General features: G+C 43.7%; 4 protein-coding genes across 20 annotated transcripts in view; 2 read left to right on the top strand and 2 right to left on the bottom strand.

Annotated features, from left to right (window-relative positions):
- Positions 1-6,994: 6,994 nt before the first annotated feature.
- Positions 6,995-45,857, bottom strand: LOC139759648 (progesterone-induced-blocking factor 1-like). Of its 7 annotated transcripts, none has more exons than XM_071682038.1 (6): positions 45,839-45,857; positions 23,987-24,106; positions 22,141-22,332; positions 17,341-17,457; positions 15,781-15,901; positions 6,995-8,668 (listed from the first exon to the last, which is right to left on the bottom strand). In XM_071682038.1, exons 2-6 carry the CDS (start codon positions 24,079-24,081, stop codon positions 7,040-7,042), a joined length of 2,154 nt encoding a protein of 717 aa, XP_071538139.1. In that variant the 5' UTR covers positions 24,082-24,106; positions 45,839-45,857; the 3' UTR covers positions 6,995-7,039. The 7 variants fall into 7 exon arrangements, with proteins under 7 accessions (XP_071538139.1, XP_071538140.1, XP_071538138.1 ...); XM_071682039.1 differs by lacking the exon at positions 45,839-45,857 and adding an exon at positions 44,543-44,561; XM_071682037.1 differs by lacking the exon at positions 45,839-45,857 and adding an exon at positions 40,865-41,116.
- LOC139759650 (uncharacterized) lies at positions 41,696-132,956 on the top strand. The gene is made up of 8 exons (XM_071682043.1): positions 41,696-41,852; positions 51,700-51,778; positions 54,026-54,076; positions 78,274-78,380; positions 81,695-81,788; positions 130,494-130,633; positions 130,816-130,972; positions 131,266-132,956. The coding sequence occupies exons 2-8, from the start codon at positions 51,706-51,708 to the stop codon at positions 131,463-131,465; spliced, it is 822 nt and encodes a 273-aa protein (XP_071538144.1). The 5' UTR covers positions 41,696-41,852; positions 51,700-51,705; the 3' UTR covers positions 131,466-132,956.
- A 7,391-nt stretch (positions 132,957-140,347) lies between these two features.
- On the top strand, positions 140,348-185,580 carry LOC139759643 (protein stum-like). 2 transcript variants are annotated; one of them, XM_071682030.1, is made up of 5 exons: positions 140,348-140,464; positions 140,742-141,021; positions 176,571-176,715; positions 180,099-180,272; positions 181,711-185,580. In XM_071682030.1, exons 2-5 carry the CDS (start codon positions 140,830-140,832, stop codon positions 181,758-181,760), a joined length of 561 nt encoding a protein of 186 aa, XP_071538131.1. In that variant the 5' UTR covers positions 140,348-140,464; positions 140,742-140,829; the 3' UTR covers positions 181,761-185,580. The 2 variants fall into 2 exon arrangements, with proteins under 2 accessions (XP_071538131.1, XP_071538130.1); XM_071682029.1 differs by having other exon boundaries at positions 140,349-140,564.
- Positions 185,581-197,541: 11,961 nt separating this feature from the next.
- Positions 197,542-246,320, bottom strand: part of LOC139759640 (chloride channel protein 2-like) — a 235,064-nt gene continuing 186,285 nt past the window's right edge. For 7 of the 10 annotated variants that reach the window (XM_071682021.1, XM_071682022.1, XM_071682023.1 and 4 more), the window contains 23 exons: positions 241,630-241,751; positions 235,823-236,037; positions 234,143-234,350; positions 233,459-233,584; positions 232,591-232,675; positions 231,684-231,785; positions 225,157-225,259; positions 224,592-224,747; positions 222,495-222,648; positions 222,120-222,235; positions 219,937-220,051; positions 219,626-219,766; positions 215,393-215,510; positions 213,249-213,416; positions 211,406-211,459; positions 208,416-208,472; positions 207,628-207,742; positions 205,556-205,810; positions 203,654-203,805; positions 203,105-203,219; positions 200,879-200,947; positions 200,117-200,272; positions 197,542-199,088 (listed from right to left, as the gene is read on the bottom strand). In XM_071682021.1, the coding sequence (XP_071538122.1) occupies positions 198,852-199,088; positions 200,117-200,272; positions 200,879-200,947; positions 203,105-203,219; positions 203,654-203,805; positions 205,556-205,810; positions 207,628-207,742; positions 208,416-208,472; positions 211,406-211,459; positions 213,249-213,416; positions 215,393-215,510; positions 219,626-219,766; positions 219,937-220,051; positions 222,120-222,235; positions 222,495-222,648; positions 224,592-224,747; positions 225,157-225,259; positions 231,684-231,785; positions 232,591-232,675; positions 233,459-233,584; positions 234,143-234,350; positions 235,823-236,037; positions 241,630-241,751 (3,139 nt within the window). In that variant the 3' untranslated portion in view covers positions 197,542-198,851. Of the gene's footprint in view, positions 199,089-200,116; positions 200,273-200,878; positions 200,948-203,104; positions 203,220-203,653; positions 203,806-205,555; positions 205,811-207,627; positions 207,743-208,415; positions 208,473-211,405; positions 211,460-213,248; positions 213,417-215,392; positions 215,511-219,625; positions 219,767-219,936; positions 220,052-222,119; positions 222,236-222,494; positions 222,649-224,591; positions 224,748-225,156; positions 225,260-231,683; positions 231,786-232,590; positions 232,676-233,458; positions 233,585-234,142; positions 234,351-235,822; positions 236,038-241,629; positions 241,752-246,320 lie in introns of those variants that run through there. The other 3 variants (XM_071682020.1, XM_071682017.1, XM_071682019.1) reach the window with 2 other exon arrangements.

Here is a 246,320-nt window from a genome sequence, read left to right as displayed (position 1 = left end):
TTCTCCTCGTTCCCTCCACCTCCGACACATATATCCTCTTGGTCAATCTTTCCTCACTCATTCTCTCCATGTGCCCAAACCACTTCAAAACACCCTCTTCTGCTCTCTCAACCACGCTCTTTTTATTTCCACACATCTCTCTTACCCTTACGTTACTCACTCGATCAAACCACCTCACACCACACATTGTCCTCAAACATCTCATTTCCAGCACATCCATCCTCCTGCGCACAACTCTATCCATAGCCCACGCCTCGCAACCATACAACATTGTTGGAACCACTATTCCTTCAAACATACCCATTTTTGCTTTCCGAGATAATGTTCTCGACTTCCACACATTCTTCAAGGCCCCCAGAATTTTCGCCCCCTCCCCCACCCTATGATCCACTTCCGCTTCCAGGTCATCGCTGCCAGATCCACTCCCAGATATCTAAAACACTTCACTTCCTCCAGTTTTTCTCCATTCAAACTCACCTCCCAATTGACTTGACCCTCAACCCTACTGTACCTAATAACCTTGCTCTTATTCACATTTACTCTTAACTTTCTTCTTCCACACACTTTACCAAACCCAGTCACCAGCTTCTGCAGTTTCACACATGAATCAGCCACCAGCGCTGTATCATCAGCGAACAACAACTGACTCACTTCCCAAGCTCTCTCATCCCCAACAGACTTCATGCTTGCCCCTTTCCAAAACTCTTGCATTTACCTCCCTAACAACCCCATCCATAAACAAATTAAACAACCATGGAGACATCACACACCCCTGCCGCAAACCTACATTCACTGAGAACCAATCACTTTCCTCTCTTTCTACACGTACACATGCCTTACATCCTCGATAAAAACTTTTCACTGCTTCTAACAACTTTCCTCCCACACCATATACTCTTAATACCTTCCACAGAGCATCTCTATCTACTCTATCATATGCCTTCTCCAGATCCATAAATGCTACATACAAATCCATTTGCTTTTCTAAGTATTTCTCACATACATTCTTCAAAGCAAACACCTGATCCACACATCCTCTACCACTTCTGAAACCACACTGCTCTTCCCCAATCTGATGCTCTGTACATGCCTTCACCCTCTAAATCAATACCCTCCCATATAATTTACCAGGAATACTCAACAAACTTATACCTCTGTAATTTGAGCACTCACTCTTATCCCCTTTGCCTTTGTACAATGGCACTATGCATGCATTCCGCCAATCCTCAGGCACCTCACCATGAGTCATACATACATTAAATAACCTTACCAACCAGTCAACAATACAGTCACCCCCTTTTTTAATAAATTCCACTGCAATACCACCCAAACCTGCTGCCTTGCTGGCTTTCATCTTCCGCAAAGCTTTCACTACCTCTTCTCTGTTTACCCAATCATTTTCCCTAACCCTCTCACTTTGCACACCACCTCGACCAAAACACCCTATATCTGCCACTCTATCATCAAACACATTCAACAAACCTTCAAAATACTCACTCCATCTCCTTCTCACATCACCACTACTTGTTATCACCTCCCCATTTGCGCCCTTCACTGAAGTTCCCATTTGCTCCCTTGTCTTACGCACTTTATTTACCTCCTTCCAGAACATCTTTTTATTCTCCCTAAAATTTAATGATACTCTCTCACCCCAACTCTCATTTGCCCTTTTTTTCACCTCTTGCACCTTTCTCTTGACCTCCTGTCTCTTTCTTTTATACATCTCCCACTCAATTTCATTTTTTCCCTGCAAAAATCGTCCAAATGCCTCTCTCTTCTCTTTCACTAATACTCTTACTTCTTCATCCCACCACTCACTACCCTTTCTAATCAACCCACCTCCCACTCTTCTCATGCCACAAGCATGTATGGGCGTTTACATATGTATATATGAGTGGATGGGCTATTCTTCATTTGTTTTCTGGCACTTCCTCACTGACGCAGGAAAAGGCGATCAAGTACAATAAACATATATTGTTGTCATTTTCCTATCTTTTTTTGGGGGGAAAGTTAATTTCAAACTTAAAGAGGAATGTGACTAACAAAACCTTTGAGACACCTTTCAAGAAGTGGGCTTCATCAACCCTAGCAGATCTTGCACATCTTCCATTTTCCATAGCTAGGGATAGATTCATCTAATTTTGTCAAGGTTGCCACAATCCCATACTTTGCACATAATATCAGGCCTTCTACTAAAAGGAAATACCAATTGGTCTGGAAAACATTTCAGTCCTAGCTTAAGACTTTGATTACAGATGTGTCAAAAACTTTATGTTTGGAGTTCTCTACCCTTTTCATATCAAATTATCATGGCTAATAACACTTTTGGTTCATATGAAAGTGCCTTACAAGAATCCCTCCCACTGAGTCCTAGTTCAATCACTCAAACCCTATTAGGGATAAACTTGTCCTGTCTTACTTTATGAGGAGATATATTGCTTCACTGCTGCAGCTCAAACAAGAAATTTCCAGACCTTTTACAATGTAAAGCATTTCTTGCAATCTAACTTATCAATGTCTCTGTATGAAAACTTTTCCTTACAGTCTTAGGTTTTGGGAGAACAGTTAGTTAAATATGCTCAAACGTCCATACACATGAATCTTCCTTTTGATGATAACCTGTGATGGGTTAAGATAAACCCAAATCTTAGACCCTTGGCTCAGAGAGAAATTATTGAGTTTTAATGTAGCCCAATTGTCCTTAAATCTTAGAAGGCTTCTTCAAGGTAGATGCCTTATACCCAGAACCTGGGAGCAAAAGATATGGTAACATCATCACTTTGGCAGTCTCTAGTTTGTTGAAGATGGGCCTGAAATGAGTGAGCAGTTGGGTCGATACAGACAGGTAGGGAAAGCTAGTACCTCTTCACCAGTCAAAAAGAGAAAGTTTTTTCTTCAAAACCTAGATTTCTATTGCTGTCTGTAACTCACTTCCATCTCCAATCATTATTATCATTAAAATCCAATTCCATAACTCTTTCGCAATGATGTCAATGTTCAGAAAAATTTGGTGGAGTTGTAGTTAGCACATGTCATGTAGTCTTCCTCAAAGCAGACATACACAGTAATCCAATCAAGCCTAATTCATATAAAACCTTTCAACCTACACCAAACATTAAAGGCCTAATTGGCAATTATTACTTTGCCTCAGGCTGTAACAAAAGGAATCCATACAATATGAGACCCAAACATCAGCAATACTTTGATACTGATTGATAATAATCATTCACACGGTATTCACAGTTCACAAGGGTTAGTAGATTTGTAAGACATTTATTGTAAAAATTTGTTAATATTATTAGAAAAAATATATTCTGATGAAGCAATTTCACCATTATTAGTAAAAATCCTCAAGTTACAATGAAGTCACATGCCAGGAGTCTACGAGCCACAGAAAACAAAATTTTTTTTTTTTTTTCATACTATTCGCCATTTCCCGCGTTGGCGAGGTAGCGTTAAGAACAGAAGACTGAGCCTTTCAGGGAATATCCTCACTTGGCTCCCTTCTCTGTTCCTTCTTTTGGAAAATTAAAAAACGAGAGGGGAGGATTTCCAGCCCCCCGCTCCCTTCCCTTTTAATCGCCTTCTACGACACGCAGGGAATACGTGAGAAGTATTCTTTCTCCCCTATCCCCAGGGATAATAAACATATATATAAGTACATATTCATACTAGCTCACTTTCACCACTCCCTGCTGCCACCCCAACCCACAGGAAACAGAGTTCAGAGTAATAATCAACTAAATATCATAATTAAACCTCTGAAAATTATGTAGCTGTAATTTTATAACATGAAGTTTATGACAGCACATCGACTCCAATACACCACATCGTTCCAATTCACTCTTTTCCTTGCAAGCCCTTCACACTCCTGCATGTTTAGGCCCCACTCACACAAAATCTTTTTCACTCCATTCTTCCACCTCCAATTTGGTCTCCTGCTTCTCCTTGTTCCCTCCAACTCTAACACATATCCTCTTTATTAGCCGTTCTTCAATCATTCTCTCCATTTGTCCAAACCACTTCACCACACCCTCTTCTACTTAACTACACTCTTTTTATTACCACACATCTCTCTTACCCTTTCATCACTTAATCAAACTACCTCACACCACATATTGTCCTCAAACATACTATTTCCAACACACCCACCCTCCTCTGTACAACCCTATCTATAGCCCGTGCCTCGCAACCAAATAATATTGTTAGAACCACTATTCCTTCAAACATACCCATTTCTGCTCTCCAAGAGAGTGTTCTCACCTTCCACACATTCTTCAACACTCCCAGAACCTTAGCCCCCTCCCCACCTTGTGATTCACTTCCACTTCCATGGTTCCATCTGCTGCTAAGTCCACTCCCAGATACTTAAAACACTTCACTTCCTCCAGTTTTTCTCCATTCAAACTTCTTTCTTTCAAACTATTCGCCATTTCCTGCATTAGCGAGGTAGCGTTAAGAACAGAGGACTGGGCCTTTGAGGGAATACCCTCACCTGGCCCAATTCTCTGTTCCTTCTTTTGGAAAATTAAAAAAAAAAAAACGAGAGGGGAGGATTTCCAGCCCCCCGCTCCCTCCCCTTTTAGTCACCTTCTACGACACGCAGGGAATACGTGGGAAGTATTCTTTCTCCCCTAATACGTGGGAAGTATTCTTTCTCCCAATTAACTTGTCCCTCAACCCTACTGAACCTACTAACCTTGCTCTGATTCACATTTACTCTCAACTTTCTCCTTTCACACCAAACTCAGTAACCAACCTCCGCAGTTTGGACACATGAAGAGAATGAGTGAAGAAATATTGACAAAGATATGTGTCAGAGGTGGAGGGAAAGAGAAGCAGGAGACCAAATTGGAGGTGGAAGGACGGAGTGAAAAAGATTTAGAGCTATTTCATGTGTGGCAGGACAGTGACAGGAATGGATGGAGGCAGCAAGTATGAATATGTATATGTGTGTATATGTATATGTATGCATATGTGCATGTATGGGTGTTTATGTACATATACATGTATGTGGGTGGTTGGGCCATTCTTCATCTGTTTCCTTGCACTACCTCGCTGATGCGGGAAATGGCGATTGAGTATTAAGAAAAAAAAATTATTTCTGAGGATAGGGGAGAAAGAATACTTCCAACATATTCCCTGTATGTTGTAGAAGGCTACTAAAAGGGGTGGGAACAGGGGGCTGGAAATACTCCCCTCCTGGTTTACTTTCCAGAAGAAAAAAGAAAAGATGGATTCAAGTGAGGATTTTCTCTTCTAAAACTTAGTCATCTGTTCTGGACACTACCTTGTTTACATGGGGGGGGTCATCCATGTTAATCATTTCCCATGTTAGCAAGGCAGTGCCAGGAACAGATGAAGAAATGGTCTCAATTGCTTCCATCCATTCTATAGCTGTCAAGTATAATGCTGTAAAATCATAGACCCCTATTCACAATCCAGTACCACAGATCTTTTTATGGTTTCCCCTGGCTGCTTTGTATTCCCTGGTTCAACCCACCAACAGTGTGCTGTCCTTTGTGCATCACATTGCTCCAATTCACTCCATCCTTTGCAATCTTCACACCTCCTGCATGTTTAGACCTGGAACCTTAATAGCAATACAACCAGAGTAGGGCTGATGACCGATACAGAAAAGCCAGAGACACCACCGCAGCATTCCTCATTGACAGCATTGCCAAGATCATAGAAATCATGGACTAATTTGCTGATAATGACCCAGACTATGCATGCTGCAGCAAGGCAAAGAAAGGTGTTCTCAACATAATTTCCTGTTGTAGAGAATTGCTCTGTGAAAAAAAACTCAAGAAAAGACAGTCAACCCTAGATGTATTCTTCAAGAAACAGCCAAACCATGAGGAAGAGTCGCAACCTGATCTCTCATCCAAGGAAAAGCCCCTCCTATCCTACATTGTCTCCTACTGCTGATGTGCTGCTGCTTTGTTGGTGAGTACCCGTTGGTGAGTACCCATGACTCCTTTCACACACTTTTCCAAACTCAATCACCAACTTCTGCAGTTTCTCATTTAAATCAGCCACCAGTGCTGTATCATCATTGAAAAATAACTGACTCACTTCCCAGGGCCTCTCATCACCAACAAACTGCATACTTGCCCCTCTCTCCAAAACTTGCATTTACCTCCCTAACCACCCCATCCATAAACAACAACCACTGGGACAGTACACACTGCAGCTGCAGACCGACCTTCACTGGGAACCAATCTCTCTCCTCGCTTCCTATTCATACACATACCTTACACCCTTGATAAAAACTTCTCTGCTTCTAGCAGCTTACATCCCACCCCATGTAATCTTAAGACCTTCCACAAAGCATCTCTATCAACCCTATCATATGCCTTCTCCAGATCCCTAAAAGCTACATACAAATCCATCTGTTTTTCTGAGTATTTCTCACACACTTTCTTCAAAGCAAACACCTGATCCAAACATCCTTTATCACTTCTAAAACCACACTGCTCCATGCCAATCTGATACTCTATACATGCCTTCACCCTCTCAATCAATACCCTCCCATACAATTTTTCAGGAATAATCAACAAACTTATGCCTCTGTAGTTTGAACACTCACCTTTATCCCCTTTGCCTTTGTACAATGGCACTATACATGCATTCTGCCAATCCTCAGGCACTTCACCATGATCCATACATACTATACTGAACATCCTTACCAACCACTCAACAAATATCCTTACCAACCAATCAACAACAACAGTCACACCTTTTGTAATAATGCAACTGCAATACCATCCAAACCTGCCGCCTTGCTGGATTTCATATTTTGCAAGGCTTTCACCACCTCTTCTCTCTTCACCAAACCACTCTCCCTGACTCTCATACATACAGTATGCATGGGGGTATATATCACATTACAATGTTTTCCAAATAAAATCAAAAACATATGTACTTCATTATAAAATTGTCTAAACAATATGTCACATTACCAACAAACAGTAGTATACAAATAACAAGATCTTTATAAATCTTTATGAGCATACATTTAAAGTGACAAAGTTCCTTAAAAATGACAAGTATCTTTCTTCTGAACATCTTTAGTTATAATTATGGCTCTTGTTGAAGGCTGCTGTGTCCTTTGCTCATCAGTCCTAGCAGTGTGAGCTCTTTCTGAGACCCTTGAAACATCGCCTGATACGAAATTACCACTATATAACTGTGTCTGAGAGTGACTGACTGGTAACTGTGGCAAGGACTCCAGTACAGTGTGAAGATGCTGTCTTATAGCATTTAGTTCACTTGTCTGTGTTGTCATGTTATCCAGCTCATGCTTAAGTTTAATTATATCGCGAGACAATACTTTATTTTCCTCTTCTAAAGTGCTTTTTGTCAGTGAATTTGACTGAAGAGCCGCTTGTAATATTGTGATCTGGTCATCCTGAGATGCAATACGCTCAAGAAGATTTGCCGAGGGTTGACCTGCCAATGTTAAGGCTGTCTTGTATGAAGCAACTGTATTCCTTAGATGGTCCAGAGCATCCATAAGTTGCTGGATTGTAGTACAGGCTTCTGTATTCTGTCTCTCTAATAGAAGCACTCTTCTTGTAAGTTGTATATTTTGTTCTAAGGCCCTGTTTCCAGCAAACTTTAGTCCTGGCAGCATCCTGTCTAGTGCTTTATTTGCTTCATCTTCTGGTAACATTGCAGCTGTTTTTATGTTCTTTTCATACTCAATCTCTAGTTCCTCATATCCAGCAAGAATGTGTTTGACCTTTTGGAGTTCTTGATGGAGATCTGAAGTTTCTTTCTCCCTTGCACTTTTCTCTTTTTGGTAAGAAGCATCTAAAGTCTGAATTTCTTGATGAAGTTTAGAATTTTCATCAACTAAAGTATCTCGTTTCTTTGACAATAATGACAGACTCATGTTGAGCTCTACAACTTCCTTCTCAAGTGCCTGTGTGTCTATGCCAAACTTTAGCTTAACCTTTTCCATTTCAGTCAGTAAAGTTTCATTCTTTTGGGAAAGCAGATTAACCCTCTCCTGTAAACTAGAACACTGTAAAGTGCATGACTGAAGTTTCTCTCTAAGTAGTTTAACTTCACTCTGATAGTCCTGAGCATTATCTGTTAGTGAGGTGATTTCACCACGAGCTACTACATACTTCTTATGCAACTCTTCATTTCTTTCCCTTTCAAGACGTAAATTTTTATTGGAAGAGTTCAGATCTTCCATAACCTTATCAAATTTGGTTCTCAGATCCATAAAATCTTGTACATACTGACTTAACTCATGTTCTTGTTTCCTTGCTTTGCTCTTAAGGTCACTATGTCGTTCTTCTAGTATGCTGTGTTCTTTTTTCAAGGCTGCAGCAAAAAGTTCTAGTTCTGCAGTCTTTTTTGTCAATGAACTCTTCTCTTCTTGTAGCTTATCTCTCTCAGTCTTAACTTTCACATAATTTCGAACTTTGTAATCATCAGATCTTTGTTCATCTTTCAAACTCATCAGCTGACTTGCATACTGTTCAGATTTTATTTGCAGCTCTTCTACATTCTTTTGCAACTTGAGACAATGATCACTGCGGGACTTCAGGTCAGACTCTTTAGCTGAAAGTGCACTTTCTAGAGATGACTTAACAGCTTCAGCTTCATTAAGTTTTAATCTTAAAGGCCACACAAGCTCATACACTCGTAGCTGGAAAAAAAAAAGATAAAATTTACTGAATGTTACTCTTAGTTTTCAATAACATCATCTAAGTGCTGATACTGTGCATAAGTGGGGTTTGAGATATATGTGACACATGACAATTCAACCTGAGAGTGCAAGTGGAACAAATATGAAGAAGTTAAACAGCAACACTTTGCTTTGTCACAGTGGACACACAATAAGGTTACATATGTTTGATTTGGGGTGTGTGATGTCTCCATGGTTGTTTAATTTGTTTATGGATGGGGTTGTTAGGGAGGTGAATGCAAGAGTTTTGGAAAGAGGGGCAAGTATGAAGTCTGTTGGGGATGAGAGAGCTTGGGAAGTGAGTCAGTTGTTGTTCGCTGATGATACAGCGCTGGTGGCTGATTCATGTGAGAAACTGCAGAATCTGGTGACTGAGTTTGGTAAAGTGTGTGAAAGAAGAAAGTTAAGAGTAAATGTGAATAAGAGCAAGGTAATTAGGTACAGTAGGGTTGACGGTCAAGTCAATTGGGAGGTAAGTTTGAATGGAGAAAAACTGGAGGAAGTAAAGTGTTTTAGATATCTGGGAGTGGATCTGGCAGCGGATGGAACCATGAAAGCGGAAGTGGATCATAGGGTGGGGGAGGGGGCGAAAATCCTGGGAGCCTTGAAGAATGTGTGGAAGTCGAGAACATTATCTCGGAAAGCAAAAATGGCTATGTTTGAAGGAATAGTGGTTACAACAATGTTGTATGGTTGCGAGGCGTAGGCTATGGATAGAGTTGTGCGCAGGAGGATGGATGTGCTGGAAATGAGATGTTTGAGGACAATGTGTGGTGTGAGGTGGTTTGATCGAGTAAGTAACGTAAGGGTAAGAGAGATGTGTGGAAATAAAAAGAGCGTGGTTGAGAGAGCAGAAGAGGGTGTTTTGAAATGATTTGGGCACATGGATAGAATGAGTGAGGAAAGATTGACCAAGAGGATATATGTGTCGGAGGTGGAGGGAACGAGGAGAAGTGGGAGACCAAATTGGAGGTGGAAAGATGGAGTGAAAAAGATTTTGTGTGATCGGGGCCTGAACATGCAGAAGGGTAAAAGGAGGGCAAAGAATAGAGTGAATTGGATCGATGTGGTATACCGGGGTTGACATGCTGTCAGTGGATTGAATCAGGGAATGTGAAGTGTCTGGGGTAAACCATGGAAAGCTGTGTAGGTATGTATATTTGTGTGTGTCGACGTATGTATATACATGTGTGTGGGGGTGGGTTGGGCCATTTCTTTCGTCTCTTTCCTTGCGCTACCTCGCAAACACGGGAGACACCGGAAAAAAAAAAAAAAAATGTTTGATTTGATTTGATACATATGTTTGAATGGAGAAAAACTGGAGGTAGTAAAGTGTTTTAGATAACTGGGAGTGGATCTGGCAGCGGATGGAACCATGGAAGCGGAAGTGAATCATAGGGTGGGGGAGGGGGCGAAAATCCTGGGAGCCTTGAAGAATGTGTGGAAGTCGAGAACATTATCTCGGAAAGCAAAAATGGGTATGTTTGAAGGAATAGTGGTTCCAACAATGTTGTATGGTTGCGAGGCGTGGGCTATGGATAGAGTTGTGCGCAGGAGGGTGAATGTGCTGGAAATGAGATGTTTGAGGACAATATAAGTCATGAGGTGGTTTGATCGAGTAAGTAATGTAAGGGTAAGAGAGATGTGTGGAAATAAGAAGAGCGTGGTTGAGAGAGCAGAAGAGGGTGTTTTGAAATGGTTTGGGCACATGGAGAGAATGAGTGAGGAAAGATTGATCAAGAGGATATATGTATCGGAGGTGGAGGGAACGAGGAGAAGTGGGAAACCAAATTGGAGGTGGAAAGATGGAGTGAAAAAGATTTAGAGTGATCGGGGCCTCAACATGCAGGAGGGTGAAAGGCGGGCAAGGAATAGAGTGAATTGGATCGATATGGTGTACTGGGGTCTATGTGCTGTCAATGGATTGAATCAGGGCATGTGAAGCGTCTGGGGTAAACCATGGAAAGTTCTGTGGGGCCTGGATGTGGAAAGGGAGCTGTGGTTTCGGGCATTATTGCATGACAGCTAGAGACTGAGTGTGAACAAATGGGGCCTTTGTTGTCTTTTCCTAGCGCTACCTTGCACACATGAGGGGGGAGGGGGATGTTATTCCATGTGTGGCCAGGTGGCGATGGGAATGAATAAAGGCAGACAGTGTGAATTGTGTGCATGTGTATATATGTATATGTCTGTGTGTGTATATATATGTGTACATTGAGATGTATGGGTATGTATATTTGCGTGTGGGGACGTGTATGTATATACATGTGTATGGGGGTGGGTTGGGACATTTCTTTCGTCTGTTTCCTTGCGCTACCTCGCAAACGCGGGAGACAGCGACAAAGCAAAATAAATAAATATAAATAAATAAAATGTTTGATCTGTAAAGCTGCATGCAAATCATGTTTCTTATCAGGAAACAATTAGTAATGGGTTGTTGGCAGCTAAAAGCCCAAGCAAGAGAGAGACCTAGCAAATCTGACAACAACAAGCTATCCTATGATGAAGAAAGTATAGTTAATATAACAGATATACAGAGAAAGATTTTCTTTTGTACTAACCCAAATATCCTCATAAGAAATCCATATTATCCATTGGGAAATACAGTGCTGCTCATACATTCCATGACTCATGATAAACTCTTTCACATGATCATATTACATTCCACTCACCTTTATAACGTTTCTCTTCGTTCACTTGTACTACTTTATCCATCCAGGAGAATCTTTTCATACAGAGTCATCTATCAAAATTTCCAGAAGGAAAATTTTCACATATTACATTTGCATAGGGTTAGATCTACTATCACAAAGCCAAACTATTGAATAAATAGTGGGCTTCAAATCACCATCAAGTGACTTAAGATCAGCAGCTAATTCTGTACACAGTGTAAATATCCATTCCCTAAAGTTTCTGAAATCCATTTCATATTCTTCTTAGAATAATACCATGGTGTAAAACTTCTCAAAACCAACTCCTAAAACAAGCGCAATATAGACAGTGTAAATCCAATATTGCCATCACGGCCGCTGGTACCTGAATTGTCTAGAAAACATTCCATTATTCATTACAAAATTCATGGCTTTATAACAATTACTAAATTTTTTGGCCCCACTTAAGAAAGGCATCACCAGCTGAGAAGGGCCTGATGGTTCTCAGGGACCACCTGACTGTTAAAAAGCAACTGGAACTCATCGCACTTCCTTATACACAACTCCCAGGCTTGATTCTTTCCCTATTAATTTTTGCAACATTCACAGTCCAAGTATCCAAAATTCTGAACAAGTTCTATAAAGTGAATAAAAAACATCTTTTTGAAATACAAGAAAATACAGTTACCAGAACAAATGGAATAAAACTCAAAAGCTAAAAGATGTAGTATGGACATAGGAAAAAGTTTCTTTCCTTTAGGTATGTTGAGCAGTGGAATAAGTTACCATCAGACATAGTGAATGCTAAGACTATATATATACCTTCAAAGTTGTTTAGACAAATATTTCATAAATTCAGGTATACTCTGAGGAAAACACCCAAAATAAACTGTATAAACGACAGCAGCAATGGGGAAAGTAGAAGTCTGAGGAGCAGCAACAGGGATTTGGTGGTAGCTTTAAAATCTGTTCAGAACAATTACATTTTCTTGTAAAGTTAAACTCCTTTTATCTTAACCATACAACCCAATAGTGGGCCAATCAGGCCTCCTGTTGTTTGTCTTTCTCATGTAAACTCATCTGTCATGCTTTATCCTCTCCACTATCAGATATCAAACCTACCACTGTTTCCAATCCAAGGGTGGATTTTTTTGCCTAATCTAGCATAATAATACCAAATGCTTGCCTCATGGTTCTTGTATTCATTAATGCTGAAGCCTAGGCTCAAAGTTTCTCTACTCTCTATAATCTTGCTTCTGAGTTTTGTTTAGCACCCTCTAATTCCTCCAACTAAGCTAAACTCTTGATTATTTGACTCCACAACAAAGCATTTCTCTCTTCACATCCACATGCTGAACATTATGCAACAAATTTTAATTGGACTGGTACAAGGACTGGTTAGGCATTTCCCAGGACAACCCTTCTGGAGCCAAGGCTCTTTCCTTTCCCTTTTCTAAAAAGCTGGAAAAATTACCAAACACCCATCATGAATATCCTTCCAACACACTTGACCTCTTTTTCACCTCTAAACCTTTCTACTATTTACACACTACTACAATCATTCCTCCAACCATAATCTTACCTTTATAACATCTAACTGGACAAGTACACCCTCTCTTCCACTTTCTAGATGCCTACTCTGGCACCTGGGTAAGCTCAGCATTAATCCCTGAATGGCTTTTTTATTGGCTTTCCCTGAAACAGGTATTGATTTGCTGGCTGGGATGACTCTAGCAGAGGATACCTTGGCTAAGATGGAGACCTACATCTCTTCTACCGAGTGTTTCTCATTCCAATCAAAATATGATCACTTTTGCCCTGATGCCCGTCCCAACAGGAACAGACTACATCAGGTTACGAAACTCTCACCATTCTCCTGAACCCCACACTACTTTCATTTCTGTTTGGAATCACTGGAAGCTTTTCTTTGTGAAGTCAAACACACCTTCATAAAAACAAAGTGAAAAGATTTGTCTTCTACTGGTAACTCTTTCTGGTATCTAATCGAAAGCATCTACAAAACCTTCATTAATTCAACCTTTTCTCTTATCTTCTGTCCTGATCAATCTATGGCTACCTCTCAAGAAACCTGCTCTTTTGGTACTTTATTATCTTTTAATTCAACTCTGGATGATTCTGCATTTAATCAGATCAGTGAAATGTGATACACTTCATCTCCAGTAAAGAAAGACGAAAGGCAAGGGTTTAGTGTAGCCAGTCACTTCTCTCTTGAAGGCTCTGCCATAATTTTTCTCCTTGAAGTGGAGACAATTAAGGCAACCGATGCAATGAATGAAAAGCAGGATGAAGACACAGCTTAACATCCAGTTTCATTCTAAAATCAGGAAGAAATGAGGCACCTGCCCATTTTGGTGTACTACTGATTTTTTTTATCTACCTGACATGCAAATATATTTTTTCTACTTATTTATTAAGTGCATAAAAAACTGCAAATCATTGTTATTGTTATGAATTAAGAGGTAAACAATTCAAGTTCAGGAAAACTATAATATTAACTGGGGTGGCCAATCCTAAATATGCAAAAAGTGTCTTAACTTTTCTATACATATGACTGGGTGGAAAAAAATATCAAAACTATTATTCTTTTCTTTTGAATAAAGTTAAGCATTCCTAGGATGGGAAAACACATTATTTAGCAGACTGGCCAATCTTAAGTGTGAGATGCTATGGATGTGATGAGTTCCTAGTAAAGGCATGGAACCACCAACAATGTTCAATAGCAGGTTAGTGTGGCCTCTAAACACTTCAGAAAGATGCCATCTATAACCTGCCAACAGAGTCCTCAGTGAATGGAATATTCAATTTTTGTCAGGATAATATGTTGACTCAATTGAAGATAATATACCTACTTTGCTTGCCTTGACTCAGGAAAACAGCACTTATGGGATAAATGCCTGAATATGTGAAGCATGCAAGAGGAATTTGCTATCTTTTGCTTAAAGGCAACTGGACCCTACAGTATAGATTGCCTGCTGCTGACTGGATTGCTAAACATGGCATGGTTCTGAATATGTCATCCAATATTACAAACATTGATTTTACATATTAGATGACCACGTATGCCCAAGATGCATTGTCCACACTTAAGACACTGAACATCAGATCTTCAAATGTCCCTCACTAATCCCACAAAGATAAAATCACAAAATCCCAATATTTCTTGACTTTTGGTCCTGCCTGGTGTGTGTGGGGACTGCTTCCTAAACACTACATGAACTCCAAAAGAAGGAAGTGCTTAGGAGGAAGGAATGGTAAGGTAAAGGTTGCTTGCTAACTTATGATGTTCAGTCATATGAAGTGTTACGAGAGCCACTGCATTGTGACTCTATGGAAAGGATTCTAAATTGGAATAGTGACCAAGTACTTGGCCTTCTTTGTTTGTTGAAGGTCCAGTCATGGATACAGAAGTCCACATCAAGGCCAGGCCGATACAAAGTCCACATCAAGGCCAGGCCTTAAATGAAATATAAAGAGGTTAATGAAGGGGATAAAGAAGAGACAAGGAAAAGAATTTATAAATTCTGGAGGAAGTAAAAAACCTGTCTTTTGAAAAGTGCTTGCAATCAGGCTCAAGGAAAATGAATATGGCAGCACATACTTGGAGAAGACTACAGTTGAGGAGGAAGAGCAGTGAGGGGAGCAAATTCAGAAAAAGAAAAGTAAGAAGTTAGGGAAAAAATTTCAAAAAAGCAGATAAAGACGAATAAAAAAATGTTATCTTCAACTACAGTTATGTGTATAATAATCATCATATTTTTGGGGATATACAATACATACAAAAAATGAACAGGAGGATGCGAATGACAGGAGAAAAGCTGTGTACTGAACTAAAAAACATTTATCCAACTACTCAGTTTTCCCCTTTATTGTATTCATAAATAAGTAGCTTATGTAAAAAGTTCTGATCAGTAAACTGGCATCTCATTAACCTTCTCCATCTAAACAGAATGGTAGCTGTGCAAAATCTTCTCTACATATCTCCATTTAAGAATCCATCTTATACAAGTACTCCTTCACTTTACTCTTCCACTCTGCTCTACTTAACACACAAGTAATCTTTATCAGTCAATCCATTCCCATCCATTTTTCATAATTCCAAATCACCTCAGAAAATCTTTAATTGTCAACTATTCTCCTTTTGATTCTTTCATTCCTCACTATCCACTATTTAAACTCTATGTTTTCTGAAATCAATTTCAAATGCTTGTAATCCACAAACCATTCAACTGTTTCTGATTAAAATGTTTGAGTAGAATACAGCAGTATGGCTTTCTAACACACATCATGGCTTACATGTTATGGATTTCTAACACACCTCAGGGCTTAAATGTTTTCAATCTCTCTTTAAACCATTGATAATCAACTTCATAGTATCTAAAAGTTGCTTTAATTGCTACTTACTGCTGTGTACTGCTGAAGAGTTAATTGCTGAACTGGACTATGGCGGAGGTGAATAAATTCTTTTTCAGATAACTGCAGATTTGCAAGAGATGCCCTCAATTCATCTTGTCTTACAGTCAATCTGAAAAGATGATCCTTAATATTATCCAGAATGGTAGTCATATAATTTGAGCATTTTGAAAAGAATCATGCAGTGTCTAAAAGGGTTCCTGGCCTAAAACTATGGCATAAAAATACAATACTCTCTTCATACAGGAGATATAAATATGTGTGATACTGCATCCAAAAACACTTGCTCTATATTGCAGCATCTGTAAATACACTATTGGAGCTTTCCTATCAAGTTCACCTGAAAAACAATCTACCCCAAACTAGTCTTACATGACAACTTTCTTACACTGTACTTCCAATTTACGTTCTATAATCTCTTCCAATCTCCAACTTACTTTACACACGTATTCTTACTCCAAAGCCGAGTCTTACCAATTCTTTGTTCTTCCATATATCATTAATATTATCATCATCAACATCTTTAAACTTGATCGCCTTTCCCAGTGTCAGCGAGGTAGCGCCAGGAAACAGACAAAGAAAGGCCACATTCACTCACGCTCATTCTCTAGCTGTCAAGTGTAATGCACTGATACCACAGCTTTCTATCCATATCAAGGCCCCACAGACCTTTCCATGGTTTAGTCGGACATTGCACATGCTCTGGTTCAGTCCATTGACAGCACATTGACCCCATCATACCACATCATTTCAATTCACTCTATTACGTGCATGAATCTAACCAACCTACATGTCCAGAGCCCGATTGCTCAAAATCTATTTCACTCCATCCTTCCACTTCCAATTTGGTCTCCTGCTTCTTCTTGTTCCCTCCACCTCTGACACATATATCCTCTTTGGCAACCTTTCCTCACTCATTCTCTCCACAAGTCCAAACCATTTCAACACACCTTCTCTCACAAGTCCAAACCATTTCAACACACCTTCTTCTGCTCTCTCAACCACTTTTTTATTACCGGAAGTTAAGTAACTAAAAATATTTAGGAAATAAACATCACAATATAGATTAAAAATTCTGAAAGGGGGGGTTATAAAATAATTCTTTCCTGCAAAGAGCTAGTCACCTTCAATCACCAGCATAAGTTTTGAGAATCATAACTTTCTGGTGTTTTAAATGCACATGAAGACTTTCATTTTTCCTCAAATCCATTTACTGGAGGGCATATCATTCCCATAGTGCATCTTGCTCAACTTAAATCCTTGCAACTTAGTTAATAAGTGATGAAATGCAGTCTCAGGAGGGAAAGGAACATCATGTAAAATCTAAGACTGGTAAAACCAAATACTGTAATAATCTTAAAAGAAGAGTACAGTATTAGCAAATGAGGTGGTCTTTTTGAGCTACAGGCTCTTGCTATTATTAATGCTGTACAAGATCACACTGATTACTAATCTGTTGATGTTTCTCATACAATATGAGGTGGATTGTTCATAAGTACACCTTTAAGTCTTATCAACAGACACCAAAATGTTAGAAACTTAAGACTACACCTTTTCTGATTTTGTTGGAAGACTGCACATTTTTGTGTTAAATGAGCCAGCTCTCGTGCAGCTCGTTCTCGAATAGTACTCAGCTCTTCTCTTGTCCGAGTTAATTCGCCTTCTAATCTGAAAAAAGGGTTATGAACAAGTGAATGTTTACTTTGAATCAATTTCAATAAAGTTCAAAGAACACATAATAATGCTCTTGCTTTTAGAAACTAATTGTAATCCTACTCATCCCCACTTAAACAAAATCCAGCTAACTTGAGTCACAGTTAAATGTTTACCAAGAGACTTGTAAAAACAGAGAGCCTGCATAATGTCCAATTTATTGTGAAGAAGTGTAATGCCTCAAGGGGGTGAGAGAGGAAAGGTGGAAGAGGGTATGGGTCATTCATATTTTCTCTTTCTCATTAAAATCAGGAAGAAATATATAGTTTGTACAAGTAATGTACACATATGTGAGCTAACAGCAATGATTAGAGGAAACTTAGAACCACTGAAGGGGTGGTAGAAGAGTGTGTGCATCATTCAAACTTTGATTCTCATTACTAATGAAAGAAACACACATAAAATCAAAGGATAAGTACAAACAAGTGAGCTAGCATAATACCAGATATAGCAGTGGTAAAGCGATGAAATGTATGCAAAGATTCCCTAGAGGGATGGTGGAGGGTGTGTGTCAGCCACTGTCACAGTCTGAGGCATCACTGAGATACTGCCTATGTATGAAAACTACCAAGACAATACCCAGTAGCCATGCAAATATCATAATATTGGTGACTGGTTCAAATTAAGCCTGTGATGCCTCTCAGTGACAGAGATTGATATGAAAAGCTGCCTACCCAACTTATAGGCAGGGACAGATAGGCCCACATTGGGTGTGCAATCATGCCTTTGGCATATACTCCTGGATAGGACACCCACCACCCAACCCTACCCAAGAAGGTGCCCCAGGACATTTTGTAACACATAGATAGATATACAGAGAAGAAAATCTAAATGCTCGCTCCATTATAATAAAAATAAGCAGACTCTCCGCATTCTCTAAGCAGCAGTTTTATGTGCCTACTGTCATGTAAAGGCTGACTGGACTGGGTCCAGAAAAAGAGGAACAAGCTAATAAAATTCTTTTATAGGGAAAGGTTTTCAGGTGGGGTTAATCACCACAATAACATACAATGCTAAGGCCTCTGTGAGATATCGTCCTAACTAAATGGACACCTAAAAATGGGAAAAATGATCACAGCACTGTACAGTACTAAGGCTGCTATGAGACAGTACCCTAGCTAAATGAACATCTAAAAATGGGAAGGATTCCAAGAGAATAAATTTAGACTTCCTTGTAACCCATTTTTAAGTTTAGAGTAACCTGATGATATTATTGGATGTTCAGGACTTGGGCAATACATTAATGACAATCTTTTTATATTCTCTAAACATGGCAACCTCACCAATACTATTGACTGCATACCAGCAAGTAACCACTTCAAAAGCAAACTCATTATTGCCACAGTGAGTTAGTCCTCCAAAAAAATGGTGCCAACCCATCCTAAGCCCTCCACATCAATCAAGCACTTAGAGCACAGTTATATAGGTGTAGTGAAACTCTAGGAAGGTGGAATTAAAAAGCACATCTTTTGTTTATCCTCAGTTCAAAAATTAGTCTCTTATTATACTATACAAAAATCTTCTGGATTGGATGCAATAAGACAGCAATGATGAAAAACAGTGCTCTTATAGGAAGAAAATGGATTTTACACAATAAAACTGGGTCTATGGTGAAGAAGGAGGGTGCCACATGACTGAACAACAGCATCGGCAGTACCTTTGTAAATACGTAAATAAGGTAAGAATGCATGTTAAAACTACTGAAGGACCAGCTTATCAAGGAAGATGTATGACACATTGTAAATGAGACAATGAAGAAGATAGTATAGTGCAAGATACGAGAGGAGCAGAGAAATTTTATGGTAGAGGATATGTAATTCAGATTTCTACAAAGATGGCTGCAAAAAGTGTATAACAAAATGAAGTTGAGTGCAACATTCCTGGACCTAAGAAAAGAAAATAGGCATTCAACTGAGAACACATCTATGGTGCAAGAGGGAAGCTTCAGGATGCAAGTTATTTTATGAAAATAGTAATACACGCGAAAGTTCTGAAATAGGCATAGACACAATGGCTGTGTGAAAACATCTTGGCTTTTTAATACATACATGGATGGTGAAGTGAGAAATGGAATGAATTATTTAAAGAAATAATGCCACAAGGAATGTAAGAAAAGGACTTAAAGACAGCACAGTTCTATCAACCCTAACCTATGAGTATATAATGTTGATAAAGCATGGAACAGACAGCTAAAGAACTTAGGCTGCTGAAATAAGCTGCCAATGGGGTATTTGTGGTTTAACAGATGGGATGATAAGTAAAGGTGAAGGTATAGGTGTATAATGGCAGAAAAAGGCAAACATAAGGGGACTGGTGTCACACAGTGGGTTAGTAAAAATACCCTGAAGAGGTCTGACCATGTAGAGAGGATACAGGATGATTGGTTGGTAAAGAAAATATATAATAATAAAACAAAAATGGGTATGTTTGAAGGAATAGTGGTTCCAACAATGTTGTATGGTTGCGAGGTGTGGGCTATGGATAGAGTTGTGCGCAGGAGGATGGATGTGCTGGAAATGAGATGTTTGAGGACAATGTGTGGTGTGAGGTGGTTTGATCGAGTGAGTAACGTAAGGGTAAGAGAGATGTGTGGAAATAAAAAGAGCGTGGTTGAGAGAGCAGAAGAGGGTGTTTTGAAGTGGTTTGGGCACATGGAGAGGATGAGTGAGGAAAGATTGACCAAGAGGATATATGTGTCGGAGGTGGAGGGAACAAGGAGAAGAGGGAGACCAAATTGGAGGTGGAAAGATGGAGTGAAAAAGATTTTGTGTGATCGGGGCCTGAACATGCAGGAGGGTGAAAGGAGGGCAAGGAATAGAGTGAATTGGAGCGATGTGGTATACCGGGGTTGACGTGCTGTCAGTGGATTGAAGCAAGGCATGTGAAGCGTCTGGGGTAAACCATGGAAAGCTGTGTAGGTATGTATATTTGCGTGTGTGGACGTATGTATATACATGTGTATGGGGGGGGGGTTGGGCCATTTCTTTCGTCTGTTTCCTTGCGCTACCTCGCAAACGCGGGAGACAGCGACAAAGTATAATAAAAAAAAAAATAAAACAGAAAGTGCATGAGGGGGAGACAACTAGCATCCTGGGAAGAGAGGGAGAAAGAGTAAACTGGGAAGTGGACAGAAGATGATATGAATGGAATGTAGCATGCTGAGGAAGTGTGTTTGCACACAGCAGCCTGGAAGGGAATTTAAAGGGGAGGAAAGGGATTGGAGATATTGGTGGACAGACAGAAAGGTACTCAAAGCCTATTCTCTGAGTCTTATGTGGCAAAACTATATTTCCACTAATAAACACTGAGAATAACATATGTAGCTAAGACCAAAAATGATAAGGTACTAAGAAGTGTAACAAAAAGAATTTTTGAGTAAAGGTAAAAGGAATAAGGATGAAATTTCTATAACATGGCATTAGAAAAAAGGAAAAGAGGAAACCCAGTTTTAACCAGTAAGACCGAGGAGAAGAGAAGGCAGCAAACCAGGGAGGAAACTAATGGATTAGATAAAAGAGGGAAATGCTGTGGAGGACCTCAAATGATCACCTATACCAAGACAGTCACATAGCATTAAGATACTTATACTTTTTATACTTAAGTGTTGTTTCCCACATCAGTGAGGCAGTGCCAAGAAACAGACAAAAAATGGCCCATCCACTCAAATACACTTATATATACATAAATGCCCATACACACACATATACATACATACACATATCAACATGTACATATACATAAACATATACATATATGCACTTGTACATATTAATACTTGCTTGCCTTCATCCATTCCTGTCACTACCCTGCCACACACGAAACAGCATTGCTACGCCCTGCTTCAGTGAGGTAGTGCCAGGAAAACAGACAAAAAAGGCCACATTCGTTCACACTCAGTCTCTAGCTGTCATGTGTAATGCACCGAAACCACAGCTCCCTATCCACATCCAGGTCCCACATACCTTTCCATGGTTTACCCCAGATGCTTCACATGCCCTGGTTCAGTCCAATGACAGCACATCAACCCCTGTATACCACATTGTTCAAATTCACTCTATTCCTTGCACGCCTCTCACATTCCTCTATGTTCAAGCCCAGGTCACTCAAAATCTTTTTCATTCCATCCTTCCACCTCCAATGTGGTCTCCCGCTTCTCCTTGTTCCCTTCACCTTTGATACATGTATCCTCTTTGTCAATCTTTCCTCACTCATTCTCTCCATATGCCCAAACCATTTCAACACACCCTCTTCTGCTCTCTCAACCACACTCTTTTTATACTTACAGCAAAAATTTCCTCACATCAATGTGAACTAGGAGGAATAGCTTACAAAAGAAAAAAGAAATGATTATCTTTTTACAAATAATCAACATATGCATTCTTGGTTTGAAAATAATGGAGGTTCCTCTCAGTTTGGTACAAAAATTAATGGGTGAATGAGGAAAAACAAAGTACAAGAGAAAATGAGAAACAAATCTCACTTCTGAAGCTCTATGCGACTTATCACCATCAGAAGAAATAACCTTTCAGATGTCTACAACCTGCTTACTAATAAAGATGATATAACCCTTGTAACCTGATCTAAATAATAACACAATATTATGCCAAAAATATTACTTACCAATTTATTACTTCATACCTGTTTACCTGAATCTGTTTGGAACTAATCTGATCATTTTTCTGTGTCACAGCCTTGGCAACTGCCACTTCATGCTCTTTTATGAGGGCTTCCAGCTGAGCATTTTTACTCTGAATTTCCAGTTTCTGTTTCTGTACAACATGCTGAAGTTCTGCTTTATCTGAAGCCAAAGTCTGTAGTTCTCGAGCATGTCTGTGAAATGATCACCAATAACATTTCAATGATAATTACAATATAGAAACTAAAAAGAAGAAAAGTCTTTAACTCTGGAGGATTGTGCAACATTTGGAACCTCATGGAGGTCTGTAGTAGGAGAAAAAATGGCAAAAAATATCTCAATTTATAATTTTGTTATTCAGATACTCTACACACTCTAAGTAATCAATTCTATTCTATTGTCTAACTTGATTCCCATTTAAATGGGGTGAACCAAATGCATAAAGCCTCCCTTCTCATTTCCATCCCAAACTTACACCCTGTAAGCTAAAGTGAAAAAAACTTCTACACGAATCTATGCACTTGATAAGTCTTTATTTTGTACATTAAAGTGTTCACTGTGATCATAGCGTCCATTAATATCACCTTCACATACAATAATGCTTCTGCTGCAAATGGATATGTTGAAAATAATTATTCTGGTATCTTCACCTGAAATATCACAAACCCTATACAACTCGTTCATTGTATTTGTCCCAACAGATGGTTGGCGTGAAAACCTTCTATAGAGGAGCAAAAACATGTATAAAAGTGGATGGAGCGTTGAGCAAATGTTTCAGCATACATGTGGGTGTGAGGCAAGGCTATGTGATGTCACAATGGTTTTTTAACATACATATATACGGATGGAGAGATGAAAGCAAAACTAGGAAAGGGGGCTGAAATGATGAAGTGTGGTGGTGAGGTACGGTGCCTAGTGACAAGCCTGTTCGCAGATGACACAGTGTTGTGTGCTGAGAGTGAAAAGGAATTTCAGCTTTGTAAGTGTGTTTTATGATGTATGTAAGCATTGGTGATTGAAAGTAAATACAAGTAAAATCAAAGTAATGGTGTTTGAAAGGAAACAGCATGAAAGTATACAATTTGCAAAGCCCTTCAGAGTGAGAGAAGAAAGTGAACTAAAATGTACTATAGATATGGAGAGAGGAAAACTGGAAGATGTGAGAGAATTTAAGTATTTAGGAGCTATCTTGGGTAAGTTTGGTGGTATGAAAGGAGAGATGAGGGAAGGAGCAGTAAGAGGTAGAAGAGTCACCAGGTTCCTTAACAGAATAATGAAGGGTAGAGGGGTAAGTATGGAAATGAAGAAAGGATTAAGGGACAACATAATCCTCTCAACCCTGACCTATACAGCTGAAACTTGGATAAGGAATGAGTCACATAGATCAAGCATCCAGGCTATGGAAATCAGTTACCTCAGAGGAGCTTGTGGTATGACTAGATGGAATGAAGAAAGTAATGATTGGGTGTATGAAAGATTTGGTAAAGCATGAAATACAAAAGGAATAAGCAGTGAAGTGGCAGAGTGAGTGAAACATAATACTTTGAGGCAGTTTGAGCATGCAGAAAGCACGCAAAACAAGGAGTCTACAAAGAGAGTGTGTGACAGTATGATTAAAGGCATTGTTGTGAGAAGAACTCTAGTGACACAGGGAAACACAGTGGAGGAGTACTGGAGGGAGAGAAATGGTGAAAGAATGCGTGGAATGGTGTATGTGAGGGAGGTATGTAATGACAAGGTTAAGTGGAGAATCTTTTGCTGTGGTAAACCCCTTGATGGAAGTTCCCAGAGGAAACAGGCATCAGTGACACAGATAGATATATAGACAGATAGATAGTTAACCTGTACCTTCTACTTGCAGCATATCCCTCTTCACTGTCTCCATCACTGGTTACTGTTAGATCTGTAGGAACAGATACTTCAGCACTTCCATCACCAGACATATTTCATGATGTATTTGAAATGAATCTGGGGAAAATTTTTTCTGATAAGTTAATTACAGTTTTCAAGGAACAGAGTATATTGTAATTATCAAAATGGCAACTTTGAAAATACATTACTTAGCAAATATTTAAATATGAAAATATACTTTCCTCTCAAAGCAGAATTGTATGTGTTAGTAGCATCTTTATCTCTCTATCAGTGAAAGTAAACTGCTAAAGCTTTTTTTTTTTTTTTTTTTTTCCCCAAAAGAAGGAACAGAGAAGGGGGCCAGGTGAGGGTATTCCCTCAAAGGCCCAGTCCTCTGTTCTTAACACTACCTCGCTATCGCGGGAAATGGTGAATAATAGTATGAATATATATATATATATATATATATATATATATATATATATATATATATATATATATATATATATTTTTTTTTTTGCTGTCTCCCGCGTTTGCGAGGTAGCGCAAGGAAACAGACGAAAGAAATGGCCCAACCCACCCCCATACACATGTATATACATACGTCCACACACGCAAATATACATACCTACACAGCTTTCCATGGTTTACCCCAGACGCTTCACATGCCTTGATTCAATCCACTGACAGCACGTCAACCCCGGTATACCACATCGCTCCAATTCACTCTATTCCTTGCCCTCCTTTCACCCTCCTGCATGTTCAGGCCCCGATCACACAAAATCTTTTTCACTCCATCTTTCCACCTCCAATTTGGTCTCCCTCTTCTCCTCGTTCCCTCCACCTCCGACACATATATCCTCTTGGTCAATCTTTCCTCACTCATTCTCTCCATGTGACCAAACCATTTCAAAACACCCTCTTCTGCTCTCTCAACCACGCTCTTTTTATTTCCACACATCTCTCTTACCCTTACGTTACTTACTCTATCAAACCACCTCACACCACACATTGTCCTCAAACATCTCATTTCCAGCACATCCATCCTCCTGCGCACAACTCTATCCATAGTCCACGCCTCGCAACCATATAACATTGTTGGAACCACTATTCCTTCAAACATAGCCATTTTTGCTTTCCGAGATAATGTTCTCGACTTCCACACATTCTTCAAGGCTCCCAGAATTTTCGCCCCCTCCCCCACCCTATGATCCACTTCCGCTTCCATGTTTCCATCCGCTGCCAGATCCACTCCCAGATATCTAAAACACTTCACTTCCTCCAGTTTTTCTCCATTCAAACTCACCTCCCAATTGACTTGACCCTCAACCCTACTGTACCTTATAACCTTGCTCTTATTCACATTTACTCTTAACTTTCTTCTTTCACACACTTTACCAAACTCAGTCACCAGCTTCTGCAGTTTCTCACATGAATCAGCCACCAGCGCTGTATCATCAGCGAACAACAACTGACTCACTTCCCAAGCTCTCTCATCCCCAACAGACTTCATACTTGCCCCTCTTTCCAAAACTCTTGCATTCACCTCCCTAACAACCCCATCCATAAACAAATTAAACAACCATGGAGACATCACACACCCCTGCCGCAAACCTACATTCAATGAGAACCAATCACTTTCCTCTCTTCCTACACGTACACATGCCTTACATCCTCGATAAAAACTTTTCACTGCTTCTAACAACTTGCCTCCCACACCATATATTCTTAATACCTTCCACAGAGCATCTCTATCAACTCTATCAAATGCCTTCTCCAGATCCATAAATGCTACATACAAATCCATTTACTTTTCTAAGTATTTCTCACATACATTCTTCAAAGCAAACACCTGATCCACACATCCTCTACCACTTCTGAAACCACACTGCTCTTCCCCAATCTGATGCTCTGTACATGCCTTCACCCTCTCAATCAATACCCTCCCATATAATTTGCCAGGAATACTCAACAAACTTATACCTCTGTAATTTGAGCACTCACTGTTATCCCCTTTGCCTTTGTACAATGGCACTATGCACGCATTCCGCCAATCCTCAGGCACCTCACCATGAGTCATACATACATTAAATAACCTTACCAACCAGTCAACAATACAGTCACCCCCTTTTTTAATAAATTCCACTGCAATACCATCCAAACCTGCTGCCTTGCCGGCTTTCATCTTCCGCAAAGCTTTTACTACCTCTTCTCTGTTTACCAAATCATTTTCCCTAACCCTCGCACTTTGCACACCACCTCGACCAAAACACCCTATATCTGCCACTCTATCATCAAACACATTCAACAAACCTTCAAAATACTCACTCCATCTCCTTCTCACATCACCACTACTTGTTATCACCTCCCCATTTGCGCCCTTCACTGAAGTTCCCATTCGCTCCCTTGTCTTACGCACTTTATTTACCTCCTTCCAGAACATCTTTTTATTCTCCATAAAATTTAATGATACTCTCTCACCCCAACTCTCATTTGCCCTTTTTTTCACCTCTTGCACCTTTCTCTTGACCTCCTGTCTCTTTCTTTTATACGTCTCCCACTCAATTTCATTTTTTCCCTGCAAAAATCGTCCAAATGCCTCTCTCTTCTCTTTCACTAATACTCTTACTTCTTCATCCCACCACTCACTACCCTTTCTAATCAACCCACCTCCCACTCTTCTCATGCCACAAGCATCTTTTGCGCAATCCATCACTGATTCCCTAAATACATCCCATTCCTCCCCCACTCCCCTTACTTCCATTGTTCTCACCTTTTTCCATTCTGTACTCAGTCTCTCCTGGTACTTCCTCACACAAGTCTCCTTCCCAAGCTCACTTACTCTCACCACCCTCTTCACCCCAACATTCACTCTTCTTTTCTGGAAACCCATACAAATCTTCACCTTAGCCTCCACAAGATAATGATCAGACATCCCTCCAGTTGCACCTCTCAGCACATTAACATCCAAAAGTCTCTCTTTCGCGCGCCTGTCAATTAACACGTAATCCAATAACGCTCTCTGGCCATCTCTCCTACTTACATAAGTATACTTATATATATCTCGCTTTTTAAACCAGGTATTCCCAATCATATATATATATATATATATATATATATATATATATATATATATATATATATATACATATAGATTTTTTTTTTTTTTTTTTTTTATACTTTGTCGCTGTCTCCCGCGTTTGCGAGGTAGCGCAAGGAAACAGACGAAAGAAATGGCCCAACCCCCCCCTATACACATGTATATACATACGTCCACACACGCAAATATACATACCTACACAGCTTTCCATGGTTTACCCCAGACGCTTCACATGCCTTGATTCAATCCACTGACAGCACGTCAACCCCGGTATACCACATCGCTCCAATTCACTCTATTCCTTGCCCTCCTTTCACCCTCCTGCATGTTCAGGCCCCGATCACACAAAATCTTTTTCACTCCATCTTTCCACCTCCAATTTGGTCTCCCTCTTCTCCTTGCTCCCTCCACCTCCGACACATATATCCTCTTGGTCAATCTTTCCTCACTCATCCTCTCCATGTGCCCAAACCACTTCAAAACACCCTCTTCTGCTCTCTCAACCACGCTCTTTTTATTTCCACACATCTCTCTTACCCTTACGTTACTCACTCGATCAAACCACCTCACACCACACATTGTCCTCAAACATCTCATTTCCAGCACATCCATCCTCCTGCGCACAACTCTATCCATAGCCCACGCCTCGCAACCATACAACATTGTTGGAACCACTATTCCTTCAAACATACCCATTTTTGCTTTCCGAGATAATGTTCTCGACTTCCACACATTCTTCAAGGCCCCCAGAATTTTCGCCCCCTCCCCCACCCTATGATCCACTTCCGCTTCCATCCGCTGTTGATAGAGATGCTCTGTGGAAGGTATTAAGAATATATGGTGTGGGAGGCAAGTTGTTAGAAGCAGTGAAAAGTTTTTATCGAGGATGTAAGGCATGTGTACGTGTAGGAAGAGAGGAAAGTGATTGGTTCTCAGTGAATGTAGGTTTGCGGCAGGGGTGTGTGATGTCTCCATGGTTGTTTAATTTGTTTATGGATGGGGTTGTTAGGGAGGTGAATGCAAGAGTTTTGGAAAGAGGGGCAAGTATGAAGTCTATTGGGGATGAGAGAGCTTGGGAAGTGAGTCAGTTGTTGTTCGCTGATGATACAGCGCTGGTGGCTGATTCATGTGAGAAACTGCAGAAGCTGGTGACTGAGTTTGGTAAAGTGTGTGAAAGAAGAAAGTTAAGAGTAAATGTGAATAAGAGCAAGGTTATTAGGTACAGTAGGGATGAGGGTCAAGTCAATTGGGAGTTGAGTTTGAATGGAGAAAAACTGGAGGAAGTGAAGTGTTTTAGATATCTGGGAGTGGATATATATATATATATATATATATATATATATATATATATATATATATATATATATATATATATATATATATATATTTTTTTTTGCTTTGTCGCTGTCTCCCGCGTCTGTGAGGTAGCGCAAGGAAACAGACGAAAGAAATGGCCCAACCCAACCCCACATACAATGTATATACATACACGTCCACACACGCAAATATACATACCTATACATCTCAATGTACACATATATATACACACACAGACACATACATATATACCCATGCACACAATTCACACTGTCTGCCTTTATTCATTCCCATCGCCACCTCGCCACACATGGAATACCATCCCCCTCCCCCCTCGTGTGCGAGGTAGCATTAGGAAAAGACAACAAAGGCCCCATTCGTTCACACTCAGTCTCTAGCTATCATGCAATAATGCCTGAAACCACAGCTCCCTTTCCACATCCAGGCCCCAAACAACTTTCCATATATATATATATATATATATATATATATATATATATATATATATATATATATATATATATATATATATGTACAGAGCATCAGATTGGGGAAGAGCAGTGCGGTTTCAGAAGTGGTAGAGGATGTGTGGATCAGGTGTTTGCTTTGAAGAATGTATGTGAGAAATACTTAGAAAAGCAAATGGATTTGTATGTAGCATTTATGGATCTGGAGAAGGCATATGATAGAGTTGATAGAGATGCTCTGTGGAAGGTATTAAGAATATATGGTGTGGGAGGCAAGTTGTTAGAAGCAGTGAAAAGTTTTTATCGAGGATGTAAGGCATGTGTACGTGTAGGAAGAGAGGAAAGTGATTGGTTCTCAGTGAATGTAGGTTTGCGGCAGGGGTGTGTGATGTCTCCATGGTTGTTTAATTTGTTTATGGATGGGGTTGTTAGGGAGGTAAATGCAAGAGTCCTGGAAAGAGGGGCAAGTATGAAGTCTGTTGGGGATGAGAGAGCTTGGGAAGTGAGTCAGTTGTTGTTCGCTGATGATACAGCGCTGGTGGCTGATTCATGTGAGAAACTGCAGAAGCTGGTGACTGAGTTTGGTAAAGTGTGTGGAAGAAGAAAGTTAAGAGTAAATGTGAATAAGAGCAAGGTTATTAGGTACAGTAGGGTTGAGGGTCAAGTCAATTGGGAGGTGAGTTTGAATGGAGAAAAACTGGAGGAAGTGAAGTGTTTTAGATATCTGGGAGTGGATCTGTCAGCGGATGGAACCATGGAAGCGGAAGTGGATCATAGGGTGGGGGAGGGGGCGAAAATTTTGGGAGCCTTGAAAAATGTGTGGAAGTCGAGAACATTATCTCGGAAAGCAAAAATGGGTATGTTTGAAGGAATAGTGGTTCCAACAATGTTGTATGGTTGCGAGGCGTGGGCTATGGATAGAGTTGTGCGCAGGAGGATGGATGTGCTGGAAATGAGATGTTTGAGGACAATGTGTGGTGTGAGGTGGTTTGATCGAGTAAGTAACGTAAGGGTAAGAGAGATGTGTGGAAATAAAAAGAGCGTGGTTGAGAGAGCAGAAGAGGGTGTTTTGAAATGGTTTGGGCACATGGAGAGAATGAGTGAGGAAAGATTGACCAAGAGGATATATGTGTCGGAGGTGGAGGGAACGAGGAGAAGAGGGAGACCAAATTGGAGGTGGAAAGATGGAGTGAAAAAGATTTTGTGTGATCGGGGCCTGAACATGCAGGAGGGTGAAAGGAGGGCAAGGAATAGAGTGAATTGGAGCGATGTGGTATACAGGGGTTGACGTGCTGTCAGTGGAGTGAATCAAGGCATGTGAAGCGTCTGGGGTAAACCATGGAAAGCTGTGTAGGTATGTATATTTGCGTGTGTGGACGTGTGTATGTACATGTGTATGGGGGGGGGGTTGGGCCATTTCTTTCGTCTGTTTCCTTGCGCTACCTCGCAAACGCGGGAGACAGCGACAAAGTATAAAAAAAAAAAAATATATATATATATATATATATATATATATATATATCAACTCTATCATATGCCTTCTCCAGATCCGTAAATGCTACATACAAATCCATTTGCTTTTCTAAGTATTTCTCACATACATTCTTCAAAGCAAACACCTGATCCACACATCCTCTACCACTTCTGAAACCACACTGCTCTTCCCCAATCTGATGCTCTGTACATGCCTTCACCCTCTCAATCAATACCCTCCCATATAATTTACCAGGAATACTCAACAAACTTATACCTCTGTAATTTGAGCACTCACTCTTATCCCCTTTGCCTTTGTACAATGGCACTATGCACGCATTCCGCCAATCCTCAGGCACCTCACCATGAGTCATACATACATTAAATAACCTTACCAACCAGTCAATAATACAGTCACCCCCTTTTTTAATAAATTCCACCGCAATACCATCCAAACCTGCTGCCTTGCCGGCTTTCATCTTCCACAAAGCTTTTACTACCTCTTCTCTGTTTACCAAATCATTTTCCCTAAACTTCTCACTTTGCACACCACCTCGACCAAAACACCCTATATCTGCCACTCAGTGAATGTAGGTTTGCAGCAGGGGTGTGTGATGTCTCCATGGTTGTTTAATTTGTTTATGGATGGGGTTGTTAGGGAGGTGAATGCAAGAGTTTTGGAAAGAGGGGCAAGTATGAAGTCTGTTGGGGATGAGAGAGCTTGGGAAGTGAGTCAGTTGTTGTTCGCTGATGATACAGCGCTGGTGGCTGATTCATGTGAGAAACTGCAGAAGCTGGTGACTGAGTTTGGTAAAGTGTGTGAAAGAAGAAAGTTAAGAGTAAATGTGAATAAGAGCAAGGTTATTAGGTACAGTAGGGTTGAGGGTCAAGTCAGTTGGGAGGTAAGTTTGAATGGAGAAAAACTGGAGGAAGTAAAGTGTTTTAGATATCTGGGAGTGGATCTGTCAGCGATGGAAACATGGAAGCGGAAGTGGATCATAGGGTGGGGGAGGGGGCGAAAATCCTGGGAGCCTTGCAGAATGTGTGGAAGTCGAGAACATTATCTCGGAAAGCAAAAATGGCTATGTTTGAAGGAATAGTGGTTACAACAATGTTGTATGGTTGCGAGGCGTGGGCTATGGATAGAGTTGTGCGCAGGAGGATGGATGTGTTGGAAATGAGATGTTTGAGGACAATGTGTGGTGTGAGGTGGTTTGATCGAGTAAGTAACGTAAGGGTAAGAGAGATGTGTGGAAATAAAAAGAGCGTGGTTGAGAGAGCAGAAGAGGGTGTTTTGAAATGGTTTGGGCACATGGAGAGAATGAGTGAGGAAAGATTGACCAAGAGGATATATGTGTCGGAGGTGGAGGGAACGAGGAGAAGTGGGAGACCAAATTGGAGGTGGAAAGATGGAGTGAAAAAGATTTTGTGTGATCGGGGCCTGAACATGCAGGAGGGTGAAAGGAGGGCAAGGAATAGAGTGAATTGGATCGATGTGGTATACCGGGGTTGACGTGCTGTCAGTGGATTGAATCAGGGCATGTGAAGCGTCTGGGGTAAACCATGGAAAGCTGTGTAGGTATGTATATTTGCGTGTGTGGACGTATGTATATACATGTGTATGGGGGTGGGTTGGGCCATTTCTTTTGTCTCTTTCCTTGCGCTACCTCGCAAACGCGGGAGACACCGACAAAAAAAAAAAAAATATATATATATATATATCCCTGGGGATAGGGGAGAAAGAATACTTCCAACGTATTGCCGGCGTGTCGCAAATGGCAACTAAAAGGGGAGGGAGCAGGAGGGTGGAAATCCTCCCCTCTCATTTTTTAATTTTCCAAAAGAGGGACAGAGAAGGGGGCCAAGTGAGGATATTCCCTCAATGGCTCAGTCCTCTGTTCTTAATGCTACCTCGCTAACGTGGGAAATGGCATATATATATATTATATATATATTTATTTATTTATTTTATTTTGCTTTGTCACTGTCTCCCACATTAGCGAGGGAGTGCAAGGAAACAAACGAAAGAATGGCCCAACCCACCCACATACACATGTATATACATACATGTCCACACACGCAAATATACATACCTATACATCTCAATGTACACACATATATATACACACACAGACATATACATATATACACATGTACATAATTCATACTGTCTGCCTTTATTTACTCCCATCACCACCTCGCCACGCATGGAATAACAACCCCCTCCCCCCTCATGTGTGCGAGGTAGCACTAGGAAAAGACAACAAAGGCCCCATTCGTTCACACTCAGTCTCTAGCTGTCATGTAATAATGCACCGAAACCACAGCTCCCTTTCCACATCCAGGCCCCACAGACTTTCCATGGTTTACCCCCGACACTTCACATGCCCTGGTTCAATCCACACTCAGTCTCTAGCTGTCATGTGTAATGCACTGAAACCACAGCTCCCTATCCACATCCAGGACCCACAGACCTTTCCATGGTTTACCCCAAATGTTTCACATGCCCTGGCGCAGTCCATCGACATCACATCGACCTCGGTATACCACATCATTCCAATTCACTCTATTCCTTGCATGCACCTTCCTGTGTGTTCAGGCCCCAATCACTCAAAATCTTTTTCACTCCATCCTTCCACCTCCAATTTGGTCTCCCGATTCTCCTTATTCCCTTCACCTCTGACTTATATAACCTCTTTGTCAACCTTTCCTCAATCATTCTCTCCATATGTCCAAACCATTTCAACACATCCTCTTCTGCTCTCTAAACCACACTTTTTATTATATCTTACCTCTCTTATCTTTTCATTACTTACTTGGTCAAACCACCCCAAACAACAAATTTTCCTTAAACACTTCATTTCTAACGCATCCACTCTCCTCCGTACAACCCTATTCATAGCCCATGCCTTGCAACCACATCATATTGTTGGAACTACTATTCTTTCAAACATACCCATTTTTGCTCTCCGAGATAAGTCTCTCTTTCCCTGCATTCTCCATTGCTCCCAGAAACTTTGCCCCATCCCCCACCCTGTGTCTCACTTCCGCTTCCATGGTTCCATTTCCTGCTAAGTCCATATCCAGATATCTAAAACACTTCACTTCCTCCAATTTTTTTCCATTCAAACTCACATCCCAACTAACTTGTCTTTCAATCCTGCTGAACCTAATAGCCTTCCTCTTATTCACATTTACACTCAACTTTCTCCTTTCACACACTTTTCCAAACTCAGTCACCAACTTCTGCAGTTTCTCACTTGAAATAGCCATCAGTGCTGTATCATGGGTGAACAACAACTAACTTACTTCCCAGGCCCTCTCATCCACAACAGACTGCAAACTCGCCCCTCTCTCCAAAACTCTTGCATCTACCTCCCTAACCACCTCATCTATAAACAAATTAAACAACCATGGAGACATCACACACCCCTCCTGCAGACTAACCTTCACTGGGAACCAATCGCTCTCCTCTCTTCCTACCTCTACACATACCTTACACCCTTGATAAAAACTTCTCATTACTTCTAGCACTTACCTCCCAAACCATATACTCTAAAGACCTTCCGCAAAGCATCTCTATCAACCCTACCATATGCCTTCTCCAGATCGATAAATGCTACATACAAATCCATCTATTTTTCTAAGTACTTCTCACATATTCTTCAATGCAAACACCTGATCCACACATCCTCTAACACTTCTGAAATCACACTGCTCTTCCCCATTCTAATGCTTTGTACATGCTTTCACCCTCTCAATCAATACCTGCCCATATAATTTCCCATGAATACTCAACAAACTTATGCCTCTGTAGTTTGAACACTTACCTTTATCCCCTTTGCCTTTGTACAATGACACTATGCATGCATTCCACCAATCCTCAGGCACTTCACCATGATCCATACATACAGTGAATATCCTTACAAACCAATCAACAACACAGTCATCCCCTTTCTTAATAAATTCTACTGCAATACCATCCAAACCTGCCACCTTGCCAGATTTCATCTTCCGCAAAGCTTACACTACCTCTTCTCTCTTAACCAAACCATTCTCCCTGACCCTCTCACACCATCCAGACCAAATCACCCTACATCAGCCAGTCTATTATCAAATATATTCAACAGACATTCAAAATACTCACTCCATCTCCTTCTCACTTCATCACTACCTGTTATTACTTCCCTCCTTACCCCCTTCACCGATGTTCCCATTAGTTCTCTTATCTTACACGTTATTTACCTCCTTCCAAAACATCTTTTTATTCTCCCTGAAGTTTAATGATACTCTCTCACTCTGACTCTCATTTGCCCACTTTTTCAATCCTTGCACCTTCCTCTTGGCCATCTGCCACTTTCTTTCATACATATCTCGATCATTTGCACTCCTTCCTTATAAGTATCATCCAAACTCCTCTCTTTTTTCTTTCACTAACAGCTTTACTTCATCCCACCATTCAGTACCCTTTCTAATCTGCCCACCTCTCACCTTTCTCATACCACATGCGTCTTTTGCACATGCCATCACTGCTTCTTTAAATACGTCCCATTCCTCACCCACTCCCCTCACATCATTTGCTCTCACCTTTTGCCATTCTACACTCAATCTCTCCATGTACTTCCTCACACAAGTTTCCTTTCCAAGCTCACTGACTCTCAACACTCTCTTCTCCCCAACATTCCCTCGTTTTTTTTTGAAAACCTCTACAAATCTTCACCTTTGCTCCACAAGATTGTGATGAGACATCTCTCCAGCTGCCCCTCTCAGCACATTAACATCCAAAAGTCTCTCTTTTATACGCCTATCAATTAACACGTGATCCAATAATGCCCTTCAACCATCTCTCCTACTCACATACGTATGGATATATTTTAAATTCTTCTTTAACCCCTAACTCCTCTAAATGGATTTTCACATGGCCCAGACATCTTGTGTAAATATAAGTTAACATAATGAGATTCATGCCTCTACTTCAAGGCTGCCCAATGAGCCTGGGTGGTTACTGAGAAGGCATTGTATGATAATTTCTCCCAAGAGTCAGTCATCATCTAGACAATGACAGCATATTCTCTTGAGTATTCTAGGAGGGAGATTGAGTGGTTTCAGCTAGATTTAGAAGCCCAAGCAAATGATGCCCTTGAATTACTTGAAGATGATCTCGTAATTGTTTTTATGATCACTGACAAAACCAGCACTGAAAGCTGACCAAGATGAAGCAGGAAAAGGTGTTTCTACCACAAGTGGAAGCAGTGATGCCAGCACCAACAGACTTTGACAATGCATCTGACTGGGGTTCCCAGTATCTTTACAAACTTTTATTATTTCACTGTTCTGAAGAAAAAATCAATGAATCACTGTGATCACAAAAGTTTACTCTGTTAAAACATGATAATAATTAATAATTAATTTTCCAGTGCAGGCGAAATGAATGATTAAATATGTCCAGTGACAACTTGATTGAGTCAGGCTTTACTTCTGCACAATTTGGCGTTATGTGCTAAAATATGTACACATTATCAGGCTGAAAGTAATCAATATACTTCAGAAAAGATTTCTTTTTTCATTCAATATACTTCAGAAAAGATTTCTTTTTTCATTGTTATATGAATATATTTGGAAACCAGAGATTCACAGGGTTGGAAAGAATATTCCAAGTGAGGTTAAGGGGATAAAGTTTGCAATAGATTGTGAGAGAGTATCCCTTAAAAAAAATCTAAAATTCTTTTCTTCCCATTCATGATATATATATATGGTGTCCAGAAAAAAAAATATGAAGGAATTAGTAATTCAAAGGTCTTTTCTCTCTTACACAACATCACAAAAGCTTGAGGTATATTCCCTAAGAATATCTTGATCAGGACCCCTCCTACTCTCATAATTCGGTAAGCAGGTAACAGCCTTCATTCACCCTTTGCAAACAAATCCTGGAGTATTCAAATCTGCTTGCTTGTTGAACAGGTCTGCTCTGGCTAATCAGTAACCACTACAGGGATAACATCAGAGACCCCACCCTATTACCAACTGCCTGGAGCTCACAATATACATGCACCAACCCAAGCTGGCTACGGAACATAAAGAGAAAATGCTTTTCAAATATGAGGGTAAGATCATGCAAAATGACAAAAACAGGAAAAATTGCTTGTGAGACACTGCCTCAGAAAAGTTTTCAAAACCTACAGCATATTTCTGTTCTCTGCAGTTTGTCCAACAAGCATGAGAACACATCCACTAAAAAGAGAATTAGAGAAAACAAAAATTAGATAAGATACACCCCACAGGCAAAAACAAAAACTTTCATTGGTGAATTGAAGGAACTTTAGAAACTGATTCTCCTTAAGGAGAATCACTAGAGCCACACAGGACAGCATGCGATGAAAATGAAATACGTGAGTTAAAGGTCGTTTCAACAGATCTCCTCCAATGGAAGGTTTCTGTGAAAGTTAAGATAGAGCCCAACTTCTCACATCATAAACACAAGTGTAAAGCACAGGTCTATTAAATAAAAGGTGTTTAAATTCTACAATAAAAAAAAATATAGTACATCTCTGAGAGGAGTCTGAAGGGACATGTAATACAAGTAAATGGTATCCTTGGCAATCTCAGTAAAATCCAAAGGGTTTCAAGGAAAAGCAACTGAGCATAAGGCTTAAAGCTCAATGAAAATTCCAATTGGATATGAAAATAAGGATACAAACAGACTTCTAGCACTTGCGATACATGCCTGGTCAAAGGGCTCTAACCAAAAAAAAGTGCTAAACAGGAAAATCATAACATGGCTCCAGGAGATGATGTGTACCTACAGTACCACTACTCACTTAAATTGAGTATACAATGACTTCATTTGAATACAAAATCTATACCTTTTCTAGTTGAATGCACAGTGGATGGCAAATACTTAAAATATCAATGATGTTTTCACACATATATGCAATTGAAAAAAAATCTATTTAGTACTAGGAAAGGAAATTTTCACCCGTGTCCTGTATTAATGTGTGTTATGTGTTACAATATCACTAAGATAATGTAGCAATGACAAAACTGGCTATGAAATGGTGGCAAAACTTAGAAATCATTTCTGCTGCGCAATGGAAAAATAAAAACTGACATATTTACACATAATGAGATTATCAAGTCATATAGAGATAAATGAGGTATATGAAAACTATTCTATTATTCAAATCACAAAAGGTCAACTAAGCAGACATAACTGATTTGTTACAGAGCCAATTATATAAAAAAAAAACATTTAATCTGAACGAAACTTAAGTAATGCTAATAATGAAAAAGGATTTTATGAATCAGTTACACCTATTTCAGGTAACAACAATTAAGGCTGTACCTTTGGCATTTCTTATCTCATTGGGCTTTGAAATAAATACAAATATATCAACTCATGATGTAAAACACCACATGTTTCAATTAATTCTTATGAATTTATAATGTGTATAGCATAATTTTTATCATTCTTCAGAGATGCATTTTCATCAGTGTTATCATAACATCTGTACATATCATTTTGTTTATATACAGCTTTATTTAGCTTGAAAGTCGATTTACAAACTGAATAGAGCCCTACAGAATCTGAACAAGTACTAGGTAGATGTTTGCTTTTGGCTATCCACAGCATGGCCAATTTGCCAGTTTCTTAGGCACAGTGCGAAGACATTCTCAAACAACTTTGAGATGCCAGAAGCATCTCTCCTGTAAGTCAACAGATAATTACGAAATCAGTACTATTTAAACTGTTGGTATACTGTGCATTTACACACAATGTCCCTTCAATTCAAAGCCCTTCTCACTTTGTGAGTACCCAACCTTGCCACATATGAAACATATATAAGATCTTCCACTCCAATTAAAATGTATGAAGGAGTCCGCTTATGTGCATTTTATCAAATTTCATGTCATTTCCTCTGTCTCCCTAAACTGGTACAATAAGTTAACGAGATGTCCCAAGGTGCGCCATGATCATACGACTCTTTTTTTCCCACACCTTCTATCTTCTACATCTTAGGAAGTATAAGTCCAGGTACTCTCTGTAATAGTCTTTCCTGGAATGAAATCAGAATAAACAACCTTTGACGTATATAGATTCGCAACTCCACGCCAAACGAAACATAAGGTTATCCATAAATGAAGTGATTTGGAATGCAGCCATTATCCATTATGTGAGGCATCTTTGCTTTTTGTCCTGAACGGCGATTTTTTCCTTAGTGGCACAGAAAGTACTTGACTTCTTCAAGCCAAACCTTAGCAGCCAATCTACTTCAACAATACTTAACCTTTAATCAGAGGCTTCTTCCCCAAAGACTTAACTTAGCCAAATACTAACCAAAGGGTAGGAGTCCCTTAACATGAAACAAATCCAAATCAAGTGAAAGAGCAAGGCTTCAGTGGCAAATAACTGATATGATAACCAGTAAGCAAGTTTGCATTTGACTGTTCTGTACACACATCACTTTACTAGTGACCAATAATGTCGAGTTATGTATTAGAGTTTTGTAATATCATACCTTAATAATTCATTCAAACCTTTCATATTAGTTCAAAAAATGTATGAAATAGAATCATGTAACTTGATATTACCAAAAATATATTGGTAACACTATATTATTGCCGAAAAATCTTTAACATGACCCAGATTGACAGTTTAAGCTTGAAATGTCAAGCATTAGCCAAACCCACGGCTATGATGTAAATATATAGTAATAAGGGCATCAAAGGCTGACTTTGAAATACCTTTGAACTAAGTGTATGTCAGGTTTACGCTTCAACTTCACCAGGTCGACACACAAGCCAACATCTAATAGAACTTAAGTCCCTTATCCCCAGAATGATTACAATTAACTAGAAAAATCAAGATCCAGGATATTTTTTTTTACAAATAGCGTCAAATATTCAGATGAATGAAAAACCCCTTGAGATACCTGGCCTTCTGCAACATGCCCTTCCCACAAGATAAACTGCGCCAACAAAACGTTGCAAAGCTTTTGAGAAGTTACGAAGGCACCAGACAAGATGACGTCATCAACATACTACATTCTTAATGCAGGAAAACGTTAGTCTGCCATCTGCAGTTCAGATATAAATCAGTGTAATAAAAAGAGTGTGGTTGAGAGAGCAGAAGAGGGTGTAGAGAATGAGTGAGGAAAGATTGACAAATAGGATATATGTGTCAGAGGAAGTGGGAGACAAAATTGGAGATGGAAGGATGGAGCGAAAAAGATTTTGAGCGATCGGGGCCTGAACATGCAGGAGGGTGAAAAGCGTGCAAGAAACTTATACATACACAGACATATACATGTATACACACGCACATATTCATACATGCTGCCTTCATCCATTTCGCCGCCACCCCCCCGCCACACAAGAAAATGGCATCCCCCCACCTACCCATGTGCGCACGAGGTAGCGCCAGGAAAAGACAACAAAGGCCACACATTCGTTCACATTCAGTCTCTAGCTGCCATGTGTAATGCACCGAAACCACAGATCCCTTAGAAGAGAATTTCAGTGAAACAAAAGCAGGCTGTCCAACAACTGGAAGATAGCATGTCATCATAATATCACAAGAAATCACAAGAAATATAGAATACACATATGAATAATACGGTCAAAACAAAGTGGAAGAGAAGGATGTGCAACTAATGAAATTAATGTCAGTCCCGAGAACATATTTGATATTTTCGTTCATCTGTATCAGTGAAAGTTCTACGCAATTCTATATGTTGAGCCCTACACCTCGCTCACCGCCGTAAACTTATTCATTTTGTCGTCTTCCATCATGGTGGTGCACCATCTTGAAGTGTGATCCAGATATAATCACAATCATGTAACCCTCTCACCTCCGTGAACTTATTCAACTCCATCGTCCTCTACCACAGCCAGTGACAATTACGTTGCTCCCTGAGATGACCTCATAAGTCATCTGAACTTGAAGTGCAACATGGCGTACCTCGGGTATGGTAGCTGCCCTGGGCGGCACTTGAAGCGGGGGCACTCAACAAGTTTGTTTTTTGACATACACTACCCAGTTGCCATTTTCAACGGTTTGGTTTTGTGAAACAAAAAAGAAACTCTCCTAGTTTTCAACTATAGTAATATTTTGCTACTATCAGTTGCATTACCGCTTGTACGTTACAATTTTGATCAAATAAGTCTTTATGTCTTTAAGAGTTTATATGAATTTCAGTTTGGCCTAATTCTTCAAAAGTTTATAATTACACTGTACATATCTTTATATGCATCCACTATATGTACATTCTTAATCAAGCCAGGGGCGATTTCAGTGGTTGCCAGAGGCGTTATTTCCCCTAGAGACGCCCCTGTGTGCAAGTAACTGAGTCGTCTGAACAGGTTGAGAGGAAACGTTTCAGAGCGAGTGTAGGAAGATGGCCGGTTTGTTTCTGACGAGGCGACGCGGCTGCTGGATGATGGTCACCAGGAGTTGTGTCAAGCTGACCTTACGTGTGTGTGTTGGTTGTGTGTTCTAACTCTCCTGTGACACACACTCACCTGCATTATTGACGTTCTGGGATTGTTAAGTAGTTCTATGGTTTTGAGATTCTTCACGTACTTTCTCTTTCATTTTCTGAGTTTCGTTACAGGTAATGTTCTGCAGTCCATACAGTGTTTGTCTGTTCTTTTCAATGCGTTCGTTGCTATAAGAACCCGCCAGTCTCTGTTATGGCGTCAAGGGATGCAAGACACCTGCGCTCCAATGATGGAAGATGTGTCGTGGTTGACTGTGTTTCTTTTCACTTCACAGTCTGCTCACTTCTCCAAGTAATACGAGCTCATTCGCTTTCCTCTACGAAGATGGTAGGCTCCTGAAGTTTTGATTGTGTCTCCCTCACTACAGTCTCTCTGCTGTCTATATTTCATAATCTTTGTACAAGAAGCGCATTTCTTGATGCATCTGCCTACATTTTAGCTTAAAATACATCATGACTTAAATACATTTTTCTTCATTCTTTTAACTATTTTAAATATTACAAGCGTCAGACATATGTGGTAACTATAAACAAGAGCTTATTTGAAGAAAATGGTGCAAAAAGCTTATTTCTAACAATAAAATAAAATTTACTGATTACCGTAATACAGGAGGTATGAGATATCATTCATCATCTAACGTGTCAACTGAACACTAATTGAGATTCATGAATCTCAGAAAACTTACAAAAAATGAATTGAAATGACTTCTGGGAACATACGTTCTCTTATAAGGTACGATGTTCACTACTGAGAACCAGTGTGTGGCAACACAAGGCTAGTGTGACGTCAGAGACGTGGGGAGTCACGTGACCTGCTTGGCTCTGCCCTGATGGCGGGAGAGACTCAAACGCCCTGAACAAGGCTAGTCTTAGTTCAAGTCTCGTGCTGCTGGGTCATCATCAGGGTGCGGGGGAAGGATCAACTTGTGTTCCTGAATGAACATCCACACAGACGTCTGAGAATCTGACCAACTTGATCTTCACTTCTTAGTTAAACGTCCCAGTACCAGGTGATTGCAACATCCTCTGTGTTCAAAACATAATTAGACTAAGCGACTTTATAATTCTAGATGGCGGTGATGAAGATGTACGTTGATTAAGAAGGACACAGTCTTCTCTTTGAATTTTGGTAGTTTTTCTAAATAACGTTATACCCGCTGGTAATTCGCTTCATCGACATCTTCGAACGAATACTGTACAAAGAATAGCTGTATCACTGTAGTTTACTTTTAATAATGAATACAAAGCAAGTTTGAAATACGGCATACATATACTGATGAATGATACATAAACAAGCACACACACATATAGTAAATATTGCAATAGGATATCAACTGTCACAATCCATACCAGTTTTCACGCTCGAGACCGAATAATATTGTTATGGTGACAACAATATTGTGAGAACTACGAACGTCACTTTTACGAAAGGCAGCCATCATGTTAACACTGCTGCTCACTTACTAGGATCATTGTAAGTGACATTAATGACACTACTGCTACTACTACTACCATGACTACTACTGCTGGTGATGGTACTACCATGACTACTACAGCTGGTGATGGTACTACCATGACTACTACTGCTGGTGATGGTACTACCATGACTACTACTGCTGGTGATGGTACTACCATGACTACTACTGCTGGTGATGGTACTACCATGACCACTACTGCTGGTGATGATACTACCATGACCACTACTGCTGGTGATGGTACTACCATGACTACTACTGCTGGTGATGATACTACCATGACCACTACTGCTGGTGATGGTACTACCATGACTACTACTGCTGGTGATGGTACTACCATGACTACTACTGCTGGTGATGGTACTACCATGACCACTACTGCTGGTGATGGTACTACCATGACCACTACTGCTGGTGATGGTACTACCATGACCACTACTGCTGGTGATGATACTACCATGACCACTACTGCTGGTGATGGTACTACCATGACTACTACTGCTGGTGATGATACTACCATGACCACTACTGCTGGTGATGGTACTACCATGACTACTACTGCTGGTGATGGTACTACCATGACTACTACTGCTGGTGATGGTACTACCATGACCACTACTGCTGGTGATGGTACTACCATGACTACTACTGCTGGTGATGGTACTACCATGACTACTACTGCTGGTGATGATACTACCATGACCACTACTGCTGGTGATGGTACTACCATGACTACTGCTGCTGGTGATGGTACTACCATGACCACTACTGCCACCATTCCCGGCTCGAGGGCACTATCGTACCACTTCACACCATGATAATCGTCTTACTGTCTGCACAGTAATGTATATCGATACCGGTGCCAGGGTTGCGAGACGTGACGCTCATGTGATATAGAAAACGGTCCTGCTCACACACACACACGTATGTACATTTTCAAAAACTCTTTAGTAGCGAGTACAAGCCTAGCACACAAGGCTTGCTTGAACGTGGTCATGGACAGAGGCGTGTAAGGGTTTGGAGGCCCTTGGGCCAAAATCTACACCTTAACCCCTTGGAAGGTTTACATATTTCCAGATCAACAGGAATTTCAACAAAGTTATCAGAACTATAAGACTATCCGATCCTCTCATTTTTTCAATGCTTCTCCTCAAGCTATCGGGCCCTGGCATAATCTAAGAATAGTCGGACTTTCTCATCCAAAGCGCCGCCTCTCCCAGGCTCAGGGTCTGCCCGCGCTCTGTTAATGCGACATTGATAATGAGACTAATTCCCCCCCCCCCCCCACCTCACACAGACCTCAGCGGTGTAGCTGTTAGCATTACTGATCATCACGCATGTACATACAGGTAGGTCGCTTGGAATCAAGCCTGCATGGATCATCGTGGGAGCCAGTCCACAGTTCACCTAGCTGGTCGATAGAATGGGTACCTGCCATTGGCTAGTGTGTGTGCGCGCGCGCGCGCGCGCGCGTGTGTGTGTGTGTGTGTAAACATACATAGGAGTATGGACATGGCACATATATACAAATAAGAAGGGGCAATATGAGTGTAAAACTCACAAATAGTAATCACACTTGAATGAGCCCAGTAATAAGGGTGCGGCTGTGACCTAACTGTTTGGCTGCCAACCAGGACCAGCGACTCATCTGTTTGGCTATCAACCAATCCCGACCATCCGACTGATTAAGTAAAACCCAAGCCAAGCGACCCGTCTAAACTGTTCAACTAGCAACCAGGCCCAGCCACCTGACTGGTAGTCTACCATCCAAGCACAACGACCCGAGCGATTAGTTGAATAGGCCCAGCGATCCTGATGGTTGGATAAAAACCAAGCCTAGCAACCCAACTGGTGAGCTAATATTTAGGGGCCAGAAAACCAACTCCATGGCCAAGAACCAGGCCCAGCAACTCAACTGGTTGGCTAACAAACAGGCCCAACGACTCTACTAGTTAGCTAACAAACATACACAACTGTCTGGCGAGCAATCATGTGCTTTTTCAGGTAACCATAATTGCTAGAGGATGTCCAGATAAGAGGAATTCTTGATTGTGTAAGTAGCCTAAACTTCTTCAAACACAACGCAGTGTAGGACTGCTGGCAACCCAAGCATAAGCTTCTGTCGAAGCGGCACAGTAGAGACAAAATTCCGTAGCAACACTATAAACCACACTACTTTACGGCTAGAAGTTTCATACTTCTACCGTTATACTGTGTCTATTTACAGTGACTGGTCATCTCTTCCCATGACACTACCACACTCGTGTTTCACAGTATTCACAATCTGTATCGTTAATTCCTCAACAACGTCTTCCCAGTTGTGCGTCGGAGTGTGTTATACAAGCACTTTGAAACTACTGTCTGCTTGGCCGGTGACTGACTACCAGTAGTTGTTCAGCCACCAAGATTCAATGATATATCCTTTGCAGAAGACCATATATCACATAAATAAATATGGCTATGTGACTGCTATTTGACATCTTGATATCCTCGTAAGAAAGTACTCAAACAACTAATGAAGAAAACGAGACATACTAGATCCAACGCCATGAAATATCAAGACGATATGTTGGACGTAGGTTGGTGGCCAAATCTGTGGTCGTGTGGCAGTAAACGCTCCGTCGTTGGCGGACGTGCTCCTTGATACACCATATTGTCTCACGAGCGGAGTTCGAACACATGTATGAGCCGCTGGTTCCATATTTGTTGGTCCCGTAGCCCTCTACACCGCCACACCACAATACCTGTCCTGCAGGACCAACCCAGATGTGTGTCATAAGTTGGTCAGACAGGGCTGGACATGGTAACACTCCCGGGTTAAGATATCCCATACTGGACATTGTTGAATGTCTCCTGCCTGAACCAGTCTTGCTGCTTCAAGGTTACCAGTTTCAAGGCCCAAAAAATGTTCCCTCTACTGTCGCTAGATGTCTCACGAGGGAATCTGCGAATATAAACAAAGATGGAAAGGAGGTGCGTGCGCCCTACCGGTGACATTCTTGCTTCTCACACTCCCAGAATAATTCCCCAGTACTTGTGCCAGACATTCCCTCCCGATATATTATCACCAACAACTTACAAGTGACGCGTCCTCTACAGCTGGGTCAAGAACACAGCCAGGCTTTCCTGGTGTCCAGTACTCTTGAGATAACACTGAGCCTCACTCATGATTACCTGCCAGAACTCCTCACCCGTCACCTGACTGTTATGGAGTACTGAAGACATTGTCCACTGCAGACCTATAATTTAGCGGGAGGAACAATGTCCTCTACTTATCCAAATTAGCAGAGGGACAACACAGTGGGCGTAACATATGAGACGGGGTACAGTAGGTGGTGAACCACACTAACCTTCATCCCTGGCGTAACATATGAGACGGGGTACAGTAGGTGGTGAACCACACTAACCTTCATCCCTGGCGTAACATATGAGACGGGGTACAGTAGGTGGTGAACCACACTAACCTTCATCCCTGGCGTAACATATGAGACGGGGTACAGTAGGTGGTGAACCACACTAACCTTCATCCTTGCACCTGTACAGTCTCGTCATTTGACAGTCTAAGAATGTAATGGTGGTACATGATATCATCTGACGTTTGCCACAACGCCAGGTGGGCTGTTATCAGTGACGGGAACTTGTCGTACTGCACCAACACTTGCACGACATAACCTACACACGACATCATGGATGGTTCACTAAAAGTTATCGGCGTTTCTGGGCTACATGGTATAACCATGGTCCACTGCTTCATCTTGCTCCATCAACCAGGTTAAGACAGTTTTAACACTTGTTGAAACACTCCTACATAACTCTATATAGACCAACACTCCTACATAACTCTATATAGACCAACACTCCTACATAACTATATAGACCAACGGATTGCTCAGCCATGTCTCGCTGTGTTTCCACGCCGTTCGCATCTCATGACAACCAAGAGTTCTCAAACCTCTCTGCTTGTTTCAGTGCAGGCTCTTATCATTACCCACATCATTATAACAATCTTATGCGTTAGATACACAGATCTAAGAACTAAAAGAGAACGAATTACCTGTAGTACCATGTTTAAACTGCAGAATTAGGAAATATTTGTTCAACACAAAAAATCCATATGAAAAAGAAAATAGGCTAAAGCCTGCCATTATCACGAGTCTTTCTTCAGGAAGAAACATTTTTTATGGCAAAGGCGGATGGCTACAGGTTTGACAAGTGATCAGTCATGGGTATGGCAGACCCTTGGCTTCCTGGCCTGGGTAGAAATGGCTCGAGCTGCTGAAGGCCCGCCCGTCCGAGGATACCTCAGACTGGCGAATGAAACACTCAGCGTCCAAACTCGTTTGGAAAAGTCTTGGGAGTAAAGTCAGGAGTTGGTGAGAGGACAAGAACTAAGGAAGGAGTAGCACTACTCCTAAAGCAGGAGTTGTGGGTGTGCGTGATAGAAAGTAAATTCTAGATTGATGTGGGTAAAACTGAAAGTGGATGGAGAGAAATGGGTGATTATTGGTGCTCATGCATCTGGTCATGAGAAGAAAGATCATGAGAGGTAAGTGTTTTGGGAGCAGCTGAGTGTGTCAGCAGTTTTGGTGCACGAGACCGGGTATTGGTGATGCGAAGGTGAGTAATGTGGCAGTTGAGGGTAAAATAACTGGTGTTCATGGAATATTCAGTGTTATGAATGGAAATGGTGAAGAGCTTGTGGATTTGTGTGCTGAAAAAAGAATGGTAATTGGGAATACCTGGTTTAAAAAAGAGATATACATAAACATACGTATGTGAGTAGGAGAGATGGACAAAGGGCATTATTGGATTGCGTGTTAATTGATAGGCGTGTAAAAGAGACACTTTTGGATGTTAATGTGCCGAGAGGGGCAGCTGGAGAGATGTCTGATCACTATCTTGTGTAGGCGAAGGTGAAGCTTTGTAGAGGTTTGCAAAAAAGAAGTGAGAATGTTGCGGAGAAGAGAGTGGTGAGAGTAAGTGAGCTTGGAAACGAGACTTGTGTGAGGAAGTACCAGGAGAGATTGAGTGTAGAGTGGCAAGAGGTGACAGCAAATGACGTGAGGGGAGTAGGGGAGGAATGGGATGGATTTAGGGAAGCAGTGATATCATGTGCAAGAGATGCATGTGGCAAGAGAAAGATGGGAGGTAGGCAGACTAGAGAGGGCAGTGAGTGGTTGGATGAAGTTGTTAGGGTAAGAGAAAAGAGAGGCTTTTGGACTATACTTACGAGGAAGGAATGTAAGTGACTGGGTGATGTATAAGAAAAAGCGGCAGGTCAAGAGGAAGGTGCAAGGGTTGAAAAAGAGGGCAAATGAGAGTTGGGGTGAGACAGTATAATCAAACTTTGGGGAGGATAACAAGATACTTTGGAAGGAGGTAAATAACGTGCATAAGACAAGAGAACAAATAGGAACATAGGTGAAGGGGACGGGGGGGGGGGTAATAAAATGGTAGTGATGAAGTGAGAAGGAAATGTGGTGAGTATTTTGAAGGTTTTTTGAATGTGAGTGATGACAGACTGGCAGATATAGGGTGTATTGGGCGTGGTGGTGTGCGAAGTGAGAGAGTCAGGGAGAATGGTTTGGTTAAGAGCGAAGAGGCAGTAAAAGCTTTGCGGAAGATGAAATCCGGCAAGGCGGCGGGTTTGGATGGTATTGCAGTAGAATTTATTTAGAAAGGGGATGGGTGGGTGACTGTGTTGTTGATTGGTTGGTAAGGATTATGAATGTAAGTATGGGTCATGGTAAAGTGCCTGAGGATTAGCGGAATGCATGCACAGTGTCATTATACATAAGCAAATGGGATAAAAGTGAGTGTTCAAACTACAGAGGCATATGTTTTTTGAGTATTCCTAAGAAATCATATGGTAGGGTATTGACTGAGAGAGTGAAGGCATGTACAAATCATTAGACTGGGGAAGAGCAGTGTGGTTTCAGAAGTGATAGATGATGTGTGGATCAGGTGTTTGCTTTGAAGAATGTATGAGAAAAACTTAGAAAAACAGATGGAATTTATTAAAAAAGGAGGTGACTGTATTATTGACTGGTTGGTAAGGTTATTTAATGTATGTATGACTCATGGTGAGGTGCCTGAGGATTGGCGGAATGCGTGCATAGTGCCATTGTACAAAGGCAAAGGGGATAAGAGTGAGTGCTCAAATTTCAGAGGTATAAGTTTGTTGAGTATTCCTGGTAAATTATATGGGAGGGTATTGATTGAGAGGGTGAAGGCATGTACAGAGCATCAGGTTGGGGAAGAGCAGTGTGGTTTCAGAAGTGGTAGAGGATGTGTGGATCAGGTGTTTGCTTTGAAGAATGTATGTGAGAAATACTTAGAAGAGCAAATGGATTTGTATGTAGCATTTATGGATCTGGAGAAGGCATATGATAGAGTTGATAGAGATGCTCTGTGGAAGGTATTAAGAATATATGGTGTGGGAGGCAAGTTGTTAGAAGCAGTGAAAAGTTTTTATCGAGGATGTAAGGCATGTGTACGTGTAGGAAGAGAGGAAAGTGATTGGTTCTCAGTGAATGTAGGTTTGCGGCAGGGGTGTGTGATGTCTCCATGGTTGTTTAATTTGTTTATGGATGGGGTTGTTAGGGAGGTGAATGCAAGAGTTTTGGAAAGAGGGGCAAGTATGAAGTCTGTTGGGGATGAGAGAGCTTGGGAAGTGAGTCAGTTGTTGTTCGCTGATGATACAGCGCTGGTGGCTGATTCATGTGAGAAACTGCAGAAGCTGGTGACTGAGTTTGGTAAAGTGTGTGAAAGAAGAAAGTTAAGAGTAAATGTGAATAAGAGCAAGGTTATTAGGTACAGTAGGGTTGAGGGTCAAGTCAATTGGGAGGTAAGTTTGAATGGAGAAAAACTGGAGGAAGTAAAGTGTTTTAGATATCTGGGAGTGGATCTGGCAGCGGATGGAACCATGGAAGCGGAAATGGATCATAGGGTGGGGGAGGGGGCGAAAATCCTGGGAGCCTTGAAGAATGTGTGGAAGTCGAGAACATTATCTCGGAAAGCAAAAATGGGTATGTTTGAAGGATTAGTGGTTCCAACAATGTTGTATGGTTGCGAGGCGTGGGCTATGGATAGAGTTGTGCGCAGGAGGATGGATGTGCTGGAAATGAGATGTTTGAGGACAATGTGTGGTGTGAGGTGGTTTGATAGAGTAAGTAACGTAAGGGTAAGAGAGATGTGTGGAAATAAAAAGAGCGTGGTTGAGAGAGCAGAAGAGGGTGTTTTGAAATGGTTTGGGCACATGGAGAGAATGAGTGAGGAAAGATTGACCAAGAGGATATATGTGTCGGAGGTGGAGGGAACGAGGAGAAGTGGGAGACCAAATTGGAGGTGGAAAGATGGAGTGAAAAAGATTTTGTGTGATCGGGGCCTGAACATGCAGGAGGGTGAAAGGAGGGCAAGGAATAGAGTGAATTGGATCGATGTGGTATATCGGGGTTGACGTGCTGTCAGTGGATTGAATCAGGGCATGTGAAGCGTCTGGGGTAAACCATGGAAAGCTGTGTAGGTATGTATATTTGCGTGTGTGGACGAATGTATATACATGTGTATGGGGGTGGGTTGGGCCATTTCTTTCGTCTGTTTCCTTGCGCTACCTCGCAAACGCGGAAGACAGCGACAAAAAAAAAAAAAAATTATATATATATATATATATATATATATATATATATATATATATATATATATATATATATATATATATATATAGCATTTACGGACCTGGAGAAGGCATATGACAGGGTTGATAGAGATGCTTTATGGAAGGTCGTAAGAGCATATAGTGTGGTAGGCAACCCTGATAGAAGCAGTGAAAAGTTTTTATTGATGATGTAAGGCATGTGTACGAGTAGGAAGAGAGGAAAGTGATTGTTCCCTGTGAAGGTCGGTCTGCGGTAGGGGTGTAAATGCAAGAGTTTTGGTGAGAGGGACGAGTATGCAGTCTGCTGGGGATGAGAGGGCCTTGGAAATGAGTTAGTTGCTGTTCGCTGATGATACAGCACTGATGGCTGTTTCGAGTGAGAAACTGCAGAAGTTAGTGACTGAGTTTGGAAAAGTGTGTGAAAGGAGAAAGTTGAGAGTAAACGTGAATAAGAGCGAGATTATTTGGTTCAGTAGGATTGAGGAACAAGTTAATTGGGATGTACGTTTGATTGGAGAAAAACTGGAGGAAGCGAAGTGTTTTAGATATCTGGGAGTGGACATAGCAGCGAACAGAACCATGGAAGCGGAGGTGCGTCTGCAGGGAAGGGGAGGGGGCGAAGGTTCGGGGAGGGATGAAGAATGTGTACAAGGAGAGAATGTTCTCTCGGAGAGCAAAAATGAGTATGTTTGAAGGAATTGTGGTTCCAACAATGTTATATAGTTGCGAGGCATAAGCTATAGATAGGGTTGTACGGAGGAGGGTGGATGTGCTGGAAATGAAATGTTTGAGAACAATATCTGGTGTGAGGTGGTTTGATCGAGTAGTAATGAAAGGGTAAGAGAGATGTGTGGTAATAAAAAGAGTGTGGTTGAGAGAGAAGAATAGGGCGTGTTGAAATGGTTCGGACATATGGAGAGAATAAGTGAGGAAAGATTGACAAAGAGGATATATGTGTCAGAGATGGAGGGAACAAAAAGTGGGAGACCAAATGGAGGTGGAAGGATGGAGTGAAAAAGATTTTAAGCGATCGGGGCCCAAACATACCGGAGGGTGAGAGGCGTGCAAGGAATAGAGTGAATTGGAACGATGTGGTATACTGGGGTCGACGTGCCGTCAATGGACTGAACCAGGGCATGTGAAGCGTCTGGGGTAAACCATGGAAAGGTCTGTGGGGCCTGGATGTGGAAAGAGAGTTGTGGTTTCGGTGCATTACACATGACAGCTAGAGACTGAGAGTGAACGAATGTGGCCTTTCTTCTGTTCCTGGCGCTACTTCGCTAACAGCAAGTGTACAGTAATTTACACACAGTAATAACGTTTATCAGCAAGTACATTAGTTCGTGCATCACAGGAGGTAACGCCTTTATGGACTCGAGTAAAGTTTGTCATACTGTACAACAATCCTGGTGTCCTACTGAAGGCCAGGCCGAACTGTATCAATGTTTTTACCGTTTGATTACTGCTGGACACTCAAGTCCTTCTGGGATGGGCAGGACAAACTTTTGGTTAAACATTATGTTCATCAATCAAACTTGATAAACGATATCTTGAGATTGTTTGACTTCATGTGTGGCGAGGAAGTGTGTCGCTTCCAAACCTCCTTCACTACTGTTCTCAAGGCATCAGCCCATGGCAGGTCTAGGAAAGGTCTCACGGAGTATGTATGTGAAGCTGAGGTGCGGGATCCAGTTTGCTTGGTAATGACGTGTTGGTCTTCCATAGGGAACCATGATGGTGGCGGGACGTGCTGTGTGGTGCCTGCTGCCGCTCCTGCTGGGGACGTGTACCATCACGTATCAAGGTGAGTGTCCTTACTACCCGGGCTAGTAGAGTGTTCGATGCTGGGAGTAGAGTGTAGATCACGGGAAGTATAAGGTATAACCAGGTAGTGCAGGGTTGGTGCCAGTGATATAGATGACCCAACAGCACTTCACCACCACAAGGACAGCAGTCTATCAATGTGGGTTCCTCTACCATGATAACCTTACATAAACACACACACAAACACACACACACACACACCCTCATCATCAAGTCTTCATACACACACGGAAGTTTTGCCTCATGTTGTATAGCAAGACGCACCAGAGATCACGCCTTTTTTTTTTTCAACCCTCCTTTCCTTCCTACAACCACAAATGTCGAGTGTTGTATCTTGTGTGTGTGTGTGTGTGAAGTGACACAACACTTGAATTCATGAAATAAAGATACAGACTGGAGAAATGTCTTTGCTTAAAGAAAAACTGATGAATGAATTCGTAAATGATAAACACTAAACTTGCGCCTGGCCTGCATCTGATGAGGTCAACGTCATACTTTCCTGCCAGGTTAACATACTGTTACCTGAGCAGTGGCTGAGGGACATGTGCAAGGTGGATGATTACTTGTTATTGTGAGTTACAGCTTTACTCTCGTGTTGCTTCGTCTCTTAACCTTGTGTTGATGTACCGTGTTTTTGCTCTATGTATTTATGCTCACACAACACCAGCCTAGGTCAGGCAGGTAACCATCTATCGACCAATCCCGGGTAGGATGAACACATGGGTCTGGTGCAACGCGCAGGGTTCGAACCCACACATCAGTATGTCCCACACATCAATGTCCCAAACATCAATATGTCCCACACATCAATGTCCCAAACATCAATATGTCCCACACATCAATGTCTCAAACATCAATATGTCCCACACATCAATGTCCCAAACATCAATATGTCCCACACATCAATGTCCCAAACATCAATATGTCCCACACATCAATGTCCCAAACATCAATATGTCCCACACATCAATGTCTCAAACATCAATATGTCCCACACATCAATGTCCCAAACATCAATATGTCCCACACATCAATGTCTCAAACATCAATATGTCCCACACATCAATGTCCCAAACATCAATATGTCCCACACATCAATGTCTCAAACATCAATATGTCCCACACATCAATGTCACAAACATCAATATGTCCCACACATCAATGTCCCAAACATCAATATGTCCCACACATCAATGTCTCAAACATCAATATGTCCCACACATCAATGTCCCAAACATCAATATGTCCCACACATCAATGTCCCAAACATCAATATGTCCCACACATCAATGTCCCAAACATCAATATGTCCCACACATCAATGTCCCAAACATCAATATGTCCCACACATCAATGTCTCAAACATCGCAGGTGTTTTACAGGTGCAGTTCCCATTTTCTATTGCTGCAACCTTATCAATTTCATGTTCATTTTTTCCTTCATCAACTTAGAGGAAATCTGTGCCAGAAAAGAAAGGTTTAGATATGTTACATTGTGGGAGAGTAATGCTGATCCTACCCCCTCTACTGGAGCAACCAACCTAGGGCTCATGGGCCTCTACGGGTCCGTGAACCATGTTCTGAAATGGTCCTCAGAAAAGCCAATAAAATCAATGCAAATAACCATGTATTACAATACAGCTCTTGCCTGATCAGTTTTTTTTCATCTCTATATGTATAAATCTAATATGAATTCGTAAGTAATGAAAAACAGTAGCGGAAGTGTACAAAAATACTTCAATTTAGAAAACATATCTTACTTGAATAACCTAATCTCAGAAAGGTCGTGCGTCTGGCATAGCATCCACGTTGTCACACTAATGAAACACCATCATATTTACCTTAGTTCTTTACTATTAAAATACTTATTGTCTACGCTCTAGTGATACACAGGCTTTTCAGTGAGAGTATGGGTGAAGGGCACGTTGACAAGCAGAGGATGGTTTGCACAGCAAGCGGGCCACACTATGTTTGTGGTTCGCATAAAGTATAAGGTTAAGAAGCCAACATCAGATCATTTCTACCAATCATAATATATCAACAGATGACATTGCAACTGACATGACCATTTGTAAACCACAACTTGACCAACGACCACCTACTGTCCTATACAAACCACGACGTACGACCCACTACTGCCCTTCACCACATATTTACGTACAAACTTCAGCAGCCACCCGGCCCCACCATCCGCAGACTAATGATGTGTCTCCTCCTCCTCCTTACAGCAACGATTGGCGACGGCAGAGTCAGCCTCTACACCGGACGGCCCATCAATGGTAAGTACGTCTGGCACCCGTGTACCGTAATCCTAGTAACTGTGTAACGTATATATGGTACCTGTGTACCATACCTCTGGTACCTGTATGCACCATGAGGATCAACTGCACCTGTGTGTACTTTAAGTACCTTTAATACCTGTGTGTACGGTGAGTACCGACCCGTGTGTACCGTGGATGAAGAATACACAAGTTTGACCAACAGTCGTGTTGTGAATGTCTATCATGTATCATAATTCTCTCATAACTCAGATGACAGACCATATATATGTGTAAGTGTGTCAGGTAATGGCAGAAGGCAGCTAACGCATGTATGGGCCGTACCTGAGACGCATGTACGTACTAACATCCTGTGTAATGATCTTCACCACACTGGCCATTCTGTATGGCAGGTGATGGGTACGTGTGAGGGAGGGAGTCCCATATTGGAGGTACGGCTTGTCTGGCTGGGGAAGGTGTATACCCAGCTGGGGAGTCAACCCGAAGAGGGTGTACACCTAGCGGGGGAACTAACTTGGGGATGTATACCCAACTGGGGGGTTAGCCTGGGGAGGGTATACACCCAGCTGGGGAGGTAGCCTGGGAAGGGTGTATATCCAGCTGGGGAGCCAATCTCCCTCAGTGTGTGCCCGTTTTCCACCCCCGGCCAGAGAATGTCCAGGCCAAAGTTTGGACGAAAATTCATTTGATTTCTTGAAGTCATCGTGACGTACAGGAACACACGTGAATCTGGATCCAGGATTATACTTGAAGGAAACAACAATCATAAGAAGTCCATGAAGAAGAAATGTCCCACAAGATGACTTAGAGAAGAGAAAGAACCATCCCACACCAGACCACACATTCAATACGGCTGTCGCCTGTCTCTGTGAGAACTGACTTGACAGAACAGCGGCCGCACATCTTAAGACCCAAAATTAGTGCGCCACAAGCGGGCCATCCTGCCCTACACCACACGAGACTACCCCGTGTGGTGTAGGGAAGCCAAGCTGGCGCTGACACAACAAGTAAACACATCAACCACACAAGGTACAGCAGCCCTGACTGGCTTGAACACCTTCTGGCACCTACAGAAGATAACGGTAAAAGGTTGTGATCCTTCCCACACTGGCCAGCATCAACACACCTCGCCTCTGAAGCAGGCATACTGAAGCTTGACTGGATACGGAATAAGATTCGTCACAAATAATTCTACATCGAAAATATGGAACGACTCAAGATACAGCCAACTGGCAAAACATATTCGACAGAATCAGATCAAGATATAGGACGGATATAAGACAACGGAGCCACCACAACAGACAAACATATCCAATACCTGGACGGCGGTATTAAACACATCTGATTCCCCAAGATGCTAGGAGCACAAAGAGACTCCAGTTATCCATCATTATATTCAACGAACAATTCTGCCGAGGGTATATAATGAAGGCAAGTACAATGTACATGTAGTAACCATCAACATCACACAACCTACGCCATACAATGCTACACTCGAGAAATATGTTCTCTCCAGCATTACCTACGCCCATCCAACACCTTCATATCACTCCATCTTAACCATAATAATAATAATAATAATAATAATAATAATAATAATAATAATAATATGCTAATACTAATACTACAAATGATATACTAATACTATTGATATTACTACTACCACTACTACTACTAATACTAATAATACTAGTAATAATGATAATAATAATGATAGTAAGTGTAGTGTTGAGGCTAGTGGGCGCGTGAGGGATAATAGTCATGAAGTGCACACTTGCCTCACACCAGTGTCTCCTTCCTGCCTCGCCCGTGCACACCATTCTTAATGTACACATGTTGTGCCACAGTCTACCTGGTGGCGCGCGGACACGTCCGTACACCCAGCCAGGACGCATCACTCCACCACAACCTGACTCCTCCCTGGTCACCAGAAGTCTTCCTCTGTGAGACACACTTCTCATCCCAAGACAGTCACTGTGTCTAGCTACCTAAGATGGCCACAGACACACTTACCCCGCGAGACAGCCCATGACACTCCCCTCTGGCCAGCTCCCACACCCTCGTCCTCTCGGCCCGTCCTACCAACCTCAGCCTCACCACAGTTCACATAACACATCATCCAGTCAGCCACACACACACACACACACACACACACACACACACACACACACACACACACACACAAAGTCATGCAGTGTATGTACAGTGTACCGCCTGTGTACAGTGTACTGCATATGTACAGTGTACTCCATATGTACAGTGTACCGCCTGTGTACAGTGTACTGCATAGGTACAGTGTACTCCATATGTACAGTGTACCGCCTGTGTACACACAACGGGTGAGCGACCACCTTATACACACAGGTGAGGGACCATCCTACACACACGGGTGAGGGACCACCCTACACACACGGGTGAGGGCCCACCCTACACACACGGGTGAGGGCCCACCCTACACAAACGGGTGAGGGCCCGCCCTACACACACAGGTAAGGACCCATCCTACACACACGGGTGAGGGACCACCCTACACACCCGGGTGAGGGCCCACCCTACACACACGGGTGAGGGCCCACCCTACACACACTGGTGAGGGACCACCCTACACACACTGGTGAGGGACCACCCTACACACACGGGTGAGGGACCACACACGGAAAATCCTATTTCGGGTAAACTCCACATTTGTCACATGTTTGACATTAAGAGCATACGAAAGCTTCAGGGTTTTCATATGATACAAGATTTTACTCACTTTGACAAATTAGAGTTAATACATTGTGAAGTGAAGGTTAACTATAGTGGTGGAGGAGCCGGGTACTGCTGTGTGCCCTAGCTCACCATGGATACAGTACACAGTGTTGACCTTGCTGCACATACTAAGACGTCCCTCCCCTTGCTCCCTCAACACAGTTCTCATACATCACACTTCTCATACATACTCACACCACATCCCCTGATCATGGTGAGTACTCTAAACATGCACTCAGAGCCTGAAGCCACAAGTAAATATTCATATCAAACTCACTGCGGAGGATGCACACTAAAACGTTTCAATAAACAGAGGCTGTTCACACAGACCCACTGAGGCAACACATCCGGCTACTCTGGGGCAGGCTCTAGTCACCCACACAAGACCCTCTTTGTTCTGTTCCACTCCTGAGCGTCTTTCGGGTGTGCTGGCCGCCCCTTCACCCACCAGATGACATTGGGATTTGCAGGTGCCGCCATGACCCACTCAGCTGTCGTAGGACGTAGGCTGAGGGCAGGAATAGGGAAGGCAGTGAGGAGGGAGTGTACCGGGTGTGGGTACGATATGTGTGTCGTGAGGACGTAGAACAGAGCCGGATTAAGCTGTGCGGACCAGCTTGATCCAAACAATCGATGACAGAGACCCAAGCTCGTTACAGACCCACTTCACTTGGTCGCTAAGTGTTGCATGGGATGACATGACTGATCTTTGTATGTGAGTATACCGCTCTTGCTTCACCTGTGTACACTAGTATATGACCCACTTACTGTACCAGGTCATGTTCCCTTCTCAGTAAACATACATGTGACCCACTCACCACACTAGCTCATGTTCCCTTCCCAGTATTCCTACATGTGTGTGTCTGGCCGGTGAGGTGGTATTTCGAGACTGAAATACACACACACACACACACACACACACACACACACACACACACACACACACACATACACATGTGGGTACGGAGGAGAGTCGTCATCCAGACCAAACCTGAAGTGGAATCTGGAAGGTTATAACGATGGAAATATAAAGAAAAGATGGAAAATAATCTAAGACTTTTGGAGGGTGTGGAAAACCTGCCTTTTGAGTAGCAAGACCTGGATGTTAGGAAAGACATGAGGTAGAGAAAGACATGAGGTAAAGACATGAGGTAGAGAAAGACATGAGGTAGAGAAAGACATGAGGTAGAGAAAGACATGAGGTAGAGAGAGACATGAGGTAGAGAAAGACATGAGGTAGAGAGAGACATGAGGTAGAGAAAGACATGAGGTAGAGAGAGACATGAGGTAGAGAAAGACATGAGGTAGAGAGAGACATGAGGTAGAGAAAGACATGAGGTAGAGAAAGACATGAGGTAGAGAAAGACATGAGGTAGACAGAGTTCCAAAGCTTAGCTGTGTAAGGGAAGAAAAATACATGGCAACGGCCCTGCCTCGAGTTGAGAACGTGTATATTATAATGATGTGAGACAGTAGCTCACTACATGGTCTACCTAATGGTAGGGAGCACACAAGCAACCACTTCTTGAGAGAAAATCCAAACTAATATCTGTAGAAGATGGGAAAGAGAACCGACATTGTAGCGGAACCTATTCAATGCAGAACTCCACACAAGGACGAATGAATCCTTCGAATAATTAGAATAAGTGATCAAATGAAGCGAAGTTACAACAACTACAGAGAACTCCCAGTTTCTGAAAGACAGAGTTACTTCTATGTGTAACATGAGGTATGTGCAATACATGCACATGTTACACAGATGCCAGGTACATCTACTGTGTTGGCTGCTCAAGTCATCTAGTTATCAAATTGCACATCAGAGGAGAGGAGGAATTTGTAATGGGTTCCAGAGGGAAATGACATCTTGGAGAGCCTGCATCGTATACTGTGTTGTTGTTGTTAGAGAACATAACTAGTAATTGATTATTACAATTACAGTGGTTTACTGATGTTTAATTATCTGAATGAAATATTTCTAATGATGTCATGAACAAAAACAGAATGAAACGAAAGTTGAGAGTAGTGTGTACAGAACCTGAGGCCAGCCAGCCCTGCTACCCGAAAAAGCTCAGCTGAGCGTGATAAAACTCGGATGTCGTAATGTATTTGACAAAAGAGAAAAGATCGTAGGTGAAGTTATTAATACCATATACGCGCATGTGTTCACGTGTGATGCACGAACATGCCAGGTTTACGACCGGGGCAATAGTTTGTTTGGATAAGGTAAGTTTACTGGGCAGGGAACGCTGGAGACACATGATCAAGAACACATGGTTCCCCAGGCAGTGCCGCTGCCTCGCAGACATCAACACAGCTGGGTCACTCGTGTGTGCAGAGGGGCTGTGGACTGACATGTTAACCCCAAGTGTCTACAATTGGAGATGTCTGGAAGGTGGTGACTCAAATAACTGCTAACCAACTTCGTGCAGGTGGTGTATGAGGAGTGAATGTTAACTTTAGGTGTAGCGAACATGTGTGGGTGTAGGAGGAAGTGATGGTGACGGGAGACTGATGCTGCTGGGGTGGATATTGGGCAAGAGAGTTCAAGCTGGGGCAATGATGGTGGTCGTACTGGAGAGGGTGATGGTGTCTGGTAAGATGACAAGTGAGTGTTGGGACCATGGTGACAAAAAAGGATGAGGTAACTGTGAAGATGGTGCTGGGCACAGGGAAGCTCTGTCGCTATCTGGAAACTTGGAGGTTGTGAAGGTTATAGTGAGGCAGGTGCTGGAGGTTAGTACTTCCCTGGCCACACTGCTGAAGGTTAGTATACCCTGTCACACAGCTGGTTTACACCTCCTGTCACTGCTGAGGTTAGTACTTCCCTGGTCACACTGCTGAAGGTTAGTCGGTACTGCTGAAGGTTAGTACTTCCCTGGTCACACTGCTGAAGGTTAGTACTTCCCTGGTCACACTGCTGAAGGTTAGTACTTCCCTGGCCACACTGCTGAAGGTTAGTACTTCCCTGGTCACACTTCTGAAGGTTAGTACTTCCCTGGTCACACTGCTGGAGGTTAGTACTTCCCTGGCCACACTGCTGGAGGTTAGTACTTCCCTGGCCACACTGCTGGAGGTTAGTACTTCCCTGGTCACACTGCTGAAGGTTAGTACTTCCCTGGCCACACTGCTGAAGGTTAGTACTTCCCTGGTCACACTGCTGAAGGTTAGTACTTACCTGGCCACACTGCTGAAGGTTAGTACTTCCCTGGTCACACTGCTGAAGGTTAGTACTTCCCTGGCCACACTGCTGGAGGTTAGTACTTCCCTGGCCACACTGCTGAAGGTTAGTACTACCCTGGTCACACTGCTGGAGGTTAGTACTTCCCTGGTCACACTGCTGAAGGTTAGTACTTCCCTGGTCACACTGCTGAAGGTTAGTACTTCCCTGGCCACACTGCTGGAGGTTAGTACTTCTTTGGTCACACTGCTGAAGGTTAGTACTTCCCTGGCCACACTGCTGAAGGTTAGTACTTCTCTGGTCACACTGCTGAAGGTTAGTACTTCTCTGGTCACACTGCTGGAGGTTAGTACTTCCCTGGCCACACTGCTGAAGGTTAGTACTTCTCTGGTCATACTGCTGAAGGTTAGTACTTCCCTGGCCACACTGCTGAAGGTTAGTACTTCCCTGGTCAAACTGCTGAAGGTTAGTACTTCCCTGGCCACACTGCTGGAGGTTAGTACTTCCCTGGTCACACTGCTGGAGGTTAGTACTTCCCTGGCCACACTGCTGAAGGTTAGTACTACCCTGGCCACACTGCTGGAGGTTAGTACTTCTCTGGTCACACTGCTGAAGGTTAGTACTTCCCTGGCCACACTGCTGAAGGTTAGTACTTCCCTGGTCACTGCTGGAGGTTAGTACTTCTCTGGTCACACTGCTGGAGGTTAAAACTTCCCTGGTCACACTGCTGGAGGTTAGTACTTCCCTGGCCACACTGCTGAAGGTTAGTACTTCCCTGGCCACACTGCTGGAGGTTAGTACTTCCCTGGTCACACTGCTGGAGGTTAGTACTTCCCTGGCCACACTGCTGGAGGTTAGTACTTCTCTGGTCACACTGCTGAAGGTTAGTACTTCCCTGGTCACACTGCTGGAGGTTAGTACTTCTCTGGCCACACTGCTGAAGGTTAGTACTTCCCTGACCATACTGCTGGAGGTTAGTACTTCTCTGGTCACACTGCTGGAGGTTAGTACTTCCCTGGCCACACTGCTGGAGGTTAGTACTTCCCTGGTCACACTGCTGAAAGTTAGTACTTCCCTCGCCACACTGCTGAAGGTTAGTACTTCTCTGGCCACACTGCTGGAGGTTAGTACTTCTCTGGCCACACTGCTGAAGGTTAGTACTTCCCTGGTCACACTGCTGGAGGTTAGTACTTCCCTGGCCACACTGCTGGAGGTTAGTACTTCCCTGGTCACACCGCTGAAAGTTAGTACTTCCCTCGCCACACTGCTGGAGGTTAGTACTTCCCTGGCCACACTGCTGGAGGTTAGTACTTCCCTGGCCACACTGCTGGAGGTTAGTACTTCCCTGGTCACACTGCTGAAAGTTAGTACTTCCCTCGCCACACTGCTGGAGGTTAGTACTTCCCTGGCCACACTGCTGGAGGTTAGTACTTCCTTGGCCACACTGCTGGAGGTTAGTACTTCCCTGGTCACACTGTTGGAGGTTAGTACTTCCCTGGTCACATTGCTGGAGGTTAGTACTTCCCTGGCCACACTGCTGGAGGTTAGTACTTCCCTGGTCACACTGCTGAAGGTTAGTACTTCCCTGGTCACACTGCTGGAGGTTAGTACTTCCCAGGTCACACTGCTGGAGGTTAGTACTTCACTGGTCACACTGCTGGAGGTTAGTACTTCCCTGGCCACACTGCTGGAGGTTAGTACTACCCTGGTCACACTGCTGGAGGTTAGTACTTCCCTGGTCACACTGCTGAAGGTTAGTACTTCCCTGGCCATACTGCTGGAGGTTAGTACTTCTCTGGTCACACTGCTGGAGGTTAGTACTTCCCTGGCCACACTGCTGGAGGTTAGTACTTCCCTGGTCACACTGCTGAAAGTTAGTACTTCCCTCGCCACACTGCTGAAGGTTAGTACTTCCCTGGCCACACTGCTGGAGGTTAGTACTTCTCTGGCCACACTGCTGAAGGTTAGTACTTCCCTGGTCACACTGCTGGAGATTAGTACTTCCTTGGCCACACTGCTGGAGGTTAGTACTTCCCTGGTCACACTGCTGAAAGTTAGTACTTCCCTGGCCACACTGCTGGAGGTTAGTACTTCCCTGGCCACACTGCTGGAGGTTAGTACTTACCTGGCCACACTGCTGGAGGTTAGTACTTCCCTGGTCACACTGCTGAAAGTTAGTACTTCCCTCGCCACACTGCTGGAGGTTAGTACTTCCCTGGCCACACTGCTGGAGGTTAGTACTTCCTTGGCCACACTGCTGGAGGTTAGTATTTCCCTGGTCACACTGTTGGAGGTTAGTACTTCCCTGGTCACACTGCTGGAGGTTAGTACTTCCCTGGCCACACTGCTGGAGGCTAGTACTTCCCTGGTCACACTGCTGAAGGTTAGTACTTCCCTAGTCACACTGCTGGAGGTTAGTACTTCCCTGGTCACACTGCTGGAGGTTAGTACTTCACTGGTCACACTGCTGGAGGTTAGTACTTCCCTGGCCACACTGCTGGAGGTTAGTACTACCCTGGTCACACTGCTGGAGGTTAGTACTTCCCTGGTCACACTGCTGAAGGTTAGTACTTCCCTGGCCACACTGCTGGAGGTTAGTACTACCCTGGCCACACTGCTGGAGGTTAGTACTTCCCTGGTCACACTGCTGGAGGTTAGTACTACCCTGGCCACACTGCTGGAGGTTAGTACTTCCCTGGTCACACTGCTGGAGGTTAGTACTTCCCTGGTCACACTGCTGAAGGTTAGTACTTCCCTGGCCACACTGCTGGAGGTTAGTACTACCCTGGCCACTGCTGGAGGTTAGTACTTCCCTGGTCACACTGCTGGAGGTTAGTACTTCCCTGGCCACACTGCTGGAGGTTAGTACTACCCTGGTCATACTGCTGGAGGTTAGTACTTCCCTGGCCACACTGCTGGAGGTTAGTACTACCCTGGTCATACTGCTGGAGGTTAGTGCTTCCCTGGTCATACTGCTGGAGGTTAGTACTTCCCTGGCCACACTGCTGGAGGTTAGTACTACCCTGGTCATACTGCTGGAGGTTGGTACTTCCCTGGCCACACTGCTGGAGGTTAGTACTTCCCTGGCCACACTGCTGGAGGTTAGTACTACCCTGGTCACACTGCTGGAGGTTAGTACTTCCCTGGCCACACTGCTGGAGGTTAGTACTACCCTGGTCATACTGCTGGAGGTTAGTGCTTCCCTGGTCATACTGCTGGAGGTTAGTACTTCCCTGGCCACACTGCTGGAGGTTAGTACTACCCTGGTCATACTGCTGGAGGTTAGTGCTTCCCTGGTCATACTGCTGGAGGTTAGTGCTTCCCTGGTCATACTGCTGGAGGTTAGTGCTTCCCTGGTCATACTGCTGGAGGTTAGTGCTTCCCTGGTCATACTGCTGGAGGTTAGTGCTTCCCTGGTCATACAGCTCTTCATGTATTTTCTTGGATCAATACGTCTTCACTATTACTACCCTTCCCCTATCAACACACACACACACACACAATTCCCTTGTGTTAGTTTTTCTTCTCGTATGAGCAGCGTCGTGTCCATTCATCATCAGAAAGAGATTCGTTGACTCACCTCTGACAAATCATATACTCCCAGATCACAAACACATTCTCACACTTGTGGTTCTTTTATATCTTATCTTCCCGAAGTGTTCCTCAACACACAGGCAGGTGACGACATTATCATGTCCACAGCTCTTCGCCGGGGGTCGAATCCTACTGCCCCTGACCCCCTCCTCCGGGCGGCGGCGGTGCTGGTGGCTCTCAGTAAGGGCACAGACCTGCATTATCCCTAAAAGGGCGGCCGGCCGGACGGCGCTCAAACCTTGACGTGGCCCACCTCCAGGCCACGCCAGTGCCACTCAAACCTTGACGTGGCCCACCTCCAGGCCACAGCAGTGCCACTCAAACCTTGACGTGGCCCACCTCCAGGCCACGCCAGTGCCATGAGGGTTGTGTCCTCCCCGGGGCCATGCGTCTGGCAAGGTCTGGCCAGAAGCAGACGTTATGTGTGGAGGATGTTGTGTCGTGTGGGCAGGAGGTGTGGCGGCGGGAGTGGCAAAGTGCGTAGTGTGTGTGTGTGTGTGTGTGTGTGTGTGTGTGTGTGTGTGTGTGTGTGTGTCATCAACGATGCTGGAGGCTCCCATCTCAGTGGCCACGGCTGGCCACTGTTGACGCATCACTCCTCACTCATACTCTCATTATCCATCAGTCAGGAAGAACTTGAGCAAAGTTTTTCCGACTTAAGGCGCTACCCCGCCACACAGAACATTCAATGTAAATACACCGATGCAAATATCATTCACATATTCCTACAGAATGAGTGGTAGAATGAGCGGTCGAATGAGCGGTCGAATGAGCGGTCGAATGAGTGGTAGAATGAGCGGTAGAATGAGTGGTAGAATGAGCGGTCGAATGAGCGGTAGAATGAGCGGTCGAATGAGCGGTAGAATGAGCGGTCGAATGAGCGGTCGAATGAGTGATAGAATGAGCGGTCGAATGAGCGGTAGAATGAGTGGTAGAATGAGTGGTAGAATGAGTGGTAGAATGAGTGGTCGAATGAGCGGTCGAATGAGCGGTCGGATGAGCGGTCGAATGAGTGGTAGAATGAGCGGTAGAATGAGTGGTAGAATGAGCGGTCGAATGAGCGGTAGAATGAGTGGTAGAATGAGTGGTAGAATGAGCGGTAGAATGAGCGGTCGAATGAGCGGTAGAATGAGCGGTAGAATGAGCGGTCGAATGAGAGGTCGAATGAGTGGTAGAATGAGTGGTAGAATGAGCGGTCGAATGAGCGGTAGAATGAGTGGTAGAATGAGTGGTAGAATGAGTGGTAGAATGAGCGGTCGAATGAGCGGTAGAATGAGCGGTAGAATGAGCGGTCGAATGAGCGGTCGAATGAGTGGTAGAATGAGTGGTAGAATGAGTGGTAGAATGAGCGGTCGAATGAGCGGTAGAATGAGCGGTAGAATGAGCGGTCGAATGAGTGGTAGAATGAGTGGTAGAATGAGTGGTAGAATGAGTGGTAGAATGAGCGGTAGAATGAGCGGTCGAATGAGTGGTAGAATGAGTGGTAGAATGAGTGGTAGAATGAGCGGTAGAATGAGCGGTAGAATGAGCGGTAGAATGAGCGGTCGAATGAGTGGTAGAATGAGTGGTAGAATGAGTGGTAGAATGAGCGGTCGAATGAGCGGTAGAATGAGTGGTAGAATGAGCGGTCGAATGAGCGGTAGAATGAGCGGTCGAATGAGCGGTAGAATGAGTGGCAGAATGAGTGGTAGAATGAGTGGTAGAATGAGCGGTCGAATGAGCGGTCGAATGAGTGGTAGAATGAGTGGTAGAATGAGCGGTCGAATGAGCGGTCGAATGAGTGGTAGAATGAGTGGTAGAATGAGCGGTCGAATGAGCGGTCGAATGAGTGGTAGAATATGGGGTAGAATGAGTGGTAGAATGAGCGGTAGAATGAGTGGTAGAATGAGCGGTCGAATGAGCGGTCGAATGAGTGGTAGAATATGGGGTAGAATGAGTGGTAGAATGAGCGGTAGAATGAGTGGTAGAATGAGCGGTCGAATGTGCGGTCGAATGAGTGGTAGAATATGGGGTAGAATGAGTGGTAGAATGAGCGGTAGAATGAGTGGTAGAATGAGCGGTCGAATGAGCGGTCGAATGAGTGGTAGAATATGGGGTAGAATGAGTGGTAGAATGAGCGGTAGAATGAGTGGTAGAATGAGCGGTCGAATGAGCGGTCGAATGAGTGGTAGAATATGGGGTAGAATGAGTGGTAGAATGAGCGGTAGAATGAGTGGTAGAATCACATATTGCTGAAGATCTTTCACTGTACCAGCTTGAGGCTGACCCTGGGCACTAGTAGCCTCCACTGGTATTGTGAACCGTCAAAAATATGTGTGCAGTTCTGCCTCCATCAAACCTCTCTCTCTCTCTCTCTCTCTCTCTCTCTCTCTCTCTCTCTCTCTCTCTCTCTCTCTCTCTCTCTCTCTCTCTCCTTCTTCTATACAAACATGATGGACGAGATATTTGAAATGCTTTACCAGGTGAAGCCCAAAATAAACCATATCTACGGATATACGACGAAGATGTAGACAAGTGGTACACACTGAAAACGAAAGTACAGTATTCCTGTTCCACAACTGTCATAAAAAATGTGTCTTATGTTGACTGACTCTTCTTCAAGCGGCCATGGCTGCAGGAGCCGTACAACAAAATCACGGACGACTGGCAACGTGATCGGTCCACATGGCTAGCCAGCATCTACACTGCCAACCGCACGACCAATACCATGTTAATTCTACTGTGACCTTTAACCGACATCCACCAAAACAATATCTTTTTTCGCAAAAAAAGTGAAACAAATGATATGAATAAAGAGCAAATAAAACCATAAATATATTCGTCTTTCCTCAAATTATATCAAATTATTGGTTAACGATCAGCCAGTCAAGCTGAGGATGGCTGAACTCTGGCAGAAGATGAGGAATTATACGAGGAGCTAAATGATCAATTGAAAAGTGTTGCCACAGTGCAGGATGAAACGCCATCAGGGTTAGAAAGGTGGAAGGGGAAAACTCTGGACAAACAAATCATATTTTCACCTTGATACAGCAGCATGATGAGCCATACATGGTGTATGTTCCTGATGAAACTTCCACATGTGTGTGTGTGTGTGGCAGGATGCTGCACAGCCACTTGCTAAGCTTGTCGGAATACTATCCATTAAGACACTGGGGAAAGTGGAACTTCCAGAGATACGGAGGAAGGCAGATGTCGAGCCGATATTTAATAATAAAGGTCGGAAAACCGCGCACATGTCCAGGTCAGCCTCACTCACCTATATGTGGTTCCTAACACACTGAAAGAAATGCTCAGGCACCAAATGAACGACTACCTGCACAGGAGACTGCTTACCTGGGAGACATCACAGGTTCAGGGGGATGCGAGGTCTTGTTTGATGAATCTTTGAGACTTTTATGACTGGGTAAGCAGTGACTTTGATCACTGAAGTGTCTGGTACACTGTGTGGCTCACGAAGCTAGAGGCACCTTACCCCATCATGTGTGGCTCACGAAGCTAGAGGCACCTTACCCCATCATGTGTGGCTCACGAAGCTAGAGGCACCTTACCCCATCATGTGTGGCTCACGAAGCTAGAGGCACCTTACCCCATCATGTGTGGCTCACGAAGCTAGAGGCACCTTACCCCATCATGTGTGGCTCACGAAGCTAGAGGCACCTTACCCCATCATGTGTGGCTCACGAAGCTAGAGGCACCTTACCCCATCATGTGTGGCTCACGAAGCTAGAGGCACCTTACCCCATCATGTGTGGCTCACGAAGCTAGAGGCACCTTACCCCATCATGTGTGGCTCACGAAGCTAGAGGCACCTTACCCCATCATGTGTGGCTCACGAAGCTAGAGGCACCTTACCCCATCATGTGTGGCTCACGAAGCTAGAGGCACCTTACCCCATCATGTGTGGCTCACGAAGCTAGAGGCACCTTACCCCATCATGTGTGGCTCACGAAGCTAGAGGCACCTTACCCCATCATGTGTGGCTCACGAAGCTAGAGGCACCTTACCCCATCATGTGTGGCTCACGAAGCTAGAGGCACCTTACCCCATCATGTGTGGCTCACGAAGCTAGAGGCACCTTACCCCATCATGTGTGGCTCACGAAGCTAGAGGCACCTTACCCCATCATGTGTGGCTCACGAAGCTAGAGGCACCTTACCCCATCATGTGTGGCTCACGAAGCTAGAGGCACCTTACCCCATCATGTGTGGCTCACGAAGCTAGAGGCACCTTACCCCATCATGTGTGGCTCACGAAGCTAGAGGCACCTTACCCCATCATGTGTGACTTACGAAGCTAGAGGCACCTTACCCCATCATGTGTGGCTCACGAAGCTAGAGGCACCTTACCCCATCATGTGTGGCTCACGAAGCTAGAGATACAGGCAAGAATAAAGGGCTGACTACTTCACTGGACACTACCTCTGTAGGAGGAGATTAACGACGCAGATAAGAGGTTACAAGTGTCCTGCCGCAGGGCTTCGTCTAGTGCCCATTGTTATTGTATGTAAATGAAGAGCCTGAAGGACTAGACTGGTATGTAAACATGTCTGCGGATGATGGGAACGTCATGAGAAATGAAGAATGAAAACCATTACAACAGCTTACAAAGGACCTGAGCATACCTTAAAGTTGGTCTGACAAATGGTTGATGAGATTGACAGTATGTGCGACGTACATATGACGATGGAATATTTGTAATTACTACATAGCGGGATATAAATAGATTTAGGGGTCAACATTGTGCCTAAACCGTGGCCAGAGATACACATCAGGAGATTTCTGAAAGAGATAAACTATCCGCTGGGCAAATATTAGAATCTCATTCGAGTTTCTGGCTACGGAAATGTTTGGTAATATATTTAAAGCATATTTTAGATCGAGGCGAGATTAAGCCTCCCACGTGTGGTCACCACACCTACAGAAGCAAACAAATATGAACGAGAAGCTACACAGACGGTGACTGAGTCAAAAGAACTGAGCTACAATGAAAAGCTGAAGACTAGAAAGTGTTCAACATGGAGGAGAGACGAAAGTAGATGTCCAGAAACAATCATTAGCTTCCTACGTCAGGCAGATGACGCTGACAGTCAACAGGTCATGTTTTACGAGGTGCAACACCAGAGTTAGTTACCAGAAGCCGTAATTAGAGGATGAGTGAGATGCTCATTGAAAGGAACTTAAAAAAAGAAAATAAGTGTGATGATGGTGGACGGTTGAAATGGTGTATGGCAAGATACGATGAAGGCAGGCACCTTACAAGTTGGGCGTCGCGGGTGTAGAACTCTTCCCCTGCAAAGAACAAACAGGTAATGATAACACAGTAATGAGGACACTGCCTACAGTCATGAAAATACCAGTACAAAGTATTAAGGACAATACACGATTATGTGCGCACCATGACACAGGGAAGAGGACAATGACGTCTACTGTAGCGAAATGAATAACTTTTCTTGAGAATAACATGATGTGTGTGTGTGTGTGTGTGTGTGTGTGTGTGTGTGTGTGTAGGAAGTATGACAGTGTTGACATATCAGTGATAAGCCCTGCCTCACTGCTTATCAATGGTCTTGGCTACGGTGCCCCAGCTTATCAAAACACTTGCAGTGCACACTTCATCAGCTTAATCAAGTGACAGATTTGTACAATATCTCAGTACTAATACCTGCACCTGCCGCCAGGGTTATCTATAATGACCAACTAGGGGTAAAGATGTCTTATGAACAATGACTTGCAGGAGATAATCCTGTACAATGTCACACGACCGTTGTACATCTAGATACCCCTGAGGCTCAGGTCTCACCATGCTGCTCTCATCATATAACGACTATTTCAACCAGTCTGCTCAACATGTGTGTGTGTGTGTGTGTGTGTGTGTGTGTGTGTGTGTGTGTTACTTACCTCCTCCTTCCCAAGCTGGCCGACCAGAGGCGGTGGTGGTCCTCACACAGACTGCCGTCCCCTCCTTATATTGCATCTCACGTTTCCTCCTGATTAATATTTATACACAAATACACCGAGAGGTTTCATTCTCTGGTTCCAACCTCCCCTGACCAGCTTCCTCCTGCGGAAGGCGTTGGATGGATCTAACGTTTGTGATGTACAGTGTTATCTACGTACATCAAGTAATGCCTCATAGTAATGTACTGTCGTGTGAAATATGGCGGCAAGAGGTGTTGACGGCGGACGGGGACAGCCTGGTTGAGCAGCACCGCCCGCCCACACAGGAAGTGGGGAGGGTAGAGCCCACAGCGGAACGTCGTTATAAACAAAGGTTAAAGGGAAAGGAAAATGGGGGGTTGAGGGCGTGGGAAGGATGGCTGGGTTTTGACCCTCGAGTGACGCAACGTGCTGCAGTGTTACGCCGGTGTGTGATGCAGTGGGGCGTAGCAGCGGAGGCGTGGTACACGTGGAGCTGTGGTAGGCTGACGCTGCCTTACATGGCAGATGGTGGGCGGCGTGTTGCCGTGTCGGCCATATTAGGCCAGTAAACCCACCCATGTAGCTTGGACTCCAGGCCCAACCCTCACCAACCTGGGCACCTCCACACACGGCCGTCACCACACACGGCCGTGTGATGACCCACAAGATCATCTTACCTCCCTCAACCTTCTGAGGTGTTCATGTGAAAACAAAAATGATCGAAATGAGGAGGAGGACACAGGTGTATATAGGTAGACTCTGGATGTACATAGGCGGGTGGGGGCCTCACCAGCCGGCCAGGACCATAACTAGAATGTCATGGAGGAAGGCCTCGCCGCTGTGTTTACTGTCGTCCTGCCGCTGTGGTAGAGGCCAACCCCTACATCAGCCCAGGGTGGGTGGGACACGACACCCCTGCCAGACATGATCTCTCGCAGTGTGAGGAACTGGGGCATACATTGAGATGGGAGCCCGATACTGCTGGTGAGTGCAGTGTGGCCTTAGCTGTGGTTGGCTGTGGCTGGTGAGTGTAGTGTGGCCTTAGCAGATGTGATCTGGTGGTTCGATTGGTATGGCCTTTGCTATGGTGGTCTGCTGGTGAGTGTGGTAAGGTCTTAGCTGTGGTGGTCTGCTGGTGAGTGCGGTAAGGTCTTAGCTGTGGTGGGTGCTGGTCAGTGTGGTCAGGTCTTAGCTGTGGTGGTCTGCTGGTTAATGTGGTCAGGTCTTAGCTATGGTGGTCTGCTGGTCAGTGTGGTCAGGTCTTAGCTGTGGTGGGTGCTGGTCAGTGTGGTCAGGTCTTAGCTGTGGTGGTCTGCTGGTGAGTGTGGTAAGGTCTTAGCTGTGGTGGTCTGCTGGTTAATGTGGTCAGGTCTTAGCTGTGGTGGTCTGCTGGTGAGTGTGGTCAGGTCTTAGCTGTGGTGGTCTGCTGGTGAGTGTGGTAAGGTCTTAGCTGTGGTGGTCTGATGGTTAATGTGGTCAGGTCTTAGCTGTGGTGGTCTGCTGGTGAGTGTGGTCAGGTCTTAGCTGTGGTGGTCTGCTGGTGAGTGTGGTAAGGTCTTAGCTGTGGTGGTCTGATGGTTAATGTGGTCAGGTCTTAGCTGTGGTGGTCTGCTGGTGAGTGTGGTAAGGTCTTAGCTGTAGTGGTCTGCTGGTGAGTGTGGTCAGGTCTTAGCTGTGGTGGTTTGCTGGTGTATGGCTGGTAAGAGTACGGTGTGGTCTCAGCTGTGGTGGCCAGCTGGTGTCTGGCTGGTGAGTGTGTGGTGTGGTCGTAGCTATGGTGGTCTCCTGGTGTATGTCTAGTGAGTGAGGTGTCGCCTTAGCTGTGGTGGGTTGTCAGCTACGGATGGTGGTACTGGTGGTGGTGGGGTGGGGGGGACGAGAGAGAGAGAGAGAGAGAGAGAGAGAGAGAGAGAGAGAGAGAGAGAGAGAGAGAGAGAGAGAGAGAGAGAGGCCGCCTCATCTGGGTATAAATACTAGTCCCACACAGCTGGTGCGGCCGCTTGCCCGCTACCATCACCTGGCCACCCACCACACACACGCCCTAGACGGCCCCGCCACACCCCTCACCCTCGCTGCCTCCCACCCACCTCCAACGAACATGTGTGTGTGTGTGTGTGTGTGTGTGTGTGTGTGTAAGAAGCTGCCACTCCAGCCTTAAAGATTAGATATAGTTCACTGCACTTATTCAACGTAGGCAACCTACCAACCTTAACTCATAATAAAGGTGCCTGAAGATCAAAGACGAGATCCAAGGGTGCCACAGCCCGGCCTTTAAGGTCAACAAAGGCCAATTTTCAAGGTTCAGACTTACTACAGCTTTATGTAGCCTCCAGAGGCCCAAAATTTTGGGGCAAGTGCATCAGAATCTAGGTAAGGTTTTAAGATAGCGCATGTTGACCTTAAAAGGCCGTTATGAGGCCAAGAGGGTATAGTACACCTCAGAAATGGAGGGAACAAGGAAAAGCTGGTACCAAGGATGAGGCGGAAAGATAGAATGAAAAAGAATTTTAGTGTCCGGGGCCTGAACATACATGATGGTGTCAGATGTGCATGGGATAAATCATGGTGGACCGATGGGGTATACAGGGGGCGACGTGCTATCAATTGGCTGAACCAAGGCAAATGAAGCGGTCGGGGTAAACCATGGAAAGGTCGGTCTTTGGGGTATGGTTGTGGACTGAAAGCTATGGTTTCGGTGTATTATGCAAGACAGCTGGAGAGTGGATGTGAGCCATTTCTTCCTGTGCCTCTGCACTACCTCGCACGGGAAACGGCGAAAACATACAGACAACTTTATATATAAGATCAGTTTGCACGTGTGTCCACCGTAGGTTCCCAGTGTGACCCTATAACGAGAGCCATCTGCCTGGATCAATGTATTGCTCAACCTTCATGCAGGAAGCATTGGTAAATCCGCACCACCTCTCTCTTCATGGAAGGCTGACCTATGACCTCTAGTAAGCGGCTGAGGGTCACATACAGCGGGTCCTGCCGGCTGTGATGGCCACGGGGCAGATGCCACGGCTGGCTGAGCGGTTGGTTAGTCGACCGCCACGGTCATTAAGGCTGTCACAGTCAAGACCACATACACTCTCACTCTCTTACGTGCACCATTCAATATCATCACTAATTACACTGGTCAACAACTAATTTTCATGACACATGACTTGTGGTAGACTTGATGTAGTTTTAGACGCCGACTTCGAAAATGAAATCCATTTTCTTGTGTCACGTCTACTGTTTATGAATGATCTGGTTGGCTCTGCTGAAAGATAAAGCTGAACTTTTAGCATCTCGTCGAAAAGAAAAATGTTTGCTCAAGAAGGACGCTCGCATCACTTATTTCAGGAGAAGAATCAGACTCGTGCTTGTCATTTTCTCGTGGATGTGGCGCTCTGTTCTGGCACCAACTTTGACGCATTATTCCACTGCTTCTCCCAAGAACATGATCCCTCGCAATGGCGCTTGTTCATCCACTCATGTAAGAGAAATGTGAAAGCGGCGCTGCTCCACAACGGAACAAGAAACCCTCCGTTCCTGTAGGTCATCAGTGCACATGAAAGTGTCATGAGAACATGCAGCCGCTCCTACATACCATAAAATACAAAAATGGCAACTGGAAAATATGTGGGGACTTAAACGTGACGGGCATGCTGGTGGGAAAGCAGTCAGGATTCACGAAACACAGGTGAATTATGCCTCTAGGATGGTCGAGCAACTTCCAGGCATTATATGGAATTAGACTGACCTCAACGATGATCATATGAGTCAAGAATTTCTTCCTCCGCGGCTCCACATAAGTTTGGTCTCATGAAGCAACGTGTGAACACACTGGCCAGGGGAAACTTGAAAGGACTCAAGTATGTGATGAAAAAATTTCCGAAGATCACTGAGGCCAAGTTGAAAGAAGGCATCGTCATCAGTCTGTAGATGAAGGAACTCCTGGGAGATCACAACTTCAGCATCACACATCTTGATGACTTGGAACTGGAGGACTGGAACTCTCGTTGGTTGGACTATGCGAACATTTCTTGGGAAACGCAGGATCTCCGGGTTTTGAAGGCAGAGGGAAAAGACTTCTCAAATCCTATGCTGTTATGGGATGTAGGATGTCGCTGAAGGTGCATTTCCTTCATCCACATCTGGACGCTTGTGCGGAGAACCTTGGAGCAGCGTCTGACGAACAAGGAGAACGTTTCCATCTGGACATCAGCACATCGATACCAGCCAGGGTTTGTGGAATGAAGGAATGCTTGCAGATGACTGCTGGATGTTGTACAGGGACGACCCTGAGTCAGAGCAGCACAAGAGGCGCTTGTACCTTGTGAAGATCGTCCTCATAAAGAGGCTTAAAGGTTAACGTTTCAGCTTGTCCTTCTGGATAGTATCATCTTTGTATACCATCTACCCAGCAATACTGAAGTTCTGTAATAAAAAGTTTGAACCGATACAAATCTTATCATTTGACCTTCGCCCATGCATCATGTAGCTGCAGTTGAACTGAAATAGTATGTATCCGTAGAAAGAAAAACGAGACGTGATGTATTAAGACGGACTAAAAGTTCGTAATGTGCGTCGGAAATCGGTCTAGAAAACTTACACTGCTTCCTTGATGAGAACAAAGTTCAATTTTGTTGACCAGTGATATAATCAAGTTTATCATATAGTTTAACACAAAACTGTTGAAGTCCATAAACATATTCTAGGTATGTGATTTACAGTCCAAGAATTCATACTAGATATGTGATTTACTATCATTCACACACACACACACACACACACACACACACAGAGGAAAGCGAATGTGCTCATGATCAGCATTGCCCACAGGCAGGTGAGAACGCGTGGTATTAAAAGTGGAAGCAGCCGACTGACAACACGTGACAAGCGGGGTATCACAGGGATCAGTCAGTCCTGGGAGCGTCGTTTTCATCACCTCCACCAAAGTTAAGCTTTTTATTTTCAATCAGTCATCGTCAGTTGCTTATGAAGTGGTTCGGGTGGAAGGGACCTAATGCTGCTGCAGACACCTGAGTGCTGAGGAAGATGACGTGAGATTATATTGCAAACACTTTTGGTGATGAATGTCTGAGGTTGTCAGGTAGCTGGTCACTGCTTTGTTCTTTGTGGTTTGCGACGTTGTTATGCTTGCCTGGAGAGGGTGGTAATACATGGGTAAGAGCCAATATGTGATTACCAGTCGTGATTATCATTTGTGTGTTACAGTTCAGCGGGGGGAGTTTTACACTCATGTTGCCTCTTCTCTTTTAAATTTGTATATATGCATCATGGCTTTACCATTATGAATGTATGTGTGTGTGTACGTGTCAACATTTCTTGATCCATCATCATCAAACGTGAGAGAGTGAGGCGGCAGGACATGAGGAAGATGACAGGGGAGGTTGGGAGGTTTGGGACATCATATCAGATCTCAAGTGGGTAGATCCACCCCTCCCTCCCATCTTCTGCACTTCCTGATCAATCATCACTAAGCTTCATGTCTTTGCTGGCTGTTTCGCTCCCTGTGCCACTTACACATGCAATATATTTTGGTTCTACACAGGAACAAATATCAGTGGTGTATGTATCATAATGACGGTGACAAAGTTTCCATAATGTTAAATCCTGTTGGTTAAATGGAGCAGTCTCTTGTCTCAGGGTAAAGGGAGACCAGGTAATGCTATTTCCGTCTGGCGATGACTGTGGTCAGGACCTCTGGCTCGGCCAAAAATACCATGTGACTGAGTCCTACTGTGTGGCAGGCGAGAGCCCTCCCCTGGCGCCATACACGGCCCCCACCACCACACCCACATTTCACTCTCACTCTTGCACACCCAGACTGCTCCAATACCAGCTCTTTCTCTCGGACTCTTCTCAACTAAGGCTGCGTCGAGGAGGTAGCCAAGTCGGTGAGGAACTCTCGCACCATGACACACCCGCTCACGACACCACCACCATAACAGAACGCCCTCACTTGAAAACAAACACAGGACGGCTTTGCTGCTCGGAAGCTATGGTGCAAAAACTCAATTTAAGTGTGGGTCCCAGAGGGTAATGATACAGTTGGAGGGGCACTGGGATGTTGCCCCGACCAACACCGTGAAGCGAGGGGCATAAGGAAGCCAGTTGTGTATACCACACTACCAGGGAAGGATCCTGACTTACGAAATGAGAGGCTGCGCCTCATGGGAGAGGACACTGGTTGGTGAGGGACGGGGGTCCAGGGGGCGGTGGCGCCGAGAGTCGGGCTGAGGCGGCGCTACAGGTAATGAGGGTGTGTGTTTAGAGGTCCAGCCATCTCCGGGGTGAGTGCACCTCCCAATATATGGTACAAGGGAGAGACATATTACGCATCTTCCTCCCTGGGTTGAGGGGATAGAGTTGGGAGGGAGAGAGTCAGCGCTGGAGTGTGAAGAAAGTGTGAGGCAGCGGAGGGTGTTCCTGGCCTCATACAACCACCGTCATCATCAAAATTGACTTCCTGTGTGTGTGTGTGTGTGTGTGTGTGTGTGTGTGTGTGTGTGTGTGTGTGTGTGTGTGTGTTCCTGTTCCTGTACCTCAAGTGCTGCCACCTACTCTGGCTTACTGCAGCCCACCATCACTGCTGCCCACCATAACTGCGTACCAGTCTTGGCTACGTCTGCTGCCCACCACACTGCGTACCAGTCTTGGCTACGTCTGCTGCCCACCATCACTGCGTACCAGTCTTGGCTACGTCTGCTGCCCACCATCACTGCGTACCAGTCTTGGCTACGTCTGCTGCCCACCATCACTGCGTACCAGTCTTGGCTACGTCTGCTGCCCACCATCACTGCGTACCAGTCTTGGCTACGTCTGCTGCCCACCATCACTGCGTACCAGTCTTGGCTACGTCTGCTGCCCACCATAACTGCGTACCAGTCTTGGCTACGTCTGCTGCCCACCATAACTGCGTACCAGTCTTGGCTACGTCTGCTGCCCACCATCACTGCGTACCAGTCTTGGCTACGTCTGCTGCCCACCATAACTGCGTACCAGTCTTGGCTACGTCTGCTGCCCACCATCACTGCGTACCAGTCTTGGCTACGTCTGCTGCCCACCATAACTGCGTACCAGTCTTGGCTACGTCTGCTGCCCACCATCACTGCGTACCAGTCTTGGCTACGTCTGCTGCCCACCATCACTGCGTACCAGTCTTGGCTACGTCTGCTGCCCACCATCACTGCGTACCAGTCTTGGCTACGTCTGCTGCCCACCATCACTGCGTACCAGTCTTGGCTACGTCTGCTGCCCACCATCACTGCGTACCAGTACAGGTTACGCCTCACAACACGTTCTTAATTGAGAATGTTTTTTAGCAGATGATTACAGACATTTCTTTTCAAACACACAGTATCCTCCTCCCATTCTGTTCTCGCTTTTACTTTATCATTATTATGCATCTTTGTAACTGTCTTTGAGCCATATTTATCTTCTATCTTGATTCAGTCAATGATTCTAATGACAATGGAGACCCCCTCCAACTCGTCAAGGTCACTGTAAATCTTGAAGTCAGTACATGCAAGCCTGTTGTCTCCAGTCCCTCGTGATGGTGGTGTATCACCCGTGTTCGTCCATCTAGCCTTACGCGAGTCTTTCTTTATCTTTTAAACTTAATTACATTTACCCCGAGGATGGCGCACCACACTCTTCACCTCGCTTTCTCCTCCTCTCTCCATGCCTTCTTCTTTTTCTCGCATATTTCCGCGTTTACTTCGGGTTTGTGCTGCATATCCTAATGGAAAAGCAGTTACCTGGTGAAAAGAGAAATTTTCACTATATATCTTACTAAATCTCACTTGTTTGCTACTAGCAAATCTCAGAACACCACATGTCACCCGTTCAACAACACGGACATATTAGCCATGACCATTTCCACCACACTCTCCTGGACACGATGAACATTACATAATCTGCTTCCCAGAAGCTGTTACCTTATTCACTTTTCTTGTGAGCGGCAGCTCCACATCCACAAAGGTCTCCCTCCTCACACACAAGAAACAGAGCACTGAGCGCTCGTATGTCTGGCGTGTTTCATTCGCCTCTCTTTATGGTCAAAGTGGAGCCAAAAGCCTGCGTCTTACTATGTCTCCTGCTGTCACCTCTCTAATGACGTGTCTTTCTGTCTGCCTCGTTGTTGCTTCTCTCTCTCTGGTTTACAGGTATTGTTTCGGCCACTGGTGTCGAGAGGCATGAGTGTGTGTATCCCAAGCCGTAACAGCTGGACCTACATCAAGGATCTGCTTCCAGTAGTTGCCGTGTGGAGACCAGTCACTCTCGGGTCGCTCGTTATGATGCTTCCTATTTTCTCTCACAACCAAACTGCAAGATTCTCTTTCTTTCTTCATCTTCCCTTCTTCCTACAACCATCTTGCGTTCAAATGTCGTATCTACAAGCATCAGAGATCAAATTAATCTTCGTTGAAATTTTTCTTTCTTTCCATTTGAATAATTTCATTACTTTACTTTTCCAAAAGACACGGCATCGACTGAGGCACAGTTGTGGCAGTGGCCTGCCAACTGGTATACACTAGAAACTGTAATATGTAGTCAGTCGGGTGCAGCAGGTGGGTGTGTTTATATCATGTGTGTAGCGCGTTCATCAACTGCATCTTCCCCTAAATTCTACAATTTGTAATGAGAAATGACCTAACCTATACTGTGGTAGGAATCAACTGCCAACTTGTGGACAAAAGCAGTAAAGTGTAACTAAATGTTTACTGTTGTTGTTGTTACAGGGTCTGACAGCCGAGGGTCGTGTGTGGTGGGTGACCGGGCCTACCCCAGCGAGACTGCCATCCCCCGCGACCATCCCTGCCACTACTGCATCTGCTACCAGAGCCAGGTGTGTCCCTCCTCCTCCTCCTCCTCCATCCCTCACCATCACTACGACTCCTATCATAACTAAGATCACAATGGTGTACTAATGCCACATATCAACACCAATAATCTTCAATATTCCTCTTTGTTACTCCTGGCTATCTATATCCACGCTGCCCGTAGTCATCACCACCACAGCTGTGACTCTTGGTGTCGCTCTTGGCCTCTGTCTGTCCCTCACACTGGTCGCTGGTCGGCCTAGTATGAAGGTTTATATTTCCATAACATCAGTTTAACCTATAATAGACCGTCACGTAACACTTGCCCCACACTATGCGGTACCACCACGTCACTAGTGCCTCCGTAACAAGTCTACCACATCTCGGCCGTGACGATCTATAACTTTTACACTACACGCCTGTCCAGCCCTACCACCGTCACTAACCTGTCCAGCCCCACCACCGTCACTAACCTGTCCAGCCCCACCACCGTCACTAACCTGTCCAGCCCCTCCACCGTCACTAACCTGTCCAGCCCCACCACCGTCACTAACCTGTCCAGCCCCTCCACCGTCACTAACCTGTCCAGCCCCACCACCGTCACTAACCTGTCCAGCCCCTCCACCGTCACTAACCTGTCCAGCCCCACCACCGTCACTAACCTGTCCAGCCCCACCACCGTCACTAACCTGTCCAGCCCCACCACCGTCACTAACCTGTCCAGCCCCTCCACCGTCACTAACCTGTCCAGCCCCTCCACCGTCACTAACCTGTCCAGCCCCACCACCGTCACTAACCTGTCCAGCCCCTCCACCGTCACTAACCTGTCCAGCCCCTCCACCGTCACTAACCTGTCCAGCCCCACCACCGTCACTAACCTGTCCAGCCCCACCACCGTCACTAACCTGTCCAGCCCCTCCACCGTCACTAACCTGTCCAGCCCCACCACCGTCACTAACCTATCATTTCCTTCTGTCTCCATTTTCACCAGGGATTATGACAACATGGCAAGATCATAGTAACTGTCCGTCTGTTATCTTACCCATGTTAGCATCTCACTATCAAGTGTTTATCCTGTTTCCTCAGTACAAGACGTGTGTGTAGTCATATCTTCCTCACACATTACTGACCGGCAAATCGTTAGTCTAAGTAACATGTCTGGGAATATGTCAGGGCAGCCAGCCCAGCTCCGTCTGCTTGACATTATAAAAATCTCAGCTCTTGACTGTTGCTGGGAGTCTCAGCATCACTCAGGCAAATGGAGTATACGAGACAAGAGTTGATAAAGGTGTCTGTAAACGTCAGTAAACATCGGCATAAAATACCAGTTTTCTTGGTTGCCACAGTGTGCTGGCTTCTCTGGTTGCCACAATGTGCTGGCTTCTCTGGTTGCCACAGTGTGCTGGCTTCTCTGGTTGCCACAATGTGCTGGCTTCTCTGGTTGCCACAATGTGCTGGCTTCTCTGGTTGCCACAATGTGCTGGCTTCTCTGGTTGCCACAGTGTGCTGGCTTCTCTGGTTGCCACAATGTACTGGCTTCTCTGGTTGCCACAGTGTGCTGGCTTCGCTGGTTGCCACAGTGTGCTGGCTTCTCTGGTTGCCACAGTGTGCTGGCTTCTCTGGTTGCCACAGTGTGCTGGCTTCTCTGGTTGCCACGGTGTGCTGGCTTCTCTGGTTGCCACAGTGTGCTGGCTTCTCTGGTTGCCACAATGTGCTGGCTTCTCTGGTTGCCACGGTGTGCTGGCTTCTCTGGTTGCCACAGTGTGCTGGCTTCTCTGGTTGCCACGGTGTGCTGGCTTCTCTGGTTGCCACAATGTGCTGGCTTCTCTGGTTGCCACGGTGTGCTGGCTTCTCTGGTTGCCACAGTGTGCTGGCTTCTCTGGTTGCCACGGTGTGCTGGCTTCTCTGGTTGCCACAATGTGCTGGCTTCTCTGGTTGCCACGGTGTGCTGGTTTCTCTGGTTGCCACAATGTGCTGGCTTCTCTGGTTGCCACAATGTGCTGGCTTCTCTGGTTGCCACGGTGTGCTGGCTTCTCTGGTTGCCACAATGTGCTGGCTTCTCTGGTTGCCACAATGTGCTGGCTTCTCTGGTTGCCACAATGTGCCGGCTTCTCTGGTTGCCACAATGTGCTGGCTTCTCTGGTTGCCACAGTGTGCTGGCTTCTCTGGTTGCCACGGTGTGCTGGCTTCTCTGGTTGCCACAATGTGCTGGCTTCTCTGGTTGCCACAGTGTGCTGGCTTCTCTGGTTGCCACGGTGTGCTGGCTTCTCTGGTTGCCACAATGTGCTGGCTTCTCTGGTTGCCACAATGTGCTGGCTTCTCTGGTTGCCACAATGTGCTGGCTTCTCTGGTTGCCACAATGTGCTGGCTTCTCTGGTTGCCACAATGTGCTGGCTTCTCTGGTTGCCACAATGTGCTGGCTTCTCTGGTTGCCACAATGTGCTGGCTTCTCTGGTTGCCACAATGTGCTGGCTTCTCTGGTTGCCACAATGTGCTGGCTTCTCTGGTTGCCACAATGTGCTGGCTTCTCTGGTTGCCACAATGTGCTGGCTTCTCTGGTTGCCACAATGTGCTGGCTTCTCTGGTTGCCACAATGTGCTGGCTTCTCTGGTTGCCACAATGTGCTGGCTTCTCTGGTTGCCACAATGTGCTGGCTTCTCTGGTTGCCACAATGTGCTGGCTTCTCTGGTTGCCACAATGTGCTGGCTTCTCTGGTTGCCACAATGTGCTGGCTTCTCTGGTTGCCACAATGTGCTGGCTTCTCTGGTTGCCACAGTGTGCTGGCTTCTCTGGTTGCCACAATGTGCTGGCTTCTCTGGTTGCCACAATGTGCTGGCTTCTCTGGTTGCCACAGTGTGCTGGCTTCTCTGGTTGCCACAATGTGCTGGCTTCTCTGGTTGCCACAGTGTGCTGGCTTCTCTGGTTGCCACAATGTGCTGGCTTCTCTGGTTGCCACAATGTGCTGGCTTCTCTGGTTGCCACAGTGTGCTGGCTTCTCTGGTTGCCACAATGTGCTGGCTTCTCTGGTTGCCACAATGTGCTGGCTTCTCTGGTTGCCACGGTGTGCTGGCTTCTCTGGTTGCCACAATGTGCTGGCTTCTCTGGTTGCCACAATGTGCTGGCTTCTCTGGTTGCCACAGTGTGCTGGCTTCTCTGGTTGCCACGGTGTGCTGGCTTCTCCCACGCTTGGCTTACTCTGAGTTAGGCTGGGATAAGGCGGTCTTGGGGCACCTTTAACCCATATATTTTGCTTCTGCAACAAACTGTACCTTACTCCAGTACTGTTATAGGTGACGTACGATGGTGCTCCTTACATATAGCTGTTCCCTGTCTTGCTCAGGTCACGTGCTACTGGAAGCAGTGTGCAGCCGCCCCCAGGAACTGTGCCGTCCTACACTTTGAGAATGTGTGCAACCCGTCCCTCTACATGTGCGGTGAGTACTCGAACTGACTAGCTCTCTCTCTCTCTCTCTCTCTCTCTCTCTCTCTCTCTCTCTCTCTATATATATATATATATATATATATATATATATATATATATATATATATCCAATACTGTGCATGTGTGGGTTAGTATAAGCAGTCATAGTGTTATTTGTGATATGAGCCACGTAGTTGGGTGTACATGTACTGCAAACTTGGGTCATCCTGACGTTCCTTAATCGTGAGATGACCATCATCAGTGGTCATGTTGTGGTGGTGGTGTGTGTGTGGGGGGGGGTTACTGCTCTTGTGATTCTCTAAGTTGTAAGTCAGCAAGCATCGTCTCCCCGGCCTGCCTCACACTGGTAGAGTGATCCAGTGTGGTGTGCACCAATAGTGTGCTCCAATGCTAACGTAGCAGTGATGGTCTGGCTCACTGCTGATATAACTACTTATATGTACTGTACGGAGATGGAGTTTTGCACTGGTGCAGCCACATCTCTTGATTTTCTCCATTATTACACAGTTTTCTAACCTACCGTATGTTGTCATCATTTACAATTTCGTTCAATTCTATTTATTTACCACTATCGTCTAATAAAGTTACTTCTTTAATCTTCTCTGATAAATATCTTGGTTAATTCTATGTTAAGTCATCCAGTTCTGTATCTTTCGACGAACCGCTCTCTAGTAAGAACATCAAACTGGTTTAAAAGGTATAAATGTCGTGATCAAGTCATTCATTACTTTCTCTCTTTCAAGGTGGACAAATTCATGGTCTCTCACTAGAACTCAATTTTCTTAATTCTGATATCTTTATTGCTTTCCTCTGGACCTCTTCTATTAGGTTTCTTTTTTTATGCTTTTTCCAGTACGGTGAGCAAACATGAGGATGGACCACATTCCAGTACATACATACTTGGTTTCCTTTACAGATCTTCCAGACTGGGAATCTGGTGACAGCTTAGGACAATGTCGACTCAGAAGTCGCTCTCACACACACTCACATTCCTCCACTTATTTTCTCCTTGATGATATTCATATAGAGGTCTTCTTTCCGTGTGTCTTATCCTCATTATTCTCTACATTTACCTGGACTGAATTTCATCAACATTTATCATATCATCCTTAGAGTTGACCCACTAGATCCCCTCATAAGATGATATCATCCACCTTCATTGCTTCCTTCATCATCTCAGTATCACCCGCAGTCATATCAAGGTATCGCTTTAATCCTTCACAATTCATTTATATAGATCAAGAAGAGCAATGGTCCCAGACGTAAGCCCTGCGGCACACACTGCTGGTGAACACAACCCCTTTCGAGAAGGCTCTTCTAACATGCATCAAAAGTTCTCTTCTTCTTAGATACGTAATTCTGTATCCATCGAATGAGTCTGTCCTCTCTACAAACCCAAGTGTCAAATGTTTCCGACAGTCCAGAAACACAGTCTACTACAATGGAGCTCCCATACAGGTGTACCAGCTTTATACATAACCTTGTGTCCCTGGATCCTTGTTCTCTCTCGCTTTGGCAGTTTGTGGTAACCTTGCAAGTCGTCTTTCATTTACACTGTGTGTACGTCATTCAGTATTATACAGACCACAGTCGTCAGAAAAGCTGTAGTTCAGCGTCACTTCCCGGTCTTATTTCCTGAAGATACGTTAGACAACTGCGTTCTTCCATTCCCTTGGTTAACACTTTTCCTTCTTTGAGTGATATCCTGAACATTTCAGGAGGCTCGACAGAGGTATCTGAACACTTCAGCAAATATGAAGTACTTCATCAAGACCATGAACTTTTTATAGGTTTTGGCCTTCAGTAGACTGATCATGTCTTCTGGATACTTCAACGCTTGACCTCCCCATTCCAATGTCAAACCAACCTTGAACTTGTCATTCACCTCAGCATATATTTACACCATTCTTTACAGCTCTTCTCACTGAATGCCTTTGCATGATTACCACTTTTTAACTGACAAGTTCCTGCGGCTCATGAATTTATGGAAGAGTTTTGCATTATCTCCTGACTTATCCAAAATATTCTTTTCTAATTTTCTCTGGCCTTCTTTTATTGTTATACTCATTCCCTTCCTCTGTTATACCTTATGCCTTCCTTTATTATCTTGTTATTCTTATTCCTTTCCTTTGTTATACCTTATACGTTATAGGTCTAACGCTGCCTAATATCTCCACAGTATAATAAGTCAGCACCAATGTGGTCATAATAAGTCAGAGAAGTCCAGCCAATACATCTCACTTGGAATAATTAGTATATACTGACACATGTGAATACAAGTGTGTGGTGCCATTCAAGATATGCCCTGAAGCTGGTGTGTGTGTGTGTGTGTGTGTGTGTAGAAGGCAGGTGGCAACATCGACAGCGAAATTATCAATGAAGAATTGGGTGGGGTTGTCCAGATGACCTTGTGCCTTTATGTTCAGTAGTGTCTGTCTCCCAGTACCTCCAGCAATACTAGGAACACCTACAAAGTCACCAGTACCGGGAAGACATGTGCTGGACCCACCACTCGCCAACAGGGGGCATCATACGTGTAGTACATTCCTTAATGAATATTTCAGTGATTCTGTTTACTTGCACTTACCATCTGTACTTACTTACTTGTACTTACCACCTCTACTTACTTACTTGTACTTATCACCTGTACTTACTTACTTGTACTTACCACCTCTACTTACTTACTTGCACTCACCACCTCTACTTACTTTTACTGATTGATTTGTGCCGGTGTCCCCGGCAAGTTTATTGTGCACCGCATGTTCATCCTGTAAGGATTACAGGGGTCACAAAGGGTCTGGGTCAGACCTCACAGGGTTTTACTTACACTTGCAAGACAACGACTGGTGCATGGCCAGGAGCCAGGATGGGCAGCGTCCAGCGTCAGGTACAAGTCATACTTGGATCACTCTTGCCTGACACGTCTGTGGCCCGCCTCAGTGGGATGCTCGCGGCGACCGTCGGGAGGTAATTTGTTCCGAGTAATGCCAGACCTGAGCCGGGCTCGTGCCACCACCCACTGGTATATTATCAGTGTACATGGGCACGCCCCCACTGTGGTAAACCCTCTAACCTCAGGAAACATTACTTTAAGGTTTCTGTCGTGCTGCCTTTTCCTCGGTGAGGCAGAGCGCAGTAGCTGGAAGCCTTACGACTCCCGTCATGCATATCGTGCGTGCTGTGTTTGCCAAGGCTGCTCCGTCTGCCGTGGACCAGGTTATCATGGCCCCCACACCCGGTCACTTATATTCGTCACCCGTCATACGTCACACGTACGAGGAAATTTCTCTCCCCACGTATCTCCATAATGACGACTTACCGTCTGTAGCGGCCACCAGCAGCCCAGGTTACCTGAGCCTACCTGGGATGACCAGCACCAGGTAGACGCCACCAGGCAAGGGATCCGCTCACTGACGTACCCCCTCACACAGCGCCAGACGCCCACGCCCCCGGGCATCAAGTGACTGGCGACAGCCGCTCGTGAGTTTGTATGACGAGGCAGACCATTTAACTGTATCTGTTGCCACACACGTAGCTACACTTGTGACGTAGATATACAGAGGGTAAATACAACTGTGCAACCTGACCTAACACAGGTTACGAAAGTAGTACTTTATCATGAGTGACAGTGAGTTACGATAAAGGAAAGTGGTAAATTAGCGCGCCAGGTGGCCGGCCTACGGTGGTGGCACATAACCTCAGCGTTCCAGCATAAGATGGGCATGAAGCAGCAGCATGAGGCACAGCCTCCACCATTATCCTCACATGGCAACATATACCAAACGTCGAGTGACTGTACAATAGTGTTTGTCTGTCGGTCCCTTACAAGCCTGGAAACCCCACAATACACGGAGACGATGACAATGGCGCACATATACACTGACTCAATCATGTCGAGGTAAACAGATTCAAATTAGGAGTGGACGAGGAAATCCTTGAACATGATGACAAGTGGGCCAGCCGGACGCGGCTCATTTTTCCTACAGTGGTTACCTTCCAAGCCAGGCACGTCCCCTCAACAGCCAATCACAAAACGTACGATGTAAGACTCTGGCGAAGGCCACAACGTGGGCAGGAACACCTAGTATGGCCAGGCGGCCGGCTGCCTGCTGGAAGTGGGAGTCAGGCTCAGCTGGGACATCCGGTCAACACAACACCACCATTGATGACATCCACTGATGACCTAATTACTGCCCTGTTTACCCTGCAGGACAAGGTCCTGACCCATGCTTTCCCATGGTGTGTGTGTGTGTGTGTGTGTCACAACTATCATCATAATAAGCATTAGTCTGATCATTTATCATTCCATTACTGGGAAATAATTTTTTTCTTTCGGTAAGAATCTTGATAATGTTGTTCCAGGTCTGCCAGTACAAGATCCTGTGTTGATCTTGAACAGTGAGGGAGGCACTCGTGTATCAGGGACTGGACCACTACCTGGGCAGTACAGGACTGTGCCAGTACCTGAGGGTATACAGGATTGTGCCAGTACCTGAAGGTATACAGGATTGTGCCAGTAGCTGAGGGTATACAGGATTGTGCCAGTACCTGAGGGTATACAGGGTTGTGCCAGTACCTGAGGGTATACAGGATTGTGCCAGTACCTGAGGGCATACAGGGTTGTGCCAGTACCTGAGGGTATACAGGATTGTGCCAGTACCTGAGGGCATACAGGGTTGTGCCAGTACCTGAGGGCATACAGGATTGTGCCAGTACCTGAGGGCATACAGGGTTGTGCCAGTACCTGAGGGTATACAGGATTGTGCCAGTACCTGAGGGCATACAGGGTTGTGCCAGTACCTGAGGGTATACAGGATTGTGCCAGTACCTGAGGGTATACAGGGTTGTGCCAGTACCTGAGGGTATACAGGATTGTGCCAGTACCTGAGGGTATACAGGGTTGTGCCAGTACCTGAGGGTATACAGGGTTGTGCCAGTACCTGAGGGTATACAGGGTTGTGCCAGTACCTGAGGCGTCTAGGGCTGGCCCAGTGCCTGGGTTGTACAGGACCTCCTGCCAGACCTTCGTAAAACAACATGTAACAAAATGCCAGACTTACACTCGTGTAAAATAAAGTGTGGGTGGTTGGTGTGAGCGCCTGCCAACCCCAGGCAACCAGACAGAGCCAGACACGTACTGATAATGTTGTTACGTTCTCACACCAACTGAGGGAGAGGCACTTAAACACATCAAGACTGTGACACAAAGTAGCTGGGGGGAAGTGGGAGACGAAGGAGGATGGGCAGGAAACAATGACATAATATGGATGATAAATGTAACACTAGAAGCAGTCGTGGCAGGGAAGACTTATCGAAAAGGATGTACGAGGGAAGAGAAGGTGCAACATGAAAGATGACTATTATAACTAGGAAAAATGGGAGAAGGACAAGTGACGTCATTACTAGGAAAGATCAGGTCTGGTGTGTTCCAGTAACTCACCAGGTGTGGACAGTAAGTCACTGGACAGTACCTCACCAGGTGTGGACAGTAAGTCACTGGACAGTACCTCACCAGGTGTGGATAGTACCTCACCAGGTGTGGACAGTAAGTCACTGGACAGTACCTCACCAGGTGTGGACAGTAAGTCACTGGACAGTACCTCACCAGGTGTGGACAGTACCTCACCAGGTGTGGACAGTAAGTCACTGGACAGTACCTCACCAGGTGTGGACAGTACCTCACCAGAAGTGGACAGTAAGTCACTGGACAGTACCTCACCAGGTGTGGACAGTACCTCACCAGAAGTGGACAGTAAGTCACTGGACAGTACCTCACCAGGTGTGGACAGTACCTCACCAGGTGTGGGGAGCAACAATTGACTCCTCACGACACACGGGCGTGCGTGGCCAAGCGACAAACCTTGTCTGATCCGAGGCAGAATCCGGTCCTGCAGGACCTCGCCAGACCCGCGGGAGGAAGTGTTATGTACTGGTGGTGTCAGCTGGAGGGACCCACCACTGGCTGTGACACATGTAATAGCTCTCACACGCTCCAGGTCGTGACCACACACGCTCCAGGTCGTGACCACACACGCCCCAGGTCGTGACCACACACGCTCCAGGTCGTGACCACACACGCCCCAGGTCGTGACCACACACGCTCCAGGTCGTGACCACACACGCTCCAGGTCGTGACCCCCAGGTCGTGACCACACACGCTCCAGGTCGTGACCACACACGCCCCAGGTCGTGACCACACACGCTCCAGGTCGTGACCACACACGATCCAGGTCGTGACCCCCAGGTCGTGACCACACACGCTCCAGGTCGTGACCACACACGCCCCAGGTCGTGACCACACACGCTCCAGGTCGTGACCACACACGCTCCAGGTCGTGACCACACACGCTCCAGGTCGTGACCACACACGCTCCAGGTCGTGACCCCCAGGTCGTGACCACACACGCCCCAGGTCGTGACCCCCAGGTCGTGACCACACACGCTCGAGGTCGTGACCCCCAGGTCGTGACCACACACGCTCCAGGTTGTGACCCCCAGGTCGTGACCAGACGAAAGGTTATGAGTGAAAGTGTGAGATCAGGATGTGTGAGGAGTACTGCATGATGGGTCGGTCCCTGAACCATGGTATGGTTGGCTACGTGCAGGAGTGTGGTGCTTGGCTCACATAGCGAAATGGCAGGTAGAGAGATGTAAACAATGCCTATGTAAAATAAAGTTAAATCAGTAAGTCTTAGTGGTTGTGTAAATGGTTCATCAGGTGAAGGGATGAGTGTAATCAGGAGTACTCACTATAAGACAAAATACCAATTACGTAACATTTCAGTGCACTGGATGAAGTCAGTAAGTGACTGACCGTATATATACACACTTACTATATGGAGTACGAGGATGTCCGCTCTGGCCTGGACAACATACACTACTATGACCCCCAATCATGTAATTCGTCACCAGTGTATTTTTAGCAGAATGGTGGCTTGAATTCAATAAACCATTCTTTATTTCATTTATCTTACAATACACAAAAAACAGCTCCCGCCTCGCACTAACGAATGCACTACGTGCAACAAGCGCACTGTGTGCTCCCACCACCACGTCACACACATCGCCTCCGCCACACACTACTCTCCCAACCATTCAGGATGGACGCCATGTGGTCGGCCTCCACACGCCCAGGGTCAGGAACCCTTGTGTCACACGTCTAACGGTATGAGGGTGCTGCCCCACAGCAGGTACTAGGGTGCCGCCCCACAGCAGGCTGAAGCGAGACAGTTCATAAAAAAAACATCAAATGAATGAGTCACTCGCATCTAGGTCAGACTTGAGTCACTCTGAATTAGTCATGTAAATTTGGCTTCGAGAGGCAGTGTGTGTGTGTGTGTGTGTGTGTGTGTGTGTGTGTGTGTGTGTGTGTGTGTGTGTGTGTGTGTGTGTGTGTCCTCCTGGGCAGGATGTGATTAACCAGACTCTCATCTTGCAACCCATGGGTGAATCCGTCTTTACCAGACACTGCACCTTGAGTTAGGTCTCGGCTGACACCTTCCCTAGTGATCAGTGTAGTTGTTGCATGGTTCCCTTACACAGTGGTACCGGAAAACTTAACTAGGACTTGGAGTGCTGGATGGTCAACGATACTGACGACTTGTGTCATAATTGCACTTTTTAGGAACTTTTGCAATGTTGGCCAAGTTCATCAACGGCTTTTGTTATGGCGTCACCAAGTATCATTACTGAGCTTCCTGCAGACAACGACGGGTTCCACCTGACATTATCAAGTGAGGGAGGGCCGTGCGCGTGTCTTGGGCAGGGTGGTACTGGGGTGCAGGTCACGTTTCCCTCACCCGCCACACACCATCACCTGGAAGTTGTGCCGGTAACCCCGGCAAGTTTACTGTGCACCCTATACTCATCCTGTGAGCGGGAGCGCAAAAGGATTACAGGGGTCACAAAGGGTCTAAGTCAGACCGTAGTGGGTTGATATTACATGAGATATTACATGCATTACATAGTTTCATTTTACCGACTAGATGCAAAAAGCGGATATAAACTTAAAATGTCAGGTATCTTGTTATCAACAATGTGTTGTGACATTTCTTGCAGGATGTTTAGATCTGTCCCTAAAAGGCTCTTTTTTCATATTGTAAGACATAGTGTTGGAGTTGGTGTCCAGATCTTTGACCACAAACTTTACAATTCACATGATTAACATGTCCAGTTAGGCCAAAGCGCCAGTAGTACCTATAGCCTAGCCTTAGTGTGGCAGTTACAACATCATGTAATCTGCTGATCTTATTACTTTGTCCATATACATGTTGGACTTGACACATTTCACTATAATGGAAGATGTTTCTACTTGTGATTATCTGAACTCAACTTCTTGCTCTAAAGTGGTTAATTACTTCCTTTCTAACTACAGTTTTGAGGCTTCTGACAAATCAATGTTGTTTTCAACATGACCTTAACTAAATGCAAGTTTGGCTAAAGCATCAGCTTTGTCATGCTCACGGAGGCCTATATGAGAGGGAATCTATAACAATTTCATTTTAATCCCTTGAGTAATAATGTCTGAGTATTTGTGTCTGAGACCAACATGTTACATTCTGATCTCAGGATGTTAAGGGCAAGTAATGAAGATAAAGAATCAGAGATCATTAAACTGTTTGTGGCAGTAATTTCTACCTGTTCAAGAGCGATGAGTATGGCGAACAATTCAGTTTGTAGAGCAGTTGTTTATTGTAACATTTTCGTGTAATCTATTATGAACAATCTGGATGACAATGCCAGCTCTGCCAGTGAACCCTCAGTCTACATGATGCACTGGGCTGTTATTGTCAGTCTGCAGTTTCTGTATGGTCCACAACGAGGGTTTTGCCTAAGTGTTGAAGGTGAACATTATAAGTCATTAGTTTCTTGGGTGGAAGAGTAGGTGTAGTGACGTCAAAGAGAGTTATGTGTCAGGGAGGCAGGAAATGCTGCTTCCTAACTTTAAACCAATTACGTACAGCAAACATTGTCATGCGATTGGCTGTTATGTGAATCCATTTAGATTCACTTGCGCCACGGCATATATGGTTGTACAATTCTTTAGCGACAACACTATCTGGATCACCACGCACAAGTCTCAGTCCATAGTATCACAAGATGGATCTCCACTATTGTCTTCAATGACGGGAATACCAAGTTCTTTCTGCATGTTGAGTACTTTGGTGGACTTCAGGCAACCAAGTATGATCTTTAAGGCTTCACTTTGCATTTTTTCAAGCATGTTGATACCTTTGCTGTTGCGTAGGACCAAAAGTGGTGCGTGGTAAATTATGAGAGACTTAATATAAGCACATCATTTTAACAATTCTGATATTAGCACCAAAGTTAGGGTTGTATCCTGCAACACCTTTAAGAACTGCGGGTTTATCTGTACATTGTCGATCTGAATTTGTAACACAAGCTGCAGCACCTGGGACTGCCACAACATATCTAAAGGAGACGTAGTCAACCGGTTTTCCAGCAATGGTTAACATGGACGGTCGGCTGCGGCCGTTATCAATTCGGTTATTGAAGACCTTAGTTTTATCTGCAGATATGATGAAGCCAAGGCTGTCACAGTGTATGCTGTTAACAATAGTTTGCATATCACGATTTGTTTTGGTGTGTACAATAATATCATGAGCATAGCTAATAATGATATTTCTGGGACACTGTAGAAGCAATCTCAGTAATGATGCATTGATTACCACACTGAAGAAAGTGGAGCTTAGTACTCCACCTTAAGTGGGGCTTAGTACTCCACCTTAAGTGGGGCTTAGTACTCCACCTTAAGTGGGGCTTAGTACTCCACCTTAAGTGGGGCTTAGTGCTCCACCTTAAGTGGGGCTTAGTACTCCACCTTAAGTGGGGCTTAGTGCTCCACCTTAAGTGGGGCTTAGTACTCCACCTTAAGTGGGGCTTAGTGCTCCACCTTAAGTGGGGCTTAGTGCTCCACCTTAAGTGGGGCTTAGTGCTCCACCTTAAGTGGGGCTTAGTGCTCCACCTTAAGTGGAGCTTAGTACTCCACCTTAAGTGGGGCTTAGTACTCCACCTTAAGTGGGGCTTAGTACTCCACCTTAAGTGGGGCTTAGTGCTCCACCTTAAGTGGGGCTTAGTGCTCCACCTTAAGTGGGGCTTAGTACTCCACCTTAAGTGGGGCTTAGTACTCCACCTTAAGTGGGGCTTAGTACTCCACCTTAAGTGGGGCTTAGTACTCCACCTTAAGTGGGGCTTAGTACTCCACCTTAAGTGGGGCTTAGTACTCCACCTTAGGTGGGGCTTAGTACTCCACCTTAAGCAGTGCCAAGTATCAAGTCTTTAACTTCACTTCTGTAGTCTTGAAACAACACAGCTAACTTTCTAGTAGTAAAGAAACAGCCAAGTATTCAGTTCAGGAGCCGGCCACCATTTGTGCTAACTCATATAACTTACCTATTGACAATATCACACGCAGCTTTCAGGTGGTGTAATTATGCCTCGTCCCCAAGAAGTGTTAGGAAAGCAGTGATGTAGTTGTGCCTACTTTTGCCATGTGTGAAACCATTAACATTAGGTGACATATGTTCTCTCAATCTGTGTAGTAGTAGGTTGAGCAACATCCTCTCCTAAGCTTTACACAGGCAACTCATCAGAGAGATGGCGCGAGGTTCATCAGGTTGGTTGTGTTTAGGTATTGTTACAATTAGACTGTGGGTACATGACCCGTGGCATAACTCATATCATACAGTTTTAATAATGGATTACCCGGTCCACATCTTAGCAGTCTTATGATGTGGTAAGCGAGACCATCCTTCCCAGGCGCAGTGCCCCTGCCCTTGTTAGAGCAGCATCAAGTTCAGTGAGTGAGGCATCACATTCATCATGTTGCTGCTGGTTACCATGTATACCGGCTAAGATCTTCTCTTTCTTTGGATATGTTGTAAACATGGCTAACCTCAGGTGGCAGAAGGTTATATTTCCTCATTGATTCGTCAGTCTTCTGCAGCGGGTTGGCATGACATACTTGTTTATTTTTCTTTCCAATGATTCTATTAATACCCTTCCAGGCTTGGCTATTAATACCCTTCCAGGCTTGGCTATTAATACCCTTCCAGGCTTGGCTATTAATACCATTCCAGGCTTGGCTATTAATAACCTTCCAGATTTGGCTATTAATAACCTTCCAGATTTGGCTATTAATAACCTTCCAGGTTTGGCTATTAATACCCTCCAAGTTTGGCTTAAAAGTGTGTGTTGATTTAGTTCAAGTCATTGTGTCTGAGGTCAGCTATTCGTTCCCTCGCTGCTGCAAGAGATGCTTGAAATAGTTTTAGCATTTTGGGTGTTCGAAGTTGTCTATAACATTTCCCAATTTGCCCAGCTATAAACTTGAGCTGTTTCAGTTCGGGGTCATAATAGTACTGATGTGGCCTGTTATGAGGTGCAGTATTTTTACTCTCTAAAGTTAGCTCACTTTGCGTAAAAAAGTGTTGTTTATAAAAGTCAAGATCGACATTAAAAGCTTGTACATTTTTGGGTTCATAATCTTTGGATCAGTCAAAGGTATAATCTATGAACCTATTTTGATGTTATTGCACTATTAATGTTATTTTCAGTCTGACACCAGGTAGGTTGACATCAGGTATATGTAACCATGATTGGCCAGTGGTCAGACATAAGATCATGAATATCAGAACTGTGAGTTGTGTGTGACAGCCTATACACCTGTCCAGGATTCCTTCGTAGATGTGTGTTAGTTGATTGTTACTGATGATCCGAGCAACATCATCATGTGCATCCAGGAGCGAGATTAAACTTCTGCCATCATTAGTGTTGGGGAAGAGGTCACCCAGACTCTTGTATCGAGCATTAAGGTCTCTAATTAAGACAGTAGGTTCAGTATGAAGAAAGGTAGGTACATGTGTATGGTGGACCAGGTTAGCAGGTACATAGGTATTCAGTACACTGAGTGTAGAACTGCCGACGTGTAGGTACCTTGATACCGTGGTACTGGAACCCATCTGGCTTTTGGAAGAACATTGGTACATGAAGTAGTGAGTTTTACATACATTAGACAAGTGTTGGTAGATCTAGCATTATAACATTTGCAAGTGGGTAATTGAAGTGGGAGTTTGAGTTCGACATCAATCTTGCAAACGTCTGCTATCAATGTCCTCAGTATCGACCTTGTGATGGTGGTCAGAATGTCTTTTTTCACCGAGTCAGTGTTCCAACTGGGTATTGTGACGTCACTATATTGTGGAACAATGGTCTTGTCAGTCATTCTCCTTACATGGATCTCCCTTATGATGTCAAGTCTTACATGCATTTCTTTGTACCGATTTAGCACAACGTTTCTCATATTTCCAGTAACTGCAGAATGACTTATTAGCTCTCTAATTCCTTTACTATGGATTAGTTTGGGAAGTGTTTTCTTTTGCAGCTTATCAACTTCTGCTTCATTCATGTCAGTATCATCGTCATTGTGTGACGTACCTGACGGTCATACACAGTTATTCACCTTTTCATGTTTTAAGAGCATTACACACCATCACCTGTGTTCCTCCTTCGTGTCCTCCCACCTCACCATACAGATGCACGGGGATAATTCTCCTTTGACCTTTTATCCACAAGATTTCACACTCCAGCACCCGAGGGGGAGCGGTGTTGTGAGGTAGCTTTGAGAGAGTCTGATGTGCGCCAGATGTGCACCTTGGTGGCGGGGACCTCGGTAGCCCTGGCACGTGAACTTTCGTTGCTGTCTCAGAGCGGCTGGGGTGGGTTGGGGGGGCAGCCAGGGGTCAGGAGGTCAGTTCAGCAGGGCGGGTGAGCCGCGGCGGCAGGGGGGGAACGACTGCTCCCGTTCACCACATACGCACATCTTGGACGATAACTCCTTTCCTGTGAAGGTGTGGCATTCTCTTCCTCGCTGACCTACAACCCTACCGTCTTCAGTAATCCGGCCTTATAACATCTCAAGACCACTAACTGTCGTATTTCTTGTTTTCTTTCTTACTGCTCATTCTTCTAGACTTCCGTCGTCTGTATGACCGCGATGGGTGCACCAACCCATCTGAGCTGAGACAAAGACTACAACACGTGGCACAGTCAGCGGCGGGACCAGAGTCTGGGTGAGACAGTGTGTCTTGGTGTGAGACCTACAGTGCTGTGTACTGTACTGTAGTGTAGTGTACTACATCGTACAGTTAGGATCAGCATCTCAGGTCCTGTCAACAAGGGCGGCCACTTCCAGGCGCTGTTCTCGTCCACCTCCATACAGAAGTGTCGCAGTACCGAACACTTACGAGATGTATGTACGTGTGCCAGACCTCCTGTGTACGTGTGTTCGATCAGTGTTACGCAAAGCCTCATCCTACGGCTTCCAGCGAGTGGAAAGTAGCGTCCAGGAGTGAGGACTGACCTCCTGACACATGACAGGACCACAAGTGGCTGGTGGTCAGTGTAGCGCAGGTGCAAGAGTACATGTGTCGCGTGGCAACATTACGGACACCGACCGACACCTTCGCTAGTCTCACCCCGGCCGGCAGTGGCCGGGCAAGTGGGCCTGGGGAAAGAGGAGAAAGTGAAAGTACATGTACGAAGTTGGTCTTGACTGGTCCGGTGGGAGAGCAGGCGGAGGTTGCACCACAGGGGGTTGACCCAGCTGTGTGACCACCTGCTGCGGGTACAGTAACATCACCTGGCCTGGCCGGCACATGCTGCACTTTGGCTGTGGGGCGACCGCTGTACCACCGCTCACGGCCTACAACACAGGAAGACCAAGGGGGGGTGGGGGGTTACGTGCAGGGGTGGGGAAGGTGTTGCTACACACCCTCTCCCCCACCACACACACACACACACACACACACACACACACACACACACACCTGATGATATGTGAACCAACGTTTTTATCTCACTACTGTCTTCATCATTGCTGTCTACCTCCATCATTACTACCTCCATCATTACTGTCTACCTCGTCTACCTTCATCATTGGTAAGGATATATAACGTCATCGCAGGGAAACCAGAGCAAATTACACGTGCAGGATCAAATTCATGATCTCTGACATGTGACTGAGTTTCTTAGTTGTTATGAAAACATTGACTTATCCTTCAGTACTGTACTGTGTTATCCTCCAGTACTGTACTGTGTTATCCTCCAGTACTGTACTGTGTTATCCTCCAGTACTGTACTGTGTTATCCTCCAGTACTGTACTGTGTTATCCTCCAGTACTGTACTGTGTTATCCTCCAGTACTGTACTGTGTTATCCTCCAGTACTGTACTGTGTTTTCCTCCAGTACTGTACTGTGTTATCCTCCAGAACTGTACTGTGTCATCTTTATATAACAGATAAACAACGTCTAAGGATCCAACACAATAAGAACGGTTCCCAGTAAGCACTTGGGCACATGACAGTAGCTCAGGTGGTACATAACTGGGTTATGAGTACGAGAGGGTAAGGTGTGACCTGGGCCAGCATACTGCCGCTGCTAGGACCTGACCTGGTACCCTATCGAGGGAACACAGAAGAAAAGACTCCCAGTAATTCATACAGAACCAGGCCACCTTCCCTACGACAGGCCATCATGCCCGCACCGCTGGTAATGGCCCACACATCCTAATAACGTCAGGGTATAATCTACGTAAAGAGTTGTGATGTCATAACATCAACAACGACGGAAATATATCACAGACAACCCGCAACCATTACTGACGTCACAACACTACCAGTGACGTCATTGCATCATCAATGACAATACTGTACCGTCAGTAACATCATGACATAATCACAGGTGACGCAGATCAGTTGGTGACGTCAGTTATCAGCAGTCGCGAGCCCTACCAGTGATGTCACTATGGTTCAAGAGGTCACAGTACCATCATGAACGCTACAGCAACAGAAAACGATTTCTTGTCCATCTGCATCTGGTAATCCGCCTCTACCAAGACGAGTGTTGTTGTTATACTGCTGGACATAAGGGTGGCCGGGAAGGAGCTACAGTCTGAGGATATACGTCCAGGCTGGTCGCTGGCCCTACTGCCAGAGGGGTGGGAGATGTTGCAAAATACCATTACGGATCATTAGAACCATCATTACTACCATCATCAACACTATGACCACAACTTGTACCATTACTGATCATTAGAAGCATCATTACTATCATCATCAACACTATCACCACAACTTGTACCATTACTGATCATTAGAAGCATCATTACTATCATCATCAACACTATCACCACAACTTGTACCATCGTCATCAAATCAGATATGCAATACACGTCGTCCCTGTGGTAACAATATTTGCCACAGATCCGTCACGTCTTGTCTTACTCACTGACGCGTTAATCAAGTTCTTTGATGGTACAGAACCTGACCAACAGACGACGAGTGTATCAAAACGTAGACTTGTAACTGGCTAGGGACTTACTCCAAGTAGAAAAACAAGAATTGCACACACACACACACACACACACACACACACACACACACTTTCACTCTACAAAAGTTATAACATTGATTTATTTTCTTGGTTGGCTGTCATTCCCTGTGGGCATAGGTGTTTCTTTTGAATCTCAGTCTTGTTGTGGACCACCACCTCTCTGGGTCTGTTCTGGGCGCTTGTAGGCTGCCGGTGGGGGTAGCTTTTGCCTTGTCTACAATATTCTTTCCAACATTCCTTTTCTTTCTTTCTTCACTGCCCTGCTAGAGTCTCGTCTTGCTCTTTTGCACCTTTCACATGCAAGCTGGCTTGGCTGTGGCCGCTCTTCAACGTCTGTTATTGAACCACATTTGTCTTTTCTTCAACGTTGCTTGTGTATTTCAGGCGAGACGTGTTCCCTCTTCTTTAATGTACATCTCCAAAACTTCCAACCACAGTTCCCAGGTTCTTGTTCACTGAATTTCATTTCCTAGTTTATTGTTCAATTCTTTTTAGTCTCTACGGTTATACCTCCTCTCTCTCTCTCTCTCTCTCTCTCTCTCTCTCTCTCTCTCTCTCTCTCTCTCTCTCTCTCTCTGTGTGTGTGTGTGTGTGTGTACAGGTGTCTGGGAGAGCGGGACTGGCTCAGGCTTGGGAGTGTCTCTTGGTGGGGTGTGAGGGAGGACCAGCTTAGGTGTAGCACCTTACACGCTATACTACGCCACCGGATCATGACAGCGTTAACAGTGCAGATGGAGCGTCTCACTCACTGCAGTAGGTCACCTGGACAGATGATGATGACGGATGTGATGATGGACGGTCGTCATATGCCCCACCTCTCAGGGTTTCTGGTTGATCACAATAAAAACTGGTTTTTTTACTGTAAGAATAATCACGGGCCACCATCAGCCCGGGTGTTGGTAAGGTATACTACCTGAAAAACGAGTTTCGGATGACCATCTTTTTGAGTGGTCCTCTTACAGGGTGTAACGCCCTTATGGCCAGGGAGAGGCAGGTGCTACACGAAAATGGAAACCGTTGTACACATGGGCTTCTGAATCCTGCTTGTATATTCTATTTTTGTGTCGTGTTCTTAAGTAAATCAGAAGTGAGTGTTCTCCAGGATAAAAGTACTCGACATTATCAACTACCATCACACTTGACTATACGATATCCCAGGAGTTACTGACGTAAACAACTGGACGCTATTCTATGTTTTATCAATAAATCAGAATCTAGTGTGAAGCACATGAAGGTAGCGCGGCACCCTCGCTCCTCCCTGCTCAGCACCTTGACGTAACTACTTGACACCGACCAAACATTGTGTGGAGAGAAGGTCGTGGTGGAGGCAGTGGTGGGACGACTGCCCAAGGAAAGTCTGTGCACGCGCGTTATGAGTTCACACTAAAAGAACGTGAAAAGCAGCCTCTCATCTCACCGCTGCACTACACGGCAGTAGGTACAGTGGTCATGTGGCAGTGAAGGATATGTTCCAGCCCCCAACTGTAGTCTCCTGTCACCAGCGCCCTCTTCACATGTAGCCTCCTGTCACTCAGTACCTTTCACTGTTCTCACTCCGCTAAATATAGCGAGTCCCTTTCCTTCCCAGGAGACGCAAAAGGAGCGGCTGGGTCGGAGGTACCTTATCTCCTGCCCAGTCACCGACATCAACACCAAGCGTGAGCATGTTGTGCTTCGTGATGGTATAATATAACACCACAGGTCGTCCTCCAGTCGCCTGAGGAGGGTCTTGGGTTGTGAGCGTGATCAGGCATCAGCTTAACGTTATACCCTTCCTCACACACCACTCACTCACACCTCATGTTGGTGTACGAAACCATGAGAAGACTGCTTAATTCTTTGTCTATAACGTCGTTATTATTCATCTTACACCAATATCTACCAAGACTTCATATGTGGTCTTGTATTACTAGTAGACACAAAACGCCATGTCTTGTCATACCAGTGAACGTCACCAGAACACAACCTTGCTGGCTGTTACCTCAGTCACGAGCGTCTACTGTCGTAATGGTGTATGTCTTTACTATATGTTTACATAACTGGACCAGTCATCAGCTGGTGACAGGACCATCCTCTCCCTCGTTCGTCGGGCCACATTGATCCATCTTAGCGTCACTCCTCCTGCCCACGTACAGGTCCACGTGGCTGCCCATACCTTCACCTACAACCTCTCACCTTAATAATACACGAGCCTCGCCACCCAGCGCACCACACCACCGCCACCTCCCTCCTCCAGGTCAATGAAAGTCACTACCCCTTATTCCCCCCCCCCCCCCCCCCCCCGCAACCTCCCTAAAAAAAACTAGTTGGGTAAAGTGCTTCATCTCTCGTGAGTTTCTACGACCTGTGACCTACTGCGCAATATTCCGAACCTTCATATCTAGATAATGACAGAAAACGTGAGTCACAAGTAGAACTGAAGTACAGCACAGCAACAAATGATCTCATGTCGAAACTTTCGTGGAGGAAGAATGTGCAGTTACTGGTGAAATGTGAGCAATATATGACATTCTCATTACTACAACAACAACAACACAACAATGCATTTCATAGTTCTCGAGGAGTGGCAGGAGAGAGAGCCAGCTGCAGGATCCGTCTTCCATACGTGAACACGGTCAACACACCAGGCAATGTATGACAACACCACAGGTCGTGCTTAATGTTCAGGTCATGTTGAAGGCTGAGGTCATGATGATGAATGAACACATCCAGGGAGAACAATGGAACTGGTTTCTATATAATAACAAAATCCACCTTGACCAAGAGAACTGAGGACATGGTCGACGCCAGCTTAAACAAAATGTGCGTCTCCCGTGCAGGCAGCTGGGTCTGGCCTGCCCACAACATGTGAAGCAAGTTACCATGAAGTATGGGCGGCTTCACTGACGTGCGCACAGGGTGACCCCAGCGTGGCAGGACTTGGTCTACTGTTCTGGAGTTATAAAATCAAGTCTTCGCGGTTACCACTACTCACACTCCTTCACAGAGGCGACTACTGAACTATTTTTGCTCCTCCTCCTTACGATACAGTTGGGGTGCGTTACTGATGGCGGTCAGACGTTACGAGGTGGTCAGCAACACTCACACTGCCAGCATTCATGCCTCTTGTATTATCACATGCCTACCACCACTACCATCTACATCAAATACTGATTCGAAAGCCTCAAACTTTTATGCACGTGTAATCATCTGTCTGCACAACACGAGCAGATATTCTGTTCACTCGTGGGGCCACATCTCTTGAACTCACCCAAGCATCATACAGTTAATCAAACGTTTGTATACAGTCACAGTTCACACTGCCATTATTTAGCTTATTCCACTCATCCATTATACTCTCATACCATAACACAACTCTTTACCTCTCCCTTCAAAGCCTCTGCCTTAATTCCTAGCTAAGATTTGTGTGTGTGTGTGTGTGTGTGTGTGTGTGTGTGTGTGTGTGTGTGATTACTATTATTTGTGTGTTACAGGAGAAAGTTATACACTCAGTGTTGCCCTGTCTCTTAACCGTATGCATATAAGTACCGTGTCTTTACTTCCATGTATCTATACACAGCCACATATCCCAGACTAAACCAAGTACCCAGTTATCGACCTGCTCCGAGAGAAGGATGAACATGTAGGTTGGGTGTGGGCCAAAATCACAGCAGTCTCTTGGGTTTCACTGTCACGTTTCCACTGTGAATGATGTGACCACTCCTCCTCCTCCTGCATCATATGTTCTCATACTTAACAATAAACATTTGAGGGAGAGCTGTACCAACAAAGGCAAACGTTATGAATTATAATATATATATATATATATATATATATATATATATATATATATATATATATATATATATATATATATATATATATAAAACAAGCAGTTCGTTATGTAGTGCTGATAGAAGATGGAGAGTTACTTTCGCAAGTGTGGTGAACATGTAAGTAGCCACACATTACTGACTCAGGACAACCGTGACGAGGAACCGTAAGTCATGTGTGGGCTTGACCTAACCCAACTCAGGTGGAAGACGAGAAGATCAGATGTATACGTCATCCAACGTGCGGCGTTGCGCGAGACACAATCTCGTTGAACTTAATGATTATGCTTTTGTAACGTAGCGCGTCAGGCGCTGAGAATGGCACGTTAATAGTAGACAGAGCCTGTCTTCATGTCAGGGTCTGGCTACACCCTGCACACGCCTCTCACTGGCTTTCTCCGACACAGATCCATTTACAGATACTTACACAAATATGACAAAAACACATGAATTGACTCACAAAAGTACTAGCACTGAGTACATTTTAAAGGTTTAACGTGTGTATAAAGACTGTCTGGGTAACACTGTCTACCATGACTGTAACTCTCATGTCTTTATTAGTTTCTCTGTATATTTTCAGGGTTTTGGGCGTACTGTTACTCACTATAACGTTAATAATAACTATAATAACCTTCAGTTTCTATACCTGTCCGCTGTTTCCCGCGTTAGCGAGGTAGTGCCAGGAAAAGACGAAGAAAGGCCGCATTCGCTTACATCCATTCTTCAGCTGTCATGTGTAATGCCCCGAAACCACAGCTCCCTATCCACATCCAGGCTCAACAGACCTTTCCATGGTTTACCCCAAGCGCTTCACATGCCCTAGTTCAGTTCACTAACAATACGTCGCCCCCTGTATACGACATAGATCCAATTCACTATCAGTGCACGCCTTTGACTTTCCTGCATGTTCAGGCCCCGAGCACTTAAAATGATAAATAATGATTATCATTATCATCATTACTGTAGAAACAACCACAAAAGTCTACACATAATATACATGTATACATATGTACGTAGGTATCAATTACACTACACTACATATGCTGTATCATGTTCTGACATTTTCCATATGTATGTATATACTGTCGGTCACACAGCTGAGAACACAGCACCTCCCTGGATGCCGGTCTGAGACGAGAGAGAGAGAGAGAGAGAGAGAGAGAGAGAGAGAGAGAGAGAGAGAGAGAGTTCTAGTGGCAGTAATATACACAATGTACCACAATGCACATCGAACCTGGGTACGTGATACACATTTTGCCCAATATGAACATATACCAAGACAATACAAGACTTGCCCATCGCGTAATGATCTACAAGACCAACCAAACAATATTTTGTTTAGGTCTGGTACATTCTGGATAAGCCGTTGATGTATCATTACACGAGTGGTAAGAAATAGAGTTTACTGAACGTAGTAACTTCCCTTTTCGTGATAATGTATACTTCAGAGTGAACACTGTCTTACCCATCACAACTTGATGTCACAATGGTAAGCTTAGGATAAGTCTGGATGGCCAGAATAAGTTGATTCTATCCATCCAAACAGGTTAACCGTATCGGAGGCCTCCCAGCTTGCCTGACACACTGCTGCCACAACACTACAATAATCTACAACTTTCACTGGCCTTAACTATACACATACACCCACCTGGCTTAGGCTAGTGTATCAACACATACATAAAGACATGTTGCTTACGTACGTACAAACTTAACAGATGGGGCAACAAAATGAAAAACTCGCTCCGTATCGTCAGACAAACACTAATCACATGCATACACACACACACACACACACACACACACACACACACACCACTGGTGCCTTGCATGCACGCGTGTCCCACCCTTGACCCCAGTCCCCTCCAGGATGTTCAGCGCACCAAGCTTCTCGGTGTCACACTTGTGGCACCATAAACTGTGCTACAATCAACACCTCATCATCATCATCATCATCATCATCATCATCATCATCATCATCATGATCATCATCATCATGATCATCATCATCATCATCATCATCATCATCATGATCATCATCTAATCCTCCAACCATCATCTCCACATTCTACCTTGACTCAAGACACCTGACCTTCCTGAGCTTCAACTCAAGATCATCCCACAACTTTTAGTCTTCCTAAACTCGCCTGTGCTCCCCCGTCTGGTCTTCCTACCTATCTACTACACAAGTAGCGACACTACGAGAACAGGTGCAGAAAAGGGCACGCAAGATGATGCTCGGTTCCCCTAATACCACCTGTCATGAGGCGCTCTCCATCCATCACCATGACTTCATTTCAATTCATTTGTTGTCAGTTTGAGATAAAGTTATTGGAGCCTCCGTGTCACCGTCACCTCTTGCTACCAGGGATCCCACGCCCTCCACTAACAGTTCGGCACTATCGCGTCTCATCAAGCCCATCCGAGTTCGTGGGGACGAGGAACACCTTCACAATCCCCGTGTACATCAGTCATTACCAGACTGTATATCAACTTCACATTTCGATATCTTTCAAGTATTCTTCACATCCACCAGTCTTAGGGCAACCCCAGACCAGAACAGCCGGCCGGATAGTGGACAAGACACAAAAGACGACGACACGGTCGCGTCAGCACGTTCATATTAATATGATGTTGGTGCAGTCAGTGTCAGGTGTGATGCAGGATGTGGTGTCCGTGTCCCACCACCACCTGGAGTACCTTCACATAACTGAAGCAACACAAATGAAGATGTGTAACATGTCAACACTGTACACTAACACAGGCCATCAAGTGTTACACATAAGAGCAAGTCATGGGAACACAGGGGAAGGTCGTGTCCGCCTTAATCAATCACAATTCCCTTCACGGCTATTATCGTACAGACTATGGCGCGACCAGGCCGTTCATCATTATTGTCAACGAATCTCTCTCTCTCTCTCTCTCTCTCAAGTTATGTATATCTTTCTTGTCCTTGTATTCATGTATATATGTTTGTACACACTCACACACACACACACACACACACACAACAATACATATATATCGTGTGTGTGTGTGTGTGTGTGTGTGTGTGTGCGTGATGAGTGAGCCTGGCAGGAGGACGGGCACCAGGACAGAGGCTGCCACTCGGGCCACGGGCACGTGTCACACGTGGTGCAGCACATGTGTCTCACGTGAGCTCATCATGACAGTAGGTCTCGTGTATCACCACACATGACACCAACAACCTGCTACATCTACTGGTGCAACATGACCTGCATCTCTCACCCTTCTATCCCTGGGACCAAACTGAGAGCCACACTGACATGTGGGACCAAACTGAGAGCCACACTGACATGTGGGACCAAACTGAGAGCCACACTGACATGTGGGACCAAACTGAGAGCCACACAGACATGTGGGACCAAACTGAGAGCCACACTGACATGTGGGACCAAACTGAGAGCCACACTGACATGTGGGACCAAACTGAGAGCCACACTGACATGTGGGACCAAACTGAGAGCCACACTGACATGTGGGACCAAACTGAGAGCCACACTGACATGTGGGACCAAACTGAGAGCCACACTGACATGTGGGACCAAACTGAGAGCCACACTGACATGTGGGACCAAACTGAGAGCCACACTGACATGTGGGACCAAACTGAGAGCCACACTGACATGTGGGACCAAACTGAGAGCCACACTGACATGTGGGACCAAACTGAGAGCCACACTGACATGTGGGACCAAACTGAGAACCACACTGACAGGTGGGACCAAACTGAGAGCCACACTGACATGTGGGACCAAACTGAGAGCCACACTGACATGTGGGACCAAACTGAGAGCCACACTGACATGTGGGACCAAACTGAGAGCCACACTGACATGTGGGACCAAACTGAGAGCCACACTGACATGTGGGACCAAACTGAGAACCACACTGACAGGTGGGACCAAACTGAGAGCCACACTGACATGTGGGACCAAACTGAGAGCCACACTGACATGTGGGACCAAACTGAGAGCCACACTGACAGGTGGGACCAAACTGAGAACCACACTGACAGGTGGGACCAAACTGAGAGCCACACTGACAGGTGGGACCAAACTGAGAGCCACAATGACAGGTGGGACCAAACTGAGAGCCACAGTGACGTGTGAAGAACTTAAAACCAAGGCGGGTAAAATGCGAGAGCAATGGTGGGCAGGGCAGGGCGACGGGAGGGTGGAGACCAGAGTAGGTATGTGGCGGAGACGGAGTCAAGGTGATAGCGGCAGTGGGCCCTGGGTGGCGGAGGTAAGTGGCCATCAGTACTGTCCTAAGATGCAGTACGCCTGACGAGCCCCGTGACCATGTGGGGCAGGAGGAAGCCCCGCCCCGCTACACCCGGGACAACAGGTCAGCCAACGTTGCAAGATCTTACTGAGAAAGTTCATGACGTGATCCTGGTGACAAGCAGGATGACGAAACTGTTGAAGAAACAGCGGGGTTGTGTAGGATGGGAAGACCATTGTTCTTAATTTCTCTATAATCCTCTTCTTACGATCTTCCTATTATCAGATTCTTCGTATCATTTTGACTGGATGATGCAATTTTGTTTCAACAACCATTCGAAAATACCTGTAGTTAGTATCACTTTGCTTATCCATAGTTAATTTGTCCATCATACGTCCCTCGTAATGTCTGTGTCACAATTCACCAAGAGATTTTGAGTTGGCGGTACACAGACACTCGGTGAAGCCTCACTGAAGCAGATGACTATAGATATATATCTGTCGACCATATATACGACCAGTACGATTAGGGAAAGTCTGGTCTAGCTCAATGTCTGGCCTTCAACACAGTACTGGTTTTCACTTACAACATCTAACTGCCGACTTCATGTTGCTACACGTACTTTTTTCTTTCCCCATCTTACGCCACCTTCATTAAATTCGTTACTTTACTTATTTACTAACATTCCTGTCATGTTAACTTTGTTCATTCTTATTCATTTGTTTGTACGCTATGCATCATTATGAATTTCCCACCCTATCTTTCTCTCATCTTCCCCTCTTTGTGTTTCTTCTTTTCCGCAATTAGTCTTTGTCTTGAGACACAGGCTTTCTTGCAACTGGTTGTAATTTGCGCCGTAGGAGAGAGAGAGAGAGAGAGAGAGAGAGAGAGAGAGAGAGAGAGAGAGAGAGAGAGAGAGAGAGAGAGAGAGAGAGAGAGAGCATGACCTTTGCCAGACGCATTAATTACACCTACCAGTCACTAAGGTACATCCGTCCACCTCCTCTCGCGCCCTGCTCTTGTTCCTCCTCCACAACCTATAAAAATCCCAGGGGCCAAGATTACATCCTGGGAGAGCGTCTCACCACGCCTTACCAGAGCAATATTTCAACGCCTTAATACCTGGGTGGGAAGAACCTCTTTCAACTGTTGAAATTACAGTCTTCGTAAAGTTCTCGTCCTGGAAAAGTATGGCCGACGGGATGACGTTCTCAAAACAGATCTTGATCCTGTGGAAAAGTGCGTCAGTGGTGGCCGTCAGGTTTGGTGAGAGACGTGACCAGTTCTCAGTATTACCAACTTGGCGATTATTTATCTAATATCAAATTTAGCTAATCTACCAAGGTCACTGGGAAAATAAACGGTTTAATGTCGAGTTCTCCATCCAGCTGGTACCGTGCGAGTAAATTACGAGGGAAGGACAGGTATTGTAACACCTGGATTACGTCGTACGTTGCGTGCGACCCTAACCTGAATACGACGGTACTCCGAGTTGGATGGAGGAGGAGTGTGCCGCTGGGTAGCATGAGAGGGAGTCGTTCCTCCCTGTTGTATGGGAGAGACAACAGCACCGTGGGAGCGTCAGGCAGCTAAATATGCTTTTCCTTATTGACAAGATGAGCAATATATATATATATATATATATATATATATATATATATATATATATATATATATATATATATATATATATATATCTTTTCTTTCTTTCAAACTATTTGCCATTTCCCGCGTTAGCGAGGTAGCATTAAGAACAGAGGACTGGGCCTTTGAGGGAATATCCTCACCTGGCCCCCTTCTCTGTTCCTTCTTTTGGAAAATTAAAAAAAAAAAAAAAGAAGAGAGGGGAGGATTTCCAGCCCCATGCTCCCTCCCCTTTTAGTCGCCTTCTACGACACGCAGGGAATACGTGGGAAGTATTCTTTCTCCCCTATCCCCAGGGATATATATATATAAACTACCCGACACTTTGAGGGACGCCTCTAAACAACACCTGAATGTGGCAAACCATGCTGTCAATTGGGCACCTGAGTATGGCAGCTCATGCTGTCCAGGAAAACCTGAATGTGGCAACCTGTGCTGAACACCTTATCTCTCGACACCACGGCCGACCGTACATTACAATACTTCGAGAACAAACTTTTAATTATTTGAAACAAGACCAAACTTTGTGACGTGCCCGACCAAGTGTTACACCTTGTCTTGCATAACACAGGTGGGGGAAATGAAAGTCCTGTGCCAAGTTATGGTCTCCGGAAGACATAAACAGGAACCAAGATGACATGCGAGTCCCTATGACTGTGTCTTTCAAGACCAGGAACAAAACGATATAATCCAGATGACAAGAGACCAGCAGGTCTTCAAGTTGATTTCTCTGTTCTTTGTGGTAAACATTATGGCCACACTGGTAGGTAATCACCGCTATTCACCTCATCATCACCCGGACACAAATGATTCTGAAAAACACAACTGTGACGCCGGCGGCATGTTTCCTCCCAAGGGTAGGACCAACCGCTGGTTCCGACTCGGGCTACGTCCAGTGCAGACACCATCGTAAGAAATAAATGTTTTAAAATAGAGATATATTACAGCAGTGGTTAACGCTAGGTTATACCTCGCTCATACAGTTCCCTGGTCACAACACTAGGATATTACTCGTTATTGACAGATATACAAACTGAGTCTCATGGCCATACCTCAGCGTTGGGACAACGATACCTTCACGCAAGATCAGCACACGTTAACATTAAATCTTCTCATGTACATACCAGGGCGTTCACTTCACTACCAGCTTTGCCGTGGACTTTCATCCACGGCTTCCCATCACGATCAACACTTAACTTTACACCCGCATATCTAAACCCATCCACAGCGTCCAGCTCTTCACCAGTTCCTACTGATCTTAGTTAGCCTCTGATCTCCTAATCCTCTGTGCAACTTACACACACTAACTTTTAGCATCCTCCTCCAAGATACGTCATCGACCCGTCCCACTAGTCTTCCTACATGTCTTCCCCCGATCCATCACGTAACAACACAGCGTCATCTGTATACACCAACGGTGACAACTTCCACTCTGGTTTCTCTGTGGTCAAGTATCACACCACAAACACCCTAGCTCGGTCTTACCTCACCTCATACTCCATACCAAGTAGTGCCACTGTGCGCCAGGGACATTCTAAGTCAAACTCTCATTAGCACATGAAAAAAATATATTAGAAAATTAAATATCAGACAAAACTGATGTAAAAGGAAATCAGTATTATGTGCACGAGGGACGTCCAGTGTGGGGGTGTTCCCCCTCCCCTTACCCCCAATAACTCTGGGTAATGGTAAGTGGCGTTCCCAGGGACGACCAAGGTCGCCCCAGCCGCCACACACACCCACGGGTTCCTCCTCCCGCTGGAAACACCACACGAGAGTTGCGACGCAACACTTCACTAGTATTAACTGCGTCCGCCCACTACTGATAACATGGCTGACTTAACAGAGCAGCAGGTGGCACATACGGTACGTGCACCCCAGACGGTCACCTACAGTTACCTCCACCCTCGACGGTTCTTTGCCTAAACACACAGACCACTGCTGGTGATGCTCTCTACTGCTGGTGGTGTAGACGCCCGGTACTCTCGTGTGTGGTGTTCCTTTGTGTCTTGCCACTCGCCTGGCGAGTCTATGCACATAACGTAACTGGTTTCTAGTGTTGGTCCCACATGGCGCGTCGGGATTGCACATAGTGTACTCAGCTGAAGGTCTAGGGTTTCCATGCCTCTTCATGAGTACCCATCGCACACATGAGGAACACAGGAGGAGAATGTCTAACCCAGGGTGATGCACAACTTTTCATTTCAAATGAGGTCATATACATCAAACACTTGGTGCTTGTTACCCTAGTGTCGAGGAAGTAGACCAGAGGTCGCTGTGCAAAGCTTCAAGTGGAATACTTTGTGTGTCAGTGGTCGGTGCCGACTGGTGATGCTGCCAGCCTTCTCCCGTTAGCCTGGACTAGTGTTGCACTGTTTCCGTTTATGGTCGTTAATGACTAACTGTTATTTGCACCGGTATGAGTGCATGCTCATCCCGTGAGCGGTAGCGCAAACAGGATTACACAGGTCACTGAGGGTCTTTGTCAGACCTTAGTGAGGCAGAGGATGAAGATGAACTGTTAAAAAGCTGGTTCATTACATAAACAAAGCTGGTTCATTACATAAAGTATTTCATCAAGTTCATTAGAGGTTTCTCTGGGCGGGATGTGTGCGGCTTGGTGCGATGTATTGAGTTCTGCTGTGATGTGTTCCTCGCCGTTTATCATATCTGAGATAGAGAGGAGTGTAATGCTAATGGTTTTTTAATGCTCTGCCCAGTATCCCACGGCTGGCGACGCACGCAGACAAGTGTGTAAATTGCCAGGTAAATCATACTTTGTACAAGACCTCGCTAATGAATCTCCTGGCTCATATATCAGTGGAATTCTTCCTCAATTTCTTTGTGACATATTCATCTCTGATGGAACATATGTCAACAATGCTTCAAGACATACATCTGGCAGGGTACAACTGGGATGATTCTTCCAGTTAGTCTCGAGCTGGAGGAGAACCTTGGTGAATTCCTCTACTGATTTAAGATTCATTAAGTCTTCCCCACTTCTGCTCAGACTCGGGTCTGTTGTTGTAGCCGAGATAATGGCCTTCTACGGTGAGAGGTCCTCCAGCCACACGGACCAGCAAGGTAGAGGTCCCCCTGCCTCCAGACACACGGACCACCAAGGTAGAGGTATCCTCGCCTCCAGACACACGGACCAGCAGCAGGACTGCAGGAGCCTCATCTTGCTTATGTGTCCGTATGAAGAGGACATACCTGGGCTTGCTCTGCGTGCTGGGTGTTTCCCTGCAAGGTGCTATAAGTGTTTCTATGACGTTGCTTGTCTGTGTGTTGCTCAGTACACAGACTGTCTCAACCCTTACGTGGAAGTGTAGGGATCATCAGATTTGTGCGTGTCTCTGGCTGTCATACGCGCTCCCTCACTAATTTCACCCTTCACTGCCTGCCTGTTTCTTTGTCTATCTCTGTTTCTCTCGAGCCCGCGTTTCCTCTAGTTACGAACACAAGTGTATCAACACAATCCCCAGACGATCGTAATAACCGTGTTGTGCGGTGCGGCGTGAGGATATAAACGTGTGTGTTCCTCGTCCATGAAACTGTGGTTGAACATTTCCCACACAAACCACGAGAAACGTACTCAAATTATGGTGCGGGAGGCAAGCATGAGAGCGCCATCTCCACATTAACGACAGCACAGCCTTATTCCTGCCCAGTGGGAGAAAATGGCCAGAGTAATAGTGGCACTGAAAAAGGAATACAGAGGAGGAAAAAAAGATCTGTGTCCTTGGGGAAAATTACTTGGCTTTGATAGAGCGACAGAATCTAAAGTTCCTGAGAGTCACGATTCTCACCCCCGTTACCCAGACCTGTCTGTGTAACACTCTTGTCACAGGGCTCTAACACCCAGACCTGTCTGTGTAACACTGGGGATGACGGTGGTGATGTGTTGAGTAGCAGTGTGGCGGGACGCCTGGAGAACACCTCACATCCTCAAGATACATAATGTTTAGAAGATTAGTGTAGGTAGTGAGTGGGGCACCTCACACTGACCAGGTTAATCTACCAAGCCTCTGATGATGATGATAAACTCCTTCAATGTACTGATCAGTGAGCCACATTAACCTCTGGCCAGACATATATCTACACCGAAATACTTGAGCCTGACGTATGTATCCAGTGCGGGGAGGGTGGTAGCTTCCTACACAGTCCAGACACAGTGGTTTCTGTTGCTCAGTGCCTCACTTCTTGGTCAACCGTAAGATCAGACATGTTCACTGTTGCAGTGTCTTGCTTGCTGTTCATCACCTGACGCAGCCCTGGCTCGCCTACACAACCCCCGTATTGCCAGGTTCACTTTCCAACCAGGTGGTCAGTCATCTTCATTCACCAGCCAGGTGGTCAGTCATCTTCATTCACCAGCCAGGTGGTCAGTCATCTTCATTCACCAGCCACGTGGCCAGTCATGCTGACTCCACTGCAGGAGGCGCTGGGCCTGGCCTTGTACAGGTCCTGACGCACATGTGAGCCATAAATGGAGTCAGTATAGGTGCCGTGGCGCTGGGCTCTGGCGGTGGTGGTGTTGCTGGGTACTTCCCTACCGTGTGGGGTGGGTGGCTGCTGCTCCCACACACCTCACACCCACCTGGCTCCTTACCACACCTCTCCCCCACACACCCAACCTTTGGGGCGGCGTATGACCCCTGTGGTCACTATCCCGTGCCTTCAGTAACGCCGCCGCGTCAGTAGGGTACGGTGGTGCCGTCTGTCTGTCTGTGTGTGTGTGTGTGTGTGTGTGTGTGTGTGTGTGTGTGTGACCTGCCTCACTGGACACTAGTGACCAGGGCCGCGCGGCACACACCAGGATAACAGGCTGTTCCATACATAAGGTACGAGTCCCCATTGTAGACACTAACATACTTGACTGTATCAGAATAATCGAGGTCTTCCCCGGGTGTCATGAATGATGAAGGAGGTGACACGAGAGGGCGCTCAGTGTGTCCCGGCCTCCTCTGACTGTAAGAGGCGGCACCACTTGCACGCGAATCTGTGACACTAACGAGAGCGCCCCATGACACCCTTGAAATTACTGACGACGAGCGTCGACCTTGGCCCTACACTGACCCAGAATATCATCATGATAATCCTCAACCTCGTCATCATCATCACAACATACCAACAGCTGAGTACGGGAGAGCAGCGCCTCTAGCGACGATATATCTCCGCAGAGTTCTTCATCCCCCCTACTAGCAGCCAGGCTGGTATGTCCGCCTGTACATATTTGTTGTCAGCCGCCCACCATGACCGTGTGGGTGTCAGGTAAACACCCAGACAGATGTTCCACCATGATTTGCAGCTTCACCGGCAGCAGATTACCAGCGATATTCTTGCACAACACATTACTAAATGTTGGCATTCATGAGTATCAAATGTTTCTTGTCTGGCCAGCCAACACGGACACACGAGGATACAAGCAGCAAGTCATACACTTCCACAAAATCAGAACAAAGTGTAAAGTGTTTATAGTGTTGCGAAAGGAGTCAGAAGGTTACAGAGAAGAGCGAAGGAAGCCACGCAGAATGTTACAGAAGAATATGAATGAAGGCAGAGAATATTAGAGAGAGAAGTGTGAAGGAAGCCAGACAGAATATCAGACGACAGAAGCAAGTGAGGTGACCATCTGGTACATCAGTCTCAAATTTAGGTTTAATACAAGATGTCAGTGTGCGGTTTTGACTTTTCTCACACACATGAAGGCAACTGTGATGTTCAGTAACATAACACCTTGAGATGTCTCATCCAAAACTCTTCTAGTGACACTATGGTTGTGACATACTAGAACTTCCCACAGAAAGACAATCCATGCTTGGCCTCGCGTCACTCTTCATTACTTGACAGCCAGAGGAAGAATACTGCCCCCGTGTTCCCTACGTGGAGTACAACGCGACTTTGCTGCTTTACAAACTTTGAAGGTGATGATCACATCACCCCTTACTCTTCTGGATTTATGTTAAAGTTGCGCATTACCTCCTGCCTTGTGCACTGCACCCCTTCCAAAATGTCTTAGTTTCATCTTATCAAGTTGTACTTCATTTTTGTCCTGGTATACCTTCCATTGGTAGGCTGGCTGGAGCGTGTTCGCTACAGCTTCTCCACACGTCATCTCTGAGCCAAATATTTCCCTATTATACACGTCGTCTGAGGATGAAGCTACAGGTACCCATGTTCTTCCTCCATCATTGTCAGCTTCACATAAGGCCAGGCCCCCACAAGAATCACGTGCATCGTGTCCACTAACCTCCATTTCCCGGTCTGTGTTGCCATAGTGTACCTTCCATCATCATGTTTGTGTATGGTTTCATATGTTCCTTTACGATGTTATACAGCAGATAATTACGATGTTATACAGCAGATAATCAGACTTATGCATTACATGACCACTTCTTGCTACTGGTGTGTCAGACACGGTTTTCCCACGTTCCATGTTATCCTGAAGCAACACCAGTAATAATGCTGTGTCAACCCCTTCTGTGTTGCTCAGTGACAGGACATTTTCCTGTATACATCGTAAGAACTTGTCTCTATGAATGTCTGTCCTCTTCCCCTCGTCTGTGTCTTCATAACTGAAATCCTTCGTTGTTGGTAATTTCCCATCTTTGGAATGCGCGTTTTTCTCTCCTTTATGTCCATGCCAACAAAACTTATATTTGTATATACTTATACTTTTTTTTTTTTTTTTTTTTTTTTTTTTTTCCAAAAGAAGGAACAGAGAATTGGGCCAGGTGACGGTAGTCCCTCAAAGGCCCAGTCCTCTGTTCTTAACGCTACCTCGCTAATGTGGGAAATGGCGAATAGTTTGAAAGAAAGAAAGACTTATACTTTTCTTTACAAAATCACAAATTCTCAACATCATTATGCTATGTGTGTGTGTGTGTGTGTGTGTGTAGAGCGTCAAGTGAGGGTTAGCTGGCGTCCGCTGGTCCTGACGAACACAACTGACCAGCCCAAGATAAAAAAAAAATACCCCGTCTCCTTATTTGGGAACTGTACGGTCATGTGCGTAGTATGGTGGCGCGGGTTGGGGAGCTATGGCATAAGGCGTGGGCTGTGATGACGTGTGTCGGGGAGGGATGGGTTGTGACGTAGGAAGAGGCAGTGCAGCCCATGACAACCTGCCTTGTTGTCATGGGCGGGCACCAGGTAGGCTGGGGGTTTGGTTGGGATGACGTGGGCTGTAGCAATGTGCACTATCGAAGCGGTGGCCCATGACGAAAGTGGGTTTAGGAGGCGTGGGTTGTAAGAACGCCGGCTGTGGAGGCGTGGGCTGTAACGCCGCTGGCTGTATAAACGGAAGCTTTGAAAACCAAGTTTGTGGAGACGTTATTGTGAAGTTTAAATTGAAAAGAGCCGCTACAACCAGGGCGAGGGGCAGGGTGGTGGCAGTGGATGTAACGGTTATGGTGGAGACGTGTGGCGGCGAGACCTCATCGTGATAGTGGAGCAGCCGTGAACAGTGAGGTAATATTGGTTTCGTCTCACTAGAGCAGCAGTGGCGTGCCGTCCAGCACGGCCACCCGATGGAGGGTCAGCTGCTCTCCCGCTAGTGCCTGGGTACAGAGACCATCCGACGTAACAGTAATAGAAGGATATGCAAACAGTAACTAGAGTGTACACCGCGGTATGTACACCTTTGGCGACTGGAGGCTCCTCTTCCCGTGCTACGCTGGAGGAGGAGCAAGGCTCCTCCGCCCTCGTCCCCAGCAGACAGGTCGGCGGGCGTGGGCGGCCTACCGTTTGGGGGTATGAGCATGGACCTGTTGGTTCCTGGTGGGGTGTTCCCTCCAGCGGGGCGGGACAGGGTCAACGCTCCCCCAGTGCCTACACGGAAGTCACCAGGGCAGCCTGGCCTCGCCCTCCTTACATTAAACAGGTACATCGAACTCATACAGATACATGTATTTACTGCACAAAATCATGAACAGCCTCAACTCCAGAGCTTCTCTTAACTGATTCAGATCGGATTTTCCAGTGGATGCGTTGGTGCACCTCTCAGACAAGTTGCGCACTGCCTGTTGTTTGATTATATAACCCTAGGACCTCTTTTACGGGGCTCCTGCAGCTGCAAGGCTGGGCTTCATCCAGTAGCAGGGGAGTGACGGACTCCTTTGGAGTGAGACGTTTCTCGCCGAGGCTGTTCATGTGCTGACAACCTCAATGCTTGCGAGTTGTCACTTTCGGCGTAACCACCTGCAGGAGGAGTGAGCGACCGCGGGGGTCACCCTATATAAAGGTAATGGTATCAGTAAGACCCAGGGAAGAGAGATGAGTGCACCGCGGCGTGGGGCATATGAACACTCTCCTCAAGTGTTCCTGCCACTCACATGCATTGTACACCGTGTCCGGTGATCTCCACACACCAACACATGATATACCGATCTCAACCCCAGCAGGAGTTAGTGTGGCTCGTACTGTATTATGACCATTACAAATCCGTTTAGGTCATTTTTCATGATGGAAAAATCTCGTTCAAACTATTCTTACTGTCTGGTGAGCCTGCCTCTCCCACTGTCTGGTGAGCCTGCCTCTCCCACTGTCTGGTGAGCCTGCCTCTCCCACTGTCTGGTGAGCCTGCCTCTCCCACTGTCTGGTAAGCCTGCCTCTCCCACTGTCTGGTGAGCCTGCCTCTCCCACTGTCTCTCGTCTACAATGGTGACGGCCCAACTAATCTAAGCCAAAATAAACATGCATTCTACCTGCACCAGTGCATGGAAAAAAATGATAACTGATTTTTCTTTACGAACATTAAGATACACACACACACACACACACACACACACACACACACACACACACACACACACGTCAGCCTATGTTAGGTATCCATTTATTGCCCAGCCCTGAGGAGAGGATAAATACCTAGGTTGGGTGTAGGCCGACTGCCACGCCCAAGATTCGAACACATGTGGGTTCAACGCAGGATATACCAACAAATAATAATGACACAAACACATAACCATGATAACTGGTTCCTCTGGTGGCTCGAACATTTTCTTTGAGTTAGTACTATGATAGCAGTACTATGATAGCAGTACTATGATATCAGTACTAACATATTTGCTGTCATTTGTGACGGTAACCCCGGTAAGTTTACTGTGGCGGCGCGGTCATGCTCATCTTGTGGACGGCAGCGCAAAATGATGGCAGAGGTCACAAAGGGTCGTTGTCAGGCCCCAGTGGCTTGATCTGTTACGAAACTGGTTGACAGAGCGAGCTGCGTTGTGTGGGGTGCCACACCTCACGACCAGTATGATCACTCATCACTAGCACTCATACTCTACCATTATACAATCCCGCTACAATTTCTCTGCTCCAGGGTTCTTACTTCAGTATAACACTGGTGTCTTCTGAACGTCACATTTCTTAGTTCAGTATAAGACAGTATGGCTGCTTCCCATGAGTGCCATAAGCGATACAGCCCCAGGTGAAACCAAGCTAGTCCCACAAGTGACGCCGAACCAAACCTAATTGTTTAAGTTAAACCTATTAAAAGCCAATGTAGATACATGGCCAGTATGTTACCCACTGGGGAAAGGAAAATACAAGATAAACGACCACAACATAACAAGGTAAGTGTGACACTTGTCGGCGGAAGATGAAAGCTCAGATACCTCACACATTCCCCATAAACACACACACTTCTTCTTACATCAACAACAACACACGCACAAAAACACACAGACATGGGCACTCCCAGTGTAAGTTAAGGATGGGGCCATGTTTGTGGCGGTGGGGACGTGTGTATGTCTAGGACAGGGAAGACCAGCAGAGAGATACTCGGCGATAAACCTAAAAATACCTGAAGGGAAACAAGAGGAGGAGGAGGAGGAGAACTGAACAAAGAGAACATATGTTAAACCAGGCACGAGAATATCCCAAGGTCAGGGTCAGGTGGGACCAGTGTAAGTGACCCGACACTAGGCCAGCCGGGGCTGTGAAGGTACTGAGCTGGACCACTGGAGAGGAATACAGGAGTGCTGACCCCAGGTAGCTCAGGGCACCGGCCAACATAGGTCGCTCTCACCATAAATCATTGGTATCAAGGTGGTGCGGGGAAAGCTCCAGGAAGGAGCCAGACAGAGATGATATCTGGAGTGGATGGTGACCACGTCCGCCTGGGGAGGATGGGCCAGCAGGTCACACTGTACAACACAACCCAGTAAAAGTTTCAGCAACGATCCATCCCAACACACGTACGTAAGCTGGATCTGAATTGGTACTCACTCAACCACTACTGAACATACTCAGCCATATATATATATATATATATATATATATATATATATATATATATATATATATATATATATGCCCATACTTTTGGCCGTTTCCCGCGTCAGGGAAGGAACCCTGGGAAACGAGGAAGGCTAAATGGTACTGGATATCGTAGTATGAGATTATACAAACACATGAGGTCATCCATCATGAGTGAGGAGCAGGACAGAGGCCAGTAAAGTATGTATGGTGGTGCCTGTTGCTCCCTCCTCACCTAGCAAGCCACACTCACCAACCATCATCTGTGTTTCTTAGTAAATTTCATCATTTTCTTTACCAGCATGACAGCTATGGTGTGAGCAAAACATTTTACATGCACTGGACAAACTTCAGCGTATAGGACTATAAATCTGAAAGAAAATGTGAGGTAAGGAGTGTGATGGTGTCGCAGAAGACCTTACACTGCCAGTAGTAAAATTCTTGAAGGTGTTATTGTTTATATAATGGGGCAGCCGGCCAGTCTGACCTCCATCACGGAAACTATATAATAAACAGACAACATGTGTCGACGGAGGCAGCACAGAGCTGTGAGTCTCCGACAGTCTGGGTAAACATCTTGAAGTTAAGTCAGCCGTTTTAATGATATTCAGATTTAATTTCCCCTCAAGGATACGACCGAGGAAATGACCCAGCACCTGCCCAAGGTCAGCCAGCAGGTCCTGCCTGGGACAGCTGCACCTGCACTCCCTTCCCCAACCGCGTTCTGCCTGGGACAGTTGCAACTGCCCTGAACCTAAGCCACGTCGCTTATTCATTGGGTGGTCAGGAGGAGATGGAAGGAAGTGGTAACACAGGGGAAGGTACAGCTGAGGAACATAAGATGATTATAATGTGTACAGATGTATGGTATGGGTTACACTGAGGCATGTGGAAGGTTTACTGGATACGTGTTTCTGGTGCCATACTTATAAACACCCGACATACAGACTGGAGTGTGTGTTGTGATGTTATTTGTTGGCTCAGGAAGGAAACTAACTCAGTTTAGATAGGCATTATACGTGCATTATGCAGGTCACTGGATGACTGGAGCCTCTCTCAGTGCTGTGGTAACCAGGAGTGTTCCATATGACCTACTACTGCCCAGTTCCTGGATATACCTCTAGTCTGCGGTAACTAGGCATGTTCCACATGACCTACTACTGTCCAGGTCTAGGATATGTCTGTAGTTCGTAGCTCAGTTGTCCTCTAGTTTCTGTCATTTTCTGTTTTGTGCTGCTTCCCTAAAGCACGTACCCACTCGTTCATGTTGTTCTTGGGCAGGTTTGATGTAAGGTTTTCATGAGTGACGACTCGTAGAGCGTTACGTCATAGTGGCAGCAGGTACTGGGGAGTAGGTCAGTAGGGGCGTCACTGCCTCTACCAGGTGTAATGTTTGCCTTTCCGTTATGGTGAGGCGGCAGGCTCTATACAGACTAGCCAGAGCTGCTTTATATCATGGTCTTCCGTTAATGTGTTCTGTTATCAAGTTTCGTCATGTCATTCTGTTGCCAATAACTTTATAACACTCCTGGTGCATTATCCTGCTTACCTTCTGTGGCTACGTCGTGGCTTTGATTCTCCTTAAACGCCACAGGGATGAATTGGTTTTCAGCTCTTTTTCAGTGCTGTAGTCAGGATACCTCTGACTGTACCAGGTGGGTGTGCTTGGGGAGCGTCTTGTTGGACACAGGTAAATATCTAGAGTGACTTCGTCTGCGTACACGATGTACCGAGTCATGTTCCCTACCGGAGAGAGAATGTCTGCTGTGTAGGTGAGGAACACCGTTGGTGACGGGACGCTGCCTTGAGGTACCATACTTGGTAAAGGTAATATTGACGACGTTGTACACTTGATGGTGACGTCAGTAGTGTGTTGGTTAAGGATGATGTACAGTAATTTCCCTGTGATTTCTGGCATGCCTAACAGTTTATACTGCAGGTCTTTCGTCCATACATTGTCAAAGGATTTGCTTTTGGCTCTTTGTATGGCTGTAAACTTTACTCTCTGGCCCTGGTAACTGCAGCTTTCTTTTGCAGTATTAGTGATCTTAGAGGTGGCGCTTTGGATGCCGTAATGATTCTTGTAACAAAGCTGTGGTTTTCCAGGTTCCATCTTAATCTAAAATTTATTATCATCTCAAATATTTTCCCTGGTACTTGTAACGGTAATAGGTCGGCGAGTCTGTGGGTCAGTACCTGGCACTCCGGGTTCTGGTAGTACTGTTACACTACATTCCTGACCACCTCAGAAGTAATCTCCTCCGTGAAGCACAGTGTTGTAGATGTTAAGGAGATATTGGTGACCCGGTTGTGGTGACATGCTGATATGTTCCTCTGGTTCTTTCCTGGGGCTGTGGTCTTGGAGTGTAACATGTTTGTCTGTTGCTCTCATACGTCTGTTCTGGCAGGGGTAGGCGTCAGGGGACAACCTTACCCAGTCTACGGTCTGGTCTGGTCTGTTTCTTTCCTCTAAGTCAGTCAGAATTTCGTTTTCATGGACTTTGCTATAATTGTTATTTTCTTCAAGTATAATGCTGGCCCCAGACTTGCACGTGCTCCTGCCCTGGTCGGCCACGCCTGGCTCCCCGGGAGCAGCGTGGCCTCGGGAGTTCCCCTGTGGTCGTCCAGCTCCCGCCAGGCACACAATGTTGATCGTGTTTCCCCGGTACTTACTTCTTATGTTCTACTTCTGTTATTTCATTCCCTGCTGGCGCCACGTCCCGCCCGGGACACGTGGTTCTACCCCCTCAACCACGTCCCGCCCGTGACAAATGGTCTTGCTGCTCGCACCCGTCCCCCTGTCACATCCTGCCTGGGACAGGTGGTCCTCTCTTCCCCTGCCAAGCTACCGGGTCAGTGGGAAGCTTCTCGTACCTGCAGTGGTAACTTACCACTGGATCCTCCAGGAAACGGTCTTCATGCGTCAGGATGTGGCTGGCTGGCTGGCTGGCTGGCTCTCTCTGTGTCACATCAGCAACTCCGTCTCCTTCTCCATGTCTTTTTCCAGGAGATTATCGGCTTATTGTGTGGCGGGTGACCTTCCGCGTGTGTGTGTCTGGTGCGCCGTTATGAAGGAAATGATCCTGACTTCTTTCTTCATGTTTCCTCTGACTCATACCTCTCATGCCTTCACTCCTTCATTATCCCCCATCTCTCCCACGTCACTCTCCCTCTCCTACCCCCACCACTCTCCCACGCAGCTCTCCCTCTCTTGCCCCCACTACTCTCCCACGCCACTCTCCCTCTCCTGCCTCCACCACTCTCCCACGCAGCTCTCCCTCTCCTGCCTCCACCACTGGTCGTATCGTCGTGCACAAGAGTCGTACCGTCGTGCACAAGGGTCGTATCGTCGTGCACAAGAGTCGTACCGTCGTGCACAAGGGTCGTATCGTCGTGCACAAGAGTCGTACCGTCGTGCACAAGGGTCGTATCGTCGTGCACAAGAGTCGTACCGTCGTGCACAAGGGTCGTATCGTCGTGCACAAGAGTCGTACCGTCGTGCACAAGGGTCGTATCGTCGTGCACAAGAGTCGTACCGTCGTGCACAAGGGTCGTATCGTCGTGCACAAGAGTCGTACCGTCGTGCACAAGGGTCGTATCGTCGTGCACAAGAGTCGTACCGTCGTGCACAAGGGTCGTATCGTCGTGCACAAGAGTCGTACCGTCGTGCACAAGGGTCGTATCGTCGTGCACAAGAGTCGTACCGTCGTGCACAAGGGTCGTATCGTCGTGCACAAGAGTCGTACCGTCGTGCACAAGGGTCGTATCGTCGTGCACAAGAGTCGTACCGTCGTGCACAAGGGTCGTATCGTCGTGCACAAGAGTCGTACCGTCGTGCACAAGGGTCGTACCGTCGTGCACAAGGGTCGTATCGTCGTGCACAAGAGTCGTACCGTCGTGCACAAGGGTCGTATCGTCGTGCACAAGAGTCGTACCGTCGTGCACAAGGGTCGTATCGTCGTGCACAAGAGTCGTACCGTCGTGCACAAGGGTCGTATCGTCGTGCACAAGAGTCGTACCGTCGTGCACAAGGGTCGTATCGTCGTGCACAAGAGTCGTACCGTCGTGCACAAGGGTCGTATCGTCGTGCACAAGAGTCGTACCGTCGTGCACAAGGGTCGTATCGTCGTGCACAAGAGTCGTACCGTCGTGCACAAGGGTCGTATCGTCGTGCACAAGAGTCGTACCGTCGTGCACAAGGGTCGTATCGTCGTGCACAAGAGTCGTACCGTCGTGCACAAGGGTCGTATCGTCGTGCACAAGAGTCGTACCGTCGTGCACAAGGGTCGTATCGTCGTGCACAAGAGTCGTACCGTCGTGCACAAGGGTCGTACCGTCGTGCACAAGGGTCGTATCGTCGTGCACAAGAGTCGTACCGTCGTGCACAAGGGTCGTATCGTCGTGCACAAGAGTCGTACCGTCGTGCACAAGGGTCGTATCGTCGTGCACAAGAGTCGTACCGTCGTGCACAAGGGTCGTACCGTCGTGCACAAGGGTCGTATCGTCGTGCACAAGAGTCGTACCGTCGTGCACAAGGGTCGTATCGTCGTGCACAAGAGTCGTACCGTCGTGCACAAGGGTCGTATCGTCGTGCACAAGAGTCGTACCGTCGTGCACAAGGGTCGTATCGTCGTGCACAAGAGTCGTACCGTCGTGCACAAGGGTCGTATCGTCGTGCACAAGAGTCGTACCGTCGTGCACAAGGGTCGTATCGTCGTGCACAAGAGTCGTACCGTCGTGCACAAGGGTCGTATCGTCGTGCACAAGAGTCGTACCGTCGTGCACAAGGGTCGTATCGTCGTGCACAAGAGTCGTACCGTCGTGCACAAGGGTCGTATCGTCGTGCACAAGAGTCGTACCGTCGTGCACAAGGGTCGTATCGTCGTGCACAAGAGTCGTACCGTCGTGCACAAGGGTCGTATCGTCGTGCACAAGAGTCGTACCGTCGTGCACAAGGGTCGTATCGTCGTGCACAAGAGTCGTACCGTCGTGCACAAGGGTCGTATCGTCGTGCACAAGAGTCGTACCGTCGTGCACAAGGGTCGTACCGTCGTGCACAAGGGTCGTATCGTCGTGCACAAGAGTCGTACCGTCGTGCACAAGGGTCGTATCGTCGTGCACAAGAGTCGTACCGTCGTGCACAAGGGTCGTACCGTCGTGCACAAGGGTCGTATCGTCGTGCACAAGAGTCGTACCGTCGTGCACAAGGGTCGTATCGTCGTGCACAAGAGTCGTACCGTCGTGCACAAGGGTCGTATCGTCGTGCACAAGAGTCGTACCGTCGTGCACAAGGGTCGTATCGTCGTGCACAAGAGTCGTACCGTCGTGCACAAGGGTCGTATCGTCGTGCACAAGAGTCGTACCGTCGTGCACAAGGGTCGTACCGTCGTGCACAAGGGTCGTATCGTCGTGCACAAGAGTCGTACCGTCGTGCACAAGGGTCGTATCGTCGTGCACAAGAGTCGTACCGTCGTGCACAAGGGTCGTATCGTCGTGCACAAGAGTCGTACCGTCGTGCACAAGGGTCGTATCGTCGTGCACAAGAGTCGTACCGTCGTGCACAAGGGTCGTATCGTCGTGCACAAGAGTCGTACCGTCGTGCACAAGGGTCGTATCGTCGTGCACAAGAGTCGTACCGTCGTGCACAAGGGTCGTATCGTCGTGCACAAGAGTCGTACCGTCGTGCACAAGGGTCGTATCGTCGTGCACAAGAGTCGTACCGTCGTGCACAAGGGTCGTATCGTCGTGCACAAGAGTCGTACCGTCGTGCACAAGGGTCGTATCGTCGTGCACAAGAGTCGTACCGTCGTGCACAAGGGTCGTATCGTCGTGCACAAGAGTCGTACCGTCGTGCACAAGGGTCGTATCGTCGTGCACAAGAGTCGTACCGTCGTGCACAAGGGTCGTATCGTCGTGCACAAGAGTCGTACCGTCGTGCACAAGGGTCGTATCGTCGTGCACAAGAGTCGTACCGTCGTGCACAAGGGTCGTATCGTCGTGCACAAGAGTCGTACCGTCGTGCACAAGGGTCGTATCGTCGTGCACAAGAGTCGTACCGTCGTGCACAAGGGTCGTATCGTCGTGCACAAGAGTCGTACCGTCGTGCACAAGGGTCGTATCGTCGTGCACAAGGGTCGTATCGTCGTGCACAAGAGTCGTACCGTCGTGCACAAGGGTCGTATCGTCGTGCACAAGAGTCGTACCGTCGTGCACAAGGGTCGTATCGTCGTGCACAAGAGTCGTACCGTCGTGCACAAGGGTCGTATCGTCGTGCACAAGAGTCGTACCGTCGTGCACAAGGGTCGTATCGTCGTGCACAAGAGTCGTACCGTCGTGCACAAGGGTCGTATCGTCGTGCACAAGAGTCGTACCGTCGTGCACAAGGGTCGTATCGTCGTGCACAAGAGTCGTACCGTCGTGCACAAGGGTCGTATCGTCGTGCACAAGAGTCGTACCGTCGTGCACAAGGGTCGTATCGTCGTGCACAAGAGTCGTACCGTCGTGCACAAGGGTCGTATCGTCGTGCACAAGAGTCGTACCGTCGTGCACAAGGGTCGTATCGTCGTGCACAAGAGTCGTACCGTCGTGCACAAGGGTCGTATCGTCGTGCACAAGAGTCGTACCGTCGTGCACAAGGGTCGTATCGTCGTGCACAAGAGTCGTACCGTCGTGCACAAGGGTCGTATCGTCGTGCACAAGAGTCGTACCGTCGTGCACAAGGGTCGTATCGTCGTGCACAAGAGTCGTACCGTCGTGCACAAGGGTCGTATCGTCGTGCACAAGAGTCGTACCGTCGTGCACAAGGGTCGTATCGTCGTGCACAAGAGTCGTACCGTCGTGCACAAGGGTCGTATCGTCGTGCACAAGAGTCGTACCGTCGTGCACAAGGGTCGTATCGTCGTGCACAAGAGTCGTACCGTCGTGCACAAGGGTCGTATCGTCGTGCACAAGAGTCGTACCGTCGTGCACAAGGGTCGTATCGTCGTGCACAAGAGTCGTACCGTCGTGCACAAGGGTCGTATCGTCGTGCACAAGAGTCGTACCGTCGTGCACAAGGGTCGTATCGTCGTGCACAAGAGTCGTACCGTCGTGCACAAGGGTCGTATCGTCGTGCACAAGAGTCGTACCGTCGTGCACAAGGGTCGTATCGTCGTGCACAAGAGTCGTACCGTCGTGCACAAGGGTCGTATCGTCGTGCACAAGAGTCGTACCGTCGTGCACAAGGGTCGTATCGTCGTGCACAAGAGTCGTACCGTCGTGCACAAGGGTCGTATCGTCGTGCACAAGAGTCGTACCGTCGTGCACAAGGGTCGTATCGTCGTGCACAAGAGTCGTACCGTCGTGCACAAGGGTCGTATCGTCGTGCACAAGAGTCGTACCGTCGTGCACAAGGGTCGTATCGTCGTGCACAAGAGTCGTACCGTCGTGCACAAGGGTCGTATCGTCGTGCACAAGAGTCGTACCGTCGTGCACAAGGGTCGTATCGTCGTGCACAAGAGTCGTACCGTCGTGCACAAGGGTCGTATCGTCGTGCACAAGAGTCGTACCGTCGTGCACAAGGGTCGTATCGTCGTGCACAAGAGTCGTACCGTCGTGCACAAGGGTCGTATCGTCGTGCACAAGAGTCGTACCGTCGTGCACAAGGGTCGTATCGTCGTGCACAAGAGTCGTACCGTCGTGCACAAGGGTCGTATCGTCGTGCACAAGAGTCGTACCGTCGTGCACAAGGGTCGTATCGTCGTGCACAAGAGTCGTACCGTCGTGCACAAGGGTCGTATCGTCGTGCACAAGAGTCGTACCGTCGTGCACAAGGGTCGTATCGTCGTGCACAAGAGTCGTACCGTCGTGCACAAGGGTCGTATCGTCGTGCACAAGAGTCGTACCGTCGTGCACAAGGGTCGTATCGTCGTGCACAAGAGTCGTACCGTCGTGCACAAGGGTCGTATCGTCGTGCACAAGAGTCGTACCGTCGTGCACAAGGGTCGTATCGTCGTGCACAAGAGTCGTACCGTCGTGCACAAGGGTCGTATCGTCGTGCACAAGAGTCGTACCGTCGTGCACAAGGGTCGTATCGTCGTGCACAAGAGTCGTACCGTCGTGCACAAGGGTCGTATCGTCGTGCACAAGAGTCGTACCGTCGTGCACAAGGGTCGTATCGTCGTGCACAAGAGTCGTACCGTCGTGCACAAGGGTCGTATCGTCGTGCACAAGAGTCGTACCGTCGTGCACAAGGGTCGTATCGTCGTGCACAAGAGTCGTACCGTCGTGCACAAGGGTCGTATCGTCGTGCACAAGAGTCGTACCGTCGTGCACAAGGGTCGTATCGTCGTGCACAAGAGTCGTACCGTCGTGCACAAGGGTCGTATCGTCGTGCACAAGAGTCGTACCGTCGTGCACAAGGGTCGTATCGTCGTGCACAAGAGTCGTACCGTCGTGCACAAGGGTCGTATCGTCGTGCACAAGAGTCGTACCGTCGTGCACAAGGGTCGTATCGTCGTGCACAAGAGTCGTACCGTCGTGCACAAGGGTCGTATCGTCGTGCACAAGAGTCGTACCGTCGTGCACAAGGGTCGTATCGTCGTGCACAAGAGTCGTACCGTCGTGCACAAGGGTCGTATCGTCGTGCACAAGAGTCGTACCGTCGTGCACAAGGGTCGTATCGTCGTGCACAAGAGTCGTACCGTCGTGCACAAGGGTCGTATCGTCGTGCACAAGAGTCGTACCGTCGTGCACAAGGGTCGTATCGTCGTGCACAAGAGTCGTACCGTCGTGCACAAGGGTCGTATCGTCGTGCACAAGAGTCGTACCGTCGTGCACAAGGGTCGTATCGTCGTGCACAAGAGTCGTACCGTCGTGCACAAGGGTCGTATCGTCGTGCACAAGAGTCGTACCGTCGTGCACAAGGGTCGTATCGTCGTGCACAAGAGTCGTACCGTCGTGCACAAGGGTCGTATCGTCGTGCACAAGAGTCGTACCGTCGTGCACAAGGGTCGTATCGTCGTGCACAAGAGTCGTACCGTCGTGCACAAGGGTCGTATCGTCGTGCACAAGAGTCGTACCGTCGTGCACAAGGGTCGTATCGTCGTGCACAAGAGTCGTACCGTCGTGCACAAGGGTCGTATCGTCGTGCACAAGAGTCGTACCGTCGTGCACAAGGGTCGTATCGTCGTGCACAAGAGTCGTACCGTCGTGCACAAGGGTCGTATCGTCGTGCACAAGAGTCGTACCGTCGTGCACAAGGGTCGTATCGTCGTGCACAAGAGTCGTACCGTCGTGCACAAGGGTCGTACCGTCGTGCACAAGGGTCGTATCGTCGTGCACAAGAGTCGTACCGTCGTGCACAAGGGTCGTATCGTCGTGCACAAGAGTCGTACCGTCGTGCACAAGGGTCGTATCGTCGTGCACAAGAGTCGTACCGTCGTGCACAAGGGTCGTATCGTCGTGCACAAGAGTCGTACCGTCGTGCACAAGGGTCGTATCGTCGTGCACAAGAGTCGTACCGTCGTGCACAAGGGTCGTATCGTCGTGCACAAGAGTCGTACCGTCGTGCACAAGGGTCGTATCGTCGTGCACAAGAGTCGTACCGTCGTGCACAAGGGTCGTATCGTCGTGCACAAGAGTCGTACCGTCGTGCACAAGGGTCGTATCGTCGTGCACAAGAGTCGTACCGTCGTGCACAAGGGTCGTATCGTCGTGCACAAGAGTCGTACCGTCGTGCACAAGGGTCGTATCGTCGTGCACAAGAGTCGTACCGTCGTGCACAAGGGTCGCACCGCCGTGCACAAGGGTCGTATCGTCGTGCACAAGAGTCGTACCGTCGTGCACAAGGGTCGTACCGTCGTGTTTCAAGGGTCGTACTGTCGTGTTCAAGGGTCGTACTGTCGTGTTCAAGGGTCGTACTGTCGTGTTCAAGGGTCGTACTGTCGTGTTCAAGGGTCGTACTGTCGTGTTCAAGGGTCGTACTGTCGTGTTCAAGGGTCGTACTGTCGTGTTCAAGGGTCGTACTGTCGTGTTCAAGGGTCGTACTGTCGTGTTCAAGGGTCGTACTGTCGTGTTCAAGGGTCGTACTGTCGTGTTCAAGGGTCGTACTGTCGTGTTCAAGGGTCGTACTGTCGTGTTCAAGGGTCGTACTGTCGTGTTCAAGGGTCGTACTGTCGTGTTCAAGGGTCGTACTGTCGTGTTCAAGGGTCGTACTGTCGTGTTCAAGGGTCGTACTGTCGTGTTCAAGGGTCGTACTGTCGTGTTCAAGGGTCGTACTGTCGTGTTCAAGGGTCGTACTGTCGTGTTCAAGGGTCGTACTGTCGTGTTCAAGGGTCGTACTGTCGTGTTCAAGGGTCGTACTGTCGTGTTCAAGGGTCGTACTGTCGTGTTCAAGGGTCGTATCGTCGTGCACAAGAGTCGTACCGTCGTGCACAAGGGTCGTACCGTCGTGTTCAAGGGTCGTACTGTCGTGTTCAAGGGTCGTACTGTCGTGTTCAAGGAGTGCAAGATTCGTTACTTGCTGGTAACCTCCAGACTACGGCCGGATACGATGGTGCGAGATCTTCCGGGAGGACCGGTGTGGGTGGAGGCGACGATGGTGCGGCATCAGACGAGGGACGACACGAGTGCCTCACTCGCGGACAACCCCGGCCGTAGAACCTGGTGACACTTGGTAATTACCGTCACCTGACGCGCCACGGATATTATGTGGAGAGACTAGTTAACTGTGATGTGGAGAGACTAGTTAACTGTGATGTGGAGAGACTAGTTAACTGTGATGTGATGCTTCAGGAGAATGCGATGGGAAGAAGAGGGTCCGTGCTGGCCACTACTTACAGACACGGGTGGCAGCGGCCACACATGAGGCCGCCTTCCACCGCACATCATTCTCCATTAAGCCTGAGCCTTTAATATCAGTAGCTCACGCACGCGTAGAGCATGTACACATTAGGGCCAGACGAACTCCCTGCCAGGATGAGGCGCACAGCTCCCCTAACATCAGTCTTTACAGTGGGCCTGGGACACAGCCCCCTACAACCACCAGGAAGACACAACACGTATGAAGGAGAGTGGCAGGAGACAACGCCACTCATGCAATTACTTTGTTCTGAAGGTTTTAATCTGATCTGGTGTAAGCCGCATGTGTCTACCTGTTCGTTGAACTATTTAAGTCTTCATCATTATTAAGGGCAACGTAAAGTGTGAGCTCCTGCTGGAGGAGAGGGTGGGGGAGTCCGGGGGCGCCCGAATGCGTCATCCACTTTAACTGCGCCTTACCACACTAACCATCTGGCTCCCATCCAAGTTTAGCCCCACCAACTCGAATAATATTTACGATCTAAAATGTAGTAGTAAAGGAGGAGAGTGTATGGGGGGGGGCGGGGGGGGGGGGGGGGGGAGGGATAAGCAGCTCCTGGTGCAGCCGGAAGCAAACTGGAAATAACCAGCTGCTATCCTGGGAGCGGCGGCCCAGCCAACGCTAGGACGTTGCTTGACTCCGAGATCGATAAAACGCTCAAGGTCGCACCCCCCCACCTCGGGCTACACCACAAGCCCTCAGGGTGAGGAAACAACCCTCCTAATGCACAAAAGATATAAATCTCAGCCCGGAGATCCCCAGAACTTTACTCCTGGAAAAAAGATTCCATTAAAGTTTCCAGGAGGCGAGGTTTACAGCCGTAGTCCATGAGAACGTGTTCTGGGTACGGGAGAACGTGTGAGGGAGGCCCTGCCTACCCAGGCCACCTTTCTTCCCTCCACTTCATCAACATACGCCCATACAACAGTGAGACACATACTATACAAGATAATCTACATACATATATAGCCAGGGATAAAATACGGGAAATACTGATATTCAAACCTTGCCATCTGGGCTCCAGTGGTCGAGAGAAACTTGTGAGGAAGGAATTGAGCAGCTAAAGATCTTAGGTAGACGCGTTTCCATACCACACTCCCGTCACACTAACACAGCTGTGACTCATCGTGTGGGTCTCACTGTAGTACTATAACATAGAAGCGCGTATGTGTATGTATGTATGTGCCTGTATGTGTGTGTGTGTGTGGCAGATTATGAACAAGCATGTGTGTCTATGTTAATACACTCGTGGGTCCGCAACTTCTGAAAATTCTCCAGTATGGTACAACATTTCAACCTTGTGTTTAGTGTCCACAGTTACCATGTCCTCTTTCACTTTACTTCATTCAGCAACAACGCTTACACTACAGAAAGCACTTCTCTGTAGCCTTTGCAATAAGTGTCAATAAGTGTCAAGTCATTATTATCATGCTAACGTGCCACTTTGGCCATGTTGACTCCTACGTCCCTCACTCACACATATTCCCCAAGTACATTTCTCGCTACATAATACTGTTATCGAGCCCTCCATTAACTGACCCATCCTGATCACTTTACATTAGCTCAAATTGAATGTCATTAACTAAGTATCAGACCAACTGTACAGTTGGTGTGTGTGTGTGTGTGTGTGTGTGTGTGTGTGTGTGTGTGTGTGTGTGTGTGTGACTCGTGGGGTTCCATCTACTGGTATCTCTGTAACTATGCCGAGAAACTGTCATTACGCTAGGCTAGCGTGTACCGCTCACCGCAGGAAATCTAGAGTAGAGAATATAGCTGTGAGTTACATAATGTTCAGTGTTATGTATACGACGGAGGATGTTTGGGTCAGAGAGAGGAACTTAAAAGGCCAAATGTAAAAGCTGGTTCGTTGTGCCATGTAGCCTCCTCACCCAGCTGTACGGGAGCATGGGGGCCAGCCTGGCGCTCGCCACACCCACACACCAGCCACATGAGCCAGGCAGAACCTCTGCTGATGGTTCTGGAACTGATGTTGGCGTCGCCCTCTCACACCCTGACGACCTCTAACTGAGATGGTCAGGCCTTACAATATCATCCTTGAGCAGCAACAATTTATGAAGCTGAATCATTATACTTCAGGGTCGTACCGTCATACTTCAGGGTCGTACCGTCATACTTGAGGGCTGTACCGTCATACTTGAGGGCTGTACCGTCATATTTAAGGGTCGTACCGTCATACTTGAGGGCTGTACCGTCATGCTTCAGGGTCGTACCGTCATACTTAAGTGTCGTAACGTCGTGCTGAAAGGTCGTATCGTTATACTGAAGGTTTTAAATATGTATCTTACTTACCGGCCACGTCAGGCATGACTTCAACACTTACACATGTATATACAGGAGAGACACTACAACCTGAACTAGAAAACAATTCCTACAGACTGGAGAACCTACTACCTTCATAACGGGTCACCATCACGGCTGACCAACCACCTACATTAATGTGATGCATTAACGTTGCAGACATCCCGGAGAAGACGCGACACGTGCCTAAGAGGAGGTTTGGGGACCGCATCAACACTCTCCGCAGACTTCGACTCGTCCGCGAGGTCCCGTCCACCTCCTCCCTCCAGCTCCCCATCGATGAACCCTTCCCTGTCAAGGTAATTCTCCCCAGCTATATCTCCCTCTATCTCTTACTGAGGTTCTCATGGCTGGAGTCACCTCCCCACACAGGAACAAGGCAGGTGGTATACACACTCCAGTGATCTTTTTCTTATGGTTCATTTTACGTACAAATCATTCTCGTTCACTTATGTGTGTCTGATACTAACTTGTTCGTCAGTTTGATGAAGATTTTGTGGCGCGTGTGGAGAGGTCGCTACGTCCTCGCCGTTCTGTCGACGGGTCGCACCACCACCAAGAACACCCCCACCACCACCACCACCACGACAAGTCGTGCACCATCCTCGGGGTCAAGTATAACCTGGGTGAAGTCATAGGTAAGGTACCAGTACTCTGCGTATTTCCGCAATACATACGTATATAGCAAGTACTCTCAGTGTCCCTTACGGAATACAAACGTTCATAACAGGTACTCTCTGTTAACTTTCCGGAATATAAACGTTTGTTCAAGTAGCATGAGTGTACAGTTACGAGGATCCGAATCCCTGACTATAGAGTTAGAAGCCAACTTTCCATCTACAGGAATGATATAAAGTCAAGAAGTGTTCCATACATCCATAATAGTTATCACATCTGTGACTCTACCAGTGCTGGTGTCTGTCCCATGCAGGTGTGGCGTCAGACGTGTGTATGGAGTGCCGATGCGCCGCCGGCAAGATGTACTGTTCGCCTAAGTGCTGTTTCCTCCCGTCGCCGTTCCTCCTCACGCCCGAGCATCACCAGACCTTTGCCAGGAGACAACCAGACCCACCCAGCCCACACCCGCTCTCCTACGTCCGCAACCAGTACGAGGAAGGACAGTTCCTCTGATCCCTCACTCATCCGCATCCACACACAAGTGTACTGCTTATATCGTCCATTACCAGTACCAGGAGGAACACTGCCTCTCATGATGGAACTATCCACAACCACCATCAGGTGGGCCAACTGTTTAGGTTCACTGGTACAAACCAAGTACCACAAGGAACCATTCCTCGTGGTACGGTTACCTCGTCCACAACAAACACCGAGAAGGATAGTTCTGGTGGATGATCCGTCCGACAACACCGGAGGGGAAGCCACTTGTGCCACAAGTTGATGCGAACAACCCAGTGATAGGAGGGACAGTTCCCCTGGTGACTGACTCGTCCACAACCAGTCTTAGAGGTACAGTGCCTCCTGTAATGGTTGACTCGTCCACAACTCGCTCTATAATGGAGAAGATTTGCAAGACGACTCGACCGACACCTAAGCATTATATATATATATATATATATATATATATATATATATATATATATATATATATATATATATATATATATATTTGTGTCGAACTAACGTCAGTAATCATAATGCCATATCACATACGTAAACAGTGCAGGAGGCGTGAGTGCCGCGTAACCTGGAGGCTGTGACCTGGTCCGGGTCACAGCCTCCAGGTCACGACATACTTCACGTATGCGGTTACGTCAGTGACGTAAATAAGGTCGTGAGGTTCAGGATGCAGCAGGAGGGCGTCACGGGAGGGTAAGGCGACCGATGGTATACCACACACATGAGCCGGGATGACGCGGTGTTGGGTCGTCATTCTCCACTGGGCGAACACAGCGGCTTCCACCCCACACGACGACTGGCTCCGTGTGACCACCACCACCACAGTGTCTGCTTCCACCCCACACGACGACTGGCTCTGTGTGACCACCACCACCACAGTCTGCTTCCCTGTGTGAAGTCTGGCGAGGCATCTTGAAATACTGTGACCTGCAATCACCACTCCCTTGCATTTATGCATGTACACTATATATGTACACACGAGGGTCATGTGTGCTGTACACACACGAGGGTCATGTGTGCTGTACAGTACCAATGTTACGCTACCAGTGCCAATACATTTATAAACAAAGGTAGAGCATTACGTATGGAGCTTACGTCACGTGTGTGTGTGTGTGTGTGTGTGTGTGTGTGTGGCTACATTCGTAACTCCGACTTCCTCTGCACAACATCATCACATGAGGATCATCCACTTTCCTTACTTCCCGACGACTTTGTCTTAACTTTGTGCCATCATGTTGTCAACCATGTCTCGGCTTATCTAGTGAACACCACGTCTATAACTCTCACTCAACCTTTACCAATATTGGAGTTGGGGAAATGTAAATCAATTCACACTGAATGTTGTTCCATTACACAACTTATCTCGGATGTTATGGCTGTATTATATATATATATATATATATATATATATATATATATATATATATATATATATATATATATATATATATATATATTTCAAATCAAAATCAGTTGATAACCAAAGTAAGAAATACGATTGAAGCAGTACAACCTTGCACAATATACGGTACAAGTACCAAACATGACGTGTACAATGTAACTGTCATAAAAGCTTTACTATCAAGCCTGTTAAGCTTTACTACCAAAACCGTTAAGCTTCACTACCAAGCTTGCTAAGTTTTACTACCAAGCTTGTTAAGTTTTACTACCAAGCTTGTTAAGTTTTACTACCAAGCTTGCTAAGTTTTACTACCAAGCTTGCTAAGTTTTACTACCAAGCTTGCTAAGCTTTACTACCAAGCTTGCTAAGTTTTACTACCAAGCTTGTTAAGCTTCACTACCAAGCTTGCTAAGTTTTACTACCAAGCTTGCTAAGTTTTACTACCAAGCTTGCTAAGTTTTACTACCAAGCTTGCTAAGTTTTACTACCAAGCTTGCTAAGTTTTACTACCAAGCTTGCTAAGTTTTACTACCAAGCTTGCTAAGCTTTACTACCAAGCTTGCTAAGTTTTACTACCAAGCTTGTTAAGCTTCACTACCAAGCTTGCTAAGTTTTACTACCAAGCTTGCTAAGTTTTACTACCAAGCTTGCTAAGTTTTACTACCAAGCTTGCTAAGTTTTACTACCAAGCTTGCTAAGTTTTACTACCAAGCTTGCTAAGTTTTACTACCAAGCTTGCTAAGTTTTACTACCAAGCTTGCTAAGTTTTACTACCAAGCTTGCTAAGTTTTACTACCAAGCTTGCTAAGCTTTACTACCAAGCTTGCTAAGTTTTACTACCAAGCTTGTTAAGCTTCACTACCAAGCTTGCTAAGTTTTACTACCAAGCTTGCTAAGTTTTACTACCAAGCTTGCTAAGTTTTACTACCAAGCTTGCTAAGTTTTACTACCAAGCTTGCTAAGTTTTACTACCAAGCTTGCTAAGTTTTACTACCAAGCTTGCTAAGTTTTACTACCAAGCTTGCTAAGCTTCACTAACTTGATGTGCCGCTCCATACAAGACTACAAACTCAGTCACTGATCCCAGTTCAGTGTCATGAAAGTTAACCCATCTAGCACAGCGGTGATGACTGAACACGGCGGTGTGAAGACTGAACACGGCGGTGTGATGACTGAACACGGCGGTGTGATGACTGAACACGGCGGTGTGATGACTGAACACGGCGGTGTGATGACTGAACACGGCGGTGTGATGACTGAACACGGCGGTGTGATGACTGAACACGGCGGTGTGATGACTGAACACGGCGGTGTGATGACTGAACATGGCGGTGTGATGACTGAACACGGCGGTGTGATGACTGAACATGGCGGTGTGATGACTGAACATGGCGGTGTGATGACTGAACACGGCGGTGTGATGACTGAACATGGCGGTGTGATGACTGAACACGGCGGTGTGATGACTGAACACGGCGGTGTGATGACTGAACACGGCGGTGTGATGACTGAACATGGCGGTGTGATGACTGAACACGGCGGTGTGATGACTGAACATGGCGGTGTGATGACTGAACATGGCGGTGTGATGACTGAACACGGCGGTGTGATGACTGAACATGGCGGTGTGATGACTGAACACGGCGGTGTGATGACTGAACACGGCGGTGTGATGACTGAACACGGCGGTGTGATGACTGAACACGGCGGTGTGATGACTGAACACGGCGGTGTGATGACTGAACACGGCGGTGTGATGACTGAACACGGCGGTGTGATGACTGAACACGGCGGTGTGATGACTGAACACGATTGTGTGACGACTGAACATGGCGGTGTGAAGACTGAACACGGTTGTGTGATGATGACTGAACACGGATGTATGATGATGACTGAACACGAAGATATAACCCTCGAGTATGATGATGTGATACCTGACTTGAGCAAAAGGATCAGGTGCGAGGCTCGGCCATCCTACGTACGGGTGGGTGGTAATGACAAGCGTCGTCCAGCCCTTCGTGTTCATCATGGCACCAGTATATGTGTGTATACCTGGCTAACTCATCATCATGGCACCAGTATATGTGTGTATACCTGGCTAACTCATCATCATGGCACCAGTATATGTGTGTATACCTGGCTAACTCATCATCATGGCACCAGTATATGTGTGTATACCTGGCTAACTCATCATCATGGCACCAGTATATGTGTGTATACCTGGCTAACTCATCATCATGGCACCAGTATATGTGTGTATACCTGGCTAACTCATCATCATGGCACCAGTATATGTGTGTATACCTGGCTAACTCATCATCATGGCACCAGTATATGTGTGTATACCTGGCTAACTCATCATCATGGCACCAGTATATGTGTGTATACCTGGCTAACTCATCATCATGGCACCAGTATATGTGTGTATACCTGGCTAACTCATCATCATGGCACCAGTATATGTGTGTATACCTGGCTAACTCATCATCATGGCACCAGTATATGTGTGTATACCTGGCTAACTCATCATCATGGCACCAGTATATGTGTGTATACCTGGCTAACTCATCATCATGGCACCAGTATATGTGTGTATACCTGGCTAACTCATCATCATGGCACCAGTATATGTGTGTATACCTGGCTAACTCATCATCATGGCACCAGTATATGTGTGTATACCTGGCTAACTCATCATCATGGCACCAGTATATGTGTGTATACCTGGCTAACTCATCATCATGGCACCAGTATATGTGTGTATACCTGGCTAACTCATCATCAAGTGTGACTCTTGGGAAATGATGAGAACTGTCATACGGTCTGACACACATGGTTGTTGTTGTTGTTGTTGTCATGTGCACAACACAGCCAGTGTAGACAACCTGGCTACCTCCTCCTCCTCACTGTACCTGCCACTCTCATCCCACCTCTCCTCGCACACTCACACAAACAATTTCTTCCTTAATAATTACATACGTTCCTGTTAACCACAGACATGTAGCAACATATATGTGGCTGTAATATGTAGCAACATATATGTGGCTGTAATATGTATCTTGTAAATGATCTTAATTATACCAAAGAAACTGTTGTAATGTTGTTTTGTTTCTTGTACCTCACCATACTGAAGACTTTCCAATGTTTAGTTAATGCGTCGGGGATATGGTACATGTATGTACACATCTGCAGCAGAGGAACACACTCTGGGTATAACAGACAGATGAGATATCTAGCAAGCCATTATGAGAAGTGCAAGAAGAAAAACACCTTGGAATGATTTTCGATAATGATGCAAAATGCAAGAAGCAATATTGATACAAAATGAAACAGTGCTAAGTTTCATGTACGGAGCGATAACAGGAGAGACGCAATATTTACACCTTATAATGTCCTAATTACGTCAAATATATTCTTCATTCAGCTTTTCGTATAAATCCATATCAGTATCTTGTTTGTATACAACACGATTCTCCTTCCAAGTTTATCTTGCTGCCGTGTGTGTGTGTCACTGTGGCAAGAAATAGCAACTACAAAAGTGAAGAACCAAAGCGGAAAACAGATGGAAAACTGGAAGTACAGAACCAAATAACAGAAAACTGGAAGTACAGAACCAAATAACAGAAAACTGAAGTACAGAACCAAATAACAGAAAACTGGAAGTACAGAACCAAATAACAGAAAACTGGAAGTACAGAACCAAATAACAGAAAACTGGAAGTACAGAACCAAATAACAGAAAACACAAATAAGAAATGGGACCTTTCCATCATCATCATCACAACCTCCACTAACAACACTCCTACAACATACAACCCTCCAGCACAGGGGACCCAGTCATCATACACTCAACCCTGACATGTAATTCTCGAATTATGTATAATCAACACAAATTACTATGAGCTTTCTCAAGCCCTTTCCCACACACCCGGGCGGTAATTATCACAAGTTATCTTGCAGATTATAAACGTCTGGCTTAAGTGATCATGATGTAAGATCATCTTGAGGTTTTCTGCCGATTATCATCGAGGCATTTTTTTTCGACACATGCACAAGAGTGTGGAATGCAAGTGTCATTTTCGGGGATTATTTAATTAATCATCGCAGTCTGAATACCTTCCAGTCACGAGGTAAATATAAACATTCTCTCTGTGGTTTGGCTACAAGAGATTTATCTTCAATAATTACAGTAAAACTTGCTCCATCATCGTGACGTCACGTTCTGAGCTGCTAGGGTTGCAACCCAACCCTGGCTGTGTGTACGTAGGTCACCATGTAGTCATTATAAGAACTCTGGTATGATATAACCGTATGGAAACTACGCACTATGTGGCATGACACATAGTCACCACACACACACACATTGTGGCACGACACATATTCACCACACACACACACACACACACACACACATACACACATTGTGGCACGACACCATCACATGGTCACCACACAACCATGACATGGCCATATCATCACGTCAAGATGCTACAGGTGTGGGTATGGCAGGTGGGGGTAGAGGCCGCTGTCATAGTGGACACAGAAATGCATGACGGTACAGAACCAACACCAGAGCAGCGGGGCACCTGTGGTGGTGGGTCGTGACAACACTAGTAGTGCTATTGTGTGACAACATGCCACCCGGCAAGGCACACTATCATGTCAGGTGTCACCCATACATACATTACCCAGTGTATGTATACCTGGCTGCCTGACACTGTATCTCAGCCAGTGTATGTATACCTGACTGCCTGACACTGTATCTCAGCCAGTATATGTACACCTGGCTGCCTGACAGTGTCTGTATCTCAGCTATTTCGTTCTGGATAATAACAATATGGACGCCTCTCTATCATCATCTTACATTAACTCAAGACTGAAGTTCCTCGACCATGTAGCAAAGTTGGTCAGCTGTAGGAGTCTGCTTAGTTCCCCTTGTAAGCTGATGCAACTGTCCTTGTGTTTCACTTGCCTCGTGACGATATTTACATAGTCTACAAACATATTCACATAGAACTTCACATCATCTGGCAGGTCACTCACATAGAGCAAGAAACTTATGTGTTCCAGAACAGATCCCTGCAGTGCTGCCAGTATCACTTCCAACCAATTCGAGAAGGCTCTTCCGATGTGCGTCCTTCGATCTCTCCCACTGGGATGATCTTCAATCCATGGGAGAAGTCTTTTCCCTACCCCTGCCTGACGAACCAACTTCTTAACCAGCTTGCCATATGGACTTTGTGTCAAGTGCATTCGGGCAAACCGGTTACAAACCAACCAACCAACAAGCCTTCTCTTTCGTCTAAGACAGAATTCACTCTCTCATAGAAATTTACGAGGTTCGTTACACATGACCTCCTCTCCCAAACACCGCTCTTCGTCTCGCTTTAGGTAATTTCTCCTCAGTTAGAAACTCACACATTTGCCATCTTATCAAGTTTTCCAGCACCTCGCAGACCACACCCCTCCGGGAGACCACTGGTCTGCAGTTCAGCGCATCCTCCCGGCCTCATCTTCCAGTACACTGGCTCACTGCCTCTCTTCGGCTGCATCTTGAACAGCATTTCAAGGGGTCCGTCTACTGTACCTGTGCACACATCTAACACATACATACAGTGAAATTTCATTAGGACCATGATCCTTGAACGGGTTTAAGACCGAGCCTTCAGTCTTCTATTAATGGCTATTCCAGATATCTTAACGCTTTCTAAAACCTCCTCCTCTTCACCAGTGTTAGTATTTGTGTCCTGGTGGTGATGGGGTGTACCTGTGGTCGTATGTGTGGTGATGGGATGTACCTGTGGTAGTATGTGTGGTGATGGGGTGTACCTGTGGTCGTATGTGTGGTGATGGGGTGTACCTGTGGTCGTATGTGTGGTGATGGGATGTACCTGTGGTAGTATGTGTGGTGATGGGGTGTACCTGTGGTCGTATGTGTGGTGATGGGGTGTACCTGTGGTCGTATGTGTGGTGATGGGGTGTACCTGTGGTCGTATGTGTGGTGATGGGGTGTACCTGTGGTCGTATGTGTGGTGATGGGATGTACCTGTGGTAGTATGTGTGGTGATGGGATGTACCTGTGGTCGTATGTGTGGTGATGGGGTGTACCTGTGGTCGTATGTGTGGTGATGGGATGTACCTGTGGTCGTATGTGTGGTGTTGGGGTGTACCTGTGGTAGTATGTGTGGTGATGGGGTGTACCTGTGGTAGTATGTGTGGTGATGGGATGTACCTGTGGTAGTATGTGTGGTGATGGGATGTACCTGTGGTCGTATGTGTGGTGATGGGGTGTACCTGTGGTCGTATGTGTGGTGATGGGATGTACCTGTGGTAGTATGTGTGGTGATGGGGTGTACCTGTGGTCGTATGTGTGGTGATGGGATGTACCTGTGGTCGTATGTGTGGTGATGGGGTGTACCTGTGGTCGTATGTGTGGTGATGGGGTGTACCTGTGGTCGTATGTGTGGTGATGGGATGTACCTGTGGTCGTATGTGTGGTGTTGGGGTGTACCTGTGGTCGTATGTGTGGTGTTGGGGTGTACCTGTGGTAGTATGTGTGGTGTTGGGGTGTACCTGTGGTCGTATGTGTGGTGATGGGATGTACCTGTGGTCGTATGTGTGGTGTTGGGGTGTACCTGTGGTCGTATGTGTGGTGTTGGGGTGTACCTGTGGTAGTGTGTGTGGTGTTGGGGTGTACCTGTGGTCGTATGTGTGGTGTTGGGGTGTACCTGTGGTAGTATGTGTGGTGTTGGGGTGTACCTGTGGTCGTATGTGTGGTGTTGGGGTGTGGGTGCACTGTGTACAAATAGAAGTGGTCGTGTGGTGGGGGAGGCCGATGCGTATATATGTATTACTGGTGACTGGTTCCCGAGCCGCGTCGGGTGGCCCAGCCAGGGTGGGGGCGCAGATGATCCCTCCTCTCTCTCTCTCTCTCTCTCTCTCTCTCTCTCTCTCTCTCTCTCTCTCTCTCTCTCTCTCTCATTCACTTTATGCACAGCCCTTTCCGTCCTGAAACACAGCGTGTCCGTGTATCCACCAACCCTGGCCACGTCCCCGAGGTGGTTGTAGGATGCACGGTCGGGTCACACTCAGGTCCGCGCCGGGCACCTAAAACCCACGGCACCACTACCACCACAGTACAACTCATCCCCCGCCCCCAGCCTTTACCTTACGCACGTGGGGCCCCACTACTCTCTCCCGTCCCCTTTAAGGCATCACGAGTGGTTCACACCACCCGAGACGGCTACTTACTGAAACCATACTACTCAACTTCCTGCAGACGTTCTTATGGTACACCTCAGACTGTGTTACTGTTCACGACTGGGGAAGAACACCGTCACACACAAAGGCGAATGATTCTAAATAAAACCCGAGACTAAGATTTTTTTTTTCAGATTCTGAACGAAATAGATTTGTCGCTGAGTGTGAGGGGCTGGCATGGGTGAGGGGAGAGGAGGAGTGAGGGGAAGTGAGAGTGGCGGGGGAGGTGGTCCGGCCGGGCAGGCAGGCAGGAAACCCGCTCACATTTGTGTGGCAGACATCGTGGAGGGCAGACCCGGCCGCCCTAGCGTCGTCCCGCCCTCAGTGAAGAGTGAGTGCCAGGCGCAGGCAGGAGTGGTGCTGCCGAGTGCGTACGCGGTCGTCGCGCTAAAGTGCTTCCTAGTAACACGACTCAGTGATCAGTCAATAACGTACGACGCACACCTCTCCCCTTCTCCTCCTCCTCCTATTCACTTACTCCCCAAGTTAACATAATCACCAGTGAATCATACAGTTATCCTCCCCAAGATCTTTCTGGAAGAGATATTTATTCCAATGAAATATCATCAAGAGGCAATATCGATCATAACTTTTGTTAATCGTCACAGGTGGAACTGATAATTGCTCCCAGTCACAGTATCAAGACGTATACATACGAATCAAGCATCAAGGGGTAGGCAGATCACCAGCGACACAATGACAGACACAAACAAAGAAGAAAACGGCCCACCCCAAGTGGAAAACGAGCCGCAGGATGAGGCAGCTAAGGAGAAGGAGAACGGATCGGGGAAACCCAAACATAACAAGGACTGGCTGGCCGTGGGCGGCATCGGCATCGAGAAGCGACGACGCTCCTCTGCCGCCTCCTACAGGATCGAGAACAATAAGGTAAAGGACAACGTTAGTCGGACTCTGCTATCATCCTTGTTATCCTCTGGCTGCTTGACCAGCCTCCTCGCATACATGAAAACAAACACATACTCTCATATTCTTCCCTTGCATGTGCCTCTCTCTCTCAGGCTTCCTGTGTGGGCGAGTACCACCAATATTATGTTGAGATTTATCTTGGTTATGGAGGTGTGTGTGTGTGTGTGTGTGTGTGTGTGTGTGTGTGAGGGAGGCGAGGGGAAGCCAGACGTATAAGGGAACGACCATGTTCATATCTTCAGCCACCAGCAGAGTCATGTTGATTACATTCCAAGTACGTATCCTGGTATCTACCACAGAACTACACTAGCTTCTACTGACGAGGATATGAGTACTGTCGTCACATTAACCTTTCCGTCTTGTTAATAATGATATAATTCTATCCCTACTAAACCAGAGTTACAACATGTCTTCCAGAGTGAAAAAGTACGGAATCATAACGACCACTTTTGCGAGCGAGTGCAGTCTTTCTCCACAGTGTTACTCACCATTATCTTCACTACAGAAGATGACATCATCAAAGTCATCTTCACTACACTCTCGACCTTTTGACCTTGCTCATGACATGTTCGTCAAAGGGCATATTCACTACATCCTCATCTTGGCCATATCTTCATCTTCTCTACATCCTAATCTTTACTACACCTCAACATAACTGACCTTTGACCTGACTGTTAGGATGAAATTGAGGTGATGGCTATTGGGAAAAGATACATATATTAACATGTGAGCATGTTCTTCCCTCCTACCCACACAAATATAATAACATGAAACAAATTATATCAAAATAAATAAGACACGTCATATCTAACATACAATCGTGAAGACATTGAAAACTTGCTCCTTAACAGTCCACGATCGTACTCCTTAATATTTATAATTAAAGGTATTACAGATATTTTCTGTATCTATACAGTAGAACCCATTACTTAATCTATTATACAATTCCTTACATTTGTATTGTTTTTTAATTAATCATGTCTTCAGTCATTTCATTCCAGCTTACTGAATAAATCCTCATCCATGAACTTGAATGTTGTTCTAATACTTCCGAGCACAACTGGTCACTAACCATAGTCCTCAGGTGGGACGGACGCTTTGAATATCATTAACCAGAGTTTGTTAAGATTCCCTTGTAAGGTACCGCAATCTCCCGCGCTTTTCTTTGCATCATCGGGAAATATATCCAGGCAGGAGTCGTCTATACCTTCTAGCAAGGAATATGTCTGTGTGTATGTATGCGTCCCAGGATTGTTTCCAATTACGCATATCACATACTGAGGTAGTGTATCTTAGGACAGCCACTGTTAACCCTGGGTTAAGTATACTGAAATGCATGTCCGATGCCCGCAGACTTTTGCATGACCAAACACTTTCCTTCAATATATGGAGAGATATTTTTGCGATGTTTTCACACGTTCAGAAGCTTTATGTAAATCACAAGTCATGCAAGGACACACGTGACAAAGAAATAAAGCCACCAGTGTACAGTATGAAGGATAAAGAAAACCCCGCGATACTAATGCCAGAGGACTGTAAAAGAAATTGTATAGGAATATGATAAAGAATACGGGGAACATTAACGAACATAAAGGACGTTTCACAGACTGCACCTGTGCAATACAGAAAACGTTATCAGAATCAGGTATATCTCACTTAAATTATGCTACACAGAACGTTCCCCAAGTCAGGTGTACCACAGACTACTAGTCTTGTGGTACACAGAACGTTCCCCAAGTCAGGTGTACCACAGACTACTAGTCTTGTGGTACACAGAACGTTCCCCAAGTCAGGTGTACCACAGACTACTAGTCTTGTGGTACACAGAACGTTCCCCAAGTCAGGTGTACCACAGACTACTAGTCTTGTGGTACACAGAACGTTCCCCGAGTCAGGTGTACCACAGACCTAACCATTAGTCTAAAAGTTGTTCCAATCTTTCCATCTGTGTATAATGGCTCTCATGTTACGCTATAGTACAACCTTCGTCATAAATATCCTGTGTGTGTGCGTGTGCGCGCACGCGTTTGACCTAATAATATATATATATATATATATATATATATATATATATATATATATATATATATATATATATATAGTGTGTCTGGTGGCCATGCTTAAAGCATTCAGTTGTCCACGCAGTCTTAGCCACCTCAAAATAATTTATTTATTTATTCATTTTGCTTTGTCGCTGTCTCCCGCGTTTGCGAGGTAGCGCAAGGAAACAGACGAAAGAAATGGCCCAGCCCACCCCCATACACAATGTATATACACACATGTCCACACACGCAAATATACATACCTATACATCTCAATGTACACATATATATACATACACAGACACATACATATATACCCATGCACACAATTCACACTGTCTGCCCCCATTCACTCCCATCGCCATCTCGCCACACATGGAATACCTTCCCCCTCCCCCCTCATGTGTCCGAGGTAGCACTAGGAAAACACAACAAAGGCCCCATTCGTTAACACTGTCTCTAGCTGCCACGCAATAATGCCCGAAATCACAGCTCCCTTTCCACATCCAGGCCCCACACAACTTTCCATGGTTTACCCCAGACGCTTCACATGCCCCGATTCAATCCACTGACAGCACGTCAACCCCGGTATACCACATCGATCCAATTCACTCTATTCCTTGCCCTCCTTTCACCCTCCTGCATGTTAAGGCTCCGATCACTCAAAATCTTTTTCACTCCATCTTTCCACCTCCAATTTGGTCTCCCACTTCTCCTCGTTACCTCCATCTCCGACACATATATCCTCTTGGTCAATCTTTCCTCACTCATTCTCTCCATGTGCCCAAACCATTTCAAAACACCCTCTTCTGCTCTCTTAACCACGCTCTTTTTATTTCCACACATCTCTCTTACCCTTACGTTACTTACTCGATCAAACCACCTCACACCACACATTGTCCTCAAACATCTCATTTCCAGCACATCCACCCTCCTGCGCACAACTCTATCCATAGCCCACGCCTCGCAGCCATACAACATTCTTGGAACCACTATTCCTTCAAACATACCCATTTTTGCTTTCCGAGATAATGTTCTCGACTTCCACACATTCTTCAAGGCTCCCAGGATTTTCGCCCCCTCCCCCACCCTATGATTCACTTCCGCTTCCATGGTTCCATCCGTTGCCAGATCCACTCCCAGATATCTAAAACACTTTACTTCCTCCAGTTTTTCTCCATTCAAACTTACCTCCCAATTGACTTGACCCTCAACCCTACTGTACCTAATAACCTTGCTCTTATTCACATTCACTCTTAACTTTCTTCTTTCACACACTTTACCAAACTCAGTCACCAGCTTCTGCAGTTTCTCATATGAATCAGCCACCAGCGATGTATCATCAGCGAACAACAACTGACTCACTTCCCAAGCTCTCTCATCCACAACAGACTTCATACTTGCCTCTCTTTCCAAAACTCTTGTATTCACCTCCCTAACAACCCCATCCATAAACAAATTAAACAACCATGGAGACATCACACACCCCTGCCGCAAACCTACATTCACTGAGAACCAATCACTTTCCTCTCTTCCTACACGTACACATGCCTTACATCCTCGATAAAAACTTTCACTGCTTCTAACAACTTGCCTCCCACACCATATATTCTTAATACCTTCCACAGAGCATCTCTATCAACTCTATCATATGCCTTCTCCAGATCCATAAATGCTACATACAAATCCATTTGCTTTTCTAAGTATTTCTCACATACATTCTTCGAAGCAAACACCTGATCCACACATCCTCTACCACTTCTGAAACCACACTGCTCTTCCCCAATCTGATGCTCTGTACATGCCTTCACCCTCTCAATCAATACCCTCCCATATAATTTACCAGGAATACTCAACAAACTTATACCTCTGTAATTTGAGCACTCACTCTTATCCCCTTTGCCTTTGTACAATGGCACTATACACGCATTCCGCCAATCCTCAGGCACCTCACCATGAGTCATACATACATTAAATAACCTTACCAACCAGTCAACAATACAGTCACCCCCTTTTTAATAGATTCCACTGCAATACCATCCAAACCTGCTGCCTTGCCGGCTTTCATCTTCCGCAAAGCTTTTACTACCTCTTCTCTGTTTACCAAATCATTTTCCCTAACCCTCTCACTTTGCACACCACCTCGACCAAAACACCCTATATCTGCCACTCTACATCAAACACATTCAACAAACCTTCAAAATACTCACTCCATCTCCTTCTCACATCACCACTACTCTCAATAATACAAAATAATATAAAAAAAAATTATTCCCGTCGAGGAAAACTCTTATAACGAAAGTCAAAATTTCATGACATTTTCTACTACGACAACTGGCGCGTGAGGCAGGGCACGGCCGGTGCTCCCACCTCCCCAGGCCTTGGTAGGCTTCATTATCAACTCGTGAGCCAATGACCTGCAAGTTGGCATATCGTTCATCCTCCGTGTTATGCAACGGTTCATAAAACATAATGCCCTCAAACATCCAGGAATCGAACCCAGGTCCTTATGCGTGGTTGGCGGGATCGCTCCCTCCTGCCAGGTTATGATCGATCCCGCCTACTATGCATGCATAAGGACGTTCGAATTATCGTCATTGGATGGGAAAGAGTCTAGCAGTGACCAGGTCCTTGTGTGCCCACAGGAGCTCATCTTACTGTGCTGCCACGGTCAAGCGCTACGTAGCCGTGAACATTTAGGTGCCTCACAACCGAGGTTGTGGGATACACATGTTCTCCCTCCCCCAGTCATACCCATCATGAAGGAAATATAAGGTAAGAGTACGGGTCGGTAGTCCGGAGTATTACGGGTGGACATTATCCGATCCTAGGAGGCAGGAAAGGCAAAAGACGGGTGATAATTCCATAGCTGTTTGTGCAAGACAAAACTGAGCCATCTTAACGGTCAATCCTCGTGTGTCTGGTTCCCATAAATAAGCTATGAAAAGTTGCACCAATGGCCAATGTGAGACCCAATATAGCGTTTCAGTACACTACGAAACAATCATTGTTTCTACAGGGGTTAACTTTGTATGTACCGTCTGGCACTAACCATGTGAACTACTTGCTATTCGACAAGACTTTAAGCTAATCACCTGATGCATACACGAGAATGAGGCAACCATAATGTGGAAATAAAACACGGCGATGATAAGACTTAAGATCGCGGTTCGACCCTCACAGCCAGGTATACAGTGAGGCTTGTAGTATATAGAAAGTGTAGTGTGGTGATCATTACTGTAGTGTGTGGGGGGACTGGTCGCTACCGGGCATTACAGAGTAGCACGTTACGAACGCACTCCCACAATCCTTCCTCTCTCACATCCACATGAACGATACTATCTGAAATATTCTCCAGACGAACAACTTCAGATAATGTGGCATTATATGTTTTACCGCGGCAGGGTTCGTTCTGCAGCTGACAGTAGCAACCTCAACAAAGATAGAAAGAGTGACGGGCCAACCCAGTCAACATGAGTTCTTGTTTTCGGGACACAGAACCATGAAATGAGACGCAGTGCAGAGGAGGCAAGTGGTGGGTAGGGAGTGTGTTATGTACCTGATAACAGAGAGGTCATGTCACGCGCCTCACCACCCCACCCCACCCCACACACTACTCAAGCCTCATCCAACGTTGAAATACAACCCTCCACTCCAGACTTCCATTGTTATCATGTCTTCCTCTGGAATTCTAAAGTCGTGTTCCCAGACTGGAAGGTACGGCCATGGGTGTGCGTGCCTGAGGTCGGGGCACCTGCGGAGACACAAAGGCCGAGTGACCGCCAGCAACAGGGGCTGACTGGCTGAGGATAGCAGATAAAGGTGTGGTTGTTGAGCTTCCCCGGGAGGGGACAGGCCCCCCACACGGGAGCGCCACCAACACAAGTTCCTCGTGTCTTAACGGCAAACGTCAGGCTTCCGTCCGCTACATATTCCCTCAGCAATTCACGGGCAGCGTTTCTGTTGCACTTGGAAGCGACGCTTTCTTACATAAGGGAATATGTAAATGTACACACGAAGAAGGCCGGGACACATGGTTAGGCAACAGCTCACGCTAACCATGACTCATGTATTTAATTAGATAATTTACGCATAACCCAGCACACAGACCACCGCTGCCCAGTACTGTCTCGCCACCACCACCACACTGTACTGCCTACCACACATACACACGATGGGCACAAAGACTTATAGACTAGAGACACAGACATTGTGTTACCCACGAGACACAAAGACACTGGTTCCACAGCCACTGATGACACAGGCACTGGGAACATCCACTAGGGACACAGCCAGTAGCGACACGGACACATAACTGTTGACGCTCACTGATCCTCCAACTTGTACTAAAACTGTAGATGATAAGACCGCAGAGTTACCTACAACCACAATACACTCATTATGTATGTTGGAGGCTCCAGTCACGGACACTACTCCACATCAAGGCCAGACCTTGATGGAAATGGAGAAAATTATAAAACGGAAAAAGGAAAGACATGGGAAAGTATTTATGAATTTTGGAGGAAGTGGAAGACCTGTCTTGAAATGCGGCAGGTCATAGTTATTGGGAGAGACATGAGAAGGTAGAGACTTCCAAAGCTTCGAAGTTTATAGACCCAGTGGCAAGGTACAGACCCAGTTCGGTAACTGATAGACATTGAAAACTTTCTGCCTCTCCAACATAACCGTAAACATCACAGTAACAGCCATAACCAGTCCCAGTCAGTACTGGGAGTGTGGATGAGTTGCTGGCAGTGTTGGATGCAAGCAACTATGAGAATTCCGTCACCCACATCCTGGGCCTTCCCCCCACCCGGCTGTGTCTGGTCTACACTAGTGAGTCGTCACCTGTTGAACCCTGGGATATGCGTTGGTACCGCTGGTCACAAGGTTGCCTCCACCAGCCTGGCAGTACCATCGAAACACAAAAAGCCGTCTAGAGCACCACTCGGGTACTGGAAGAAGGTACGCCGACAGCCTGGCTCCACTACTTGCTATGGTCAGCGGACCACCATCAATAACCCCCACTACAAGTATGTTCCGCTATGGGAAAATGCGACCCAGCTACCAGACCAGCAGCCCTGGTTTGGATACGGTTGCCGAGTGGCGGCTGAAGCTAAGTGCAGAGGTTACTCACGGTACACAACACTCACAACTACACAGTAGATCCTACACTAGACAGCCAACTGAAGGTAAGTGTAGTTGGCACCACGCTGGACCATCTCACAGTGGCTGTCTGATACCAGGAGGAATAACGGCCTGAGGAAGTATTGACTCCAGCTCCTGGTGGGACCTGACTCCTGCAATACTCACCGAAATAAATTGTTATAAGTTATACGTGGCTGCTGAACCAGGCATATTTGGTGTGGAATGTAGTTTACCGGCTCAAAAACAATATGTAACTTCACCCCCCCCCCCTCTCTCTCTCTCTCTCTTGCAAATCTCTCAAAATTTTCATGTCTCTTTCGCTGGTTCTGTGGTTCTAACGTACTGCAGATACTTGGTATCACTGTAACTTCTAACATCTTGGAAATCTCGCGGAACATAAATAGCTAAAGTTGCCTCAAGAAAATGTTTAGTAGCCCTCACTTCTTTCCTCTGAACCGCTGCTCCGTTTATACTCCAGCCTCGTATGGCGTACTGCCTTCACATCTGGGAAGTTAAGTCTAAAGCATGTCGACTTGTTAACTTTCCCAGGCTAACGTCAAACTTGACCCACTTGCCCTACGTCATCATAATGGTTCACTTTCTTTTATAAGCATTGCTCTGGGTATTCCTCCCAAGAGCTGGCCACCCTATCCTTACCGAGACCACGTATTACTCAGTAAACAATTGCATCAAATGATTATTGTGGCTATTGACAACTCAAGGGTAGGTCGTTTTCATACCCGTTTCTTGCCCTACACCTCGAAACTTTGGAACTCTCAACCCTCTCACTTCTTTCCTAACAACTGCCACCTGACCAGCATTCAAAAGGAGAGTTTTCCATTTTCTCCACAAATCTTAAAATAATCTTTCACTTTATGTTTCCTCTCAATAGTCATCTTCACATCTCAATTTGGATCCAGTCTGACTGTGGACTTCTGTCTGTGACTGGAACCTTCAACATAAGCTTTAAAAAAAAACAATCTAAAAAAATTAAGACTGAATTTGCCGCATTAACATTCACTGGTATAATAATGTTTGGGTAACACCAATTGTACAGAAGGCTGCAACAACCCCTCCCGCCACACAGTGTAGCACATAACTTGACATCGCTATCTATCCTCCAAGAAACTAAATACTCACAATATTCTCTTTTCAAACCTTGCCCAATTCAGTGTTGTGGAACACATCAAGAAACTCCTGACTGACAGGAGCATACCACAGTGTCTGCAGTGATGGATCTCTCACCTCTGCTGCTGCCACAGTGACCCTGCCTCATAGTGACAGACAAAGAATGTAGAGTTAGTGGCTGGGAATCTACCTTACGAACTGAAATGATTCGCCACGATACTCAACGTTGTATCTAGAGCAGTGCTTCTTACACCATGGGTCGAAAGAGGCTTCCACGAGCGTCGCGAGTTGTCAGCGTTGAGCTAACGTAATAATTTTTTTCTGGAATAAGACTTAAGAGTCACTAGATCCCGAGTAAAAGTGTGCGCGAACTGGAAACAAATATGGCCCGGATTCCATTCTTATTTTCTAACCTTGCATTAGTTGTATGTGGGGAACATTAATTCGCTTTGCCTCTGTCTGTTTCCAAGTGTATAGATAATAGAGGGCGGCTGTGAACAAAGACTAGGACAAGGGAGGTCGTCAAGTAAATCAGGACGAGAAACAGTCTTGGAAGTTGCAGAAACCACAGCCATCAACAGATCAAACTAGATCCGACCCACTGCCTTCACTACTTACCGTCAAACCAAACCTACTCGTGTGAGAAGCTAGATAAAAACAAGCCAGTATTAATGGTAAAAGATTTAAGTCAAACTGTGGTCAATTCCTTCTGATCCAGGTTTCCTAGAGTATGATTAAGGTGAAGTTTTAGCCAGACTTGTACTGGAGACACGCTGCTGCACGCAATACAGGGTTGTCATATAGAAGTTCTAAAATTGCAATCAAGTATGCATAAGAAGAAAGTAGGAGTGTGTAAAGAGGCAACAGCAAACCGATTTCCATCATACTTAAATGTGTTAAGAAAACATATGTATAGGGAACGTAATTGTTACCTACAAGATGTTATTACTGCTTGACAATGTTAGGCTACGGCTAACACCGATGCGTTGCTCTGGTGTATCTGGAGATGTTGGAATACTGGTGGTTTCGCGTACCATATGTACTGTGGCCAGAGCTATGGACACACTGCAACGTTATGTCTTAGACTGCGAGAAAACTTCTAAAGCCAGATGACACCTGTCTAAACAAACACTGCAAGAAACTGCGCACCACTTCATTGTTAGCAGTAACAAACCAACTTGGCAAAATCTAATGTCATCATCACAAGGCCATTGAGGTCTGACAGACCCTTTATGTCTTCTGTAATCCTCTTGTGCTACCGCTCACGGGATGAGCATGACCGATACAATACACTACCTGGAGAGCAACACACTACGACCAACTTAACCCGCCCACTAAACAAGATGGTGTTGTGGCCACGAGCAGTTCAAGGAAAGGTAACCTACTTGCTTTTCATGGAGTTCATGACGTGCAACTCACACACCCACATTAGTCACACTAATACCTTCACATACAACAAACATTTATGTACGTATACAGACAATCACAGACATATCAGCAACAATATACACTCACAACTATAACCCGCTACAACACATTTCTATAAATAATAACGTGATCAAATTTTCACTGGATTCCACTGTGAAAAAAATGTGAAATGAAAAACACATCAGTGGCGATATTTCTGGCAGAAAGAATTAAATGCGTCCAAAAATAACTCGGATGTGTCCAGGCAACGGGTTCACAAACTGGAAAAATGGGTAACATGGATGACTCTGGTGGATGGCGCAGCGAATATGACTGGCGGGGCAAAAGAAGCTTTATGATGGCATGGGCAGAGGCCAGTCCAAGAGATGGGGCCTTACGAACGTACAGTTTCAATGTGCAGCTCCCTACCCATACTGTCCTAGTACACACACACACACACACACACACAAGGTGATGGTGTCAGGCTGTTGTATGTGTACATGAGCCGGGCCGGCGGTAGGCTGGGTGTCTGTCTGTCGTGGCTGTGATGGCAGGTCTGGTCCGGCGGGAAAGCCGCCACTGGTCTTCCCATGATGGTGACACTTGATCTCACTTGTGGGTTGAAGGAAGGTCTGGCACAGACCAACAACAGTATAATAACAGATACCTCCCGCTGACCCAGACAACACTTGCTGTATAAGAACATATTGAAGGTTTAGTGTAACACCGCCGCCCGCCTCACTGGATCCCTCACTTGGCTAACACTTTCAGCGGACCTTCTCTGGAACGCTTCATCTTCACACCTTGACTGGAACTCTTGATCCTGAGTTACACCTCCTGGATTTGTTCATCTTTACTTTCTACCATTATGATATTCCCTTGACCTTCGCACCTACAGCTTTTCACATCCATATTGCCCTCCATAACTACGCTACCATCAATATAACTGCAATGTCCTCCACACACACCTACAGTTCCATCCACATATCTACGCTATCCTCCACATACCCACGTTGCCCTCCACACTCCCCTCAGCACAGCCCACCACAGATAGTGCACATAAGCCTCTCCATTTCAACCCTGAGAAAACCTCAGTAAAAGTTTTCCAATACTTTCCTAATCTAATCTTCAGTTTTTCATTCGGTCTGCGGCGGACGCTCCCAGGCGCCTGGTCTACAGATCTTAGCACACAACCTTCCCTCCACATCGCCAGCAAAAATGGCTGAAAACCCTTAAGATATTTTTCCTCCTGTGGGCGTAATATATCTAATGGTACTACATACACCCTGCAGCCCAGCCAGACATCAATAATACCTGAGCGGGTCTTGCTCACCCCGCCTGCCTGATCCCCAAGCTTACCTCCAGCCTCATCTGTCCTGAGGATTTGTGACGACTTATATAACCCCGGCCGAGGGGCTGCCCTCCTTATGACCGACACTGATCTTTGGATTTCCTTTCGAGTATCTCTGGCATGTCTCTACTACAGAATATTTTTCCTTCTCGTTACTGATCTTCATCCTTTCTCCTCATGCTCTCATCCGCCCTCGAGCTCCTCCTCCACCCTCAGCTATGCTTCTTGTCAGTGTTATATAAAGGTTGGGTTGGCTTCTCCCCTGCAGCTCTGCTCCCGGCACTTGCAAATTCTGGTGTTTGTGTCTGGCCACTTGCCACCCACACAAGTCTGACATGACGAGACCTCATTAGCCAACCTTACTTGACTTCTCAGTTGCTCACAAGCAGACTCTTCTACTTTCTATATACATATATCTTTTTTCTCAAATTGTACATCAAGTGAGTTCTTCATATTGATGTTTAGTTGTTGTTGCACAGTTAATCTGTCTACTTCTTCAGCCTTACAGAGTAATATTTATCCGTTCAACTATGATGTTTATATAAGGGTTTTCATCAGTGGCCACAGTGGCCCTCCAGCCATACCTTCTACCTACGCACTTCTCAGTGTGCCTTGTCCGTACAGGCAGTCACACCAGCGCTCCCTGCTTCCTAGTTCTCCACCTCCGTAATTTTCAAAAGTTATCTATATGTAGCACATACGTTGTTCACATTGTAGTAGTTTAGTAGATTCATCACCTCCACACAACTTTTACAACGTCTACATATGCTTATATTTCCCATGAACATATCAGTAGTACATGCCGTATATAATTATCAATTCATTCATAATAAACAAAGAATTCATTTCTGTGAAGGAGTCCTGGTGTTACCCAGGACCTTCCTAAAGGCTCCTACAGTCTTAGGCTGCGCTACTTCCAGTAGCAGAGAAATATAAACTCCTTTGGATGGGAGTTACCGAACTTGGCCTGAGAAAGGTTACACAGTAAGAGAAAGATCACCTTCAGACAGGATGAATCATCCTTCACACCTGAGAATGATCAGTGTCGTCGACCATTGGTCGCTCAGGAAGAGTCGACCATTTTCGTGCCCCGGGCGTGCCACAGGCCACACATGGGTTCTTGGGTCATATGTAAACCTCGTATCATCATGGGTCACACAAGCCACACGTGATAACGTACCGTGTCTCGTCCTCTCCTGCTGCAGGTGTTGTTGACACACACTTCTAGTATGGTCGAGATATGACCCTCTCCCTGTCACACTGTTGTCTTCTGTTCTCCTCATGGAAACACGAGGAAATACCGGCCAACTGCCGTGGACAAGAGCCATCACCCGGGGCACGAGTCTCCAGACCCACATGACAAAGGTCTGCACGACGCCCTTCATGACGTCCCCCGCCCCCCACGAAGCACCAGAAGCTAGGGGGGGAGGGAGCACGCGGGACAGAAGGCGACGTTGTAAAGCTTCATGTGGGACCAGCAACACCCGTGACTCACGCATTACCAAGCACACACGAGCAGCAGCCAGACACGTACCTTGGGTACAAGTGATGGCTGGGTGGGGGATCAACACCCGTGACTCACGCATTACCAAGCACACACGAGCAGCAGCCAGACACGTACCTTGGGTACAAGTGATGGCTGGGTGGAGGATCAACACCCGTGACTCACGCATTACCAAGCACACACGAGCAGCAGCCAGACACGTACCTTGGGTACAAGTGATGGCTGGGTGGGGGATCAACACCCGTGACTCACGCATTACCAAGCACACACGAGCAGCAGCCAGACACGTACCTTGGGTACAAGTGATGGCTGGGTGGGGGATCAACACCCGTGACTCACGCATTACCAAGCACACACGAGCAGCAGCCAGACACGTACCTTGGGTACAAGTGATGGCTGGGTGGGGGATCAACACCCGTGACTCACGCATTACCAAGCACACACGAGCAGCAGCCAGACACGTACCTTGGGTACAAGTGATGGCTGGGTGGAGGATCAACACCCGTGACTCACGCATTACCAAGCACACACGAGCAGCAGCCAGACACGTACCTTGGGTACAAGTGATGGCTGGGTGGGGGATCAACACCCGTGACTCACGCATTACCAAGCACACACGAGCAGGAGCAGCAGCCAGACACGTACCTTGGGTACAAGTGATGGCTGGGTGGGGGATCAACACCCGTGACTCACGCATTACCAAGCACACACGAGCAGGAGCAGCAGCCAGACACGTACCTTGGGTACAAGTGATGGCTGGGTGGGGGATCAACACCCGTGACTCACGCATTACCAAGCACACACGAGCAGGAGCAGCAGCCAGACACGTACCTTGGGTACAAGTGATGGCTGGGTGGAGGATCACATAAAGATTCACCCAAGTTGATACTGAGGAAAATAAGGCGTCAGAAAGAGCGGTATGACTGGTTCCCTACAAGTTGGCCAGAACTCACGAGCATAACGTGAATTACAAAATGATTCTGTACTGCTGTAGCTGACTAGAAACATCTGTCTATATACATAATATTATATATGTACTGCGTGTGTGTATGTGTGTGTGTGTATATGTGTGTGTGTGTGTGTGTGTGTGTGTGTGTGTGTGTGTGTGTGTGTGTGTGTGTGTGTGTGTGTTCATCAGAGTAATACGCAATTAATAATCACGAAATTCAAGCAGGCAGTCAGGCAGGTCAACCTAACCACCACTTTCCTGTGGTCAATACAAAGGCGCCGAAACTTCACAAACCGAGGGAGGAAACACTCCAGAGTTGGTGAGGGTAACCCCTGCAGCTGGGAGGAGTGTGGACGAGGGTAACCCCTGCAGCTGGGAGGAGTGTGGACGAGGGTAACCCCTGCAGCTGGGAGGAGTGTGGACGAGGGCAATTCACAGTTACCAGACGAAGGGAGGGAGGCCAGTGTGGGCGGTGGAGGAGGAGAGGGTCGTCTTGATGAGGAGGAGGATTTGGGGTGCACGAGGCTGACAGATCCAGGCACCACCGCCGACGACCCGCCTGAGGGAAGCGCTAGCCTCCGTCTTCTGGTGTCCTCAACCACTTCCAGTCCACAAGAACCAAGACCTGGCAGCATCATCTACGGCCTACACGACCTCCAGGGATTTGATTCCCATGCTGGACTTTCCCTACGACCAAAACGGTGTCTGGGGGTTCCATCCTGAAGTCTGGACCCGGAAAAGTACATCATCTGTAACGTTATATGAACCAATGGCTCCGTCAACTGATCACTACTGATCCATAACTGATCCTAACTTGCTGGAAGAATGGCAACTCATCACTTCAGTGGAACATTACGGAGGGAACCGTGCGCTTGCTTCCAGCAGGTACAATGAAAATACTCATTTTGGAAGGAATAGCGCGCCTCCCTCCAGCACAGCAATTACAATGGAAAACAAAACAAAGTAAAGGAAGTCTGACAGAGAATCGTCAGCACGCGCACCATCACCACACACTCACATGCAGACCTACACACACGATATACCTGGTATGTGCCACTAAGGCAGCTCACACACACACACACACACACCCGTTTTGTCCTAAGGGCAATAGCGGCCGCTGTACAGGGCCCAGCGCCGACGGTGGCCCTCACCATCGCCAAAGAAAATGGCAGTAAGAAAATGGCTCTTGATTTATTCAGTTCGTTGTCGTGATATATCAGTTTTGTGGCAGCAGAATGTGATCGTGTATACATCAAATGATGATGATAGATGATGATGCATACAAATATGTGAGAAGATTCCGGTGATGGAGAGCATCAAGGAAGGTGACGCACATCTCCTCACCAGCCAGCAATACCTGCTCCGTCATCTCGCTCCTCCTCACCGGTTAACGTAAGTTCTCCAGGTCTGCTCCGTACAACACATGTCGCTGGTTGACTTACACGAGCGTGTGAACGTTTCATCATCATCATCATCATCGAAGATCCCGGGTGTTTAGCGGGGGCAGGACGGGCACCTTGGAGCGGCCCGGCCTCGCCTGAAACAGGACCCGCAGAGCCACTCGCGCCAGATTATATAATTAAACTTCCACCACACTGAGTCTCTCACCACATTGATTATCACCCAGCATGCTCCATCCTCTACTGTCACGGTGCACACACACACACACACACACACACACACACACGAGCTGCTGAACTACAGACCAGTCTTCCGGACGAGTGTGGTCTGTAAGGTAGTGAAAAACATAAATAAAAATAAAAAGATGGATGACTTCCTTCAGAAGATAAACTACCTCAGAAAGAGACAACATGGCTTCAGAGAAGTGAGGTGATGCGTAATGAACCACTTAGATTTCTACGAGAGAGTGAGCTCTGTTTTAGACGCGAGAGATGGCTGGCTGGGTGAACTGCTTGAGAGCATATGTCTTTGTACTACGAAGGAAGCTTGTAAACAAGCTGGCTGTGCAGGCAGGAATAAGGGGAGAACTAGTTTCATGGAGAGAAGATTATCAGAGTGGAAGAGAACAATGGATGCATGTAAGGGAACCTTCTCTAAATGGATCAAGGTGAACAACTGAGTGCCATAAGGTTTTGTGGGACCAGTACTCTTCTTGGTCTTTTCATATGAATTGCCTGAGGGTATGGACTCCTACCTGAATATGTTTACAGTTGATGTAAAGGCCACGAGGAGAATGAAAAATGTGCGGGATTGCAACCATATCCAAGGGGACCAAAACAAACTCCAAAGTTGGTATGATATATGGTTGATGAAACTCAACCTCAGCAAATGTAATGAGGATGAGACTGCGTGAAAGAAACCTGAACACAATGATCATCAAGGAGAACATAAGCTTCAGGATTCTGTGTGATAATGCCTTAGGGTCGACACTGTCCCTAACTTGTCCAGATAAGGAGAACAGTTAGAGAGACAAATTGTATAATGATAAATATCAGGTTTCAAGTACATGGGTAGGAATATATCCAGCAAGCTGTTCATATTCTACATATGGCCAAAGCTAGAATATGCTTCTCAAGTCTGGTCACCACATCTAAAGAAGCAGAGAGAGTTATTACAGAAGGTCTAGAGGAGAGGAAAAATGATAATGACAGAAATAAGAGAGAAAAGGTACAAGGAACGGGTAAAGGTTTTAAAAAGTTAAGATTGGAATAATGAAGAGTTGGGGGTGACATTATCACAACCCCAAGTTAAGATTATAAAAGAACGTGATGACGTAGATGGTACGAGTTGTTCGAGAGATGTAGGGACAGAACAACCATGCTATATAACATGAAATCATGAAAACACGTTGAAAAGAATGTAAATTAATACTTTTATAATAAAAGGTTGGCGCATGAATGGAAAAGAATGACTGAAGGCAAGGATGATATAGATATCATACATGAACCATAGAAGTTGTATGATAACCGAGAATGTTCAAGAGATGGGGGCCCCACCACTAAAACTCTCCGCATGCAGTACATACATACATACATACATACATACATACATACAAGGGTGTCAGCCAAAGCCTGGAACAAACATACATAACTTTAAACAAGAAAAAAATATAAATATTGTAAAGCCATAAACTGAAAACTGGTCATGAGTTTACTTAAGCAGTGTTTTTAACGAAGAGAAACATATTACTTATACATTACGACACGAGTCATGCATGCACTGGTGTCGGAAACTGCTCATCCATCACAGGAAAATGAGACTGGAATTAATGATGGCAGACCGACAGACAAACTTGAGCATCCTACGAAAACTGGTTTACAAGGTTTCCCTCCACACGTCAGGCACCAACACACACACACACACACACACACACACACAAACGACCGCCCTCCTTAACCCCACATGTGTCTACGGGTTATAACCCGCGGACTCGTAGCAATATATATATATATATATATATATATATATATATATATATATATATATATATATATATATATATATATAATTACTCCTGCTGGCATGACAAGTACTGACCCTAAAGCATAATGTCTGGCCGTAATGTGACCAACTGCCGTAAACAGCTCCTGTCATTACTTCTCATGTTTCAATTCTGCCTAATTCTCTGAGGCTGGGAGGGAGGTGGACCAGTGTGCCCGGATCAGGGAGGGTAGCGGACCGAGTCAGGGAGGTTGGTGGGCCAGTGGACCGGGGCAGGGAGGGTGATGTACCGTCAGTGCGGGGAAAACATACAGGTAAGCGGGTGGTTACCATGGTGAGAGGCGCGTGCTGCCGGTGTCAGGGTTATCATCGAGTAATTACAGTCACACAGCACCACAATGTAATTACAGTCACACAGCACCACACTGTAATTGGTCACAGCACCATAATGTAATTAGTTACACAGCACCACACTAATTACAGTCACACAGCAACATACTGTAATTAGTCACAGCACCACACTGTAATTACAGTCACGCAGCACCATAATGTAATTAGCCACACAGCACCACACTGTAACTATTGACAACTGTTGACTCTATACGCACACTGGCAGGCCGGGGAGGGAGAAGACAGGAGAGAGAGAGAGAGAGAGAGAGAGAGAGAGAGAGAGAGAGAGAGAGAGAGAGAGAGAGAGAGAGAGAGAGACTTCAGGTAGGCTGACGGCACCCGAGCTTGGTAATATTCTCCTAAAGTGGGTCTGTTAATGTCTTGTACTAGACCCACCGTCAGCGCTTCGGTATGTCGGCGTGTACGGTGGGCCGCACCACTACACGATCACAGCAAGGTGCTGTGCTCTCCAGGTGAACCTCGACCAGGTTGCCTAGTGTCAATACCCACAACAATATAAGCTAGGCCCCACGTCCACAGTGGGCTGCTACCTCTCGTATTACTCTCCAGAATCTGCTCACATCTGCCACTGTTGTCTCACCACCTTCCCTCTTCCTCCTTCTCCCCAGACAGCTATCACTGACAACATTAACTCCGTACAGCCTCCTGAACCACCATAAATATCTCTGCAGTTACAGAGCCGCTCAGGCTACAGTATGTGACAGCATCAGTGATGCAGCGCGCGTGCCATGACAACCATGTCCACGTGGCTAGTAAGGAAGGTGAGGGACTCCTCTTCCTTCACCTAAACCTCTTCTGAAACCTGGGGGGATTCTAGCCATCCGAACTACACCTTGCCGCAGCAATCACACGAGAGCCATACTTGGTGGGGTACGGTCGTGATAAGCCGTGACAATATCTACCGAACCATTGGTATTAATGGCTCATGAGCTCGTCTTCAATATGCTTCATGACAATCAGCACGACCAACATGCTTCATGACAATCAGCAGATGTTAGAGAATTTAGAGGTCGTAATAGTAAGAAGTTATCTAATCCTAAGAGAGTTTAAGATCAAGGTAGGGCTGGGTATTACCATGCTTTGGATAAGCACCCGAGACAGGGTGGCAGATGCACTGGGAGTTTTACAAGGCAATTATCATGGTTTATACATAATGCATTTAGTGATAATCAGCTAATATGATGAATAGTTGCACGGTTCTTAAATTACAGTATTAAACATTACTGTAAAGAGAGAGCGAGAGAGTTCATTTCAGAGGAGATTAACTACGCGAAGCGACAACTTACGATCAGTCCTTGTATAAGCTCGTCTCCACAGCCTAGCCTGCATACGTTCCCAGCATATTCATGACAATGATGATACATTTCAAACATCAACAAGAACACGTACCACTCCAGGAAATAAGCATAAATCAAAATACTCTGCCCGGTAACTCTAGCATTTATGAAGATTTAGGTTGATTTCCAGTGGTAATGCCGGCTGCAATGGATGTCAAGGAGGACGACAGGTGCATGCGGAAGCTGCAACATGTGGGCCACCAACCGTCACCACACCTTACCTTGACAACCCAATACCAACGATGGCTTGACACACTTCAGCTGTGGCCACACTGTGTGTACGTAAGTTGTGCATTCGCTTCTCACATTCATTTTAAATAATTTCAAAGAACCGAGGAAGAATTCCCACGATGAATGAAGACATAACGTCGGGAATTATCTCGTAGAACGTCAGTTTGGTGTCACTATAACATCGTCTGTGTCACATAAATACGTTACAATTTACGATAATACAGACTTATCATATTTCTGTAAGGGTATGACCGTCCAGGTGGCTACCACTGACAACACCCTTACTCGTGTTAATTTATCCGCAGTGCTTCACGGCTTTCCAAACAAAACCTTCAGGAGGCCGGAGAACTTTGTCACTGTGTACTTTGGCAAGGAAAGACTTGGTGGGCAAGTGTTTTATGTTTACTGGTTGCTCAGCAAGTGCCTCGTTAACCGCTCTCGCATTAGGGCAGTTGTAAAGTCAGTGGTACTCAGGCCAAGCACTTGGTCAATGATTGTAGCGGTTACGGCAGGAAAGGTGTTCGCTCTGGGTTGGTGACCGCACATAACCCACCAACACAAACTATTACTTCAACTTTACTAAGTGCATGAGGCTGAACCACTAAGTGCCCAAGGGTGAACCAGGCCTTAAGACATCAAAGCTCCTAAACTTTTGCAATTCCACCAACTTTGAGGTTAACGAAATCGATTTCAATTCTAAATTGAACGTCAATGGATAATGAATATCATCTGAAAAGAATGGTTCAACCGACACTATGTATAGTAATCCAGAATGAAATTCCTGACATATGCCTCGTAAAGAAAATTATTTCCATCTTTAACAGCCTAAAATCAAAGATTATCTTCCAGTGATAACGAGACTCTTGATACATGAACATTATGGAAGATATCTGGCCTAAAGACTTCGGCAACTTCCTGTCAAGAACCCAGGTAATATTCCTGCAGCTTCCCTCCCTCCAATCATGGTCACAACCCAGTAAAATTTGGACGAACTGTTACATCGAGACTCCCCTCCCCCACGGGACCCACCCAACAACAAGACTAATAACAATAACAACAACAACAACGAGAGGGAGAGCACTCATCCCTGTCTTTGTCCGAGAGCCAAAAGAACAGCCACAAGGTGAGGTGTGTGTGTGTGTGTGGCGACACTGAGGCTGCCACGTTAGGCTAGGCTCCGCTCCGCTCCCGCCGTAACTCCCCAACCTTTATATAACTAACAATCATTTTAGTACAATATAGTCTTACATTTACACAGCAACAGAGAATATCGTATAGTAAGCAGTACTTCTATAATTAACATAATTTGTCGATTATAAAACCAATGAGGCAGAACCTGGCCATGACAACTCTCCTCCTTGGCAAGACACAGGAAATGTGTGACCCACAATGCGGAAGTAACGAGAGTAATGTAACCTCCTCACACAACCCAGCTACTCAGCCATGTAATAACAACCTACATGTGTGGGTAAGTCACCTCCACTGCCAAATTAGCCGTGCTTTTACGTCTAACCCGGCCAGTTTCCACAACTGTCATCATATAAGCAAGGATGCTACTCACATGACGGTATACAAAATTAGTTGCGCTCAGCATGAACAGAAAAAATTATCCAACGAAAATGTAGCTAAATACAGGATTCCTCATGTAGACACTGTGTGGTACTTATTACAACTCGGCAAATTCATTCCTGAAGTGGAATTAATGATGGTATTCCCGACTGTATCTCCTATTCACTCACTTGTTGCTTCGCCCGCTACACAACCTCGTAACTGAACACTGTAATCAATCAACAGTCGTAGCAGCCATGTAAAGTAGGCTGAGAGGAGGAGGCCCATAAGGCTTCCACGGAAGGAACTTGGTAGTGGGTCAGCGAGACTGGCCCGGGATATGGTCACCTAGACTTACACTAAGTCACAATGATAATGACTTTACAAAATCAAAATACATCTCCACCAACAAAGCTTTACATTAGCAGCGGGTGTTCGTGTGGCCGGCCGGCTGTGTGTGTGTCTACTGCATCATAACCGAGTCACTCTACACAAGTGTCTCAGCCTGAAATTTCAGTCTTACAAAATGTAACAATTACTTAACAGCGCAGCAAATTCAATTATATTTCCTTATCGTTCTATTATTATTATAATCATTATTAGTAGTACTACTACTACGATGTTGCCAGTTGTTTGCATCCCCTCAACGGCCAGCTCCTGAATGATAACGACCGGTTTAATCCAGGTCAACGGGCGAGGACCTGGACAGAGCGCCGTTGCCAGAACAGGTCCGCCTGCCACTGGACACGACGAAGCATTAATCTGGCCTCGACCAGAATATCCTCTGCAGTGCACCACAACATTGCCAACAAGACGATCTTAGATTCAAGGACAAATACAAATACACTGTTCTGAATACATCAAACTTTTATGACCCTTTGTGAATAAAAAAAAATGTTTCACCAGTTGCTGCTGAAGAATGTTCCAAGATGGCTGCCTGGGCCTCCAACCATCCTGGCAGGTGGACGTGTGTGTTCAGCTCATTATTCTGGTCCAGCTGACATCATCCTTGCTCATGTGCCCTACAGTTTGGAGTCTCCTGAACATCATTACTAGCGACAGAGTCTTCTGATTCTGTGTATCTATATATTTCGCAACATCACCTCTACTTATTGTAATGGTCACCATATTTACCTATCACAATTATCATTATCATTGTTGTCATTAACAGTATCATGTTAGTAGGCAAGCAAGCAAGCGAGCGAGTAAGTGAGTGAGGGCCGTTAGTGAGACAAGAGCCCGTGCCAGGTGAATCTAACAACATATACATTGCTTTCTAGTCTCCCACTTGTTTACGTTTGATGACGTGTTTAAGCTACAGTTTCCACAATCTTCAAAATCGTCTTTATAGGTTGCCCTTACAAATAAGGTGGTCTTACAAACAATGACCTTTTTTCCTTCACCATTTTTCTTTCAGTAAAATATTACCATGAATACTGAGTCTGGTGTGTGTGTGTGTGTGGGGGGGGGGGATACCTTTGCAGTTGCCAGGAGTGTCCAGATGAATGGTCGAGACGATGGGACTGTATCAACCAGACACAATACTTTCATACGACACTCAGTTCACATATACAGGAGAAGTAAGGAGGAAATACACAATATTAGAGAGATCATGTTAGGGTAGAAGTGTAAGTGATCCCTGGCAGCAACACACACAGTCTGTATACGGTCACATATGAGGCCAGTACGATCATGAACTACAACAGCAGCTGAGTGACCAGCCTCACAACCTGGGTGACGGATGACCCGTCAGTCACTCGTCATACTCAAGGTCGTCAACTCTTTTCAACGTCTCCCTTTGAGAACCTAACCAACATATGTGTATCATCACTGTCCTCTCCTCCTGCAACTGAGCCATCTAAGAGCCTGAAATACATTATCATGAGAGCAGTACAAAATATGAATATCTCACTTCACAACTTATTGTATAATATGAGGACGTTTGACGGCAAGTAATGTAAAAACTTGAGGTTCTCAACACGGATTATGACTTCCATTTAACACAGTCTCCCACGTCCTGAACACTTTCTTACCTTCTCCTCGCTACATCTGTACATTAAAGCTCCCTCTCTATTGTTTGAAGTAAATGTACCATTGCATATCTACTTCGACAAGCTGTACTAATATGTGGCACGCCTGTTCCAACAACAGACAACAGTGTCTAAACTCAGCCACTAACGACAAGTTCAGTGACTTTCCAAGTTTTTATTTCTGTCTTTAAAACTTGAGGCGCTCGTCCAACTTCCCAGCATACAAGTTAAAGAAGGAGTTACCGCAGCACACATGGAACGTACGACTCGAAGACTTCCCTAGAACAGTCTTACGTGTGTCCTCAAGTGACAACAGATACGACGACAACGGACATGAGAGAGAGAGAGAGAGAGAGAGAGAGAGAGAGAGAGAGAGAGAGAGAGAGAGAGAGAGAGAGAGAGAGTCGATGGTTGGACGTGTGTGTGAAGGGGGCGGGGGAGTAGGACAGGACAGGGAAGGAGGCATGAAAAGATAGGCAGGATTGTGTGGCCAGATGGGAGGGTGGATGCAGCCAAAGAGGGAAGAATGTTGTGACCAGATGGAGATGTGGGCGTGTTTAAAGAGGGAGTATATGGTTGGATGGGGGTGGTTGGGTGGATGTGGTTGGGTGGGTGTGGTCACATTAGAAAATGCGTATGAAAATAGACGACCGGTTGAACGGGGAGAAGCTCACCAAGTGTCAACTCCTCAGTCACATGACACGCCCTTCTCCCTACCCGATAGAACCCTCCTCCCCACCCAAGACAACCCTCCTCCACACCCCACACAACCCTCCTCCACACCCCACACAACCCTCCTCCACACCCCACACAACCCTCCTCCACACCCCACACAACCCTCCTCCACACCCCACACAACCCTCCTCCACACCCCACACAACCCTCCTCCACACCCCACACAACCCTCCTCCACACCCCACACAACCCTCCTCCACGGTCTCTGTAGCTGACGGAGCAACTCGATTATATGTGGCAAATATTTACTGTAGTGGTAGCGCGGGTCCTGCCTGGTGGGGATAAGTGCCCGTGGCGACGCCCACACCAAAAATACCCGGTTAGGAAACCATTTTACTTTGGGGGGGGGCCTCCCTACCTACCCCTCTGGCACGGTGAGTGAGGAACCTGGGAAATGTTACGATAGATTTAAAGGATTACTAAAGTAAGGTCTTCAGGGAAGTCTTTCCTTTTTTTTTCCTCCGTGAAATACGGGTGGCGTCGGGAATATGGCCAAGAATGTGTAGCTCGTGTGTGCCTCTGTACAGAGGTAATGATCTGCCTTTACTACGGATCCTAACATGTTTACGATGCACTGTAGGGACCATCACAGGCCTTCCTGGAATCCATATCTTCACCTGGCCTCAGGAGGAACCAACCCGTCGCAAGTCCCTCACCGGGAAACTTACCCCAAATTTACGGTCTCCACCTGTCCTGGACGTGGGTATGACGTAGTACATCAGGCTCTACAGAGCTCATCACTCTAGCAGTAGTCCGCGCGCGCGTGTGTGTGTGTGTGTGTGTGTGTGTGTGTGACGGAGGGGCCCCCGCCACTTTTCATTTTACTACATAGTTCTCAATCCTATTTGGCGGGCGAGTGGAGCCTCGCCTCGCCAACTCTGACAATCTCCCAGGACAAACAGCAAACACATGACTATGGCATTAAGCTGGGATACACCTCTGCCAGACGGTATAGTATAGTGTAGCATATCACTTATTCCATGGAGGTGTACTGTAGACTACGCCTACTCCTAAGGGTGTTGCCGTGACGGCAGAAAACAGACCTTCGGCCAGTAAAATGATCGGCTGTTGTCCAGGAACGTGTAAGAGCAACGTACGTCATGCCTGTGTACACCAGTGTGAGTCAAGACCACGGTGAAGCCAGTAATGCGATGTCAGAGCCGCGTGATGTGTACCACAAGTGTCAGGCCGCGCGATACGCCACTCGTAAATCTTGGGTCCTGGTGCTGCTGGCGAGACAAGACGAGCCCCTGGTGCTGCTGGCGAGACAAGACGAGCCCCTGGTGCTGCTGGCGAGACAAGACGAGCCCCTGGTGCTGCTGGCGAGACAAGACGAGCCCCTGGTGCTGCTGGGGAGACAAGACGAGCCCCTGGTGCTGCTGGCGAGTCAAGACGAGCCCCTGGTGCTGCTGGCGAGTCAAGACGAGCCCCTGGTGCTGCTGGCGAGTCAAGACGAGCCCCTGGTGCTGCTGGCGAGTCAAGACGAGCCCCTGGGGTGGTAACCATGTGAGCCCCAGTATGAGGTATCAGAATGCGGGTGAGGCTGCAGTCACCGTGATAAATGTAGAGCAGGCGGAGTGGGTGGTGGCGAGGGAGTGGTGGTGGCCAGGTGTTAGTGTGGTGAATGATGGTGTGTGGCGTGGATGTTCAGAGGTCAGTCGCCCCTAAAACAACCTCGCTATCACAAACCTCACTACCACAACTCCTCATCCTCACCACCTCACACCCATCCAAACACTAACAACTGCAACCCGTCATCACAATCCCTCACCATCACAACTTCTCACCAAGACAACCCTTCACCATTTCACCAACACAACCTCTCACCAACACAACCCCTCACTAGCATAACCTTTCATCACCATTCTGTATTGGAAGACAACTTTAATCTAAATATACTCAATGTGTGTGTGTGTGTGTGTGTGTGTGTGTGTGTGTATGTGTGTGTTACAGAATCTGCCAATTTCAGGTAAAACAGCGGGTTTTACAACCGTTAGCGAGGCTGTAGCTTCGTCTGTTGATGGAACGGTACAATCTCGTCAAAAACTGCTCTCCACAAAGGAGTTCCTCCTTATCCTGCCAATGAGCGTAGCGCAGCCTGGAAATTGTAGGAACTCCTAGATGACTAAGAAGCCGGTTCTGGGATTATATAATAATAATAATAATAATAATAATAATAATAAATCCTGCGTGTTGTACAAGGCGACTAAAGGAGGCGGAAGTGGGGAACTTTAAATTCTTCCCTCCTGTATTACTTTCCAAAAGAAGGAACCGAGGAAAGAGCCGAGTGAGGATCCTATATTACTGTAAGGCTCAGTCATCCATGTATTCTGTGAAAGTCCGCGTTTATATGCACTATATTCATATATATATATATATATATATATATATATATATATATATATATATATATATATATATATAGAGAGAGAGAGAGAGAGAGAGAGAGAGAGAGAGAGAGAGAGAAGGGGAGGGGAGGGGGTGTAAATGGTGTAGGAAGGTAATAGCCAGGTAGGAGGTGTGGGCGAGGGTTCGAGAGTGGACTTACTGGTGCTCCCTGCAGCAGGCGGCTCTCCCACCCTCCCTCCCTCCCTCCTTACCAACCAACACGTCACGTTCTCAACATTATGTATAAATGTCGAGAAAATGATACAGAATGAATGGCTCGTTTGTTTCATCTCCTGGACTTGAAGAGGACAAGCAGCCGTGTTTTATAATCAACATTATCTTAATTGCTTATCACTTATTTAATAACTAGATCATAAAACCACTGGAGTAGGGGGAACACTGTCTTAATAAAGGCAACACTATGATACACTATTTCTTCACGTCGGTGTTAATCGAATATATTAACAGTTTAAGAGATATTTATTGGAATATGAAAGTTGTGGAGGTACAAAACAAGTGGTTGATGAGGGCTGGCAACAAGCCGTTGGGGACCAATCAGAGACAGTTGCTGCCCAGAGAGGCTCAGAGTGAAGCAGCCATTCAGGAGGCAGCAGTTACACTCGGTAAACATACGACCTGGAAATCGATCACTGCCAAGATTTTGTGTTGCTTGCTGTGTATGTTGGCCGGCCTCCTGAACATGACGGTACGACCCTTAAGCATGACGGTACGACCCTTGAGTATGACGGTACGACCCTTTAAGTATGACGGTACGACACTTGAGCATGACAACATGATCCTTTAGTACAAGGTTACGACCCTTGAGTATGATGAAAACTGGCCTTTGATCAGACCCGTCAAGGTCTATTACAAGGTTTGTTCCTCAAGGATGCGAGTCAGAAGGTGAAGCGGCATCGTTCAACCATTACAACTCCCGCTTCACAACACCATCACATATGACGAAAACTGGCGCCATCTACTACAGCTGCACATGCTGTACCGGTTGGAAAATACAGTTACCTTCACTGGTCAGGTATTCCGACCTGCCACAATAATAATACGGTTACCTTCACCTGGTCAGGTATTCCGACCTGCCACAATAATAATACGGTTTTTAGGACCAGAGAAAATATCTTTACAGACGTTCAATAATAAAAGAAAAAAGACGGAAGAGCCAGAAGGTAGAGGACGTGCGAGTGCCTCAGACACCTGGGAGTGGACAAGGCAGCAAATGGAAGGTAAAGTGTGCCACAGGGGAGGTGAAGGGGCTCTCCTGGGCTCACGGTGTAGTGTGGGGAAAGAGGTGTGTCTGTCTGAGAGGGAAATGAAGGTTAGGTTTGATAGTACAGTAGTCCCGACGGTCTTGCACGGATGCCACTCGTCCGCCCTAAAAAAAAAAAAAAAAAAAAAAAAAAAAAAAAGCTGGTAACAGGTGGATGTGTTGGACGTGAAACGTTGGTGGACGATGTGTAGTGCGAGGAGGGAAGGTGGAATGAGATAAGCGTGGTAGTGAGGATAGTGTTCATGTGAGGGCTGAACAGTGTGTGTTGAACTGCTTTGCACATAAGGACAGTACGAGTGAGGAGGAGAGATTGACTAAGAGGGTACACATGTGGAAGGAACAAGGAATAATGAGTGGGAGGGGAAAGGCTAAAAAGAAGGATGCTAAAAAGATACTGAGGCCTTAATATGCAGGAGTGTGTTAGGTGTACAATAGATAAAGCGAACTAGAGCGAAGTGGTATACAGGGGGCGATGTGCTATGGGTTGAACCTGGGCAAAGGTAGCAGTCACAGAAAGGTCCTTGGGGGGCCTGGTTGTAGATAGGGGAGCAGTCAGCTTTTGGTGCATCATACTTGACAGCTCGAGAGTGGATGTAAGTGAATGAGACTGTCTTCACCTGTTTACAAGCCATAACTGTGTGGGCTTCTGTCCCGCTGAGGACATTGTGGCAAGCAGGGTAGAGAGTCTGGCGGTAGCATGTGGGAGTGTGACATGTACTCCCCAGGTGATCACTCAGTGCTGGCCCACATGTAAACATTCCTCTTGCCAACTCCCACATTATAAGAACTTGTTGATAATCTACATTCCTTTAATATACTTCAAAATAACTTTTTCATCAAACTTGGCAATAATGTCACATTTCTTAATTCAAATTTCTTTTCCCCAGCTATTTATGACACCCAACATGAGCGAGGCCAGCCTGCCAGTAATTTCACAACACAATATTTATATGCTTTCCGACATTCCTTACACCGAAAAATCTATAAACGCATATAAACAGCGAGAGGCAGGTCATCTCGTCGCGCTACTCCTCAAGATTTCTGTAAACCAGCGACAGGGAATCTAACACTCGCATCTTTGTTCTGAACGCTGTGTCTCGCTTCTCTTTCTTCGGGCAATTTTGCCACTGGTGTTCCGCTTTTCTAAAGCTGCCGAAACTTAACATGTGTCGTTGTAGGGGACAGGTGTGGACGAGGAGCGAAACCACTCGTGTTACGTAACAACCAACAAGGAATGATCTAACGAGGAAACACATCACAAGAGATTTCGTTGTTTAAAATACTCTCTCTCTCTCTCTCTATATATATATATATATATATATATACGCACACCAGATCAAAGGGAAATATCCAGTGAAGCACCACTGAATTCCATCTAACTCAAAAGTTATTGTGGCCTCATGTTTTTTAAAAAAAAATTTTCATCAACTGAGTTAAGGTTGGAAGCTTGTAGCGTGAGCACAACACTCAGTAAGTGGGAGGAGAAGTCAGGCAGGAGCCATCATACTGATGTTACATTCCCTCTGGTGTGGGAGTCAGTTTGTCTGCCTCTGGTCACCAGTGTGGATGGCTCCAGCTGGAGGTCACACTAGACACGTGACGAACGTTGGCACGTCTGAGGTGAAAAGGTCAAGAGTCAGGGTCACCGGGTTAATCAGGCCTGTGAAGCACCTCAATCGCGTGCGGTATTGGCATTATTCGTCATGACAAGACTAGTGTGCACCAAGTGTGGCACACGACCCTTCATTGCTACCTCACTACTCACCTGCTGCTGCTGGTGGCAGGGGCGACGAGAGGATTCCTCCCTGCAGCAGTGCGGGTGACAGGGGTGAGGACAGCCCTGCAGTAATCCTGCAGGACTGAGAGGACACGGGTGGAGTCAGGCCTCCTGTGAGCAACGTGCATGCCACATGGTGCAGGGGTCATGCCGGGAGATGCCTCACGTGAAACATGATGTGCAGGGTGAGGTGAGCCTCTTGGTAGAGGTTCTCCAGACACAAGATCAAACAAACACCACTTCACCAAGATGGTCGCTCTTGCAACACACATTAATATATTACCTCAGGATTGTTTCCCAGCCGAGCCGCGATACTTTGGCACGGCACGAGTCTATGAACAAATCTGCCGCGCTCGCTGGGCAGGTGCGGGCCAAATATGATGGTATCTAGCGGGTAAAACCTGGTATCAAAGAGTTCCTGCTGAGAGCTGGGTTATATACAGAAGCGGGAACCAGGAAGAGGGGAGGTACAGCCGGCCTGCTCCTGCAGCGGTTCATTGCTGCCATCCCCCCAGCAGGTGGAGGGACAGGCGGACACCGGGCAGAGGTAGTGATGATACGGTTGATGATGAGGGTGGTAGATGCACACACACACACACACACATACACACACACACACACACACACACACACCAAGACATAAGACATACAGGGACACCACAGCAGATTAGGGGGTACGAGACAGACACATGGAAGATACAAGATAATTCATGAAGAAAATTTGAGAAGCTTCATGTTTTCAGAGGATATATATATATATATATATATATATATATATATATATATATATATATATATATATATATATATATTATCCCTGGAGATAGGGGAGAAAGAATACTTCCCACGTATTCCCTGCGTGTCGTAGAAGGCGACTAAAAGGGGAGGGAGCGGGTGGCTGGAAACCCTCCCCTCTCTTTTTTTTTTTAATTTTCCAAAAGAAGGAACAAAGACGGGGGCCAGGTGAGGATATTCCCTCAAAGGCCCAGTCCTCTGTTCTTAACGCTACCTCGCTAATGCGGGAAATGGCGAATAGTATGAAACAAAAACAAACAAAATATATGTATATATATATATATATATATATATATATATATATATATATATATATATATATATATATATATATATATATATATTCCGAGGAGAGAGGCAAACATAGATAAACAGACATGGAAGGCATGAAAGTGGTAAACATGAAGTGACTCATGTGGCAAACATAAGTGTGAGAGGAACCACACAAGGAAGATTGGTGAAAGACGGTTATAAAGTAGCAAGAGCGACAGAGGAAGTAAGTAGAGAGAGACAGCGACATACTGGAAAGATAAATGAAGACGAAGACAAACAGATAATGAGGCACAAGGGTTACACCTCTGCAAATGATATAAAAACACAAATAAACGAACACAATAAAACACGACAGTCGTACATGGGAAGACAAAACTTGACGGATGCCACACGTGCCCCCACACAACACTGTGCACCCACAAAACTTGACGGATGCCACACGTGCTCCCACACAACACTGTGGACCCACAACTCTGCTGCCGATGAAACGCTTCCTCACTTGCCATCGTCCACTGCTCTTACCTGACCACCGCTCGTGCACGACCTCACCTTCAGAAAACTGACGCATGATAAGGTCGTCGTGGCTCCCAGGGATTTATGTGATCATCAAGCCATCCTTCTTCCTTCCAGAGTTGGCAGATCAACCTACCCTCCTCTTCTGGCTGTGTGTGTGTGTGTGTGTGTGTGTGTGTGTGGAGGTCGATTACATTATGCCGGTATGAGTGGGTGGTTTATAGCAGCGGCGCGGTCATGTTCATCCTATGGGCGGCAGTGCAAAAGGATTAAAGAGGTCACAAAGGGTCTTTGTCCGACCCCAGTGGTTAAATAATGAAGGCATCAACTGTCACAAAGTTAAAGCATTACTTAAGCTTACACTGTCTCCAAAAACTCATCTTCCAGAAGTAAAGAATGATTGAGTTTGAGTTTCGTGTATGTTGTTATTAACTATATGGTGTGGCGCCAGTTCTTGTGGGTTTGTTTAGACCTGTTGCCCAAAGGTTCTATTTCTTGATGGCGCAAGACAGTGTTCGAGAGACAAACTGTACAGATATGATCAACATTTCCTGATAAGCCAGAGCGTCAGAGGTATGTGTAACCTGGCTGTATGTACCAGTGACAACCTCTTATATTCGACCGTGTTACTTTTCGTAGCACATGTTTCCACGTAACACACTTCTGTGATGGTAAATATATCTTTTGCTGCCTCTATGCATTCATTTCTTGCTTTAAATATATCTGTTAGTTCCTTCTTCAGTACAGTGTCATGCATTCTAATAGAACCCAGTGTTGTCTTCAAAAGCCCCTTAACCTAATGGAAGTTTGGCTCAAGCAGCAACTTTATCAATACTCCAGGAAACCTCGGTCACAGGGAGTCGACAACAGGTGGACTTTAATCCTTTTCCCAGTGATGCTTGCATATCTCTCTGGCTTCTGTCACAGGTATGCTGTATAACGACTTAAACTCAGGACAAGTGGCGTGGCTAGTGAAGCAGAGATAATCAAACTGTTTCTGGCTGCAGTACTTGCCAGCTCTAGACTCCTACAGTAATGAGTATGGTGGAAAGCTCATCAGACTAAGTCACATGACCAATTGTTTACTCTTTCACTCTTGTCTCATCTCTTACCACTGTGGTGGTAATGGTACCACTTCCAGCCCTCCCACTGACGAAGTTGAGAGAGCTGTCAGTATATGCTTTATGTCCTTTCTTGTGAGGATATTGGGTGTCTGTTGAAGAGCAGTAGTGTTGGTCAAGCGTTGAAGGTGAAGATTCTGAGCTTCACAGGTGGATATACAGGTAGGGAAAACCTCATCAAGAGGACGGTTGACATACCATGAGAACGAGACCCAGTATTGTGTCCTCGACGCTGGGTACACCTGGTTGATTACCTCATGTTGTACACTTTAGTGATCTTGGAGAAGCCAAGTATAATCCTTGAGGCTTCATTTATCATTTTCTGAAGTCTAACAATACCTGGCTACACTGCAGTGTACAACCGCGCCGTCTCTCACTTTATATCCTCCATCACCACCACTATACTGTGTCCTGTGACCGCGGCTACCACCAGCACCACACACCCCTCACCATCACCACCACACACCCCTCACTATGACCACCACACACCCCTCACTATGACCACCATACATCCCTGACCATCACTACCACACACCCCTGACCATCACTACCACTAACATCCCCAGTGTCGCGATCAACACCACCATCACCATTCCTAACATCATATCTCACCAAAACGGCGGGTGCTAGTACCAACACCAGCACCAGATCAAGACTGGAGGTTCCCCGGTCACACATACACACACACGACCAGCAGGAGGGGCCAGGCTGACACACACACACACACACACACACACACACACACACACACACACACATTCTGAGCAACACAACGACCAACCACAGCATAAAACATGAGGTGGAATGCAGAGAGAGAGAGAGAGAGAGAGAGAGAGAGAGAGAGAGAGAGAGAGAGAGAGAGAGAGAGAGAAATGAGATAAAGAGAAGTTTGATGGGGAAAACGGGAGGAAGGCAGACACAGATAATGAGAAAAGACATAAAAATAAAATAAAAATAACTTCACATGAAGGGAAGAAACAGCTGCGACAACACTAATACTTAATTACGAGGCGAATACCAGAGATACAAAGCAAAGAAAGAAGCAAGGCTGGACGGAAAGATTATGAAAAGGAGGAAGAATGGTGAGATGAGAGGCAGGAGCCGCCTGGGGCAGGGACAACACTGCCAGCAAACTGGAGAAGACAAACAAGAAGGCTGGGCAGAGAGGCAAACACTGAGGGGTAAACACAACACCAGCGCCAGAATATGGGGAAGACACAGACGATAAACCGAGGGGAAGACAGAACCAGTATGAGAGGGAGAGGGTGGTGCCCCACGGGTGCAGAACAAATTGTCTGAAAAGAGAGATTACGATGTGTGACGAGACGCGGTAATCACTGACCACGAGACACTGGAGTAGACAGCGAGAGAAAAGGAGGAGTGAGTGAGCGTAGCAGGAGGAGGGACACGGAGGGAAGATAGCGGCAGGATACGAGGCTAGATGTAAAGTGAAGCGGTCCCTCCGTTTACGGGGAATTAAAGTTGATGAAATCAAAGGTTCGCCGCTTTGATTATACATAAATCTCTCGTGTGCACAGAAGATGGCTGGCTGGCTGGCTGGCGATTAGCCTCCTGGTGAAGCTCTCACTCAGGTAGTTGGGGAAGCTCTCACTGAGGCTCTCGGTCAAGTCTCTTAAGACTGTTCTGGCGAAGCCGTCAACGAGGAGGGCACAAGTCTCCAGCCGGCTCTCAGAGTAAGTCTTGGTGAGGCTTCGGGAGGTTGTGTGTACCAGGCTGAAGGTAATGGTCTGGGAAGCGAGGCTCCTGTACACCACTTGTGTGTGATCGTCTGTGGAACCCATGGCGATATTCAATACGTCTTGGGCACGTTTTCTACACGGCTGGAAGCGAGACGAGAAAAGAAATAATTCTGTTGAGAGAGAGAGAGAGAGAGGGGGGGGGGGGGGCTCTGCCGGGAATCTTGTGATGAAACGGCTCATAAAAGAAAGAATATAAATATGTTAATCTGTTTACGGCAAATAAATTCCCTGTCTAGGAAAATTGCCAGAATTAATCTAGAAGTGAAAGGCTTTGTCTGCTGCAATTCTTTTCCAACTGCTCTCTCTCTCTCTCTCTCTCTCTCTCTCTCTCTCTCTCTCTCTCTCTCTCTCTCTATATATATATATATATATATATATATATATATATATATATATACAATTCCCTGGGGATAGGGGAGAAAGAATACTTCCCACGTATTCCCTGCGTGTCGTAGAAGGCGACTAAAAGGGGAGGGAGCGGGGGGCTGGAAATCCTCCCCTCTCAATTCTTTTTAATTTTCCAAAAGAAGGAACAGAGAAGGGGGCCAGGTGAGGATATTCCCTCAATGGCCCAGTCCTCAGTTCTTAACGCTACCTCGCTAACGCGGGAAATGGCGAATAGTTTAAAAAAAAAAAAAAAAAAAAATATATATATATATATATATATATATATATATATATATATATATATATATATATATATATATATATAAAACGTAATTACTGGAGGACTTCTGTAACACGGGTATTAAGGGGAATGTTGCGGGAAGTATGTACATACATGAATAGTGGCAGGAGAGGCGGGTGAGGTAGACAGTCCTGGGAAGCGACACACACACACACACACACACACACACACACACACACACACACATACACACACCCTCACCTTCCCTGGCTGGCTGGTCCGAGCGTCTGCTGCCTTCCTTCACCCTAACACAATAATGGATGTTACCTGCTGGTTCACACCTACACTGACCTTAATATACCCAACCTACTCTCGTTTCTTCTCTCAGTAGGTTAACAGAGGCCAAGGTTAACCTCAGACTAGAGCTTGCCGAGTGAGGCGTTGTTATAACCAGGAATCTTCTGGTTTCCTCCTAAACTTGGGGTCATGGTCGTTACGTGTGCCCCTACTGGTAGCTTCCTCATGCAAGACGAATCATGAGTGGAAGTAAGTACCATCATAATATCTCGCCTCTCACAACAGTTTGACGCACCACATCTACCGTCCCACGTCACTCACTCAATGTGAGTCAATGCATCAACAGTTGACAAGAAATTTTTGACTGGTGACAGTAGCTGGGACATTATCATATCCCTCCACTGATGACGTACTGATATAGATAAGAATAATCACAGTTTATGTCCCAGTGTTGAGATATGACCCTAGCAACACCGCCCACCGCCTTCCTACCTAGGGTACACACACACACACACACACACATATATATATATATATATATATATATATATATATATATATATATATATATATATATATATGATGAAGGAGGAGAGAGCAATGTAAGAGAAAATTCACATTACAGAGCGGAACATGAGACACTACCTGTCTGTCCTTCGGATCATGTCAACACTTCTGCTACTCTAAGGTCGTACTGTTTTATATGAGGGTCGTGAGGTCGTGTACAAGGATCGTACCATCGTACTCAAGAGGTTCACATAACATCTTAATATTAGTCCAAATCATACGACCTTAATCTTGGTAACATTACATTTCTGTGTGGCTGTGATGCACTAATTATACCAGTCTCATAATGGCATACATGACTTGCTCACACACGGGTCGGACCCGAACACACATGTGTAACCAGCCAGCTCTCCTCCCAACACTGGAGCACATAGTCTTGTGTGTACATGCAACTGCCCACATCTCTTCATCATGATCATACTCTACATTTCAGCCTGTGGTTAAATCTTTGTTCAATTTTTTTTTATCAATTTATCATTATTGATGTTATTATTGCTATCATTATTATTATCATTATTATTATTATTATTATCATTTCTATTGTTACCATTACCATTATCAACAAAAATGAAGCTTACAACACTGGTGGCGCTAGACCTGGCGAGGGCGGGTGTCTGTATACTGCAGTCGTAAGAAGCGGAGGCAGGTGTTACAGACCTGGCGAGGGCGGGTGTCTGTATACTGCAGTCGTAAGAAGCGGAGGCAGGTGTTACAGACCTGGCGAGGGCGGGTGTCTGTATACTGCAGTCGTAAGAAGCGGAGGCAGGTGTTACAGACCTGGCGAGGGCGGGTGTCTGTATACTGCAGTCGTAAGAAGCGGAGGCAGGTGTTACAGAGGCGGTGGTGTCTTACAAGACGAGTGGGTCAAGTATCACGTGTGTTGCAGGTCATGATCGAGACGGAGGGTGGCGTGCAGGAGTTCGAGATCCTGGAGAGTAAGGAGAAGCATGGCACCCTGAGGAAGGCCGTACCCATCTTGCCCGTGCCGCTCGCCGTCCTCTGCCTCTTCCTTAACCTGGTGCCCGGCCTAGGTAAGTAACTGCACCACATTACTCACTTACCTACCCACCTACCTACCGCTCGTACTTACATTAATACACTAAAGCTAGGCTTCGGTATGTGTCAGAGTACAGAACATGAAGCAGGTAAGAGGTCCATCAATGTACCGTTAGCTCCCGGGTACCTGACGAAGCATATCATATGCTGTCGTGGGAGAGACATATCCACACATGATGAGACACAAGACACCACCACAGCCTCCCCTACACTGGCCACTCATGAAGATGGCTGCCACAACGCACCATCTGGCCATGCTGACCGACTGGAAACTCTGCCCCTACCGTCTTATGCCATCGTGTTTAAAGTGGACGTACGTACGTACGTACGCTGGAGGAATCTTTACGACGTTGTAACACGTCTGCTTACGATCACCTTCAAAGAGCATTCCTATCGTCGGGTTAGGCTGAATGTTCTTATCAAATAGATAATAAAAAGCCACATTTTCAATCAAACAATGAACCAAGAAAGATCTTATGTTGATGTCATTATTGTATATATCACAAAACGTATATACCCTCTCTACATTGACAGTCAAATGACATGCAAAAATGTACCCAAAATAAGGCACTTTTTTAAGACGACCAAATGCTGGTGTTCCACAACACATATGGAACAGACTGTAAATTGGTCTCATAGTTCTCAAAAAATTAGTATTTAATGCGTCAAACTAACAATCCCATGCTCAGTATGTCACTAATAATGCCATGCTCAGTATGTCACTAATAATGCCATGCTCAGTATGTCACTAATAATGCCATGCTCAGTATGTCACTAATAATGCCATGCTCAGTATGTCACTAATAATGCCATGCTCAGTATGTTACTAATAATGCCATGCTCAGTATATGTTACTAATAATGCCATGCTCAGTATATGTCACTAATAATGCCATGCTCAGTATGTCACTAATAATGCCATGCTCAGTATGTCACTAATAATGCCATGCTCAGTATGTTACTAATAATGCCATGCTCAGTATATGTTACTAATAATGCCATGCTCAGTATATGTCACTAATAATGCCATGCTCAGTATGTCACTAATAATGCCATGCTCAGTATGTCACTAATAATGCCATGCTCAGTATGTTACTTAATAATGCCATGCTCAGTATATGTTACTAATAATGCCATGCTCAGTATGTCACTAATAATGCCATGCTCAGTATGTTACTTAATAATGCCATGCTCAGTATGTTACTTAATAATGCCATGCTCAGTATGTTACTTAATAATGCCATGCTCAGTATAAGTCAGTAAGTGCCACAATGATCTGTACCATAGTTATAACCATGTCTTCAGCTGGTCTTGTACAGTCAGAGCCGAGTATAAACACACAATACACTTGCACACCACCATCTATGTGAGAGACGTAAAACTTGTTCTCCAGGTATTATGCTGGCCACTGCTCTCGCAGGCCATCAGCAGGTATCCCGGCCACCCGCTTCCCATAGTATGTGTGTGGAGACCAGCTACACCATGACTGACTGTGATGATACACACGACCTCAGCTGGATAACGTCAACAGAGTCCAGTTCTTTGCGAGATGCAAAGACAAGGAACTCGGGGCGATAAACAGCTAAGCCAGAACCTTAGTATACATAACATTAGCCAGTCTGTATGTATACATTACAGTTTACACCACGAGCTGTAAACCCGTGACGCTCCCAGATAATACATGTACAACGTCTTCAAGCAACGTGACTTTCCTGTTTAAGTGACGTCCTTGTTTACGTCATTGCCAAATATACCGGGAATCAAACACATTATAAAGTTGCGTCTGCGTCGTAGGTCAGGTAGCGGCCCACAACGACTGCAAATTTGATTTGTCTTTGTGACGCGCGTACTGCACGTAAATGGTAAGACATATACAAGGTAACTGACAGTAATGGCGATATTCTTTTATGCTTTTCATTCGACAGTGGCAAGCGATCACCAACGACAACCACCGAAATGATAAAGTTGAACGCTTGAGTTTGACGTCAGCGCAACAATTCACTTGCACTGCTACAAACGATCCTATGAGGAGTGACAACATGAAGTGTGTGTGTGTATGTGTCACTAGACCTAAGCCACATAGTGTGGTGGTGCCCACCTTCCTCTGCTCTTAACCAGCCACTATGTACATAGTTCTCACACGAAGCATTACCCTCCTGGTGTTGGCTGGACCAGGCAGCTACTGACCTACAGCACCGTGTATGTGAGGTATACTCTGACAACACTTATTTCCTACCTCCACACTTCTCAACCATCTTTTTAATAACCAATCAAAAGGTTTTTATATATATTGACACGATCTGTCCATTTAGAGAGACACTATACAAAACGATATTAAATAATCAATATTCATAAATGTAATTTACCGTGTTTAAAAACAAAGTAATCCTTACATACACAAGTCTTAATATATAAACCATATATGATGACACTTATATCTACTAGATTCTAAATAAACGTCCAACATGTAGCCATGTTCTCACACTCCAGCAGTCATCCTCGTGTACACTTTATCACCAGTTGTGAACCCCTCCTCTGCTCAGTGTTTATACTTCACCTCATCATGACTTTACAAAACATACATGACAATTACTTACGTACACGTGTGTGTGTGTGTGTGTGTGTGTGTGTGTGTGTGTGTGTGCATTTTTAATAACCCATTAGTACTTTCACCATCTCTGAGAATTGTCTTTTACTTCTTCAAGTGTCATCCTGTCTTACTATGGTCATCATTATATATGTGTCCTGCTTCATGAACATTCTTCAGCAGAATACACACACACACACACACACACACACACATATATCACCTCCAGTTAGTATGTACGGTTAGTGTAGCCGTCAAACATTGTATTTCCTGAAAGTTAAAGTTGTTTCACATCGAGGCCAGTCCTCTCCCTCCCTCCACCATATTGTCCCTTTCGTCTCCAAGTGTGTACGATCATGTGTACTGTCCCAAGTTCTGTAGCGATCATGGTTAAGCGGCAGCTATACAGTCAGTGTGAGAGGCAGTCTGTACTGAACCCTGACGTCCACGTACGCCTCCCACACACACACACACACACACACACACACACAGGATGAATTGCAGTTTCACAATTTACAACTTAACCCGAAAAAGTTTTCAGGATTTCAAGCGCATGACATATCCAAGCATCATGATATTCCATTTTTTACTCTAAGAAAATGACATTTGTTCCTGCCCATTGTGACTGCCTGACTGACTCTCCTGCGGGATGAACTCAGCGTCAACACCTGCCCTTATTGTGGCCTTGAGAAGGGAAGGTCGAGCGTGTTTAAGTGTGACTAACACCACTACCACCTGTGACTGAGGCCTTCTCCTGCTCGTCCTCCGCCAGGAACGTTCGTGTCTGGGCTGGCGGTGGTGTGTGGCTACCCTACCCAGTACGAGAGCAAGGTGGCCGGGCTGTGCTGGAACGTTGTGACGGCCCTGCTACAGCTCCTCCTCACGCCCATCATCGTCGGACTCATCTGGTCCGTCCAGAGGGGAGTCATCCTCGTCCAGGAGTCCTGTGAGTCCCCATAAAGTGTGTCTATCTTGGGTGTGCCAGGTCCAGTGTGGGTTAAGTAATTGTATAATGGATTCACGTACATAACGTGTAGGTTCAGAGGCTCCATAATGGGTTTAGGAAGAACATTATGGATTCACTTAAATGTGTCGTGGGTTGTGAAAATGTATCGTGGGACAGAAGGTATGTTAAAGATCAGGGACGTGATGTATGGGGTCAAAAGGTTCTCGATTTCCTAAAGGTCATGCGAGTGTGTTTGGGCTTCACCAACTCACCTTAGGCTAGGAATAGCCAATACTATAGTACATGTACCATGGTGGTGTACCACATGTGTCACCATCAACGTACGTACATCAGACCCGCCATGAGGTACACAGTGAGTCAGGCAGCTCCACGTAACTGTACAGAAGATTATCGTGGTGGTGGTGTAGTAATACAGTCAACCATGGACTCAAGAAGTAATCATGACTTACACAATCCCCACGATTGTGGTCAGTCCGCTGTGTGCCGCTGGGTAGTGAGCTTCTTCGTAGGTCACACAGGATCGGGAAGGTTCACCATATCACAGGAAGGTCTACCACGGGTCAGGAGGACCCGGTACATGAATTACAGAAGGCCACTGAGGGCGAGGGAGGACAACTCATAACATTACCAAGAATAAAGGAAGACCATCATGGGAGATTATGGTCTGGCGAGCCACTACAGCAGGTCAGTAAAGATCAACACAAACTAGGTCGAGTCATATAAACAAAACAAAACGGTAAGGAAGAGTAAACATCATGGGTTAGGAAGGGTCGCTCAGGATTAGTGAGGGTTTCCATGCGAGGTACGAATGGCCATTATGGGTTAGGTAGAGCTACCATAAATAAGGGAGAGCTACCATAAGTTAGGAGGGGCCACTATGATGTAGGGAGGGTAACCATAGGTCAGTGAGGGCTAACATACATCAAGGAGGCCATCATGGATTAACAGGCCAACAAGGGTCAGTTGACAACATTGGATTTGAGAAGTCAACCTAGAATGGTAGAGGCACTGTGGGTTGGGTGGCTACCATGGGTTACAGCAGCCGCCATGGGCCAAGCAGGGCCACCATGGGTGGTTCATTAAGAGTTACGAGAACAGAGATCAGGGAAGGCCATCATGGGCTGGGCAGGAGAGAGAGAGAGAGTGTCACATGAGTTGCAGGTGTGTGTGTGTGTGTGTGTGTGTGTGTGTTCCTGGCCATTATATTGAGATCATAAATAACCAATATAAACGCAAATCCATCTCTTGATATTATGAAGAAGATGGTAAGTCGATGGAGGAGTTCCTTATCCTCACCCAAGACACCTGGTTGTTATAAGCTAATAATATCATATTACCATTATAGAGACGTCCTTTATACTTGTATGTAAAGTGGGTCAGTCAAGGCAACGCTCTGACACCTTACATTATTTTACAGTAAAAAAGAAGATTGAAGAACGGGAGTCACAGGCGGAGGAAACCGCGTAGGGCGCACCGCTGGAGGCCAGCCCAGCGTCATGACTGTCACCAGCAACAGGATGGTGCTGGTACTTCACCATGACACCATCACCAGGTGGTACCTCCCACCATCGCTCACCACATCATGCATGATGACATCATGCAGGCACTCATGATGACATCACCAACTACTCGTATCCAGTAAGCGTGAGTTCATGTTAATCTTGGCAGGTTCAGTCACTAAGTGCTGGCCGGAGCTCGCTCCACTATGCCTCAGGTCAGGTCAGGTCAGGTCAGGTCAGACGGTAGCATAATAGTGAGAATGTTCCTGGCCACATTAGCGGACGACCCACTCGCACCCTGAGCAGATGACCCACCACCTCCCGTCCTCACACACACAACTCTCCACTAAGTACGTGCTAGTCCCCTCCTCCCGCAGGTGACGGGTCAACCCTGGACGCCTGGCACTCCGCTCTATCCTGGCCTTATACCTCCCTACACGCATCCCTGTGACCCACTAGATGTTCACAGAACATGATCTGTACACGTCATGGAGCAGATGCTGTACACCACTCAACCTGCCAGTAGCACACAAGGCTCTGCCAGGTCAACTCCACGACCTCGCGGGAATGAGGAGCCATTTCTTCAATGGTTGTCCGAAATGTTTATATTTGGTTAACATTACTCCATCATCATGACCAACAGAGGCTGGTACCACTACCTGCCTCACAACATGTCTGGGGCTAACATGCCTGCATGCTACACTTATATACTGATGACAGTCTGGGGCTAACATGCCTGCATGCTACACTTATATACTGCTGACAGTCTATCTGGAGATGTCACACAACAACATATTCATCAGCCATACATACATAACACCTTCACAAAGCCAGCCGCAACATACCAACCATGTAAACACCAACAAGTCCAGCTACAGTATATGTAAACGCATACTACAGTGTATACCAACAAACATGGTTATACTCCATGTGAACACGTACATACACCGATGGTTATACTCCATGTGAACACATACATACACCGATGGTTATACTCCATGTGAACACGTACATACACCGATGGTTATACTCCATGTGAATAAATACAACACCTGCTAAACTTGTTGGGAACATATACAGCCCGGTTACTGTCCATATGTATACATACATCTCGTGTTACAGTCCACGTGAACATATATATTACATGTAACAGTCCATGTGAACTTATAATCACCTGTAGGTCATGTGGACAATACAACACCTGCTACAGTGAGAGTGGGAAAAACAATCCATGCAATTACATATCTGTAATTATATGGTCGGCTTTATATGATCACACGTCTCCTACAATCCATATGAACACACACACACACACACACCACCTGTTACATATCACGAGAATATATATACATTCACTGCTACATATACAAAATGTGCTCATGAATATTTATGTAAGTACTCCACCACATATATTATTACCTAACCATAAGCAAAGCCAGTGTTCCAGTATTTGGTGGTGACGCGGGCTGGACAAACCACTAACTAGATATATAATCTTACACAACACGTAGTTCATCTTCACACATTATTTTGAGAGGGAATGTCACTTGATTACAACTCTGCAAATAACAGTATTGAGAATCATGTCATTATCGTCCGCATCCTTTTATACTGTCACTATGATCTTCCTCATCTGCATACGGTAACGTAAGCGTTCATTGTACACAGGAACATTGTATAATGATCCTCCCACACATCAACTTACGTCATATCATGAAGTGTGAGACATGTTCCTGCACAGGATATCTCACTTAAATGGACCTAACTGTCGAAGCCAACTCCAACAAGGACGAAACTAGTTACATAATACACGCGTTGTATTCATATATTCATACATATATGTACGTGTCTATATTGCATGTGTTATTTCTCATATGTGACGTTCAGGGTAAATCTATTTATAATAGCTTTTTTCGGAGATATTTAGATGTTACGACGTTTTTCGTATCGAACCTGAAGCCACATACTAAATCTTCAATGGCTCTTTTTTTCCGCTTTACTTAAGCATTTGGTTCGCTCTTCTTTGCGTAGCTAAAAGTGCAGTGCATCTCGACGACATTCGTTTATATATATATATATATATATATATATATATATATATATATATATATATATATATATATATATATATGGTCGACTCATTCATACTGTCATCAAGAGAGAGTCTGGTCCGCAGTTTTACAAGGAGGACCATCATATCATCACAATCATCATCCAGTTACCAGTCATCGTTATTCACATTTCATCACAATTTCAACAGATGTTGATAGTTGATGTGGCAGAACAGCAACATTCATTAGGAAATGATGACGTAACTGATAATTGTTACTAATGATACCTGTGATTACGGTACACTGACACACGGCATGAGCAAATGCTAGTTTTTAAACTCTACTTATCATTAAGTAGTGTGTAATAATAATAATACTATCATTATTATTACTATCATCATCATTCTTATAATATGAAACTTTCCATCACAGGCCAATATTGTAATGGAATCTAAAGTGAACTGTGTGTTTTTATCAAGGATAAGTTATATCGTCATCCAGCGAGTCGTCTGTGTTTACTTCATGAACAGAACATTTTGACTCGACATGAGAGACTGGCCTATGACCTGATCCTGGCACAATGTACCGTGTCGTTCTGCCCTCAACAAAACGAACAAGGTCTTCCGTCATGACGTTTCAATGATGTAAAACGTCACTACTAGCCGAGTGGAGCAAGTACTGACGTCTACAAAGTTTCCTTTCCAGTAAAGAGATTTGTTTCCTCATTATGAAGCTGATGGTGTAAAAGCAAGGTTTCCCAGCATGTCGGGTACATACATCAAGCACCTTCCTGTATGACCTCGACTCATGGCAGGATCTTCCAACATGACCCGGCCAAAACGGCGGCTATGTCTTACACATGAAATGGCAACCCCAGGATGAAGGACACTGTCTCGGACACCACTTCAGTAGTAAACACGAACGTCACTCTACGTCATGGCCAGCGGGGTGTGTGTGTAATACATACATACATACATATATATATATATATATATATATATATATATATATATATAGAGAGAGAGAGAGAGAGAGAGAGAGAGAGAGAGAGAGAGAGAGAGAGAGAGAGAGAGAGAGAGCATGCATGTTTACAACCTCTACACCACCGAGATGAAGGCTAAGAACATCACATGGCATATGGCACCTCGGTCACTATATGTTAATAAGTAAAATACATCTTGTATATTGATCTGAAAAATTCGTTTACCGATCAATTCTTCTGCAAAAGAGGAAGGACTGTTTCCATTCTTTAAAATACATCTATGTGCACTTACTACCTCAAGTACATTACCCGTGCTTCTGCATTTCATTCATAATTGTCCATACATACTACTTCCTGTCAGAGAGATTCTATGGAAGGGAGGCAGGTAGGAAGGCCATACCAACCTCAACTGATCCGAGTTTGCTACTAGGCTGCCTCCCGCAGCACCTACCCTTCCCTCCCTGGTATTCTCCAATGTCTCATATTGTCATGAAATCTTGAGCAACTGTTAGGACTATGCTGAAGAATGAAGAGAACTCATCATGCTGTACCAGTGTATTTGGGTCTGAACTTTTTGGGACTTGTGATTTTTTTATACTTCCATCCATGGTGTGTAGCTAGATAGACTGCCTTGGAATGTTCTCTAACGAATAATTACCACCTTTTCATCTGATGTCATAAGTTCATTTGTTCTTACAATAATATACTTATGTGTCAGCGATTATAAAGCACAAAAAAAAAAGAATGTAACCTATGGTCGATTTTCATTAACCTTCCTTGAGTGTGAACTGTTTTAAATTTCAGTGAATAGCAATAATATGTCACATCGCCTAGTTACGACTTGCAAGTAATTCTTAAATGAAAGTCTGTTCCTACGCGAGTGAATTACTGAGGAGATGGGAGGGAACAGACGCCTTGATCTTTTCCTCGGCATTTCTCAACAACTCCTTAACATGTACAGGTAAACATAAACCTTACAACCTCCTGAACCTACCACGACTACTGCTAATGTGACTCAACCACGATTTGGCGGAACTACTGTAACTTCAACTACACAAAATAAGAATCATAAAAATCGAGTGCACAAAAAATACATAAAATATTTAAAATACCTTTTTTCATAGTGATTGAAACTGCCTAATCACAGTGATCTCAGACGAAATGAAAAAAAATAATACGAGGAAAAGACTGATCTAATTAATCAGAGCTCCGCAGGTGTTTGCAGACCTGACATGATTAGAAAGGTTACAGGAGAAGGAAAGGAAGAAAGGAAAGAATTCCACATATTTGCTGTATCAGGAAAGGTGTTATCATAACGGTTGATCCTCGTTGGGCGGTCTCCACACAAAAACTACGGGAAGTAGAAGGCAGACATGTGCCTCAGGTTCAAGCCTGGATGGTTGGGATATATGCAGACAGCCAACGAGAGCAATAGCCAAAATAAGACCTGTAGAACAAGGAGAGGGAGGCAACATCACAGCTGAGAGAAAGGCATGATCGCACAGACGTGATGCCCGACTGATCAATAATACGGAAGGCTTTCAAATCCATTCTCACAACCAGAGAGAGGAACGAAACAGACATGTGAGCAGTATACCACACTAGGGCGAGACAAACCCCTGTACATATCAAACAGCTGATCACTAGTAAACAAAGATAATGTACATAATCAGCATCTCTACGTAATAGTGATCATGTTAATGTCATTAAAAGGTCGAAATGTTATGATGTTTTGATACTGAAGAGGGAAAATAGTGACACAAAGAAAGAGATAGAGAAAACTGATCTTGGCCGCACTGTAGAATCTAACCAGGTAAGAGGGAGGGAGGAAAGGTGTTCGAGAGAGGTGGCTTTCCAGTGTGGGAGTTGTTTGGTGGCATCAACACACCTCGATCGCACATGAAGCTTAAGGCCTCTCCAGAAGGAAGTGGAATGAGACTGCTCTCCAAATGATGATGGATCAAGACCGCTCTGCAGGTGCAAATTAAAACTGCTCACCAGAAATTTGAAGATTAATACTGCTCTCCCGGAGATGTGAGATTAATACTGCTCTCTATTTTGTATGAGCTTAAGACTATTTAGACTATTCTATAAAAGGTGATAAGACAAACATTATAAATACCATTCGAAAGGCGGGGAATAAAGATTGTTCTCCATTAATGATGGATGAAGGCAGCTCTCTTGAAAATGGGGAATCAAGACTGCCTTGGAGCCGAGTCAGTTGTTGTAGAATGAACGTGTGTGTGTGTGTGTGTGTGTGTGTGTGTGTGTGTGTGTGTGTGTGTGTTTTATAACACGAAAAAAAAATTAAGATTCCCAGTTATTAAGTTATATCATGAACATCAGTCTCGTAATATCACCCCGTGTGTCAAGAATCAAACACATGACCTACTCTACAATTCCTGGGCTTCACCGAGTTCCCTGAAATATCTACTTTTCACACAAAATCTAAACTTGTAAAAATACAAGTACCCGCACGGAGCTGGTGACGTGTGCCCACCCAGTACATCATGTGCAGAAATCCTTGAATCTGACGTATAAACGATATCTACATTAGATAATATGTAGGACACAGTGTGAACTACATTACTGGTTATCAAACGTCTTGTGGCCAACAATGAATTCCCACGGAACCTTCCTCTGTGTGTGGGAGGAAGCGCATATTCCCTGACCTCTCCAACATTTGATTTCTACAGTTTATCGGCAACTCGCTATGTCTCGCTCTCGTGTTGAGATCACCAGGTCTGTCGTCCTTCTCCTCGTCAGTAGCTCTGATAACGACATCTAGGCGAGTAATTTCATATAATCCACACCTATAAAACGTTGTCAAAATCAACGCTCTTGAACAATGAATGTCCAGGCCGAGAATGACCAAACAATATATGTACTCACGATACTTTCTAACACTGGAGGGGCTGCCCGAGATGCTCATGTATCTCCCCAGTAGTACTAGAGCCAAGGAAAATGTGACGATAAACTGGCGAGTATCTTTTGTAGAAACTGAACTGTTCGCCATACTCATCGATGTTGTTCTTGTAAAAACCACCACCAATTGATTACTATGCAATCTACACGGTAAATTATCTCTAACAAAAAACAGACAACAATGACTATTTTGTATGAAGGCATAAAACAAGTGACAAAGAAATAAAACTTGATATATCCAGAAGAAATGCATACATAAATCTTATAATGTTCGATGACCATTATCTCTGACCTTACTATGCTGCATGGTGTGGGAGATGCTTTTCTGGTAAAGTATACACTTGGTGTGTTCATTATCAACTAGATGGGTAAACTGCCATGATAACCTAGATCCCAACATGAGTCAGGTGGTAGTGTTTCCCTGGTAGGTGGAGCCGGTTCCCTGCCATCCACCACTACTACAAGAACAGCAAGACTGGGTGCCATTTACTACATTTTGGACATAATCACCGACATGTAGCGCGGATGTCGAGTTTATTTCACATATATTTCCTTCTTAAAGTTGTAGCTCTTTAATCATCCAAAGTCTTCTCTCTATGTAACCTAACTATTGAAGGTATAATGATCAATCAACAACATTTTGAAGGACTTTTCTCTACGAGGCGACATCTTGTTTCCTACTCAAAGCGAGACATATCAGCGAATTCTTGCCATATATGTTTACATTAACAACAACGTAATTATCCACAACTAAGGGGGGAAGTAAATCTGGTTACAACGACATCAAGGAAACTCACGGCCATGACGCAGGTCTTCCCACCGGAGAGTCAGTAACAGCATTAGACACCGGTGAACACTAACTTCCCGCTGGCAGGAGCAGCAGACGTCAGCGGGGCCGCCTACCTACCCTGCGCACCAGCCACCATGGAAGCCAGCAGGGGTGGCCTCTCCACCATAAAACGCCGGCGCCCAGTCCTCCTGCCTCATACACCTGGTCGTCGTCCACTCTGACACCATCTGTGTACATAAAAGAACCTGCTTCAACCGAAAAGTCTGAGACAACTAGTGTTATATAAAAATGATGAAAGCAAGCAAGATAACCCTGAAATTAAGACGCTTGACACATCCAGCTCCTGAAAGACAAAAAAACGAACAAAATATCTCTTCAGAGAAAAGGAAGAGTTTTGATGACAGTGGACGTGACACAGAGAACAAAGTGTGTAGCAGCAGGAGCGAGGAGTGCATGGCGGAGGAGAAACAAGACCACAGCCCTCGCCGACACTCCTGCTGGGCAATTGACACCACCAAGCAAGAGTACTTTCCTCCAGCCGCTTCCTCCCCCGCCATTACGCCCTCCATTAACAACCTTGATGCCACCGACGAGCCAGATAATTTCGGAACTATGGAGAGAGTCCTCGACTTCTGCCAACAGTGGAGAAGGAACAGCGTGCTTCCACCCAGCGTACAGGACCTACTCCAGGCACACAACCATCCTACTGGACACCGACGCATCACCCTCGCTAGTCTTCCCTTGATAAAGACCCCATCGAAGCAAGCAAACGTCTCCACCACGCCCACGGAATCACGTAGCTTCTTGGAAGCTGTTACTGGAAGAAGGGCCCAGTTCCGGAGGGCGTGGTCCTTGTTCTCGCTAACAAGCGAGAGGGAAGCGGCGAGAGAGAAAGCGGAGAAGGAGTCACGAGGGAAGAAAGAAAAGCCTCATCAGCGAATTCTACGGCCACCCACCCGTCACTACTACCGGCGCGGCATCTCCGGCCTCCCCATCCAGTGTTCGCCGAACTCCCTCAGGGTGGCCATCTGACGCACTAGCCAAGTAAAGCCTACTGATGCCGCCCGCTGGCGGGTGACACCAAGCTAAAGTTCTCTCTGCTCACTGTTGTGTGTTTACAGTTGGTGCCGGACACCGACTGATCAACCCACCAACTGAGTCTGAACATACCATTACCTGCTACAAAATACTCATACTTGTCCATATCTGCTGGTATATTCAGGACTATGGTAGTGTACTTAACTTATTCAATTTATGCCTTTGGATTTCTAAGCGATGCATCAGTGAACATAAATTCCTATCTCTAAGCTCCAGTTCTGTTTCACACGAGCGAATCATGTGTAAGTTGTAGTGGTTCGCAAGGAGATCCTCTGACTAGTCGACTCCACCACTTTTAAAGACGTTAAATACACTTTATTTGCTTTACATATTGTATTTTCCTACTGTGCGAGTTGTAGCACATCAAAAAAATCATAGAAATTTACATGTGTTTAGGTTAACGTTTGTGCAAATTCCTACTAATAACTTCACAAAATAACCATATGCTGTGGCGGGCTTTGAACTCGCAAACCGGGGTCACATAATAATCCCGTGCTTTGAATGGCCTTCGAACCCACACAGAAGCTCCACTGGAAGACTTTGCAGTTGTGGGCTGGATACCCACACACTAGGTTTAATATACTGTAGTGGGCAGGCGGAGTTCACCATCACTGCGCCCGAAGCTCAGTACTCCCTCCCTTCCACGTTAATTAGCGGCTGAGGTGTCTGTCAGGTTCAGCAGCCACTGTTTACGTTGAGTTCGGTTTGAGAGTTCGAAGTCCATCAATCAATTATGTGATGAATAATCATAAATTTTACGAATGAAAGGACGCAGTTTTTTCTTTTTTATCCGATACCTGCAAAGAATGCACACCGAGTATTTTACGGTGTATAAGTCTTCTGTTCCTATGGAATATTATGTAATAAATAGAACTTAAAATTTTGTTTCCTTCATGAAGATACCTGTAATTTATTAAACCATGAAAAAACCTTAATATCTGCAGTAAATCAATAGTAAAGGAAAATCGAAAAAACTTATATGAACACTGATTTTTGGAACATGACGTTACATGCGAGTGATAACTGAACATATGACCCAACGACTAGACAGGACAGAACAAGCCTCGTTCCATTTTGGTCTGTTGTTACCCCATTCCCCTCGAATGATTGCCATCTCATGGAATGTACGTTTACTAAATGTGAACAATTAGAACTTTCTCCTGTATATCACATTCACACATTTTCTTATATTGTTAATTACGTGTGCTCTCATGAGGCAAAAAGTGCATGTCACTGACCTCGCTACTTTTAAATAATTCGTGGTACAAGTCACTGTGATTAAAATCATCCATCTTCGATATCACGTAATAACACAAAGCCTTAAATTATGGAAAAGACTGTAGGGAAGCAGGATCTCTCTATAAATACTAAAAATTCCTTAACGAATTATTTCGTCTTAAGTTTCATAAAAGATGCCTTTATGAGCTCCCTAACCTGACTAAAGCTTCATTAAAGACTTCTGCAAGAATTTCAATTAAGGATTTCCCAGCCGTATGATGCACCGTGCCACATTACAGATATTTAGGATCAACAGATCCTCGCAATCAGCACCTGCCAGGACAGCGACATTCTACAAAGGATTCATACAACAGCCTGAACAAGGACCCTGCCAACACTAGGCACTATAGTACTTTGGGAACTATCGACGTTTAATAGATTGCTATTCTCCTACCACACGGGCATGACTGGACTTCCTCGACTACTAAGAACTTTATCCAGGTTTTGGACACCATATGCAACACATGAATCAAGGAACCACCACAAGCTTACAAAAGTCCATCGGCACGTCGCGGCTGGTCGCATCCTTTAGCACGACTCTTGGGTTTAGCTGGGGTATTTTACCCATGGGTTGCCCCGTGTTTCTCAAGGAATAAAGACAAGACGACTTTTCACTCTTCAAGTGTCCTAAACTCGTTTTTTTTTTTTTTTTAAAGAAAATGTGGCATCCGAAGTAGCTACAAACTATAACACCACTTAAGTGTTGAACGTAACAACCTGGACCTTCAAGTCATCACTATCCGAGGCAATACATTCTTTACCTCAGATACTGAGCTAACAGTGTTGAATGAAGCTGTTTCAAGGGCTTAAAAGGCGGGATGAAGGTATTCACATCAAAATTTGTTCATCATCTGTTGAACTTTTCTTCAAGATTCCCCCCACCCCCACCCCGTCAGATTCAAAAGTGGAATATCTACTGAAATAGCTCTACTTTCCATCCTACTTCACGAACCAGCCAAAGCGTGCCTGTATCCTTCAGTAAGGATGAATATTATAGGAATTAAACATTGGCAGTGATTACGGACAATTATATATAACAGTACTGTTGCTGCTTTACTACTCTTCCAAGAAATGTCAGGAAGAAGAAAGGAGAGAGAGGCTTCAATTACACATGAAATATCCTCACTAAACTATCGATCAGCATTTTCGTCATCAATTAACTTGACAATGAACCAGTAAGGCTATATATTACCTAACAATCATCAATGAATTGTCATTTAATATGGTCAGTTAACTATCAGTTACAAAGGCAATGTGCCAACTATGAAAAATGTCAACAGAACATGCAAAATGAATTACGAACAAGGTATGCAACATGTGTTAAGGCTACGAAGTGCCAACAAAGTATGCAACATCATGTTGTCAATTACCAATACAACCTACAGCACCTGGTATATCAATCTTAGTCGGTAACAGGAACAATACATATAAATCATAAATTCAACACTGCAGGCAAACTTAAGTTAATTCGCCGAACATAATCAAAGACTGAACATAATCTTACACAAGATGTAACTTCAAGAATTATCAACTTGCCACACTTGCAATGTTCATCGATCAAACCATTAAACTTATATATTAGCCACACACAAAATTCATCAATTAGCAATAAATAAAACCTCAAATTTTCAAATAAAGCCTTGTCCGCTGTCGAGCCACCATCTAAGATATGAAAAGAGCGTGTTATATCTGGTTGGTGTTAATGTCTAAAACATTTTACTGAACATATATTGTTCAATACCGCTGCGGACCTGTGTACACTTACCATAATGTCTTACCAAAAAGCGAAAAAGACAAATTTTTCTCGATCACAATTCTATACTCTCACGAGAAATAGGATTCCAATAACATAACTTGCATGACCAATCTGGCTCTATGCAAACTCCTGGAGCCTCTTAAGTAGGTTTCATCATTTCAGGATAATTGTTAAAGCTTATTAAAAGAAAGAAGAAAAGTAATCACAAACTTACAGACTTCGTTCATAGCAAGGATATATTCTATCTATGGGCTGTCCAGTCTGTCAGGGAATTTAGCCGATTTTTTGTTCAACTGTCCCAGGCTCTGTTCCAATTAAGGAAAAATATAGCAATCCAAAGTTGTTACAAACTACAATACCACAAGAGTGTTCAACATAACTACCTGGACCTTCATCATTTATAAGCAAGCCTAAGGAAATGTTGAAACACCATGGATATCACTTCAACTGACTACTGTAAAGCTGCAACTTGGCAACAGTACAGGATACAGTGAAATCGGCTAATCAAAACTCAATACCTCTAAAACAATGAATACCCAATATCATACCATAAGTTGGATTAAGCATCAGCAGCCAAACTGACCAATGGTTTTCAACCTCAACATACACTGCACGTTACATTCACAATTGTGAATATAAAACTGGTAATCTAATAGTTTAGCTCCGCGTTGCTATGAGCTTTAGTAGATACAGAGTGATTCTGTTCAGCAGTGCCTGTGTTTACAGAAGACAAAGTTGGCCAGCATTATTTTGAACGATATATATCACTGAACATCATTAAATATGGCAATATTGTATTTTGGGGGAAATGGGTTTAGTTAAACGAGTAATGAACTTACAAAAAAAAAAACTGCAAAACCAATGAAGATCTCAATTAACTTCCCTAGCAGTCAAGATTTATGTTTAACATTCTTGTTAAATATACCAGTTAACCTTTACTGAGCACGGCGCAAAATGACGCCAGACATCAACTTGACAACACAGCGACCCACTGTGCCATTCCCAGCACAAGAATTTAATATTGGTATATTTCAACAGTCATTAGTCTGATGATTAGTCTTCATTTCTGTTGATACTTAACAAGTGCATTACCTACTTTTAAATCAATTCAACATTTTCCTTTTACTTAACCACCACTATCGCCTTATTTAATGTTATATTTTACATATAATGCTTCAAATCATGCTTTGCATGTGTTATTGTGTTCTCTAAATATAAACTAAGGAAAAGGTGTTCCATGGTCTAAACACTACACTAGCAATCCCGAACATAATCACTCAGTACGTAAGGATAATGGCGATACCGAGCTAAGCTTACAAACTATCACGGAATATCATCACCACAAGGAGTAAGTATTGCTCACCTTTACACCATCAAACTGAGAGTGTGGCTGGTCTTGCCTGCGTCGCCGACCACGAGTCGTGTGCGAGACGTGTTGGGTGAGCAGCAGCCACTCCTCACACCTTGACCACGCTAACCACAGTGACACTTGTGCAGGTAACAACTTCATTCTTAACTCCTGCTTTACTTTTCCATTTAAATAAATATCAGCATCACATGAAAAAAGTTGTTAATCAATTTAACTATTTCATAGTCTATATTTACCATGGAGTTTAAAGCAAGAATTACCACACATTGTTAAATTCACCTGGTCTGAGCCCGACACTGGCCCTTTTTAAGACATCTCGTTTTTTCCATTTCATTTGATCTTACACTTTACCTTTATAAACTAGATGAAGTGAGTGGATATTTGTATGCAAAATACCGTGTTACTTATGGATTAACCGACGAATAAAATCTGCTGCAGCCATCAAGATTCTTGCAAATATATACTCTTATATTGGATAATCACATTTTCTTCTTTACAGTAGTCAATCAATACACAAGTAACAAAAAATAATAGGGTTTTGAAGTCCAGGTAAAATATGTGGCTAGCACAATACCTACAGCTGGGGTAACCATACTTCAGACTGCAAACCTAGCCAGCTCCAGGTGATCCTCCCTCTTCCGAGTAAAGATCTCCTCCTCCCACAAACACTAAATTGATGATTAGATCATTAAAGCAGGTGTTTTAGTGGATACTTCATAGGGTACCCAGTGCTGCGCGGAGAAATGTGTTTTTGAGAAAAAAGGTTTTGTATCAATTAGAAAACTTTTGTTTATGTACGTTTGAAAAAAATGTAAACTTTTCACCGGACTCATTAACGCCTTTACGAGGTTTCTCATCCAAGTCAACCCACACAATCTAGTGTTACAATGTCTCAGTGAGTTGTGGCGTCATTAAATACATATACAAGCGTTTTTTTGAGGAATTTCCCAACTGACATGGACCTGTTGGGCTTTTCATGGTTTCGCCCCTGTCCTAATCATTATCCCGGAGTTAACACTTTCATGGGCAGTGCGATTTTAAGCGTATTACTTAGATTTAATTCGAATCATCGTCCGAGAATATTATCTTAAAAAAAAAAAATGTACATAAGTAGGTTGCAGGTCTTAGATGAAGACTGCCACTAGATAGTTCAAATTTTCAGCGAAATTCAAGATTCTTTTGGAGCCTGAGAATAGATATTTGTAAGAAGCAAAACTCACAGGGTATTGTCGGTTAAACAACATATAAATAGGTGCATGACTAGTAAGTAATGACAAATAGCTTCATCATAAGTAGTTATGAATGCAAAATATACTTACCGGAGACCTAGCAAGATGCAAACTTGACCAATCTTCCTTCAGCCGAAATAAAAAATTGAAGGTAAAATATATGGTATTGCATAGGCATTACGACATATACTGAAGAATTAAGATTTAAATTTTTTCGTTTCATTTAAATTATTTTGGGGGATATGGTGGCAAAACCGAGAATAATAACGAGTGACTCATCAGCATTAAAGAACATTTTAATTAAGCATGAAACAGCTTTATGAACGTAAACGTTAACGAGAACTCAGAAAGCAAGCTGCTATTTTCTCCGATCAGAATGTCACCTTTTGCGTAGATGTCATCATTGAAATGAACATCTAAGTAGGTTTCCCACTTGGAAGTTCCTCTGAATGAAACGTAGTTACAAACTCGTGGCTGCCTGTTTACGTCAATGGCAGGAAATGAACCCAACTTGTCCCCTTCCTGTGGAGGGAGGATTTGCCTGAGTGATTGACGTGTTCGTGTTGTCTGCCAAACTCTTCTTGGCTGACATTTGATTAATAAGGTTGTGGGGATCTTTTACTTATTTCACGTTTTTTGCAATATTTTCGTGTGGAAACATTAAGGGTGCATACTTTTGAACTTCATAAAAGATGTTTTAGTATTCAACATATTGCCTAAGTTTTTGGAGATTTATATATTTAGAAGTATATTTAGAAACCCAATAATGTATTTTCTTTATCCAGATTTCTTGTTTCCAGGCACCTCCTCTTTATACATTAAAGAAGGAAATATAAGAATATTCGAGAGTAAATGTAAGAAAATGATTCATATATATGTTTTTAAAAATACTCTGAAGACAAATGTATGTTAACATAAGTCAACAGCCAAGAAATGGCACCAAAGCGATCGGCCATGTGTTCAAAGTTCATAGCACATTGGCAAAACTCACTTTAAAAAGCAGAGTTTATTTTCCTAATTTGCTTTTTTAAGTACGTAGCCAGTGACTAGTTTTGGCATTCAACTTCTTCAACACCAAAGCCATACATCATTATTTCTTGTGATAGTCTCATTTTAACACATATGAAAATATAATGCTCCTCAATGTTTTGAATATATTGTCCTTGTAATTCTTCTGAGAGCATAAAATTAGTTTTTACCACCAATAATTTTCTGCAGTCATCAAGTACCTCACTGGTAAGGGCATTGTAGGACACTGAAGCTTTACTTGCTTCAGTTTCTCCAAGAACACTTGTTATGTGCCTGGGAGAAAAGATTGATAGTGCTTATTCTGTTGAGTATTGACTTAGCTAACTCTTCCCAAAAGTGGCTCTGGATTCTTAACCTATCCAATTTGATTGATGTAATTTTAAGGTGAACTTGGCATGAGTTAATGTAAACTGTAGCATGGGTGGTGTCAGAACTGTGGGATAGCTAATAGTAAAGTAAAACCTGGATAGAGACGCAAAACCTTAAGGATGCTTGGATCAATGTACAAACAGGAATCAGTTTATGGCTGTGGCCAAACATGATGTAAACAAATATTAGTTTAAAGTTGATGGATTGGCCTGAGCAAAGAGACTTTGAATGCCACCAGCTTACAAAGATTTAAAAGTTAGTCACAGAGAGTACAAAGGATGGGGCCACATAAATTTAGAACTCTCTCCCTGTGATGTAAAAATCAGTAATTACACTCATAAAAATCGAGGATTTTTATGGCCTGATTGCTGATAGATTTAACAAAAATTCAGAGCATGCAGGACTAGTGTTTGTTAGCTAAAAGGGAGATATTAGAGAAAGTCAGAGACAGGAAGGATGACAGTTCAAAACTGAAGGATCTGGCTGAAACGTTGGTGTCACTGAAAGTGAAAAGATTAGTGAAGCAGAAGGTTGATAGACAAATCACTGATTATTTTGAGACTCGATCATATACCAGTTAAAGAACAAGGAGGAAAAAGGATGAAAAGTTCATTAAAGGTTATTTGGGGCAGTAGAAGTGCCAGATGTAATTTGTTACAAAACAAATTAAGAACGGTGGTTATAATCAAGCCCCAAGGGGGCAACCAGTTATGGTTATATTTCATTTGGAGTCATCTAGCCCAGCAAGGTAAGAAACTCAAAACAAAGTACTGGTAATTTTTGTATGTGCAGCATAAGATGAACTGATAAACCCATGCTATATTGTTAAAACTTTCATATATAATGTTTTAGGAGGAAAATTAACAGTCGTTAATACAATACACATGTAATAACAAACATGAGATTCACATGTAATTAGAAAGAGGCTTTATATATATATATATATATATATATATATATATATATATATATATATATATATATATATTAAAATACTTCCTACATTGTGAGTTTTGTTCCTTTTTAAAAAAAATTATGCTCGGCACTGAGGAACATAAAAGTTTATGAATACATAAAAAAATACTACCTACAGATGACTTAGTGACTAAGAAGTGAAAGACATTTGTGCCAATGCTTCAGTTTCTAAAAAATATTCATCTTTGCATAAAACGATGTTTGGGAGGAACATGAAGATATACCACTTTTGTTAGTAACAGTACATCACAAGTTACAGTCATAAATAAATTACAAATAATTCTCTAATTACAGTAGTAGCAAAATATAAAATCAACATCTGCCACTTTCTTTTTCACAAGGAAATATTGCATACTTATTGCTCTAGTAGTCTTTATCACAGAAAGCTCTCCTCCACCAATAGCCTTAAAATTCTTTGTGTCAGTAACTGATTGGTCATTTGCTTTGCTTGTAAACATGGTAATATCTGAATTATGTAAATCAAATTTCCTACATGTCATTGATATGATGATGGTGGCTACACAAGATCATTAAAATATAATTACAAAGATTAAAATATAGCTTTAATATTCCACATGGTTTAAAATTAAGGCTAAACACTTTTCAACAAAAAGGATGAACATACACAAATCTTGCAATTTCAGTATAAATCATGTCTGAAAATTTTCAAAACAAAACAGGTAAAGATATACAATTGCACCGCAGTAAGAAAGAATGCTTGCAACAAAAAATACCCAGTATAGTAAGTACCAGACATGCAAATGTTTGGGGTAGGAAATTTTTTGAGGCATAAATATTTTTTTGTAAAATTAAATCCTACATATTACTGGCATATATTTCAATAAGTTCTTTGAAATTTTGGTAAAATAATAATAACCTATTTAGAAATTTGGGGGTAAGGCTAGGGAAATGGAAGATGGATGGTAAAGAAAAAGAAGAAAATACAGACATGCACTGTATAATGTACTATTAAGAATCAATCCTCTCTGAAAACAGTTGTCAGTATAATACTGGAATGTCCTAAACTTTGGTAAAATTACACTGTTGGTAATCAACAAAACCTACTGATATCAGAGTTCAAAGGAATAACTGATGGTTACTGTTCATTTAGGAAATTAACTCGTATAAAAACAACCATTGTCCATTGGTTAGATCACAGATCACAGTTTTATTGTTTTTTAAAAATTCACTTCTAAATTTTTACATTCTCAGCTGTATGAGTGTCCATTTGGAAAATTAAGAAGATGAGTTCTAGAACCTCTGTGAGAGACAGTTCCTGCCTCTGGGTCTGAAAAATGTAGAGGACTCTGGCTTGCAAGTCTCTGAGGTGAGGTGCTTGATGCAAGTGATGATCGCATTGGAGATGTAGGTGTGTTCGGTGAGCTGGCTTGTGGGGTTGTACTCTGAGGCTGGCCAACATACTGTCCATCAATGGCCATACGAACCTGTATGTTTCATTAGGGTATCAGGAGAATTGCTGTAACTTGCTTAAATGACTTCATATTAGACTGAGAAAAAAAAATTGTCTCCTAAGTTAAGTGCTGAAACACATCATGAAATAAGCAAACTCTGCAATCCTTTTTTAGTCTGTGCATTCCTTTCAAATCAATATTCAAAACTTTTTCTTACCTTGAAAAAATATGCCATAAGTTCTTGGTTGCTGTTGTAGCTCTATGCCCACCCAAATAAGGCAAGAATATTTATCACATGCATGTTTTATGGTCATTAATGTTGGCTAAACTAAGTAAGCTCTTTATGTTTGTATAGAATCTATCAAGTTCAACCCCATACACTCCTAGATCCTCAAAGGCCTCCCTGCCTTATGGGAAGGAGGCCATGTTACAATATTCATTCAGAATTGTAGGATCAAGGAAGGGCTGTGCATGTATGGACTTCAATCTCCTGCTACAAATTTAGCATGTCTAGCATGTACCCTAATTCTCAAGTGACTAAAGTGGAAATGTTGCAGGTAGGGGTATTGGTGTACTAATGACTTTAACCAACTAGCTGGGTGGAACAGTACTATTTCTATAAATGATGCAAAACTGCATGTATTTGGATCTGTCTTCAGAAAGATGGGCAAACTCCTGTTAAATTGAAACTGATAATACAGTGGAACTACTGACTATAGTCATGTTCATCACAAACAGAAGGATTGGTATAGCACACACTGTTCAAAATTTAACAATATAAGAATCAATGATATGCATGTAGATGGAAAGCTTCTTTTTCACAGAACTGGAGAAACAGATGATTGAAGTACACCAGAGGTAAAGAATCATATCTGTTTTTATCCCTAAGCAAGTAATGGAGTATTGAGGTTAAAGCATCATATAAAGGTTAAAGTTAGCCTCAACCAAGAGCTTTCATTAACAACAATAAGTGTGTGGGAGGCAATAAATTTAAATAAACAACTGTCAATACCTTCTGTTAGCAGAAAACTACTTGTTAGAAAACATCATAACATACAAACCTCCTTCAAAGCCACAACTCCTATCAGACGTCCAATGGCAGTCACATAGGCATGGTTGATGCCTAACATAGAAAACATAGAATGGACACGTAGGAGAGATGTCCTTTCAACTAATTGGAATGGAGCAGGATCTATGTGGCATTTGGAGAAATCCACCTGAAGGAAAGAATATCATCAGCAAACTCTTATGATAGTTAATAAAAAAATGCAGGGCATTTTTTTTTCTGATACTGTGCTCGCATCTAAATTTCAAGCATAATTATATCCAGTGAATGTTTGCATTCACTATCATCTATTATATGGTGAGCTAATCTACCAGTATCTCAAGCTCATTTTTACAAATGTTTCTCTTATTTCCATGAGAAAAGAGCCTGCATAAGGGAGTTAGGTATCCTGCCTATGGCTACCCTGTAGGATTAGGGCTACCAACCGGTTTTGTAAATCAAATCCCTCAAAGTTCTAAGTATGCATCTGATCCAGCCAGTGAAAACAACAATGGAGGTAAAGATAAATGGATACATAGTTTTACTTATTTCTAAAGAGTCTCACTTGCACTATTGTTCTCTTGTACTAGTTTAAAACTGGTTTATTTGGTTTATTCAGTCTTCACATATTACTGGTTAACCTTAACTTTTTGAATGTGGCATTTAATTTTTCGTCCACATTTGATTGATGTAAAAGATATATGAAACGCTCTTTTCAAGTAAGAAGACGGAGCTATCACTGATAGGTAAACACATCTATAATATATACTGAACTTACCTCCTTTGATAATTCCATCATCTCCCATACAGCTCTCTCTTCCTCTGTTAAGTCCAGCTGTGGTTTTTTCTGAAAAACGTATATAGTAGAAACTTTAAATGTCTATGGTCTAGAAGGCCATTTGCAAATAAAATCTAAGACAATCTAAAGTTTAAATATACTTTACCTTACCTTCCTGCCTCATGAGTCCCTTTTGTAGGGCAACTGCAGTGCTCAGGAAGCCAGCCACATCCATAAGACAGGATCACAGGTCATAAGTATGCTTCTATTATATGTCTCCCTGCAGGGTGAGCTTAGAGTAAATGAGGAGTAAATGTTCATTGTCTTCAGTGTGGAAGTTGCATCTTGGGTCAGACAGGTCTTGAGATTTGTTGAAAATATGTTTGTAATGCTGGAGAGATTTGTGTTTTTATTTTACACTCTATAAACCTTATCTAAAATCATTTCCTTATTCTCCCTGAAGTTTGCTGATTCTCACCTTAACTCTCATACACACACTTTTCAGCTACTGCACTTTCCTCTTAACCTTCTGCCACTTATTCTTGTATGCCTCCTCATCCCTCAAGCTAATGTCCCTGCAATAATGCCCATAAACCTCTTTTTCTCATCCCACTACTCAGTACCTTTTTCACATGTTCATATCCTATATACCACAAAACACACATTCCTCTCATCCCCTTATATTCATTTATTGTCACCTTTTGCCATTCTACACTCAATCTCTTACAACACCTCTTTCCATACGCCCCTCTTCCCACCCATAACATTTCCTTTAAAAGTCTCCCTGAACCTTCACCCTCACATTCACCAAGTAGTGTTCAGACATCCCACCAGCACATTCCAAGAAAGCCCACCAGACCCATTCACCTATATATACTTATGTATGTCCATCTTTTTTAAACCATACAATAATCATCTATCTATCTCTGGGGATAAGGGAAAAAGAATACTTCCCATGTATTTCCTGTGTGTTGTAGAAGGCAACTAATAGGGGTGGGAATAGAGGACTGGAAATCCTCCCCTCTAGGCTTTACTTTTACAAAGAAAAGGAATAGAGATGGGGTATAAGTGGGGATTTTCTCTCTAAGGCTCGATTCTTTGTTCTTGATGCTACCCCACTAAAGTGGGAAATGACAACTGTGTATGAAAAAACAACAACAACAATAAAAAGTAATTGTAACGATTGAACAATGTTATTCACCTAGTAACCACTAATTAACAAACTCATGAAGCTATGAAGAAGGTTCTACTAGGTCAAAGAATATCCTGGAGATAATCAGTATGCAAAAAAAAAAAAAGCAAAAAAATTCACAACAAAATAATAATCAAAGGCAATGTGAGATAAAGGTGAAAAATAAGGAAAAGTCTTGTAATTCACAGTAACCAATACACTCCCATGAGACAAGTTTAAGGTGCTAATTAAAAGACAAAAGCCTAACAATATGTTTCCAGGTGTAGTAAACATGAAATCAGAAAGCTTTCATTTTCATCACATAGCCAGGGGATGCAGTAATTACCTATCTGTACAACAAGGGCAGAGAGTTCTACACTCTTAAGGCATCATCTTTTTAAACTCGAGTATAATAATGTTTTCATGCTACATATGTGAAAACCCTACCCCATGTGAGCAAATCATGAATTAGTATACAATCTGTGGACATATAAGCATTACTGCCAACAGCATGAGGATAGTGGAGGGTTGTGGGCCAGTGATAGTAGTAACAGAGGAAGACGGAGGTGGCAGTGAAGGGGATGCAGTTTTGAGAGGTATAACTTGAAATTAATGAATAAAGCATACAATAAACATTAATTCGTTGCTGAAATTCCACATTACATTTTGTTGTAAAATAACTGCCAATGCACTAGACTACAGTGTCTGCATTCAATTATCTTAACTATCCTAATAATACTATGGACTTTTGACAAAGCTATTACTATTGCTACTGTATACCTGAAAAGTTCAACAGAACAAGAATGTCCACAACTGTCATAATAAACATTCTCAAAAATGTCCACATCATATCTTTTTGCAAATTTGGAACTTGTACATTTTCCTGCAGTATCACTCACATTTATTCAATGCAACAAGGCTCAAGATTTTTATCAATAATTTTGAAGTTTGGAAGTTACTTATAAAAGATGTAGCATTAAGAAATGACAATCATCCCTGAGAACTTGAAATTAAAATACTAATATACTATGGGTCATATTAAGTTTCAGACTTACAGCATTCTGATCCTTCTTCTTAGATTTAAACAAAGAAAGTTGAGAAAGTTTTAATTCCACTGAGCTGGCAGTTTCCATTCTCATTCGTCGTACTTTCTCAAAGGCAGTACGAAGTCTGTGGAAATTGTAAATGGGTTATTAGCAAATCATATTATGCCTAACCTGCTTCCTACAATAATACAACACACTAAATACCTTACAATATTTATCAGTAAAATATAATTTCATATGATAAAAGCGAAGTTAATATGAAAAATAGGTACATAAAACAAAAGTTGGCGATTAACTTATTTTATGAAAATTGAAATAAAGTCATGTCTACTAAGACATTTTATACTTAATGATCTTTATAATACTTACCTAACATCACAACTTGATCTTCTATTTATTTCTGTAGTGTCTCCACTTAGCATAAAGGGAACAGGTACATATTAGAGAATTGTACAATTGACAATGCATTCATCAATACAGGACTATATGCTTCCTTGCATATTGTACCTAATTTCACAGTTGTTCCCCTATGACATATAAAAAATTATCTAAGCTCACCTTGTGTCCCCAACAGTGATGGTCTGGTAATGGGCTTCTGCTGGAGAAACATCAGGAGTAGATGTCATACCTAAACTGAAGGAGTTACGACGCTTTAGGATTCCTTTTTTGGGTGACAGCATCTCAGCAGTCTTCTTTGAATCAGTGGTATCCTTTAGAAGAAAAAAAATTCAGAAGGTGGGTGCTGTTAAATTCAAACTGTAAAAGCAGTAAATCTGAATTCTAATAATTGTGGAACACTAATATGTTTATGTTCATGACTGCTTCCTTCATTTCCTTTCACACAAGGTTAAAGAGGTGCATGCTTTTAATACTAAGCTGATTCCAGCACATTTTCACCCTAACTAATGCCATATATAAATCCTTAATGCCATATATAAATCCTTCTGTTTTCTCTCTAAGTATTTTTCACACATAACCTTTAATGCAAACACCTGATCCACACATTCTCTACCACTCCTGAAACCATTTTGTTTTTCCCCATTCTGTCATAACAAAAGTGCTTGTAATTAAAAAGGGAGCAAATGAGAGCTGGGTTGAGTGAGTGTCAGTAAACTTCAGGGGAAATGAGATGTTTTGGAAGGAGATTAATAATGTGAAAAAAAAGCAAAGGGGCAATGGAGGAAGTGGCAACAGGAAGTGAGGAGAAGAAGTGAGTATCCTTAGGGGCTATTGAATGTGCTTGATGATAGGGTGGCAATTGTAGGATAACATCAGCTATACTACTACAAATCTTCCTAACCAATTCGTTATCTATCCTGTGATCTGCATGATCATACCATCTCACAAAACTTTCATTCATATACATCTCTGATGATTTCATTTAACCACATACACATCCTCAGATCTTCATTTTCATCCTATGTTTCCTTCTAATTCCAATCATGTTACTTATTGTACCATATTATTACACAGTTGAATAAAGATTGTACCTGTAATATGGGAGGAATGAACAACAAAATAGTGGTGGAAAATGAGATTGGTTAAACCAATGAACAATGTTACTGAGCTGTTCAGGGTGTGGTGGTGAGGGAGGGAGTCATGTACTGAGGGAGGGTGTGGTAGCCTGGTAGGGCAGGACTGGTGATGGTAAGGGCAGGTGCGGTGGCCCTGATGGGAGAGTGTGGTAGGCATAATTGAAGGTGTGATAGCCCTCTGTAGGAGGCAGCAGATGAAGACCTTGATGATATGAATCTGATGGTCACACTAAAATTCTTTCTGTTTACCAAAGCTTACAGTGTGCCTTGTGTCATCCAGGGTTTTGCTTCATAATGGGAGAATGTATTAAATGATCAAACTGCTCTTCATAAATGGATCATACAGTCCAACATATTTCAAAGAACAAATAATCTATTTAATTCTTACAGATATCCCATTACCCCCAGCACCGTAAGTATGGTTACCCAATTATAGTTAACACATTCATAATGCAACTCTGATGACCAAAGTAAGCCTGTAGATCAAAAACAAAGTTGAAAAACTAAACCAAATAAGCAAATGTTAGCCATATAACCTGAATGAAAATAAAGGCCAACTGACTGCTTCTATACTGTTTAAACTCTTTGTAGATACTGGAGGAGTAACATATTGGTGGGGTAGCATGCTGATTTGATAAACCATTGATGCAAAATTATGGTGTGACCCTTACTATAGGCTGATTGTCCTTCCCATGATGAATTCTTCCTTATGTGTAAGTTTTAAATACAAGTTACCTACTCAAAAGGCTTATTTGTTGATCATGGATATGTGAATAAACTTGTAGTAGGCATCTAAATATGGGTGGGTACAGAAAGCAAAGACTAGTAAATGATGTCATGACATCTCAAAGTATTAACAATCATATATCAGTTCCATTTCCTAGAAGACCAACTGTGTCTTCAGATATTCATATCATTCACTTACCTCTTGACTTACTGCTCTGAAGGTTGTTGAATCAAGTGAGTTTGATCTTTTTAAAGTGGCTCTTCTTAATTCTTTAACAGGATCCTTCTCCAATGCAGAATCTTTTTTGGTTTTCGATGAACTGCGTAATTTACTACTAACATCTCTCATTACTTCCACAGTAGATCTCTTTTTACTACTCTTGTCTGGAGTGTCATCACTAGATTTCCCATTTGCTTCACCTTCTGCCCCAGATTTGCTACGACCATTCTCTACCTTTCAACAGAGATACACAGGATACATAGAAATTTAGCATTCATAAGCTGTACTATTACAAGAATTGCTGATTTCAAAACAACTGTTTCTGTTATATCATTTATGAATAAAACTGAACATGAAGTATAAAAGATACTCAAGTAATAATCCTATGTTGTAACATCATTTGAAATTAGTATGAGGGTGTTTATGACTTCCAAAGAAATATCAGTGAAAATAAAATGTATGTAAAGACTTTCAGATATGCTGAAGCTGTATTTCTTCATACATCTTTACAACATAGTGAATATATATTACATATAAAAAAAAAGATATAAAGAAATATACAGTGGGAGAAAGCTGCTAGAATCAGTGAAGAGTTTTATCAAGAGAATATCACACATGTATGAGTAGGTAGAGAGAAGGGCAAGTGGTTTTAGGTGATGGTGGATCTGAAGCAGCAGTATAAGATGGAACCAAGGCTGTTTGATTTCTTTTATTTTTTGGATGGAGTAGTGAAGCAGGTGAATGCATGGGTCTTAGAGCAATGAACAGGTCTACCTTCTGTCATGAGTGAGGATATGTGGGAGGCTAGTCATTTGTTTGTTGGTGACATGGTGCTGGTGGCAGATTTCAGTGAGAAACTGTAGAAGCTGGTGCCTGTGTTTGGGAGAATGTGTGAGAGCAAGATGAATGTAAATGTGAATAAAAACAAGGTTATTAAGTATATGAGTGGAAAGAGACAAGTTAGCTGGACTGCAATTTTGAATGGGGAGAAAGTGAAGGAAGGGATATATTTCAGATACCTGGGAGTAGACATGGTTGCAGAAAGAGAGGTTACTGTCTGTGAGGGCAAAGATTGGTATATGTGATGGCAGAGTAGTCCCAATGTTTTATATGGATGTGAGGCATGGGCCCTATACAAAAAAAAAAAAAAAGTAAATAACAGAGCAATGTGTTGGAAATAAAATGGTTGAGGAAAATATGTGATGTGAGGAGGGTCGATCGGATAAGAAATGACAGGGTAAGGTGTGGTAGTGTGGGGAGTATGTATGAGAGGGTGTGATGAAAGGTTTTGGAAATATAGGGAGGGTAAGTGAGGAAAGGATGATAGAGGAAGTGGAGGGAACAAGGAAATGGAGGAAACCAAGGACGTGGAAGGATGGAGTGTAAGAGGCCTTGAGTGTTTGGGGCTTGAACATACAGGAGGGTGTGAGGTGTGCAAGGGACAGAACATATTGGTGTGATATGCTATATAGGGAGCAACATGCTTCAGCGGGCTGAACCATGAAATTTGAAATGGTCTGGAAACCATGAAAAGGCCTGTGGGGCCCCTGATTACAGTCGTTCTGTAAAATGCTATCTGCTGGTTGTGTAAGCCTGATGGGATTTGGCCAGAGGAGATCCCGTTGCTCACCAACATGAGACGAAGGATATTCAATTACATTGTATTCGAATAGTCATTTCCCTATTAGGGACATTCATATTCTAGCGGTAGCATTCCTGCCAGCCAACAGTGAAAAGTTCTTAATGAACTGCAATGGCAGAGCAACCAGAGGTCACAAGAAGCTAAGAAAGAAACTTAGAAAAGACATCAGTAAATACTTTTTAAATGTCACAATAATGAATGACTGGTATAAATTAAGTGATGAATATGTGAATACTGACAGTATACAAAATTTCCAGATGATGCATAATAAGAGAAAAAGGTAAAAAGATAAGGTACCATGAGTTTAGATCTACCTCTGGGTACTGTACAAACTGGTTACAACAGGTGATAATTCACTTCTGTAAAGGAGGTTAACCAGAAATCATCATTATAAGAATCATAAACTGACCTTGCTTATAGAGAATCTTGAAGCTTTGCGAACTAATGGAGACTTAGAGGGGAAAAGTTCTTTAAGGCGATTTACTGCAGGGGAGCCAGGTGGTGTCACAGAATCTGAATCTCGTCTGTAATGAAAAAAGTTTTACCAAACATTAGTTAAGTTTTAAAAGAGATGAATCTCATAAATTCTTCTGTTAATATCACATTACAGCATACATAATGAATCTGCAGAATTGTGACTGAATTCAAATGCAATGAAAAACTAACATGATCATAGTGTTTAGAATGATCTTAACACACATTCTATTTTATATGTGGCAAGCAACATTACTTTATATAATGAGGACCAGACTTTACTAAAACTATTAAACACTAACATGAAATATTGCTTAAAATCATACTGAATAGGAGAGAATCAAACTTTTGCATACACACAAAATGCATGACTTGAAATAAGCTTCACAGTTTAAGAATCTGGATGGATGACAAATAGATAATGACATTAACACATAAGTGAGCAAATTAAGTTTGTAAACAATTGATAAAATGCTGTATAAGATATTAAGTACTTCACATACAAAACTGTAATGGCATAAATCACTGGAAAGATGCAAATAAGCCAGTCAACCGGAAGAAAAAGATCATGCAGCAAACACAAAAATGGATGATGAGCAACTTCATAAATGATAAAAGTTAATCAAGTTTGAGTTTCTATGTAACATGAGAATAAAACCAAACTTAATTAAATCTTATCAGTGGGTTAAAATTGGTCATCATAAATCATTCAGCAGTAATTACTTAGAGCGTGTGGATGCAGGCGACCCGGGTGGGGAGGTGGAAGAATCGTCGCTGTCACTGCCGAGGCAAAAAAAAAAAGGAAAAATCGTAATAAATGAACAAATTATATTGTGGACCAGTAATCCATATTGCCCTGAGTAAATGAAGCTGCTAAAACTGGTGAAAATAAAATAAAACTAATAAGCCAATGGTCTTTCTTGTAAGTATATCTGCTACAAACAGAATAATGCATTGATTACATTTACAATAAAAAATTGTATTATATCTATATGATTTAAAAGGCAAGTAATACAAACACGGAAGACCACAGAAAATTTTCTTTATGTTGGCATCTGATTGCAAATGATAATGATACTTACCAGCTTTCTCAAATGATTATATATCAATGACGCTAAAAACAACTGAAACTGGACATAAAATAATTCAAATGAAAAATCAATTCAGACCTCTTTATACAGTGATTTAAGAAGAGAAAGTGTGAGGCAGAATCAGCAGAGAACAAAAATAAAGGTATGTACATTAGTCTCTATATAAAACTGATGCATTAAAATGTGTAAACAGAATAATGAGAAAAGTACTCAGATCATAATAAGGCATAAAGTTGTGTAAGACATTCCACTGCTGAAAGGAATGGAGTGAGATAAGATTATACAGTAAAGCAAAAACAAGATTACTAAGAAATATAAGGAAAAGTATAGCTTTTGGCACAGAGCAGTTCTTTTATATCTCATACAGGCTGGCTTGAACATGTATATGCTGGTTTGGACCAATACCTTTGGCAAGACAATGATAAATGGGATGCTTGCCCAAATGCAGAAGCAGAACACCTCTCCACCCAACTGCTCACATGCCTCCTAGTCTTTGCCCTATTAATTTTTCAAATCTATGTGTCAACCAAAAGCCATAGTCTGTGGTACCCATCGGCATTCCTTCTCCAAATAACCTTTATCCAATGACACTGAAAAAAGTGGTCCTTAACAAACAGAATATTAGATATACACACTCATCTAGACAATAATACTTACAATGAAATATTTTTGTCCTGTTAACCAATAGGCCAAATAAGAAGGGTGCTCTCTTTCAAGCACTGTAAGAGGTTTATCAATTTCCATACCTTACTTAAGCCTTGATTTTTTTACTCCAAGCATTCCTCCCAAAAGTTAGTGAAAAACAAAATCAATGGTAAGACTTAACCACAAATTTAAATATTTACACCTGATACCACCATATTGGTGTTGGAAGTGATCATAAATATCATATCTGTGATCCCTCCAAGTAAACCTGGAACTATTAGCTACACTTTTACCTTTCTTTGAACAGGTTAATTTTTCCTAGGTTCTTCTTGCATGGTTTATTATCTAACATCCAAAATCTGCTCTGTAGATAGCTATAGTGCATGTAATAGGCTGAAAGGCCAAGGTCCAAAAAAAACCTACTCCAATTCCAAAACTTTATGCCACTCAAATCCAGATCTGGCTAAGTTCTACTGATGTCTTTTATTGATGTCCACAAGTTGTCCTCAACAATCTGGTTGAGTGAGAAAACAAAGATCCCTTAAAATATACACTCCCCTTCCCAAGGACCAAGTTGTGGGAGCTACATATCTAACATCAGTTGAGGTAGATTGGACAACCAAAGAAAAATGGAAGCTCAGTCATTTGATGTCTGCTCCTAAGTTGACACTCATCTGGGTTTCAAAATATTATCACCAGTTATAACACAGTGATACCACTGTGATCCCTATCTCTAGTGTAATTCTCCCTGTCCAAGGCCCATACACTCATATCTACGAAAAAAAGGACCAGAAAACAACCAAAGCACAAGTAAAAGGGGAGAAACCCAATAAAGGAGGGCAGGGTGTAGAGACAGACATGACCAAACCTTGCAATGAACATGCCAGTCACCCTGATACTTTCCAATAATACTGTGTATATGCCACTTAAAACTAGTCAATTGTGCCAGCATACGATTCACCCGATAATTTTCAATATGGTACATATACCATCTGAATATTACTTTGTCATCTAGGGTGGTGTACAAAGATGCATAAACAGATTAATAAATACGCTACTTATCAGTGGAGGAAACATGACCTAAACACACAGCAAAGAGTAATATATAGTACATATAGTATAAAAATATATATATTTTTTTTTTTTTTCATACTATTCGCTATTTCCCGCGATAGCGAGGTAGCGTTAAGAACAGAGGACTGGGCCTTTGAGGGAATATCCTCACCTGGCCCTCTTCTCTGTTCCTTCTTTTGGAAAAAAAAAAAAAAAAGAGAGAGGGGAGGATTTCCAGCCCCCCGCTCCCTTCCCTTTTAGTCGCCTTCTAGGACACGCAGGGAATACGTGGGAAGTATTCTTTCTCCCCTATCCCCAGGGATGTATCCTAAAACATTTACCAAAGCACACAGACAGTACACCATTTTTCTTGAAAATTAAATCATAATGTTTAAAAATAGGATTCTGATCCATGGGGATGGTAAAAGCTGGTCTTGTAACAGATGTCTTGTCCGTGTGTGATTCTACAGAAGTATGATCAGCTAAGCAAGTTGATAATGTTATCTCTGAGGCAGTCTCTGACTGGCCAAAGGCCAGCCCAAAACAAGCAAGGCACCATTACTATGGCTAAGTGATTAGCTAAGGGTGGGGAAGGCCAGTGCTTCCTCACTGTGAATACTGAGGGTAGGGAGGTCTTAAGATTTTCTTAAAGATATTCTACAACATCTCTCATGTATGCAGGACAGATTGTTGAGGTAAGAAATGTTATTACATGCTATCACCATTTTCTAGCTACCTCTTAAACCTAATAGATAGCTTATAGCATGAGGTGATACCCAACTGCCTGTAATTGTTCCATAATTCACATTTCCTTAATTTGATAAAAAAGCAAATTTGAATAAGGAGTATACTACACTCAAATATTCTAGTTGTTTTTTATTCAATTATTCTCTTTAGTTACTAGTTTTATATGTTATCACTAACCTAGACGGGGTTCCTTGTCGACTTCTTGAAGCTGAACGAGACCTAGATCGAGACCTGTAAAGGATGGTATACTTTTGAACACAAGGTTAATATTTCCTTCAATCAGCTAAAAAAAAATATTTTGTTTCAAAGAACTTCTGTGATAATGCATTCTGATATGCAAGGCTTTCTAGTATTATCTTTTAAAACTTGTCTGCTGTTTCATGAGCAGTGTGGTAGTGACAAGAACAGATGGAGAATAGCCTAATTTGCTCACATCCAGTCTCTAGCTGTTAAACACAACACAGAAACTAGAGACCCCCTATCCACAGCCAAGCCCAACAAACCTTTCTGTGGTTTCCCTGACCACTTCATATGCCCAGGTTCAGCATCTGATTGCATGTAACCACTACATCACTCCAATTTGCTCTTTCACACTGATGCCTCACAACCTCATGCATGCTCAGGCCCTGATTAATTAAAGCATCTTTTACTCTCTAATTTGATATCCCCCTTCTTGCTTCCTTTACTTTAGAAATGTAAACCCTCCTAGTCAGCCTCTACTCACTTAACCCCTCCATATGTCCAAACCATTTCAGCAAAACCTCTTCATCTCTCTCATCCATACTTTTCTTCCAACTACACTTCTCTCTAACCCTATCATTTGTTAATCAACCGTCCTCACACCACATATTGTCCTACATTTCTCTCTAACCCTATCATTTGTTACTCAATCAACTGTCCTCACACCACATATTGTCATCAAGTATTTAATTTCCAATACATCATTCTCTTCCTTACTTTTTCAGCTATGGCCCATGTCTTGTATCCATACAACAATGTCAGGACTAATATACCATCAAAATTACACCTTTTCGCCTTTATAGACAGTAACTTCTCTTTTCACACACTCCACATGCCCCAAGATTTTAGCCCATCAACCACCCTATAGTTTACTTGTTTCCATGGTTCCATTCACTGCCATGTCTATTCCCATATCTATTTCACATTCTCTGCGTTCTCTTCACTCACACTCACTCTCTAATCAACCTGTTTCTCTTCTCTGCTAAACTTTATATCCTTACTTTTACAAAATCTTCTTTCAATTTTCTCCTTGCAAACACTCTCAAAAACTCAAGATACCAGCTTTGGCAGTTTCTCACTAGAGTCTGCCACCAGAACCATGTCATCAGCACACAACACCTGATTCACTTTGAAGGCTTCCCCTTACAATAGACTGCAAACCTGCCCCTCTATCTAAGATCCTCACATTTACCTCCCTCAACAGCCCATCCATAAACAGATCAAACACTCATGGTGACAGCATACACACCCTTGTTGCAGACTCACCTTCATCTGGAACCACTCACTCTTCTCACTTCCCAATGCCACATCACCCTTACTCTCTTGACTGAGACTCCTCATTGCTTCTAGAAGCTCTCCTCCCACAATATGTATCTATAACGCCTTCTACAACATCTCTATCACTCCATCACATTCTTTCTCTGGGTGCATAAATGCCATATGCTGTACAAATCCTTCTCTTTCTCCAAGTGCTTTTGACACTGATTCTTCAAAGCAAACACTTGATCCACACATTCCCTACCGTACTGATGCCACAATGTTCTTCCCCAGTTTGATGCTCTGTTCATGCCACCACCCTTTTAATCACTTACAGCATTCAATACAATTAAATAACCCATCTTTATCAATGATATAATTTCACAAGAAAATTGAGAACAATTACAAAAAGTCATCCCTTGTGTCAAAATTTCTCTTCTGAAGAGTTTATAAATGTTCTACATGAAACTGATTAAGTTAAAATGGATCAACTTAAACACTCTTATCATATCAAGAGCTTTACCTGGAGGTAGATCTAGAGCGTGAGAGTGATCGACTTAGTGATCTTGAAAACCGATGAATAATGCTTGGAGTGGTTGTTGGCTCATCACCTTCATCATTAACTTCATCTTCATATCGAATACGACTCTGCTTTGGTCCACCAGCTGCATCTTCATCTTCCCACTTTTGTCTGTGAACACAAATCATCAGTTATACATACTAATAAAATAAAAAAAAAGAAGTACAAGCAGTACTGACAGGAAAAGAATACAAATGATTGGAATATGTCTTAGGGGAAGGGACATGAGATCAAAAGGAAGGTGCAGGAGTTGAAGAAGAGGGCAAATGAGAGTTGAGATGAGTATCAGTAAACTTTAGGGAGAATGAGATTTTTGGGAGGAGGTTAATAAGGCGAGAAAAATAATAGAACAAATTGAAGCATTGGTAAAGGCAGCAAGTGAGGAAGTGATAAAAAGTAGTGAAGAGGTTAGGAAAAGGAGTAATCAATTTGAAGGACAAGTCTATGGAGCCTAGTTGGTAAAGAGGGCTGTGGTAATGATGCATTATGCATGTATGCCTGAGTATGAATATGAGTGAATGAGACCTCTCTTTGTGAATAAGTATGAAAGAAAGAAAGGCAGCATGGATCATGGTAGGGTGCTTGTGGACTGGCAGAGTGCATGTATAGTACCACCGTGTAAAGGCAGAAGGAACAAAGGTGAGTGGTAGAAGTTTGTTGAGTGTACCTGGAACCTGGTAATTTAGAAAATAGTGGCATATGTAGAGCATCAGACTAGGGAAGAACAGTGAGGTTTCAGGAGCGGTAGAGGCTATGTGGATCAGATGCTTGCTTCAAAGAATGTTTGAGAAATACTTTGAGAAACAGAAGGATTTCTATGGGGCATTTCTGGATCAGAAAGAAGCATAGGAGAGGGAGGATAAGAGACGCTTTGTGGAAGGTGATGCAAATACATGGTGTGGGAGAAAAGCTATTTGTAGCAATGAGGAGTTTTTACCAAGAGAGAATGGTAAAGAGGAAGGTGAGTGGGTCAGGTGATGGTGAGTGTGTGATGTCACCATGACCATTTGATTTACTTATAGGTGGGGTGTTTAAGGAGGTAAATGCAAGGGTCTTGGAGAGAGGGACAGGTATGCAATCTGTAGGGAAATGAGTCAGTTGTTTGCTGATGACACACTGCTGGTGGTAAATTCAAGTGTAAATCTTCAAAACCTGGTGTCTGAGTTTGGGTGTGTGTGTGAAAGGATGAAGCCGATTATAAATATAAATAAAAGCAAGGTTGTTAGGTTTAGCAATGCAAAGAGACAGATTAGTTGGGGTGTAAATTTGAATGCAAAAAACCTGGGGGAAGTGGGGTGTTTTACATACCTGAGAGAGGACATGGCAGTGAATGGAACTACAGAAGTGGTGGTGAGTCATACGGTTGGTGAGGGGGTGAAGATTCTTGGAACATTAAGGAATTCATGGATAGTGAGGTCACTTTCAGAGAGGACAAATCTAAGAAATGTTCTGGAAGCATTAAGGAATGTATGAAAAGAAAGGTCACTATCTGGGAGGAAGAAAATGGATATGCTTGAAGGTAAAGTATTCCCAATAACACTGTATGGATGTGACGCATGGACTGTGGATGAGAATGTACGGAAGAGGGGTAAATGTACAGAAAATGAAATGTGTCTGAGGCCAATATGTGGTGTGAGGTAGGTTGATCAAGTAAGTAATCACAGAGTAAGAAAGAGGCATGATAATATGAAGAGTATGGTTGAGAGAGATGAACAGGGTGTGCTGAAATGGTTTGGACATACAGACAGAATGAGTGAGATGTTGATAACCATGACAGATGTGTCAGAAGTGGAGAGGACAAGAAGAAAGAGGAGAGCAAACTGAAGATGGAGGATAGAGTGAATAAGATTTTGAGTGCCTGGAGACCGAACACGCAAGAAGGTGCCAGAAATGCATCTGAAAGAGTGAATTGGAGCAATGTCATATACAGGGGCAATGTCCTGTCAATGGACTGAACCAAGGCATTTGAAGTAGCCAGGGAAACCATGGAATGGTCTGTGGGGCCTGATGTGAATAGGTGTAACTTTACTAATGTGGGAAACAGTGAAAAAGTATGAAAGAAAAGAAAAAGTATGCGCAGTTCATACCTCAAGGCATCTAAATGTCTGCGAGTTGCTTCTTTTCGCCGTTTCTCAGATGAAATCTGATCTACCAGGATGCGCACTAACTCAATCCTCTGGACTGATCCAAGAAGAATCATAGACTCTGTCGAGGAAAATAAAAATTGATTTTGAGCACAGAAATCAATTTCACTGGCACTATACTAAATTGCAACCATATCCAGTCAAAGATACATGACTAACACAGTGAGACTAATTACTTACAAAGCATCAAACACTCCTCAACAACCCTCCAGCATGGGTAAGATATCACAAACAAATGAAACTGTCAAGGAAATGAGAGCTCCCAGTTAGTCTCATTTTGCAAACTACATAAATGCCAGCTAATCAGCAAGTGTTTTGGCTAAAGAAAATCAGATCCATCAACCCCTAACTGAGATTTATTAGTCACTTAAAGAAATAATTTTCCTCCCAGTACTCTTCCACTATTTCCCCATGTCACAGGTGGTCTTCTTTCATCAACACCTTTAACTGTACTATCATACACTCCTTGAAAACTTCATGTGTCGCACTCTTTCCCCATGCCCAAACTATTTCAAAGTATTACATTTCACCCTCTCTACAACTCCATAATTCATTCCCTTGCATTTCCTGTCATACCAAATCTCTCATACACCCATCCCCTCATGACCTTCATCATTCCATCTACTCATACCACATACTCCTCTCAAAAAACTAATTTCCACAGCCTGGATTCTTAATATCTGTGAGAGTCTCATCTCAGGTCCATGTTTCAGCTGCAGAGATCAGGATCGGGAGGACTGTGCTGTTCCTATCCTTTCTTCACTTCCATACTTATACCTCTAACCTTCATTATTCTATTAAGGGACCCCATGACTTCTACACTAAACTGCTCTCTCCCTTATCTCTCCTCCATATCACCAAGCTTACCCAATAATGTTCCCAGCCACTTACTGTCACCTATTCCAGTATTTTTTTCCCTCCCCCTCTATAACACAGTTTGGTACACTTTCTTCTTACTCTCCAGGGAGTTGTAAAATCTATGCTTTCACTGGTTCCTTTCAAACACCATTACTTTACTGTAAATTGCATTTACTTTCAACTGCATATGCTTACCATTTATCTATCTATATCTCTGATGCCTGTTCCCAACTAGAACTTCCTCAATGGAGTGGCCACGGTAATAGAGCCTCCATAACTAGTTAACACCAGTGCTGCTTCTTAACCTTTAGTGGCTCATTCTTAAGAGGCCACCAGGAGAGGGCAGCTCTAGCACAGTGTTTGCAGAGGCTTCTACCGAATGTTACCACCGACTACTACTACCTAATGCTCCTCCCTAATGTTCCTACCAACTACTTCTACCTGTGTTTCTCCCTAATGCTCCTGGCTAAATGTTCCTACCAACTTCTATCTATTGCTCCTGCCATTTTGCCAGAAGGGAGGGCTAGCGCACAGTGCTTACAGCACATAAATCTAGAGTTATGATCAATGAGTTGTGTGAGTTAAGTGTTGTGTTATGTATGGCAAGAAGAGGTGCTTACACACATCATAAAGCCCACTTACAACTTTCTGTGACTCTTCTTCACTCTCAGCCAACAACACAGCATCATCTATAAACAGGCTTATCATTATCCACCATACCTCACCATCATATTCTCTCTCTACATCCCCTTTCTCAAGTCTTGCTCTCATCTCTCTTATCACTTCACCAAAGAGCCCTACCTCACACCCAAATGTATCCCAAAAGTTTTGCTCAACTCTTTATCACCCCTACACATGCATTTGCTCCTCTATAGAAGGCCTTCACACCATCCATCAGTTGTTCCCCTACCCTATATATCCTTAACACATCCCATAAAGCATTCCAGTCAACTCTTTCATACACTTTCTCCAGATCAATAAAAGCTGCTTACAGCTTCTTACCTTTTGCTAGATACTTTCCCACAGTCATTCTCACTGCAAACATCTAGTCCATACAACCCCTACCTTTCCTAAAACCCCTAGCTCCTCCCTCTGTAATGAGTCATTTCCATTACTCTGTCAATCAATACTCTTGCATACAATTTCCCTGATATACTTAACAGACTATTCTCCTAATTGCTGCATACATCCTTAGCTCCTTTTTCAATGAATAAAGGAATGATAGTACCTGTCAATCCCCAGGTACAACCTTCTGCTTCCATAATAAGTTACATACCAAATGCAACCTTCTACTTCCTTGCTAGGTTACATATCAAATACATCCACTGTATCACACTCTCTCCTCCATACTTCAACATTTCAGCTGTAATCCCATCCACTCCAGGTGCCTTTCCTACCTTCACCCTCATTATTGCCCTTTTTACCTCCCTCCTTGTTATTGGCCCTTGCACTTGAATTCTTTTCATTCCATTCTCTACAACCATGCATGTAAGAACTGCTGCCTCACCTTCTCCCATATACATCAATTCTTCAAAACACTCTTTCCATCTTCTTTTCACTTCCATAATTTTGATTCATCAACTCCTCTTCCTTACTTGTCATTTTCATTTCTATTCTTACATGTACCTCTTTCCTTTCTCTCCTCATTCCAGTACAATTTCTAATTTTGCTTTTGAACATTTCACCCAACTTTCTTCCAAAATTTTCATTCATGCTTTCTTTGTTTTCCTCTATCAGCCTCTTACCATTCTACTAAAGAGAACTATTGCAATCTCATGAAGTTAGCAAGCATCACTTAATGATCTGTCTTCTACAAGAAATTATAGCTACAATAATACACTAAGAAAGGATTTTGCAGAATCAAGTCATCCTTTTTCTAATAAAGCATGGTACTGCTAGCTAGTTACTTAACTGGGAAACATTAATCATCAACTCTTAATTTTCAACAAGAGCAAACATGGATATAAAGCACTGTCTATGAGTATAAAAGTAAGTATGCCATAGACCAAAAAATTAGTGCAATCTTGACAGAGATACTAGATCTGAATAACTGTAGATTACCTAAAAATATACTTTTACTGATTGTGACGTAAAACCAATTTATCTTCCAATCTATCATCAACAAATTGCTATGTTTGTAAAAGCATTTGAAAATGTTTCTGCAACTTTCATGTCAAGTATGAAGTGAAAAATTTAAGAGTGTTTAAATACGCAACTCCTATCTGATGTAAAGCAAGCCTGAGATTACGTTAAGATGATGTTAGGGAAAATGTATGAAGAGAACATGGAGAGTGTATGTAAACCAAAGGAATGTGGTGAGATGCACCAGAGAAATGAAAAAATATGGTTGAGAATATATATGAATGGGGAGAGCCTGAAGGAAGTGGAGAGCTCTAGGTGCCTAGGAGAGGACTTACAGCAGATGCAATCATGGGGGCTGAAGTGAGAGGGGACAAAGGTCCTAAATGCAGTGAGGAAAGTGTAGAAGGAGAGGCCAGTGTCTGACAGGGTTAAGATCAGTAAGTTTGAAGGTACTATAAGACCAGCGGTAATGTATGGATGTGAGTCTTGGGCCCTGAATGCTAATAAATGGAAGAGGAGGACATGTTGGAAATACATTGTTAAAGGATAATACATGATGGGAGGTAGGTCAATTGTGTAAACAGTGACAGTTTACGGGAGAAGGGCAGTAATAAGTACAGTACGACTAAAAGAGCTGACCAGGGTATGCTCAAATATCCTTGCCCTATAGAAAAGGTACGAGAAATAAAGACTAAGAAAGTCTATGTCAGAAGTGGAGGGAAGAAAAAGAGGAAAACCAAGAAGGAGATAGAACAATGAGAAGGCTTCGAGTATTGGAGCCTGAACATTAATGAGGTTGATAGGCAGACATAGGGAAGAATGACTTGGACTGATGTGGTAATGGGTTGGGGTGGGTGGTATTCGGGTGGGAAACATGCTTTTAATGAGTTGAAGATACATGAAGCAATCAAGGTAAGCAATGGAAGAGTATGTGGGGTTTGGTTGTGGATGGAGTTTTTCTGCACCTTACTTGACAAAACAAGGATGTTTGCAAGTGAGGCTGGTGTTTATTTGTTCTTGAAACTACTTATATAAGAAACGAGAAACAATTGTGTACAGAAAATAATATTCAAATGCTCTTCTAATTTGTTCCAGCAGAAACAAGACTGGTAAGCTGCTAATAAGAGATACTGAAATTTCTCCTAAAAACTGAATAGTCCAGTTTCTAAATTTTGATATAATTTAACAGAAAAGTATACAGGAAAGCTTTGCATACTACTATATCTGAAAACTTACCTGGCTTATCAACAAGAGGAAGATACTTCAGTTTGCGATTTTCTTTTAGGATCCTCTTGAGTTCTGTATATGTTACACCATAATAGATGAACTTTACATCTCGTACCATTACATCTTCCACATAAATATTGTAGACATCCGCTGGGGTAAGGAAATGGAAAATATGTATCATATGTGATCAATTTCATCCTAATATTATTTCATGGAGTAACCAAAATTTGACTTGCTTGGAATATTCAAGTATATATCACATTTTCAATGCTGAATACCAGTATCTTATTTTCAGAAAAATCTTTTATGCAGTAGCTTACATGATGTTGTAGCAATGATATCTGGAAGGTAGGGCAACTTCTTGATGCGAATCATGCTGTCATAAATTGATGGCTGAAGGAGTGAGGATATGCAATTTGATATCAGAACTCCAATCTGAAAAAAAGCACAGAAATGGCAAAAGAAATGCACGTAGAAGGATTTCATTTTGATGAAAAAAAGGCTTTACTACACTATCTATCTGTCTATACCTCTAATGCCTGTTCCCACCTGAAACTCCCTCACGGGGGTGGCCATGGCAACAGTCTCCATAACTAGTGAACTCCAGTGCAGCTTCTTAGCCTTTAGTTCCTCACCCTTAACAGACCAAGAGCAGAGGGCAACTCTAGTGCAGTGTTTGCAGAGGCTCTTACCTAATGTTCCTACTGACAATGTCTACCTAATCCCTGCCTACTTTTCCTACCTACTACTTCAACCTAATGCACTACTCTCAACAAAAATGTGAAACATGGTATAGGTTTTAAAAATCTGCAAAACCTTTCCTTTATACAGGAGAGTCTAGTATGCATGACTGTGAGAGGTGTTTGCTTTATGGGAGGGTTGCTAAGCCAAATTAATCCTTATGCTTCTAGGACAGGAATCAAGCTTTCACCCATTGGGTTCATATCCCTGTACCACCATCTTAGCAAACATGAAGCTGCTAAACAGCAATGGGCACTTCCTAAAGCACCTCCTGCTAAATACACCCTCTCATTTACTGTAGTTGTAAAAAGAGTAAAAACAAAAGGAGGTGGCTATGCAAGGAGTAAATGATACACAGCTAAAGGAAAACTTAATCCAAAGACTGTGTGGACAGGAAAAACAATGATCCAGTAGGCACATGCAGGATTGCATCTTATACAAAAAGAGAGAAGACTGGGAATACACAGAAAAAACGGATAACAAAAGACCTGTCACCTATAGCAAGACTACCTTCAAGTGAAAAGAATGACACCTTATCTTTGTCTGTTCCTGATACTACCTTCCTAATGCTGGGTAACAGCAAGCATGGAAAAAAATAAAATATACATATTTGCTGAAGTATGTCCCAACCATTTCAACACACACTCTTTTGCTCTCTCAGCTACACTATTTTCATTACCACACATCTCTCTTACCCTTTAATTACTCACTGGATCAAACCACCTCACATCATTCAGGTTTGTCTATGCAAATTAATAACTCCTCTGCTTTTGTTACATATCTTATTAAACGCTTTCATTTTACACTTCTTAGGCCCCCTTATCCCCAACAGACTGCATACTTGCCCCTTTCTCCAAAACTCTTGCACTTACCTGCCTAACCCTCTCACTTTGCACACGTTTTAAGCAGCCTGTATGTTCCAATGTTAACTACATTTATGGCTGGTAAGTTTACTATTACTACTTTCCATTTTCTATGGCATATTTTTCTGATTACCTGATTTCCTTCTAATTTTTGGTCTCCATAAATTACTACAACTTGTTTAATTTTACCTCTGCTCTTAAGTTTCATAACATCCTAAGTCTGTTAATTTCCTCATTCTCTCATTCAACCTTATTTTAGCGAGGTTTGTACAGTGTGGTGGTAAATGCAACCTGAGTAAAAGGACCTGACTAATGTATATCAAAACGGTTTTTACACATAGGGAGGATCAGCAAAGAAGAACTGACTAAGTTAATCTTTATGTTAACTGTTGAGGGATAAGGGGGAGGGGGGTTTAAACTGAAGAGAAAACAGAATGATAGAGTGACAGATGTATGGGTATATTGAGGCCTGAACATTCAGGAGAGCAAGAAGCATGCATGGAATATAGTGACTTTGACGAATGTGGTATAAGGGATGAATTGTGCTGACAAAATGATGAATCACAGCACATAAAGCAGTCAATGTAAACCTTAGAGCAATCTGTGGGGCTAGGGTGTGGATAGTATGTTCTGGTTTTGGACATCAGAGATGACGCAGTCTTTGGGGCTAAGGTGTGGATAGTAGGTTCTGTTTTGGTACATCATACATGACAACTAGAAAGTGGATATGTGCAAATGTGGCAATTCTTTGTTTGTTCTTGACATTACCTTAGTAAGACAGCAGAGGCAGTTTAGTATAAAAAATAATAATCAGCATCACTTTGTGAAATTCACATAAAATACTGATATTAATGCAAAGAACTAAAACCTTCAGAGCTATATTTGAAGTGATAACTTACCATGATGGGTATCACATATGTAATCTGCCCAGTGAGCTCAAATACAATGACGGAGATAGAAATAGTGTGTGTGATTGCTGCACAGAAGGATGCTGCCCCCACCATGGCGTAGGCACCTGTTTGGACATTTCATTTCTATTAGCTATAGTAATTCATGAATCATGCTTGAAGTAATGAAATAATGCCATGATATATCATGCCAAAAGAAATAAATAATTTTCATTCTATAATTATAACAAAAAACATACTGAAACAATGCTTTACATAAGCTCCTGTGGAAAAAGCATAATGGATATAAAGACAGTAAACAGAGTGACAGGAACAACAGCAAAAACTACTCTGAGAAGTAAGAAAAATTATACCTTATACACTAACCTGGCACAATAGGAAATCCTGGGGTAATTCCTAGTGGATAAAGTGAAGCCATTAGTTCACCAATCTGACGACCAAATGCTGCCCCAACTTTAAATAGTGGGATAAGCATACCAGAAGGAACAGGCAGGGTTGAGGCAACAGCTATTTGAAATACCTGTAAAAAATTTTCTTCACTGAGAATGTAATCAAGTGTTAATCTACCTACAATTGTACTGCCTTTAAAATGGTCTATTTTGTGTTATCTGTTATGTATCATAATATTGGAACTTTATACTACATCTATCCAATAACATCTTCCTATCTTTCTCAAATTTACTATAATTTTTTCTTTTTCATGGTAGCTGAGACAACTTGGGCACCTAAACGCTGTAATCATGGGTATCTCATGTGTGTGCATAGTAGAGAAGAGGGTGAGTGGAAGGTGGGTCTTCAGCAGTGGTCTGTATGATGTCAACATGACTGTTTAATCTATTCGTGGATGAAATAATGAAGGAGGTGAAGAAAAGGATCTTGGAGAGAGGGGAGGTATGCAATATGTTAGGGGTGGGGAGCCCAGGATTTGAGTCGGTTGGTTTTATGTTACATGTTTTGAAATCTAAAAGCAAGAAATGAGTGAAATTTAGAATTATATAGGTAGAAGAAATTACCTTTTGAAACCACTGAATTTAGCCTGGTTATTGTTTCCCATTTCACTATGTTGCACAGGTCCCAATCAAAAGAGGAAGTGTTCAATGAGAGAAAAAGAATGGCCAGCAGAGTCAAACACAGCTACGTTATCACTTGTCCTCAGGTCAGACTCTGGCATGGCCAAACTGACAATCATTCCCTCTGGTAACTCCCATCAATGGGGTGGACACAACAAAAGACTCTCCACTTATTCCTGTCCCTACATGCCTCCTTCACATACACCATGCCATGCAATCTTCCATCATTTCTCTCCCACCACTAATTTTCCCCATATCACAGGAGGTCTTCCTCTTACACCAACCACTTTAATTTTACTATCATACATCTTGTAAACTCCCCATCTTGCACTCTTTTCATGAGCCCAATCCAACTCAAATATTACATTTCACCCACTCTACCACTTTACAATTCAGTCCCTTTGCATTCCCTGCCAGAACACATTTCTCATACATCCCCTCTTTCTCTTCATTCCATCTAGTTATGCATACTCTCCTCTCAAATAACTCATTTCCATAGTCAGGATTCTTGACCTCTGTGGCTTAATCCATATCCAAGTTTTGGCTGAATAGGTCAGGACTGGGAGGATTATGCTATCTCTTAATCCTTTCTTCACTACCATACTTACACCTATACCCTTCATTATTCTATTTAGGTATCCAATGATTCTTCTACCCTATACTGCTGTCTCCCTTATCTCTTCTTCCACATTACTAAACTTACCCAAGGTAGCTCTAATGCTTAGATTTTTGCACCTCCCAGTCTTTCTTCCCCTATATCTATAACACAATTTAATACACTTTCTTCTTTAACACTATAGGGTTATGCAAAATCTATATTTGCATTTTGTATCCTTTCTGACACCATTACTTTACTTTTACTCATATTTACCTTTAATTGCCTACTCTTACTCAAATTATAAAACAAACTTACTACCTTCTGTAAATCCTATTCAGTCTCAGAAAACAACACAATATCATCTGCAAACAGGCTTGTCACTAGCTACCGCACCTCACTACCACACTCCTCTGCAGCCCCTTTCCCTAGTTATGTTTTCACCTCTCTCATCACTTCATCCATACATATTTCAAAAAGCTACAGTGACAGCACACAGCCTTAGCAAAAATCTTTGAGTTATTCAGCCCTTAAAATGACATGTAATTTTCTAAATGGAAACTATGGCACATAAAGCCCGGACAATTCTAAGCAGATAATATAATCTCTACCTCTCCATATGAGCCACAATATGCAGCAGTGTTCTTCTTTTCATTTACGAGCAATAATGTAAATCTTATACCTGACATTAAACACTATTGTCTAAAACTAGGATTTTAGTAATTCATTGTGATGTAATATCAGGTCAAAAGATCATGTTCAGGCCATAATATACACATTTGGTGATAAGACACTTACAGAAACAATTTGGAAGACAAAGAGGCTGAGATGAAAGTTTCCTTCCTTTCCTTCCAAGTTGGGCAACCAGTGACTCAGTATGTTTTCCTGCTCAGGTGACATTAATCCATTTGAAGCTGTAACTGTCCATGTTACATTGCTGAAGAGATGCAAAATCTGGACACAAATGAATACTTAGTTACAGTATGCAAAAGCAATATGTAAAAACTGCACACATTTATCATAGTTTTTTAAGAATAAATCAGTACTATAAAATCCTAGCTATTGCCTGTCTATTATTAAATCTTTAATCACTTGACCAAAGCATTTGTAGTCATACTCTGAGTAAAAATATGTTATGAAGATATAAAAAAGGAAATATTTCATTGAAGAAAAATAATAAATTTCACTTCTAAAGCTTTACACATTTACCCTAGTTTCTAATGGCCAGAGAAGGTATAAAAGTTTTCTTTTATAGAGTACTGTCTATACTTTATCAAAAAGGTCTCATGAATTTATATTTCCAGTTCCTTTTTAATCTATAATATCAACATGTCATAAACAGAAAAACTTGTGTAGCACACACCTGTTTACTTGAAGGTAAGGTAGCTGCCATGAACTGACCCAGACAGAGTGGAAAAGTCATAATGGAAATTGCAATTGAAACAAACGTTGGATACAGCAGACGCCTGCAAAAAAAAATCAAAAATAGGATATAGAATGTATACTGAATTTATTTACTGAATAGAATAGCTTTTCCTAGGCATTAACATAAGGACTTCCAAGGTAAGTTTTAAAAGGCAATCATCATATTATACTTTAATAATCCCCTCCATCTTCTAATAATTCTGTTTGCATGTTTGTACCATGCCTACATATATATGTGAACCCTGCAACATGCAAACACTTCTTATCTTATTTCTTTCTCTCTTAGTCTTGTATATTTTCCTGTAAAGTCACATTCAAATGGATATAGACAACAAATCATCAAAACAGTTGAACAGGAATAAATGGAAAACTGACTTGTCATGATATTTGGTTAGAGGAAAAACAAGGAAAGAGATGGTAGGACTTGTAACTATGAGAAAAGATAAAGTAAATTATCAAATAGAAGGAAATAAGCAAAGACACTATTCATAAATGCAGTTGGTTAAATTGGGAATGATACATACCCTGAATTCTAAGACTGCCCTAAGTGAATCAGGCAAGATATCATCAAGCATTGTTAAAATCAAACTTAAGGAAACTGACTTATACCAAGTTTTCCTAAATTGGATATACAGTGACAAGGAGGTACAAGGTGGGTACCAGCAGTATGGGAAGACAGGTGGCCATATATAAAAAAAAGGCAAAGTCAACATGAACTGTTAGCATACAAAAGAGAATAAAGATGGAATAAGCTAAATTACGATAATGCAAATGCAGGGAGTAAAGTACAAGTTATATGACTGAAAAAGATAACGAGACAGGATCCCTTGAAAGTATGACTCCCTCATACTGTTCAAATAGGTAATTACACACTCAAAACCTGTAAAGTGAGTAGACTGTTCAAGATGTAAATGAACTTAAGGAGAAGGTTATCAAAAAGCTTAAAGCAGATGATGAAAAGGCTAGAGAGCAAGCAAAGAAAATAACATCAGAAATGAATATATGAAACAAAGAGGGGCTATCATGGTCAAAAGCTCCATGATGGATGAAAATAAGCTTTAAGAAGTCAAATGATACCAGAACTGGAAGAGAACCACACTCAGTTATAGGAGGAGAGGATAACAGACAAGAAATGGTATAAACGAATAACTAATAATAACAGACACAGAAGGTATAGTATCAGAGATTCAGCAGGTATGAAGAATGTGACAATATTCTATTGACAGTCTCAGCAGGCAAGAATATGATGATATGTGAAGGACAAGACAAAAACACCAGTCGTATTAAAGCAGAAAAAAAAATAGTAATGGAGTGACAAAAGAATGAAGAAAAAATCTATATGGCAAAAATCAAAAGAACTTTGAGGTGCTAGAAAAGATATCCACTGCATCAAAAGACCAGATTGTTGAGTGGGAGGGTAACTGATGTTCTAAACACACTTATGTATGAATAATGAACAAGTAAAAAGTTCATAATCTGAGTTTACAGTCAATCTGTTATTAGATGCTGAGATAAAACTAGTCTGGGAAGTAGATTAATATCTACTATCTCCAAAAGAACTGTCGCATGGAAGGAAAGAGAAGAGGAGGAAGGGGCTTCTCCTAGTAAGATATAATCTTTCAGAGATGACATTCTCTTCAGATAAAGAGGAAAATTTACTGTATGATAAAGCCTGCCAAACTGTACAGAAACCAAGTAAACCTCTGCAAAGGTATGATAGTCTGCAGTGAATATTCAATAAATATAATAGAATTACAATTAGGAGAATATAAGCAGTAGCAATGAAAAAATAATACTTGGGAATGAAAAAGTCCTTATAATGGGGGCTTTATACGACTGTGTAGTACATGGGAATTAACAAAGGATAACTGGGTAACCAAGGGAAATATGAGATACTGAGGCTCAAGCTCTTAAAATGGAATCAACAAAACTTCTTAAACCAAAACATCCCTAAACACATTAATGTCAGTGGGGAGGACATATCATCAACACTAAACCTAAGATAAACAAAAAAAAAAAAAAATATGAAAGAGAATCTGAAAAAAGAAAACATTACCTATGGTGCCCCACATGGAAAAAGAGACCAGGCAAAACTCAAGTCTGAGTAGTGCTTATACAGTATTATGATGAAATTTTGCAAAAAAGGTAGAGCTAGGGCATAGTGCTCACCACAGGAAAATACAAAATTACATGTTGTCAAATATTATGCATGAGGAGAGACTGTATATGTGTGGGCTAAAAGCCAGTTGCCCATGTGTTGATAAGGCAGAAAGAAAAGAAAAGCTACAGAGGCTAAAGGAATTACACTGATAGCCACTTAACTACTATTAGTTAAGAAGCAAATAATACTGGTACCAAATGCTAAGATATTTGGGTGAGAAAACTTTGCAGAGCTGAACAACTTTGTCAAGAACAGAATCTGAGAAACTAAAATTTGTCAGAATATCACAATGGGCATTGTGTTATCCAAGTGATGGAGATGTAAAGAAGGCAAACTACTCATTGGTCACTATCAAATTACTAAAAGTACATGGATAGAGTATCTCACTAAAATATGTACATCTTATAATAGCTAGAGAAAGTATGTGAATGAATGAATCTGTTCTTTGCCTGTCGCTGGCACTACCTTGCTAATGTGGGAATGGCAAACAAGTATGAAAATAAATCAACGTGCAGAACACATCAATCAAGTCACCCTACTTGAGAATACTTGTACAATTAGGAAAGAAGTTCTAGCAACAAGTAAAAGAAACTTTACCTGAAGCAAAAGGGATATACTACATGGGGAGAATTAGTCACTTAAACTTTCAAGAGGATATATGGCATAACTTTCAGAGGCCGGTAATAATGCCCAGGATTGGGAGTTGATAATGATATGACTTGAACTATAAGTATTCTCCAACAGATAAAACTATGATGAAGAAAATGGTGTTCAATCTTCACTATCCTGGTCAAGACTGCTCAGCCAATGCAGAAACTGAAACCATCACCATGCACTGCCATTTCTAGCAATCTACTTAGAAGCTGAGATACTCCCAGAATCTGGATACTCCTTGAACACATCAGTACGTATCCTGTACATCTATGTTGATTGTCCATGCTCTTAGAAGAAGAACTTCTTCTTCCTGTTGATCTTTGTTTTCTTTTTTAAGATATTTTCTGTGAACTGCAATTGATGATAACGATAATTCATGTATCATTCATTTCTTTGGAGAATCTGTCATTGCTCCAAGAAAGAGTATGTCTGCACTTACCAGACCTGAGGCTGATTTTAATACTCCAAAAATGTCATTTCCTTTGCACAGCTAGTAAGTGGTGGAGTACTGAACCACAGTAAGACAGGGGAGTGGTTTTAGCCCATGACCAGGACAAGTCCTATGGCCATAATGCCAGCAATCACTTGGTCTGCCCTGATCACAAAGGAAGTATTTTGACCCTTTGAAGAAAGCCAATTGGCAGTGAAGAGGTCTCCTTTAAATTCAGAATGATATTTAGGAGCTTGGGCTTTACATCCTCTGCTGATATTGACTCCACCAACTACCCATGAAGGTCTTGCCAAGGTGGAAGGACTCTTCCTAGTGAAACTTGGAATTTTTTTCAGGGTGCTTCCATGACATGTTTTGAGAAAGAAACAGGAGGCTGAAGATTGATATATACAAATCTCCTTAACCCTTTAACATTCGAGCAGTTTTTCCTTCAGGTTATTGTAGCTTTACGGATGATGTTTTCATCCTTACAAAATGAGCGATAAAGAGCATAAATGCAAACTTAGCTTTATAATGCCCATGGAGGGACTATCACAGATCAGAGTGAACAGTGTTTCTTTCAAGTCTTAACATTTATTTTTTCTACCATAAATAGTGATGGAATGATTTTTCTTTTGGTTTTATTCCTTTGTAAACAAACTGATTTATATATATCCTTTATTAGTAACTTTATCAGTATCATTTCTAAAGATAATGTATATATATATGTATCAACAGAAACTGGGCGATGTGGCAACATCAACACAAACTTTGCACTTCCATCTCCTGTCATGACTACAGGGTACATGTGAGTGATTGTCCAGTGGAAGCACTTAGCACCCATACATGTTCCCCTCTCTATCCCTATTCAGAATGTAGCCCTGCAGCAAGAATTCTCAATGGAAAGACTTTCGTCTGTAGGTGTTCATCGCTTGGCAGGGATCTTTGTTTGTTAACATCTTTAAGGGTCGAAGTTCAATCTTTATCCTTTCTGCACTTTGAGACAAAGATCGAGAAATAAAAAGTAAAGGAATCAGAGACTGGTTCCAGTTCGTCTTTTAAACCTTAGAAGGCAGTTGAGCTCGTATGAGAACCTTTAACTGGGAGCATATGACCTCATATAAGAACAAATTCTTGAAATAGCTACCTTTACACTGAGGTAAAATATATGACCATTAACACTTGTAATGGCATCCCATGCATTGTTTCCGAACACTACATGCCAAAACTTCTTCTATACACAGACCAGTATATGAGATGTCAAGGATGCCTGTGATAGATCTGCATCCTTACGTTACATTTACATTATGATTCTGACTGCTGTGTTACTCTTACGAAATAATAATATCACTAACGAAAACCACTGGTATTCATATCTGTTTGAAAAAACACTTACAAAAATACAATGCAACTCTTTAAGTATGCCTGAAAATACTCATGAAGTATCTCATACACTTGAGAGTGGTGCAGCATAAGTTAGAGAGCATGCAGCACTTGTAAACAATGACTCACGCAGTTCAATTGTAAATCATTTCATTCAAAGTATCATGCTTTAGTTAATCATAGGTACAAACTTGAAAAGATGTTCATTTTAATATGCTGAAACCTTGCCTGAATTGTAAATGAAATATTACTGCAGCTCTCTTACCAAAAGGTTAAATAAGCTGATGTCTTTCATCCTAGAACTCCTTTCTCGTCTCAAGAGTTAAACATATTCTAAAGGCCCTTACATTTTCAGTATTACAGTGGCCATTCCAGAAACTAAAAGGTCTAATAACATTCTGAGATGTGTGAGGAGTATCTAATCTCCAGGTGCAACATGAGCTAGGGTTTCACCGAGAAGCTTTCATACAAGTAAGTTTGGATAATAAATGTATGTTCAGTTTCAGTCTGGCCTAGCCTTCTGTACTACTGGGCCTTCCAAGAAGTCCATCTCTTCACAGGTTCAGGGGTTCTGAAACAGCATCAGGAATACTGAGTGTTCAAATTAGAGTCTTGTGGTTTACTGGAGTTTATCCTTAGTGATGAGGCATCTGAAGTTATAAAGATGGAAAAATGGTAATCTATGAGGCACACACAGAACTGCATCACATGTAAGCAGATACTGGGGAAAGAGGAGTGTCCAGCATTCTTTGGCACCTCTGGGGTAGCGAAGATGGTGGACCAGGGGATACAAACACAGAGGTAGTGTTGGTAAGCTAAAGAATTGACCAGCAGCATAATGCCTGTTCCTGAAACAGGAGGGTTAACCCTCTGGTTAAGGGAAAAATGGGCAGAATTACTCCACCCAATTGCGAGGGTCTTTCACTATCATACTCACCAGATGAAACCTTTTAGGAAGAAATGGATGCAACAACATTGATTTCGAGCAGTTCTCTGAAATTCATAGAAGTCAATCAACTACAGGACATAGTAAGAAACTTAAGAAACTAGTCACTAAGCAAGAGTCAAGAGATATGTAAGATGTCAAAACATTTTTGCACGGCAACTGAGCAATGGGCAAATGGAACATGCTGGGTGGAGAGCCTGTAAATGCAGAGAATGTGAAACAGTCACAAAAAACTGTATGACAGAAAAAAGATGGGTGTTTATTAAGCATAACCTTCCTACCATTCCAGATGAACCTAGAAGTGACAATACTCAATGTACACGACAGCAGAGAAAAACAGTGTTATTAATCAGGCATGATACGAGGTGAGCACTATGTACTAGACTTACCTCAGCAAAACTTCATTGCAGGTACTTGCAGGTACTTATATTAGGTAAGTACCCCCCAACTTATGCAAAAAAAGTAATTAACTAACTGACAGTTTGCATTTTGTTTTTCTTCCAAACATGTATGGTGTAATGGTTAAGTGTTGTAAACCCACCAAATGAATGGACCTGAGTTCAAGTCTCAGATACCAAGCACCTCATCCTTCCCTTTGGGCTAAAAATAGTTGGAGAATGTATATGTAACTATGGATAAGGCTAAGACATGGTATAAATTGAAGATATAGATGGGGTAACATGAGTTTAAACATTCCCAATAACACATAAAATACTATTACAAACAGTAATAGCAATAATCACATAAACATACAAGCACTCAGTGGTAATATCTTATACACATGACAGAACCTGCCTTTTAAACAATAACAATTTCAGTTCACTTTAACATGGCCTATCATTGTCAATGACTGACCCAAACTGGTAAAGAATTTGAGCAAACAGAACTTACTTCTTTTGGAGAAAATTCTTTAAAGTCTTGTTGTGGCGCATGAACATGACATATCTTCGATGGAGATAGACAAACATTGAGCCAGCAAAACCACAGAAAATGCTGAAAAAATGTGAGGGAAGATCAATACAAAAACCTAAACCAATCAAGCAAGCATAATCAAATTTTCTGGGAAACTTGCTCTATATGCCACAAAGCTAAAAGGTAAAAATATTGAAAAAAATTTCATTTCAGGTTAGGAGGAAATGCTTTCAATGAAATTTCAAACTATCTTAGCAATACATTCTTTAATGCACAAATATACTAATCGGGTAAGTATGGGATATCATCTAAAACCAGTGATGAATAAAAAATAATGCTAAACTCAAAAGAAGTAACTAAAACACCAAAATACAAATCAATTGGTCTCAAATAATCTTTTACTTTTGAGAGTACTGTATAAGCAGTCATAAGCCAATCCAAAAAAAAAAAAGCAAATTCATGAAAAAAATTAAATGCAACAATCATTTTTTTCTCTTACTTTACAAAGCCAAACCATTTAAACTTGCTGACAATATCTTTCTTTTAAATCAGGAACTGATGCCTTATATTAGATACCCCTATATACTTTAATGGCAAAAAACAGTATGGCAGACATGCATCTTAAGATGCTAAATGTTGATAATTCAGAATCTAATATTTTTACATTTATGTGCAGTGAAGATGTACATATATTACCTAAACATTTGCATCTACTATAACACATGAAATCTGAGTCTAAACAGTAACTAAGCTATATATCAAGGCTTCTTTTGTTCAAAGTATGAAATAGAAATAATTAATCATAAAAAAGCTAAACATATACATCTCATATCAACAACTTTTAAAAAGCAGAGTTTGAATTGTTGTGTCTTCTAGAAATACATACCCAATACAGAGGAATGGCAGCAGTTCAATGACATCATACGGGTAGGCGTAGTTATGTTCCACTTTATACAGCGGGTAGATGGTCTCTGTCAAGTGCATAGCCAACATACAAGACTACAGGTTATCGAGAACTAAAAAAAAAATACCATAACTACGGGTTGCCTTCAGGTATAGTTAGAACCATTTACAATAAAATCATGATACAGGTACTCTGTTAAGTTACTCAGAACTACAAGCTCAATATCTAAATAAACTATACCTTGGGTTTACCCATAATTATGCACATACATATACAACACGACACTATAGTCAAGCCCTGATTGTCCCTGTCCATGGAGTGCACTTAGCACATTCAATATGGTTCTAACAGGACTTGAATAAAATAAGAAAAAAAGATATTTCTTCAAACCCTGATTAACAAAGTAAAAACTTGCTAACCACAGGGATAGGGAGGGAAGTATTTCAGGCTCTACATTAGCATACTGACACACTGATACTAAATTTGTCATTTGATTGTATGGGAATAAGGTAAAGACAAAACAGCATGCAGAATTATTTCATCTATACATATATCTAAATACTAAGTACTGATATCATATACAACTATAATACACCAAGGGAATTCAATAACAAGGCAAGCTCACTATCTACACAGTATCAAACCTGGTGAGATTCAGACATTTCATATGTGTTCAAGAACTGCATTACTGATATGAATTAGTTAATAAATCTTCGTTAGGATTCATCTCTCACAGTTTTAATGTGAAAAATGAAAATTTTCACAATAATTTCATGCATCAGTTCTTTCACTTTTATAATGAACACCATTAACGACATATATAAAAAAGAATATGCCTGTCTATACTTACGAGAGCCCACGAACCAGACAGACATCAATCTGTAAAACATGGCTCCAACTACAGCTGCAAAGAAGCCACGCCAATAATTGCGTACTGCAAAGTACACAGTTGTTACTTCTATGCTGAAGAGGACACCTGGAAAGGAAATTCATTCAGTGACAAATAGTATTTTGCATAGATTAATAGTAATTATATTGTATCAATTATGATTCTCTTTTCAAATAAATAAATAAATAAATAAAGACGAGTGTTGCAATCTGTCCAAAAGAATGAAAAAATAAAACTTACAACCAGGTTTATGATAAACTGTTTTGCTTTTCAAATTAATGCTTAATTTTCTTCTAGAGCCTCTATGACTGAAATCATATGATTATACCAATTTATCACATCTTAAGCACTGAATTTTTAGTATCCTATGGAACAATTATCATACTACAGAAAAGAGAAAATTCAACTTTAACATCAGTGGTCCAAACAGAATCAATAATTACAGTGTTTTGTGTTTGCTACTTGCAGTCTTTCATCCAATGACTTCAGAGTTCTAAAAGGATTACATATGCTGGAAGAAAATATCCCTTCCTGAAAATGTCATACAAATATAAAGGACTAAATATTCATTATGGTAACTAAGTTCATAATAGCTCCTGTCATTAATATGGGACACTACAATACACTTTAGAGGAATTTACAAACCTCCAATGGGAGCTGCATATGAAACAGCAACACCCATAGTGCTAGCAGCAGCAAGAAGATCTGTAGACCTTGCATCATTTTCTACACTTCCCTTAATGTAGCGAAGCATCTTAGTAAGCATTGTAGCAACAATACTTGCCATATGCATCACTGGTCCTTCTTTACCAAGGGGCAAACCAGAGCCTAAAACTGCTGCCAAACCTACCATCTGCAAATGAATGATTACTATAATGTATGCTATGTCCACATTAATTCTGTGAGATAATCTGTGATACACTTCCATTCAATTTCATCATACACTATCCCTTAATGTAAATCATTAACCCCTAAAGGATCCTATACATTTATGGTACCTAGCCATACATGTACGATTGCCTACTCCTGCCCTCATTCAAATTCAAAGGTGCACTTTATTGGTATATAGAGATACCTTATGTCACAAGCAATTGTAATTAGCACCAGGAAAAACCTATCCATGGTTACCCATATAAGCAAAATGTTGTTCCCTGTGGGGACCCTATCTCTATTTGTCAGTAGCCATTTTCCACCATCATCTAAAAGGAAAAACATGCTTTATCATCATAAAGAGATGCCTAATGTCAAAAGCAACTTACGACATGAATTGAAAATGAATTCTTGTCTCTCAGTAACTCATATAACATGAGGGGAGATGTGGTCCTGCCACACACCTCACATTAATTAGTGGCTAATTATCAATAGTCTTTCAGATACATATTATGAAGATAATGATTTGGCACTAAGAGAAGTTCTTTGTGTTCAGCAATCTATTGGTGGGGGTGTAGAGGAAACAACGTTGTATGAATTAGCAAAAGTCCAAACTTGCTCAGTCGAGCTCATGTAACACCCTAAATTTAAATCCCTACACAGCAACATGTATAGATAATTTACCAGATACTTCCTTTTCAGGCTAGAATATCTTTTATTTCTTTTTGTTAAATCCTCATCCTTGGGACCTCTTTAAATTTCCAGGCTCAGTCCATTAAGGGTTAAGAATGAAAATTAATGAAAACATCTAATTACAATCTTAATCTAATCTCCATATTCACACACACATCATGCAATTCATGTATGAGTTATACAGAGAAAACATTTATAATTTGCATTGTAGATCCAATATCTCCAATTCTCTGTTAACTGTGCAAACTGGAAATGGGAAGTGTCCCCTAAATTCTCAAATTTTCATAAAGATATCAGTGAAAAAAAAATCCTGCACAAATACAGCTGAAGGCACATATGATTATTAACTACTTCAAAACTCTTCTACCAATGTCTGATACAGTAAAAACTTATATACCTTATACTCACAAATGCAAATATAATTATTAAATACTTTGCAATAAGTTACCAATGTTTCATATTTGCACATAAGAACAATTCTTAAAAAATTCCACAAAATATTAGTCATTTAAAAAAATCAACTACTGAAGGTGAGATTCTCTTCAGAAAATCCTGATGTGCATGAAAGACAATATACCGTATAGCAATTTACTTCATCTACATACTAAATACTATTCCCAAAATAAGTACATAAATCTATCAGCACAACATCAGTCAAATCTAGCATGAGAAATGAACACCAGTGAATTCATTAACCAACAGGGGCACAACCTATGTAACATTTTTTGGCAGATCATTAATTTATTCTTTATGATGCACTACCTTAGCTAGTAGAGTTTTCCAAGTAAGATATTCTTTAAGCACTACACCCCTGAGGATAGTTTTCATTTCTGGGATGCCTGAGCCAGCAGCAGAGGGTGCCATCCACTGGCAGAATGCAGCAGAAAATATCACTAAGAGTGTGGGAATGACAACCCATGAAAACAGCTGCAATCCCCAGTGAAATTGGCCCAGGTACTCTTGAAGGTACATTCGACCTAAAAAGGATACAAGAAATCAAGACATTAACTTATATAAATTCAATTCTTCCATATGTTAAACTTTCTTTTGTTATGAACTAGTGTGACTAATTCCACTGGCATTTAAAACTTTCATGCAAAATCCTTTACAGTATAATAAATATTATAGATAATATGAAGCATGGCTGGGGATAGGGGAGAAAGAAAACTTCCCACGTATTCCCTGCGTGTCGTAGAAGGCGACTAAAAGGGGAGGGAGCGGGGGGCTGGAAATCCTCCCCTCTTGTTTTTTTGTTTTTTTTAATTTTCCAAAAGAAGGAACAGAGAAGGGGGCCAGGTGAGGATATTCCCTCAGAGGCCCAGTCCTCTGTTCTTAATGCTACCTTGCTAATGCGGGAAATGGCGAATAGTTTGAAAAAAAAAAATGAAGCATGGCATGGGCAATAGATAAGGTTGTACGGAGGGGGGTGGATGTATTGGATATGAAATGTTTGAGGACAATATTTGGTGTAAGGAGATTTGATCGAGTAAGTAATGAAAGGGTAAGAGATGTGTGGTAATAAAAAGTGTGGTTGAGAGAGCAGAAAAGGGTTTGTTGAAGTGGTTTGGACATATGGAGAGAATGAGTGAGGATAGGTTGACAAAGAGGATATATGTGTGTCAGAGGTGGATGGAACAAGGAGAAGCAGGAGACCAAACTGGAGGTGGAAGGATGGAATGAAAAAGATTCTGAGCAATCGGGGCCTGAACATACAGAAGGTGACAGGTGTACAAGAAATAGAGTGAATTAGAACGATGTAGTAAACCAGGGTTGATGTACTGTCAATGGACTGAACCAGGGCATGTGAAACATCTGGGGTAAACCATATATATATATATATATATATATATATATATATATATATATATATATATATATATATATATTTTTTTTTTTTCTATACTATTCGCCATTTCCCGCTTCAGCGAGGTAGCGTTAAGAATAGAGGACCGGGCCTTTGAGGGAATATCCTCACCTGGCCCCCTTCTCTGTTCCTTCTTTTGGAAAATTAAAAAAAATGAGAGGGGAGGATTTCCAGCCCCCCGCTCCCTTCCCTTTTAGTCGCCTTCTACGACACGCAGGGAATACGTGGGAAGTATTCTTTCTCCCCTATCCCCAGGGGATATATATATATATATATTTATTCCTGGGGATAGGGGAGAAAGAATACTTCCCACGTATTCCCTGCATGTCATAGAAGGCGACTAAAAGGGGAGGGAGCGGGTAGCTGGAAATCCTCCCCTCTCGCATTTTTTTTTAATTTTCCAAAAGAGGGAACAGAGAAGGGGGCCAGGTGAGGATATTCCCTCAAAGGCCCAGTCCTCTGTTCTCAACGCGACCTCGCTAATGCGGGAAATGGCGAATAGTATGAAAAAAAAAAATATATATATATATATATATATATATATATATATATATATATATATATATATATATATATATATTTTTTTTTGCTTTGTCGCTGTCTCCCGCGTTTGCGAGGTAACGCAAGGAAACAGACGAAAGAAATGGCCCAACTCACCCCCATACACATGTATATACATACGTCCACACACGCAAATATACATACCTACACAGCTCTCCATGGTTTACCCCAGACGCTTCACATGCCCTGATTCAATCCACTGACAGCACGTCAACCCCGGTATACCACATCGCTCCAATTCACTCTATTTCTTGCCCTCCTTTCACCCTCCTGCATGTTCAGGCCCCAATCACACAAAATCTTTTTCACTCCATCTTTCCACCTCCAATTTGGTCTCCCTCTTCTCCTCGTTCCTTCCACCTCCGACACATATATCCTCTTGGTCAATCTTTCCTCACTCATTCTCTCCATGTGCCCAAACCATTTCAAAACACCCTCTTCTGCTCTCTCAACCATGCTCTTTTTATTTCCACACATCTCTCTTACCCTTACGTTACTTACTCGATCAAACCACCTCACACCACACATTGTCCTCAAACATCTCATTTCCAGCACATCCATCCTCCTGCGCACAACTCTATCCATAGCCCACGCCTCGCAACCATACAACATTGTTGGAACCACTATTCCTTCAAACATAGCCATTTTTGCTTTCCGAAATAATATATATATATATATATATATATATATATATATATATATATATATATATATATATATATATATATATATATATATATATATATGTGTGTGTGTATATGTTGATATGTATATGGATATGCATGTGTGTGTGTGTGTATGGGCATTTACGTATATATATGTGCATATGAGTGAATGGGCCATTCATTGTCTGCTTCCTGGTACTACCTCACTGATGAGGGAAACAGCAATCAGGTATAATAACAAATTAATAAATAATGAAGCATTGTAAGTCACCAATATTTCTTTGATTTTTTCTGACAATGCAAGGTATAGCACATTCAAGCTACACATTTCTGGTCTTCACCACCCACAATAAATTCCTCTAACCTAGTCCCTCCAAATGAAATGGAAGATATCATTATTGTCTTCTTTAAGCCACAAAGCAACTGAATTTAACACATTAATAAATAAACTTATTGGCTTCTTCTCATGAAATAAGAACCACTGATTTTCAATCTGTATACAAGGGTGGCTTTCCTAAAATATGCATTTTCTTGCCCATACCAACTTTTCAGTATTATACAGTAACTCCTTATATAGTTTTGTAATTTCATGAAAGTATTTCTCAATACCTCTAAAGCATTTAATAGAATGAGCACTCATTACTCTTCAATCATTCAAGAGGAGTATGTGACATGTCACAATCAAGTATCTGTTTGTACGGTGCCAAGTCAGCTTAGAATGCTTACTTTAAAAACAGAATAAAGTTATGTCCAAGGCTCCAGCACTAACCACCAAGTTCTATCCATCATAAAGAGTCTAGTACATTTTACATGTGTCATGTGTTGCAGAAACCTCCATTTAGTCAAATATTTCTAGTCATATCCAAAGAACTTGTACATTATTCAGTATTCACATAAGCACATATATGAGTGTTATACATCATACTTCAGAATATCATTACAAAGTTTTCTGTGCCAATAACTTACACAATAAATTTTGGTCTCTGGTCAATCTATATGGTAAATCTGGGAAATTTCTTGCAGTAAACTGTGAGTTTGATCCTAAAAATCTGTCGTGAACACAAGAAAAAAAATTGTCCAAAAAATTTCAGCGCACCCTCGCTCCTCTCTACCACACCTCGCTCTGCTATATCATTTCTTATTCGATCAACTCTCCTTATACCACATACTGGCCTCAAACATTACATTTTCAACACATCCACATTCTTCTTTACATTTCTATCTAAGGCCTATGCCATGCATTCATATAAAACTGATATATCTAATAAACCATAAAACATACCCGTCTTTGCCCTTAAAGGTCATGACCTCTCTTTTCACAAATTCTTGATGTGCCCAGGATGTTTGCCCCCTCATCCACCTAAAGGCTCACTTAAGCCCCCATAGTTGGATCTGCTGTCATATCCATTTCCAGGCATTTAATACATTCCTATCCAAAGTGCTAAGCTTAATAACCTTGCTTTTATTCACATTTACCCTCAACTTTCTTCTCATACACTCACCCTAATTCACACCAGCATCTGCAATTTTTCACTTGAAACTGCCACCAGCCAACAACTGACTCACCTTCTAAGCCCCACAACCACCAACAAATAGCATAAATAACCCTCTCTACAAGGCCCTTAGAATCATCTCTCTCACCATCCTATCCATAAACAAATTAAAAAACAGCCATGGTTTTATCATACATCCCTGCCATAGACCCACCTTCAACTGGAACCACTCACCACCTTTTTTTCTCAAACATATGCCTTACTATCCTGATAAAACTCTTTACTACATCATGAAGTTTTCTTCTCATGTCATTTATTCAAAAACCTTCCACAGAGCATCTCTATCAACCTTTCACGTGCTTTCTCCAGACCCATAAATGCCACACACAGGTCCTCTGCTTCTCTAAATTTTTCTTGCACATATCCTTCAAGGTACAAACCTGATTCACACATCCTTCACCTCTCCTGAAATTACACTGTTCCTCCCCAATCTGTACAAACCACCACCCCTCATTCACACCCTCCTATTCAACTTATTAGGTACTTTCAAAAAATGTATACATCTATAATTTAAACAATCACTTTTGTCCCATAAGCCTTTACGTGCAGGCACTATACAAGCTTTCTACCAATCTTATGTCACCTCATCATGAGCTATATTTACTTCAAAAATCATAATAAACCAATCAACAAATACAATCAACCCCTTTCTTAAGAAATTCAATGCAATCTCATCCACTTCAGCCACTTACACATATATAAAAATATATGTTCTACATTTGCATAATGCTTAATGTTTTTTTTGCTTTGTCGCTGTCTCCCGCGTTTGCGAGGTAGCGCAAGGAAACAGACGAAAGAAATGGCCCATCCCACCCCCATACACATGTATATACATACGTCCACACACGCAAATATACATACCTACACAGCTTTCCATGGTTTACCCCAGACGCTTCACATGCCCTGATTCAATCCACTGACAGCACGTCAACCCCGGTATACCACATCGCTCCAATTCACTCTATTCCTTGCCCTCCTTTCACCCTCCTGCATGTTCAGGCCCCGATCACACAAAATCTTCTTCACTCCATCTTTCCACCTCCAATTTGGTCTCCCTCTTCTCCTCGTTCCCTCCACCTCCGACACATATATCCTCTTGGTCAATCTTTCCTCACTCATTCTCTCCATGTGCCCAAACCATTTCAAAACACCCTCTTCTGCTCTCTCAACCACGCTCTTTTTATTTCCACACATCTCTCTTACCCTTATGTTACTTACTCGATCAAACCACCTCACACCACACATTGTCCTCAAACATCTCATTTCCAGCACATCCATCCTCCTGCGCACAACTCTATCCATAGCCCACGCCTCGCAACCATACAACATTGTTGGAACCACTATTCCTTCAAACATACCCATTTTTGCTTTCCGAGATAATGTTCTCGACTTCCACACATTCTTCAAGGCTCCCAGAATTTTCGCCCCCTCCCCCACCCTATGATCCACTTCCGCTTCCATGGTTCCATCCGCTGCCAGATCCACTCCCAGATATCTAAAACACTTCACTTCCTCCAGTTTTTCTCCATTCAAACTCACCTCCCAATTGACTTGACCCTCAACCCTACTGTACCTAATAACCTTGCTCTTATTCACATTTACTCTTAACTTTCTTCTTTCACACACTTTACCAAACTCAGTCACCAGCTTCTGCAGTTTCTCACATGAATCAGCCACCAGCGCTGTATCATCAGCGAACAACAACTGACTCACTTCCCAAGCTCTCTCATCCCCAACAGACTTCATACTTGCCCCTCTTTCCAAAACTCTTGCATTCACCTCTCTAACAACCCCATCCATAAACAAATTAAACAACCATGGAGACATCACACACCCCTGCCGCTTAATGTTTTATTTACATTATATACATAAACAATTTGTAAATATTTCTTATATGAAAATTACAAAAATGATAATATACTACACCTCCAAAACAGATAAGGATGATGCCATCAATAAGAAAGGATATTGTGGCCATAAGAGTGCCCAAGATAAAGAGGAACACCCAGTCTTCACCGAGGCGGGCAAATGTATGGTCCCAAATTGGTCTGAAAAGAAAAAGAACTAAAGTCAGTTAATGTTTCTCTAAGAAATTAATCAATTTGAAAGTATAATAGCAGTAAAATACTATACTTCATTTCACTAAGTTCAAATCTACATCTTACAATTACTGGGTTTAATACCAAAATTGATCCTCTTAATTTTTTTCGTACATTTTTGGATTTGCAAAATAATGCTAAAAGTATTCTAAAACCAGCACAGTCCCATGAATATAGTCAACATTTCATGAATGCACTATAATAACAATTTGCATAGCATTCTTCTACCAAGAACTCTATCTAGGGTAAAACAAGCTATCATCATCAATAAATTGCAGTGAAAGTAGTATGCTTAAAAGCAAAGCTAATTATTGATGCCTACATTTTTTTTTTTTTTTTTCATACTATTCACCATTTCCCGCGATAGCGAGGTAGCGTTAAGAACAGAGGACTGGGCCTTTGAGGGAATACCCTCACCTGGCCCCCTTCTCTGTTCCTTCTTTTGGAAAAAAAAAAAAAAAAAAAAAAAAAAAAAAAAAAAAAAAATTAAGTCAAAATACTGGTGTATGTCTTCCTCCTCTCCCTACATACTGTCAACCATTTCCTTTAATATTGTTATTAAGAAATGTCCAAGTTCTTGTGTGTAGTGAATAAATCAAATTTCGTTTTATCCTAAAATACCTCACTTTTAAGTTTTCTTCAAATAAACCTGTGTGAGACTAACTAATTTAGTTTAGTTTAAAAAATTCATATAATTCCTGTACCAATTTGTTGCAACCTCCCACAATGAATACAACATCTGTGAGTATCCAAGAGTCTTATACCATTGTTAGATACCATAATTATACCTCCTCACCTGACTTTCTTCCCAATCCATGTTAACACATTAGAGAAAAAAATAACTTAGCGACTCTTAACTTCAAGTAAAGAGGAAATGGAAACTACTGGAGTGGGTTGGTACAAAACAGAAACAGTTAAGATGTCAATAATTTGTTATGATACAATTCTTATCACTGTTTGTCCAAAGTACATTCAACATTCCATTGGAAATAATTTGACATCCTGTAAAAACATGAATTATGATAACATCCCCTTCTTTGACTTAATAATGATAAATCTATATACACATGTAATAATCTGTATGAATGAAGACTACACAAGGGATTGGGGAAACCCATATCCTCAGGTAGGGTGTGTGGAGTGAAAATGGAAATGATGAATGCACGTTATGGGAAGGCATGGAAGGAGGTGTGATATGGACAGGAATTAGTGAATATTATTAGGAAAGAGGAAAAGAAGGATGTGCAACTCTGGGAGGGTGCTACAGAACATGGATGGAATGGATCAAGAATAGTGTAGGTGAGAGGAAATATTAGGATTGTGAAATACGCATGGTTCTGTGTATATGTGCCTGTGAATATGAAGACTGTATAATGGTAAGGATGAAGTGAAGCTTTTCTGGAGGAATTTGAATGACTATATGAACAGTTTTGAAAATGAGAGAAATGTGGCCATAAAGGGTGATATGAATGCAAAAGTGGGATGTGATGGAATTGGTGAGATGGTTGGTAAATGGGGAGTGCCTGGAACAAATGAGAATGGAAGCTATCTTGTGGATATTTGTGCTTAGAGGGTTTATTCCTTGCGAACACTTTTTTTTCAGCAAAAGATGATAAGCAGATATACAAGAATGATGAATAATGGAAGAGAAGAGCAAAAGACTGACTGACTATGTGGCAGTGGATAAAAGATTGAGAAAGGCTGTGCTAGATGCTAGAGTTGTGAGAAGATGCTTTGGAGACTGATCCATCTTGCAGTTCTTGTGAGGATCAAGAAGTGGAGGTATGGTGTAAGGAAGAATGAGGAGGTATAAGTGTTGTCACGCGAGAAGATAAATCAAGAAAAATACAGGGAAGAGTATGGAAGAGAGATAACTGAAAGCTTAGATGGAAGTGCAGTGAATGTAGGAATGCAGTCATGTGTGAATGAGGTGTTTCAAATGTTTAGAGAAATACTATCAAAGGTTGCAGAATCTGTAGTTGGATACAAGGTAGTGAGATACAGGAATAAAAAGGGCAATGCAAGGTGGACAGAAGATATTAGAAATGCTGTGGAAGAGAAGGAAAAGGCATATGATAGATTGCTCAATACGAATGTACCATTGGAAGTTGAGCAAAGGAGGAAGAAGAATACAAAATATGTAAGCAGTAAGTTAAGAAACTGATGATACTGTGTTGTTTGTGGAGAGCGAAGTGGAGATGTAGAAGGTTGTAAATGTGTTTTATGATGTGTTTAAACGGAGGAGATTGTAAATGCAAGTACAAGTAATGGTGCTTGAAAGGAAATGGAATTTCCTGGCGCTACCTCGCTGACGCAGGAAACGGCGATCCAGTATGATATATATATATATATATATATATATATATATATATATATATATATATATACAGCGTTGGGCCTCAGCCGTCCGTGCCGTCTTAGCTAACATAGAAAAAAAGATCCTTGAATTTTTTTTCAAGACTCACGTTTTTATGATCCGGATATAAGTACTTGATCTTAATAAGTATCTAAAAAAATGTTGCAATAAGCTGGAGGTCAGTGGACAGGGCTGAGCCGAGTTGTGCAGTCTGCCATTATTTACTGGGATATATTGATTACACGGGCGGCCCAGAGCAGCAGGCGACATGGTCCGCACTGCTACTGACCTCCTAGCCTAGCACGCCCTGGTGCTTCGCCAGGTCACCTCACTCGTGAAAACCTGCTCCATTCTCTTAGAAATTCATAGACTGGTTTGCACCTTTTCCTCTTCGGCCGTAATCTAAGCAAATACCAGCCATTCGTCAAATGTTGCGTAAAATCGACCGTTGGATGAATGATATTGCAATACGATAATGATATCAGGTCCCCAATTCACTGTAAAGAGAACATGGTTTAGGTACGTTCACGAAAAAGCGAGACTAAACAGTAATCGCTGGACACACACACACACACACACACACACATATATATACATATATATATATATATATATATATATATATAGAGAGAGAGAGAGAGAGAGAGAGAGAGAGAGAGAGAGAGAGAGAGAGAGAGAGAGAGAGAGAGAATGTTAAAAGCGAAGGGAACAAGGAAAAGTGGTAGATCAAATTGGAAATAGAAGGATGGTGTGAAAAAGATTTTGAGCAATCTGGACCTGAACATGTAGGGGGGTGAAAGATGTACCCCGCACTGAATAAAACGAACTGGATCGAAGTAGTATACGAGACGTGCTGTCAATGAACTATACCAGGATACGTAAAGCGGCCGTGGTAAACCACGGAAAGGTCTGTGGGGCCTGGTTGTGGTTTTGGATCACAGATCATGACACTAGAAAATAGATGTGAGCAAATGCAACCTTTCCTTTCTGATCCTGGCGCTAACGCGGTAAACGGAATGAGTAAATTTTGCGAGCGGCAGGAAAGATGTCGTTATTGTGCTGGACAACACACAAACAGTCATATATATATATATATATATATATATATATATATATATATATATATATATAATATATATATATATATATATATATATATATATATATATACATATATATATATATATATATTTTTTTTTTCATACTATTCGCCATTTCCTGCGTTAGCGAGGTAGCGTTAAGAACAGAAGACTGAGCCTTTGAGGGAATATGCTCACTTGGCTCCCTTCTCTGTTCCTTCTTTTGGAAAATTAAAAAACGAGAGGGGAGGATTTCCAGCCCCCCGCTCCCTCCCCTTTTAGTTGCCTTCTACGACACGCAGGGAATACGTGAGAAGTATTCTTTCTCCCCTATCCCCAGGGATTATATATATATATATATATATATATATATATATATATATATATATATATATATATATATATATATATATATATATCCCTTTCCTTTCATACTATTTGCCATTACCCGCGTCAGCGAGGTAGCGTTAAGAACAAAGGACTGGGCCTTTGAGGGAATATCCTCACCTGGCCCCGTCCTCTGTTCCCTCTTTTGGAAAATTAAAAAAAAAGAGAGGGGAGGATTTCCAGCCACCCGCTCCATCCCCTTGTAGTCGCCTTCTACGACACGCAGGGAATACGTGGGAAGTATTCTTTCTGCCCTATCCCCAGGGATAATATATATATATATATATATATATATATATATATATATATATATATATATATATATATATATTTTTTTTTTTTTTTTTTTCTTTTAAACTATTCGCCATTTCCCGCGTTAGCGAGGTAGCATTAAGAACAGAGGACTGGGCCTTTGAGGGAATACCCTCACCTGGCCCAATTCTCTGTTCCTTCTTTTGGAAAATTAAAAAAAAAATGAGAGGGGAGGATTTCCAGCCCCCCGCTCCCTCCCCTTTTAGTCGCCTTCTACGACACGCAGGGAATACGTGGGAAGTATTCTTAATCCCCTATCCCTATATATATATAAAATGGTTAACTTTCGCATGGCTGCTCTTAACACAGAAGCTGTGGGAAGCAGGAGCCGGACACATGCCACGGGCGCAGCTGGGTTTCAGGCATTAGGAAACACGCAGACAG

The sequence above is a fragment of the Panulirus ornatus genome, chromosome 33 (assembly GCF_036320965.1).
Source record: "Panulirus ornatus isolate Po-2019 chromosome 33, ASM3632096v1, whole genome shotgun sequence".
NCBI lineage: Eukaryota > Metazoa > Arthropoda > Malacostraca > Decapoda > Palinuridae > Panulirus > Panulirus ornatus.
This window is presented reverse-complemented; position numbering and strand designations above follow the sequence as displayed.

Excerpts from the sequence above, each read along its gene's own strand:
- LOC139759650 (XM_071682043.1), top strand. The coding sequence starts at position 51,706 with ATGATGGTGGCGGGACGTGCTGTGTGGTGCCTGCTGCCGCTCCTGCTG. Across the intron at positions 54,077-78,273 it reads CACCGGACGGCCCATCAATG|GGTCTGACAGCCGAGGGTCG; the intron begins GTAAGTACGTCT and ends TTGTTGTTACAG. Across the intron at positions 78,381-81,694 it reads GCATCTGCTACCAGAGCCAG|GTCACGTGCTACTGGAAGCA; the intron begins GTGTGTCCCTCC and ends TGTCTTGCTCAG.
- LOC139759643 (XM_071682030.1), top strand. The coding sequence starts at position 140,830 with ATGACAGACACAAACAAAGAAGAAAACGGCCCACCCCAAGTGGAAAAC. Across the intron at positions 176,716-180,098 it reads TAACCTGGTGCCCGGCCTAG|GAACGTTCGTGTCTGGGCTG; the intron begins GTAAGTAACTGC and ends GTCCTCCGCCAG. Across the intron at positions 180,273-181,710 it reads CATCCTCGTCCAGGAGTCCT|TAAAAAAGAAGATTGAAGAA; the intron begins GTGAGTCCCCAT and ends ATTATTTTACAG.
- LOC139759648 (XM_071682038.1), bottom strand. The coding sequence starts at position 24,081 with ATGTCTGGTGATGGAAGTGCTGAAGTATCTGTTCCTACAGATCTAACA. Across the intron at positions 22,333-23,986 it reads GGATATGCTGCAAGTAGAAG|ACATGCTCGAGAACTACAGA; the intron begins GTACAGGTTAAC and ends ATCATTTCACAG. Across the intron at positions 8,669-15,780 it reads CTCTTCAGCAGTACACAGCA|CTACGAGTGTATGAGCTTGT; the intron begins GTAAGTAGCAAT and ends TTTTTTTTCCAG.